This window comes from Trichoplusia ni, chromosome 2 (genome assembly GCF_003590095.1).
Source record: "Trichoplusia ni isolate ovarian cell line Hi5 chromosome 2, tn1, whole genome shotgun sequence".
Lineage (NCBI taxonomy): Eukaryota > Metazoa > Arthropoda > Insecta > Lepidoptera > Noctuidae > Trichoplusia > Trichoplusia ni.
The window spans coordinates 15,994,355-16,244,351 of record NC_039479.1 but is presented as its reverse complement, the minus strand read 5'-3'; the positions used below and the strand labels follow the sequence as shown (position 1 = coordinate 16,244,351).

The window sequence follows — 249,997 nt, the reverse complement described above, 5'->3', positions numbered from 1 at the left end:
AGTAAACGAGAGAAGACGAGGGGAAAAGAATGTAGTCGTAGATATACGATGTTGATTCCGCGGAGCTAGGAGAGCGTAGTGGCGCGGGGGGCGGCGCGGGGCCAAGCGGGCGGGGGTGGGGGGCGCACCTGGCGTCGGGCGCGGGCGGGCGCGCCAGCGCGGCGGCGCGTCCAGGCGCGCGGGGAAGGCGCGTAGTAGGCGGCGCGGTGCGGCAGGCGCTCGCCCGGCGCGCCCACCTCCAGCTCCACGCCCGCCGCCGCCGCGCCCGCGCCCGCCCACACGCTGTAGCCGCGCGTCAGCCCGCCCTCGCCGATGCGCCGCCTGCAACACACTCGCTGCTCAGCCTCACGATCAAGGCCGCCCGCACTTGGCTAGTGGCTGGCGACGACGAATTACGTCGCTTGCACCGAGCCGTAAACCACTATGTACTACTATACACCGAATTACTTCGCTGTATACTCACCGATTCTTCCGCATACTAACATTGAAAAACTGAGGGTAAACTAGAAAACCCGAAATTGTTGTGGTACACATTGTACACAGCATTTACCTATGTAATAAAAACCACGCACACATGGTCTCTCTGTTATTGCTGTTGATATCCGCATCTGCTGGATTGAACTTACTGTTTTTGATTCATATTTTTTTAATTCTACAACTTTCACTCATCGCCATAGATGGCGTGAATTTAATAATAAAACTAATTTAGAGTACAAAAACTGACTATTATTTATATGACTTGATTGTTTGACATTTTGACAACTAGATCTTCTTATTTCTATAGCCATGGTTAGTAACACCCTTGTTAGCTCAGTTACAGATGCATGACGTTAGTATGCGGTGCCAAGTGCCCAGTCGCACCTACATGTCAATGAAAACCAATCTCCACCGATTCTCATGCTAGACTCGATCTGCATGCTTTAAGGCTTATTCAGACAAGACAAAAAATATAGTACATTTTACAATTCATTGCGGAGCTTTGCAGCTTTGGCATCAAAAGTCGTCTATCGCCAGCAATGTATGTAACTTGCACGGTAACCCTCGTCTCATCTAAACAAGCCTTTAATATATTATGTTAGTCTTACCTGACAGCTTTAATTCTGTGTTCGAACACTTGTAAATTGGCATCATATTCACCCCAATTTGCCATTATCTTGTTGTCGATCAGTGTGGCAAACATTGTGTTTCAAGGAAACGCGAGAGGAACTCCCGGTGGCGTTGTGGTTGATCTGATAAGAACGACGATTTATCGAAATTCACCATCGACTCCCGGTTTGATAGCCATGAGTCACGGTCCTAGAAATAAAGAAGTTGACATAACTTTACTAAAAATCTCTTGATTTTTTATTACCCATAGAGTGTGTAAAGCAAGATGGGTGGCAGCTACTTGTAGTGGGAAAAAGTAAAAGTCGAAAATACTGAAAGAAAAATCTGTTCTACACCAATAGCAAGTAACGGAAACTCGCGGATGCCATGGAAGGCCATGTTTATCATTACGAAGCAAGCATATTTTTTTACCTGATCGGGCATGATGACGAAATTCTCATACATAAGGAAGATATGAACAAATCTATTCAGGAACGTTTCTCTGATGGCAGCATTGAACCTCATATCTTCGTTGTATTGATCCTCGTCGTTCAATATTTTCTTTTTCGTTGTTGGCATCACTGTTTCCGCGTCTACATCGTCTATGTTCACACCTGAGTATGTCAAAATAAACAACTATTGTGTTAACTTTTAATAAAGGCAGCGGCTTTGTGGTTGAATGCCATGCAGAGAAGCATGGCAAAAGGTGATAACATCGGCTCACTATACTGTCCGAATTTTTGTGATTGAGTAAGAGAGGCAACTTCGAACTACACATTAAATTGTATAATTCTGTATATTAACTAAAAACAATATAATTTATAAAACAAATACTACTGAACCAAACTTCATGAAGTTTCAATGGAGCAAAATGTTTCATCCTTTTTCGGGTTAAATGAAATCAACAAGCATCTTTTTAAGTCAGTTAAAAAAGTTTTAACGACATGAACACAATATTTACCGCTACGTTTGACGATATCCACAATCCGCTGCAGGGCATCGAGTCGCAGCGGCGCGCGGCGTGTCGGCGAGGCGGGCGGCGACGCGTTCAGCGGCCGGCTCTCCTCCCACTCCAACACGTCATGGAATGAATGCTTCCTTCGGAGGCCACCTGGTTATGATCAATTTATACTTTTAGTCGATTATCGAAGTGTAATATGTGATGTTTAGTTAATTTGGTGTATATTTTGTAACAAGTTGTTTATGATTTCATAATCGTTGATAGTTTATTTTATAATTTGAGTTAAGAATATTAGTGACATGAGTCATTGCACTTAGCATTGTTAATGGTACTAACTTGTTTTTACTTACTTTACCTTTATTTATTTTTTTATAGCTTTCTTTTTATATGACTTCCGCACTCAAGAATTCGTTGAAGGCAAAAATGTACAAAAATTAAAAGTTACATGCACAAAGACTGAACAGGACACAACAAATAGATCACACATATGCTTGTCCTACGCGAGATCGAACCGCGGCAAGTAGCGCAAAGCGGTTTTGCGAGGTGACTACCCGACTATCTATGTAATCTACTTTCATAGATATCGTTTAGTAGATTATTATCTTCTAATATACCGGATGTTTTAACTATCTTTACTTTTGGTACAAAGTATTAGTCGGTAATAATATCTCATGTGTAATTGAATCTTACCTGAAGGTAAAGTACAACTGCTACTCATGCTGTCATTGACATGCTTGTATGATGTACCATTCAAAGGAACTCCGAGTTTGGTGGGCTCTGTTTCAGGTCTTTGTACCTATAAAAAAAAACATGAAAAATGTGATAATCTAAAATCGCAGTATTAAGAAATGTTGACCTTTTTGCTCTAATATAAATAGTCTACACTTTACAATATTTATTAAGTCCAGTATTTGTGTTATCTATAAACATTAATAAGGTTGTGTATACAGAACATTATATTTTAATGTTTACTTTATCTAGTCGTGATAATATTAAATTGGCAGCTGAGGTAGTCTTTGCGATGAATAGTCTACAGCAGTTAAATCGTAAAAAAGAACTTATTTAAAAAGTATGAATAACACTTCCTAGTTCTATGCTAGCTTGCTGTACGGAAATACGTTATTAATATTACCTGATGTTTATCCAATACATGATTCAATTCTTCAATGAATGGTGTCCTATGGGGGAATATCGGTAATTCTTCAGGGAGTTGTATATCTGGTTTGTCAATATCAACTAAACATAAAGCTGCTTCAGAACCAAGTGCGATGCTTCGAGGACCATTTGGTCCCATGTTCATAGCTCCACTGTCCGCATGAAGACCTAACAAAAACATACATTACATAATAAGTCGCTTCCTCTTCCTCTATTAAAAAACGCATTAAAATAAGTTGCGTTTTTTTCCCGATTTATGAGGACAGACGGGAGCGACTTCGTTCTATAATATGTATACCCAACTAATTATGCGTTTAAAATGGAACAAAATGTCCAAAGGCACTTGAAATATTGACAGTTGCATTCCGTAAGTCCACTTTGTCTTAAATGTGGCACCTACAAATATTTGTCTCGTCGCAACTTGCAACTTCTATTATATTTGTATCCGCATAAAAATCATCGATTATTGTGATAAATTCGTGCGGAAGACCCACATTTGCGTATGCGGATATTCGCAACTCACCTGCTATGTATGTATATACATACGATCTCGTTAACAAAAAAATAAAAATAAATTGGTTGCCTTGTCAGGATATACTTTAGTTAATTAACTACAGTAATCAAGCAAAGATAATATTTATCGCGAATTAAGATAGCCAACTAACTATCAAAATTTTAAGTAAATAATTCGTGACGTATGTTTTTTAAGACGGCTGCTATTCATTCATTGAACCAACAGATAGCGCGTTTAGCCGTTTAATTAGACGCAGTCTATTGACCTCAAATGAAGTGTATTGTACTATACCCATGACAAATGGCACTGGCGCGTCGAGGAAGTGGTACAGGGGCGCCGGCAGGATCGGCACGTAGACGTGAGCCCACGTGAATGGGAGCAGCAGAGACACTATGCATTCAGCCACTAGCATCAGTTTGTTGTAATCTGGAATAATAGGGTGATTAGAGTTATGTTTACAAATAATTAACATAATTATTACAGAATATTGGATCAATATGTATATTCATTTTTTTTTGTCTGTGTTACCAATATTATAAACGCGAAAGTTTGTATATATCCATGGATATATAAGGAGGTTTCTTCCTCTTTCACGCTAAATCCACTGAATGGATTTAGACGAAACTTGGTACACAGATAGTTTATATTAACTCATAAGATATTTTTTTCTCTTAAGGTATAATTCGTTTATAAATAGTGTTGGGGTCAGTCTAGCAAGCAATCGTAAGATTACATGCTCACTGATTTTTTACACTTTAAAAATGGTAACAAAACATGATACTAACCACTAGACCTCAGTAAAACTTGGTGTTCCAAGAGAACACATGTAAATAGCTGCACAACACATTCAACCCCGAGGGTTGAAAACATGACCCGGAGTGAATAATCCAAAAGAGGTAACTCATCAGGTAGATTTGGCATTCTTATCACCTAGAAAAAAGATTTATTATTTATTTAAAGATAAACTGTAATAAACACTACTCATTAAGCAACTTCAGCTAAGCTTTAAGTAAGCTTTTGAAATCAAGTCTAAAACTACTTTTATATTTAAATCAACATCTTGTATGTAAAAATGAAGCCATAGATCCACAAGACTCAATAAATCTAGCCACCCACGATTATGAAAGCAGATTAAGAAAAATCAACTTAGTGTATATGGTTAATAAAGGTCAAATCTTTAATGTCAAGCCAATCTATTATAATACTGTGATCGTATAATAAATGGTTTTGGTATGACATGTTCATTTACAATGTGATTTCTTTTTCCTTGGTAGAAACAGACATAGCTAAATGTCTTGACTAGATATAATGGATTGTTTCAACTACTACTAGGGTTTCTGCAATTATCAATCAATGAGAGCTGTAAGTTACATTGCACAGTATAAAAATCTGAACCAGTTCCAAGCACAATATGTAGCTGGTTGTTTTTTGCGCAATTTTATTATCTGTCCTACTTGATAAAGACAAATATATCCCAAAGTATGCTGCAAGCTCTGTCTTAATCTGGTTCCCCACTTAGTGTAATAAAATTAATTTGAATTTATAGAAAATATGAGGGACTGCATGTTGGTTATTAGAACTTACAACAGGTATTGGATCCAAGTGTGGTTCCGAAGGAGGCACATAGAGTCGTAAAGCTTGACCAGGCAGTGGTACAGGGACTTCATACAGTAAATTGTATACATAAGACTCAGGACTTAATCCAGGACCGGGCTGTCTTGGAAGAGATCTGAAATTATTAATCAATTTAATTCTCTAGTCAGATAAGTATGACTGGCATTTTAAGAATACTATTCAAACAGACGTTTATTATTTGTACTGGCACATTTGCATTACTCACCTGAATAAATTTTCTAAAAACAACTGTGCAACTCTCACATATGGATACTGACATATAAGAGCTATACTTTTGGCTACATACAGTTTATCTTTGGCTATATCGTAATATGTCAGTGCAGCACCTGTATGGGGAGTGAGTTTGAATGATCGAGGAAGTGATCTAGAACTTTCTTTCCCTGAGGATTTCCGGTGACCAGGAGGGGTCTGGCCACTAGACAGTTCTGTGATATACATTGCCTGTAAAAGGGAACAAAATAGTTTAGATGAAGAGAAATTGTGAGGTTTGTATCAATTATTATTATTCCAAATTACCTGTAATGTATGCATGGCACTGCAGATATTCCTGTTCCTAACTTCTTCATAAAATATAAGACTGAATCCATAATATCTGGATGCATTTTCTCTTGTCACAACAAAACTATGAAACTTGGGTTCTAATGAATGTTTCTGTGTTCTAAACTGAAGGCCAGCTGGCAGACAAAGCTATAAATAAATATATACTTAGTCAATACACTCATTTTTAGTATATTATAAAAATCATTGAATTTTACATAAAGGATTAAGAAAATAATATTATTTAGGAAAAATATAATTCCACCACCACATAACTATGTAAATATTAAATATTTATAAATCAATGCTTCATATAAACAAAGACAAGACACCACTATTTTTATTAAAACTTACCATACACACTGCATGTTCATCAAATGGGTTGCTTGATATATTGTCGGGGTAATGAGCTAGAATTTTTCCTTTGTAGGCACGGTCCAAAGGAGAAACATGTAAATTGTCACCTAGAAGAAGTCGGATATTATGGACAATGTCTCTTATCGTAAGCTTATTTTTTTTGCAAACGTGACCTAATGCGATTACTTACCGCATAGTCTATCGGGCTCCAATCCAGAGTCAAAGTCGAGGCCACATATAGCAAAGTAATCGGCAAATCGACATCCAACAGATAAATCAGAGACAGACATATTTCTATCGACCCGTTATTTACTATTTGAGACACTTTCTCTTCCAGTCTCTGTGTGTAGGTTTTGCCTTAGCATTGTACACTTGCACTATAGCCCCGTCAGTTTTCAATTTGTATGTTTTATTCACATAATTAACTACCGAGTGTAATTTTTACTGATAATGAAATAAATACAAATTGTAAACGAAAAACTATTCACGCCATCACATCACACAGACAGCTGCCAAAGTATAGTAGTATACACACGACGACCTCCGTCTCCCCCGCCTCTCGCTCCCTTCTCATTCGTGTCCTTTGCATTCTTTTAGTTCACTCATAGATCAAATACTTAGATCAAATATGATAATTTAGCAAGACACACTTGTCTTGTAATATTTCACGAGATCTTGAACAGTGTTTTCAGTTATTCAGTTTCATTAATACTCCCTGTTGTGCAGCTGGTAATTATTTAATTCAGTAATAGCCGTTTATCAAAAATATTACACCATCCACATTTTATGCCTGATTATATTGTAGTTACATGTAAAACTACTTTTACTATTATAAACACGAAGTACTGGTATTAAATTTCATCTCACTTATCCTTAGAAATTCCTAGAAAAATACCACTCTGAAAAAAGTGTAATGACCAGATTTTGACTAAAAAGACTCGCTTCCCAAACACGTCTTAAAAATAGCAATCATCGATTGTCAAAATGTCAAACGAAATAAATACCTAATTAGCGTTTGTCAAAAGCAGTGGTTTATGTTGGGCGTGTGTTTGTAATTTGTAACGATTTGTGTAGATTTTCCGAATATAAAGATTAATTTATTTATTTTTACTTAGTTAGCTAGCTTTCTATTTTTTATTATAGTGGTGTCGTTCATTATATAATTTACAAACCTCAAGGTAAGTATCTTCAATAGTAATTTATTATTTTTTATGTATATAGATATGTTGAAACTATATTGTTTAAATAAAAAAAATGATACAGACCTTGAGATATAACAATGGAGACTATTTCATGTTTCATTTTAGAACTTATTTTTTGTGAAGTGCTTCTTGCACAAAGGACAAAATATATTCACATATATTTATAAGGAAAATCATTTACAATCGCGATATACTTTGTAATGAGTCACGAACTCACATAGTTTTTACTTGCCGCTTATCAATGAAGGTGTACATCAGCTAATAGATAGTTGCAATTTAAATGTTCAAGTACTCTATTAATTGCTTTACCAATCGTGACTTTAATTATTTATTGTGTAAAAAATATGAAGTCTGTGCAGCTTGATTCATTTTTATATTTCCTGAGTATATAAGTGTTATTGTTTTTCATCAAATAAATAGAGCTCCAAATTTTAGCATATTTTAAATAGTTGTATAGAATAAATTTAATTCATGAATTTTAATTTGTTTCAGAATGATAAGGGGAAGAGTGAAACATTTATTACACTGCACCTTTTTCATTTCATTTATATTTTTGTTTCTTGTTTTTGCTGGAGCTATAAATTTAGATGACAAAGAAAAAGAAGAAATTGATCCCTGGGAAAGATATGGAATATATGGTGCATTGATTTTATATGCATTAAGACTTTTTACTCTTCTTACAATTCCTCAAGTCCTATGCAATTTTGCAGGACTAACTTTATTCAATGCATTCCCAGGGAAAGTCAAACTAAAAGGATCTCCACTGTTAGCACCTTTTATATGTATCAGAATAGTAACTAGGGGAGACTTCCCAAAGTTAGTGAGAGACAATGTAACAAGAAATATGAACTTGTGTGTTGATGTTGGGATGGAAAATTTCATGATTGAAGTTGTGACTGATAAAGCAATTAGTTTACCAAAGCACAGACGAGTTAGAGAAGTGGTTGTGCCAGGGGAATATAAGACTAAATCAGGTGCTTTATTTAAATCAAGAGCATTACAATACTGCCTGGAAGATAATGTCAATATACTTGGAGAAAATGATTGGATTGTACACTTAGATGAAGAGACTTTGCTGACTGATAATTGTGTGAGGGGTATTTTAAACTTTGTATTGGATGGCCAACACCAGTTTGGTCAGGGACTGATCACCTATGCTAATGAGCACATTGTGAACTGGCTGACTACCCTTGCTGATAGTTTCCGTGTTGCTGATGATATGGGAAAGCTAAGACTACAATTTTACTTATTCCATAAGCCACTTTTCAGTTGGAAAGGATCTTACGTTGTAACTCAAGTAAGTAAAACAGCTAGTGAAAACATTATTAAGAAAAGTACAAAACATTGATTAAAGCTCTAATTTATTTGTTTATTTTGCAGGTAAGTGCAGAGAAGAAAGTGTCTTTTGACAATGGTCTTGATGGTTCAGTAGCAGAAGATTGTTATTTCGCAATGAAGGCCTATACAGAAGGCTATACTTTCAATTTTGTTGAAGGAGAAATGTGGGAAAAGTCACCTTTTACTTTGTGGGACTTCATGCAACAACGAAAACGATGGATTCAGGGAATTCTCTTAGTTGTACATTCAAAACAGATACCATTAATAAACAAGATCTTTCTAGCAATATCTTGTTACTCTTGGGTTACACTGCCATTTTCAACTAGCAATGTTTTCTTAGCTGCTATTTGTCCAATTCCCTGTCCACATTATTTAGATTTAATATGTGGGTTCATTGGGGCTGTTAACATTTACATGTACATTTTTGGAGTCATCAAATCATTCCCCATCCATAGGTTTGGACCACTAAAATTCTTTTTACTGATTGGTGGTGCCCTAGCTACCATTCCATTCAATATTATTATTGAAAATGTTGCTGTAATTTGGGGAGTATTAGGGAAAAAGCACAAATTTTACATAGTAAACAAGGAAGTTAAGATTCCAGTGACTGTATGATTCCTCATTAGAACATTTCATATCATTTTATAGGGTTTCAATTAAAAATTAAGTGCACAAATACTTAATGAACTAATAAGTCACTAGAAGGTGTGACAATATTCTAGTGAATCTTGAGATGTTATCATAAGATAACCTAGATGTTAACTATTAGTCATTGAGTGTTATTAGGTTTGTTACCAGTTTATCAAAATTACCTATTATTAGGTTTTGTAAAGTGAAAGTTATTGATTTAATATTAAGCACAATATTGATATTTAAATGTAAAGGTAAACAAGCTAGCTTTGCTTTTATATTTACAAATTTTATTTTTCGATATCTTGTTTCATTCTGACCAATTGTAATGTTTTTTTGTGTATTTACTTGTAAATGTCTGCTGTGAAAATTTTAATGACTTTATAATACTTTAGTTCGAGTGCGCCTTTTCCATATTACATTAAATGTCTGTACCTACTTCCTGATCATGAGTTAGTGTTGTTATGGTACTTATTTAAAAATTATTTTGCATTTTGTACAATCATTACACACTAATGATAGATAAGTATAGGTGTATAAAGTATTCAGTAAGTGGCATGTGATTTTCTATCTTAAACATGTGACAGTGATTATATTTGAAAAGGCATTGAATTGATTTTTATGTTAGCTTAAGTACTTATCGAGTATTTATCAAACCTTATTTTAGTAGGAATGATTAAGATACTTATAAAATAATTTTTGATTATTTTTTATTTAAATCAGAAAGATATTATACATATAATGTCTGTTTATTTTTGTTTTCAAAAAAATTTAAAATCTGTAAATGTGGATAATTTAGGTTTGTTTGATATTAAAAACTTATTTGGTTCACTTTTTGTAAAGTTTTCGAACAAAATTTTAAATACATTACGATATGACTCTTTTATATAACAGCAATTACCAAGGAGTACTTAATACAGCATTATCGAAATAGTTAGATATACATTTTTTTTGTAATTTAACAGGTAGATACACCCTGTGTAGGTACAATAGTCTCTAGCATGCGAACAAAAACTTAGTCGTAGGTTATTCAATATTTTGAATTTTAATATTACTGATGGTGTGACGGTTTACTTATTTCTAAGTAAAAATGTACAAAATTCTAAATTTGCAACATGATACAAATTTATAATGTCACAAATGTGTTGGAAATGGTTTCAAATTATTGTGATAAAATTCGATTCGAAATGTATAATTCAAAAATGTTGAGGAGTATTCTGTCAAAAAAAACTTAATGTTCGTTTTTGCCTTTTAGATGTACAATTGTAATAATTAATTGATACATTTAATTTAGTTTAAGACACCACACCTGACTAGTCATGTAAATATCTATGAATATTTAGCTAGTTGTAATGTGTAGTGCTGTAATCAACTGTAGGTGTAATATGTAGTGAACAGTGTTAATTGGGGTCTGTATCTACCTAGTTTCTCGTAGGATAAAGGTCGGGGTTCAACACTGTTTAACCCATTGTGATGATCTAAGTATTCAATTACACAATTATCTCGTTTATTTAATTATCATATTAGTACGACGAAAGACATTAAATATGTGCCTGTTATGGCTCTATGTTGTATGAAGATGTTGTTAATAATTTTAGTCGCTTCTAAAATTGTACATTTATCTACAAATTAGATTGATCTGCATAAGTATGTTATTTTTTAATGTTGAAGCGATACAGTGATGCTATTTATAAATTATACTCACGAGTGATTTACTCATTAGTTTTATAATTTCATATTTTCGTATTATTATATTATTGAAGTTCCTTTTGATATTGTTAATTGGCTGATGAATGTTGCATGTCTACGATACGAATCAAAGTTTGATTACTGGTAGGTTTATCCTACATATTATGTAAATATGAACAGTATCTTTAAAATAAATTTGAGCATCCTGATGTTTTATAATTACTATTTTCTTTCTATATTCCCATTATTTTACGTTAGTGAGCATTTATATTCCAGACAGAAAATGTAATTTTCCTACAAAACTCCATAGCATTCTTATTCTACTTTATATTGTATTTTTTACCTTTTAAAGCTATCTGAAAGTTACCATGAAATGAACATAATCTCTTAAATTGGTTCAAAATGCCATTTATGAGCTTGTTGAGTTGCGTATGGAAGGTCGCGATAAGGACCGATGACTATTCAGTCCTTGAGTAGAGATAACAAATACGGCGTGGGACGGCTCCCAACACGATACCCACAATCCTAACCACTGAGATTGAAACTAATTTGTTTTAAAATGTATGTAGAAATGCTTGTAATAGGTTCTTATTTCCAGAAGTTGAAAGGCAAATTGGAACTTTACATTGATGACTAATTGTTTCTGTCCAGGTGTCGTGTGTCGGACTAGACTATCACCATGTAAACATGATTTTTAATTATTGTAATAGGTATTACTTGTTGCCCCAGGAAACATTGTTTTGCCATACAAATGAGTTCTAGGGGGAAGAAATGGGGATATGAAAAATATATTATGTTTGATTTTCAGACCTAATCAATATGCACACAAAATTACATGAGAATTGTTCGAGCCGTTTCGGACGAGTTCAATTTCGTACATCACGAGAACTTTACATATTACAACAGTCGGGGACAATACGTCGTGTGATGCACGGTAATTCTCAAACTCTTGAGCTAAACTGCTCCGCAGCTTGTTTGTTAGGTACGAGATCGATGACAATTAGGAGCTTTGGCAACTCGACCTCACAGACAGAGTGTTTCAAAGAGCTTAGTGGACACACGGTGTTCTAGCATAGTTTTGTATCAATCTTGACACATAAGATGTATCTACTAAGAAATTCCCGAAGAGCAAAATTTTTGGGTTTGTGACGTCACCTCTTTGGGCTAACTGACTAAGCAGTTAATTATGTATCCTACTACTATTATAAAGGCGAAAGTTTGTAAGTATGGATGTATGGATGTTTGTTACTCTTTCACGTAAAAACTACTGAATGGATTTGAATGAAACTTTTCCACAATATAGCTTATACACCAGAATAACACATAGGCTAAAATTTTTGAGGTTTCTAATGTGAGGTCGTAAAAAAACACATTTTTTGCGCTTACATTGCGAACGCTGACTGAATCCTACAAGATAGATAGAAGGCAGATAGATAGAACTCAGGTATAAATTATAACTTATATCTTCTAACCACGCGGACGAAGTCGCGGGCAACAGTTAGTTAAAAATAAGGAGAAAAATAAGAACTTAAAATGAACATTTTAAGAACATTCCGCCGTTAATTCCATTCCATTCCATTAATACCGCTACGTTAGTGTTGTTAGGCGTTAATCTACAAAATTAAACCGCTAATAAACTTTATCTAAAATTATTTACCGCTTCACGAATTTAAGCTGATTAACTGCGTTTGTATAGTTTAGCTTGTCCAAATGAAACAATCACATTGATGTACCTACATATCTGCCTACCGTACAATTTGACCAGAAACAAAATGTATGCGGTTTTATTAACTAAATATTTATAGACAAACACTTATATATCCAACTTACTTCTACTCGAAAAGCGGAAAAAATAGGTCAGTAGTAGGTATTATTCTTATCTTAAAAAATGTTTCTTTTATGTGTGTTAACACGTGCTAAGCATTCTATTTCTTGACGAAAACTCGATACCGGAAATTCATTATGTTTACACTATCTGTTGCCCGCGACTTCATCCGCGTGGTTAGAAGATATAAGTCAGGAATTTTTGAATGGAATCCCTCGAAGATGAATTATTTGCCCTGTTTTTTTTTTCCACATTTTCCGTTGTATCTTCGCTCCTATTAGTCGCAGCGTGATGGTATATAGCCTAAAACCTTCCTCGATGAATGGTCTATTCAAAACAGAAATTTAATTTGAATTTGAATCATTAGTTTCTGAGATTAGCACGTTCAAACAAACAAACATACTCTTCAGCTTTATATATTGGTATAGATTATAACGCTTAGGTATACCTATGCATAAATTAATACTTATGCATAATAATTACCTACGCAATTGAGGAAATTTATACCTTTGCAGTATTCATATAAGGTACCTAAGTATTATTTTCAGTACACGAAACGATCGAGTGAAACCGACGCGTGTTAACCCGTTCAATAAAATTGATTTATTTACCAACTTACCTCCGTCCATTGTTGTTTGAAGATATTTTTCTTAATACTCAGACAATAAACTGAAAAGAAAATAGGTTTCATGTTCTTTGAAGGATTACGTCGGGACAGATCAAACACGTAAAGGGCTTTGTTATGAACTCTGATCTTATGCGTGGATACCGTTTTTACGGTTTCTTAGCTGACGTGTGCCAACGGGACCCTATTAGATAGGTACTAAGCGCTGTCTGTATCCGTCGCACCCACCTGTCTGACAGTCTGTCTGAAATGTCCAAATATCGCTATTGGTCACTGGAAATATACGTAACTTATTTTGCAAAACAAATTCTTGTTAGTTTGGCATTTGATATTTGTGTGCGCCTCGTTACGACATTGTGTGGAGATGTCCTCTTGGGTCCTAAGTGAATTCGTGTCGTGCAAGTTGCTAGATGCACTGAAAACTTTTATAACGACATGTTACAACAACACATCGTCTACAAATAAACGACCGATAAGGTATTTTACTAGCAGTCAGGTGGTTTACGACTCACATTTTCAGTGTTTTTGGGTATCTGAACATGAATTCGTAGTTCCCGATTCGAATATAGTACATTTATATTCTTTAGTTGTTACTTTCTGTTTATATCTTGTGTGCGACGTTATCCTCGTGGTTATGGAGATAATATATATGGTTAGTATTTTCAAATTTGGTTTTATAGGTTTAGATTGCTCGCATCTTCACCCCGTTTTTTTTATTAGTCGTAGCGTGATGTATAATACATACAGGGTAGCCTGCATTTAACAGGCTTATAACAATGAAAGAATTTTTCAAATCGGAAGCGCAGTTCCCAATATTACCTACCGCGTTCAAACAAACAAACTCTTCAGCTTTATAATATTAGCATAGATTTAGCAAATCTTTGTAGTATGATACAATGTTATTTAATTTCCTGGAACTAAGCTCTACGTCCTCGAACCTCTCGACGTCTAATTTCTCTCTACTTAGAAAAGCATATGCATATTGTAATACCTTCAATAACAATTAATGCTTATTTACCTAAAGGCATGATAATGTAGACATTAATATGGAACCACAAACAGTGCTTACGTATCAGTCGTTGTTAATACTATCAATGCGTAGGTAGGTATATGTATCTTGTAGGTAGGTAATGCAGATTCGTAGAAGAACATAGGTACATTTAATAACATTCAAATTAGCCTTTGTGCTTTCTCGTGTCCATCAATTTTCACACACACACACACACACACACGGCTGTTAACATGCCATGCGCATAATTAATTATTGTCACTGGTTTTTGTTCCAATAAACGATTTTTGATTTGATTTTGATCCTTGAAAGAAGCCATGACAGTTACCTATACAAGCAAAGTAAGTTAAAACGAGTAGATATCGTGAGTACTAAAATAATGATAAGGAATTATCAATTGTTGAAAGAAGTAATGTTACTAGAAGCAAAAAATAGAAGCGACGAATTTAATTTTTTCCGTTATTGCTGGGTCACTAACATCATATATGCCCAGTATCCAAAAGTCAGCTATCGCGTGATCGTAATCCTAATTGAACGGGTGAACACATTAGTGTCAAACGCCTTTTCGTCCTTTCATTTATCCAGGTCTTCCTCAACAGCTTACAACTATTTATTTATATAAACTTATAAGTGGTTCTCAAGATGATCAGTCGCTGTAAGAATTTCGCAGGTGCCAATATCCTTGATACAAAATATTACTTTCGAAGTACATAACAGCAATTTCCCTCGATGCTGTGATGAAAATATAAGAGTTTCGACTGCTTATTATTCTGCGCAAGTTGCCGCAGAATCAACTGGGAGTACCGAGACAAATGAGTTGTTTTGGCGTCGGTAGGCGTTGGATTAACAACCTATCACAACTTGTACAAACAAAAATATTATACACCTAACGATACTTTCAACCTCTATCAAATAACGTGGCTGTTGTGGAAGCTGTTTTATTTTTACTTGAGGGCCAATAGCTACCGCTTTGAGAAATATTTTTAATAAGAAGAGACAACGTTCTGCGTCTTGTAGTATGCTCTCACAGTGTCACCCTTCCAAAATAGTAATAACATTATCTTAAGACGTAATGGGTCCACCATTACGTATGGTACTCTGGTATTATCTCACCAATTTAAGTAGCCTGAAGTATCTTCGGTTGAAGAAATAATTTTGCTAACCTAAATACGATAAATAGTGCCTCCTCATAGGGATTTGAGAAGACATTAGTTTAAAATATTCATGTTCAATAATACTTCTCGAAGATGGCCGATAGTCGAAAGACTAAGAGTGAGGTCGGGATCCTTCCCTAGGGTATTACCTAGTGGAGGGCACTCACACAAAATATAAAGGGTACACTTTTATCTGTAGACGTTTATGTAAGTATTTAGTGGGAGATACCCTTGTAAGTGAACGTAGGTCACATGTTGTCAATGATCAAATGTGAAAAAGGTTATAAGTTGTTTTAAGAATCTTTGGCGTGTATGTTGCTCTACACAGGTTTTTACATATACGCTTAAAAGCTGTTAGTAATACAGTGAAATTAAATTTATTATATGTTCATTCGTTTTAAGTCCTAAATGATGGCTATCGATCCTCATCTCTAAAGGCAGATGTTAAGAGAAGAGCACTTAGCTAAGTTGCGCCACAAAATAGTTTTGGTTGGAATATGTATTTTTGCCCAATAATGTAAGTTAACATTAGGCATCGTTACACCTCATCATAATGAGGTGTAATTTAGGTAAAATTACACCTCATTATGATGAGCTGTAATTAAGGCATAATTCGAAAATCTGTTTGCACCATAAATGTATGTGATCCTGATAAGAAAGGAACAACAGCACTTGAAATTAGGTAATAAACCATGCTATCTAACCGCGCGTCCCTTGAGAAATTAGTGGTAGTTTAGTACCTACGTGTGTATAATATTTCTCCATAGTAATTTTATGATAGAAGTTACCGTGACTTACGCCAATACATACTGTATGCGAGCAAACAATCACAAGGCTATTACGGTAAGTACTAGGACGATCGAAGGCAATCTATTAAAAGTTTATGGACAACCGACCGTTCAGATTGATTGAATGGCTTATTTTATTTGCTTTATGTGTCACAGGCTCTTCAAAAGCTACTGGTTTATGCTCTCCTGCATAATGTGAGGGAATGTTTTATGTGTGATACGCGATCTAAAATACTAAGCAATTTATGAATAATGTACACTATGACGCATAAGGTTGCGATTTTTGTTTTGGGGAAAACAAACCTTTTTTCCAGTCATCGAAAGTCGACAAAAATATTTTAATTGTTATCTATGCTCATTACTAATGGGAACCATATGCCGCAAGATCTTTTTCAGTCTAAATAAAAATCCGGTATACTAACTCTCTTATCCTACTATAACAGTGATCTAATAAACTGTGGAAGGAAGATATATCCTTACACATTTATAAGCTGAGGGAACCTTAATCAATATTGTTACGTTTGATAACATTTCTACAGCTTCAAGCTAAAACCTCTTGACAGAACATTTTCACCCCTAAGGCGTCTTAATGTTTGATTAAATATTAGCAGTACCATCATTAAGACTCGTATTTTCGCGTTATAATTATAACACACCAAATAAACATTAGCGTCTTATACGTAAGCTTTGTGTAAAACTTTGCCCGCGTGAAATTCTACAAGTTTCAGTTATAAACGAGGATGGATGCCTTTAGTCTTATAAGATTCTGTAGGTATCTATTTAAGAGCTAGAACTGTTTAAGGTATGTTTTTCTAGAGTATTTATATCATGTATGAGATGAATTGGAAAGACTGGAATGTATCAATGTAAAAAACTGTAAATTTTTTTTTATCAGTTTTTTGATGAAAAAAAAGAGTTATTTTCGTTTCAAAGTGTATTGTTTCTTGACCAATAGGTTTTATAATAAAAATGAACTTGTATTATTACGTTCATTATGTGTTACTTTACATTGTGATTATTTTTTTTTCTAAATACCACAGGCAAACTACTCTTTAAAGGGATTACGTTAGCTGAAGCCCTAAGCGTGCGTTCGTGACCCGCTTGCTATCCACCGCGCATGCTTATAATGTTATACTACACTTTTTTCCTGGCTCTGCCCATTATTTTAATTTTTGTTTAAGTTTTGTCCAAACAACGTCTTTTGTTAACAATAATACATTTGCAGGCACTATTTCATTTGCTCTGGCATGTCTTACCATTAATAATCGTTTCGTCTCCAATAACGACCAAGCCATGTGTCTTAATGGTTTATACGGGGATGTATCGCTGCAGAGTCACTAGAAACACAAAATTTGCCCGCAGATTGTCAATGGGATCCAAAAATATTAGGCATTAGGCAGGTAGAAATTTAATGAATTGAAGAAGGAAGGACGTATGTCTTCACATGCTATAAAATAAATGTCCAAAAACAACGAGACGTATATATCGATCGATAAATATACTTACACCCATGTTCATAAAATATCCATATTTAAAAATGTGTAATCAATATACAAAATGTCCTCTTTTAAAGATTTTATTAGTGGTATAGATGTTGTCTGTAAGTTACCTGCGCTTAATTTAATAATAGTACTTGTACTAATGGTAATCTTTGACCAAGGGCAAAATGGTAGTCTGCGATATTGGCTCGTCGGGGCTCGGCCGGGTGACTTGCTGCCGGCTGTTGTGTAGTGCACGTTGACATGAGTGAGGTTCCTGAAGTGGTTGTGGAACATTGCAATGGTGTGGACACCGAAGCGGAGGCCACCGAAGAAGCCGACCAGACCAGCCAGGATGGGTACGTACAAAACTCATAGCGGTAGAGTTCAGTTCAGTAAGCTTGGGTACTAAATTGTAACGAACTTTGGCTCGGTTAAACAGCTAAATAGTTTACTCATCTACAGTCAACGTATACCATAACTTCATTCAATGTGAAAGTAAAATTTTGTGTACACAATGGGTATAAAAAGAGACAAGTTCTATGATTAAACTGAAAAGTTACTGATAATTAGAATGAAAAAGAGTGAACAGCAGCAATGAATTGGATGTTTCTATTTTGTAGATTGGCCATTGATCCCAAACTGGGCTGCCGTGTTCATTTTCCGAGTGACGTCATAAGAGAAACGTGAGTTACCTTAGTGGCTGTAGTCACCTAGCTCGGCCGGCGGCGACGCAGCGCCCGTGACGTCATGCCCCGTTCTTGTCCTTACCTTATCACGTCTTGACGTACATCTGCACGCACATCTTAGCTAAACCCATTCATACATTTTTTCATTTACAGTGCACAATAGCATTCTTGCCACTGATGCTTGAAACTTGATACTGTTTAGGGTTTTGCGTAGTTTTATTTAGGCGTTGTAATCACTTTTATGTGTATTTTTTCGCAAGACACAAAATACTGTTTGTTTCTTTTAGCCTGTGTTATCGGAATCTAAGAAAAAGATAATGACGAAACGTTATGTCTGTGAAACGGAAAATAATCACATAAAGTATATAAGCACACGGAATTTACAGCTTCCTTTGTTCTAGAATTTTTAATTGTTTCCACGTTGATTTATCTTATGATGTAAAATATTACCTTCTGCTGTTTTAATTGGAACTTAGTTTTGGATATTGTCACACGCCTTGTACGCCCTCTATATGAACATTAAAAAAAATAACTACGCATAGAAGTGTCATTAAAATCAGAGTACAAAAATAGATTACATACATGTATAATTATAAAACTTTTGACTTGACATAAATACAACATGTTTATTCACGGTTGACGAGCGAGTGCGTAGCTTTAAACAATATCCACATCACGAACACAATACATTGTTGGAGAGCTTACGTCGGGAGCTTAGAAGCTGCTGGGAGCAACGGGCGGGGGGGGGGGGGCGTATCAAATGAACGAGACAAGTAAATACGTCATAGAGAAGTCCTTTAGTCACGACTTGCCGAGTACATTCTAGAATACTTTCTAATAAAGTTAATGTCGTGATATCTAATAGCAACCAAACGCAGCACTGAGATTTGCTGATCGTCATTTCTTCTTCAAGGATAATTCCGTCGCGCACAAAGCGTTGCTTGTTTTGGTACCTGAATAATCTGCCATACATTTAATATTCGTAATATATAGAACGTTCGAGCCTAAAACGCCTAAATATATGAAGAGTTAGCTCCTTGGCGGTGGTCTGTGAGTGTCAACCCTAAAATAGCTAGATAGATACTTGCGTGTGACTCGACAAAGTCTGAATCCCAACTGTTGCCCTATTTTATTGCTACGCTGGCTTTGTACAGTACGGTAATAATAGTAAAGTCGACCAACTTGTTACGCAATTTGGTCGGATTTTAGATCTTTGAATGACTCTTTTGGGCGTGTGTTTTTCCAGGTTGTAGTATTAATTCAGTTTGCTAACCTGTAGATATCTGGCTTGTTAGTTTGCAAGGTAGCTTATTTTGTTAAATATCTTATACATTGTCAAATGATGCATGTTATTCTAACACAATTAATAAATTTTCAATAACCATACCTACTAGTTATTTGATCCTTTACAAATTATAACTTCACTTTGAAGTCATTAATTTTACAAATTAATGAAACAATGATTGTAAAGTTGTCGTTCGTTTTCTTGCAGGTAAGTGTATTGAGAACTTTCTCCGAGTTTACGAACTCTTGTGCAAAACAGATGCGAAGAATTGAAAACGGTAAGCGAGTCGTATATTATGTAGTTTTACTGTATTGACAATATTGAAAAACAATGAAATTAATATAAGCAAGTATATATAAATATTATATGACTCTTGAATAATAATAGCTATTTCAATATCGATGACGAAAGGAGTACATCGTTTCATTAACGGCCTACGGGCTACGACTTCAATTGCAGTCACTGTAGAACTTCGTAGGCTGTAGACCCGTAGACGGTCTACGCTACTACAATGCTCTTTAATATTCGACAGGACTAAAATGAACTAATACCGCACTACTGCATGGAGTTAATTTGTTCGCTACGAACGTGTGTTCCGAACTACGATTTGATTACTTAATTCATTAATGGAAGCTAGGTGTATCGGGCATGTTTTAAATTGCCTTCAAAGATAAATATTAGTTCAAAAATTTGGTATAAAACCTTTTTTGTTATAAGTGAGATAAATATATGTAGATGAAAGTTAGATAGGTATGTCTTTTTGTTATCGAATCCGACTTAGAGGGACTTTATTCCCTCAGTGCTACATTACACGATAACATTTGTTCAAGTATTTCGAATAGATGAGATTGCTAGTTTTTGGATTTTGCCTAAATTATATTTTTGTTCCATTCATTTATTTTTATCCTGTGCATTTGAATATAAATAAGCTTCATTTAGTTTGTAAATACAAAATAAATATAATAAAAGACGTATATTTATATTATTCTTAGAACTAGGTACACTACTCGTACTTCAACATTTATTAAAGTGTACCAAATAAGTTTAAAGTTTAAATAAAGTTTAAATAAAGATAATAATCTGTAGGTATGTTTGTTTATCTTATGCATACCTTACAGAAAACTAGGTTTGTTCTCTCACAGTTCCCGCAAAGATACCGTCACGTGATATTATGCAAGTTCCCTAGTTTTTTTACTGGACATTCAGTCGCAGGCTTTCATTGTAATGTCGTTGACATTCCTGCAGCGCGCACGAATTAATTTGCCACCGCTTTTATTATGAAACCTGCATTATGCAGTTTTACTACCCTTTCAAAAAGGGATAGTACTACATGTTTGTATAGCTCCATCCTTTTCTTTTCGGAGTTTCATTGTTTTGGAGGTTATACGGACTCTGGTTTGAAGATAAGGATTTAGTCTGTGTCTGTGTTTCTAGCCAGACGTTTATAAACCCAATGCCTTCGTAGCGTGGCATGCGAATAAGCGACTTAGCAGGTATGTACGCATACAGATAACCCAGGGAGTCGCACAAGTGCAAAGTTTTCGCTAGTTATTTAATTTTATCGTTAAAATAATATTTCTGAACTAAAAAATAACTTTATAATTATAAATACCACTACATGAACATCGGCGCCCTTATGTAGTCTGCTTATACATATTTATTAACTTAACCAACTGTATTATATAGTATTGTAATACATAATTTATATTTACTATAAAAGTATATATTATATTAAAGTATATAATTTATTTATCAACTGATCGAGAAAGGTTTGTTTTTTAGAAATATGGCCTGTCTCCTCCGATCAATCAAGTGAAGAAAAACTTTAACCTAACTAGTAATAGATATGTATATGTTAGCCTGAAATAAATGCAAGGTAAAAAGCAATAAGACCCAAATTAAAAAGTCAAAGGTTTGCGAGTTACCATTTTTGTTATCTCATCCCGCTCAAACGACTGAGCTTATGTTGTCAAAATCTGGTAGAGAGATAGCTGGCAACCGGGATTAACTTTTAACATATAAGCTGCTACTTGTAGCTATAACTGATACACACGCCGGCGAAACTGCGGACAAAAGGTCATTAAGAAATAGAACGTTGAAAATTAAAATCTAAATATTACATCGAGATGGATTCCATTACAAATAATAATTCCAAAATGTTTTTTTTTTCTTAAGACATTTATTCATGGCCGGGATTATGTTTTAAAAATTATTTATTAGTGAATACATATTAAATTCCACCTAATATGACTATTATGTTGTATACACCATAGTTCATTTTAATGTGACATGTAATCAGTGTAATTTTAGACTCTTATTGTTAAACATTGTTTCGGTATTTGTTCTCACGGTAACTTTACAAGGTAATTAATCGTTGTTGAGGCCCAAAAAAATTCAAACTCATTGTTTAAAATTGAAAGAGTCATTTTGATCTTTTTTTTTTTGTTTTACAAATTTTGTGATTGTAGGAACATTTGGTTGAGTTCTTATGTTTGTTTTACGATTCGGGTGTTATTGTGTTAAGACTATTTTACCAAAATTATGTAATATAGGTTATCTGTTTGCGCTTTGTAGGCTGTATATACAATCTTTAGCTGATTGTTTATACAGTAGCGTAATTATTTGAAGGAAATTATGAACTGAGTAGTATTTCACTAATTAAATAATGTCAATTCCACATTTTATATCGATACTGTATATGACTAAGTTAACTATTTCTTATTGTTAAAATTACGCTATGTACCTATCTACGTTACTATTTTAGACCTAATCGCAGTAAAGCGTAAAAACCTGTAAATTTTCATACACCGTATTTTTTCTTATAAAATGTAAGATAAAACAATGCACAATAAAATCACGCGTCACCATATATGTGGAGAACTTAGATATCACACTGCGATCACGAGCTTCGACAAATACTTAGGTGCGCTTAAAAGAGTGGGACGGTATGTGAGGAATTTAAGGCATTGGGCGCGCGGGGGCGCGGCCGCCCGCCCTGAGTCGAGCCACACCGGGCGACACCGCGCCAGTCGGCTTCGCGGCCTGCGAGCGGTGGCGCGCGATCTCGAGCTCCCACACTTCGCGACACTCCACCGCTCGACTCTTGTAAACACTTCGCGTCGCGTCCGCGATCCTATTCAACCCGAGAACCTACTACGCCAGGCTCCTCTAGACAACTTTAAATTTCTGATTCGAACTTAACATTTAAACAGTGAGTGTGAACAAGTCTTGGTCAGTATTGGAGTGGTGCAGCGCCATGTGTGGTGATCACCATGCGGCCGCCGCTGCCGGCTAACCGCTGGCCTCGCTTCAAACAAACCCCACGTGTTTTGGTAAGATATTTTGTATTATCACATTTAATTATCTCGATTTAATTTTTATTTTCTGCCACTGTGATAAAACTTGTAAACCCCATTTAAAGTCTTTAATTCGTATAATTTACGACACAATATAAGCCTTGTCTTTTATTTACGACTAACTGATTTCATTGTTATTCCGTTTTAAATGAGCTTCACATGATTAAATATTAATTACGATGGTAAGGATGAGAAGTTTCTTATAAGACTTCGGAAGTATTAACATAAAGATTCATTAAACAGCCACCAGCTTGTACGAACACAGGTACCTACAAATTCATTCATGGACTACTAAGACTAGACTTTTACAAGTTCAAACAAAGTTTATAATAATATAAACAGTATCAAACTTTTGGGAGTTGGTAGCAGTGATTTCAGCTGTCAAAAAGATTCCTTCATTTGCTAGGCAGCGCAACATTTTTGGGTGGAAATTTTCATTTCAATAAAAAAAGGATTATTGCGAGACATGAAACGTTGAGAGTAGGTTTAAATTACACAACCGGGTGAGGTATGTGAGTAACCCTCTTGAAGTTACAAAGTTACAATGAGAGTAGGTGTCCGTTGCTCTTAAAAAGGATCGTTTTGCACTTAGCTGTGCTAAGCGCGTGTACTTTCTTGTCCAAAACATTGTCTATAAATTGTGTTTGAATCTTTAGCTTTGTTTATATTTTAATTTTATAAAGCAGCTACGTTTATAAATATAAAATACTTAGATGACTTCAGAGTAATCTAACAACTAGTAGATATTACACACGGTAAAAGGGTGACATTATTACGATACAGGGAAGGTTGTATAATAAGCAGTAATATAATAGTCGGGGTGGTTTTCCCTTAGGGTTAAGCACAGGTATGCCATTGCACAGCCACGGGGCGATATTACATAATCTCTAATATTAATCTGAGCATATTACGTATAAATAATATGATACTTACATACAATTGACGTAGATTAGATACCTACGCACGGAGATCTTATAATACGTAGTACATTGTCTTTATTTACAAGTATCTAAGTATAGAATATTAACAGATATGATCTCTAATCCCTAATAAATCGCTAGCAAATAATACCAATGTAATGAACTAGCAAAACGTATTGTATTTATCGTATTTATAAAATCGGTTATTATTTAAAAAGTACCTTCTTTCAAAAACCTATTTCGTTATTATACGTAAGAACCTACATAAAATAGGTTTATAGGTGATTTCTATTTATATTTCCTTACCTTAATACATTAAGTTCGGTCAAAGAACAATCTGAAAAGCGAAATGTAATTTTATACATCAATTACGCAAATTGGTTACAGTACTTGAGAATATTTTGTAAAAGAGCAAATAATTTAGAATCTTTTAATGAACGACTCTCCATTACCGTCTTAATCTAAGCTTTGAATATAATTATTTTAATGACATCCTGACGATATATAGGTACATCGATGAAGGTTTTTTAATAGTCGATCTGTTTTAATTTTTTTTAATTTAATTAATCATTGAATTTATCTAGAGTTGATTTAAAAAACGAGAATATAATAACAAACTGAAATAAAAATATCTGAAATATTTCAAACTAAAGAAAAACGTTAATGAATTAATTTACGCACCTTCCCGTTTTCCGTGTTCATGCCAATATCATATAATTTACATGTCGTTAAATAAAATAAACAGCGACAAATATACACGAGCATGATTATCGCCGACGTCTGACGATGTAATAAAAATATTTTTCGACCGACTTCTGGTAATAGTATTTCGTAATCCAACGTAATGTAAACCAAACACCAATGTTCCTAAGGGCTGGGTAAAGGTGCGCTCGACGAAATTGGAACAAGCTGATTATAAACGGCCCTTATTCTTTGAACATCTCTTAAAGACGATTGCTCAGGTACTCAAGTACGAGCCCAACACGGATTGACGGCCATAGACGTCTCATTTCAATTCCCGAAAGGCACTCAGTTGATAAATTCTTAGCGTACCGAATAACTGTTCAAATCAAAATAATATCAAATACGCTGCTAACAATAGGCTGGAAATAACCGGAGCTATTCCTGTTTCATATCGCAGATGTAGCTGGAGATACGTTTTATAACTAAGCTATAACTATAAACCTGAATATAACTCACTTTTTCACCGGAAAGAATACGAGCATCGTTTCAACTAAATATTTACCTACGCTCAAAATGTGTTATTATGTATTTAATACGCACGCTTTCAACGCTTTTTATATTTAATGATCTGAAATTATAACAATACGTCGCATAGTTAATGAGGCGCGACCTCCCGTTTCATGAAGTGTGTTTCAAACTCATTTACGCTAAAGATCTATTGCGTGTCGTTATGTGGACTTTAATTTGGAATTATATTATTTATAAAAGTGTTTTTTCGTGTTTATAGCTTTATATACATGGGTCATGTCATGTTTGTGTCATTCTTTGTGATGTATGGTTCATAATACAACAATAACACTACCATAAAAATAGAATTTCATATGAAGTCGTGTGGCTTGAACCAAGGTCCGGCGTGTCTTGGTCGACATAGTTTGCCCACATTATGTCACGCACCATCTTTCTCCGATGAAGTTTTTATCCCAGTAATCCCCTGGACCTCGGAATAGTTCATGTCGTATCTTGTACGGTTGAATATTAGCTGTATATGTCACAAACAATATTGAAGCTAGCAGGAATTACTGATATCCATCTGTAGGCTTATCACCAATATTTAGATAGATTATTAATATAAGTTTGGTAGTAAAATTATAATATAAGTTTCTTAGAAAAATAATTCCAACCGCTAGCTTGTTTTGCTTAAGACTGGAAGTCCAAATACGAAATACTTAACAGCTGCAAATTAGTAAATCTAACGTTAATGATCTGACTGAATTGACCATATGCAACTATCGGTAGTAGTCATTATTATAAGTATATACTCGCCTACCTGCGTTACAAAATAAGGATTGCATTTGAAAAAGTGGCGATCACGTGCAAGTCATTTGAATACAGTGCGTAATAATGTAAAATTTTCAGACAGTTAATTCTCGCAACAGCTAGGTTAAAAGTTATTAATTTTCTGTCCGTTATTTGATATTTGTCTTGTTTGGGCTACTTCGTTATTAATTTTGCAGAAATCTATTGATGTTCCAGCCAAGTTAAACAATAAAGTAATTAAGACGCTATTTTTAACTTAATGACGGCTATAAGAGTCTTATCAAAGGAAAAAGTATTTGCGTATTAGAGGTTGTGTGTAGCTATGTAACCTGCGGTTTTGATCTGATGAATGGATAATTTTCCTTCCTTCATTAGCAGCGGGAGGTGGTTGTGCTAAATGATATCCGTTGAGTTGGTTCGTTAACGCGTTCCAGGCTACATTTTAAACACTTTCAGCAGCACTTGTCAAATAAAACGAGATTTAATTACAGTGATTAACGTGCAAATTTCAAGTGTGAGGCAACAAAATTTAAATGAATGATCTTTCTACAAGTTTATAACTTTATAAATAGAAATGGTACAAAATAATATTTTTAGTGTGCGTAGGTTTTGAACCCGAAGAGATTTTCCTTTTATAACGATTAAGAAACATCGTCTATTTATTTTCCTCGTTTTCAATGTTGTTTTAACGATAGATAGGATCACACAAAACGTTCATGTATGGTTATCGATTAAACCTTCTGACACTAGAATTGAAAGTCACATGTAAGTGGTGCCTATTCGTTGAATAGATCGATACTAATAGCTGGAATCGCGTCTCGATTGTGGTATAAATTAACAATCTACGTAATATTACACTACAAAGTTGAAACATTTTAAATTTTTGCAATTTAGAGTTTTCGGTCTTGATGAGCGCGGTATTCTCGAATACATCTTACGGGAATGTAAATTGATGGTACGGGGACGTCTTGAGGGTATAATTTTAGCTAAATTGGAAATGGGACTCTTAGAAACCTACTCCGTGCTGCATTCGACATTTTACGTGTAGGGAGTCACGTAAACCCATTCCATGCAAGATAAATAAAACGTTTCGAAAGGATCAGGTATTGCTTTCAACTTATTTTCTTTAACTTAAATACAGCATCACGGCGTACGAAAACTGAAAGGTGAAAATGTTTATCCATACTAAATAATTCATGTATTTCGTCGACAGAGCTTAAAAGCCCTAAGATTTTATTGATTTAAGTTTCACTTTATGATATTAACTTACTTATAAGTATGTCATAAACATTCAGTATCTAACTTATATAATAAAACAAGGTGTAGGTTAATGGTTTGCTTCAACGACATCCCATTTTCCGAATGACCTAATTCAAAAACCCACTAACAAACTGACTTAGAAATTGGTGGGTTTAATTTTGTAGGATGTGGGTACGACAATAAAAACTTAAGTTATTAGTAACACAAACTTCTTGGTATATCTCCGTCCACTCAGTGCCATTTGAAGAGTAACCATATTTATATAATACTAGCTGTTGCCCGCGACTTCGTCCGCGTGGTTAGAAGATATAAGTTATGATTTATACCTGCTCTGTTTTTTTCATTCTATCTTCGCGGCTATTAGTCGCAGCGTGATGGTATATAGCCTAAAATCTTCCTCGATGATCCCTATTTTTTCAATTTCAACCAGTAGTTCCTGAGATTAGCGCTTTGAAACCAACAAACAAACCCTTCAGCTTTATAATATACTAGCTGTTGCCCGCGACTTCGTCCCCGTGGGTAGAAGATATAAGTTATGCTTTATACCTGCCCTGTTTTTTTCACATTTTCCATTTTATCTTCGCTCCTATTAGTCGCAGCGTGATGGTTTATAGCCTAAAGCCTTCCTCGATGAATGGTTTATTCAACACAAAAAGAATTTTTCAATTTGGACCAGTAGTTTCTGAGATTAGCGCGTTCAAACAAACAAACAAACAAACTCTTCAGCTTTATGTATTAGTATAGATATAGATATAGATTAGTCCTAGCTGTTGCCCGCGACTTCGGCCGCGTGGTTAGAAGAAATTGCGACTATAACTTGAGATTTAAACTATCCTATCTCTCAAGTTGGATCGAACTGCACATGGTGTGGGAATTTTATTATAATCGGTTAAGTGGTTTAGGAGTCCATTGAGGACAAATATTGTGACACGAGATTTATATATATTCAGATAGATTAGACGTTGGCTTTGGAAAAATGAACCTATATCAATATATAGCAGCGATGATGTTTGGAAATATGTTTGTTTACCATCAATCATGGAGGGACGTGAGTGTAACATGCCACCTCCGTAGGCCGGAGCCACTTCCGTGGCCTACTGGGTCACGCATTAAATATATTGAATTCTTGCTGACCGCAGCTGTTGTTTTCATTTTAGTTTTTATTACAATATAGTGTTCTATCGTTGATAGCTGTTGTAGACGTCGATAATGAAAATTAGTTATTTCAGATGATTGATAAGGCAATCATTCTAAAATATGTATATAAATTTTGTAGCCTGAAAGAAGATGTGATACTTAAGTATTATTGACGTTTATGGAATTATTAAATTAATAATTTATTTTTGCCCGTGCGAGAAAGTATATTGCAATATTCCAAACATTTAGAATACCAGTAAGATATTTTTGCTCAGCTTTTACTGTTTAAATTTTTCATAAGGTTTTTGAAGGCATTCATTTATTAATTTCCTCTCGCTACTTGTGCCTGATGCGACATCTAATTCGATTGGAAATATTTCACGGTTATTAAATTCAATATTACGATTGATGTAACAAAATTGCGATCAATTTAATGTTTTAATAATTTTCGTGGCAATGCCATTTCAATTCCGAGATTCCAGAAATAAACATTGGAAACAAATTTCGTATATTTTTCTATATCTAGATGTTATATTAATTTATGTGTTATTCTTTCACAGACGTCGATGACCGACGTTAATTATCGTAATAAATTTAATTCTTTATCTGGTAAATCTTATCTCTGTTTATGGCTATTTTACGAGATTGAAACTACATATGATAATTTATGGGCGCCTAGTACCTGCTTAGTAGTCAATGGATTTAAAAAGCAAGTATACTTAATAAATATTTGAGTGAGTAGGTAAGTATAAGTGCATGTGGTACAAGATGATTAATTCAATAATAGAGCCTACCTTAGAGATCCCTTAAGGTCAGGTAGCGTTTAATTATTCATCAATATCGGTTGGTCTCAGGGGTCTGTGTGTTAACGGAGCGACTTATGTTACGGGAGCATCGTTCTCATTACTTCAAATAAAACTGCCTAACATAAATAAAGTACCTATTCTAACTTATTAGAAAATTATAGATTTTACCCGAAGATAAAGCTATTACAATGAAAAGTTCATACAAATTCTTTATAGAAATCCGTTAAGCCCTTTCTCCGTAAAACTGTTACAAACATCCATACATCATACATTAGAAGGAAATATATCTATAAAAATAGGAAATGAAGGCGAAATAAAATGTTTTACACTTTTACGTACTCCATCTACAAAAACTAACAAGAAGATCCATTTTTCATGTTCAAACTTCTGCAACTGTACAGTTATCTCAATAAATCTAGATAAAGGCAATACATGAGTAATTGTTCAGCGTGGAAATAGTTTATACTATTAGGCACTCGAAGAAAAACATGGGAATGCTCTTTCGTGTGTCACGTTCTTGAGTTTTAAGTCACATTGATTTGAAATCGGTCTCAACCAACTTTAGTTTCGAACTGTCGACGTGTCAGATAACAAATCACTCTATTATATAAACTGTTTACATGTTTATGCTAGGTTAAATAAACGAGGTTAAATACAACACATTTAGTACCTGTGGGCTGTGAGCTGGTAATATAATTTCCGGTAAGACTGGCAGTCTACCTAAACATAGCTTAGGGAACCGTTGTGTGAGGTAGATAATTCTATAGTTTTTTTTTTTATCTCCTTAAATACCACTCGCCGCAGCAAATAAAGGGTTGGCGATGTCAAATGCCGATTTTTAGAATCTAGGTTTTATAACTATGTTTTCTTTCACCGCTTATCAGTCATATGCGGTACGGCGCCGGTGTTGACATCGAACCTGCACTTCGTGCTTACAAACCTATCAGAAATAATATATTACGTATCAGACTTATACGCAGTTCATATTAGATCACAAGCTTCGTTTAGTAAAAATGTTTAGAGCCCCTAACAAACATTAGAATTTAAAATCATATGACTACAAATAAACTTTCTACTATATATTTGTTCTGAGAGTAAGTACCTATTACATAAACAATAAAAAACAAATGGTATTGTATATGAAAATAACTAATTTCCTTCAGTTGGACCATAAATAAAACATGAAACTGTAAAAAGCTTCACGATCTCTCATGTACGACGGGTTTGAAAACAATTTACAATTTCCGTGAACAAAAGAATAAAAAAACATCTGCTACTTCCGGTACATTTACCAGTCATTTTGACGTATTTTTAACTTGGAATCAAAGCAAAACAGAATCACGTTTACTAAACAGATTTTATACCTCACAATTAACTCAATTGTAATATAACCAGACACCGAATTACAAGAACAAAATTGCTTTTTATTTGAGGTTCTTACATAAACTAAAACCAAAACATTTCACAGCCAATGAATGAGACAAAAAGAACTACGATCGTTAGGAACGGGATGTTAGGAACGAGATTAAAGATTTCTTCGCCGAACAACCTAGCCCCAATAATTAAATTCTGCCGTGCTTTAACAGATTAGCACCGTATTCACTGTAACTAAGTTTTTCAATTTCACTACATAATATCCAGCCTTAATCGATTAGTATTTAGTTATCCTTTTTTGTGTGTATTAATGAAATGCAAACTTACATATGTTGTATTTATTAAACAATACAGGTTAGTTTAGGGTTCATTTTTAGTTACTACTGTGATTTGTAAATATGTGAAAATATTAAAATGGGTTTATCGAAAACATAAATGATGTGGTAACATGTGAGACAGGTCTGATCGTAGAATAAGAATTTGTTGACGTCAGACGAATTTTAGTCCTTTGAAAATCGTTTGATGGTTGCTGGAAAAGTCGAGACAATATTTGTTATTAATGTTGTCGTTCACAGTGTTCTTTCGCAGACCTTGAAACGCCTACTTATCATTTTGCTTTAATTCGAAAATCAGCTTTAGGGTACTTTGTTTGATAACCAATATTAATTTACCAATTAGGTAAAATATTTGTAAACTTCCGAAATTCCTTTCTACCATAATTAAGGAGGTTTGAAAGTTAGCGAGAACAGTAAAATTAATGTTAGCCCTCAAATTTCAACAATGCTTTTGAGGTTTGTGGTGTAATTGCATTATTGAACACTATTTATTATGTTCCGCAGATGACCTATGTTACTCATAAAATGTAATATTTACCTGACCCAGTAAAATGTTAATAACCAAGAGGTACTTTCGCAAGTTTTAATAAGCTGAATGTTTGACTAGGATTCGGGGCAAACTAGTGAAAACAAGCTTGAATTTTATTTTCTCATTCACAATTGGCCGATTAATCAGTATCGAAAATATTTTTTAATTATAAGTTTGTCATACAAGTCACACAATAGCTGAGCTCTAGTCCCGAAAGACTTTTCCTTGTACGAACACTACGAATCTCTTGAAAACTGAAGCCTGGTATCAGAGACTTGCATTACGTCGTATATACGAAGGGTCTTTCAGCAAATGTCGGCGTCAGTACTTTGATTTTCAATAATGGCTCAATATATTCTCCGTTAAAAATAATCAATCATAATATTCTAGGTATCATAAAACGGTAATGATCGTGACGCGCCTGATTTTTATTATGAATGATAAGGCGAGAGTGCCTATACAGTAACAGCTATGCGATGGCGATGTTTGCCGGTTTACGAACTTATTTGTTTGCTTAACTATTTACCAAATTAACTTCTCGTTTGAATGCTTTTGACAAGCTCCAGTGTTGCTCAATTTTAATTAAATCATAGTTATAGAGGCTGCTTTTTGAAAGCGATATTTTTTATGTATGAAAGTTTTATTAGTTTATATCGCTCTGGCTTGTCCATCTCACTACGTGTATTTCGCTTCGTAAGATATTTTTGTATAATATATTCCCTTCGCAAATTCCCAGCGCAAGTTCGTGGGTGTGGTTCGTCTATAAATTTACTTTAATCCATTATTGTAGTACTTATTTGTGTTCGATTCATAGTTGGCTAGCTACGTGTTTATCTTGTGGGCACTTTCGCTAACGTTTTGCCTGAAAGTCGATACAGTGGAGCAACGCGATGACGTCAATGTTGCTTTATGATTCAATCTGCTGTTAACTGAGCTCTCGCCCAGCTGAGTGCAGCCCGCTCTAAATATATCTTAACAATTTTCTTAGTACGTTTTATCTCTAGACGCCCAATTTTACGGTGTTTTTTAGCCCTTTCATGCGTGAAGAAAGTTCAGCGGCCATTGAATGAGCAGATTCATAAAAAAAATCACGTGATTTGGAGTATTAATAATATCTCAATACAGAAAATCATACTCAACCTGAACCGTCCTGCTTAAAAACAGGAAAATCAAAGGGAGTTTCATTAAAGGCAAAGTGGTCATTCAATATCAGGAAATGAAAGTAGTCTTTGAAAATATTTTATTTACGGATTCTTACAGTACGAAAAAAAATATTTATGTATTTACATCGTAAGTATATTTATGGTAATAGCACATACAAAAACTTTCGGACAAAGAGGGCAAAGTGCGATGGCGCATTAATATACATAATGGTACAAAAAATTTGACGGCAAAATATACAAGCGGGAAACACGAAGTTCTATGATGTCTGTTATGTGATAGGCGGTGAGTCTTGCTGCCAAACAGATGCCACCCTACACCATTACATAAAGAACAATGACTTTCATGATCATCATACGTACGTGCAGAGACAGCTTCACTACCTATTGTAAGACGTTATAAGTAGGGTTATCCGATTTATTAATTCCATCCCTCCGATTCCGAGCCTTTTACAAAACGAAATCGATTCTGGAACGCGTTGACAAACGGACGGTTCACATTGTGAGAGGAAAACTGTTACTGAAGCGGCAGTAACACTACTAATGTAATAAAACAATCATGATTCCGACTATGTACCTGTCAATCAACTTCATTCAGGCTCCTGTAACGATCGGATTGGCATGTCATCGACAAGAGCGCAAATAATAAAACAAACCGTCGCAATTTGGCACTTGGTTAGTTGTCACCGCTCATTCTAAATTGGCTTTTGTAACTACTGAATGTTTTGTTTTGTTATAAATACAGGAATGAGTAACGAGTTCATGCGTTCTGTGTCGTGTTGTGGGTACTAGGATAACAAGTTTTTACAGCTATTTTAGAATGTATAGAATGACAGCTTTCCCAATGCTGATCCTCTGAGTAACGAGTGTACACACCTGTCTACGTGTGACGCGACATGTTATTATAAATGTGTATCGTTTGCCCTACTTTGAAAAGTGAAGGTTTTGCGTGGCTACTGAATTATAAATGCTTCGGCTACGCTTACAGCTGTCTTAATCGCACTCATGTCACATGGCTCATGGTCTGTTTAGCTTGGCTTGTTGGCCTTATTTAAAAGCTTTAAAGTTTTCTTTGTATTATTATTTACTTTTAAGCCTGTGTGAGATTGAATGGCTCGGAAAATGCTCAGGCTCATCTTCTAGACTTCTCTAAATTTCGCAATTTGACCATGTGGGCGACGCATATCGACCGTCACACCAAGCCGCGGACGACCTCGACTGCGACTTCCTTCCTCTAGCATCCAGCAGGTGAATATCCTTGCCCATTGGTCAAGCTGCATTCGCGAAACTAGAGTAACCCGCGAACAAAAAAGATTTTTTGTAATTAATTTTATTACTTCCTCCTTTTATCCATTCCAGGTAAAGTCCGGCTACATAGAATTATAAAAAACAATAAGTAGTACATTTCCGTGATAAGTTAAATCAAAATTCTTGGTTTTTATCGTTCACCAAATTGTTCACTCCAGACATTAAAACTAGCTCTCGCTTCGACTTTTCGCTTTGATAAAATGTGATAAGTACGTAAATCCGTGCGGGTTGTTTGCAAAAGACAGCTTCAATGAAAATTTTACTCTTCGCACCGACTTTTCAATATATGAGGCCTTTACGTTTATTACTGACGATTTATGGAGTGAAAATATGAAAGACGACATTTTTGGTAAACAAGCCAAGACACGTTTCCCACAGATTATCAAAAAAAATCCCTTTTTTCTTAAATCAGGCCTTTTCCTGCTAATAAGACACAGAAAATACTTTCCATGACTGTGTTGTATTATTGTTCTACTGCATTTACGTATTGTTAACCCTTCAGCAGCGCACAACAAAAGCCTTTGAAGTAACTCTCTTTTGTTACTAATAATGTGTATTAGTTTGGGATCCGGTAATTTGATGTTAAAGTTAAAGTGATATTGTTATAAAGGGTGATGTTTCGACCGTATAAAAACCTTTTTCGAGGTAACCTCCTGACGTAACATACAATAGAAGTATCTATAAGCTGCTTTAGTGGGTTGCCTCGGCCTAATTCTATATTCGTCCTTAATCAATTATTTAGTCCCACGGCTGTCTTTAACATGTGCCAATTACACAAATTTGAATAATTATTTGTTAATTTAATCCCATCCCACTTATTTATTGTTTTCGTGACTGTTTAATTTATATTAGCTTTTAAAATGGGTTTCATTAAACGTACGCTTTAATAATATTTGTAGTATTTATTTTCTCTTTATTTGGTTTTATGACATTTATCTAGATACTGTTTGAAATATTTGTATTAATGATACAAATTACAATAAAATAACGAAAAACACTCCATAAAAAGGAGTTCAGAGAAAGTTTATTTTGATGTTAATAGGAGTTTTTTTTGAACTTGAGAATCCTCATTTATATTAAATGGGATTCAGGCTTATGTTACTCTGAAGTCGCTTATCACTCAGCAAAGTGCGTGCCAAATAAAGTAATGATAATGATGAATATTTAGCCTACCTCCACCTAACGACACAATAAATTATACACACTTAAATAAAACATCAAAGGTTTTACGAAATCTCGTTACCGAGAAGTGTTTTTAAGCGTAAAATATATTTTTACCTGGCGACCTTATTATCTAGACTGAATAATATCTTATCAAGGGTATTAAGTACTCAGTGCTATGAAATCAAATCCTATTAACGCCTTTCAATTGAATGGATTGAGATCTCATTTCTTTTCCGGATCTTATAACTTTTAATTATTAATTTGTCTAGAACACTATCTTGAACTTTATGGCTCGTTCTTTTTTTCTCACTGTTTGGTACTCATTGCAAAGATAGCCCACTATTATTTGTCAAAAATAAAAATCATAAGTTTTATATAAATAGGTACTGGGTACTTTTAAAATGTTGCATAAAATCATGTCTGCCTGTCACAAAAACATTCGATTCCATTGTGTGTTATTAGGACTGTCAATGTTCAGGCAAGTTCACAATGCTTGGTCCTTTTCCAAGTAGGAAAATACCTCTAGGATAAAAACACCTTACTATTTTTCTGTTAACTAAGCATCACGGACTTCTTATCAGTAATCATTAATAACCTACTAAAAAAAGGTTCAAAAGCTATATAACAACCTGAAACATATACTCAACTATCAATGTAAACATAAAACTAATGTATAGTTAATAAACATGTAATTACGAACGTGAGTAACAACACTAATGCACAACAAAGTAAATTGAGTGTTTACGAGAAAGCGCTTTAATATCTATATAACTATAGATACTATACAAAGCATACACAGTCTTCCAACAAAGCTTAAAAAGATGTTTTATTTTCTGACATTTTAAGTGCCTTACTAGCTTCGTTGCTTTCACTTTGAATGTAGAGAGTGTAATTCTGTTACTAAAATGCATTAAACTTTGTAGATTTTCTTACTATCTGTGTTTTTGTAAATTGCTGAGAAGCTATTATAAATGTTAGGTGAAACATTTTCCTTACTCATAACAATAGCCTAATTCAGTCTTTGTCGAAATCTATACTAATCTATACTTCTATTCTAATATATAAAGCTGAAGAGTTTGTTTGAACGCGCTAATCTCAGGAACTACTTTTCCAAATTGAAAAATCTTTTTGTGTTAATAGACCATTCATCGAGGAAGGATTTAGGCTATAAGCCATCACGCTGCAACTAATAGGAGCGAAGATACAATGGAAAATGTGAAAAACAGGGCAGGTATAAATCGTTACTTAGGTATATCTTCTAACCACGGGGACGAAGTTGCGGGCAACAGCTAGTTAATCTATAAATTGACCTCCGCTAATCTATAAATTGAGCTTTAATATTTGCACAAATAATGATTGATTAACGTGGTAGAGTCTGATGCCCTACCTAACCGCTACCGTATTTGTTACAAGAACAAAGTAATTTGAAATAGATAATACCTACAATATTCTGCGGTAAATGTGTGCGATTTTTGAAATAAGAAATTCTGTGCGACTGCTTTTTAACCTAAGATGCATTGGAAGGGATACGTATGTTAATTCATAGTTTGCGTAAGGTGCTAGTGAAGTTATTCTATTGGTCAATTAAAGCACTTTTCTCGGTTTGTATCCCTGACCACGTTTTAAAGTAATATTAGTAAAGTAAGTCGAGTGGCGTACGCACCGGTTTCAAGGTGTCGCTAGCTCTGAGGTCCCGGGTTCGATCCCCGGTCGAGTCAATGTAAAAATTCATATTTTCTACATTGTCTCGGGTCTGGGTGTTTGTGGTATCTTCGTTGTATCTGAATTCCATAACACAAGTGCTTTAGCAACTTACTTTGGGTTCAGAACAATGTTTGTGATGTTGTCCGCATTTATTTATTTAATTTCATTTATTCAATTAACAAAGACTTATTACATTTTCAATTAAATTAACATAGAACGGTGTCTCTCTTTTTCAAACTGCAATGATTTCAGTTACGATGTCGGTATTAGACTTTTTGGTGCTCACAACCTTAACTTAGGTACTTCTATCTGTCCCTGTCCCTCTTGTGGGTATGTAAGAGGGACATATAATGTGTTCGAATAGTTATTTATAAACTAGTTTGAGTTTGATTAATGTTTATACATTTGTTGATGAAGTCGTATTTACAGTTTAGTTACGTATTATGATTATGATCTGACAGCCAATACATTATTTGATCGATTAAAGTATGGACATAAGAAAACGCTTATGGATAATCTAAGAATTCTTTCTATTTGTAATGGAAATATTGATGGAGTCTACATTTTTTTTTCTGGCACAAGATAATTCACTATTCAGTATTTATATACGTGTCGTTTTATTATTATTTTTATCTCTGCCTATGGGATAAAATTATTATTTATCTACCCTTGAGTTTTTTTCAGCATTTATTTTCCTTTAAGATAACTGAATGTAGGTAGCGTAATAAAACCAAACTACACTTATCACTTTTAGCGTAAGTATTTTTCAAATTAACAACAAATGGTATCAACCCCTAATTACACCTGTAATAAGGCTGCGTTTTTTTAAAAGAGAGAATTCTCACTTCATTACTCACTTTGTTTATTTTAAACGGTTCACATTGAATTATGATTAATTTTATTCACAGCTAAAACAATTGAATCTCTCAGAAAAGTCTCTTTAAAGCCTTCCTTTTTCAAATTACATTCGGTTTACGTGGCAAGTAAGAAAAACAATTGAAAAGAAATAAACTTGATCGTGTATTCAGAAGTATGACTTATATCTGTACACATTAAGTAGGATTCTGTTTGGCAGTCCTATACACGTGTTAAAGTGTTTTATTTTCACTTAACCTTTACCATGTTTTCACTTATCCTTCAGCTTTTCATAATAAGTATAATAGCTACTATGTTTGTTTATATTATATTATTCATTCATGTAATAATGAGATGAACATAGAAATAGAAACCAAAAAATATTATGTATCATCTTAACAAATGAACATATACCATGAAATATTACTTTATTCAAACATTTATATCTGCGCAGTTAATAACAACATCAATAAGTCTATTTACAAATCAATCTAACTATTTCTTAGATCAACGAAACCATTGAACTCCTATAACTTCCAAGCGCTATTAATTTAATAAGTATTAGGTAGCCAAGACCGGGCATTTTCCGCCCTAAGTAAATTAAATTACAGGATATTATCCGCCAATGTCTTAATAAGATTACGAGAAATGTTGTTTGTAATTTCCGGACAAAGGCACCGTAAGCATAGATAATTTCACCTTCATTTATTGTTAAACATCTCGCTGATGTACAAAGCGTACGAACAAAGATATTATTAATAACTTCTAATGGATTCCTAATTACTTCTCATCCGAAATTCCGCTGTTATAGAACCTTTTTGTAATCCACTTCAAACGGTACTCGAGCCGGTAAGAAAGTACGCGTTAGGTAGAAATGTTTGCGGCCATACTTGAGTGATTGCATCCACATCGATTAAGAGTGTTGACTTAAGTCTGTAGGAGTATTGATTCATTCACGTTAAAGTGCCCCGGCTATAGCAAAAATAGAATCAGAGTATCCGCTGAGGGCTTGGAAGTGTCTCGCCGCGAATCGAGAGACAAGACAGGGTATAACGAGCGAGCAAACAGTCGATATAAACGAGTCAAACGACTTGTTTGCTCTCGACACATCGGCCATGCCTGTTTAGCACCGAGCCCTCTGTACGTACAAGCTTTCCCTAACGAGCGAACTTCGCTATATACCGAATTACAAACATCTATAGCACGCATTATTTATTAAGGAATATACGCCGAATTTGTCAGTCACTTGTGTATCTTGTCTACATACGTCGCTCCGATAAAAGCTACATAATATCTCCATTATAGTTACATGCTACAATATAAGTGTTTCCACTAAAAGATTCGGTTATATGTGAAGAAACTGCCATATGTTGTTAGGTATTATTGATGGTGACATGGGTATGATCCCAAACATTAAGGAGGTGGGTATTCATATATCTCTTTTCTTCATAACTGTGCGCACTATGTCTTCTGCTATGTAAGTATGGGTACACATGTAGCTAGTGGGCCCACCCAACTTTTCCTGGGCTTATATTCCGCCCAACATAGTCTCTGTCATTAATTTAGCTTTAACTGCCAGAGCGTCATTGATTCCGTTCCGATTTGGTTCACATAACTCGTGATTGTTCAGTTTCCGAACAATTGTCTTGTTTTATCGCTTTTATTATTCCATTTGGAGATAGCGATAGGGTAATGTAATAATCATCTTAACAATCGATTTCCAAACGGTAATATTTGAATGCGTATTATTAAAAATATGGTCGTAAATAATGGATTAGTTATTCCATTATAAATACAGGCTAAAGTCAGGTAGTACCGATGTCTCTTTTGTTGTATACTTGTCGGCTATATTCAGCGTTGATGTTGACATTAAACAATTATTTACAGCGGGCCTTTTTAGGTTACTCCGTGTTCTATCCAATTACCTTGTTTCGTGTGTCGACCGTGCGTGTTAATGTTCCCACATTACCGTACTTCTATAATATGTATGGAATTTTACGTTTGTGTTGATAACAATTGTCTACAACATGTTCTTGTACTTTTTAAACTTACACTTATCATTTACACTGACTACAATATCATGATATTCCTTGCTAATAATATACGGGTGTTACGATTTAACAACAGTTCGCGTGCGTACAGCAATTCCATCTCAATTACGGAATACGAGTTAACAATTTCATTCAACTTCGGAGTCTGAAAGCCCAATGAAAAGCGCTCGTTAGATTCAAATTGTACCAACTCACTTAGCTTTGTTCGTCACAAATTGATAGCCTTATCATAACAGAGTGGCGTACAATTCTAACTAACACATTAGAATGAATAATAACATCTATAGTATCTATGCGTGAGAAATGACGTCATTCTCGAACTAATCTACAATAGATGTCTCGAAAATTCACGTTTAAACTTCACAGAGTCATATATCTTTTCTTTGTCTGCGTCAGTTAAGAAAGAAGATAGATTGGCGGTCTTATATCCAACGTTTCAAGTTTTTGTTGTTAAATTAGAGCCGTAACGGGATAAAGATATCTTCTCGGACAAATTACGGTACCACGAAGAAACTAAAATTAAGTTGGATTAAATAAAAATACGGTTCATATTTTATATTAGACATAGACTTGTTGTGCTTGTTGTAGTGCCTTTCAATTATAATTAAACGCAACTTTTTGTGTACTAAATGTTAATCGGACTTTATCATTAGCCAGTCAGATACATATTATGAGTAGAGTAGCACACAGGTATTCTAATACCTTGTATCTATTTGAAAGTGGTGCGCAATCAAATAAAGTCATAAAACAAAAACAGCGAAGTAATCGAAGATCTGACCATCACAGACCTGAAAACTCTGAAACACATTCATCATGTCGGTAGCCATTACGACCCTCCTAAAATGTTCCAACCTAAAATAACATCGCTTTATAATATATGAATGCAAATTGTTATTGATACAAAAACCCCTTTCGGGATTAAGTTACAAGTTGCTTTTGTTTACAGTGAAGTTGGTTCCAACATCGTTTGATCCAAAATAAATATTGAGTTTCGTTGCCTGTGGCGCCGTGTATTTGGAACTAAGTACCGATATTGTGTCGTGATATGTGTGTCGATTCTCTATTGTAATGTATAACAATACCTTGCCACGGGATATTTGGATTTTTTGGTTTTAATCGGAAATAAGCAGACTAAAATAATGACAAATGAATTGCTCTTTGATTAATACAAGACTTACTACGGCGAAACAAAAAGGAACGTTATGATTTTTTCCTGTTTGATGGTATGGATCTTCAGTTGTTCCTTCTCATAATTAAGTTTTGCTGTTGCTATAACTACCTAACTGCTTATCAAAAAATAAAGACTACCATTAGAAATATTGGAGAAGGAAGCATTTTTTGTTAAAGCTGCCGGCAATTTCCCTCTTGATAGCAAAAGCCTCAAAGTTTATTTGTAGTTGTTTATTTCACACATTCGTAAAATAGTAACAATGAGTTTAAATGAATGCCGCAATCATTTTAAATGATTAAACTGGTGTAAATGATCGTTTGATTATCTCCGCAACAATTATGAAAACAATGGTTTCAAATGATAACTATGACGATTGTAAATGATGAATAAATATTATATTTAGCCATAATTAAGTTCATGTTATTTAAAACGTAAATCATTTAATCAAATTTCGTTTTGCTTTTATTTCTTCTATTAGGGAGTAAATACTCTTTCAGTATTTAATTTCTATCGCTTTGACGAAAGACTTTTAACCTTTTTAAATATATTGCTTATTGGTTTGCTTGGACAGAGATTAATGCGGTTTTGCGAGTCTGTCGCATTTTTCCATTTGCTTTCGTACTAGTTGTATGTTCAAACTTATTATAATTTATCAAAGTACCACAATTTTAAACACAAGTTTATTTGGCTTCACTGAATTGGTACTACAAAGGCTGTGCAAACTGCGTCTGATTATTCTACTGTAAAACTGTATTTACAATTTCGTAATTACATTAATTGCTTTCTGCTGTTTATGTGGTTAGTTTGATTCGATGAGCGATTGCTCATACAGATAATATTTTATTTAAATCGGATGAATTGTTTGTAAACTTATTACTGTACTGTTCGTGTAATAATTATGCTATAATTATATTTGGATCTCCCGTCTATAGTAGTAGCGTGTTACAAAGAAGAAGTACATATATTGATACTCCATAAAGCTTGCTTTTCAGATTCAACCAATGAAGTGCTCTGGAAATTTGTAGAAAAAGCGAATGTACATAAAAACTACATGCTATATTTTTTTGCTTTCGAAATTCTCTCATATATTTCAGTATTGTGAATTGTTACAAAAATACGTTGAGAGCGGTGATCATGCACGATCGCTTTTCACGTGGTTTTTCACACAACTGACCTAATTGTCGCGAATTGTTTTGAGTGAAGACAAATTGGTGGCTATTTGGTAAATTCTGATACGTCTACATTTAATGGTTGTAATATTCATTGTGGTAAATATAGTGACCAACATGACTCTGGTTGTCAGAGACTTATGTTACGTATAATAGGAGATTTCTTTGTGGCGCTGGGTAGAGCGCACAGCTCGACCCAGTTCAACAATCTTACTTCTTCAATCATCGTTGTAGTGAAGAAATAAGTAATAATGTAACTAAAATGTCGGTATATCCACCTTAATTCCAGCTACTCCCTGCCTAGAGAAAGATTTGATAACTACAAGCCAGCTTACTACGGGTGGGCCACGATTTCAGATTCCAATATTTGTAATCTAGGTTTCATACCGAAGTTCTCCTTCACCGTTTGTCACTGGTGTCTTAAAAGTCATATATATTTTAAAGATTCTGGTACTTTGCTTGTGTTGGAATCGAACCTGTACCTCGTGCATGCAAATCCATTGATACAACCGCAAGGCCATCACGACTAATATCTGCCTTATGGATACAGATTAATAAGATATTTGCTAAGGGGCATCCTACAGGTCAGATTGTCAACCACCCCTTAGTTTAGAACAGCAGTTGTGCAAGGAAGATGCCACTCTACGCCGTTTAGTACACCGTCTCTCTCACAACTAAAGCGACTCAGATGGCGGTATGTCCCCACATTGGCATTAGCTACTTGACCTCTTCCCCTACATAACATGTCAGATCGCTAAGATCTGTCGTTTCGATAGCCTCCTGCCGTTAGTGCTTAGATTAGCTCGATAATAACGTGCATAGTACATCTGCAGTTAATTGAAAACAAGATCCAATTATTATGTCCAATGTAGAGAGTATTAATTGAAACAATTATTAGGCTACAAGTGATTTGATTGGGTTTTAGACCGTTTGACATGTTTATTTAGTGTATTATTAGTTGTGGGATATTTCTCATTACGTTTGTTTGATATGTTAATCTTATTTTCGGAATAGTTTTTCATAATATTATGACTGACAGGCCAATATATCTTCAGATAAACTACAGCTCAATTCCCTAATGAGGGTTTAGGAAACTTGCCTTGGAGATGGAAAGAGGAGAGTTCAGCACAAAAAAAGTTAAACGGCTCATACAATACATTTTTTATTTCTGCAAAAGATTACTGCTATTTTACCAATAAGAGTGATTCTTACTTTTTGTATTATTATGAATGTTTACATAAAGTATTATGAGAATATTAAATGTACAAGAACAAAAGTATCCTTCCTTAAACCCAATAAAATCTATGAAACAACAAAATAGGATTTAATGTAATCCATCGTCGGTCTGCCAATAAATAAAGAAAAACTTCTACCTTCTCAACTCTCGCTATAAAAATCTTGTGAAAATATGTAAATGCGAGTAAATGTGATAGCTTCGAAATTGAACTTCTTTTCACGAAGCTACGAAGATTAAATAAATAGTTTTCAATAAATTGTATCCGTGGTAATGCGATGATACTTTAGTTTTAAACCTCGTTATTTTATATTATAGAGATACGATCGCTGTCTGAGATTTGATGGAATAAATTGTAGGTTCTTACGAGTGATACTCTCTTTAGTGCTTATAATAAATTCGTAAACCTTTTGTGAGTCGTGCGTCGAGGTGCGATTCGCACTGTACACGTATACAGTCAAAGCTATAAATATGTAAACACACCTAATATTTGAAAGCTCGGAGCAAGGAGACTGATAAAATGTACATTTTCTATCAACTACGAATTTATTGACAGGTTCTTTTGTTTTTCTTGAGGTTCTGTAGGCAGTTTAGGTACAAAGTAAACTAAGACCGCCTTTAAACCAACCGTTAGGACAGTCGTTGGTTCTGAGATAGCGTTATGCGTTGGACTGCAGGAATATAATATAACAATAATAAAACTAGTCTGTAGATGTCTTGCTGCTATGTACAGGTCTTCTCAAATATCGAGGCTTAAGCATTGATGTTCACGCTGGGTCACTGCTCAGCAGTGTCCTAGAATAGTTAAGAATGTACATATAACTTGGACAAAGTAACACTGGCTATTTGCCTTTGTTGGGATCGAAACTGCTCCTCGAACATACCAGTTCTTACATAGAACCTCGAGGTCACCCTGAACAAAATGATTGTGGGTATTGCCGTTCAAACATTACTGGTTTTCACGCGTAGGTACGCTGTCAAAAATACGGTATAGTTTAAGTTTAAGCATTATAAACCTTATAAAGCCATTCGAGAAACAGAGCTATTATTAGTACGCAGTTTTCAGACAATTATTTCGCAAAATTGTGGAGTAATTAACTTATAAGTAGAAGCGTAGGTTATAAAGGGTTACACGGTATTTTAACCGAGATAATAACTTACTTTAGTATTACAAGAAAATAGAACAATACGTTACGCTGGGTTTTCTTTGATTCCCCTGAGTAATAAAAGGTCTTAAGGAATGAGAAATTACATACAATCCCTATACGTAATTGTGCGATTTATACTCGAGGTTAAACTAATTTATGTTTTCGTGAATGAGTAAAATAGTCTGTTTTTTTACTCTCTTTCAATAGTAAATCATTTTTATTTTTAATAATGTATAATTTTAGTTCAATGTAGTTTATTTTTTATTATTAGGAATAGTTTTAATGTAAATTATTTTTAAGTTAAAAAATACTTTTTTGCTTTTATCTAAACGATGGAAATCGACAAAGATAAAAATGATGCTCTAATATTTCAGAAAGAGGCTTGTGAATTCTGACATACATACTAATTAAAATGTATACAGAAGTGAAGACACGTCCAATTTTATACCTTAAATTAACTAATTAACATTATGTTGCTATCCCTTTTGCCATTTTTATTAAAGTGTTCTTATAAAATATTTTTTTTGTCCTTTGTCAAAGTTTTCTCAAGAGACCGCTCAGTAAGCTTACGTCAATTTTTCCACGAGATTTTAGTACACTTTATAACGCTTATGTGCTAAAGTAAAGATGTTATGCTGAAACTCAGTACGTTTCTCGTAAACACAGCACTCTGCATAACAATAATTTATCTTTGTTTCCGCGAAACACGTTGCACCCGGTAATACGATTTGTACCGCAAAGTAAAGAAATGAAAAGGTATTTAAAAATGTTTGCGATAGTGCTTACCTTTTTAATTAGGTAAAAACTTAATACTTTTAAGTCGTCTCGAAAAAAATCGTCATTACCCTAGCCTTTTCTTTTTTGGTCGGCTTTCACTCTAACCGGATGCAGGCATGTATCCTATACCTATCTGACCTCCTCAACGCAGTAACCTGGGTACCACGATAGTCCTTCGTAAGGCTGGGTGTCAGCCTTCCTAGCTTCTGATTAAACGTTACGACTGTGAAGATGTATTAATAGCAGCCACAATTTAACGTGCCTTCCTAAACACGGATGGATTCGTTATGACAATGGTGGTCACCCATCCACGGAGCGAAAAATTTCAAGAATAGTACTAACATTATGCTTCACCATCTTTCCTAAAATAATTTTCCAGAAGAATTGATGAAACATAAAATAGGGCACGATATTTTTAATATCGCCTAGACAGCGAATATAGGCAAGTATCGAGAGCCTTCTCAGTCTGCCGGCTGCAATATGAACGTCATAGCTTTTAATAATGAAAAACAGTTTTAATAAACATGCATACATAGGTTCAGGAAAATGGTGGAAGTAATATACTGAGGTGGAGTTGGCGCGCGAGCTTGTAATTACGAATAATATGGTATAGTTGTACTGAGTCATAAGTTACTTTAGCAATATTATGATGTCGATGGAGTCATATCATCAATGAGAATTAGACCGTATTTTTTTTAAACAGAACACGTTGCTAGGTACTTTTTCTATTGTCAGATTTCGAAAATTTCGTATAAGCTTTAACTGGAAAGCAATCATACACATTTCGAGCAGGTATTTAGTGGAACTAACACATTCTGTGTATTATATTTCAAATTAACCTGGTCTGACAGGAAATAATCAATTTTTCAAAAAATAACAATAGTCCGTGGTGTATTTTTCGTTTCAATTTTAAACACAGACATTTATTCATTACAATTGGCTGGTGTTCTTAAAGATTTTTTTGATTTCCACCCCATCGAGGTTCATTTGTTTTTGTTGTCTCGCACTTGACTGGTTTTTAATTCTTTAAAACGCTAATGACTTCAAACCACGTTGAGGGCACTGCTTGGGGAAATGCCGACTAAAAACACCCTGGGCCCCTTCCAATGCCTAAGTCCTACGGTATTACACTGCATAAGGAGCTAAATATATTATTCACTGCTTTGAAACTATGTATATATTTACGTAACTACGTTTCCTTCCTTCTTAAGACTCCCACGTGTTGTTAGCGAACTAGTCTGTTGAAGATACCTCCAGTAAGCTTTACTTTAAGTAAATCTAAAATCATAGTTCAGGTACATAAGAAGTTATGCAAATTTCCACTCTAGTACGTTTACTTTTAAACTTAAATTACTTTAATGAGTTGATCAGCTCTATAATATTGTGTATAATGATTGGATAAGTGAATGAAAACTTGAAAATTATTCATGAAAATTATTCACTTAGGAACTTTGGTGTTTTCTTTATTATTTTATACTTAGCTCTTTAGAATTTCGTCGAAACGAATTTTTTTCTTACAAGAAACGGGAACATGTAGATTAGCGACTAAATCTCTAATCTCTAATCTATAGAAAATATTTTTTCCCATTAGGCAAAGGCCTCACCCAAATCCTTCCGCAATTCCCTGTTCTGGTCCGCATGGAACCAGCCCGCTTAAAAGGTTAAATAGTTTTTTTTTCTCTCAAGTGCATCAATGCTCATTCTTGCACGGTTTAAGACTTTACACTCCAGTGGAATAGTTTCAAGATAGCATTATAAAATATTATTGTGAATGCATTTAAGATCAAAAGGAACGTATCTTCCCGATAACGAAAGATAGAGTAACGTCCTACACGGTCGAGCAAATAAGCGCGCACTTACAAAACTATAAATAAAGCGTTTGTTTTCTATGCGCTAATGTAAACACGTTAAAGTTTCGATGGAATCGCTCGTCTTTTATTTATGAACGATTGTGACAATATTGATTCTGATTTGGTTTTTAATGATCAGCTGTTCAAGTGCGTATTCCGTTAAAAGGCGACAGAAATATCAACTTTCAAAAATACGGTCAACCATCAAATGTATGAGCTACCAAACATTGCTTAACCTTGATGTTTAATTTAATTTTTGTTGTTAGAGAGGCACCAGAAATATCTTCTATGAAAATTTTGACTCTCTAGCTATTTAGTTCATGCTTTATCTAAGCTGTATCTAGCTTAGTGGCCGACGGCCGGACTTGTATTAGGGTTTCGATTTATCGGGTTGAGTACAAAACCCTATAAAACATGAAATAGTCAGTAACCAAATAATAGACTCATAATTGCGCTTGTAGAATAAGTGACAACTGAGTTGATAGACCATTTAAAAGTTTAGGCAGCAATCTCACGAATATTCTATTTATTCAACCCTAAATTGGAATTTCAGTAGTTTTTGAATACCCTTAGCTCTAAGCACTAAATAATTACCCTGAACAGGTACAAATTAGAGCACTGAACGTTGTGGTATTCCTCAATCAAGTTGAAGTGTATAACTAATATGTTTATCGTACATAATGCCGTTGAGAACACCGTTCTAAAGCAAGAAATCGGGACGCTAAAGGAAAGGGGCTCAGCTTTCACTCGCTCGGGTACTAAAAGCAACTTAAATGTATTCTTGATACGCCACGCGAACGACAGTTTAGTAAACCTGAAACTTTAAATCGATGCAATGGAAAACGTATTGAATTTTTAACAAACATTTATCGTACTTTAATCCCTGTTCTATTGATAAATGTATTCTGTAGCGTGAACAAAACATTTTAAAGCTACAGGTAAAAAAACATTAGCGTGTTTAAAATACATCAAAACACCGTTAAGTGGCTCATGTTGAAACTTCTCTGAAAATGTTGAATTTTATGAGGCTTAAAAAGTAGGATGGAGTTACTGAAAGCAACTAGGGGATTGGGAAAATCAATAGCATGCTTATCGGTAACGTATGCAGTCACGTCAAAACGGTGTGCGCACAGGACGACATGGCTCGCAAGCCTGCTTCATTATTTTATTTGAGGGGGATACGTCATGCTCATTTACCCTCGGTCTGTCGGAGCGACGAAGGCAATTAACAATTCAAGCAAGAGACTACATTTAGGTACGACGGACGGGAAAGTGTTCCTACATTCATTAGCAACGGGCAAATGTTGATTTCGAACGTAAAATCCTATTTGGAAGTGGTTATTCTAATAAATGAGGGAACATAAAGGTCAAATCTGGCGGCAATTTGTATAAGATTAAGTGGAGCTCCACCGGGAAGTCAGACAAAGCCGCGTGACTAAAGAGTCTAATTAAAAGTTGCTCCGCGTTCCGCTTGTTCGCTGATCTACCCACATCAACGTATATAGGTACGTGTACTGAACGTAAGACTGTACTGCGCATCTTCTTAGCAAATAACCCATCTTCAGTATGTTTCCTTTTACGATAACACACATAATTACTTCTATTCCCTCGGGATAATAAGATATACTAAGATTATTAATGGTATTCAATTTGAACTTTTGTATATAAATTCCGGGAAGCGATCAAACATTTTGTCAATAAATACATTAGTTCTCCTTCTTCTCGATGTAAATAAAGCTCTCGTTTGTATCATATCATGAACACAATAGGGAACTATTTGTTTATCGATACAATTATATATAAACATGTGGTAACTGAATTGTGTGTAGTTTATTCGACAGATTGGGAATGTTTACTAACAAAAGCGAGTACTTTCATGATGTTGGGTCACGTATCGTTTCCTGCGACGTTGTTTTGATCTAAATTCATCCACTGTCTCTAGAGGAGGTAGGTGTAGTTCATAATTCCAGTGGTTTTATTTGTGTTCATAACACATACAAACTTCAAAGATCGTGTTAGTCTGTAGACTGGCAGAATGGTAGTCATTTTCTTTTTTTAATCAGCTGAAAAATTACAGCAAATTGTAGCTCGCGTGGGAATATAAACAACTGACCTGATTTGCTTTTGAATACATGACTTTATTATGATAGAAAAAACAATTTATGATGACTATACGACGTGATTTCTCTTGTTGCGTAGGTCTAGTAAAATATAGATTTGGTAGGTATTACGATTGACGTGTATAATTTGTGTTGAGAATAAATATCTGTTGCTATAACGATATTTTCTTGTTATCGATGAGGTCATTGTACTGTGGTATTGGAAGCTCTGTGTAGAGTTAGCTGAGTTTTATTTTCCATGTGTTGAGCTTTGGGGTTCCATAAATGTTTGAGCTCTTTGTTGGGGCTTTCATTTTCCATTTCATCAAGTGGCACGCAACCGGCAGCGTGCACGAGACAGGCGATACCCTGCACTGTGCATACGAATCTTTTGACCATTTCATACTACTGACACGATGTCAAATCACGTGAATAATACATGAACATAGTCTTTGAAATTCTCTTTTGTCAAAGCTTTTCGTTTCGTAGTATAATATTTTGTGACTGTGTGATAAAGCCCGAGTTTGTATTTGGAATCTTAATATTTCTCTTTTAAAAGATTTTCTTTTTTTACATTTCATAATTTAAAAAAAAATGTACTTATTTATGAAAATTCAAATTTAGAAAAATAATTCCTCGTAATTGAGAAAAATATTTCTAAAATTCGACGAAATAATTAAGCGTAAGATAATCCGTCGGGCGATAAAATACCTGTTATTTTTATAAGTACACCTTAAACGTTTTACATTTTTAACAAAAATACCCTAAATATTTTTATAAGATTCCTTAAAATATAAAATCTATTTCATCGGTGACTCGTTAGATATAATACATAGTACATACCTACTATCGGTTGCTAAGATTCTATTAGAAATACTGACTCAACAGTTTGTTATATCTCCCAACTTTGGGGGTCAGATGAGGTTAAATCCGAATTGAATGGAAACAATAAATTTCATAGTTTGGCAATCCTAAGACCTATCAAAACAAACTATTGACAGACATCGGCAGTTTGAATGACTCTTACATAAATATTAAGAACATAAATTACGATTGATATTTACAAGTGTCATAATATTATGATATCCGAACTAAGTTTTGGAAGCGAAACTAATACTGCTACCGACATAACGATATCAGAAAATATTTTTGTAAGAACTTAAATTTGTTGACACAGAATCGTATTTTGTAGCTCTTTTTGTTTTTACTCAATATTAATTTATATACGATACATTATGCGTTTGGAATTCAATTCGCTTAATTATGATTTCGGTTTATCATTGACGTGTTTGATAACGCTATAGCAAACAACGTTATTTTATCGAATTTATTTCTTTACAAAAATATATAAAACGAAAACTCATATGCAAGAAACGTAAAACTGAATTAAATTTTATGATATTATTTTATTTGCCCGGTTTTACGAGTTCAGAATTTTGATCAATATTTTCTTGAAAGTAGGTAGGGCAATAACTACTTAAACTAAATAAAAACAAAAATAGTCACATACTCTCAGTAATTTGAAACTTTAACTACGAGTAAATGACACGATTCCCTCGTCTTAACTATTTTATTGGTTTAGGACCGTCTTAGTCATCTAACAGAATACATACGATGCTAGATGTTTTGGTTGAAATAGTTCCGGAGTTGCGCACCGTAGCACTGATTTAGCTAGTAAGAATGCTTTCAATCCCAAGGACATCGATGTCCGAATCATCACACATTACCAAAAAACTGGTCAAGTACCACTTGGATTTACGACACTAAGGGGTTCCGCACAAATAGGCTAGAGAAAATCAATTTGTCAGAATTAAATAGTCACCTATTTAGATTTCACCTTGATTTAGATTTCTTTAACAAGTTATTACAGCGATAACAAAAAAAAAAACAGCCCTAATGCTGGAGACAGTCGGAGGGGCAGACAGCAGAGCTTTATGGGTTCCTTTTTTTCGTAGGGCTACGAAACCTTAGACAGGTTGGACCCTGCGCACAGCATACTTAAGCGACTCCGCTTCCTCAACAATGGCAAAAACCAAGAGCATTGCTAATCCTCAAAGCAGGTCCGCCCGACATACCCCTACGTTATACCGTCACGGGCTATGACGACTCTACAATGCTATGGAATCGAAGAATACCGTAAATATGTCTTAGACTAAACAATTGTTTCATACAAAAAAATATTATTGCATCCAACTTCGTATGAGAAAGCTTTAAAGTTCCAGAAGTACCCCGATCATACTCAGTACAAGTATTAAGCAATAAAGTGTAAATCAATCAAACATTATACAATATTTATCTCCACTATATAGCGGTAATCCTGTCTTCATTATTGTCATTTCGGGTATTATTGTCGCGGAGATATGAAGCGTATCGTTATCTATCCGCTGTTATCAATCGTTATCGTCATAGCCGGCGTGATTGAGACCCGGATTAACTGAAGCATTTCATTGTTGTGCCTGCTACGAATCGATCGTGACTAATAATGATATATAGCTATAGTGGCTAAACTACAACCTGTAGAAGTTGATCAATCGCAGGTTAAGCTAAACTTGATGGGGTCTGTCAGTGGTTGGGTGACCATCTACATATGTCATATCGAGTTCCTTCGTGTTTGTAAATATTATAATAACCTTCGTGAGGTCAATTCATAACTTATTTAATAACCGTTTACTTACACGTTTTTATTGGGTTTGCCTGACTAGTTTCGGACAGAACTAAAGTTCTTAGAAGAGCTGCAGTATGGCGGCGCTGAAATGTAAATAACGAAAAAAAAAATGTTATCTTTAATAAGGGAACAATTCAATTAAATTAACACTTCAACACCTCTATTGTATAAGATGCTTCATTCAAATCACCAATACCATGATGCTTCTATAATATCTGACAAGACCCTAACGTTCCATTCAGCAGTGTACGTACTGCCGTAGAACTTCAACCGTCAATTATTTGTTCTACTAATTGACTAGATACGCTGACGTGCATTTGCATATAGAATTCCGATGAATGCTACGCAAAGGTATTGTTGTTTTGCTTCACTTTGTATAAAAGATTATTCTCATACAAGTTATTGTAAATATTGTTGCCCTGATTTCTTCTGACCAACACAGATAACCTATTGTGTAATTAATTAACGAGAAGTTGAAAAATGTCAGTACTTTTTAAAGTAAATTCTCCAAGTTCAAATAATCCTCTGTGCAAAGCTACCTATGAAAGATAGAGAATATTATAGTGCGACCAAGTTATTAGTGAAATATGTCACTATTTAAAAATGAACTTTGAAACAGAAGAATCGATTTGTCGGCTTATTTTTACATCGAGATTCCTATATCGAGTGTAATTGTTTCTCGATAAGTGACGTGGACGTCCGTATTTAGAGCTTTTCCACTAGAGTGTGAGACCTGTATCTGTATCGGCAGACCAAGACGAAAATACACCGTGTATCGTATCATACATATGTTATGTATCTTCAGTAAGCGGAGGTGAATTGAAACAATATTAATTGTATTTCGTGCCGAAAGATGTGTACTAACCATTGGCGTTACCTTGAGAATAAACGTGTTCAAATTAAAGACGCATTTGTTTTGGACTTGGGATTTTGATCTCTTTTTCCATGAAAATTTAATTGCATTATGACGGTCAACTTTAATTGCATTAACTACTTTTTTTTGATACTTAGTATTATGGATGGTGCGAAAAGTACTTGTAGATATTGAAAGCTATCATATTCTCAAATGAGGAACGTGAAGCATAAAACGAAAATAAATAGTATTTTATTTAATTCTATTTCCTATCATTGATAAAAGTAATCAAAAGCTATGTACGATCTGGCTGTCAATTCTTGCAAATACAAATATCCCGCTAGAGACTTCAATCGGGAGAGATGAATGCAACCTATTTTGACAGACCTTTAAGCTGAATGGAGCCATTTCAAAGTGTCTAAAGTGTCCTAAGTGTCTTGCGATAACCGGAGCACATCGATCATGTCTGAACCTTGTTTGTTTATTTTTTCACCGAGGTACCTAAACTGATGTATGCAATAGACAAAAACTTATGATAGGCAATGTGTTATTGCGATGGTTAAGATTTGCGTTTTCCTATTCTTTTATTGAGTAATTTTTCATATAAAACGAAGAACTTAAATCTTTCATCATCATGTGTTGAGTACGTGGGATCACTTTCTCTCTCTATAGTCGTAGCTGTATAGGTGTTGAATTAAATGCAATAAATACAATGCTGAGTATAGTCGGTTGATTTTGCCGACGACTGGCATGCGGGGCTCGCGCCCGGCTGCCAGACAATGGACGCCTTGATACCGATACAAAGGCATACCACTCGCTTATATGTTTGCTCCACACTATTTGTTCATCTTAAACTATATTAGTGCGCAGTCCACCAGTCGTTTGGTCATTCGAAACGATCTGAAAAATGTGAGGCAACAAAAGAACGGCCACGGATGCGGAATAGGAAAAGTTCACGTTTTATTAAATTCTTTACAACCAATCAAATGTTCTGCAAATAATATTTTCGCGCACATTTCGAGCTTTGACTATTCTGGTGTTTTATTTGATCTGAGTAAATAATTAAAATGGAGCAAGATGAAGAAAATGATGCCATGGGTACCGAAGTTTACGAGGGAGTGAATATAATAATTACCTTTTGGTACATGAACCGTATATGCCATCGTATAATAAAGACACAATAGAAAATTTAATGGGACATTGAATGAGTAAATTTATAGCAGCAGTATGAAACGCGAAAATTGAGTTTGAACTGGGCGATAGGCCAGAGATGATGTAGTCTGGTAAATACCAATTTGTAAATACACACGGAGTACTTAGCTGTGTTTAGAGTCGATATTTCTATTGAATAATCTGACTATGATCAATGATGTTTAGAATTAGTTAGATCGAAACTTGATTACAGAACAAAAGCAAGAAGTGAAGTATAAATGAAGAAAAAAATTTACAGATGACAGCAGTGAACTGTTTTCAAAAGTCAAAAGTAGTAATTCATTTGTTGTAAATGTAATAAACATCTATCACTTCCCTCCACCTATCCATTGACATAAAATAGCAGTACTCCGCACAGCATTTCACTTCGAAATTTGCAAGGCGCTTATCGGAATTGTAGTGCATTCGGCGAACATGTTCAAAAGACTCGACTAACAAAGCACATTAGTGAATGGCGTTGAAACTGTTGAAAGTACAGTTACTTCAACAAAGCCGTTTGCTCGGCTTTCGCTAATGAAATCGATTACAGAACTGTGTTTAGACTCGTTTGGGGTATCGTTAGTAATTAGTGACGCGGCTCAACGTCGGACATAATTCACGAGTCTTAATGAAGTAATTTACAACATAAATGATTGGGTGAATGGAAATTATGAGGAGGTTTAATTAAATTAGCATGGTTGTCTGTTCCCCTACTAAATTATGCATAGGGTTACAACTGAAATAACCCTATTCCTTTCGCCTAAATATAAATAAAGGAATTTGAATACTCGTGGGCACCCTTTATTTAAACACGATAAACTTCCTCTTCAATTCTATTTAAGAACAGCAATTAAAAATTTCGTCAGAGAAACTGCAAGTGCTTTAGAAAGGACAGGTTTCATTTGCAGAAGTTTACAACTCCAAATTACAAATGTAGGTCATCCACCTGGAATTGAACATTCAACGGGGTTGGAATTAAGTTGAACGTTCAGTTGATTTTATAGCTAAACTATAACCGCTGATGAAGCAGAATGCAATCCGTTCCACTTCACCGATTACGAATTTGGTCATTTGAAACTAAAAAGGCTGTGTTGGGTGTTAAGTATATTAACCAATTTGTAGACAATTTCAGTGCTTGAAATTGAACGAGCTGTCTTGTAATACACAAAATGCAAATGCCCGTGGGCTGTGGTTTGAAATAACAACATCCCACGTTACCATGACAATGTTACTGTAGTCTCTGTACAAGTTAGTAACTATTGTTTCAGTACTGTCACAAATCTACGAGGGAAATGGAAAATTCATTCGTTGGGATGATATGACAAAATACTGCTATTGTATTGCTTGCATTTTTAAACCGTTGTCTTTTACTAGGATGTTTTCTTTGTCCTGTGGGCTTATAAATAAATCCTTTCATGCACAAACACCCATGATGCACACTTCCTATCACTGTATTATGATCTTTTTCCGTGTCTCCAACTTTTTTTAACTTCCGACTGTGGATTAAGAGTACGATAAAAATGTAAATGTCTACTTACTGTTTTGACGGCTTTACTTGATAATATTTACGAATTATTTTACGTATATTGCTTTTTTAGACAGTTTTTTATTTATTCAAAACAAGGAGGCCACTATAATTGTTTACGTAATAAAGCTCTTAAATCATTTGTTTTCCATTTAGGTACTTAACACCACTTCACCCAACTCTCAACTCAACCCTTTACAACTGTCAAATAATGCTTTTAATATTAATTCGAATCAACAATTTAGGCTCTAGGCCTTTAGTTCGTAAGTAAATTCGCAATTGCTTTAATCTGTTTATTAGGTATTGTTGTGTGAATGTTCCCGCACTGTCATGACTGGCAGACAACACACGACGTCTGTTTAGGATGGCAAACTTACTTTGATTAGATTGCTATCTAATATTCAGCCAGTGTTTTGTGTTCGCAACCTCAAATACAAGCTGAGCGAGCTCCGCGAACCCGCAAACGGTTATAAAATGGGTTTTGTGATAGATTCGTTTGCTTTTAAAGCTTCGCAATTACGTACCTCGTGGGAATTCTATTGATGCTTTCATAGCTTGGAGAGCGGCTTGTGGCTAAGTGGCTACTCTGTATTCTGCTTCGTCATACCCAAAGGTTAAAGTTCCCTATGAAGAGTAATTAATAGACGCTCGATTATGAAACGTGCAGCTAGTAGGTAACAGCTGTTTATCTGAGTATTAGAATTGAATTACGGTCGTAACACCTGCGAACTAAGTGCCCTTAACGAATGGTCGGAACATTAAAGATACATTTAAAAATAAAATAAATAAATAATGCTTTTCTTGAAAACCTCATTGTAAGTGCGCTCTCTAAATAGCGCATAGCAGTCCGCCTTACAAAAATAAGAATTCCAAACATAAAAATGACGGCTGTCACGAACAGTCGTGCTTGAAAACTTAACGTCTGGCGACTTGGATTAACTTAAAGACTTCAATATCCTTTTGTAATTTGCCAAAAGCTGGCAGAAGTCGATTGCATTTAAATTCGGTTCGAGTTAAATTCTAAAGTCTTTCTAAAGACCCCAACGCAGACAAATTGAATTGATGTTTCCTATATTTATTTGAAGGTAATAGGGTGAGAGTTTGTGTAAACGTGATTGAAAAGACATCGGAACACGCACGCCTGATTCCGAAAGACGTTTCCGTAGTTTCCGTATTCTCGGAACATTTTTGACGCTCACGTACTTACAAAGTGAACCGAGCTTCAAACTTGTTTCGTTCTTTAGCAACCTTTTCTTGTTTTATTTTTGTATCAAACGCTTTTGAATAACGGTTATTATACGAAGTAAAATGTCCGACTACAAAACGGATTTCTTTGACCTCTATGTTAAGCAAGTTTTCCCATTGATTTTTGCCGATTTCGGTCTAAAACTCTTTTATAATATATAGTAAAGTAATAATATATAGTAAAGAGTTTTAGTTGATCCATTTCATACCTTTAGTTCTACATTTATAATACCACTAGCTGTTGCCCGCAACTTCGTCCCCGTGGGTAGAATATATAAGTTATGATTTATACCTGCCCTGTTTTTTTACGCATTTTCCATTGTATCTTCGCTCCTATTAGTCGCAGCGTGATGGTTTATAACCTAAAGCCTTCCTCGATGAATGGTCTATTCAACACAAAAATAATTTTTAAATTTGGACCAGTAGTTCCTGAGATTAGCGCGTACAAACAAACAAACAAACAAAGTCTTCAGCTTTATATATTAGTAATAGATATATTATATAGAATCGTGAAATTGAGCGTCACATTAAAATTAATTAAATACAACTCTAAAACATTTAACTCGCGTGACAAAGATGTATAATTTTCCTTAATTTTACACCAAATGGAATCGAAAGTCAAATCCTTTTACAATCAGGGAACAATGGCACCTATAATAATACGTAGCAGAATCGTTATTTGTAAAGCGACGCGTATGAATTCTAAATGTTCTTATTCAGGGTTTGTTTAATTGATGCACAGTTCAAACGAAATTCGTCATTACAATGGCCCGCCGTACAATACGAACAGCCTGTAACAATTTGGCTTTATGGAAATGTGCCTACGGCTACCTGTGGAAACTGCTATGTATTTTACGTAGCACATTTTTTATTTCCTTTTTCGATATTTTTATTATTTATGATTTGGTTGATAAGAATAGGTACTCTTGAGTTATTCTCTGCACTTAGTCTACTACTAGTCTACGTTATGGATAGATTGTTGCAGTTGTAAATAACTAGTTAAGTACGAGTCGGACTTTCGGTCCTGAGGGATCCATTTAGATGGGCTAAAGGGTCCGGTTGTTGCGGGTCATCTGATGGTAAGCAATCAATGCATCCTATCAAATTGCTGATGCGTTGCTGACCTTAAAGAAAAATTTGCGCTCGCCTCTTGATGGTCCCTTAGCCGTAACCATCTGGGAGTACTTCTTGAGTTAAAAGAGTTAAAAGGGGGTACAAAGTTTTTTCTTTAAATACCGACTCTCGCTTTAAGGAATTTAATCCTTTGTCGCACCCACATTCTCAGACTCAGGCCTAGCATTTGTGGATCACATAAACGCGGGGATTGTGGGGATCGAACTCGAAAACGTCGCGCGGTGGATTTAGTGCGGTAACCACTACTCGGCTATCCGGGCAGCCAAAGTCAAAAGTGGCGAAAGCATCCCACTGTCGTCACCCGCCATTCATCAAAGTAATGACCATGAAATGACGGCCAAATGTCATGTCTACTAGAATGAATAGGACATGTTTGGTAAATAATAAAATAATGTGTTAGTATAGCATGATGAGGTAATCATTACTGTCAGTCATGGTGTCCATAACGCCTCTTAATTAAGGTACGAATATAATATTTATCCGTCGCGCCTTGCGTGTAAGCCTGTCATTGTTGTCTAACGATATGTTTAAATTATACGCTGGCATCATGGAATTCATATAAAGTATGTTTGGTAAAGTATACTTTAGGCTTTTTTTATAATTAAATGATGTTTAAAGCGTGTCAGCAAAGCTGTGTTGCGCGTCATCTCATGATCAAGGTCTCCGGTTGGGTCCGAAACAAGTCGGGCGATCTCGATAAATCCGCATAGTAAACCGTTGCATCATTTAATAATTAATAATTCTCACGAGTACTATAAAAAAAAAATTTGGTACTTTTAGTAAACCAAATAATTAATTTGCGCAATCGACCAGGGGGACGCAGCGTAAAATAATAATAATGCGAGTGTGATAGAGATATGCCGTTTTATGCCGTGTATTACGCTGTCACGTTTCTACAACCACAACAATATTAATTTAAAACGTGCTGGTATACTCTCCGATGCTATGTAAGTAATTTCTTAATGGTAAGAGCCAACTAACGTCCTTTTGCCAACATTCTCTTTAAACATTTTTAAAATATCGTGTACCTACATTTTAAATTAAAATGCTAAAAGAAGCATCTTCCTACAAAGTGCCATAACTCGTTACATAATGCACAAGACACAAAGTAATGCAGCTTTCATGTACCGTTCCTACTAAATCAATTAAACAAAGCAAATTTAAACGCCTTATGACTGAAGCTACTGCAGAAATAACAATTTTAGCAACCGTGAAGCTAATGTAATATTTATTTTCGTACTCCACACTTTACTTTGAAAAATTCGTGCCGGGAATGTGTTATGAGGTGGCTCTGATGGAAAATCTGTAATAAGTTGAACGTAATAAGAATTACTCGCCCATTAAAACTCACTGTATTCATGACGCTCACTTTTCAAAAGGTATTTTGGTTTGATGCTTTCAACATAATTTATTTTGCCATTTCGGTGCTTCTTATAATTCTTTACCTGCGGAATATGGAGCTTGATTTTGCGTAGCTGTTAAGTATACCTATTTTGGATAATGATTACGTGTGTTAAAGATTTTTGTTATTAGTATTTTGAGATATTTTCAGGCTTCACGTTATTATTACGGATTGGAAACCGTATGGCAAAAACGGAACCACATTACTGAGGCATCACTGTCTGCCCGTTTGTTACCGGGCTTTATGAGGCCACCGAAGATGTGTTTCTGTTGTCTTTGTGTTGTCTGGGTCAGGCAATCGAAGAACAAAACTTCTAAAAAAAATTATGTGCGCGCAAAAGCATTTTATGTTAAATCTATACTGTTTCTTAGAATGGCAGTTGCATTGTAATAGACACATAGTTATGGATATGAATTCTTACGGTAGGATTTCACCAAAATTTAGTAAGCCGGGATTCCAACCCTAAATTAGTTTAGGAAACGCTATGCGGAAAAGAATTTATGACTTTAAGACTTCTCTAAGAATGCACAATGAACATTTCTCAAGTGGACTCGGCTAAAGTCCACAATAGAGCCCAAACTGTTACCTACATCTGCGCTATTGTAAAACTTCAGAAGTTATTGAAGAGTTTATACACTATCACGTCGTGGTTGTTATTTATATGCAACTAGCTATTGCCCGCGAAACCGTCCGCGTTTACAGCGGGCGGTGTTTCCCGTTTCCCTCTTTAAAACCAAAATACCCAAAAACCGTTGTGCACACATTTCAATATTTTAAATAAACAAGATTTAAGCTAAATATTAAAGCCGCAGATCATTACACAAAAAAATAATATTTAAAGTTAAACCCACCATTGGCCCTCTTTTTCCTGTTAAAAAGTACCCTATGTCCTTTCTGAGGCTCTTTTATTTTTTTTACAATAAGTTCTGTAGTTATATCGTGAAAGTGAAACAGACAGACAGACAGCAACAACTTTCACATTTATAATCTAATATATAAAATTCCCGTGTCACGATGTTAGTTACCGTACTCCTCCGAAACGGCTCGAGCGATTTTTATGAAATTTTGTATACATATTGGGTAGGTCTGAGAATAAAACAACATCTATTTTTCATACCCCTAAGTGTTAAGGGTTGCTCACACAAAAAAAAAATATTTTATTTTTTTGACGAAATTGTTGGTTTTTATAATGTGGCATTAAAAATACATAAACCTAGAAAAAAAAAATCGGCAAAGCGTTTGCTGGGTCAGCTAGTATTAGTATAAATTTCTCGTAGCTTTGCAATGTCTTTGCCGTGTGCTCTTCAGTTAGAAAATCTTATCTAGAAGGCCACATGTCGACTAAGGAGTCTTTATGCTATGAAATCACCTTGGCCTTTATAAATCTTTATGAACATACAAAACGTCCTTCGACCTTGTGAGACCAACAGTCAAGTGCTAAAATGCTGCTTTTTCATTTTTGTTTAATTAAAGATGCGTTAACTGCCATTAAGTGTCTTACATTTTAGTGTCTACAGAAATTACCGTTTTCCTTTTGATATAGGTTTGGCTATGTAAGTTTAAAATTACTTTCATTTCACAATAAACTGACCATTGTTTTAGAATATCTCGTATTTGATTTTATTCTGTCACGTTTTGAAAGTTTGAGACAACAACTTAATTTCCTTGTATTTGTATTAACGATATATCATTATTAATGGTAATTATAAGTACTTACGATAATATATGACCTGATAAGACGTAGTTACCTGACATAGTTGATGTAGTACATTGTGTAGGGACTTACGGGACTTACCATATTTAATTATAACGTGTCATGCATAAAAAATACGCTTAATGAATCGTATGATAACACGCAAGTATAAACTATAACTACAGTCTACGTAATAGCTGTATTAAAGATGATTATTTTCGTAAAGAAAATATGTTGGAAAAATTGCTTTTGACAAAATTACATCCGCCTCCTCAGTGAAATTCAATAGAAGTTCGGTGACAAGTGATACGACGTATTGCCTGTCGATACAATGTATAAATAGAAAACTAATGGAAAGGCGCTAAATTGCATTCTATAATATAGCGAAATGTTTCGTTGTACGAGCACTTTTTAAAGCTGTAGACTTGTATGTTTCTCCTAACAGTGTAATAATATAATATTGGTAAATAAACTTATTAATAAATAACTCGCCCTTTTGGCTTAAAGTCTAATACAACGAAACAATGGGATTGTAATGCTTACGCGATGGCAAATACAGAATTTATATTATCCTGATGTCATCGCGATATTTTCCTTCATATTTAATGGTGTATGAATAATAGGGGTGCTTTCGTTACATCTTTCGAACAAATAAAGAAATTAGGTGAATTGATGATGAGTATTAAGGACCCCTATTAGATTATTGATATACTCAATATACTCGTATCTACATCGGTGATACTCAACGACCTGAAAGATTATAATACTGATTCCGTCTCTGAAAATATTCTTTATTCATAAAAATCCAGTATATTCTTAAAATTATTTAAGAAATTCATCAGGACTTATCAGTTAATTGCTGTTTTCTATACATATTGTATATCAATTCCTATCTATAGGTACATCATTAAATCTGTAATTGTCAATTGCACGGTCGAAAAATCGCCAATTTTCTCCGTTATTGCTTATTTATGAAATAAGTTGATAGTTCCGCGAAAACTGTGGAAAATGAACGTCGGTGGACTGTGTGCGGGCTGCGATCTGCCTCCCAGTACCTCTTATCTTGCCTTTCATTCCACAAAGCGCTCCGGGCACTCCTGCGGACCGAGCCATGGTAACTGAAATAGTCACTTGCATTAAATATGAAACAGCTAGCTATGAAATATTCTACTGCAGAGGTAGTTAATTATGTATTTTTTATTTAGAGCTGAGTTTTACAGTCTATAAAAAGTGTTTTATTCAGGTTAGTGGTTCTATTTGAAAATGTATTCTGTAGTGTTAATTAAATATTAATATAGTTTAAAGGGAGTCTCTTTTTGAGAAAAAATGTTGCACTTGAACAATAAAAATATGTCTTTTTTTCTTCAAACTTGAAAGTAATATCACTAAAGATAATAAGCCTAATTATTCTGCTATTCAAAATATTTGATGGAGTTCTAGTTACGTGGAGTTATGAAAAATATTTGATGAAACTTTTGAAGTCTGAAAGTCAAACAATGCTACCGAGTTTTAGCTCAAACCTTTATAACTTCTAATTTTAAATAGGTACAAAAAAAAAATGTCTATTGAATTACAGAAAAATGGGATACCTAATTACCTATCTACTTCTATCCGTTAAAGAATACGAAATCTTCATTCCCCTGCCCTTATCCCAATTATTTTATTGAGGGTCGGCGCCACATGTCATCTTCTTCCATACCTTCCTATCGGCCGTCATCTCACAAAAAACTCTTTACAGCCATATCGTCTTTCACACAATCCATCCATCGTTTCTTTGGTCGTCCTCTTCCCCTATATCCGTTAAAGAATACGTAATACGTACGGAAAACTATGTATATAGTACTGCAGTACAACGTCCTGAATTAAACCAAGAAACCATTTATTAGCAGTCAAGAAGGCCATTTACGGAGTCTTAAGTCCAAGGAAGGGGTAGCACACATACCTATACATACATCTATTTAAACACGTGATGTTTCTTTGCGCTTATTCCAACGATAGCATTAGTACGTCACTTGGGATTTGCCCCAACCTTATTAAAGTTATTCTCCACCTCCTTTTATTACTCTCATTATTTACCTACAATGCCACATATGTAAAAAACCACTCACTGACTTACTTTACGTGAGGTGTGCGGATGTAAGATAATCTTGCTCGCTCGGGACGGAAATATTTTTAATAAAACACTTACGCTTTGTTCTGAATGTTGCCGAAAAGCGGTGTGGATTTTGTCTTTTCATTTTTGGATTTTAGCTCGATTTCGGGCTTTGACTGTAGGTACAAATTTATTGCATGCATAAATACATATTTACATTCATGCGTATTTATTATATTCGTAACGGTAACTCTCGCGTATTTATCGGGATCGCCTGACTAGTTTCGTAGTATTAATGTTTAAATAAATAAATATTTCTGTTTCGCTGTCAAATGTTTTATCAGTCCGCAAATATAAGTTAAGTTTCAAAGCTTACGTTGGCTCACTTCGTTACAGCCACGAAATACACTTCTCCATTGCTTAAGTACTTTAATCTATACTTCTATACTAATATATAAACCTGAAGAGTTTGTTTGTTTGTTTGTTTGTTTGTTTGTTTGTTTGAACGCGCTAATCTCAGGAACTACTGGTCCAAATTGAAAAAATCTTTTTGTGTTGAGTAGACAATTAATCGAGGAAGGCTTTAGGGTATAAACCATCACGCTGCGACTAATAGGAGCGAAGATACAATGGAAAATGTGAAAAAAAACAGGACGGGTATAAATCATAACTTACATCTTCTTCTACCCACGGGAACGAAGTCTCGGGCAACAGCTAGTAACTTAATAAGACGTCACATATCTTTTTATGAGACAGCTATTAAAATGCAACTAACCATGAAACTGCAAGACCCGCACCGTATGTTTGGATTTGATGAGCACATCAATTATTATAGAGCTCCATTCTAGTTTCTATATTCGTGACTGAATTATTACCTCATATATGTTATATAATTTAATTACTTTCTGTATCTAGAATGTCGTAGCTTAAGACAATGCCAACTGGATTTAAAGTTCAGTAATATAATATATGTCATGTTTGTGCAATACGCATAGATTTTAGGTCAGTATTATCCAGGAACATTCGAAGAAAACCCTACCAAAGTTTTATCACATTATGTCAAATAATTTAGGAGATTATGGTGGACAAACATTATGCAACAATCAGTTACGTTAAAGATTCAAAGATAATCTTTAAATTGTAAACAGATGTTAAAGGTATCATTTACAATTATCGAAATAAATGATTACCAGATACACACCCACTGCAATAGTTCATATCTGCATCTTAGTTCGCGGCGATAACTATAGACCCTTGAGGCATTAAATTACCAGGCATTGCATTACGTATGCCCGTCTAAACATAATAACACACATAAATAACAGCGCATTATGATTCCTAGGGGGATAAGCAGAGTAACAATTAGTGTGAACGTTGAGGCGGACTCGAAGCATATGGAACATTCGTAAGGTTCCAAGCAGGCGAAATAAATCGCAACACATAATCTTCAAATGCGAGTGTAATTAAATTACCCGGCAAGTTGTTTGTCCGCGATGAACTCTTAAACTACTGAGCCGATTTTAATCAAATTTACACACCGTGTAGAGTGTGCACTTTAATATAATTTAAATGATAAGTTTGCTTATTTTTTTGTGTTTTTGGTTTGTATAGATATTATCGACTGTTAAGTGGCGGAAAGTACATATAGGTTGTTTAGTAACAAAATAGAGTGAGCAACACAAGTAGATAAACAAAATCAGGTTGACGAATACGAGTAGATGTAAGAATTCAGAATTCCAAAAAAAAAATCCAGTGTTAAAGCTGCTCTGCAAGTACTTATATTTTCATCGTAATCACTTGGTACATCTAAGTGTTCATTGATTTTTATTGTTGACTGTACATACCTGTACAATATAGGTAGGTATATATAGTGACTATAGTACAAGTAGGACTAGTTACACATTCTGTTTGACGCTTGCAGTTCACAGCGAATGCACTGAGCTGTGTTGAAAAAAGACATGTTACATTTTTTTCTGGTCTGACCTTTTGGAGGTATGACAATCGGAATAGTCGTGGTTCAGTGAAGTTGGACAAACGTAAAAATATAAGTGCTTTGAAATTCAGGAGACATGGTTAAATCAATGGGTGTCTTTATGCATGTGACTTGGGTTTCTGTGGAATCTCCCGCGCCACAAGGATTCAGTTCCTTAACGAGGGAGTCGTTTTAAAAAATGATATATAAAAATATCACATTTTATTGTATTAAATACCGTATCCAGTATTTCTCTTTTTTTCTTCCTTTTTCTTAGTTTGTCAAAGTACCTAAACAATCCTAAATGTGATGGAAAAGTTTCCTACTAATGCAGTGACTGTTACATCATTTGTGTATTGTATGTGTGAGGGATATTTTGGAACCCGATTAGTTCGGGTGATTGGCTAGCGAGTCCGTCACGCAAAGCTTATTAATCAGCTATAATTAGGCCTAAACTAGTTCGGCACATTCAGGTGAAGTTGGGCCGGAACAAAGGGCTCTATTAGTTACCACCAGTTAGTCTTTTCCATATACATTAAAGTAACTTTTCGTATTTCCGTCAGGTCTTGCCTTTTCAGGATATTATGTGTTTTGCGTGAATGTATTTTTATTGGAAATATAATATTAAACATATCCCACTGATTTATTTACGTAATTACATGGGCCTTCGAAATGGCATTGCCCAAATTTTATTAAATACAAAAGTTTTTGTGGTGCATCTAATCGAACATTTTCCATAGGTCCTATGACTGGCAAACAAAGAACGACTACCGCACTTCATACGTAATTTTTTCTGCAATATCCCTTACATCCACCACAACGAAAAGTTATACCAGATTTTAACTTACTTTTAACCTAGTTCACTATAATCATTTTCTATCTTTCTTAGCCAAGGGTAAAAGATACGAGAACTTCAAAGTACCAGTCTATATAACCCGCTATATATCCTCTACATCTACTTCATCGTCGCTCCAAACTCACAATTTGTCAAGAGGGATTTTCCGATCTAGTTGGGTAGTTGGGCCATCATTCGGTTAAAGCCGGGCTTTATGCAGTAATGGTTTGAATTCAAAAGTGCTTGATTCATGTATTTAGCTTTAAATAGTAGATATCTACACGTTGGACTGGTCTGTTTTGTCGTGCACTATTTTGAGTTCTTTAGTTCTTGTACTTTCAAAAATATAGGGTTGACTGCTTTCGTTCTAGATTGACCTTAATTGTCATGATTGCAAATGATTTAATTGTATTCGAGTATTTTTTTTTTCAAAATGCATTCGTCTTAGCAAAACGAGGAAGTAATGTTCACTTTTCTTAAATACCAATGTAAAGTCTTACGAATAGAACGCACTAAAGCAATGTATTATAATTTTTCCTTTAGTGCGAGACGCCTTTACTTGTCAAACTGTTATAACTTCACGAGTTGTTTCACTGCCACTGAAACATGTGTCGTTAAGATTCTTTGTAACTTGTTGCGCTGTATCTTTTTTGCGCAAACAAGTTACTTCAGGAGTCCGTTTTATGTTATGATCCTGATTTTCCATCAGATAAGTAAGTGTTTGTATTTTTCTTATAACTTTTAGTTAGTCTTATTCGATTTTAATATTGATAATATGGGTTGTTCAGTAAGTGTTAAATGAAATACTAGAGGGGTCCTACCTATTTGGAGTTGTGGAAAGGAGATGAAATGTTTAGTTTACCATGACCTTGACTATTAATTGTACTTATCAATCTAATTTTATCTCAATTAGCAAAGACTGTAAAATCACGAAAATTATGAATCAACTGCCCTTGTTGAAATATCATCCTAAGCAAACATCAATCCATCATGAACATTAAATTATACCAACACCAAATATAAGCCAAATCCAACGTACCTACTTCAGCACCGAGCACCGGTCACGAGTACATGCCCGGCATCTCCAATATTTCACTAGGATTACGATTCCCGACTTTACGATGTTTTGCCGCATCGCAACCGGCGCTATTACCACAAGAAATAAGAACGTAAGCAAGTCATATTTCATCTCGGCACACAACGTTGAAGCGCCTGCTATAAAGACCTTGGCATTATGCACGTCGTACAACATAACGATGTGTGCAGTGCGTGGTAGGCGCTGCCATCAGCACGCTGTTTGTATGGCGATGACGTCACAACTATGGCAAACACTTCAGGGTATGATGCTGAGAAACAGTCTTAGAGTATTATGAAAAATCTACCGTTGCACTAGTTTTGCATTTTCCTCTTTAACAACAAGTTCAAGCGTTTAGTTCACGATACTCTTTTTTAGTTTTTCGTTTCGGCCGTGAACTATTTGCTCATGCCATTCATGTTTAGTAAAAAATAGAGCAGTCAGAAAGTTGAAAGCGTGTCATTGCTTTTTTGGTATTAGGCTGGTATCCGGGAGCTATTTTCGTGTACCCGTCAATAGTTGACTGACTGCGCTGATGTATTACAAATACAAAGTTTGTATTAAATACAATGTACATTTTACTAACAATGTATATACGTGTGTATTATAATTTATAGTGCTTCGTTGCACGTATTACGATTTTCAAGTGTTCAGTATTCGCTAAGTACTGAAGCGATTACTGTATGACTTATGACAGACGGCGTACGTGTGTGATTTGGTTTGTACGCGGCGGTCGGCAACAAGCGGATTTGCGGGTTTTCGTGGCTCGTACGATCGTATCAACGTGCTCTCCGCTCATCAGAACGACTGCAATACAGTTAAGCCTTCCTGCATTTGACGTAATCCCATTGGAAGTCAGTGCCAGTCATTTTGCCAAAGCTCCTAATTTCATAAAGCTCATTTCGATCTCATTATAATTAAAAGATCCTCTATCAGACCTTCATCAAACAATTAACTGGCATTTCCTAATTATGAAAGCATTCGTTTTCATTTGGCTTAAGTTAGCGGAGAATCCTGATTGGACGAGGTCCACGAATTCATTTAGATGTGTTTAATTTAATACGTAGCGGCATTTAATTATTGTAACATGAAGTTAGACGGAAGTGCTCATTTGCGGTTTTATTCATTAGCGTCGGATGTTTAATAAATACACAGTTAATCAATTTATTTAGAGGTTTGGCTTGTTCTGTCATGTCATCATGTTGATGTTAAAATTTCGACTGACATGTACAAATAACTAATTTACTCCTATTGTTTATTCATCATTATTTTATGTAACATTTAAACATTAATATTTCTATAGTCACTGTTTTTTTCCCTTTAACATTGGCTCTCTCGAAACCTTATACGACTTGAGAATCGGAAAACAAAAAAAGAACGTAAGATTATTTCGAGCGTGAGTGATAGGCGTTAGCTACCAATTTCCGTAAGCCGGTAAACTTACTCAATCACCTTCAAACGTTGCAGCTGCCTAATGCCTAAATATATCGAACTCCTTTCCCTTTTCCAGTATAACTTAAAGCTTACGTTAAATGGACAAATACAAGTGTTAAGCCTGTTCTTTTGTTTCGAATAATCGAAATTATAGGAACAAGAGGGCAAGGATAAAATACAATAGCAACAATATACTAGATATAGGTAAAGTTAGCAAGATTTAGGGATAAAGCTTTGTTAATTTTCTTGAAATATTATTGTCCTCATATCTAACATCTAAGATCGGGTTAAAATATTGGTTTCAGTGTGTTGGCTGTAGTATGTTTATAAAGTATGAACAATAATCACAGTTGTTCATTCCACAAAGGATTTCTATCTAGGATCAAACACTATCCTAGCTGAAACTTGAAACCGAAGCAAACTTGTTTTGGATTGGAGAGTACGTTTTGGAAAGCAATACCAGTGAGGCTATTTGGTATGTTTCACCATTATATTCAAATCTCTATTCACTGGATATTTCTAGCGTCGAATTCGAATTGAAAGACGGCGCTCACCATATTGAGAACAATTCCGATTGAGTGCTACGGCAGACACAACTCGACTAGCTCGGAAATCGATCGACTCCAAAAATAAATAGGCGATATCGTTGCTTCAAAGTTTTTAAATAAAACAAAGGCTTAAGTGAACCGCAATTTGACGAAATTTAACCATTCATAAATTCTACAAAACGGTTTACTGAAGCTTTATTTTTGCTTTCGCCAGCAATATTAAATTACCTTGTAATCTGCGCAATTAAATTTATAAAACCTAAATTGTTTTGATGGAGTTACGAAGCATATTTGTTTGCAATACGTGTAATCTTGTACAGGAATCTTATTGTAATACATCTGTTTAAAACCGTCATGGCGCGCACAATGGCTTTAGAATTTCCAGGCAACGTTATCTCATCTCGCACCAGTGGCGTTGATATCCCTGCCCAGCGATGCTGGGTTGGATCGATTCCCATATAAAGATAAAGCAAAGCAATTAACGGCACCGTAATGATCACGAGCTTTTAAACCTTCCTTCGTTGAATGTTTTATTAGTCTAGTCGCAAACATAACTGCTTATCTGAGCTCCGCGATCGAAGGACCGGGATTATATTGGTCCTTTTGGCTTCTGATTGCGTTTTTGTTTGTTGCGCTGAGTTAGGTCAAGGGATGATTAAAGTTTTGATATTGCTTTAGATTCGTGATTTGTTATTAGTGTTTAAATGAGATTTATTGTTTCCGAATGCTAATAAAGCACTCAAATCGGAAGTGATTGTTATTTAAAATGTTTATCGAAACATAGAGTAGATACACGTATCCTATTATTTGAAAACTAGTGATTCCACATGCAAAGCCGCCTCTGCGCCGTACCTCACGACACGTAATCCTACATAAGTCGAAATCCGATTCTTTTGATACTTTATATGGCATCACCTTATCCGCCATATACGCAGTACGTAGCTTAGCAACCTTTTGTTTATTTTAATACACTTTCACGTTTACCTCTACTATCTATTACTTGCAATTAACTGGTGTCTAGTTGTTTTGGAAGTGACAATTTAAGGTTTGCGACAATATCCTTCGGTATATCGATAACTATCTACGTATATCAATATGTTTTTTTTCACGTTAAACATTATCACAGTGGCAGAAATAAATCAAAACTCAAAATTTCTATAAGTTTGTTATAATATTATGATGCTCGTATAGAGGTGGTGATTGCGCATTGCGGCGGGGTGCGAGCGAGGGCGGCGGGGCGGGCCCGCGACATGTGGAGCGCGCGCGCAGCCCGCCCCGGCCGCCATGCAGCGCCTGCGCACCACCTTCAAAAGATCACGAACGCCCACGCCCGCAGACATGAAGACGCAGAGTAGCCTCGAGGTGCCCAAGCAGGTATGCTGTACCTTCAAATATATTAATAAGTTATTGATGTAGAAAACTAAGTGCTGGTCGTCCCCTCTTATATTATATTCATTGCATTTGCGGAAGAGAGGAACCGATTTTCACTCCAAAGTGTGTTCTTATACTTCCACAACTAATACAATGTTTATTTAAGATGGAGTGACAAGCCACCTAATTATATGATTATGTCGCTGTTTAATACTTCTGTGGCCATCATTTGTCAAGATGTTAATAAAAACACTGTAACTAAAAAAAATTTTGAAGTTAGTTGTCGCGCTATAAACTTTTTATGTACTCAAAGCTAGAATTAAAACTTTGTATGCGTATTACGTGATTTCTAATATATAACCGTTTCAGGTCCGGTCGGCGTCTTTCGATGAGATCCAGCTAGAGGCCGTGCGCAGCTCAGGTGCTAGTGTACTACTATCCGTACCGCAGCCCGGAGCGCGCAGCCGGTCCTTCGACTCGGCCGGATCTGACGACTCCGGCACCTATCTTGAGGTAAACCACCAAAACATTATAATTCTTATTTTCAACGCCACAAAATACACATTTCAAACTAACAAAAAATACTCATAAAACATCCAATTTGGTCCTTTGCTTCGGAAAGGACCACGGAATAAGTCTAAGATTAGGTTTGCGTCGTTCGCTAAACAAGACTGAAAATACTTTAATGACTACTTAACTTACATCAAGCAATCTTTTGAGTAAATGGGTATAAACAAGATCCTTTAACATTGTCAGCGGCAAAGGCTAGGTCCTAACTTTGTTTACTGTGCGTTTTCTTGCTACTTTATCTGCCGCAGTTTGTTCAACAGAAGTTACAGCACGGAGTTAAAGGACTTTGTTATGTTTAAATAGGTTTCACAAATAACAACTTTATTTAGCCGTGTACGGGTCCCTGTTTATAGTTGCTTCCCCAGTATTTTAAAAATCCGTTTACCTTTTCATGTTTGGTTTATTTTAACTGTGGCGTTTTCCATCACCACACACACGATTAAATATACATATTTTTAACTGCAACGATTAGTGTTCTTTGGTGTAGTATTGACAGAGCTTACAAATAGTCTTGTTAACAAACATTATGACTTTGTTGAATGATTGTGTAAAACATTAATCATAGATACATTACGCAGAGACATTACATTGAGTTGTATACATTACCGACAAATACGACAGTTTACAAAGCCATTAGTTACATAAATAATGTGAAATTTTAAAAACCCTTTTAAGAACAAACATATTTCATATTGAACGTATTCTTTATTGCTAAAGTGGTTTTTGTTTTCGGTAGGTACCTCGATTATGGTCTCGAAGGCGATCTGGGAAAGGAACTCCGCCACCATGCGTGCACTGTCGCCACATGGAGACGTGGCTGGCGCGGCGCAGCGAGGAGCGCGTCACTCCCGAGCGCGCCATCGCGTCCTCCTCCGCAGAGGACGACGACGAAGAGGACGAGAGCGAATTAGACATCCCGCAGGTGCTGTTGGCCCCGCCCCCTCCGCCACGAACATTCTTACCACCACCGGTGCATTCCCCGCCGCCGACCCCGGGAGCACCATCCTTCGAACTACAACCGCCTGTAGATGAACCTCCCATACTTCCTCAAAGACGCCGTTCCATCTCAAGACAAGAAGCCTTCTTTGTGGAACCCACGGGAAGTTCACTCGAGAACGTTCGAGCGTCGGAAGAGGAAGCGGCGATAGCTGCGAAAGACTCCCTCGTCCATGACATATACTTGGCCGTACCTGAACTAAAACGTGATCGCGCTGCGTCTGTGGATTCGAGTTTCTCTAAAGTATCTGGTGGTAGAGCCGAAGAATTAAACGGCACCGGGAACTCTCTTACTGTTCCTGGATCAGGACTCAGATCGAGATCAGTGGATATAGTGTTACCAACAGCAGAGCAATCAAGATATAAAGCTTTAGCGCTAACATCTGTGCAAGTTACGACGTCTTCAAATCAGCAGAAGCAGGAAGAATCAGTGCCTCAATCAGTCCCGTCTGCAGAATCAAGGTTAGTTAAGATTTTATGAAATGTATTAAAAACTTTATATTTTGATTTTTCTTTTATTTTTATTTCTTTGATAAAAGTTAAACACGTAAATACGTCATATTATGGTTGTGCAGTCATAAAAATATTTGTCTGACCTAATATATTTTGATCAGCATAAAAGTTCCGATAACAATAATGTTTTTATCGGTTTCACGCGCAAGGAACTTAATTAGGCTACAAATTGTTATACTTTATCTCGTAAAAGAGATGTGAAAAGGGTATTGATTAACGCTAGGTTCGAGTATACGCGCACTTTACCGCCGATTTATTGCTTCCTTTACTACAGGATGAAGTTTTCCAGCTGCTTGATTAAGCGCGGTTTTGATTGATTCATTTTGAAGAAATGAACGCTAACACGGAAAATAAATACGGGAAGTATTGGAAATGATAATTATGTTATTATACTTATGTTATGATAAAACACGCCCATCTCGCGAATTTATCCAACCACAAAAATGTCTGAAAACATATTCATAACAAAATCGAAGAAGAGATATCACACAAACAAATCTATCGATAATCTCGGGAACGGCCCGAGCCCCATTTTAATAAAAAGAATAAATAAACATTCTTTTAGTCAGGCGCATTCGGCCGCTCGTTGTACAGATAATCTGGCGGGCGATTTTGTTTATCTGCCGACAAATTGATTATATACGATCCACTGAACCGCTAACTCTAATAAGTTATTTGGGATACTGTTTATAAGTATATCGATACATTTATTCCTGAAGCTCACTTTCTATTTTTATAGTAATCAAAGTAAAACGTTATGTGAGATATGATCCGCCATTGTTATGGTTGTAATATTTGGATAGGCACCCACTCCGATATTACATTTTGGGGTCGAAAAATGTTTCTGCATAAAGTTTGATCCTGACTTATTCCCGTCCATGATATTGTATAAATCAAGTTTTTGAAGTAACCTCTGATACATTGTATGTAAAGAGACGAGAGGTAAAGGTTGTGGGTACGAGTTCGCCACAACCTCGGCGATATTGAAGCCCAAAGGTATTTCCCTTCTTATTGATACCAGTAATTAAAACATGATCAAATTTCGCCCTCTCCTGTCTTTTAATTTAAGGTTTCCTTTACAATTTTGATAACTAGCTTTTGATGAATATTTTATTACACATTGCTGACAAAGTACTGCTATTAAGTAGGTGGATTTTTATGGATTTTAAGGCTCTTTTTTCTGTGGTTTTGTGAATTTCTCTTCCAACTGTACAACAACTAGTCTTTTGTGAAATAGGACATTTTACCTCGTCGGAGTCGACACGTCTAACAAACACGTGTACGTTGAATTCGTCGAAATCAAAATGCGGTGGGGGAAATAAACAAGAGAGGTAGACCAACAATACTTCAGTTGGATGCAAATACCGGATATTGTTACCGAGGATCTGTGCAAGCTGTAGAATAGGTACTGTTTGGTGAAGTAACCAAGACGTGCCTTTTAAAAGTTATGCAGAAATCATGAAAGAATTCGCTTTACATTATGATGATGGATATAAGATAATCTCAGTCTAAACAGTAAACAATCAAATGATAAATATTAGGTTTAGATAAGACATCCTAATTTCGTTGTTTTCTATCTCTGCTTGTAAGATCAGTATTTTGTGATTAATAAGATTTTCTTCTGCGAGGTTTTTGTTATCTAACTTGCAAAGTTATATCTTCTTAAGCGTACTTTTGATAAGACCTAATTAAAAGTCTCCAACCGAGTTTAAACAAGGAATTAATTTAAGAATAATAATGTGCCTCATTCTGTAATTAATGCGGGTACGGGCACAGACAATAAGTACTAAAGGAAGTTACGGTTAGAACATTTACATCATTTCTTATCATTTCATTTTGAATGCAGAATTATTTTTGGTCATTTAATTAAAAGAAGTACTGCATATCTTTTCAAAAATAAACCGTACATGGCCCAAGTTATAAAACCTATAGTAAAATTTAAAATGCAGCGAAAACAGTTGTTTTTTAGATTGATTAGACCATCATATTTTAAATATCGAATATCAAAATAATAATAAAAAATGCGGACAACATCACATACATTGTTCTGAACCCAAAGTAAGTTGCCAAAGCACTTGTGTTATGGAATTCAGATACAACGAAGTTACCAAAAACACCCAGACCCGAGACAATGTTAAAATGTGATTTTTTACATTGACCCGACCGGGGATCGAACCTGGGACCTCAGAGTTAGCGACACCTTGAAACCGGTATGTACGCCACTCGACCACGGAGGTCGTCGAAAATCTTTATTCAATCGACGTGTTCATATTTAGAACGGATAAAAATGGCGTCTCGCAATAAAAAACGTATTTCAATAATACTGTCCGGTTAATTTTAGATACAGATACACATAAATCGAGATATAAATAAACAAATCTATAAAGCTATTATTATTTAGTACTTTAGCAAATTCATTTGTTTGACTGTCAGATTTGATGTAGCGTGAAATCAGTTCGATTAATTATTTATCGATTCGAAATCGAGAATAACAATCGAGTGATCACTATAGAATATTCTGTGCGATTAAGTTCACACCCTTGCCCAAATAGTTCATGACATTCCACAAATTCAATGGTTCAATAATATTCGGGAGTAAACCTCAACTTATGATTATTGTATGCACCGCGCATACCGATTCCGCCACGAGAGGGAGCATTGCGTTAATAATATATCTTCGTATATTCATGAATATTGTAAACCTTTATGAAGTATCAATATGATAATGTTTGGGATGAATACAAAAATAAGCGAAGTTTTTCTTTGTAGTTCCTTCTTTTTTGTGTCTTTTACTGTAATTTCGTTTGGTTTGCTCATAGGACTTGAGAGAGAGGTTAAGATACCATCTCTATCAAGCTTGGTATAATTAAGAACGTATTCTTAAATTACTTCTTTCGCTCAAGAATAAGATGGTTAACACAAAAATTGCTCAATTACTTTACCTTGTAAAGGTGGTAGCTTTACCAAGAGCTTAATAAAGGGAGCCCACTGTTTCACGTTTAAATTTTGGGTCACGAGTAAACATGTCTTCTTTGCATATGAGATTATATTTCCATATTAAATCTCATTACGTTATTCATATACATTTTCAGTTTTGGGGACAAACACCGGGACGCGATTGTAACGTGTACTTTAAAATTAATTCGAGAGTCTACCTATGATAATATTTGCATGGTATTACTTTGTTTTACCTTTTTTAAAAAGGTGGATGAGATTGACACAGACGATTTCAGGTTTTTTTTAATATAATGTACATGGATGATCCATGTACATTATATCACTGCAATATTTGAAGTCTTCTTGTTAGGATGTCTGTACAAAATTTCACTTTACAGTAGAACGCTTTCTTAAAGTTCTCCAGAGCTCAGAGTCTTTAGTTTGTTTGTGAATCTGGCTTCGTACCTGACATATCTGACATTATCATCACTTTCCTTCACCGGGAAAGCCTTCCGCTATTTGTATAATACGACGCCCGAGATGAGGTAATAGTACAAATAACGGTACAATACCACACTAATTATTACATATAGCGAAGTATATAAATCCTCTGACGTCTCGAATCAAGGAAATGTTTGTACTCAGAGTATGAGTCGTGCACCACAATACTAATTTGCCGAACCAAAATCAAATATATAAGCATTTACTCGACAATACTAATCATAGGTATATTAGCCGTAAATATGTACATAGATCTCTCTTATACCGCAATAAGGGACGATATTAGCTAGTATTTACATAAACTCTACGCAGAAGCGGATTCGTAACCGCCGTTGCCATGGCAACCGACTTCCAGAGACTAGCTAATAATTAAGCACTCATCTTCTGTCAATTAAGTATTCTATGCTTTGCATTACGTATAACGATTAAACATAAATGTTCGGTGAGTTTCTGTTGTGAAATCTATCTTGATGTTGTTTTTATTGTTATATATGTTGTTTTATTTGTTCGTGGCTAACAGGTATGGATTCAGCTTAACCTATATTATATCAGCGAACTGTCACACTGCGGTGAGGAAACACTGACGTGTTTGGAAGTTTGGAAGTAAAATATTGTTTGACTATCCAGGAGCCCTTTTCACCATTTTGCTCATATTTTATTACAATATTACTTTATACGAGTTTGATGAAATAAGTCGTGGTTATAAGATTTTGTTTTTGAAAGACATAACATGTAAATGTTATCTTATTAATGTAAAACGTTTAAATGATCCTCAAGCAAACTGTCTCAATATTAATTAATATTAACGTCCGCTCAATGTCGTAATTATAAGACTCTTAAACAAATAAGTAAACGCTTAAAAGGTATGTTAATTTGTTTGAATAATTAGAATTTAATGAAGTTTTATTTTTGGGCTCTTCGTTTAGTAGAACCGAGACAAGTTGTATTATTTATAGCTTTTTAAGAAATCTTCAATTTAAAAAACGAAAGATATGTTTAACGTTTTGCATTTGTGTGACATAAAGTTTTTTAACGATGATCGTTTCATTGAGTTTTAAAGATGGTTGCTAAGTTAAAAAGTAGAAAAAAATGTTCACTGTACAACGAGTATAAAGGGTTTTGTTTTGGACTTGAGGTAGTGTAATATCTGAAAGTTTTCTGATTTCGACATTATTTCGCCATTTTCTAAACTTGTGACCAAGTTTTGTAATGATAATATAATATAATAATAATAATATATCCTGGGACAACTCACACACGGTTATCTGATCCCAAGCTAAGCAGAGCTTGTGATATGGTAACCAGACAACTGATAAACTTACTTATATATTTCTAAATACATACATATTATAGATAAATTACACCCAGACACCAGAAGAAATGATCATGCTCATCACACAACGTTTGTCCTGGGCGGGAATCGAACCCTCGACCTCTGGTACAGCAGTCAGGGTCACTAACCACTAGACCAGCAGGCCCGTCATAATATTGCAGTCACGTCCGATTTTTTTTGTCAAGTCTGTCTCTTTAGTGCATTAAAATCTTAATTTTAAATTATTTCAATTAAAAAACACTAATATTTCTAATATAGAATTATGTCCGGCCTCACGCAATTGTATCATGTATTTGGTATAAACTAAAGTTCCATGAGTCTAATTTTCAACAGAATGAATGAATTAAAATTAGACTAGTTTTCACATAGCACTAGCTTTGTTTACAATACATAGCAAATAACAGAGAGCTACTCGAATGTCTAAATGATCCACATCGAATCAGATTGATCAGTTGATTCCGTCGTACAGGTTCAATAGCTTTGCTCTACAATGCTGTGGGGAATCGACACGAAGCCACCATAAACAGGATGTTTCAGTGAACAGACATTATGAAACTGTTGTGTGATCTCAAATATTACACAATCACGTTTATGGCAGGTCGGCTACGAAAGTTTATGAATACAATCAAATGATGAAGTAGTTGTCGCGCTTAAGCAATAATAATGATATGGTAATAATTGTTACATCCATAAAGGTAACTTGTAGTTAAAATTTTGGTTTAGGTATTCAAATTTTGCACAATTTATTTTGCGGACTATACCTTGAGTAAAATATACAAATTCACAAAACACAATGTTTACGCCGCTAACATGATTTTGGTAAACGAGCCACGTCATACTGCGCCAACAATAAAAAAACGACAATTTCATAAACGTCATTAAAATTATAAAGTCAAATGGATAAATGTGAAATCAAATTACGTTTCATTCTTTTGTGCTTCGCTGAATCGCAAGCAGTTTTCCCGTATTTATTTTAAACTCGGATCTGAATATAAAGGTTCCATGAAAGGAGTTTTACGTCATGGTTGTTTCGCCGGCGGCTATGCCACACTGCTCCCCTTTTTTCGTTAATGGAAAAATAGCCGTTAAAATTGTGATACTTTAAAAGGTAGATGTCGGTCGTCGAAGTTACCGTTATGTTTATTTTACGCTGCCATATTTCGTGTTGAGTGTACTCTCAACATAATTTTATTATATTTTCATGTAGCTGCTTGTATTACCGAATACAGGATAAAAAAGGCAAGGGGTTGAAGGCATGGATGGTTGTTTGTTACTCAATAACATACTGAACAGATTTCAATGAAATATAGTTTACATACTCCGTCTCATTCACGTAGAATATCAATGAAGCTTACTTTGTGTTACTATAAAATCTCGAGAGCGGATATTACGCGGGGTGCTGCTAGTATGTTATGAACACAAGCTTAAAAATATCGACTCACGCAATCATTCCGTATTTCTTCTTTTTAAAGGCAAATACACCAGAAAAGCAAAAAAAAACCTCATTAAGCAGAGCCGAGGGCTCTCAGGTTTTTACAAATGTGGATTTCACTGAAATATCAAAGAGTCTTTGACAAGTATTTTATGAGTGTGGAGTTTACATATGTATGCGTATAATTTACGTGTCACATATCTTTGGAAGATATTGTTGGTCCTCTTACTTATAATTTGCATGTCCCAATTAGAGCTTTACATACTCCTGAAGTAATTCCTTCGTTATGAATAGTACCGGTATATTAATCGAATTTGAATGGACTTGTTATCTATATAAAAACCCTGTAATTAGGACTCTTTGGGTGCGTAATTGAAAGCCTACAATGATCGATTAATAAATATGGACTTTTCTTGACCAGTATAAGGTACTTTATAGATTAACAAATATTTTTCTTAACAATTATTTGACGCACATCCGGCGAATGTGTTTTGTTTTCAAGTTCTGAAAAAACAGCTGATACGACCAACTAAGCTGCTAACATAAACAAATAAAATAAAAAGAGAATAATGCCTTTTTGCTGAACAGTAGGGAATTGAAAGTGTGCCAAAGTGTCCATTATACATAGTTGTCGAAATTGTCACACAACGCTTCATCCCTGTTTACCCCTTTGAGGGTTGTTACCTTAATGATATTCATACATCTAACTTCATAAGGTCTTTATTCAGTACCTGAGTTAGTGAGCGCGCAGATCAATCTAAGTTTGAGCTCTTGTGCGGTTAATTATTTAAATTGTTGTTCCCGATATAGCGTGGTAATTATAAAGCGAATTGGTTAGAATAATGACACTGGAAAAGCTGTTGTTGAAGCATATATTTAGATACTTGTGACGTAAGAAGGCTAATGGTGAAGAAGCCTTTAATTACTTAATAATACCTCAATGACGAACCGAAATTTCAGAACAGTTCAGACAATGTCTTTAAGAAAAAACCCATCATTCATAGGGCTACAAAAAATAAAAGGTAACGTTACTTAACTATACTCGCAAATACAGAATTCTCTTTGAAAGCCACCGTTACAAATTCAGGAGCTGAATTAGGTGTTTGAAATATTAATAAAATACCCGAAAACCGGTTAGAAAATATTTTTGTTTTGTATAAAGAGAATGCTAATGAAAGAGCAATGGTGATCAATAATTCAGCGGCCACTGGCGGCAGTTGATTACCGGTTCCCGGTTTCACTCCCGGCGGGGCCCACCGGCTAATACTATTAACTCGGAAAATCAACGCAAACCTCTATTCAATATTAATTTACAAAAATAGGGAATTAAAATTATATTCCACCTCCTTTCTTTCACGTCATAGCCATTTTATATTTTAAAACAATTTTATAACAAAGTCTTCCATTATATCATCCGCATTTTCTACTTTTTACATGTTATATGCCAGTGTTTTTGTTGTGTTTCTGTTTTCTGAGTTATTGTGTGGTAAAACAACAGCGGAAGTTAGCCGTTACCGCTGCGAGTGAGGTATTGCATATTGCAGAGAAAAGCACCGAGTAATAGCAATGCGAGCTTTCAAGAATAATTTATTATTTCATATCGTGTTGAAAATTAAATTTAGAAGGAATTTATACAGAAATTCCTACTGCTATTGCTGTTATTTTAATTAAATGGGAAACTGACACGTTAGTCTAGTCGTGGCTTGTTCGATACCCAAGGATTATAGCGGAATCATATTACTAAGATACATATAGATACTAAAACAAAGATGACTTTCACGAGTCTTTAAAACTAAGACATACCTACTTACCCAAAACTTGCTTAATTTTAGAATAAGTTGTTGTATTTTTATATTTTTGGCCATTCACATTATCTACGTACGAATGTAAGTGGTATCAGTAACTAACATGTCTTTATCCTTAACCATATTAATGAACCAGATCTCTTCTACATCAACCCAATTTAACAGACACCAGGATGTAAGGATTTCATGCGTTAAATGTCTTTAAATATTTGCATGCGTTAATTACCGTGTAATTAAAACAGAGATTTGAGAGCGTCTCAATCAAATTCATTTACATTGTTAAAGATATAACTTATGTGACAGTAATGTTTGATATGTATGGAAATGCGGGACTCATCCACATTTCGTACTTTACGAGGTAGCAAATATTTGGAAATGGGATAATTATCGCTATGTTGGTAATAAATATTTAGGAGGTAATTAAGATTTATTTGAGATTGTAAAGCAAATAATGTTCTGTGGTGTTTGTGTGTGTGTATCAGTAGTGTTCTATTTTGTATTAGGTAATATCTTAATATGTGCGAGTTGATATTATTGATCATCCATCCGTTGATATTATTGGCCATCAGAACATCACCGAGTTATTTATTTATTTATTGTTCTTACAATATAACAACATGCTCTATGAAAGTCCATTATAAATTACTTAATAACATGTTAACATCAAAGTTATCAATATAAATATACAACGTAGGTTTTACTTATTATTTTTACAATGAGAATACTACGAGCAATATTTAATAAAATATCCCTTTAAAAGTATCATCAATATAGTAAACTTTAAATTACATATATACGAGCACTATCCCTAATATTTTGGCCACCTACTCAATTGCACATATTACACGAACTAAATCTGTTACACGCGCTACTGGTCGCTTTTTGTTATTATTGCACATTCATGGATTTTTCCTATAAAGCTTTAATCTAAGTGCTTTTAATTTATATTAATAAAATTTCTAAATATAAATGTTATGGAATAATTCTAGACTTTTGTTTGGTAATATATTTGTCAATTTTCAAAATGGAATCCGAAAAGAACTTTAATTATTAGCACAATAAAAAAATCATTTTGAAATATTTTTCAAACGTGAATAAAAGTTTTGTGTCCAAATACTTATAGGAGAAAATTTGATTTAGAAAAAAAATAAACTAACACGCGAACTTTTTTACTTAAAAAGCATAGTTGCCAGAATTGGCACTATCAACAACATAACCTAAACAAATAAAAAAAACTCGTGAATCATAATCATAATGAATATTGATAAAGGCCTCTTCAGATGTTTGACGTTCGTCACGAACCTACGTCACGTAAACGTGACAAATAAAACGCATGAAACCCGACGTTAATAAATTATGCGACTTTTGTACGCACTTGTATCGATTGTTTATCTTTATTTAGATATATAATAATTCTGTACGTGTGTGTGTCACTCGAATCCTTCTAAACGGCTGGACCGGTTTAGATGATTTTGCTTGTATGCGTTTGGGTGGCGTCCTAGATGAAAATCATCCCAGTGAAAGAAGTTTACCGCCTTAGTATGTATATTTATGTATATATTTATATATGCGTAAGTTGTATACTGTTATCATGTAAAACTGACTTTAAAACTGATTCCCTTTTGATAATCAGTTGCTACTCGAAGACGTCAAAGAGAGGGGTTTGTTCTGTGTATTCAATTCGTTTAATTCTCAATTGTTGTTTTAGGTCCAATTTATACTTCAGCGCAGTCAAATTACGTTAAAGCGTCAATGAAGAGCTAAAATAACAAATTCGGTCTCCAATTGTATTTTTGTTTAACTCTGAATGCAAAAACAACTTCGAATAAGAAAGGGACGCATATATTTAATAAATGAGTTATATACGTCTTAATGAATTGACGAAAAATGTTATTTACTTATAGATGAAAATAATACATTGTTTGCTGCCCATTAAATCAGCTTGACACGTATTTTCGGAAATTGTTTCCACACGGCTTTCATTAAGCATTCTTTAAAAGCATTAAATATGAAACTCAATTAGTTGATGGAAAACATTGATTTAAGTTTACTGGTGAACTTTTATATACTTTTTAAGTGCAATCATATGATGTAATGCATCTTGTTTTTTGATTAAGCATTTATACTCTATACTAATATATAAAGCTGAAGAGTTTGTTTGTTTGAACGCGCTAATTTCAGAAAATACTGGTCCATATTGAAAAATTATTGTTGTGTTGAATATACCATTCATCGAGGAAGGTTTTAGGCTATAAACCATCACGCTGCGACTAATAGGAGCGAAGATACAATGGAAAATGTGAAAAAAACACTGCAGGTATAAATCATAACTTATATCTCTTATACACGGGGACGAAGTCGCGGGCAACAGCTAGTATTGTTATAAATCCTAATTATTTACTTCATAACTCTTTACTCATGCTTTTTTATCGGGACCACCCGTCAGGTTTGTTTGGTGTGATCGCAAGTCGCCTTGTTACTTAATAATTAAATAAAAGTTATGAAACCGTTTCACGATACTTTTTCATTATTTAATATATCCTAGGAAATGGTGGAAAATTAATATTTTTTATTTTGTTATCAACGATTAGTTAAGGCTTCCTTGCTCATGAAAACTAAATATAAACATATGTAGTTATATACTGTATGTATTATGTTTATGGTTATTTAGGTTGTGTTTAAACCAGTTGAGTTAAGAATAATTTATTTTCTTATCACAGTAGAATTAATTTTATTTAATAACAGCCAGACACGAAACCTTGATTTACAACAAGAGCTTAAATTCTTGCACGAAATTAGGTCTTAGTTTTGCTCAACTGAATATTTTCAGTGAAGAATTTCCGGAACTCCAGAGTGCCTTTTAAGGCAAGACGGAATAAACAAAAGCCTATTGTTATTATAGTTCTGAAGGTAAAATAAAATGCTAAGGTACTCTCCACTAATTTATTACGAAGTGCTTAAATACCAGATTTTATTAATGCTTATATATTTGTGCAAAGGTACTTATGGATACCTATTTGATATTCGCGTTAATTTAAAAGTTTTTTAAACATTGCGATAGTGTTATTGCGGCAAGTATTATTGCGGTAAACTTATCATTGTATAACTTTTTTTTAATCCTTAGTATACAAATACTTAGACTAAAAAAAAGCTGCACTTTCTTAACAAATTTAAAATTTAATTCTTTTATTTACTAAAACTGTCACTTGCACAAAAAAATAGTATTTTGTCAGAATTTATAAGGCAAATTTCTTGAGGCTCCAGTTACGGCGATATTAATTAAAACTTTACTGTTGCTGTTTACAGTAAGACGCCGGACAGCATCTCTGGTTAAATTTATAGCACTCATAAATTAGGTACCTCGTGTGAAACGTGGCATGCTCGCAAGACGCAAACATTCGCCGGATCTTACTTGCCAGTCTATTGTATACAGCCATCGTATAGAAAATTGAAAACAATTTTAGTCCCATTTTTATAAATAGATCGTGTTTTATTTTTATTTGTCGAGGCGGTTACTAAGAGGATAATGTAATCCCGAATGGGGTACATCTACTTTGGTACGAAGATTTTTGCAAACGAACTTTGACACAATTATTTTTGTAAAACATCATTTGCACACTTTTGTTAGCTTGTGTTATTCGTGTTTTATTAAGAACGTAACGTAAACAAAAGTTATTGTGATTTTATATATCTAATGTTATTTTTTTAAAACAGACTTATAAATAGAAGTTTTTAGTATTCAGCGTAAACTAAACAAAAAACATTCATTGTCATTCTAGAAAATTTTAATACCGCGGCAAGTGTAAGTAAAATGTTCAGTAACGCTGTAAATAAGGCTTAGAATATGTAATTATTATCGACTATTTACACGAGGCAAGGTCACAGCGATGTATCATTTTAAGGGAGTATTTAATTTACGTAAACCGTACGTTGAAGTACTTTAACAATACTGAGAAAGGTTTATAAAATGTTTCATTACACATCGGCATGATCAACTGAAGTCATTCCTGTTTTATTTAAAGCAATTTTTCGCGAGATTTTCCCCTTTGAAATATCATGTCTAATTTTCCCCTTATGTCTAGAAGTCCATATTATTATTAAAACAAAAATAACCCTTAAACCTTATCATAAGATACAAATTACGTTAGGAAAGCCGTTGATACTAGATTTTATAACTGAGTGATAAATTACGATCATTCCTTTAATTCCTGTAGTCGTTAACTCGGGTTGTGTATTTCTCAATGCCGATTCCTCTCCTTTCGATGAATGCTTTTTAATAGCAAATGATAAAAAGCTTTATGTCCTTTGAGGCAATAGATTTCTACAGTAGGTTGTCTTCTATAAAGACTTAATTGAAGACGATGTTACATGAAGGAGGGTAAGTCGGATTGATAACATTATATTTCCTACAAGCTATTGCCTGCGACTTCGTCCGCGCGGTTATAAACATGAAAATGACTTTCACGTAAATTAGATCATGGGACACAATTACTGCTACTATTTATCACACCATGATGGTATATAGCCCAATAAATTTTGAAATCGGAACAGTAGTTCCTGAGATTAACGCTTCCAAACTGATATACTTACTCTTGAGATTAATAATATTAGTATACGTTTAGTAAAGATAACGTTTCGTATAAGGCCACACTGAATACTTAAGCTGTTCACCTGTAAAACAACTTAGCAAGGTACTTAGTAGGTGACTGTAGGTTTATTAATGGATTATAATGCACTACCTATAAATTAAACTGAAATAGGTGTATAATGGCAGTACATTTATATATTTATATACGTCCAAAGCATACAATGTCTAAAGAATAAATAATCATATGATTGTATTGATTGTGATCCCGACGACCTAAATCTTGACGTAGTTTCTACACAATTCGAACACAAATACAATCTTGTTTGCTCTTTATTTATAAAGCTTATTTATTTAACGTGTAACTATGTTGGAGTTACATGTAGTACAATGAGTTGGACGTTGACGCGATGACGTCACGCGAGCACGTGGAACCAATATACACAACACTTTATTTTGTACGTACTTAGTTGAGGAGACGGCGCGGATATTTTTACTTGTATTTATAGTTAGTTTTACGATTATTAGCTTAAACATTTTGCTAGATGCAACATGCGAGCTTTACTTTGCAAGATCCTATTAGAAAAGTTTCAGATGGATATTTATTACCTTAACCGTGTGAGCTTTTAAGCTTTATCGGTTTCAATATAGATCGTAACTTAATGATTTAATCGCAGCGTTGGAGCTAGAATAATAGCGTATTAAAATTATATTGGTTTCCCTAGCTGCACTGAACACGAGTTGGGACATCAGGTTCAATGTCAAAATACCGTTTATTCTTCCGTGTTGATATTGCGAAGACTTTTATTGTGGCTGCTCAAAATAGCCGTGTGTCCCGAAGTGGTCAGTCACGCGCATATTTGCGCTCTATATATAGCTCTATCAGTTGGCAAATGTCCTGGCTATCCCCGCGGCCGGCGCCTGCGCACTCCATGCGAAATGTCGCGTGCGCCCGCGCCGCCCGACGGCTGCCCCGTTATTTATTTTTACCCACGGACATAGATTGACGCGTAAATCTAACTGTCATTGATCTGATACTAAATCTGTTAACATAAGCATTCATACATCTGCATAAGTGATATATTATAATAAATATTCAGATCGTTTCTTACGTAGCATTTACGTCATCGCTGCGTCAGTTCGCTTTTCATATAGGGGAGTAGACAGGCGTATGCAATCAGATGGCTTGGCCTCAAGTGGCACTCAGCTTGCTAACCTCATTACGACTGACAAAGGCTTTAGTGTGGCCAAAGTCACAACTTCGCCAAAACTGCAGCATCAACTTTACATGACATTACAATAGCGAATGTTATTTAAATTAGTTCCATTCGTTCTGTGTTTTGTTGAGGAGGTTTATGAACCTACGCGTTTAATGGTTGGCTTTGTAAACGCGTTTGTATTTAAATAGTTGACCTACTTTATGTAAATTTACTATCGTTTTTCTGATAGTAATCTTTACTGTTATTCAATTTTAACATAAAATCACAAAAAATAACTGCTGTAATATCAAAGCGACTATAAATTCTTGTATCACAAGTTTATCTCGACTTGGAACCCGCAATTAGAAGATTCAGTAACATTATTGCCCAAAGCGGTCTCTAACATAATGTAATAAAATAAAATAACTCCAAGTACAGGAGTGCTATTACGTGTTAATGGCGGTCCATCCTATCACGAAAACGACTCTTAAGAAATGGGCTAATAGCTAGTGCAGGAATGTGGTTAGTTTAACGTGGTATTGTTCGGTTTGTCGGAGTCTCTCATTAACCTGCCGCGACCGCCCACCGCCCCATTTAATATTCTCTACAAATTCCTGCGACTCCATCCCTTTACTAAAGCAATTTACATTTTAAAGGCTGTTGATATTCTTTTTACTGTTCATCTGGTGTTTGCCTCGGTATTTCGTTCCGCATAAAAATGCCACAAACAGTAGACTGCAGTTTTAAGTGCTTGCTTTATAATAATAAAACATTAACGTTTAAATTACATTTTCATCATAAAACTGCAAATTGCCGTATTGTTAAGTCATTTTATTACGTAAAAAGCCTTTGTAAGAACGATATTAAGAATGCGACTTCATGCGACACGTTCATACGAAGTGGCGAGAAAATGGTTTAATTAAAGTTCAGTTATGTTTCGTAATCTTCCTAATGTTTTTAATTGGTTAGTATACGGTGAGGACTTTGTGCAATAATAAGGTTTTAGAAGCACCTGACGGTGATAAATACTTGCAATATAGTATTATGGAACTTATAGACTAGTTCGGAAAATTTAATGAAAATTGTTTTTCATTAACCATCAGTTAGTCAAATACTACTTCATTATCGTCATTAAATCAATATTAAACTAGAAAGAGATTTTGTAGTCACTTCGCCCGTCATTAAACATGAAATACCTACATTAAATATTAAAGATTTAATATCAATGGGTATTTATGGGAAGGTGGGGTAAGACGGGGTAGCGAGGTAAGATGGGGACCCTCCAAAAATATATAATACAGTATTAATTGAAAAGTTATTTTGACGCCATCTAGTCGTATTTATCAGTACTTGTTAGAGTCGCAAAAAGTTTGTTCGAAGGAGCGCACGATTCTTCATGGTAAGTACATTTTTAAAATTTGAAGTGGTTTTATCTAATTATTGAAGCATATAAAGTGCATGACTGTTATAATGTATGATAAACATAATGTGTGACATATTTTTTTGTTAATTTGTATTTATTTTACTATTGTAAACTCATTAATTCATGCCGGTTTCTTTTGATTTATAACCTCTAAAAATTCAATACAACTTTTAAGTCCAGTTTGGGAAAGATGGGACACTTATGTGGGGCAAGACGGGGTAGGTACCCGATCTTATCCGCTGAGTTGTTATTCAGTTTGTATTGAGATTGCATTCAACATTAACTATTTTTTTATAGTACAGTTCCAAAAACAGTAATGTTGTCATTTCCTGATGCTTAAATGGCTACACCGCCGTAAATCATTTAGCAAACTCTCCACCTCCACCAACTGCTTCAACCTCATGTCTCAAGCAGGCAACAGTAAATGATTATATAGATAATGATGCATTCCATCTGGTTAGCCCGAAAAAGTTAATGCCTTATTCGCGATTCGCCGAAAAAAGACCAAGACAAGTTCGAAGAAGGGGAAAAGCAGCTATTATTACTGCTTTTCTATATAAAAAAGAATGAGAGGAAAACTAAAATAGGTAGAAACTAAAACCACATGTAACAAACAAAAAGTAAATGACAAAAATAACAATAAAGAGAACTTGAAAAACCGAAAAAGCGAAAAGGCACAGAAGAAGAAGATACAGAATGTCTATACTGTCGCGGCTTGTATTCCGATTATCATACTTGTATCACTTATCGTACTTGAGGCAAGTGAGCGCATTGTGTCTGTGCAGGAGTGGAAGACAGCGATGACGAAGCTGAACATATCTGCCCGGTTTGTGAAGATGACGGCGCTTAAATAGTCTATACCCCATCTTACCCCAGGGGTATACCCCATCTTACCCTATAGGTGGGGTAAGATGGGGTGATTCAGTTATTTTTTAAAAGTTTATATTTTTATGAGAAGAACTTATTTTTTTTTATTTTGACTGATTGTTATTAAAAGAAGAAAGACTGATTATTTAATTAATAAAAGTTCCTACGTTGTGCAATTAAAAAAGATGGGTTTTATTTATGAAATACCTTAAGGTCCCCGTCTTACCCCACCTTCCCCTACTTTTACGTCAAATATTTACGAACTGGTACTTTATGGTTTAATAATTCATAAATAAGTTTGACGAAATGACGCTACTTCTAAAGAAAACCTTTTAAAACCAAATGAAATATTATCACCTTCCGTGGAACCATAAGAATCGATTCTAGTTTATTTGTAACACTACTGTGTGACAAGAAAAACTTTAAAAGTATTCTGCCTTAGTCCAAAATTTAATACCATTGAATAAATCCTCGAGATTTTTATTCAAGCTTATTTGAACATCACATGTGCTACAATCGTAGGGGTCAACGTCGGTCATACGCAGGACGACTTAAGTACTTACTTGGCGGAATTGTGCAGCGGAGTGAACACGTTTCCCGCCAACCTTAATAAGGCTATCTGACTCTACATATGAGTATGTTGAGCCTGTAACCTATTCTCGTAGGTAATCAAAAATGCAGTAATTAAGTTCTAGAGACTGATGAAAAATCTAAAATTAAAATGTGAACAGAAACGTAATTTACCCCAAAGAGGTTACATTCATTTGTTCTTTGAATCTTCTTTGTTGTTAGATAACTACCATCACCATCATTCCATTATCCCATTAAAAAGCTATATTTAATTAAATTTTCACCCAAGAGATAACTGTGGCGAGAATTAACTGCCCAAGTTGAATTCAGAATTTAGGTTGTAAGAGGCTGTAAACTTTTTTAATAATCTAACTTTTCTCGCGTGTTTACGTCGTCAGAGGTCTAGTTGTTGTGGTTATTGTTCTTTTATTATAACAACATAATGTTGTTTTTTGTTACTTCGAACAATAAGCATTCGCTGTCAAGATCCATTATGTTTTGTGAAGTATCGTATAAAGCAGCGCTTGTACTTATAAAGTTATGATATGCAGAGACATGACGTCCCGTATGGGAATGAAAAATATAGCTAGTATTGGCCATCTCACAGTCTGCAGCCTGTTTAAATATTAAAAAGCAAATATCTCTGAGTGCTCTACATTTAAGCGTAAAGAAAAAATGATAATGATGGTTGCGGCGACGCGCATCGGTCAACTTTGTTGAAGGTGACAGACGTTGGCGGGTGCGGGTCTGGTGCAGGCGTGGCTCCGAAAGTATTTCTATTTCGGCGCAAGCGTCGCGATCGTCGCGTCTGACGGCGAGCCCGAGACGCGGCGGCACGCGGCCGGCGGCGCCCGCGCATACGTTCACACACTCCTTAGTTTACGCGTATGTTTCCCGTACGGAACACGCTTAACCTCGTCAAATACGAACGCCGAAATTTCGCCTTCCTGTTGGCCGTGACAATTATTGTGTAGTGATAAATAAAACGAGTAACGTACTAACTTATTGTGTGAATAAGTGATGTGACAAGGACGCGGGGACCGACTGAACAGATTTTTTGTTTTCGAATTCATTCTATAACCTGTTTTATTTTAACTTTGAAGTTAATGCTTCGCTGTCCCTTTTTGTAAAGTAAATCAGAATTTTGTCAAACTCAAAGGCAATTTTACCTATAACCGTTTTAATAATAGAGAGGAGGACCCGGCCATTGTGTTATTATGTCATGATTACTTCTATTAAATATTCCCATTGTGAAGGCCGAAACCCTCGTCACTATATGACTCACAACTGGTGCCTATGTATAGTGTAATTATAATATACCGTCTGTAAAGTGTCGCGTTTTTATTGCTTTAATTGGGGCACATACAGGAAAAAGCTACAAAAAATGTAAATGAAATCCATTAAAGATCGAGTTCGCGTGACTTTATCATTACTCGCATGATAACTATCTCATCCATGGCATGGTGAGGGATTTAGATAATGACTATGAATAAAAGGCATTCCTTGTTTGTTTAGTGACAGACAAAGCAAACTATATCCCCGTACCACAATCGCGTTTGTGTGTGATCGCCGTTAATGTATGCGCTGCAGATACCGGTGTTTGTTTAGTGATAATGATGCCGCGAGGACTCTGCGCGCGCACGCCGCTTACTCTATTCACATTCTTTGCATAATCTGAACCACGTGCTGGCCTCTGCGAGGTAGTGGAGATAGAACTGTGACGTCGCTACCTATAGTGTAGCATGTAGAGTGAAATAGTGAAGTTGATGGTGTACAGTGTTAGCGCTTGGTGTGTGCCACGGAGAGCGTTGGTCTGTCGGTGCGCCGATATGTTGTTGCATGGTAGTGGGGCAGCGAGAGGGGCTGTACAACGGAGACGCTCAGGTCCCTGCGGAGTTCCATGCTGTCCTGGGGCAGGGCCGCGGGCTCCGCAGGCAGCTCGAAGCCCGCGCCGGCGCCCGCGCGGCCGCGACTTTACCAGTGCTCGAGCGGCGAGGAAGCCGGCAGCGACGGCGAAGCTCAAGGCGCGCTGCTCGCGGGCTCCTCCGCCCTGGCTCGAAGACGATACGCCATAAAGTGCAAAAGAAAATCTAAAATTGCCTACAGAGTAATCAGGTGTGTTCATGTCAAAAGATCTAGTGCCTCTAGTATTGCTGTTCGAAGCAGCCTTAAATTTATATGTTACTGATGTTAGCTTGTAAGTTTTTTATGTAATGCAATAGTAGATATACCTGTCGTTACGTTGTATAGACTGAGTGTACGCGTACGGCCCGAGGCCGGCTAGATTGCAACAATACCCGATATAAATTAGTCAGTTTAGAACGTAGCGCTGACCAGAAACTCGTCCCGCTCATACGGTCCTTATTGTTTGAAGATTGAGGTCAATCGATGAATAGCCCACTTAACCCCCAACATCTATTGGGCACCTGAGGAAATTTGAAACTATTCATTCTTGTCATATAAGGATAGAGCATTCGGAAACATGTGGTTGTAACAAATTGAATTTATCTTCTTAAGAGTCGTAATCCGTAAGTTACGTAGGGTAACATAATGCTATTTGGGAGTTTTGCTATCTAGAGGGATTACAATTAATCGCGTTAAGAACTAACAATGCGAGCAAAGAGGGACATCCGGCAAAAAGCCAATTAGCATTCTAAACACGTGTGGTGAGTGGCGGGCGCGTCCCGGCAACAGGTACAAGACGAGAGCGCCCGAGCGCGCGCCGGCCACATACACTTGATAACACTCCGTAATATACATTCAGTCGGTAACAAACTATGCAACGATCTACAAACACTTACAACACAACTAGTCTTTATATCAGGAAGCGTACTTAAGATGAGTGTGTTTGTATTGTTTTGTTTCGAACAAACAATCAATATAAAAGGACTTTTCCTTACCTTTCGAACTTGTAATGCCAATAGCCGAAAACTTTAGTATGTTGAATTATTGAGTACACACAAAATGAGAATGGATTGGTCAATTTACCAAATCAATTAGTTCATTGTCCGCAGGGGATTGGAGTTCAATCTATAAAGCTGCTATTAATTAATTGATTCGATAATGAGGAGTCAAATTCAAAGGTACTTGACAATAATTTAAATTGTTTACAAAGCTATTACGGACGCTAATTGCTGGCTAAGTGGCTGTGTAGTTTGTTGTCATTATCCCTGAGGGCTTTTCGCGTGCATAAGTTACATACTAGTGCGATATAGAAGATTGTATAGTTGGGCCGGTTGGGTGGTGTCATCATATCAAATATTTCATTAGTCGAATGAAAGCAGAGTGAACTTCAATCAAAGTGAATCGCGTCGGCCTGCGGAACGTCCTCTGGCGTGATGGAAAATTAAATTGTACTATCGAGTGCGCTCGTTGTACTCTATAGAGCTGTACGAGCCACTCCAGTGCCGAAATATCAAGTGACTCCCACTCGATGTCGTCTGTGCATAATTATTAATACCTGCCTGCCTCTACACCGCTCTGTACGCCTGTTTTACTTAACTTCAATTAATATTCAGATTTACGCACTTGCGCACCGCTGTCGGTAATGAGTTTAGCAAATACTACCCTTTATTCGCTACCTTATATTTAATATTTATTATCGTAAATTATAATTATTGTAAGGTTCAAATAAATTTTTATGCCTTAACAATATTTTATCGCAGCGGAATCATGAGTCAGGGCTTTAACTAACGCCATGTCCAATTTCAGTTAATTTAGTCGATAATAAGCGAGAAAGAAATTTAATTATTTCCTAACCGTTTTGTATTTCTTAAACCAATTTGTAAGAATCTCTGAGTGTTGCTAGTCCAACTCGTACTTGTCCGGTTTTATTGCTTCATAAGCCAGTTAAGTCCCCCTTGAGCCTACCTAGGCGGTCGTCAACTAGATTTGACAGACTGTGACGTATTTATAGTCTATAAACTTTTATTGCGATCGTAGTTTGGGGCGACAACGTATAAATCTATTTTTGTTATAGACCTACTTTAGTATTTTATTAGTCATTACTGATATTCGTCAGAGGGCGTTGCAAAATTTAAACTTCTGAGGCATTCTGTGAAATTTATCTTGGCTTAGTAAAAATAGTAAATAATTGTGAAATGGGATACTACGAACTTGATCGTTTTATTGACTTGCAAATAAGCAGTTTTTTTTAAAAGCTGATTGTTATTGCCACTTCCTACACATCTGAAAACCATAGACAACCAAGAAAGGTCAAAGGAGAGATCGTGACCGCAAATCACATATAAGCTCCTTACAAATTTCATGAAACAGTCCATATTATTAGAAGTATGAAAAGCTATAGCTATATTAAAATATCACGGTTAGGGATGCAACAGATGGTAGTGCGGTGTGACTGCTTTCAATGCAGCTACCAACCCTTAAACAAGCTGCTGTTGTTGCGAGAGAGAGATGCCGCTCTACATCGTGTAGCGTTGTCACGCTTCCACAGCTACAATGATATTACTTTCGGAGATGGTAATAGTCCCCAGTGCGGGCTGCGGTTTTCAGCGGAGGCAGTGTCGCCCGCGCCGCCGCTAACGACACATTGTGTGAACATTTATAATACACGCCGTAAGCTCGCCGTTTATGGGCAAATGATTTTTCAAATTTAGAATGCATCGGCCATTAAATATATAGGAAACCTGAAGCACAGAAACTTTTTGGAGACTGTTTACTGTCTATAAGGATCAAATCATTATTTAAATTGAGTAGATTAATTAATGTTTGATTAAAAACGACCAGAGTGTACATATTTCTATTTTGTACTTTTTACTTGCTATCTTCTAAAGTTCTAATATATAAAATTCTCGTGTCACGATGTTAGTTACCGTACTCCTCCGAAACGGCGATTTTTTTTACCAAATTTTATATGCGTGTTCAGTAGGTCTGAGAATCGGCTAACATCTATTTTTATTTCCTTAAGTGATAAAGGTTGCTCATATTTATTTATTTATTTTTTTGTTTTTTTATAATGTGTAATTAAAAAATACATACAACTAGAAATAATTTATTACGCAAAACAACGTTTGCTGGGTCTAGCTAGTACAAATATAAGAATAATAGTTGTTTTGATGAAATGACAAGTTTATTAGCTAAAAAGTTATTATAAAGTTGTCCAAGGAGGATATTAACAAAAGCACTAATGCATTTTTAAGACAAACCGGATCGTTGCTCGGAGTATCCATTAGCTTGCAAGCGAAGTTCTTAGTTCAGAAGTAAGAAAGGTAAAACAAAAAGCATTACAAATGGCAGTTTTCGGATCTCATTACACTTGCCTTAACTTAGTCCTCTTAATTAAGATGTTACAGAAACTAAAGTATATTTGTAAGTCGCATTGCCTTAAATTTAATTATATGATAAATTGATTTTTAACTGAGTAACAAATAGCAAAAACTTCCTCTGTTTAAAGTTTACAAAAACAACAATTTGATGCAATCATTTACTGTGAGGCCAGCAAAAACTGACTTCCTGTTCAAAAACTGAATTCGCCAGTCATGGGTGGTCAACAGATTTGTTTATATTTACTGAATAACAAAGCTTAGTATGTTTACAAATACTTATACTTACTCTATATTTTATTTGCAATCCATTATCTATTCGGGAAATCACGGGAAAAGTAGAAGAGACGCGTAAAGCAACATTATTAATTGAATTACGAATTACATTTACAGTTAGTACACAAAAAAAGAATTATCTTAAATTCTTTCCCTTCGTAACTAAAAATCAGAGTAGTAGCACATGTAAAAAATAATTGGTGTTTTCTAACTGAGCGAAGACGAAATACTGGGCTTTTTGCTGGCTACAATTTGTTGAAAAAAAGGAGACTCCAGACTATTTATTTAAAAGTAGTTGACCTAATCTCTACCAAAATTCAGTTAAGTATTAATTGTCCTAAGTCTACAAGTGCGTAACAAATAAGTGTATTAAGAACATAAAATTCGTAACGGAGCAAGTGCCTCAACACAAGGATTATCATCCTTATTGCTTACGAAAATGACAACGTATTTTTAGAAAAGTGATCTCATATTTTAACCAAACCGAAAAGGCCAAGACGTTTTTCGTAGTTTAACAAAATATCCGATATTCTCAATTCGAATACATCTTTTGTGTGAGTTTCCATAAAAATAACTTCATAATCGGATCATAGTTTCCAAAAATATTTAGCTGAACTAATGTTCACGTTCGGACATATGGTTAAAAGCAACTGTAATCCTCTTAACGCACTTTATATACATGTAGACACAGTCGTCCCTTAGTAAGTAGTAAGGGACAAAAACTTTAAGTGCTCACAAATAATCGTAGGGATATAGAAAATTTATTATAGCTCGGGATAGTAACTGATCTAACTTGGATCCCTCGGGACGAACATAATAAAAACTATCCAAAAAGTTTGAATTGAAATTTACTTTTTTTCATATTTAGGAACATTTTTTACACAATCGAGCTTTTAGTAAATGAAATAGTCATGAAGAAAAATATTACGTTATATGTTTTATTAAAAAAAAACATTAATCGACATTCCTTTTGGATCCAAAGATACATTAATAATATTGGGTAGTTAGTACCTAGTTAGTGTTGCGTGACACTTTATGGAACACTATTATTAACGATCATGGTTATCTTAGGATATTATCATTAGGCCCATCTGTCATTATGTCGAATATCTAGACATATTACTGTTCTTTCTTAGAGCGATACTTTAAGGATGCGGCCAAAACGTTTGGTCGTTATTTAATTTAAATGCCAACCTCTATATTTGTGTAGGCTAAGCGCGCATCAATGAGAACTTTTGATGTCCTATCAAAAGTTTTAATAATGTTAATGTTAAATAATAACAATAGTATATAGGACCTACACATTCCATGTTAGAGTTACTAAGCGTTGCGTTATCTAGACACACTTATGTCAATGCCTAAAATACTAATTTATAGTTTACGACAGCACTGAAATAAGAATACTGCTTGTAAATGTGAAAAGTTCGTGTAATTTTCCTAAAGTTTATTCCGAGACACCTCGTTTATGATGCAGCATGAATTTAAAACAACTCACTTTATTAAGAAACATTACTTTTGTTCATTAATCAAAGTAACGAGTGTCTGTCATTTCGACTGTTCTCATCCAGCGAACCATTTGGTCGGACCATCTGCGCCTTGCTCTATAAACACCTCCCGCCCACCTCATAAAATACACTTAAAACGTCTAATTAATCCGACTAAATTAATTAATTGAGACACTGAAGGGTACCTTCTGCGTTTTTTTCCGCAGAAAATTATTTCTCCGTGACCTCAATTTTAATATTTAAGCTTTTCAGTCTCTAAGTGATTATTATCTAAGGAGTGGTTCTGAGTTGTAAACTGATTTCATGAATCATACGGAACTGCATGCATAGTCAATACTATGTAAATAAGGGAAGTCCAATTAGCTATCACAGATCCATAAATAAACATGTGAGGACTGTATTCTCTACTACACTTGTTAGACGAAGACGTTGCGATAGATCAAAAGCGATTTTATTGTTGCTGATTAAGTAAATATTTACTTGTTTGAGAGGCACTTTGAGAAGAATGAGATACTCAATTGATCAATAAACACTGATTAATGGCTTAAGAAGGTGATGATTGCTACAAGCAATAATTGTTTAGATGTTCGTACTCAAAACACGGAACCCTATTACTGAGGCTCTGTTAATGTGCGTCCATCTTTCCCCAGCCTGTATCTCATGAACCGTGATAGCTAGACAGTTCTTCTGCAGATGAGGCAATTCCGTTCCCATGAAAAAAATCAAATATAAACGATAACATATCGAGTTTTTTTTTATTTGATAGGTTAACAGTATTATTAGCAAAAATGCTTTTTTTGCCCTTTTGTATGGAAACACACGAGTCTGATACGCACTTTTCACTATAAGTTTTATTGCTGTATTTCTGCAATAATGAAGCTAGGTTTATCAGTGGCTATTAGGTACTCTGTTTTAGTCTAATAGAAATAATTTGTAAAAACAAAACACGAAGCAGCGAAGCAATCATTTGATCTTCATTTGCGATAACGCTGTCTGCACAAATTATACAAAATTGCGTTTTTTATCCAAATGTTGATTTGTTCGTTTTGTGAACGGAAGCTCTTTTTTATAAATTACGATTATCAGTAAAACAAAAACGGCAATAGATCATAAAACAGATAGCTCGGAAATTTAATGTTTATAGCAATAGCAAACAACAGTTGATATGCTTTAGCAATAAATATTTTATAGCGCAATCTATTCCCTCATAATTTTATAGGTACTAACCTCCATAACACTATATTTTATGGTAGAATCGTTCTTACGAAAATATCTGAGATTTCTTCACTTTCTAAATGGTTAGACCGAGACTAACTCGCCCCAGGTTTGTAATGTAAATGGCTTGGAATTCATCTTCATTTCGTGGCTCCCTAGAACTGCCTTGCCGAATACCTGCGAAACTACAGTCGAGAAACTTTAGATTGGCGCTACCATTTATTTGAAAATGTTATTCTACTTTTCGAAGTAAAGCTGATTTCATTAAATTAAATTACCATAAACGACGAACATCAAGAGTTTGACGTTTAAATAATTTGTAATTTATTCATTTCAATTGATTCACTGAACGCCAGTTAGTTACTTTCATGAACTATCGGACTGCTCATGAACTATTAATGAAGATATTGTGATATAATTCAAACTCTCTGTTTACTCCAGTTTAAAAAAAAAGTCAAGGTAATTAACCATCCCCATTCAATTTACTTGCATCAACAAGAGTCTACTAAAAAGGTGCTTTGGCAAATGTATTGGCCACTAATGTATCAAAAATGGCAACGTATGAATCGGCCGAACATATTTTTAATCATTTTATTGTCTCGAATCACTCTTTCATTGCGACCTACATAAAATCTTTTTTCTTTTTTTTTCTTTTATTTCGTAGCATTATTTTAGAGTGAAAATGGTTTAGCGAAATGAATATTATTATAAGGTCAAGAAAGAATTTCAAAATATTTTTTAAACCCCTGCGACGAGTCTGAAGTTATATTATTTTATTTTTACTTATAATAAATTCTTGTTACAGGTAAGAAAAAGAGTACTACTGAGGCGCGCCTTGTAGGTATGAGTCTTTTGAGATTTACTAGGTTGATACAGACAAACTTAGTGCAAATAAACTTAAAATTGTATTCTACATTTCTTGGTAAAATTATGTAAATTTCATATTTTGTGGAATATATTTTTAAACTGTTAGAACTTGAAATGATATCTTAACAGCCGATATTTTTCCTTTTTACGAAGTTGCCTTGGATTTAATGTTTTAATTTATATTTTTGTAAAAACCACAGTTAAACTAAATATCTTTGAGTTTAAGTTCGTAGTTCTGTATTTACTGTTTTTTTAATACCTCCATAAAAGTTTGTGGGGAGGGAAAATTTCTAGCACAAATATATTATAGTATCGTTCTTTATAAAATCACATAGAGATTGAAAGAATCTTACCCTCGAAAGATTGAACCGAAGCATAGTTTTATAACTTCCAAGTGAAAATTCTGTCACCCGCTAATACTTAAGTGAATCCTGTCACGTGTATAACAAATGACTTCGTAATAAGTCTTGGCAGGTATCAATACTTTCCGTCAGTTTTCTAATATCGCCGATAAAATAAGCCGAGTCACTCTTTATGCTCGCAAAACATTCCAAATATGTCAGAAACGTACCAAAAGCAGGTGTTACAAGGAAAATAACAACGTTAGGAATTTAATAAACGGTGCATCTACGTTACACGTATCCTTCGTGAAACACGGAATAATGTTTTACTGGGAAAAAGTTTGTCAAGATAAATCATATTCGCCAGGGTTTTCCCGTGCTAACTTGAAAGATTACTCATGTGTTACAATGAGTACCTACTTAGTACTTAATACTTACAGTGAGATGCTCCTAGGAAGGCAAGCTTTTTGTATTTAGAAACTCGTTTTGTTTTAAATGTCGTGTGCTTTGTGCGGAAAGCTGACTTCATGTACATCTCGTGTAAGCTTCTTGACATGTGATATGACTAGTAATGTCGTCTTTTCGTTTAAAATTTAGTGAGGTTAGGATTGAAGAAAAATGGTTAGACGTCGAACAGACACTTCATATTTGACGATAGTGAAAAACTGCATGTTCATTTGACTGCTTTTAATTTAAAACTAAAATAAATCGACGCAAATTCGGGCGAATCGATTACTAAGCCCATTCAAAGAGTTGGTTACACAGATATTCATTGTCTTTAGCAAATTCATGAATTCAGTAGGCAAAACGTAACCTTAACCGTAAACCGACGTATCTTAATTGAATGTATGATACTTGGATATCTAAAACTATTCATGTGGTTGATATTAGCTAAATTAAATAAAAATCAAATTGAGTTATTAAACTCTCTTTTCTGTCCTTAATGAATCATTTAATTTATCACGAATCACGCTTTATTAGGTACTTATCTGTCAATATTATTCAATGGTTTCCAATCCATTGTTTGCCTTGCTTATATTGCCTTTTATTTAATCTATGAATGTCTTAGGAAAACGATTGCATCTAGTTGACGGTTTAAGTCAGCAATCGTAATTTTTCAAACTTATTGATTTCTAAAATGATCTTTTACTTAATTTGGTTTGTGGCTCTTTATGTTGCATTGAAGTTAAAGATTTTTTAAATAAACAAACATATTTATCGTTATAGAACTTTCAAGGTCGCCTAGATCCGTACGATGGTTATTACTTAGAACTACATTCCGATCGGTAAAGGCAAACACGATTAATTGGAATTAATAATTATAATTTAATACATATATAATAAATCGAGTAGAGATTTTATATTCTTTTGGATTTGGTATTACGATAAGAAACCTAAAGCCTGATTTCAATTTGTTTTATGGACACCAATAATTTTAAAGAAATATTGGGATGTGAGGTGACATTAGATATACGTACTAAGTTCATTGTTTAATGACCACATAAATTAAATTGTCATTTGTGTAAATTAAAAAAAAATACTTGCCTCCAAAGCCGGTGTATCCTGGTAGAAAGGTCAAGAAATTAAAAGCATTTCTACATATTCGCTTAGTCTCGCGTAATTCCCGCTACGGAGTTAAACCTATAAATAATTTTTCATTATGCTAAGATAAGGTAATGAACAAAACTCTACTTTATTCGACTCTCCAAAGTTTTAGAACTCGTAAACTTTCTGCAGATGATATCTATTCAACGACTAAATCTTGTACTAATCTAAAACTTCCAAAGTTTTATCAATTTAGATTACTCCCACAAATCTTAATATAAGAGAGACAGACTGACATACTTATAAAGTATGAATATAATCCCAGCTTAGGCCGCATAGTCTTAAGTTTTGTACCACATACATTTGAACCACATATAATTTATACAAGTAAAGTTAAATAAAATTTATATGAAAATTCGACACATTTAGGGATTTGAAAATATGAGCAAAATATACATAAATGGCTACCCGACGTTCGGCGCATGAATCGGAAATATATTAAACAAAATATCGAAACAAAATTACATTGTCGGCATGTGTATTTTTAATACAAAACTAATAAAATCTACATTTAGGTCATACGAAACCACTATTGTGTTTAAACATTTACTGTTTTAACTTCAAAATACAACATGAAGGTACCAAACCAAAATAAATACAGACTTCCGAAGCAAATAAATAGCACGTTCCGGTGCAACCGTACCGTACGTTGGATTTTTAGAGGGGTTTAGAATCAAAAGGGTAAGCTTTCAGGTGTGATGAGGCCGGTGTGAATTGGAATTGCAATCTTCAGTCGACATGTCAGCGTATAGACAGATTGTCAAACATATCTGCAAGTCAATACGAGCACTGCATCGATATCGGGCGGGAGTTTTTATAAAAGCTACGAGATTTAAATACTAGTGAATGTGTTCACCTGTCTCTTGAAGTTAGTTACTTTTCTCTGCACTTTGATAAAGCCATTTGGTATGTTAGTTAGGATCCCACGATTAAGAACAGATTTAGTGTGATTGCCATAAATCACGATTTTATTAATAGTTCTGTTACTCTTAGCAAACCGTCTCTTTCTCATCATCGTAGCCTTTTTGTAACTATATTGGGGTCACCTTTCAGTTTAACCGGATGCACCAGTGTATCAAGGTACAAGGAGCGACTGCCTATCTGAAATTGTCAAACCAGTAACCTGAGCAACATGATAAGCATAAGTGAGACTGGTGGTCAGACTTTCTAGCTTCTGACTTGGCGTAACGCCTGCCAAAGATGTGTTGATAACAGCCAGGACTCAAAATTTTACGTGCGTAAAATAATGGTCACCCATCCACAAACGGATCGTATCAAGCGTTGCTTAACCTGTGATCTTTCAACTGGTGCAGTTGCATTATAGCCACGAGCTCCTCAAAACAATCTATTGTATTCTATTTGTTAATGATGCAGGTCAATAACCGATTTATAAGTACTTTAGTTTTCGCAACAATGTTGGTACGCATGTTCATCATGTGGGCGCATTGTTGTCGAAACAGTTCTAGCTTTCTTGCCAAAGTGATGAAACTCATGTGACGAATCTTCGAGACTTTGGCATGACTAATTATTGTTAGTAGCATTTTAAATAGTTGATTAAAAGGGTAAATCGATAGAGAATATAACGTTACATATACGTATAAAGTTTTTTTTTATAAAGGAGGTATGGCTTTTTTAATAAAATATACACGGTGATTTTTTAGTCGTCTTACAAAAGGAGCCCATTTCGTGTATCCGACGTAAAATAACCCTAGGCGTGATTATTATTTTTTTATCATCATTAGTTGATGATAATAAGTACGAAGAAAAATTAAACGAGAGAAATCTGAAAATACTCTTAAAATGATCAAAATGCCGCCGCCCGCGCCCGTCACCATTGTTACAAGGCTCGGACCGCGCTCGCAACAGAGCTGTGTTTCTAAGAAACTACGAATTGCATCATAATATTAAATAAAAATTGCATTTTAAATTTATTCAGATCTCATAAATACCTATTTTTTTTATCATGAACATGTTCTAGTCATCGGGTACACGAACTGGGCTGCTTTTGTAAGACGACTTAAAATCACGGTGTATTACATATTCATCTGAAAATCGAAATCTTATGATGAGTTCAGCTTTCAATTGTTTTTTTTTACTGCAGCAATATACAAAGGACTACATTGTACCTGTACTAGATAACACCAAAAATTAAAAATAACTAAGACAGTAAAATCTTTCACCTTCCATTACTTTTAAATGGCTCAAACAACATTAATATTTATCAAATGTGTCTAATAACTAAATTTAAATCGCTCAATCCGTTCGGGAGCTATGATGGCACAGCTATGCGTCAAACTTGTAACTTTTTCTTCTTAAAAATACTAATTATATCTCTACCAAAGATTTCTGTTCAACTCATTATTAGAACGATTGAGTCTCATTAGCTTTAGTACAAAACCCATACGTCACGCCTGCGTTTACGACCACCTTTTTATAGCCTTGTGATTACGTTGCGGTCTCTAACTGCCGTAATCTCGGAGAGATATTCTCGTCGTCATAACCCTGGCTAACTTGAACCTGAATTATCCGTTTCTGGTTAAAGTTGAACGCTGAAGCGGTAGCTTTAATCATGCTTTATTATTAAAACCTGTTTCAGTTGTTCAGCATTAGTTACTTGTAACCCCAGCGGTGCCCTAAGTCGAAGTTCGACCGCATCATAGAAGAATATTAAAACAAGTTATAAATAGATGTTATTGTTTTACGAGATCTTATAGCATGGAGGTTGTAATACATGTATTCGATATTTTCCCCCGAGGAATATTGTTGTGCGAAGTATTTCGCGAACATGAACAAGACAAATAAGAGCTCAATAAGCAATTGTTTATTATAGAAATTAAAGACGATTCACTTAAGCGTATCTATCATGATCGCTAGGCTAGTTGCGGGAGTTGTTTTTTTTGTCAAGTTATGACCTCCTCTCACAACCTCAGTCGACGCGGATTTGGCGCCGAAACTAGTCGGGCGATAAATACGCAGTAATACGAGTAAACCATTCTTAAAGACTTATGAATCTAGGTCATGTAAGTTATTGTAATAATAGAGCTTATTAAGATTAGAAAATTATGTTATCGGATTTCACCAATCATTTCCTCCTAATTGAAACCGTTTGACATTTGTATATCAAAAGGGTCCGCAAAAATAAGGTCGGAGTCAAGTTATAAAGAGTGATAGGATCTGTTTATGTATTCCACAAAAGCCTAAGCCACTTTACACGTTTTTAAAGAAATAAAGGTTCACAAAAGTCAACAATGGCCGCCTTACAAACTCCGGTGTTCATTCATTCCCTACCGGTTTTATTTCTAAAAGTTACCCCTCAAATTTTGTAAAGACTCATTGGCGTAAAGGACAAAGGTTCTTTTTGACTAACGTTTTATATTCCTTACATTTCATTATATCTTAAAACTGCGGAAGAAATACACTCAATCATTAAATACTTAATACAATGCTTACGTCATGTTTTCCTAGAATTATATGACAGCTGTTTATACTGTCTTGGTCCGTTGATAGGTGATAGGTAAGTTGCACTTATAATGTGTAATTCAAACTAGAGAATAAAATGAAGAACTCAACACTTAAAAAACATTAATTTCATTCTAAAATTTTAATATAGAATCATATTAACTTCCAATAAAACATGTTTTACCACATAACTAAGTTAGAATTTGATAGGAACATATCAATACTGGTTTCTAAAAATGTTTTAAATTAATTATAATAAATCGTTTGGAACCGGTTGTATACATTTCCAGTTTCGATCAAATTATTATATCGATAACGATCGATTTGCTTATGTTATAAACATAACATTTTTATGTACGTGTATATTTACAAAAAAATAGGAAAGTATGGATTTTTTGGCAATAAAAAAAATTACATAATACTCCTGTGTGTCCAAAAAAATATTTGTTAAATTAACTTCAGTTTATTTGTTAAAAGTTTTTCGGTATAAAATTAATGCTACCGTTGTATACTCATACTATATAGTTTAAATGTATTTACTGTGTTAAGTAGGGAATATTACGGAATATCTATAAATAATATTCACGTCGAGCGTAGTGCGTGGGTAACTTAAGTGCAGTGATGACGAATTTATTTGCTAACTAAATTCAATACAATTTCCATAAGTATGGAGTACCTACCTTAAATAAATATGATATTTGTTTTTTCAACTTAACACTTCGCTTATAGTACTGGTCGTGAGTAATTAGTTTGAGTGCACTGAGTTCGGAAGGACAAGCGTTTATACAGACATGTACGTAGCTACATCGCAACGTTGTCAAGTTTAAGCACTATTAAGATATTATCATTCTTGAAATATCTTATCGATGGTTCACTTAACCTTATCTATTACATAAGATCTATATTTACTAGAAAGTACTTAAAACGTTCTAGAGAACTAAATACAAAATTGCGTTAAAGTTGGCTACACAAAATAATAACTGCCTTAACGTCAAAATGGAACGACCGCTTAAAATGGTAAGTGTCGACTGTCGAGTGATGTAGTATTGCGGGGTAGTCGTAGGTGTGCGTGCGCGCAGAGATCACACATGTCTCAGCACAGATCACCGGCGAATAAACACCGCGGTGACTTGAGTATCGGAGTGAGGATCTGCGGGGCCCGCGCTAGTGCAGCGCGCGGGGACGTGCGGAGCCCAGGCCCCAGCCGGCGGCCGGGCCCGCAGTCTCCGTGCTCGCGCTAATCGCTTAGTCACGGCGCATGCCGCCTCACTCGCGCACAACATCTGTGATAAAATCGTACTTTACCTTCATTCTTGTGATAAATATGTGATGTTAAAACAAAACCATGGGTTTCTTGGATGGTGTTTCGTTCTCAGTGTTTAAAAAGTGCCCTAATCTCAAACTGAAAAGGAAGTGCAAAGGAAGGTAAACAGAATTCTGTTACAGCATACAGTGTCATAAGTTTGTGTGCAAAATGAATTTTGTCGGATGTCATGCGCAATTATTTAATTAAGACTACGTACATCTATAAATTACTTTAACAATGTAATTGCACTTCGGATGTACACTACTTTATTTATATACATTTATATAAACATCAACAGTGCGTTACATCATTGCTAAATATTGAGGATTCCAATTCATAGTAGAGGAATTATTCATTTCGAAGAGGGTATTGTTGCATAAAATGAATATACAGGAAAATAGTACAATACTCTCGGTGCAGACATATTTCACGTGCGAGTTTTATTCATGTTAATGAAGCGTAGTGTAGGAACAGCGGGGAGATGAGACCGGCTGTTTGTTATCTACGATAAGGCGCCGTGAGGTAGGTAATCGGGACAGATCGGAACGAACGACGTCACTCACAGCCAGATAACTGTTTTCTGCAAATGTAGTACAATGTCTTCACGATACCTGAATCTGCTATAAAACGTAAATAGCGTTCTTGTTTAGTGTTCATTGTTTCTATGAATGCAGGCGTGTTTTACGTGCGTGTGTAGTACGATCATCTATAATACAAAAACGAAGCGAGTATTGATTCATTTTATTTTGTCTGTAGCGTTATGATCTCAAACATTCACGCCATTAAATATGGATTTTGGTCCTAATGTAATTTTAATGATGTCGCTATCAATTGAGGTGATTTATAAATATTTCTGCTCTATAATTGTGGCGGATATTATTGGAATTGCTAATGTGTGGCAGCAGATTGTCATCGATAGTCAGGTAGCCATTGTTTACACAATGCGATGTAAAAACGTTTGAGGTCACTGCAGCTTTCTGCTTCATTGACCGTGTCACCCTTGAACGACATCTTACTGTGGCTAACTCAGGAGAACTAATTACCACTGCCATGCAATGCTGATGATGAAATATTACTGACAGTTGTAATTGTAAAACGAACAGGTTCTATATTTCTTTGAGTCGTTCTTAGGTACTTTTATTGAGCGATGACACTATTAAAACCATTGGAGATGCCAGAAAAATATTAAAGCATAATTTAAATTTTGTTAAAATTTTAATCAAAACAAACACAGTTTCAAACATAGGTGGACCAGACCTATCAGGCTTAATTTATTTTACCTCGGCGAGAATAAGTTGCCACCGCACATATAAAGTTACATTTTGATCCCCTAGTTATGTTTTATTCAGTTACCTATATAAGTATACCCTATATGGCAGACGATTGTACTGCGGAACCACGGCAGCGTGCCGTGGCGTTGAAACGGATCGGTGACTTTCAAAGCGGGAGTCAAATGTCAACTTTAAACGCGGTAACATAAGGTACATAGTCTTTTAAAAGGTGTTAAAGAATTAAAATGAACACAAAAAAGTTCGTTACAAGGGCTAAGCTAAATTGTTTGCTGAGTGCGGTGTTGGATTGTAACTTTTTTTAAAAATATCTGTAGTAGATGATTTTATGAAATATAGGCAATAATGTTTGATGTGTTTTATTGTAACGTGTTGATTTTACGTAGGAAGTACTACAAATGAAGTATCAGGGTCAATCTTGAATACATTAAATAAATATGATTTGCGCAGCGACTTCATCCAAATAAGGCAAGCACGATATGAGATGTAAACAAAACTATTCGCATTTGCTATTGTCCATTGTTTTTTGTAAATTTCTTCTAACGAGATAATAATAAAATTAGGTTATCAAAATCATAATTAGGTATCTGATATGAAGGTCCCAACACGTTATGCGCTTTTAAATTTTCGTTGATGATTGATGAACGGGCTAAACTATTTGTTATGTTAGAGATTACATTATTTAATATTATAAATACAAACGGATGGAGATTTTATAAAATTAACATAGATAGAACATAAAATGACATGAGCAATATGTCTCAAAGTATTTTTAAACCTGACTAAGATCATAGTTTAAGGTCAACATCTTACGCATATTAAACAAGAATATATTATAAAACTTGTTACAGCAAAATATATTTAAAAGCTTACACTTACACACGGGCAAAACTCTCATTTCACTTGAATTTTCGGTTTTGTAACAAAATTTCATCATAATCGAATATTGTTATTTTTTGTTGCAACTCTGAATTAAAAAAAATGCTTAAGTTGCATTTTTTTGGTTACTCTTTGTGCAGTAATATGTAAAAAATTTGCGCATATAAATCTATCAAACAGTTTTCAAGATTAATCATAACAAACATACAGACACACAGACATCTTAGAATTGATATTTAGCATACAAATTCATCTGTATAATTAACATAATTATATTAATTATAATTCAGACATCAATTAAATTCTTATCACCAATCTGATAAAAAATAAAAGATCATCTATAAATCATAATCTTAACACTTGTCTTTATTACATTTACATTTAAAAGCTCGTTCTAATCCGCTTGCGTCACGGATGACATCAGAATGTAAACCGAGTTTGAAATGGAAATAATCTACGTGATCTCAATCACAAAGCCAGGCACGTAAACGGACAAACGTCATTATAGAAATAACCAAAGAAATTATGAAGCGAATGTTTGACAAGGAGAATAAATAAACAAGAAGTTTCCAATCCAGATCCTTTTGTGATTGGTTGATAATTATGCTTTGCTGTTAGTTAAATGTTTGATAATATATTTTAGTTAAATCTACCGAAAATTCAGGATATAGGTATTGTTTAAGGCCTGTTTATCTATTTGAGTTTCGAATTGAAACACGTTGGATTAAGAATAAATATGTAGTTCTGTTTTTAATAATTTATTGATATTTGTAGAATATTAAAAATAAGAATAGGGGAAGTTCGTTTGTAATGAAAACTGTTAGTTCAAAATATCTATTAGTTCAATTACTATTTATTATTTTTTATTTTTGTGGCAACCGGTATATCTAAGTGTCTAGCTTTCACGGTTCATGAGATAAATGCAGGCGGGTGATAGAAGGACGGAGAGTCAGCAGAGTCTTAGTAATTTTATTTTAACCCTACAATCGCCAAAGGATTGGATAAAGACGTGTATTCGACGATCTTTAATAAATACACAGTCCATTATCCTGCTTTCTCAGAGTCGGTCAAAATAAGATTTAATCGGATCTAGTACGACAAACAATACGATAGTTAATGTAGCTTGAAAGCACTGCGTAGGCTATGTTTTAATGACAAAAACTTTTTATTACCCGTCGTATAAAATGTTTGCTATCTTAATCGTAAACTAGTTACACTATTTTATTACATTTGGTAACAAAAATATTGTAATTGCCATGTGAAGTATCAAGTACGTAACGTTTATGATAGCACTTTACTTGTAACATTGGTTCTAAGTCCCACCAAGAGTCCAAGACATTTTAAAATAATATTTATGTGATTGTGGAAGCGTGACAGTGCTATGCACGGCATAGAGCGGCATCCCTTTTACACCTCCGCAATGATGAATAATATTTGTTAGTATTAGTGGTTTAGGTTTAGTAGTTTAGTAGCTAATGTGGCTATAGCCAATTCACTCATATTTACGCCCGGCGTCATGTGTGGGTAGTCCTTGTAAATACACATTGACGTTGTGTACTAACACTCTTTTCATTTGTGTGGCACTGTCACACAAATTAAAGCTTGCATAATAAACAGTCGCTGTCAATCGCATGCACACATAGCGCCGCGCGCGCAAATGAGTTGAACTATCTATAAGACCCTGTTATCCATGTCGTCCTGGTCAATGCCATCAACTACCATTATGTAAGACCATTTAAGAGGTTTATAATACTTGACTATTAAATCTGACATTTTCGAATGACATCAGGTTCATAAAAGGGCTTTTTATGTATCAGAAAACCATATAGGTGAAGTTATATGAAGGTGGCTGACTCATACAAGAAACTTTTAAAATGCTTGCTCTCTCAAAAATATTTTGCAAATTATAATGCAAGTTAATTTTGATTGTAGATCTAACCGACAGACTATGCCTATGTGATTGTATATGACACTATACAGATTTAAATATGTGCTTTTGTACCAATTATTAAAAAAACAAACACTTAAAATTACGAAAACATAAAATACTGAGTATTGTGTTTACATTAATTGTTTAGACAAGCTGTTACAGAATTTAATTAAATAATCAAGGTAAACAAATCCAAACAAAGATAAATAATTAGAAAAAAACATTATTTATGTATTTTTATGTGATTCTTTGTTTTAACATTCAATTGTTATAAAACTACAAATATGAACTCTTATTTATAAAAACATAATTTTCAAACAAAAAATCTCAAATTGACTCAATATTTAAAATAATTTCATTCAGACAAACAAACTCGTCACCTCGTAGATGGTAGCTCCATTATAAAAGAAAACAATCCGATTGACATTGGATATGACAATGTCAATAAAATTGAGATCGTTAAACAAAGTGAGTGTTGTTCTCGTTTTTATTCGTCCATTGTTTACCAACACACTTGTCGGATATGCAATTATTGTCTTCCGAATTTATGAACAATTGCGCAACAAGTGACAAACTCTGTTCCAATTAGGCTTAACAAGGAATGCGTCTGTTAATAGATTGAACCATGCTAGTTAGATGACATTTTCAAGTTGAACTCAAATACTAAAAGAAATTCGTTATCGGAGAAATATACTATTCAACCACTGTTCATGAGATACAGCCCGGTTACAGACATGATGGACAGAGCATAGGCTTAGCCAAAGGGATAAGCTTTTACCTCAAACGCGCGGAACTCTAGAAACATAATTAAATAAATAAAATATATTTCTTTTTATATGATGGTACGAAACCCTTCGCGAATGAGTACGACTTGCGCTTGCTCTATTTTAAACTACAAACAACTAACAAAGGACACAGTTACCGTAAAATTGGTTACAAAGGACAAATAGACAATAGCTCGATGTTCTGCTATTCACGATCACAATCATGCTTCAAGGTAACGGGCACATACCGGAGCAATTCTCAATGAGCGTAGAGCTAATACAGTGACTTTCTAAATTGACTCACCTCTGATAAACGGTAGAAATTGTCTGAAAGCAATCTTGTTGATTCATACTCTTTTGGAAATGGCCTACCGGGTAAATACTTAGGCAGGTATTAAGCTACAGTTTGTTGTTATAAAAGGAACCTCGTGTCCGCTTTCCGTCCGTTCGTCACCAGGCTGAGAAAGACAGTTGAAATTTGCGAAGATGATGTAGTTTTGCTGCATCTATTACAAAATGTAGGTAAACGACAAACGAAAAAGGCAACGGTTGTTATGATCACGGTTCGAGTTCGGCTCACACTAAAACGGTTTTTCATTTTATGTAAAACTAAAATCAACAACCTATATGAAATGTGTTTATATTTTAACTTCCACTTAATACTGGGTCTTACATCTGAGTGACTTAGTAAAGAAATCGTATCGTCAGTTCATTTAAATCGTGACTTCGAAAACAAGATGCTAGCGTGAATCTTAACGAAAAAACATAGTATCTATTAAATATGCCATTTTATTATGATGCGAGCAAAGCAACTCTGTCAACCGGATACCACATCCTGTTCAAGGAATAAGATGCTAGCAATTTATAAATAGATAGTCGAGTAAGGTTTAATGAAACTAGGAAACGATATTCTAATTGCGTAGACTCTTAACTGAACGGCGTAATACTAGACTCCTGCTTTTGATAAGGACTATTCAGCCCTACTAATATTATAAACGCGAAAATTTGTCTGCATGGATGAATGGATGTTTCTTCCTCTTTTTCGCGAAAAACACAGAACGGATTTCGACGAAACTTGGTACACGGCTAGTTTATAGACAGGTTTAACACATAGGATACATTTTATCACGATTTTATGTTCCCGAGGTATCATTATCGATTTGTTGCGCAAGTGTTTCAACTAATGAAGCTCTCAAATAAAGTAGTAAGAGCACTCTTTGCTCACAATTTGTGAACCAATAAACCTAGCCTAATAAAGCCTAGTTTATTGAAGTGCACCAAGCATTTAAATGTGCATTTAGAATATAAACGCTACAAAAACAAGGCATTTCCAGTTCACGCGATGCATATTTGTCACGACCAAGAAGATCGGTTCAAGACACAAAGTTGTACATATAGGTTGGCTGGTCATTAAAAAATAACGATGTACCTATATAGACTTTATTGGCTCGGAGTCAAACGTTTTACAAGGTAAATAACTCCCATATGTCGTCGTTTGTATAGATGTTATCGTCGTAATCGGCCGATTGCTATCGGATTGCCAAAAGTAACGTCTTAGTTCCGATTTTCATATATTTATTGTGACTTCATGGCACTCTTTACATTTGGATTCATATAGTAAACGGTTTGCCATTTTGATACCGATTTCGTTCAACATTAGTTTGTAATACGTCCCAACATATTGCTCTCAGCTGACTTTTACGCTCGCGTTGTTACTACGACTGGCAGCCGACACGTTTTGTATACTTCTTTTGTTAAAACACCAGTACCCACAACACGACCCAAATTTCATAGCTCCGAAGTATTCACTGAAGAGTCCTGGGCTCCTATTCTGCTATTTAAAATGCCGATGAATTAATGGCGATTGTATTAAACTTGATATTATTCCTTTTTTAGGCAAGACAATAATTGGAAATTCATTGCATTGACCGTGACGGTTCCGCTCCATATTGAAATGCTAAGAATAATACGAATAATTCCAAATTAGTCCAGTTTCCATTCATTCAGCGGCCATTGTAAATAGCAGAATTGGGACCGTGTCTTCAGTTAATACTACCTCTATACAAATGTTCTGAGTGTATGTAAATGGATCTCTGGAATACGTTTTACTGTTTGGAATATCCTATAGCAGTATAGTGGTGATGCAATATCATCCTTGTACACTGACAAGATCTGGCGGGCTCTCTTAGAAAGCGGATGCTGTGTTCTCCGAGGGATAGAAGCCATTGTCAGAGCCGATCCAATTCTGTGAAGCGATTTAATAGGTGCACTGGTGTAGCTTTACTTTGCTTCAATTTACTTTTGGTTGCTTTTATTCAATCATGATAGTACACGTGAAGGTGGAATATTTAGGGACAATATCTAGGCGGAATATTTATTTAAGGACATAAATTCATCAGAAAGCGACAAGTCTAATTTCATTTTGCCAATACTAAAACTGGATGCAATAATCCGGTTCAATCGACCTTTATCTGCCGACAAGAATAAAACAACATTTTGGAGAACCTGATTCTCAGTCTATAGCGGAAACTTGTAGCATGTTAAATCTATAACGAAAATTAATCCAAATCCTATTAATCACCTCTTAAAGTTATATATTGAAGAGAGATAGAGCTCTACGACGTGTATCGTTCTGTCTCTTTTATACACGTACAACAATCTCAGTTTATTCGGTGGTGAAAGTCCTGCTGGTACACTTTAATTAAATGACTGTAGTCTAAGGCCTTGGTGCAGTTCACAAGCCGGTTGCGTCGAGATGCCTTCAGGACCGGTTTCCGAAGTGGTATTAGCACGCAGTGTGCAATGCCATTACCGGACCGACTATTATACAACGCTAATTTGTTACGCTAACGCCACTTGTACGTTGAACTTCAATTTACATGTTATGTTACGTCTGTTTGATAATGTTATTCATAAACTTATACGTGATGAAGGACAATATAGTTTCTGTTAATAATACACGTGTTTTCATGGTGAAAATATGGAGTGGTTTGCTCTTATATCTTTGGTGTTAAAAATGAGATTGATTAATTTATTCAAATTCTTCTACATATCCATTTGACGTTGCTTAATTTTTATTGTGTATTAGTCAGTTGCCGTCAGGATTGCCGTAACTATTGTATTTCGCAGTGATTCATCTTGACGAAATAAAAAGTCGCTTACTTGAGAGTGATTCATGGGTAGATATAAAACATATCTATAAAAATACGCTGATGATGACGTCGTAAACTTACAATAATGATTTTAGAATTCATGAGGGTTGATCTGGGATGATTAAAACGACACGTTACAATGGTTAATCATTTGGAATCGTTTCAACCCCTTAAATAAATGAAATGGACCAAACGTTAAAAATAAATCCAATATTGTTTGATCAGCTAATCTCTAACATAAATATGATGCTTCGCCAATGAAATTTCATAAAGGTGGGTTATCAAAGGGTTAGATTAAAGTATTATTAGTGTGCTATAACAAAAGCCATTGTATCAGGTATTGTTGTCAGCGATCGAGGTCGCAAACAATTGATTGTAGCGTGGACAAATAAATAGCCGTATGGAAATTACCGTAAATAATTAGCCGTTTGCTTCGTGAACACTAATTCCATGTTGCTTAGGCTGCGTTTCTACCAGAGATGTGCGAGGATGCGAAGCGAGAGATGATTTCGTAAAGAACCAATATAATAGCTTCATTTATCTATCCTCGGTCAGCACAGCCCTGTTGGTAACGGCTCAGCAGACATCCTCGCACGACACATTCCCCTCGCTCATCTCTGGTGGCATACCTGGCCATAGAATCATCTTTTATCATAAGACTAGAGAGTCAGACATCGCTCGACGTCTGAAATGTTTGGTCACGCTTCTACAACTGCAAATGTAGTTTTCAGTGTCATTTATGTAAGTGTATTAGTTTGGTTATACTACCACAAGCTTCGAAATTACTAAACCGATTTTGAAGAAAAGTTCATTTTTAGAATTATTGCACCACAATGATCAGATTTTGGTATGAAAAAAAAATGACAATGGTATATTACAAATTTACAACTGCATTATGAAGTTTATTGAACTTATTATGAAGTTTATTATTAATGTTATTTAGAAACAATTTCGCCTAGTTTAGAAGTTAATTTATTTTAAAACACTAGATTACCGGTATTATGATTTGGTGAGGCGGTAGTGAGTGCCGGATGTTATTTACAACAAAACACATAATAGAAGGTCATATCACTACATACGTCAGCGCAGTGATATACTATAATTATTCGCCTGTACCTATGGTCTAACAGGAAATACAATGTACTTATTAAATGGGTTACATTTTAAATAAACTGCTGTAAGTACTGAGTTAGTATGTTGTCCATTTATTTTGTTTGGACTTAAAATTTAAATGATCGGTTCTTTACCCAGAGATTTTGACATTGAATACGAAACTAACCTTGATTATGTGAGTACCTATGGATTAACAGCTTTTACCAAATATAATTATGACCTGTGAACTAGAAGGTTTTTGTCAAAGGTAACTTTCAATGTATTGACGAGACATCAGCGCACATGAGATGTTTTTTGCGTATATGATATTTGCTTAGATATACCGAAAATTATCACCCGGTCAAAATCAAAATCATTTAAGTCTTTAACTTTTATGTTGAATAAAACATACCAGCACTGTATATCAAACTACATTTATTTCCAAATATGTCGAGGTGGGGGTTCACAATCAATTTACCAGTTACGACGTAGAAACATTTTACACACGGACGGCGGTGTCGATCTTGGCTGCTGTCGCGGCCGAGTTGAGGGACTCGCATCGGCAGCACCGCCAGCTGTTCGTGCTCGGCACCAGGTGCTCACTGCTCACACACTCCAGGTGGAACTGGGACGCACACAGGCTGCACTTTATCGACGCGCAGCCCTCCATAGTACGGTTACAGAAAGCACAGTCCATCTTTCCTAATTTAAACTGGAAACAAAAAAAAACAATCAAATGTTACCTCTTAATCCGAAGTTCTCAAAGCCAAATCGTTTGGTCCACTTACAAATTATGCTATAAATTCACTTAATATATTATATATTATGTTTTTTATACGTTGGAAACTGTTTTAAATTTTTTATGCGGTTTTAGGAATGAGTGTATTTGGTGTGACTGACAAAATTCAACTGAAAAAAACGATTAGTGACATCGTTCTTTTCTTTACTTTTATTTTTTCTATTCTTATTTCAAAATGGAATTCAAGAAGTTTTGTTATGAATTAAACTCTTCGGTTTACCTAAACATTAACTATTATTTACCTCGGGGTACCAAGGGGTAGCGCATATATTTTTTCTTTTAAAGTTTTATCTTCTTTTGCGGTTTCGATATTTTATAAGCTATAACATTTATTTTTATAGTCCCGCATTATGGCATTTAATCCTTGTGTCGCGAGGGGTTTTGAAAACATTCAAGGCTCATTCATAAAAGCACAAAAATGCTTGTCCTACGCGGGGATCGAACCCGCTACACGTCCCGCGTTGTGAGTTTAGCGTGGTGACTATAAGCACTCGGCTCTCCATGGTTGATTTTTGGTTTGAACAAGACTTTTCCTCTTCTTACACGATCTCTAATGGTCTATTAAATCTGAGTTCCTACGTAATTGCTTGTGCAACAGCGTTTTGTTGGCCTAGGCTCGCTACACGAGGCCTCATGGTCAATATTCCCGGCCGCGTTCATTTGCTAGATTAATCTTATGAGATGAGGCAATCTCTGTGCACGCTGGAGGAATAACGGCGTTTATTGTGCAAAGATGTATGATTTTGTAACACGTTGGGGCCGTAAATTTATAATTTACCTATCATGTACCAATCATCTTTATATCTAGTTATTCTCTATATGTATAAAATCGTGTTTATTAATGACTTAATCAAGGGTTTGGGGACAGCCTGTAGAGTTCGCCATGAGCTATAGTTAGAGGTCAACCTTAATAAGAATTATTAAAAAAAAACAACAAGAATCAGATAATTATTGCCCCACTGCAAAGGCACACCTTCTCTGTATAAAGAATATATTCAACCTCATTTAATAACCGTCGCTAATGTTTACTTTACCTAGAAACTGATAGGCGAAAAGCTTTCAGGCGGACAGCCAAAATTATTGATTGATATTAATCGCTCATTTGATTACATGCTTATCTGGTCTCGCACCTCCCCTCTATGATTGCGTTTGCCGACTATAGAAATTAAATATTTATCATATCCTGCGGGCCTACCGCCAGCTGTTGAATAGTACTGTGGAAGCAGGATGGACGATGCATGCGGCCCATAGCAGAGCTACAGTAATAAAATAACAGTTCTGCGCTTTTTAAAACGTACCAGACCTCTTCCCATGAATTATTAAGTGAAAGAGCTACAAATAATAATAAGTAATAATATTTTACAACTTTTACACAGCGCCATCTAGACTAAAACTAAGCATTGTATTAACAGTGGTAAAGAACTGATAAACATACTTACATTTCTGAATACATAAAAGTTTGAGAAGCTTTTTTAAAGGCCTCCTGTAGACTTTCATATTATACAATAACAATCCATGGCTTATACTTTTCAAAAATATATCTATTTCAGTAATACTTTGTACAAAACTCTTTTTATGTGGACATTGTATTGCCCTCCTACTCCTGAAGTAACAATTTTCTTTATCAATGACAAAATTGGTTATTGATTTCGGCTAATTTTAGAGAAGGTGGTTTGTTACGTAGCAAGAAGATTGTATTGAAACTTTATGTATATAAATTTATGATCTGTATTGTAAAATTTGACAGTTTAAATTAAATTGTTGTAAATAAAATAACATGTATTGAAAATATGGTTAGAAGATTGTTATTCGATATGCGGGTATAGCATGCACTCTAAACAGGATCGATAGCTTGAAAAAGTATAGAAATACGATTTCTTTTTATTTCTTGTTCAGCATACCTTTGTCCAGAACATAAAAATTAAGAATGCATCGTAATAGAAAATGGAGTCTCGAATCTTGTAAATGAATTCTGAAGACCTTTTGTACGGACTTTCGACTCTCACCAATGCTTGGTATGACAGGTACAATTCAATATCATGTTATAAATAACTTTTCATTAGACTCATTCTTGAGATTCTTTGTTGCCTTAAATTTATTTTCAAAAGGTATTTAGGTAATTTGTTTGTTTCATTTCGAAATAGAATGAGAAACCGTCCTATTTGAGAACAGGAATGCTTTTTATTTCATCAACCTAAAAAACTTGGAATATTCTCCATCATGTAACGTTTATCTACTTGATAGATACTTTACAAGTGTAGGGGTCGGTCGAAGCTACATATTAGTGTTTTCTTTTTTTATTATTTTTTTAACAGACTCCCACACTTAAGACGTTTCATCTACGCGTCGCTAAAGTTGGGGGTTTCACAAACATCATCATCACAAGTCACATGTATAAAGACACCCAGACATAGGATAAGCATTCATGGATATCACAAACACTTGTCCTATGCGGGGAAACAAAACCGCGACACCAGATGCAGAAAACCATTACATCATTTAATAATAAAATTACTTTTACGTGTGATTTTCCAAGTTTTTCTTATCTGTCTTTATTGTACAATTATTCACGTTAGCCCGCTCTCAGGATATTAATGATTTTGCTTTTGGCTAGATAAATAGATAGTATTCATATTTTTCCAATATTTTAGTGGTCTGGTCAACCTGCACACCATAGAATTGCAGCAGTGATTCATAATACAACACTGAATTTCAACCACACATATTTAAACAGGTTAACACAAATTAAACAGCAACAACATTTCAACTGCCTAGCTTTTAAAGAAAACGGTTTTAGTGACAAACGGACTCACAGACAGCGAAGCTTTAGTTATAGCAATAGGGTACCATTTTTAACCTTTTGGTACAAACCCTAAAACAATGTACAGTAGTTTACAGCAGTTGGAAAGTAAGATATAAAAAAAAGACATACCTTTATAAAATGTATGATTGAAGTACGTATAATGACGTAGTTTCCTCATACAAGGGTTAACTCAGATTGTGGTGGAGGTGTAGTATTATGCTGAGTGGACCTCATTGCCGCGTAACTCTGAGAGTACACCTGGCGACACGCTAACAAATGCAACACTAACAATATGCCGCGGAAATTCTTATTTATTAATATACTTTTAAATGGCTGTGAAACAGGTAACTCATATTTACAACACAAAAGGCCCATACAAACATATACCGGTAAAAGTAAAGCCTAGGTTAGAAACCGTATAAAAAGAATAAAAATGGAGAGCAAATAATAATAAACTCATGATATTTTGAATAACACATGACATAATTATTACATTGAATAGTTGAATTATTTACGAAAGAATTAATTATTAAAATAACCCTAATCATGCATGGTTATTTTTGATCACAAGAAACTATTAATAGCAAAGTAATTCAGTTTAGTAGAATTTTACAATCAATTATTTACACCGTGAAAACCTAATGGATTATAAATTATAGCTACCATTTACTTTTGAGCAAACGTGCCGGCTCCCTACGGACAACATTTGACGTAATTAAAATTGTGTTATTTAACAGTGAGGAAGTTAAAATTCCAACATAAATTTAATAATAATATGTTTATTAACTTGTTGCAGACGCAGTGGGGATGGGAGCGGCGGCGGCGCGCGCGTACTCCGCTCGACTCCTGACTGGAGTGACAGCGCTATCAGCGGCGAACATCTCTGGTCTCCAACGTCCGTGTCCGGCGACTGCTGCTATGTCGGTGATGCTGAGTGCCAGGTAAACACACTCTAATATGAAACTATAGAATAAAAAAAAACGGACCAAGAAACGACTCCTGCTCTACGTCATTCAACCCTTGTGTCACGAACACCCAAGCCTCATGAACAAGACACCCAAACTTATAAGATTTTGTACACCCGTCGCAAAGAGGGTTTGTCTTGGTGAATAATACTATAGGTATTAGTTTTGTCGAAACACCTTGTCTCATTATTACTCTTTGTTTATTTTATTTTTATTTTTATTTTTATTTTTGTTGAAGTAAATACAATTTTTGACTCACATTCAAAAATGTTGAGTGATTTAGCTCCGTGAATTGGTTTTCGCATTTATTCGGGGTAGTCAAAAATGACGATACCAGCGAATTCAAATATACAGAAAAGCAAGCAAATATTCACAAACGACAGTATCAATACCATGTTCAATCTGTCTGTTACGAAATAGCTACGAAAACTGTATGTGAAATGAGATGAGAATCTGGAAGCTTTTTAACTCTTGGCATGGCGAGATCTAAAGGCCCTCAGCAAACTGTAGTCATAATTATTTTTTGAAAACGAAAAGGCTCAGTGAGACTCGGATCTTTCGTCAATGAATGAATGTCCGCAGTGAATGAATTTTCATTCAGTTCCATTCATTCATTCTTATTGGCTCCCGGAGCGCCTGCCGAACAAAAGACACAAAAAGCAGCTGCAATTAACAATTATAAAGGTTATGGTACATTATTGTTTAAATAATTTGTTGCAATTTTAATAAGATGTTACCGATCCTGGTTTGACATTTTAAACTATTATATTCACAAATGGTTTTTCACACTTTGGTTTTCAGTTGATCTGGTAATCTTGTATCACTCCAGCGTATAAACGGAGTTATTTTGATGAATACCTGTTACCCTTTGTGGAGCTCATATTTGTTTCGATATTAGTTTGTTCACGAGATTCGGGTGTATACGTGCCCAATGCAAGACAAAATTCCAATATGAATGGTATTTACCTGATCCGGCCTTTAATATTTGCTGTATAATAGGGTTTTGACCGTAATTACGCTATTTTTGTTACATTAGTAAAGGAACCAATCGAAAAAAACAATACTGTGTTTCAGAATCTTGCAAAATTTTACCCTAAACGTTCAATCGACCTAATTAATATGGTATGGTTGGTGTAAAGTTGTTTAAAATAAAATATTCAAGATTTCTATAGACTGTATTCACTGAGAACTCATTATTTCGCTGTTAATCACATCTCGGGGAAGCCCCTTGAGGCTTCGTAATTAGAAAAAAATACTCGTAGCCACCAGAGACGTGCCGCTTAATTATTAATGGTAAAGATTCTTATTTAAGAGAACCTCTATTTTCAGTTAAATTATGATATGTCTAAAAAATGAGAGCAATGCAATTTTCTCAGAATGTGTAAACTATACATTTCACATAAGGTGGTCTGCAGCTTGCAGTACCAAATAATCAAAAGTTCAGATACAAGCTTTTACTGCTTCATACATATTCCTTGTCTAGTAATAATATCCAAACTTAATATGGTCTAATACCGCGAGCACGTAGTACATAAACAAGCTAAGCGAATACGTGTTTAGAGGCTGCCTTGCCCTGCAGTGCGACTGTAATAAGCTGGTAGAAGGATAAGAACATGTTTTCAATAAAATTCCATATTCATTTTTAAACAAAAGAAAATAGCTTATATAGCTATCATAAAAACCGTCTCAAATAAAGATTTCATTTGTTTTTACGCCATCTACGTGACGTACGAGTTAGGGTGATGCCACACGGGCGTTAGCTATGCGTTGCAATTGCGTTACGTTGACTTAGCTCTGTCACTCTACTTATGAATGTACACAATATATTATGAGACACGATGCTCTGAAATGACGGACGGTGACACAATGTAAGAGTATCACACAAGGAAAGTAGGCAGGTGAGGAAAGAAGATACGTTAAAACGACAGAGCACCAACCTAGTGTCAAATAGCGTCAAAGCGGCGCTCTTGCTGCATTGCAATCATAACGTTGCTACAACGCAGCGTAGCCGCAACGATGGTGTGGCATCACTCTTAGTAGGCACTTGGTACTTGTATTTCAGTTGCTATATTGAGCCTGGCCTTTATATAGTGCCAAATTATAGCGCTGAAAATTATATGAATAAATTACCTTGATTGTAAAATGTACGTTTCCTGTTATTTATGATAACATCTACAACACAAATTATACTGTAGAAAATAACACTGCAAATGTAATGAAGGCTTGTGATTTTAAAGTAGAAATTACAAATTGGTTTTCCGGCGGTCTTCCTTATTATAATTGACAAGACATGTTTGTCTCAATTATGCCATGACTCTACTATTTATAAGCACTGTTTAGTGTTACAAATGAGTACAAGTCACACAAATAAAGTTTACCACATACGTGACTCATTAAAACAACCCACGTAACACGCCTAAAAGATTTGAGCACCGCTATTAAGGAAAATCTATGTAAGTAAATAAGAAGCTTAAAAATATAGCCTTAAGAAGCATTACGTCGCAAAATGATGTCACCATTCCCGTAACCTACATGTCTCCAATCTTGTGATCCTCATGGGAACATAAAGTTAATCTAGCGCACGTTGCAAGATTAAAATGGGGACTATCTCACCGCAACTACGGATTAATAGTAGCTCTAATTTTTATCATCTCCCCAGCAAGCCATTATAATTTTATTTCTATAATAAATGTAAAATACCTCTGCTTTATGATACGTATAATTATGTTGTACGAAATTAATACTTATTGTTCTTAAGAGCAACATTTTATAAGATGAAAGCTTCAACAATAGCAGCATTGTATAGAAAAATAAATTTTCTTTAAATGACATTCTTATATTGAATGTCAAAGACACAATGAACCCGTAAATTACCCGACGAGCTCGGTTAAGTAAATTACCTGCTGCTCTAATGAATTTTGACGTGGAAAATAGTACGTCAAGACAGATTTTCATTCTTGTTATATTATCTAGTAAAGAGGTTTATGAATCAGTAAAAAAAATATCTTATACATTCACTCGTCCATTATTTATTTTGTGCGATTCTTTTCAAAGAATTTCTTTGTACCTTCGTGAATAAAATCTATTGAAGCTTACACCATGATACAGACAATCTCGCTTCGCGTCTTGGTTAAACCACTGTGAAAGAAATGTAATTTTCGCAACAACCATTAGCAAGTTTCCGGCCTATTATGTCGCAAGTCGGTTGTAGTCGTACAAGATTAATGATCCAGAGCCTCTATTTGTAGAGGCGATGACCTGTCACTGGGTGCAACAAAAGGGTTTCTCGTGTGCTTCATAAAGGCAATCAATGGCAAATTGTGGGTCTCGACACTTGCCCTGAGACGGGCGGAGTAAATATTTGAGTAGTGGCTGGCAGCGTTTTGTTTCCCAACTTCTTCAAACTTGTAGCAAGTTACTTTTTGTTCTGGCCACCCCGCCCCGTACGTACTTATAGCGCTGTAATCAAAGTTTATTCTTTGTCACCAGCGGTCTGTCTATTTATAAGAACCTCCGTGCTCCGAATTTAGAATATTTAGCCGGGAGTTATTGATTCTATATTTTGGTCTGTTATTGTTGTTGTTATACATAATATAGTTTCATTAGTACTTACTTGATTACCTACTTAATGTTTACATGCGAATATTTCTATTAATATTGAAATTATTAGAACTATACCCACGTGTGTTATGTAACATCATGTTGTGTTTTGTACGCTCGTATAAATGTAATATGTACGTAGTTACTTCACAAAAACGGCATACTGTTACTGGTGACAAACAGAACAATAACTAATGTATATTTTAATTTCCTGAATACAAACTCCCGCACACTGTTCCCAACAATGAAACTAACTTATATTTCAATTTTAATTTGAAAACGCTTGAAACATGAAAGCCAACTAATTAATACGAAGTCTGAAACTGTTATTTCTATAATATCGGTATGTAAATGTAGCTTAATTAACATTAAAGTAAAAAGCCTTGTGTTATTTATCGAAACGAAATAGAACTGGCTGGCTCGACGTGTGAAAACGAATTTATTTTTAAACCTCAATAAAACTGTCAGGATAAAATATGTATTAAATTCGGACTTGTTATTCCCTAGACAGTTCGATGGAGTGTATTTATTATAAGGAATTTAAAAATTCAGCGAGTTTGAGGTCGCCGAGGCGTTTGCTCTGCAGACGTGCCGGGGGTACTAAAGTGTCTAGTAGTAAATTTGCGTGTAGCTTCTGTAACAATGAGATCATTTTTATGCGGCATAAGAACTAAACAGGGTTATGAATATGGAATAGGGCTGTATCTTTAGACTTTATTACTCAATAGTAAAATCCTGTTTACAGCCTTATTGTCTACACAAAAATCAAGAAACACTGACTTACCTACTATACAAGACCGACAGCCGAGAAAAACTCCAATGTTTTAAATGCTAGCATCAGTTACCGCACCTGTTGATACAAAACGTTTACTCAAGTAATAATGAATTCAAAGTCATATTGAAAAAAACTTCGATTGTCACCAAAAAGGATTTAAAGGAAAGAAGTTAAAGCATTTTGGTGTTCCACTTTTCTCGATAGATAAAAGAGTTTTATATTTATAGGTCTAGATCTAAAAACCGATGTTACCACACTTTACGTAGCACGTCTATACGACCTTTTTTTAACATGTAATGTAATATAAGTTAAACTTGTTTAAAAAATATTATTATACACGCCTTCTGCGAACTGAATACATCTCTCTTTTATTTTTGTATACATTTTTACTTAAATAAATAATTTATTTGCACGAGACTGGAATATATTACTTTTGTTATTTTTTTATTAAAATTATTTTTGCAAAGGTCGCTGTTAAGTTAATTGTAGGTTTTACATAATTTTTTTCCAAAAATTTTACTTTTTCAGATAACGTACTTAGTTTGATTGTGAGAGTGTTGCTGTAGTTATATACATACACATTCATTAATACTTAAATGATACATCGGTTTACTAACGAGTTTTTATCGGGATCGCCGATCTAGTATCGGTCCCAACCGAAGTCCTTAATCAATAACGAATACAGTACACTAATCTTCAACCATTTATATAGTTCAGTAAAATATCTATATTCTAGTAGATAGATGTCGCACATTCAACACCAACGTAAGTGAAATTATCTGTAAGTGTTGGCCTTTCTAAGTCGCAACGGCTCTGGGGATTTCGTGGGTTTTAAAGAGCACTTAGACACACTTACACTCGATGGCCAAAATATATGTTCTCTATTAAGTATAGATTAACGATCTCTTATTTAGACTCTCCGTAGTAAATACCAATTTATTTTATTTGTAATGTCGAGACTCAAAAGACTTGTATTTAAATTGTTTCGATAACACTTGATGAATTCTTTTCTAGTAGAATTTATTCGTTTAATTTTATATTGAATTTCAAGCCTCGGCGAAATTGAAACACGCAGTAGCACCTAGTTTGATTTAATCAATTTTTAATGGTGATTACAACAAATTATTTAGGTCACGGAATAACTCATTGAGATTAGTAGATTAATCCTAAAGTATTCAAAGTTGTTAACGATTGTTTTTTTTTTTCAGAAACATGGTTCTCGCATGAAGTGTTCGGCTTGCAAGATCGTCGCGCACCAAGCATGTATAGATATTCTGATGGACCGCGTGCAGTTCACGTGCAAGCCGACGTTCCGGGACGTGGGCGTGCGGCAGTACCGCGAGCAGACCATCACGCACCACCACTGGGTCCACCGCCGCTCAGAGAAGGGCAAGTGCAAGGCCTGCGGTAAGGTGAGGGCCGTTATTTTTATGTCGCTTACGTCACCGGTCAATGTCGTGCTGACAGCTGTCATAGGGAAACGGCTGTTTTGAATAAAGAACGTTTATTTTCGTTTAATTTAAAAGCTTTGCATTTATTTTTAGTTGCGTGTTCTTTTTTTAATTGGAAATCGATTTTACGAATTATTGTCGAAAAATATTTGATATATTTTAACCGTCTGACCGCAATTAGGTATCATTTGACAATGTAACGAATTTATTTAATTAATCTTATTTTGATTGATATGGTACTTAATCAATCAGCCGTTTTCATTATGATAGAGGTGTATGGGTATTCTGTTGTGATCATTAACCTATATGTTTACATAAGTTATGGGTTATAATAATATGGTCAATCATATTGTGATAATTGCCATTACGTTCGATATAGAGATAAAACTTCCATAGCTAACTGCACCAAAATCGGCACAAAATAATTTATAACCGTTTTTAGTTAAATAGCGACGATAAAAAAAAAACGTATTTAATATGAAAAGTAACGTGGACATAAATCGTTACACATCAAACTGAATAAAATTAATTGACGAATAAAATATTGCTCATTCAATCAGATTGCGTTTCGAGTTACCAACGTTGCGTTAATATTGATTTTAATTTATTTTATTGCGGAATGCTTTCACGTACACGTGTACCAATATAAACATCGGAGGATATTTATTGCACAACAGGAGTCATTTAATTAATTACGAACATACATAATAAAATAAAGTACTTGAACTGATTTCAAATAACATAATTGCTACCTGTCAATTTAATAGTTTTAGCAATTTCTTTCTTTAAAAAATACTAATTATTTTAATATCGACATCGTTAGCTCACTGGCAAAATTCTGTAAAAAAAAAATATTTTTCATATTTAAGTATCCTTAGCTCATTACGTAAATTTCGATTCAATTTAAGTGAAAATGGAACAGTAGTTTTAGTCCGAAAATTTCTTTTTGTAATTATTATTCCCACGTTTTTATGCACTCACTTTTCTTGTTTATTTGTTTGTCGTTCCGGTTGAATTTTAAGGCACTTCCCGTTAAGCTAGCAGGCTGAAATTTTCAGGGTAGCTTCAAACCCGATGTGAATGCAATTTACAACTATAAAAACGGCTGAACCGACTTTGATAAAATTTAAATGTAGTTGAAAACGTGTCTTTTTTGATATTTTGTTTAAATTCACCATCACTGTATATACGCCCCTTCGCATATAAGGCAGGTGAAGTCATTACACTGAGACTTTAATCTCAATACTCAATATTTTATTTGCACTCCACAATGTTAACATTTGGTCTTAACAAAATAAACTTAAGAGTAACAATCGTGGACCCTGTCTGGCACGGCAAAGTAGGAGAGAGGAAAATTACATGCTCATGTCCAATCTCCAACGACCGCGACGCACGCTTATGTGAAATTTGCGTTGCCACTTGTACTTTTTTTCTTACCTGTCTTTCAGCTTTTTTTTTGCAAACTTGTTGCTACCCTAGCATGTGCCGTAAAACGAAGTAAATAAAGTTTAAAAGGGTAAATAATAAGAGTTTATTTGTTTAAAAATGGAGAGATGCATTTGTTTACTAATAAAACTAATTTAATACAATAGTTTTCACGTTTGTAAATCTTTATAAAATTACTTTATAAAGCCTCGTAAAACGTACAAATCTTTAGAAAAACTGTGTTTACATCCACCTTGGTTTTTTTTTCTATTCACTCCGTTTACCTAATTGTATTTATTACATTACATTGGCTTAGATTAAGCTTCGTACGTGTACTTGAAGCATTAAAAAGATAATTATGTGTATGCTGATTCAACAGTATCACCATAACACGATACTTAACAATTAAGATAATTGACCATTACAACCATCGACTAGCAGCTGATCATTAGGTACGAAACATTGCAAGCTCATCAAGCATGAAGCTTCGCAGAGTCGTAAATAATAAAATTATAAGACACAAAACATGCAAATGTGTTTAAAAATAATTTTCTAATTTCAGGTAGGTTTGAAAAGTATACATAGAGACGCTCGAAACGTGATTCCAATCCATAGGTCGTACGATATTGTCCCAACATGCTTGTTTAAGTATGATATATCAGATGTGAATTCTTTTAAACAAAAACCAAATTAGTAATTACCTTACGGCCTTTGACCTGCAGCGGGTAATACTCAGCTGAACAAAATAAATAGTTATTACATGTCATTTGGAATTTAATTCATGTAATTTGTGCAAGTATCAAAAGGCGAATAGGAAAATAATAGACTGAATAAAAAGAATACTTGAGTCAGACCGGAATCCTCATTTTAAAGCAAAGTATTGCCTTTATGACAGCTCATGTAGCTGCATGTATATTACCAATAATACAACCTTAAAAAAAATGAAATGTCAAAAATTTCCTTATGTATGTAGATAGGTACTTAGATAACCTCGAAAAGCATTACGTGTGATGAATAATTTAAATTTATTCAGATTTAAACAGATTACACTTCACTGATCCTTAAAAAAAGAAAAAATATATAAAAAATTGGTTACTCGTTCTTACTTTTTAAGTTACAAAACCAGAAACTGCGTTGATACAATTAAGTTAAGGAATAAAATACCAATTGTCAAACAATCGATTTTTTATAATCTCATTTGATCAAATCGACCATCGAAACGTATTCCATCAATTACTGAAACGCATTAGCGTAATAAATTAGATGATTATTTAATTAATGGCACATAGCTACAATTAAATGAGCCGGATCAATCGCCTACACTGGCTGAAGATCATTACTATGTATGAATTTGTGTGTCAGTCAGTTCGAGATATATTCAACTTCTGGAAGACTCAGGTTCTTACTTACAGATGCTTGTCCGGGTTAGTTTAAGCACACCTTAAGGCCCGCATTCGGAAACTGTTTTTGTTGGTCCTGATCTCGCTGAAGCGATGTTTTATTGGCGTAGTGTTAACTGGTTCCGTCCCCCTCTTGCCAAAAACCGAAATAAATCTTTAGTGGCTACTCCGTATTCGGGATCTCACCGTATGCGGTAAAAGGCACTAATAAAAATGAACCTTACCTCAAGAGTGCGACTCCCGTCTTCCCCGACATTATCCAAGTAAGGGTCCCTTTGCACGAACTACTTAATTGAGTCTTCAATTATTTAGGAACCGATCGTGCCTTTAATTCGGACATTCATTTAATGGGGAAAGTTTTTCGATGGACCACGTAGGAGTCTAATTCTAAGACCATTAACGTTCTAATCACACAGTAAAACTTAAGTTAACAAACTGTTGTTGGATGCTTAGAGACGTGACGTATTTTATTTGATTACCTTAGCTGCTGTTTAATGTGTCTCGAGGGAGTTCACGGGTTTCTAACATTCTAGTAAATAGCACAATAATATAGCTTCATTTACGTTCTTCTAAGGATACGTTTGTGATCATGCTTTACCGCAGAATGTTTTTTTTTTTATAAATGAGATAATCTATTTTTAAGGCATTATTTTTCTGCACAGACCGTCATGGGTTTTTCCCGGGCAAACCACGTAGTCTCTTGTAGTTTCAGGGAATCTAATCTGATATTATAATCTTGGCCCAGCTGTTAGTTAATAGTTAGTTAGGACCAGCCCAGTCCCACTTCAAAATACACATTTCCTTCCCACTTGTGGTGGCAGCAAATACCGAGTGCGGTATATTAATGGATGTGTATAATATTTGGTAAACCCATAAATGTGTAATTTAGATTATAGCGTACATTGAGTTAGCCTATCATCAACGTCATTTAAAACTGCGACTATGAGAGAGATTAAAACCTGCGTTTAAAATTGGATGTTTAAACGTTTTAATATCAAACCGCATGGGTTAACTTTGCACTCTATGACGTAGTTTTATGTCACTCGCTAATGCGAATGGGGCTCTTTGTGTGCAAAAATATACCGCAAAATGTAGGTGTGAAGAGAAATGTGCTTTTAAATAATTCGCTTCGGTTTTATTTTAAATACTGTTGAAACCACGAATGAAACTAAATGGATGTTGCGGTTTTTGATGGCTTAGCCTTTTTGTTATCTGCTGATACATTTTAAAGTTTCTTGTGCAGTCCCGTATACATAATAGTGAGAAATATAAAACATGATATACTACGGACCATAAAAACTGACTCCAATTTGCCTCGATTAACAACAATAGTAGATCACTATAAAGAAAATTGTTCCACGGGAAAATACAATCTGGATAAAAACTATGTTATATGTTTATGCAGTTATAAACTATCTGTAAACTACCTGTGTACGAAAATCGCCTAAATCCGTCTTGTGATTTTTGCCTCATAGAGTAACAAACATCCAAAAAATATGAGAACAGAAATAATGAAACTAAACTCTAACTATTTAAATTGAAGTGGATACGAAAACCCGACGTACTATTCTATCTCACCATCATAGCTATTTAGCTTTTTACCAATGTTCCTCTAAGGGAAACAACTATAAGATCTAAAGTCGGATAACAACAGAAACTTGTAACTGATAACTTTACGGCGGGAACCAAAGACAGTAGAATACAATTTGCAGGGAAAGCCACAAAGCAGTGTTTAGTTACGTTATACACGTATTATTATAGTGTAGAGTGTAGATCTTAAACTTTATTGAACTAACTTATAAGTTACGAATGTATGCGGTTGCGCACTTTAATTTATTAAGTAGGTTCTTCATCTCCGTTGCAAAAAAAATATTTCGATTTTAATTTACGAGTTAGTTCGTTTAATATAAAAAACGAAAGAAAAAAACTAGGCGGGTTTATTTTTCACTAAACATCTATGTTTGGATTTTGAAATAAATTATCTGCTAAAAATGAAAAAATAGGGACCTCACCAGCTAGTTTTTACCTCTTATTTTACCATGTAAAAAAACCATTTTGAACATTTTTAAATGTTAATTACTTTTTGCCTTTACCTATTGCTCTTTTAGAAATTTCTAAACATAAATCATCATCTACATTATGAAGCTCTATTCCATGTTGTCTCCAATAATAAATTATCTAACAACAAAAGCGTCTGTCCTCTAATAAACATTTGCGGAACAACAATGTCATTACGTTCGTATCAAGCTCGTCCGCTATTTGCGATCAGTCGAAGTAAATAACCCCATTCACAACAATCATCAAACAATAATGTTAATTAACTCGCTAACACAATTTACAAAACTCAATTGGGTGACTTGGTTAACTAATAATATTTATACTACTCACCCACATAGTTTGTTGACAGTCAATATTTGTTTTAACTACTGTTCGGTAACAAATTCTACGCGTCTTATTTTATTTGTTCGTCATTTGATATTCTCTCTCATAGTGAATGCCGATGGGATATCGCTTACGTCAGATCAATCTGATTGCCCTGTTACGGGCACAATGAACGTCATACGCGCGAGCACTGAAAACCTAATACCAAAATCGATCAACATTATTATTCATTACTTAAGTACTTCCAGAAAAAAAACAGTATTAATAAGTCCGATTAAAGAAGCGACTCTACCGTGACTCTACCTTTTTTAACGACAACCTAGCTACTGGAAGGTAGCTGTTGTTTTAATAGGTGCCTCGTATAAATATTTAATGTAGCGACGTAGTAGCGTGGGGTGTAGAAACCACGTGTTTAATGAAGTACGTGTGACCGCGGTCCTGTAGAGTGTAGCCACGGGGAGCTGGCTCGCGGCGGTGTGGCCAGCCCTTTACACCGCGCGTCAACTCAAATAATTTGCATTTACATATACCTATGCCACGAAGGTAGGTAGGTACCTACATCGCATGCGACACGTCACGACTCGAGCGCCGCTAGCTCAACGCGAAATTAAAACTTCATTTTTAATGACGTGTTACCATATCGCAAGGCTCGCGTAGTACTTATATGGCCGGCGCTGCACGATTCTGAATGAAAAAACTGTTTCCAGATTGTATTTTGTAGTTTTGTTTACATGAACACTATTCTTTAGTTTATACTCTACACGTAATTACGTTTACGTGCTTCATGTGTATTTTGTATGCATAGATTACTAGCGTAAGCTTTTAGTGGCCCTAAATTTATTTTATTGTTTAATATAATCGACCAACTGAACAAATTACTTCATTTAAGTTGCCGTTGATGTTGTATTGATTTTCCCTAGAATATTAATCAATCATTATACCTAAAATAAGCGTTACTTGCCCTAATAAACCTAATAGGTTCTAATGACGCACTGACGTTTTATTCTAATATGTTACAACCGGGCAATTTATAATCAAGAGCATTATAATTTAAGGTTGGGTTCATTAGTGCAAGTATCCCTTAATTCCATAGTAGTATATTATTTATGTGGTAGCGAATATATGTTGCTTATTGTGGCTTATTTTGTGTGTAATCACTTGTTATTCATTTTGCACGTGTGTTGTTGCATGGTTGTTTTGTTGTCAGTCATTCCGGCGCGGCTGCTGTCGGTGGTGCATTACGTCACAGGACACGTTAGACAAGCCTGTAGAAGTAGACAATGGTGAAGTTAATGTGCGTATCTTATGTTTCACGGTGGCTGGCGAAGGCGTTACTACTGTCCCCAATTTAATCAGTCACCTGCATTCCTGTTTGTGACAACCCTAACGTCTTTCCATTGTTTACTAGCTGAAATACAATTACATACCTTTTTTAATGAACGTAAATCAAAATGATTGTTAACCTTCCATCAAATTTGTTCCAAAATGAAACAATTTAATTTAAGAGATATATTTCAGGAATGTTGGTATTATTATTCAACCTGTACATTATGTTGCTTCTATAACATTTAGGAAATGTACTTGCTAACAATGTTTGTTATTAATATTTGTCAGAGACGAAATTAATGTAAGAATTTCTTTTTCAACAGTCGCTGCAGGCTAAATTGTCGTTTAGCTCGAAAGAAATTGTTGCCTTGACATGTTCGTGGTGCAAAGATGCGTACCATAACAAAGAGAGTTGTTTCAATCTTCAACGAATAGGAGAGGAGTGCGCATTAGGTACGATATACTATAAAAATTCAAATATTCACTGCTAACTTCTTCACGTAACTGTGAAGAAGAATTTCTTCATAATCCGCAAGTGCCTGATTCTATTCTATATTGTGCCAATAGGATCGCAGTCCACCATAATAGTACCGCCGTCATGGATCGTCAAATTACCAAGAAGGGGTAGCTTTAAGTCGTCACTAAGAAAATCGCCTAAGAAAAAAAATGCTTCCAAGAAGAAAGGGAAAGACTCGAAGAATGAACAGAAAACATTTGTGATAAAGCCTATTCCTACGGCGAGCGTGAAACCAGTGTTAGTGTTTATAAACCCGAAGAGCGGTGGCAACCAGGGCGCCAAACTGCTGCAGAAGTTCCAGTGGCTCCTCAATCCAAGACAAGTGTTCGATCTCACACAAGGAGGACCTGGACCTGGGTAATGTTATTCTGTACCATTTCAATATACCAAATACAAACATACAAAGTATGAAAGTAGGTAGCGTATTAGCTCAACAACGTGTTACATTGTAGGACCTCGATGCAATTCTAAAACACTACTTATAAGCTACATTGTGCACTCCAGTTTATTGCTCGAACGGGACCTATAAAACAGAACCAATAGTGTCGCCCCCTTTTAATAACAGACAAAGAGCTGTAAGTTTGCAATTTGCCGTGCGGTATAAGGGATAAACTGCCCAACCGCCGCTGCCAACCTGACAAAGCCAATAATCGGTTTGACCCATTAAAATTTCGAGCCCGAACTTCGCTCGCCGTGCCAGTCTTAGCGGGGCGCTCTCGGGATCGTCAGGCTAATGGGAAATGGGGGACCCTCCGCGTCATCACTGTCACTAAAGCTTTTTCTCAAACTTGCGCCCCGTGTGGTGTGGGCAGCCTTGCGATTTTAGCTACGAACAATTTGCATATTACCTATACAATATTCTTCCGTTGTAATTTTACCGACTATTCGGTGAATACATAATAAATTTGGTTGGCACTGTTGTTTACAATATTAATAAGACGCTCATTCTATTATAAGGAGCTTCATAGCTACGATAAAGATGAAGGAGAGAATTTATATTTTATTTATTTACCTTGCTTAGGTGCTCATATCAATCATGAATTATTTTAGCTGTGCAATTTAAAAGACTGAAAGTTTATTCGATTTATTTCTGTATAACAGTTAAGATTGTTATAAAAAAATAACTTATTTTAAGACAAAAAGGTTTCACATACCTAGATCTGTTTTAAAATCAAAACCAAAATTAAAACTTTAATGTTTAAAAACACACGAGGCGACAAAACATATACCTAGTTTTTGTTTTGGCTCAAACTCGTTTGATCACTTTACTCAGCTGGTTTGAGAGTTTTGTCAAATAATCACGTGTTCTAAATTCATCTCATGATCTTTCGTCTTCGTAGTACACTTGTAGACGATTATAAATCTTTAACCGTTTTATCCATTAGCCTATTGTCCAGTAACATCATAGTACCATCATGGCAGGTTGGAGCTGTTCCGCAAGGTGCCAAACCTGCGCGTGTTGGCGTGCGGCGGCGACGGCACCGTGGGCTGGGTGCTCAGCGTGCTCGACCGCATCGGGTCCCGTCCGGCTGTGGGCGTGCTGCCTCTTGGTACCGGCAATGATCTGGCACGAGCGCTGGGCTGGGGTGGCGTAAGTACTTTATAATAGTTTATTATTGAATAATGTCAGCATAAAATATACTATTTAAAGGTTCCATTAAATTCAAGACATTAATAGTTATTCATTAAGAGTTTGCCTACTGGTTTTTTTAAAGCTATTTGTAGTTTTCTTCAAACTGATATAAAACTTGCTTATCTGAGGACAATCTAAGGAATGGTTTAGGCTTATTTAATTTTAACAGTATTCAATGCGTGTACAAAAGTACCATTTATTTGTTATATTTTAGTAAAAATTGTATCCACAACTTTTACAACGACATATAGTCTCAAGGAAGCAAAGCTTGCGATATACTAGACAACTGATAATCTTACTTACATATTTGTAAATACAAGCATATCATATTAAAGTTACAACTAATCAGACACTGATCGTGCTCATCACCAGAACGTTTGTTCTGCGTGGGAATCGAACACTTGACCTCTGACATTGAAGACAACAAGCCAGACAATATTTTTTTTCTATTAGTGAGCATTGAGCACACCTCATTCAGCCGTATAGTATGAACTGTTCACGTTAAAAGGCGGATACCAATTACATACGCCATTATTGAAATCGACTACAAAACTGTGTTTCGACACGCCAACAGATTTTTAATATAAAATATTCATAGACCATTATTGTTCATCGATTAATCAGGCTTTTGTTATACCCTGCCTCCCGTTTTAACCACTCCGGCTATAGGATATTGTTTTACTACAGTATGTTATTAATAAATCTTTCATAAATAATATACCTATACATTTTTGAAAGAAACTGTATTTTCTACCCTATTCAAAAGTGACGCTTCAATTTCACAATAATGCAGTAAAAAGCAAAAACAAACATTACGGGATTTTGGCCCAAAAAAAAATAATTCCTCTTTTCCAATATTCTGATGTTTCAACTCTTGTATCGATTGTAAACAAAGTTTATATCTCACATTGTATATTTAATTTATTTCCAACAAACAAATATCAACTCGCAAAAACAAAACACCATTTTGCTTTACATTTTTTTGTCACACCGTCACAAAAACACTTTTATTTACATTTTTATCAAAAAAAGATTAAAACTGTATAGCCAAGCCTTTGGCGGCTACCGTAGGCTTAAATATTCGGTGTGAAAATAAAACAAAAATCGCGTAATCGTTGTAGAGACATGTCGAACGAGATTATGACGTTAACGTTGCCCAAATGTCCACGCCTCGGGGATAGAAGTGTCGAGACTGGCGCGAAAAATAAATTCGTTCGCACCCCATGGGAACTGTCCAAATGCTTAACTGGGTATGGCGTACGGTATTAAGTAAATAATACAAATTGCCTCACGAAACATACCTTTATTTGTCCGTTAGTTCCACATTTCGTGTTTCGCTATAACCTCCTCCTTGAATAAATGACTGTTTTACATCCGCGACAAATTGTTGCAGCAAATATACATTCAGTAAATGAGGGTTCATTTAGATTATTACCTCAAATTAAGCCTTATTACACTGCTGAAAATTGCAGGTGGATTCCGTAGAAGGTAATAAAAACAAGAGTCGATTTATCTTCACTAATCGTAAGTGCTTCATTACGTTCTTTTATTTTTCTGCGGTTGAAGTAAGGGTGAACCAAGTTGATATTCAGAATTTAATGCTGCCCTACATTTATACACACTTACCGTCATTTATATGAACAGGGAAAAAAGGTGTACCTCTGAATATGCAAATGTTATTATTACTCGTTGTCGCTTGATGTACGACAATATGTTTTAACGAGCCCATAAACAAAGTTTATTACTTTGTTCATGAAAATTTTAGTATTCTCCAAAACGACACTCCGTTCTAGCTCCGGATTTCAGTAATATTCTTTCATTGTTACGATTTCCAAATGTTCCAGCGTTTTCACCCTCGTTGTGCTTATTTGCCGATAGTCAAAGGACCGCATAATTTCCCTTATGACTGCAATTTAAGCTTCGAAAACGTGGCGCTGTACACTGTACGGGATTTTGAAATAAACTTTGTTGTTTCGTAAAGCAGGGATAATTGATCAATAAAATTCTGTATTCAGGAAATGAGAATGAGTTGAAAGCTTCGAACATGTTTCATTAGATGAGTTGTAAAAATAGCCCGGAATGAGCTTAAAAAGGAAGCTAACAGTGGGTATAAAAATAAAAGAAGAGCGCGTCGAGCTTTGACGAGGCGTCAAGTGACACGAACTGCGAGGGAACACGTCCTCCGACTGCTCAATGAACTTGGTCGCGCCAGAGCGACCATAAAAACACAATCTACAATAAACTTAACGCCAGTAAAACTTCACATACTAAAACCAAGGAAATACGACCTACTTAAAATCATATCGTTAAAAGTTTAAAAAGTTATTACGTAATTAGAACTAGGTAATGTGGGTTAAGTCTTGTACTTACCTATCTCTCCGGCTAGAATTGTTTCATGTATTCTACATTTATTCAGCGAATATGGCGCATACATTCCCCGGTAATCCAGCATAGCACAGCAATATGCGCCCGTGTTTATCACAGATATGCCACTAATAATATTCCTGGATTATAATGGAATATCATTACGGGTAATGTTACCTAACAAATGTTTAAACGCCGGGATAAAGTACTAATTTACATAATATTCAGTCATCATTGTTGTTTTGGTACAAGTAAAATTAGGGTCATGATAATGTTTCCAGCTCCGTACTTAGTCATTAGGGAATTAAATGTAATGTTACGGAATAGGGACTTAAACAATTGCACTTATTGTCACGTGTCAAACTGCCCATAGTTCTAAATTGCAGTGAAATCTATTTTGCATAATTGTAGAAAAAATATTTTACCAAAATTATTGAAAACGTTCCTTTTTTTCACTATCTTTCCAGAGAAATATGCAGACGTTTGTAACATACACTATCAAGTTAATCTGTGTTATTAAATAGTTTTGAAATCAAAATCCAATACATATCTTGAGTAATTATCGTCTAATTTCAATATCCTGAATTTTTTGGGTAAATAACACTATTATTTGTGTTGAATAACGCCCATGCAAAAGTTTGCTATATCTTCAAATACATAAAAGAAACATGGATTAATTGAGTTAGTAAAGTCCAACTAAACCAATTCCTTTTACCGATAGTTTAACTCAATTACATGCCACTTAGCACCAATTTGAACTGCACTAGACAAGCGAACGAGCGGTCGCATTGAAACGACCACAGCAGAGTCTAGACTAGCCGCTGAAGCCCAGATACATTTGTATAGTTACTAGCGCTAATACAAAACACTCAAATGTATAAAAATGACATGTGACGTTTCGTTAGACCACGTGACTTTAGTTCTGTCATTTTCATACCTTGGAGCGTTTTCCATCAACGGCAACGGCAGCCAATTCCTTTTCCTTCAATATAAAAAAAAGTAAGCGTTTAGATTTACAATATTTTTTATCGAATAAATTAATAATAATTACAGTAATTATTCGTAATAAAGAATTAGCATTATGGCATGTAAAGAGTCTTTATTGTTGTAATAATGGCGATTTATTACGAAGAAAGAAACATGTGTTTACATGTATACAGTCGTATATAAGGTTATGTACAGTCAACAGCAGAAGTAGATGTCTAAAATCAGACATAAAATGTTAATGAGGAGTTGTTTGCGTAAGAACTGCATGGTATCGAAATTATTCAAAAATATGTGACCAAAGTACCAGTCAGCCCAGTACAACCGAAAAAAGCAGTTCCAACGTGAATTCCGATCAATGATCAAAAACTAACTTATTCAGTATCTACATATCCAGTTAATACACTCACATATCCAAATACAATATAATAATAATACCAACATAAAGGGGTTGGCGATTTCAGATTTCAAATATTTGGAATCAAGGTTTTGTCACGATATTTTCCTTCACCGTTTGTCCTTAGTGTCTTAGGATAATTTATTAAGATAGGTACATAAAACTTTGAAATATTCACATTACTACTTCACCTACGTATGGGTCGAACTTCGTGCATTCAAAATGCATATAAAGGACCGAAATACTACAAACTAAAAACGTTTGTTTTTTTATTAATAAAAAATTAAAGCAGGAATGCGCTGCAAAAATAGAACTTAAAGACTTGTCATAACCTGTTTTCAGTTTATAACAAACTCTTTACAGGTACGCGGTCCGCGATTTCGTTCAACATATTTACGTGAATTTATTTTTCTTTTCCGTAGTTGTACCTTTGTGTAACTAAATAAAATACCGAACACCGGTTGCTCGCGTTCCCGCGCACGTTTTGACAAGCAATAGAGCGAAATAAGTTACCCGGATCGCAACATCGCTCGATCGAAAATTCTGAGAAGAATCATGAACAGCAGGCTGATAAAATTTCCAGCATTGCAATTGCAATGTAATAATTTAAAATAAGATTCAGTATTCTCATTACCCTGCCAATTTTTTAGAGCCTAGATTAGAATTCTGGTGGCTGAGACATGTGAATCAAAATTGAACTGTATTATTGTAGTCAGTACGCCCATTACCTGTCGTCAACAACAAATTTAGATTTCCAATTTTTAGAACTGCAACAATAGTCTGCGTGAATGTTTTTTTTTGCATAAAAACTGACGTAATATATCGAAGTTTTGAAAATCCTAAACCATGCACATACATCACCTTTACGAATAACAATTGCAATTGTTTGACCGTCACCAAACGATGCTTGATAAACGATCGTACTCGGAAATGAAGGGGTGCCGTTGTTTTGAACCTATTGTGGGGTTCATGTAAAGCTGCATGAATGTTCCTGCCATACTCAGGTGGCTTTTCGGCCGTATAGTGACACAATGTTTCTATTATGTTGGAGTATTTCGCAATAACGCGGCATTTACATCCGAACCTGCATAAACAAGGATCTGTTAGGGAACGTGTGTACGTATATCACACACTTGTATTTGTCGTAAATACGTGTGGGCCTAGTTTCTGCAGTGGTGTAACTATTATGTTTTTATTGTAATAGAGTATTTTTTATAGGCCAGGTGCGACTGTTATATTAAAATGAAACACTTAAGTAGCAACAATAAATGAAACAAAATAAAAAGACTTTTATTTGTTGCTTTCGAATATCAAATGTACCTATTCATAATTTTAAATAAGGAAATAAATTCTTTAATATCGCTTGTAGGGCGATGCATAAATGACACTACATTCCAAATACAAAAATAAAACAAAATAGATTTCTTTCTTAGTTTGAGTAACAGATTCATCCTCTTTATGTGTGTTAATTAACCACTATAACAAGACTTTATTACGAGACATACGTACATTTAACACTAACTTTGGCCATTCAGAAATGTAGACAGAACCAACGGAATTCTAATTACTACAATCCTGACGTGCCCGTGTCGCCTCATTCACTCTTATCACATTCTTCACATCCTTGTTCGAGATCGGTTTAAGGTACTGTCGTAACACGGAAGTGTTTTTATTAGCTATAGAATATAATATAAAATATTAAGAAGAGCATGTATCTACCAAAACATTTCTTAAAAATCCAAGAAAAATCTTTAAAATAATTTACAAATTGAATAATTTACTTTCACACAGCCTATATGCCTGTCGATTTTATAATCATTCCATAAATAGTCACCCGCAAGAACACTTAGTCAAAACATTTTCTTAACTTCAAACCTTCAGCGATGAATAGCTTGACTTTTACAAGTATGCGTGTTTGTCAGTTGCCTACTACTCGTAATACCTACAAGCTGTGCCGAATTTGGCACTAGATGGCGTTGTTTGACAGTTCCATTAAATATATTCGTTTTATTTTTACCAGGGTTATGAGGACGAGCCAATATCGAAGATCTTAGCGAACATCGGCGAGAGTGACACAGTGTTACTGGACCGGTGGGAGCTGAGCGTGGAGCCCAACACGGCGGCTGCCGGCGAGGACACCAGCAATGCGAAACCAGAGCTGCCCCTCAACGTAGTCAACAACTACTTCTCGTTTGGTGTCGATGCACACATAGCCTTGGAGTTCCACGAAGCTCGGGGTACGTTAGGATTCGCTTTTAATTTTCAACTGACTGCAATTCAATTCGTCAGTATTTTGTAACCTCAGAACTTTGCACTGGATGAAATTTGACGGGAAATTATCATTGGTTTCATAAAAAAAATAAGTGTGGCTTAGTACTCTTTTAATTGAAATCGGTTGCATTTTTGTTTTGAAAAAAATGTTATAATTTATCTATCAAACCGTATATTGATTCCCAATACGCAGTGAACTTAAAAACCTAGAAAATAACCATCTTTCTTTACTTCCTAAAATAAAAATGACACAATAAGTTATAATAATGATTATAAGTCGAACTGTAGCAACGGTTAATTTGTCGACGAATAGGCCGGTCAGTGGTCACCGGAATGTGGACCTCCACTTTTCGCTTCCTTATGAATTAAAAATTATATTAACGTCCTTATTAATTGTAGACATACGTGCGGAATTATTAGCCTCAGAATGCATAATGTATCTTATCCCAACCTCCCAATTTAGCCAAGAACTAATTAATTAGATGTAATACAGGACAGAATAATAGAGACTAATATAACTTAACTAAGCTCAATAGCTAATGCAATCTCCTTCAATATTAATGTTTAAGGATGTCTCTCAAATGGGTTAATTTAAAGGAATGCAAGTCATTTCTCAAATATTTCTGTTTGACAATATGTACACCTAGTTTACCTTAACCTATTTTGCAAATGATAGGTAAATCTTATTAAATTCATCATTAACAACTTCTTAATACTAAAATCAACCTCTAGTAACCCGTTTTTCTGGAATAGTGTTTTCATTTTAAGCAGAGGCCACAGATATCAGAACAACTAAAGATACTTTTTTTTCTTGTAATGGTCATGCAACTTTGTGTACAACCAAACCATGATACGAGTAGGTATATTTGAACAATCGGTCGGTGTATGAGGGATTGCAACGCATTGCCATACACCGACACAAAAACGCGGATGACGTAGCACGGCGGTTCATGTTTAGTCAGTAAAAGTCTGACACTACCCATTTCCTCCCCTGAGAGAGTGGGTGTCCATGAGGATTCCCCCGCCTTACCAAAAAAAAAAGGGCATATATGAACAATAAGCTTAAGGAATGAATGCATTTCGAATAACTTCTAACATCATTGTTATGCGGTACGAAGCCTCTTTTCCGCTGTAAATATAACTTTTCGAGAACTCATATTGTTCCATTTAAATATTTTCAACGTTTGAAAAGTTATCAGCCGACAACCGCAGATATTCCGGGGCTGTAATACAAGCGAGTAATTGTTGAGAATTTAAATTCTTTCGTTATTGGATTCTTGTTAATACTGACGTATTTTCCATTTAATATAACAATCGAAACGTCATTTGTTTAATTGAAATATTATAATAAATAAATAATTAATTTTAACTTTCCTTCCTTCCTTTCCTTATTATAAGATTATGAGAATTAAAGGCAGTGATTTCTCACGAAGGTGCGCGTTTAATCATGGCCTATAAAAATAGGTTAGTAGCTCGAGACGGGATTTCAAAAATAATTTTACATATTAGAATAACTTGGCAGTAGTTAAATTATGTAATAACAATACAGTCATCAAAATACTAATTTAAAATAATTAATTGTCAACAGAAGCACACCCCGAAAAATTCAACTCCCGAATAAGGAACAAGCTGTTCTACGGAACCGCCGGAGGTAAAGATCTCATGCAGCGCAAGTGGAAGGGCCTGGCGGAGTTCGTGACCATGGAGTGCGACGGCAAGGACCTCACGCCCGTGCTCAGGGAGCACAAAGTACACGCCATCGTCTTCTTAAACATTCCAAGGTATACCACTCTATGTTGAAATGAAAGAATAACTGATGTCTACGCAAATATACAAAATGTATTAAGTAGATGATAACCAAGAAGTGTGTTGAGATGTTTATTTTTCAGATAATCTATTATAGCTATATTATTAAATGTCACATTAATTACTCCAATTACATTGTACCAAAATGATACCCTGAAAGAGAGGAAACGACTAAAATTGAAAAGGACGACAGACTGAATAATTACGTAGTTTTTGCGTCTACTTTTCAAACGTGTCTCGTCTTTAATAAACAAACCCAGCGTCATTTACTAAATGGAAACCCTAAAATCGATAACTCACGAAGTAAATTAAGTGAGCGAGCTATCACCAGACGAACCTATAATCAATAACATTGACAGAAACTTAACAACGTGAACTATTTGCACTACAGAACTAAGATTCGTCGAATATCGAGTGAAGCCAAAATTAGATGTATTTTAGGATATTAACATGTCTATATTGTTTACAGTTACGGGGGTGGGACTCACCCTTGGAACAAGTCAGGGGGCGCCTTTGAGCCGTCCACTGAAGATGGATTAATAGAAGTAGTCGGATTAACCACTTATCAATTGGTAAGTTGGTGGCAGATCGCCGCTGAACACCGCGTAGTGTGTACTCTGTACGTGCTTATGTCGTTGATACCTTTTTCAATAGCATAGTGTGCCCAGCTTATCGGAAATATCCACTTTGCTTCAGTGAACTGCTCCCGTCTCATCCTCTCACTTGAGGATACTGATTTATTGGAAATTTTCCGTCGATAACAATTTAGAGAATTGAAATTTGCTATAAGAGCACAATACATGTATTATTTAGTACAACTTTTTTTGGATTTTTACATATTATGCTTGTTTTGTCGTAGATTGTCTAAAAATTGAGAGTGAGATTGTTTTATTTTTCATTCACTTGCATAGCGAACATGATCCTGCGAATTATGGAGTAAAACGGGAAATATATAAGCAAACTCCGCATACAAAGTGCAAAATTAAATAACCCTCTCCGCAAGTAGGTAGCTTGTAAATTGTTCTTAGAAACGAGTTCAGGGACTACTATGTAATGTAGACGACCTGATTCTCGCTGATAGTGAAACATGCATTTTTCGAGTGGAGGGCAGGAGGTTTGATCAAATTTAAAAGCTAAAATTGTGTTATATGTAGTGACAGTTCTGCTTGTTAAGAAGATAATTGCTATTTCCCTCTCCGATCCAAATAAACACGAAAAAAACATTAAACAAGTATCTAACAATAAAAAACGAAAACGTGTTTTAACATTTATAATATTTTTCATAGCCATTGCTACAAGCGGGCGGGCATGGCACCTGCATAACTCAATGCAAGACTGCCAAAATCGTGACCACGAAGGTGATCCCGATGCAAGTGGACGGCGAGGCGTGCAGGCTCGCACCCTCGGTCATCACGCTCTCTAGACTGAACCAAGCTACTATGCTAGCCAAAAAGAAGCCGGGACGAACAATAGCACCGTAAGTAACACATTACCTGATAGATAATACCTTAGAATGAGGTACAGCTTGATCTATCTACACTTTTCACGAAACGGTCCCCATTAGTCGATCATTTGATAAGTCTCCTATTTTTAGGCTTAGAATTTAGGGCAGTCGGTAACACTTTGCTGATTGGTTAATCATTTTATGACGCTGTAAGCTGATTTTACTGGCTACAGCAATATGAGATAATTTGTATGAAGCTCATGTACAATCCCTATCTCTGGTTGGGAAAACCACAGAACAGATTATTGGCAACGACCGTAAGCTAACTCATTAAGCGATAGAGCCTGCTTTCACATGCCGATAGCAGTGTAATGATTTATGATACCTTTGTTGCAGACAAACAACGTTGGATAAACTAACAATCACTGTGAATCTCATAACGATGGCTGATTACGAAAGGCATCATTACGACAAGGAACTCCTGGCGAAGACAGGTAAGGAATTGATTGTACAGTACCTACGTCAAGTGTTAATTTATTTAATCAGCAGCCGTCTTCAAAGCTTAACAAGGAGCTTTGAAAATTATGTTAATCAATCAGGCGCAACGAAATTAAGGTGCGAGTACCTACATTATGTTGACAGTTTTAGCCTTAGATGTCGACCTTACCAAAAGGGTACGCGGAAATATAAGTATCTACATATACATTAAATCACAGACAGCTTATTGCTGGCTGAACTTCTCGAACAAATTTATAGCAACGAAGAATATATTGAAAAGATTTTACCTCATGCAGCCAAAGCGACGGCTGTTTATTTGTGTGGCATCGATACTTGAAAGAACATCGACATTTTAGCTCCAATAAAATTGTTCAACTTGTTACACGGAGCTTTAACTTAGTTGTTTATTTCTCGGTTAATTTTCGCGAAGTTAAATTCAGTGTCTGTTGTTTTCTCAACCGTCGACGACTGTCGACAACCGATCTCAGCGATAAAATTGAAACACAATATTTCAGTTTGATGTAAGAATTTTCTCGCATTTTTAAAGTTGGTTCGTTCTAGACAGACAAATTCTTTGACATTTTTGACGTGTAGTATAAATCGTATATATTTTGAGAATGTCTATAAAAATAAAACAATCAAGTATTTATCTAAATTGATGTTTCACAACATTTTAACGTTTGCCTTTTCTCACAAAATGTTAAAGAAGAAAATAAACATGACGATCTTAAAATGATGATGATGATGTGAGAATGATGTTTGAAGGACGATGTTATGAATTAGGTACCTATGTAATTGTTGTTCGCAATCCATATCGGAGAAGCGAATTTAATACAGAATCATTTCTTTGTATTTTAAATAGCTGTTAGATTTTTTTATAATAAATTACTTCGATTATAGGAAAGCTGGCTAAAGAATCAGACTATTTATTTACTCTGCATTTTTTTATTTCTAACAACTAAAACCATCAGTTTCAATAATGTGAGACAGATCTCCTGAACTAACGAAACACGGTAAATAATCAAGCTCTTGGCAGCTAATGTACCTACTTTAATAAAGTATCGTCTGATAATAAAAGTTTAAGCGGAATAGTAAGGGCCCCGATGCGGCCTATTTACGAGTTAAGCAAATTTATATATACATTAGTGATTCTTTGTGTCTAGACGAAACCGTTTAGACACCTACGATCCATTCTTGGTAAATTTTTAACGTCCAGTCTACGAAAAAGCGGTCGCAATTACAAGCTTTTGACGTGACGTATTTACCATACGAGTATTAATTAATCAAACAGAATGTAACTTTTAAATGTTTAATATTGGATGATTAAAATTGGTAGTTAAACGTTTTAAACATCCGCCGAAAAATCCGAGGGCCAATCAATTAATTTCCCAGCAACTGATGAATGGGCCTTTCGAAATATGTCGAGATAATTATATTGACATTTATTTTGTGAAATTAAATCCTTGATGTATTAAAGCTCTACTTACTATTACCACAAACAATTTAAATCAATATGAGCCCAATTTAACTTGACTTATCCAATTTGTCTGTTGTTTATTGAGTGGGACTTCACGTTAATTTGAGATTGAGAGGTAATGCATGTTTCAGGAGATGTGTTATTGATGTTGTTTCAGCGGAACGTGTCGGCTCTTTAGACGTGAACCCCGCTGCCGACCTGGAGCAAATGCGCGGCCTCATTCAAGGCGTCATCAAAGAATCTCAAGCCTACTCTAACCTCACCGACTGGTGGTTTGTCGACTGTGAGTTATTCATCCATTCCTGCCTATATTGTACTCTATACTCTGCTTTCTGTGCCCCGACCTGGTGTGGAATAAAGAGTACGTTATTTATGTTTCGTTCTACCTTTGCGCAATAAAACTGGTATACGACGAGGTAATGGGTAACAAACCGAGTGTTTGCATTCTACATCTTCAAACGTCAAAAAGCGAGGAGGAGAAACGAAAGGCAAACATATCCCCCTGTGTCCCCGTTATTCGGAAAGTATGTCAAGTCTGTATCATATGCTTATTTTCTGTAACTCTATTTCTGAAGGCACTGTTCCTATAACAATTCTGTTACATATTTATCATATAAATACCGAATCATCCCTTTTACATGTACGATATGTAAGTTCGATTGAATGAACCGAATTCGGGCTTTACAGCTTTTTGAAATAACTGGAAAAATATATTTGTGGATATAAAACTATTCAGTTCGTCCATTACATTTAGCCATTTTGCGGATTTGTTCACTTTTAGCTTAATGAAAGCTGTGTTATTAAATACAAACAATATGTTCTCCAACTGATATTTCGACTAGCTCACGTTTTAAATGAAAATCTGGGTTAAATCTATTACCTTATTATTCTTAGCGGTGACAGCAGAACGGTTCTTCCGGATCGACAAGGCTCAGGAGAACCTACACTATCCAGCTGATATCGGACACGAGAACATTTACATCCTGGACGCGGCGCCCCACACTCCTGACACGGAGTCCACGGCTCACCCCGACACTACTGCCACCGGCTCTCTGGAGCGCACGGCGGCTTCAGTGTCACTGGACACCACCACTGGACTGTCAGTGTCGCTGGATATCTCGCAGAGTGTCGACACGCCGAGCGCGGCTGTCTCACTCGATGTGCCCGAGTCCCATCCCTGGTAAGTACATGAATTGATTCTGAAATAACTGTAATAAGAGTAAGTTACTGGGTGAAAAGAGGTTACTTCTACGAAATATTATACTCTCTTAGCTATATTTAAAAATGATTCTTCCAAAAAATTTAAGAGTATCTCCGAAATTAAAAATACCGGCCCAAAATTATTGTAATTTATTCCACCATTAAGATTACAACTTTTTTGCATAGAAAATTAGAAAAATCGAAATTCCGTAATAATCTAGTAAGTTGAAAAGTCCCCTTTTACATTTCCTCGTAAAGAACTTGTTTCAACTGAAAACATGATTTGCGATTAAAATGAAGCTTTTAGGTAACAGGACAAAACAGCCTGTCCGACTGACGATGGAAAAATAAAAGTGGCGGCTATAAAATAGCAAGTGTTCGCAAATGTGAATGACTCGGTGGAATGCACCATTTAATCTATGCCCCGGTGTAATAGCAAACTGGACTACGGGAACTCAACCGTTATTGCAAATTAAAACGCCCACTGCGTCAAACTAGAAATTCTAAAACAAAGCTGAAAGTTCGCCTAGTTCAATATTTGCCCAAGTATTTGCAGTTGTGTATTTGTGAACTTTTGAAGTTGAGTTTTAGTTTTCGGGTTTGAGTACCTTTCAAGTGCCTTTCTCTAGATTCTCATTAACAACATGAATTTGGAACGGCGCCCATGAATTGGACGGTTTGCCGAAGCCCGTAATTAGGTGTCGAAACCTCAGCCTAATGACACTGGCTGACAGATTTCTAATGAAGACGTTCCCTTGTAAACTTAAATATCTTCTTTTTATAGAAATAAATTCTGAAATTCAATATGGTTAAAGTAATATTTTTACGATGCTAAATTCAGTTTAGTCGCTGGTTTCGTTTTCAATATGAGTATTTTATTTCTATTAAGTTGCCGCTCCAAGGCATTGAATAGCTTAGTAAGTAGAAGTAGTAAGTGGCCTAGCCACTCAAAACGCCTCTTGAGATTTTGGGCACCCGGCAACGAATCTCGTAGCTACTAACGAAACGATTTCGAAAAGGTAGTTTTGAAATTTAAGGAGTCGACCAAATTTAAGCAAACCCTTAACGAGTATGCGTTTTAATTTCACTAGTTTTGAGACTATTCTCTAAATTCATTGGTGTTCCTATGAATATTTCCAGTCGAGTCTATGAGGAAATGTAGTGATTATTATTCTTGCTATAGTGAATCGGGCCTGGGAAGTCCAGCAAGATCGTCAGAGGAACTGCTCTCACCACAAACGCCACCACCAAGCGCGCCGCCCGTTGCTCCATCAACACCAGTCGCCGTCAGCCCGCCGTCACCACCAGCGCCAGCCCCAGCTCCCGTTATTCCCCCAGCACCACTAAGTCCCGCTCCTGCGCCCCTTGCCCCTATATCACCCCCACTCTGTACCAGTCCACCAGCAAAAGACCATGAACCCACCACCGACTCAATAGCACGGTTTAAAACGTAAGTACGTTGACTATTGTCATCTACAAGGTTGGATGGCCTAAACTTAGACACGATTGATGAAAAAGCATCTGTATTGCCATACGGAATAGGATCAGTAGATGCACTTGAATGGCCTAGTTATACATTGCCATCGACCTTCTTCGGAGCAACTTCTACTTCGAGTACCTAATCTCTTGCAGCACCGTATTAATTACAACTCTTACTAACTCTTGGTAATGTGTGAGGTATTAACATAGAAAAGCACAACTTACCTGATCAGGTCACCTATGTGAGGCTATAGACGTGTGTGACTACTACGCTGTTAGGTAATTGCACAAACGTATAAACATAGAAGCACAACGCACACTTGTTTGGAACTGAAATCTGCACTCTATCTCTTCTCTCTTCTATTGCATGCAGCATTCATGAAAAATTGTTTGGACTTGAGCAAGAAGTGTTTGGCTATAGGTGAGACTTAATATAGATAATAGTATTTAAGTAGCGTAGAACTTGAACACAGACTGCTTTATAATCTTACATATTATTCAGATATGTTTCGTGTTTTATCTTCTTCTTGACTGTTAGGTTCCTTATCATCAAAATATAGTATTGAAAATATGATACTAAGGTTTTTATAAGCAGTCTGTATTTACTCGGTCTTTGAAAATATTTTTGTCTATAAAAATGTAGCATTGCTTTTGGTATTTTTGAAGTAAATGAAATGATGTTATTTTTCATAGACAAGAACATACAACTTAGCAAGACCGAACTCGTTCCCTTAGCAATGAACGAAACATTAAAGTCACTAGGCTAACAAGTCATGTTATTTATCTTGTTAAACTTATTTTGGTTTTGCAACAAAGGACGAAGTAAAAGTTCGACATTGTTTCAGAAATTTATTGGAAAAAACATCTGACGCTCTGCTCAAAGCGGCCAAAGTCGGCGATCTGAGAATGGTAAGAGAAATATTTCACGGAATAATTTCCTTTTTTCGTGTTTTTTTTCCTCCATCGAATACTCGGTTGAGTTTTTAAGATCAGATAAAACCGACCTTTTTAATGCTATTGAAATGGAGCTTTCGACTTTTGCCAGTAAATTTAAAATTGAGATAAAATCAAAACGAATAGGCGACATACAAACACAAATCATTTTGTACTCCACATTTATCTTGAAAGCATTTTCTAAAAATACAATGTACTTAGCTCCATTTTGAGTCCATTTTGCCGTATTGAACGAAGGATAAAATAAATATTAAAACCGCTAACATCAATGTTTAGATGAAAGACTTGCACGCTGCGGGTTACTCCCTACTGTCTATTGACGCGAGTGGGCAGACAGCGCTGCACGTTGCCGCTCGGTATGGGAACAAGGAGATAGTGAAGTACCTGATCGCGTGCGCGCCGACATCGATACTGAACATGCGGGATAACGAGCGCGGTCAGACGGCCTTGCATAAAGCTGCTGCTCATAAGAGACGGGCTATCTGCTGCATGCTGGTGGCGGGCGGGGCCTCCCTCACGCGACACGACCACGCGGGCCTGACGCCGCGACACCTTGCCCTGCGAGCTGAAGACCATGACCTCGCCGCTTATTTAGAAAGTGAGTAGAACACAACCATCTCTAAGATCACATTTTATTTGGTGCTCTTCTTAGCTGTGTACGACCTTCAACTAAATACACAATCGATTTATAAAACATTGATTTTGAAAGTCTCCTGGAACAATCGAATAGGTCAATCGAAAAATATTAGTTAATAGTCAAACAGTGAATTTCATATTTTAAGTTATAAAGCATATTATATATTATTTTGGCTGCGTAATATATGCTCAGTAAGAGAAAAAAATTAATAAAAAAGTACGTGTTTGATACCGAATTCCTTTTCAGGTCAGGAACACTTCCAATTGGTCTCTGAAGATTTAGAAACGGCAGTTTAATAACGACAGATGGGCCATGTTGCACGAGGTATGGGCAGGTTACCAGCTCGCTCGCACTACTGAACTATAGTGATAGTGATAAAGTGACTTTCGAATATTGTTACATTATACACACCGAAGTGATATTCAAGATCTTGTGTAGGATAGTCAACGTTTCACTTTTAAAATAATATTATTGAAAGAGTTTATAATATTAATTAATAATTATATTTTCGTCGAAAATTAATAGAATAATTATTTAATTCAATAAGGCACTGTAAATGTTACAGATAATACAATTTTAGCATACACTACATAATTATATACACTTACAATGATAATATGATAACGCTTTTAAAAATTACTCCATTTTGATAATTCAAATTTTGTCTCCCTTCATTATTTTAACTGTAACATTTATAGTTAGAATAAATTATGAATTTAGAATAAACACTTGTAAGGTGAATCTTTTCGCATTTGTTTTAATTTCTCTCTTTCCTATGATAAGGAGTGAGTGTTTTCATGAACTATGAAATTGCTCTGAAGTAAAGTGTGTGCCTTTCCCGTGTGTTGTATATAAAAGCAGACAATGGAATGTATCCCGCACTCCGATGTGAATACAAAGATGAAAAGTTGAAATGTGAGACGCGCATACAATATGCCAGCTTTCACAAATAATTAATCATGCTCTCCTGGATGCCTGGCTACAGTTCTTAAAGATAACGTCGCTCTCCACCATGTATCTAGCTGTCTCGCTCTTACGAATGTAAGTCATAATTCAAGACATAGTGATAGGCGTTCTATATTCCCTTTTCACATTACTGAAGAATCCCAATCTCCACGCAACATATGTCTGACTCAAATTGGTCGAGGCAATTATAATATATTCATTTCTTAACAATATTATTTGAAAAGGTTAATTCGATACACATGTATGAAGTCTGTTATGATAACTTGTCAGCGTTGTAAGCTCAACATAATAAAATAACACCCAGGGATACATTCGCAGTGTCGACCTTTTGTGTTCTGTCAAAAGAACCTTCCTAAGCACTCGTATATTTTAGAATAAATTTTACATCGCTTTACAGACGATTCGCCTTCCAGATTTCCTTCTAAATTACTTCAATTATGAATCCATGGGACCCTAACTTACTCTAACTCTTACTCTACGGAATGATAAGTCTTGTCTTGTGATAATTAAACTTCCTATGCGATTTATTCATCTTATGAACCTCTGAGGACCTTTAAGAGTACAGTTGTGATAGTACAATGTTCTTATATTGTGTTGTGTTGCCAGTCATTTATTTATTTCACCATTTTACATAATATCGCTTACTTGTTTTGATAAAGCTGTTTACTCCACGATTAGGCCTAAATACTTATAAATATTGTTATGTATTATATTGTTTTTGATGCAATATTTCTCGTATAAGTGTTCTAATATTCTTATATAGTCTTCGGCAATAATAATTTAACGTCTAAGGCAAAATTTTGTATCGCTGAGTTTTACGAGACCGATATGATCGGTTTCGTATTTATTATGATCTCAGTATTTGTATGTCCGTACTACGGTGTAATGTTAATTTCTGTATGTCATAATAATGAGCGCGGTTATCTGTACATTGTAATATAGTTTGACTTGTTTGTTATCTCATAATACGTTAGTGTAAAGTTTAGTGCACGTGGGGCCGCCTGCCAGCCCTGGGCGGCCGCGGCCGGCGGGCCTCGAGTCCAATTGTTATTTATTATATCTCGTGACTATCTCCTGAATGATTTGTGCGTTTGTACGAGTTTGGATCGCTAAGTGTTGTTTATGTCTATTACGCCAATACCTCTACTAGTAGATGTACCTAATAGTTTAGTGTTTATCGAATTTACTCGTACTACTCGCTGACAAGCGAACAATGAAAGACAAAGCTGTGAGAATTTTGGTCGTAATGTAAAAATGTAAGTTCATTTATATCGTAAGTGAAACGATATGCAACATTATACCTAACACTTGTTTGTGAGTTTCTTCATTTGTGATTGTAGATAGACGTTTTTGATATTTAAAGTAACGTAGAGTATTGCCGCGTTTTGTTGAAGAGTCGGGCTCACGTTAGCTTGTACTTGCGTTGCTCACAGAGGCGCCTCTCTTACTTCGACGCTCTTCAACAGCCAATCAATAACGTAATTGATGTAAACATTTGGTAGTTAATATAATAAATTATAACCTACGCGTATAGCGTCCTAACATACATATTTTATATTTAAAAGTGAGCTGTTTAAACTTTAAATCGTTAGTGATACTTTTCCTATGAGATATTATTATACTTAGTCTTGTACATACTGTTATGGAGGCCTTCATTCGAGTAGTGTATCGTGTGACTCTTTACACGGATCGTAGGTATATCTCATGACCAAGTTCTTTCTAAGAAGGGGAAATGAATATCACTAGGTTATACATTAAGCCCCGACTGCGGGCTGCTTTTGGAACGAATATTTACTAGTATTATGGGAACCACTATTATGATAACTATGTGTTGCATATTTTTTCATGAGTACCTTTATATGCCTTCTGTGTGTTGTCATTGTAAAGGATTGTTATCCAACGATATAATTCGTGGTCTGGTTTGTTAGCGTCGATTACTTGTACGTAATATACGTTTTACGTGAGATAGCAAGGTTTAACATGGTTTCAGAGCACTCAAATACCAAGGTACAGACGGCTGGTAAAGTGTAAACATTCAATTATAAAAGGAAGCCTTTCGTAGAGTTTCTTTACAGGTTTTTGAGATTATAGAGATGATGATACATGATTGCCTTGAAATTTGTATTTATTCCACTTATGTAAAATAAGTTGAGAACAGTTTCCCCGTTTCCACAGCATTCCATAAAACACTTATTATGCCTTTATGATGTACATTATTCTTTCTTCAATCGTGATGACACTCAAGTCGTTACTTATAATGCGTAAATTCATAAATAATAAACGATGCCACTATTTCAATAATACATTTTTAGGTATAATATAAAATTTGCACAGATTCATCTAAATATATTTTTAGGTAGGGTTCCGCATATGAAAACACAATTATAATTTCTCTTTTATTTTCTTATCAAATTTTCTTTTTCTTCCATTCTTACTATATGTAAACTACATTCTGTATGGACTGCAAAAAATATTTGCAACGTTCTAATCCAAAAAAACTGTTGTATCATTGTGACATTAACTTTCCTCGTATCCCTACAGTTTAATGTAAGTTAGGATGAAGACTAAACTTACAAGTCAGCTTACCCCTTGTTACCCAAACACTTTCTTACTTACTTTCAAAAACCTGTTTTGTTTTTCAGTAACATGTTGACAAGGAACCCTAAAGTAATCGAACACGCATTTTCTGTCGCTCGTGAAGATACTTCAATAAAAAGTATATGAAGATAGTATTTTGATGTAGTTATAAAACCTTTTTAGACAAACTTCTTCTTTGGGAGTACTTTGTTCGAACACATTCAAACGTCGAATACGCAATCAACATTTCGAATTATCGTGTGACGTTGCTGTTACATTTAGCCCATATTCCTGAGGCCTATCACCTCCCCTTAAAGCATGTATCGTCGTTGTGGAAGAGAGATGCCAACTACACCATGTAGCGCGCCATCCCGCTCCCACAAGTACAACTTTCCTACTTTAAACGGTGGTTATAGACTCTGTACCTAAACAAACATTGAATACCAATCACAACATCGTATCACCGACCGACACACCCTGTGGTCTATATAAATTAACGTTCCTTTATCGTGTGTACTTATTAAGATTAAAATGTATTTTAGTCTAATAAATTTTATTGTATATTATGTAAACACGGCATGTTTATCGACAGCGGCATAATGAGGAAACGTCTATTATGGCACGATGTCTGTTAGGTATGTAGTCACTATGAGGTTAATTAAATGATAAATAGCTAATGTTGTTTGCTTCTAATTTAACTTTGAACTTTCCAAGATTGAGACATTTATATTTCATGCCCAATTATCTTCCTTACTTGTTGTTCAAACATACGAATTTGGTTTCTCTGAAATAAGTGTAATATATGAGGCAGCCAGTATCGGAATCAACTAATAAACATACCTCTTATTAAGAGCATTTATAGAGTCATGCAAAATAAGGTCATCATAACATCCAAACTGCTTTTTTTAAACAAACCATGATAGACTTTATTGATAGTGTCCCTGCTAGAGGCGCCGTATAAACTAGTAACCAACAATGTAGGATTCGAGTTAAAAACACACATCGATTAAAGAATAATCACTTCCGGATCATGAAATGTTAGGAGACGATGTCAAAACACACGCGCACGCGCGATACATGCCGTCTGTAATTTTTCGGTAATCTGATAATCTTGAGAGTGATAAGATAACAATGCCTCTGTGGAGGCGAGACAACGCAATATACGTTCATTATGGTGTCTCGCTTACACAGTTGCAAGTTCTAGAGCTTTTAGAGCATAGTACAGGCACTGTTATAGCATACTTGATTTGTATATTGGGCACGTGGTGCATATATAATGTCCTCTACCCAATATGTAAGTTTCGAGTTCATGAGTTGCATAATATAATAATGATTAACAGCTGAGGTCTGAGGGTAGTATAACGACCTTGTGAACTTATCGTGTGTTGTTTATAATACCTGGACTAAAATATGCAGATTTTACTTTTTATTTAATTATGCGGAAGATTTGGTTGAATATGTTAATTATTTGTATACGATTTCTATATTTTAATCTATCCAAAACATGTTATTTTAATACCTCATAGTTATTACATACACTTTTAAGTGCAATAAATAATAAATTATTAACCCATACTACGTACGTTTTAGCAGTTTTTCAGAATAGTATACCAAGAGAAGTCGTAATTATCTTGTCTATAAGTAGGTAATTTTATGAATTGCGTGCAGCCGCACTATCTAATCAATTACTATGTATGTAGAACAAAACTGGATATTATTATGTAAATTATTGAAAAATTAAATGGTAATAAGTAAAACTAGAGTTTTGAGAGCACTCATTTCAATGTAAGTCATGATACTTATTTTTGCACTCAATAAAGTCACTATTTTAAATAAAATTATTTAAATCAAGTACACTGAAAGAACAATAAATAAAGTACTATCTAATTTGAGTTTTATTTTACCCCATGCCCTGTAAATGTCGAAGGAATGAAGATCAAGAAATGTGAGTGTGTAAAAACTTGGGAAAAAAGGGAACAAGCAGATTATTTTTTAGTAGTCTTACGTCACTATTTGTTTGAAACAAAATAGGAACATTGAAGTTTAAAAAAAAATTGAGCTATAGAGAATATAGCCTATATTTTGATAATAACTATCGTGAGAGTGATTCATTATTAAATGATGTAACGGTTTACTCACGCGTATTTATCGGGGTAGCACGACTAGTTTCGGACCCAACCGGAGTCCTTAATCATGAGCAGACGCGGCGAGATCGCGAGTCGAACTGAAACTGAAACTTGTCGGGCTACCCCGATAAATACGCGTGAGTAAACCGTTACATCATTTAATAATATAGCCTATGTCCAGCAGTGGACAGCTATAGGCTGAGATGATGATGATGATATGGAATAAGGTGGCTGATGACAGTTCACTGACAAGAGCTAAACTCTTTAATAATTTCAATTTCAATAATTACGATGAGTTGATGCCAAGTCATAGTTTTAACAAGATATTGATCTTAAATAGCAAATTAGGACGATAAATTAAAATCAATTAAGTTATTAAGATTGCAGAATCAGAATCAGATATTTATTTGTATAGAATGTATAATATGCAGATATTATCTGTATGTTACAAAATTGTAAAGAGGCTCAATTCTGTACATCGACTGACAGTCAAGATTTAGCTAGAATATACATAATTTAACTTTATCAATCCGTAATAAGTAAAACCAAAAAAATCTAAATAAAATGACTTTTCCATGCGGACGAAGTCGCGGGCATAACTAGTTTTATTAGAAAACATTGTTCAGATATATAATCTTTTCTGTAAAACGGTACATAATTCGTAAGTCTTTAGTAACTCATGGGAATTGCTAACCTCACGATATTATAAAAAAGTTAGTCAAAAAACGGTGGAAAAAAAGCAGTCTAGCTAAAAGAGTTTATGGCAATTTGACGGACAGACAGCGAACTCTTTGAAATAATGTTCTCTTTTTGGGTATGGAACCATAAACGGCTTCCTCCCAACCGAGCAAGAATTGATTCTTTTGCAAGTGAAAAGACAGTTTAGGCCAGTGGGACACTTACAGAATATATTTAATTTATTCCCAATTACCTACCGTAAAACAGTACCTAACTCGTTCTTTATCAAGAGTAACATTTCATGGGAGTGGCAAAGATTTCCCGGTAGGATCTACAAGCATTCAAAAAAGCTTAAGATTTTCTGCTGAAATTCTCAACAATGGTATTTTATGGACACTAAGTGAGGAGCAAAGCCAGTGATATGATCCTAATAACGCACAGACAATGTGGATGATAATAAATATCCTTCGTAACACTCGTTTTTAGGGGCTTTTACGATTTCTGACGCCGCAACACATTGTACTTAAATATGTTAGAACTCTGTGCTATAAACATGGAATACAACGATAGATACGATTGTCCCATACTACTTACGGTGAATAAAATACTTTAAGCTACCCCAGCTTAAAATATACACTTTACGACGAAGTGTTTGAGTATGTAAATGCAGTCAACAACGTAAGGTAATTCGAGACCCTTGGGTGCAAAGCTTAAAGCCTTTTCCTTTCTAATTTACATTTCAGTGACTATTCAGAGATAAGGAAGCTTTTTATAGAACCTTCATGTAGCTGCAGGTTTGCTTATAATTCAAACAAAGAGAAATACTGAGTAACGTTAACAAAACATTGTCCACTAAGCTTTGTTCCCGATTGCAAGATACGCAAAGCTCATTTCACCTTCAAAATAAATTAATTTGTTCCTGACTTAATTGTTCATTAATCCGATTGAGCCATAAATATAATATAACTGAACCGTCGTCGCAATAACCTCATACAATTCTGCTGTTATTACTTCGCTACGTCGCGTCGTTTTTATTTTATTAAGTATATAAAGCGTTTAATTTCGTTTCTAAAAATATCTTTTATTAATTAAAATGAAGAACAAAAGTACCGTATAATCTCAGCACCGCAGAATGAAATAATTTGCTCTTGTTCGAGTTTCTGTTTTTAAAATGTAGAGAAAGGGTGTTGTCTGTCAGTGCGGATTCACTAGAACAGCGATTTTATTGTACATAATTGCTCTTTGTTCTTTGACCTAAAAGGATCAAAAGCAACGGGGAATTATGTACAGTTAGAGTATCCTGCTGAGGCCCAACTGCCGCGCTTTAAAGTAATATTAGGTATATCAGTAGTAAAAGTGTGACCTCGGACTAACTTTGTGGCGTAGAGCGGAGTTGCTCTTCCACAACTGTAATATCACACTAGGACGCCTGGTCGGGACATTCACATACCTGTAAACATAGATCTTTCTATGAAGGACAATCACATTCCTAAAGATAGAAGACGAGAAGGTACATACAAGCTATGTAGAAAAGATAGAATCTATTAAAATCCATCTAGCCCTTCGTGTCTGGAAAGCAAATTTAACAAATCAAAGTCGAGTATTCACTCGAAATCACTTGTCATAGGAATCGAACCAAACGTTTAAGCGAAATTCAATATTACATTCACAATCCACTGGGTATACATAAAATAAAAATATTTTTTATAACCAGCTCCACAGATCTAAGAAAATCCCGAATCTTCCTCAAACAAAGTATTATTTTTTCGCGAGAAAATCTTTTATAGTTTTCTTGAATCCTATTACTCTTTATGTCAACAATATCGCGCACAATATTTCTTTTTATTGCGCTTTTATTTCGCAGGTTAGTGGACCAGTTATAATGTTAAGCTGCAAATGTTTGAAGACCGAATAAACCCAGAATGAAGGTAGTAAGCAGTACTAAGTAGGCAGTATAACAGGAGGTTCACCTTCCACACCGCATACGGCGCTTACCCGACATTTAATCTCTGCCCAACTCGTAAAATAATAGCCTGCTCGTGCAAAAAGTTGTTATTAAAATATATCTTCCCTTCGCCAGGTACGATGGACTTGTATAACTAAGTTTTAACAAAAAGGAGGTATACACTTCTCAAATTGTTCTATATCGGTCCTGAATAAGAAATGATCTATCAAGTTTACGAATATTTTTGGGTATTTTGTTCGACTTTGAGATGTGTTGTCTTTCATATCTGGTGTATAGAAATAAACAGCCAATTTATTTATCATCAATACTTCAATAACACTGTATTGAAAATCTTAGTAAACACTTCGAATGAAATATTAAATGTAACCAACCATATTCTGAAACAAACATCCTCATAAAGACTTAATAACTTAAGTTTATTTACACGATGTTTAAATTGTCTGACATGAATAATTAAGAGCGGTCGGACATTTATTGGAATGTAACCAATTTATCACATGGCTTAGAATTATGATGTGATAAACCTTTACAAATTCAGAGCAATTATTTCGAAAGACCGGGTCAACCTTGGGTTATTTACAGTCCATTGTTGCTATATTATTAATGTATTATCTAAGTCCCTCTGTTTCAAAGCTTAAGTGTAGAAACATATTTTTTTTTATTACTTTCTAAATTTTTCCAAGACATATCTGACAAACGATTTATTAATACATCGTGACGAAACGTGGCTTACAAATATTGGAATCTGAAATCACCAACCAGTGAGGCAACGTGGTGACCAGTGCTCAAAGCATTCCCTTTTCTTTCAAATCCTTGATTCATTTGAGTCCCATCGATTAATCAGTAGTTTCCTGGCGTTATGCTACTTACTTCGTCTATACGTCTTTGAAGGTAATCTTAACAAAGACAACTTACGGGTCACTGAACATTAATCCCTCCCCGTGTTGTGTCTCAACCAGCTTTGAGTAGCCTTCATAAAATCTCCATTATCAAACGTTTATGTAAAATCTTTCTTGTTTTAGACAAGACACAAGCCCGACCTGCGACCTTTATCTTGGCTTTTTGTCCAAGTTCTTTAAAAATGCATGCTATGAACCCTTCACTACTTAAGTCGGAAGATACAGTGTTTAGAAATTGTGACATAAGCTACCTCAAACGGATAAGAATAGACGTTCTTCGAAAACTTTCTTCGACTGATCTGCGCTTAGGTCATTTACTCGAGAAAAATCTATGAATGAATATATTTATATATTTTGGTAATTTGAGAACGTAGAAGCGTGATCAATAAAGCTATCCAAATCGCAACGGTATCGCGTACAGTGATTGATACTAAATATTCAGTGCAGATCACGTCCCATCCGTTTTGCTATCACCGGCTCGGGCCTACAATATTTAACCCTTGTTTAAACATAGAATATTTATATAGTACGCGTATCGAACTACGTGAAAATTATTGTCAAATAGAAGAAAATGTTTAACACAAAGCACTAATAAAAAAAATGTTAGTGAAATTTGAAGGACTTGTGAGTTTTTTCCTAACATGGTCTTATATCTTGTCTACGGACTTTCCTACTATCAGAAGACTATCAGAAGCCGATCAATTAAATATTCATGCGATGTTATTTACGGTCCAAAAAACTAACTGACTTGTCTGTTCCCTTTGTTGTATACAAAGGTGAATTTACAATTTAAATTACATCAACAGAGAAAACAAGAATTTAATTCATTAAATCTTACGATCTTTCATGTCAAGTAGTTGTTAAAATTATCAATGAAATCATATTGTATTATTACGACAGACCAAGCACAAAACATTTTTGTCATCAACTCAAAAAACACAAGTAAAAGATGTAGTTTGATTAGAAACAAATGTATATTTAAAAAGAACACAACTTTTTAAATCTTTAAGTAGATTCTTGACTAGCAAACTGAAACAGACATACAGACACAGAAAAAAATATTTGCAGTAAGTATGACACTCAGTTTAAATTATGTTTTGTCTTAAGAGAGAAGACCGTTGGTCTGGAAGGCGGGTAGGTGAGGAACAGTCCTTCTGAAGTCATCAATTGTGCAGCAGAAACTGTAGCCGATGTCAACGCGGTCAGGTTGCCAGTTAATCCAGTTGAAAGCGCTGTTGTTGCGGCAGCGGTCTGTGCAGAACTGGCGCGCACGAGCCTCGGCCAGAGTGTAGTGAGGGTTGTTGATACTGATGAAAGCAGTACCAATGCGACGAGAAGCATCGTATACCACCTGAGAATAATAAAATATAATTACATTTGAACGGCTGGTAGTTTCAGATTTTGGTTTCTTAGTTTCTACTAGCCTTTCTCTAGTCACTACTAACCTTGTAGAAGTAAAGTGGTACTGGGATCTGGTTACGCTCGCGCACTAAGTAGATATCATGGAAACGGTTGCTGGCGTCACGTAGCTGGGTAACACCAAAGGTACCGGTGTAAACTACGGTTCTGTAGCCAGCAGCACCAATGCGGGCACGGAGATTCTGTAAATACATAATCAAACAATATATTAACCAAATGTATACGTATGCAGAACGATAATAACAGAAATGAAGTAAATTCGTACCTGCTCAAGCCAGTTCCAGTTACCAGCATTGAAGGGCTGCCACTGAGGAGCGACGTTGATGAAGTAGAAACTAGCGCGCTGACCAGTTGCAAATACAAAGTCACTCTTAGCGGCAAGGTGACCACGGGCCAAGAACTGGTGGGAGGTAACGTACTGGTCGGCCAAGGCGTTTCCTACATATTGAGCAATAGTCGCTTTCTGTTGAACTTGGGTGTACATAGTATTGACAGCAACACCAGGGTAGAAGCTTCCAGCTGCAAATGGAAACATTTATTAAGGCTTCGACAAAAACTAAAAAAAATGATTTTCTTGCACTAATATTCTCAAGTATATAGCTTACCTAAGAAACTAGGTCTATCGACACCTGATTGGTGAACTGTGTTTTCAGGAGTCTGATCATACCACACATATAGGACTTCCATGCGGTTTTGGTCGAAGCATGAGAAGTAAAGAGTGTGGAAAACATTGTTGACGATGAAACCCACGCTGAGAACAAACAATGGAACTTAGCGTAATGCTTTGTTATCTTATCGATATAATTTATATTGATTAATGATTCAATTTTAATCACAAACGCAATCAAAAAATATTTTTTTTAAATAGCACGATTTGCTTTGTTCTTAAATTAAAAAAAAATACTAACCGGATGACAAGGTTGTTACCATAGCAACGGGAGGAGGTACCCTGAGCCTCGTGGAAAGAGTGAGAAGAGCATGTCAGTTGGCCGAAGTTTCCATTTCCATTCAACCAGCCGGCACCGCTAATTACAGCATTGTTCACACATCTCGCGGTCTATAGGCAAAAAGAAATGCTTTATGAATGAAACTTGGTCACGACAATACGTATACTAAAATCAACCTAAAATAATTGTTAAACTTACCGCAGTATGGACATTGGAGGCGATGTTGGGGTGGCGGATAGTGCGACCGGAGCCAGTGCAAGAAATAACAACTTGTTCGTTGGCGTTAAGTCTGATCTGACCACTGTTACCGCTGGCTTCTAGGTACCGGTTGTTCCGGATGTATACAGGCTGCGGCTGCCCAAGATCACCGTTCACTCTGATGGTGCACCCTAAAAACAAGAGGAAGTAGAATTAATCTTTAAAAGAAGTTATGAATTTTGCAGCATGTTAGGTATCCCTCAAGATTCCGATTTTGGGAAAAAAGGAATTCAGGGATCAAATTCGTAACGTATACGCTATTATACAATTGATAGCCCAGAATCAAACGCACTTTCCCTCAAAATAGGTTCATCTGCTGAATTTGTTGAAAAGCGAAATAAGTGGCAAAATGTAGGTATTTACCACTTCGGGCGTTTACACCAGCAGCTGATGAGTTCGCATTATTCTTGTATTCGTGCTCCAGGTAGGCGTCAAGGTAGTCCTCGAACTCTTCTTCTCCGAGAATCAGAGCCAGCTGGCCCGGCTCCGGGAGTTCTGTCGGCAGCGCCGCCGCAGCAGCCACCAGAGCTACAAGCACTAACAATGACTGCATCGTTGTCGATGACACACTACATTTTTTAATTTACTCATTTCATTTTATAGGCAGGCGATTTCACTGATTAACTCTTAATCAAAATTAGTCAAAATATAATTTATCATTTAAAAAAAGTTCCGCAGGTTTTCCTTTAAGTGTGTCACCATGTTTTACATGCAGTAGTTTTATAATATTGGGTTTTTCTGCACACATATACCATCTTTACCGCTGGATTTACAACTAATTCATTTGCTGATAATTGGTGGATGGTGAAAATGGATTCGTAACGAGGCACGAGTTTAAAAAGAACCAATACAATAATTTAATTTGCCTCGTCTAGCTCATCACACCTCGCATCATACCTGGTGAAAAAGGCTGAGCAGAGCTAGATTTTAGCTCATACAAAACATGGAAGGGATTGGGCGAGAACTATTTTTGCAAAGGATGTATATTGAAAAAGATGTTTTGCGAGATTTTTGACATATGTTCTAATCAGTCCAAAGCTTCTCAGCCTCGCACCGCTCATTAAAACACATTTTCACAGCATAACTAGACATCCTCCTTGATCACATCTTTGATAGAACTCCTAATTTCTCCTAAGCTTAATCTTTTTTATTAACAACCGGCAGTTTATGCGATCTTAACCCCTAACTAAAAATACAAATGATTTCAATGAATGGACAACGGATTATGGAACTCTAAAATCTTTGAACACTTATAGATTTTTAATTACTTTAAGTATTGTTGATTTAGATAAGATAATGATATTTTGCGGAGTATAATGTACGTATCAATAACGTACGTCACAGATACACCTACAAGATTATTCTATTCATAAAGGCACGTAAGCTAGGTGTGTGCACCTAGGCCTCACAGAACACGTCATAATGGTCTATTACAACTGCTAGTAGACAAAATACGTATGATTGAACCATGGTCATCTATTTGATACTTCAAGAAGATAGCTGTGTTTAGATCATAGTGATCTATTACAGTGTACTTTTTCGAAGTCTACTACTAGTCTAGACGACTATGATTGAACCACAGCTATCTTCTTGAAGGATTAAAAAAATATGACCATGGTTTAATAGTACTTATAAATGCACAATGCACATAAGTATTTTATTGCATTAAAACAAACGAGTTTTCTTTAAGCAATCAGAGAGAATACTTAAGGAAATCAATCTCTCGTTGTCGTCATCTAATTTGTTCACTTCGAATATGTGTCCCGCGATGGCAAAATCGGTATAGCACCACTTTTAATTCCAGTGGATGCCTCCTGTGTAACGTGCCTATCGTGACGGTGTGGATAATGGGGGAGTATTTTAAAGACTGCAGGTTATCACCTATCAATCTAATTTAATTTCCATAGATTTTCATTGAGTTTCATAGTTTATGACGGATATGGGTTGTGGTGGCATTGTTTACATTATAGTATCAACTCCAAAAATTACAGTTGTTTAGTAGTTGCCTTGAGCCTGCAAGTTTGACCCGTCTCCGTACACGTCTTTAAAAAGGACTGGGACTTTTCCCGTTACTGAAGAGTTACAAATGTTAACAATAAAAAATCTTTATTTTCATACCATAGATAGTGTTCCATAACCAAGACATGACTCAATGCTTAAATTATACCTTTACTAATGTCTCCTAATTAGCATTTTTAAAGAGAAAACAAAATCTTAATACTTTTAACTGTATGACTCAGTTACGCTCTCTCTCTTACAATCTAAACTAAAACGCCGGATGCGTCAGCCGTGTTTTGATGTGGAAACGCATAGCATTGTGTCGCATGCCGATCGTGGGGATCCGCTGGCCGTTGAGTAGGGCGATTCTTTTACGGCTTCGATACTGACAGCCGACGTGTAAGGAGCGTCGGTCTTCTCGCCTAACACTAGGGTCGCATCCGACACAACCTCGATGCAACCCGCCATCTTGGTTTTATTGAGCAGACGCACATCGTCCGCTCAACAGAACTACTTGGCCATCTCTATCGAACAGTCCCTGGCTATGGTGGCAAGTCGCGCTCAGGCGCGGCTCTTCGCTGCCCCACCTGATGTCACACATCGCAGCAGTCGTTCAAATTATAATTTAAGTCATATTGTTATTCCGCCGCAGATAATCTTTTTTGTCCAACATAAAATGTTTTTAGGATTAAGATGAAAATAGAACAAATAATAAAGTTCGGTTGAAAAGAAAAAGTCATTTTTAATAATAAAAACATCTCTAAACTTCTTCTAGTAGAATTTTGACTAGCAAACTGTGAAACAAACATTCTTACACTGAATGAAAATCATGATTCCATTTTGTTTTAATTTTTTTGGAATTTGTATAAAATTTTGATATTTCTTGGATCTAAGAAAGAAGACCGTTGGTCTGGAAGGAAGGTAGGTGAGGAACCGTCCTTCTAAAGTCGTCGATTGTGCAGCAGAAACTGTAGCCGATGTCAATACGGTCAGGTTGCCATCTGATCCAGTTGAAGGCGCTGTTGTTGCGGCAGCGGTCTGTGCAGAACTGGCGCGCTCGAGCCTCGGCCAGAGTGTAGTGAGGGTTGTTGATACTGATGAAAGCTGTACCGATGCGACGAGAGGAGTCGTATACCACCTAAAAAAAAAGACATATTTATTCCAAAGAAAGAATTTTGATAGATTTCGGTTATCACTAGTTTGAACTATCGTTAATTTTAGATTCATTCCCTGCAGTGGCTTTTCTTATGTACTAACCTTGTAGTAGTAGAGTGGTACTGGGATCTGGTTTCGATCACGGACCAAGTAGATGTCGTGGAAACGGTTGCTAGCGTCACGTAGCTGAGTAACACCAAATGTTCCCGTATAGATGACGGTTCTGTAGCCAGCGGCACCAATGCGGGCACGAAGGTTCTGTAATGTAACAATCAATTAACCGAATGCTTATTTAAAAGGAATGAGAGCAAAACTAACAGAAATCGTACCTGTTCAAGGGAGTTCCAGTTACCAGCGTTGAAGGGTTGCCACTGAGGAGCAGCGTTAATGAAGTAGAAAGTAGCGCGCTGTCCAGTTGCGAATACATAGTCACTCTTAGCGGCAAGGTGGCCGCGAGCTAAGAACTGGTGGTTGGTGACGTACTGGTTGGCCAAGTTGTTTCCAACATATTGAGCTATGGTAGTTTTCTGATGAGCTTGAGTGTACATATTGTTGACGGCAACACCAGGGAAGAAGCTTCCAGCTGCAACCGCAAACATTCAATAAGACCTTGATCAAAGCCAAATGCTCGTGAAATATTCTTTTAAAACAAAAACCTACTACCGATTTCAAATTAAAAATACAGAGGCAAACCTGATGAAAAAAATATGAATTAGCCAAATAACAGCTATTTTAATTTAAATGAAATACGAATCAACAAAATCAGTTTATCCAAAACGAAGTTCAGAGATTCTCCTAGAGTCTGAAGTCGGACCTGTTAAGAAGAGATTGCTATTTTCTGATAGCTGGCATCGTAATTATGGGAGTTTTCTTCCAGCCTTTTTTTTCAGGCAGATAACAATAATATCCCTCTTTCTGATGAACATCAATGTTAGTAAATTAAATTTTACTGCAGGTTACACGTTTCACTATAGATCTACGTGTGGTGGCCCAGTAAACTACTACCACTAGCATAATCAGCATAGTATTTTACTTGATTGTAATAACCGCCAAAACTGAACATATTGTACAATTGGGGCAGTTTTGTTAAGCTTTTAACTTACCTAACCAACTGGGCCTATCAACACCAGTTTGGTGTACTGCGTTTTCAGGAGTCTGGTCATACCACACATATAGGACTTCCATGCGGTTTTGGTTGAAGCATGAGAAGTACAGAGTGTGGAAAACATTGTTGACGATAAAACCCACGCTGAAAACAACAAACAATAGGATTTAAGTGATACTTTGTATTTTGATAAGGTATAAGGTTTCGTAGCAGTCGACGTAAGTATTTTCAACATATCAACGATGGCAACGGTCGACTCAACTGGTAAACCCACTGACTGTTTCGATTGATTTAGACTGATTCAATTCTAATAGAAATCGATATAATGTAAATGGCTATATCAACCACAGGTGAAGTGATATAATTGATATCGACTTGTGATTTAATTTTAATCAAAAACATTATCTCAAGTTAATTCCACAACTAATCTGTTTCAAATTTAATTTATAATTGTTGAAATTGAATGTTATATTACTAACCGAATGACGAGATTGTTACCGAAGCAACGGGTGCTGGTACCCTGAGCCTCGTGAAATGGGTGAGCAGAGCATGTCAGCTGGCGGAAGTTTCCATTTCCATTCAACCAGCCAGCACCATTAATTACAGCATTGTTTACACATCGAGCAGTCTACACCAAAAAGAAACAACTCTTAAGTTTTACAAAACCTCATACATACACAAACTAGATGGGTCGGATTTCTTTTTCTCTATAGACCAATAGGCCCAAAATTTTGGGGGTGACAAAAGTTTAAGGTGCAAAGATCGAAAGGGGCTGCAATCGTTCTTAGGCTTAGTATAAAAGCCTATCTTCATCGATCTATATTGTTTTCTCACTTACAGCAGTGTGAACATTGGAAGCGATGTTTGGGTGGCGGATAGTGCGACCGGAGCCAGGGCAAGAAATAACAACTTGTTCGTTGGAGTTGAGTCTGATCTGACCACTGTTGCCGTTGGCTGCTAGGTACCGGTTGTTACGGATGTATACGGGCTGCGGCTGGCCGAGGTCACCGTTCACTCTAATGGTGCACCCTAAAAACATGTTAAAAAGAAATACATTGTTTCTAACTTAAAATACCTGATTATGGATTTCTTATCTGGTTTGTGTTGGAAATTTAGTGGTACCATCATTACTTCCATAAAAAAAACCCCTGAATCAGTTGCGCTTTCCTTTCAAACTTTTATTATTTTGTTTTCCGCTATGTTATATTTGAGACAAAAATATTTACCACTTCGGGCGTCTACACCAGCATCGGATGAGTTTGCATTGTTGTTGTATTCGTATTCGAGGTAAGCGTCAAGGTAGTCCTCGAACTCTTCTTCTCCGAGAATCAGAGCCAGCTGGCCCGGCTCCGGGAGTTCTGTCGGCAGCGCCGCCGCTGCAGCCACCAGAGCTACAAGCACTAACAATGACTGCATCGTTGTCGATGATACACCCTACACTGTTATTGTTAAAATTACTCACTTTTTTTATAGGTAGGGGATTTGACTGATAAACAACTTATTATCTATTTTGCAAAAATAAAATTAATCATTTCTTATAAGTTCCGCAGGTTTTTCTTTAAACGTGTCATCACAATTTCACAGTCATTTGTATCGCAAAACTCTCTTGAAATCAGGCAGCTTATTACTTGTTCTCCTTAACGAATTGCAATACTCTAACTAAGTTTCAATAGAATGATATTTGCAGCTGTTCTCATGTAGCATTTTAGCATTACCAAGCACACATTTTACATCTCTAATATACAAGGATAAATTCGTTCAAAAACATTTCGAACATTTTCATTTTATATTTAAATCTAACTCTAACTTCTGTTATATAGTAACACGTTTGAAGGATCATCGCATTATCACTGTTATCCCCGGAAATGTTTTGTGGATGATAACGATTATATGAATATGTAGAGAGTGTTATACTTACCAACATTAAGTAACTTTGCCCACAAACGTTTCATATCTCTTGTTCAAATTGCGAGCTTTAAACACCTGGCTTTCCATTTATTCCAATTAATCTTTCATCAGCATACGGAATTCTAAATTCTGTGAACAATTTTTGTTTTTAATTATATTCATATTTTTTAATTAGATAAGATAATATTAAAGTGCGGGGTGCAATGTGCGCTCACAGACAACCTATAAGTTAAGTCTATTCTTCAAGGTGTGTATGCTATGTGCGTGTTCTCAGTCCATCATTACACTTCATAACGAGTTTGAACATCAACAAATACTTGTCTTGAGTCTGGGTGTCTTTGTGCAAGTGACTTGAATGATTGTGGAACCCCCGCGACAGAAGGATTAAATCTCTAATGTGGGAGTCGTCTTAAAAATTTAAAATACAAAGTATTTTACGCCCCACAGTCCTTTTTTAAAACTACTTTTTTGAATATGCTACCAAATGATTTAAATTGTATTGTCAAATTAAGGAAAAATTTTAAAATACTTTAAAGAGCAATGTATGCCTGGATTATTTTATTAATTGATAAATATAATCAGGACCGAATTAAAACGATTTCGCAAGAAACAACACTTATTCAAAATATAGACAATAAAATGCCAGTCACTGTTTTTTATCAGGGTTAGGCAATTTATTTTATATCCATCGTCTTGTACAATCTATGAAATTTCACCGCAAAGAAAAAACACTATATTAGACAAAGACATACTTTGATAAAAGACGGTGTAAAAATACTAGAAGAAGAGAGTATTAAATAAGAAGAATAATAAAATATAGATGAGAAATACATTTGGTATTCCACAGGGAAGTATTTGAGGGTCATTACACTTTTTAGGGTTTATTTCTTACCCTTTGAGTATGAAAGATGCCCGTTCCTATATACAATATAGTATATATTATTTTACTAACTTACAGCAGTGTAAATGTTGATAGACGGATTTTCTCTATTCATTGATGCGCTTTCAGTTCAGGCGTTATACAAAAAATATTTGTCACGTCATCTCTTCTGGCCAATGCATCTTCGTGATTATGAAGTTGCGTCATAACCGATAGGGTTACTTAAGTGATTAAAAATACTTAATACTACACATCTGGAATCCTTGCAATCAATCAAGTCAAACTATCGCGGTCCACTTCAATAAACAGCGACAGAACGCCGGCAGTGATGTGCTTGCAAAAGCAAATAAAATTAAGAGTGCGATCCGCGCGACTTGTGTGATTATCTTAAACACTTCGGCTGTCGATCAATCAAATATCCATGTTATCATCTCATGAATAATTAAACAAACAGCTTAAAAAATATCTGGCTTGTTCAGAAATATGATCAAATCTAGTATGAACATAAAAATAATTAAAACAATATGCTTAACTTACAGTATTGTTCTGGGATCAGAGTACTTTTCAAGACAAAGCAAACGAAGCCAAACTCAATGGGGTTTTGTTGTTTTATCATAGGAAACCTTCCATCTCCAGCTCTTGACTTATCATAATTATCACGCAATATAACTACGTATGCAAAATTAAGAACCGGAATAACCACTTAAAATAATTAAATGAAAATCGAAAATCTTGTTACAAACAGATATTTTGTATTAACAAAACATTAAGAATGAAGTTGATACTTAAGTTTTATAAAATAAAATAAAAAACAAAATGTCAAAAAATTGATACTGGTAGGGAATAATAAATAATTAGCGATTAGGTACTATGGCAATCAGTCAAAATACACGTATTTTATCTTAAGAAAGAAGACCGTTGGTCTGGAAGGAAGGTAGGTGAGGAACAGTCCTTCTGAAGTCGTCGATTGTGCAGCAGAAACTGTAGCCGATGTCGACACGGTCAGGTTGCCATCTGATCCAGTTGAAGGCGCTGTTGTTTCGGCAACGGTCTGTGCAGAACTGGCGTGCGCGAGCCTCGGCCAGAGTGTAGTGAGGGTTGTTGATACTGATGAAAGCTGTACCGATGCGACGAGAAGAGTCGTACACCACCTGAGAACAACAAAGTAACATTTATTTCACGTGAATAATTGTAGCACTTCATTGAGTACTTCATGAGTTTAATTTCCTATTTTCTACTAATCTTTCTCTAGCTACTACTCACCTTGTAGAAGTACATTGGTACTGGGATCTGGTTACGGTTACGGACGAGGTAGATGTCGTGGAAACGGTTGCTGGCGTCACGTAGCTGGGTTACACCGAAGGTACCGCTGTAGATGACAGTCCTGTAGCCAGCGGCACCAATGCGAGCGCGAAGATTCTACAATAACACCATAAATGAATGAAAAGTTTTCATGAACAGAATCATTATATGAAAAAAAAACTAAATTAAAGTCGTACCTGTTCAAGAGAGTTCCAGTTACCAGCGTTGAAGGGTTGCCACTGAGGAGCAGCGTTGATGAAGTAGAAAGTAGCGCGCTGACCAGTTGCGAATACATAGTCACTCTTAGCGGCAAGGTGACCGCGAGCCAAGAACTGGTGGTTGGTGACGTACTGGTTGGCCAAGTTGTTTCCAACATATTGAGCTATGGTAGTTTTCTGATGTGCTTGAGTGTACATATTGTTGACGGCAACACCAGGGAAGAAGCTTCCAGCTGCAAGAAAAACTCAATAAGACTACAATCAAAACCAAATGCTCGTGTAATATTACTCTAAGAACAAAAGCGAACAAATGACAGTTAAATGAAATAAAAACCAACAAAATCCTTCCATTCTGTGCGAAATTCTAAAGGCTTCCTTTTTTTTGAAGTCGCGTAGTCGGTTAAAAAGAGAATGGTATTCTCATGTAAAACCGAAATACTCTTTAGCCCCTGCACGCCCTTCATATTATAATAGCTTACCTAACCAACTGGGCCTGTCAACACCAGTTTGGTGTACTGCGTTTTCAGGAGTCTGGTCATACCACACATATAGGACTTCCATGCGGTTTTGGTTGAAGCATGAGAAGTACAGAGTGTGGAAAACATTGTTGACGATGAAACCCACTCTAAAAAATAAACAAGGATTTATAAAAATGCTGACATATATTGTCATTCGAAGTTATTTATTTTTAAAACTAAAACTAACCGGATGACTAGGTTGTTACCGAAGCAACGGGAATTGGTACCCTGAGCTTCGTGGAATGGGTGAGCAGAGCATGTCAGTTGGCGGAAGTTTCCATTTCCATTCAACCAGCCGGCACCATTAATTACAGCATTGTTTACACATCGGGCAGTCTATAGGAAAAAAATATAAATCAATATATTACTTTCTACTTATAAGAGACACACAAAATACCCAGACTATGGAAATGTTAAACTTACAGCAGTGTGAACATTGGAAGCGATGTTTGGGTGGCGGATAGTGCGACCGGAGCCAGGGCAAGAAATAACAACTTGTTCGTTGGAGTTGAGTCTGATCTGACCACTGTTGCCGTTGGCTGCTAGGTACCGGTTGTTACGGATGTATACAGGCTGCGGCTGGCCGAGGTCACCGTTCACTCTAATGGTGCACCCTAATAAAAGATAAGAATTTTATTTTGAATCTTTTTCTGCGATTCGTACGTGAAATTTTTATGAATTGATGAAAACCATGTTTTTTTTAAAGAAATCCTATTATATTATGATGATCCTAAATGAATCTCACTACTTCTTTTAACAGTTAATCTCCCACATTTTCACACCTCCATTAACACATTTAAATTTTTTAAACTGAAAATACTATTTACCACTTCGGGCGTCTACACCAGCATCGGATGAGTTTGCATTGTTGTTGTATTCGTATTCGAGGTAAGCGTCAAGGTAGTCCTCGAACTCCTCTTCTCCGAGAATCAGAGCCAGCTGGCCCGGCTCCGGGAGTTCTGTCGGCAGCGCCGCCGCAGCAGCCACCAGAGCTATAAGCACTAACAATGACTGCATCGTTGTCGATGACACACCCTACACTGCTATCATTTATTTTACTCACATTATTTATAGGTAGGTGATTTGGCTGATACTCATATTATCTATATTTGCAAAAATGTAATCAATCAGTTAATGTAAGTTCCGCAGGTTTGTCTACAAGGGTGACATCATGTTTCCACAGTTGAAGTTTACTTTAAAACTGTGGAACTCTGATCGGGAATTAGAATCTAGTAGCAGATATGTGTTACTGTTTATGTACTGCGCATACACATCTACGATTATTCATGGATACATTAATTCGAAATCAATTGTAATATTTTGGTTGGGCAATTTGACTTTTATTTTTATTTCAGTATCCACCATATTTAAACGTACTTTATAATTGATCGCCTAAAGATTATTTTCGTTTCGTTTTGCTGTGTCAGCTTAGACTCTCAGTTTCTAACATACATATATACTAACTGAACCTACTAACTTTCCAGATCTCGTTTCTAATGGTAATCTGTGAACATTTGACCTAAAATTTATTACAATTAATGTTTCACCTCATTATGGAACTCTAAAATCTTTGAATACTTGTGTTTTTAATTTCATTAAGTATTTTTGAAAGAGATAAGATAACAATGATGGACAATGTTCGTCATACAATTTTTTTATGAATGACATATGTATGCTAGGTGCATGCACTCTGTCCATCACTATTCACGTCGTAATGGACGCACATGTTGCCGGTTGCCAGCTAACCTTATAAACAGACCAGGGTACTTGCAATAACACTTCTCAGTATAAAATTAATGAAACAACCGTTTATGAAGATGTATCATGACCTACCACTTAAACCCTAACACTCCGTGATCTAGGAAATCAGTATAACAATCAATCAAATCAAGCCATTGCAGTCCACTGCTACAAGTGCTCACTCTCCATCCCGGCTACCGCAAAGCCTGGTGTTTCATGGTTTCTTCCTAAAACAGAATAAGAAAGAAGCATTACTACTACTACTTCTTCAGTGTGCAGTTCCTCATTTTATTTGCAAAAATATAAATGTAAGTATAGTCATAGATGGCACGATCTGATCGTATGTATGAGCTGATAATTTTATCCAAATATTCATCACAGGATCATAGGACACATCACACCATCAGAGAACATATGCATTCGCACAATTCAGTTTAATACTTATTAGAATAAATAAGATGCCTTATAGAACACTGTTTCGCTCACAGAGCTGAATTTAAAATAGTTGAATTTCGTATTTTTACTTTAAAATGGTACCTCGCCTCGTTACCAGATCAATTTATGATTTCAACAAGATTAAGAGTATTTACTACTGGTTTACTTTTTTCAATCAATTGAAAAACAATTGGCTGGCAATTATCTGGCAATAACTGAATGTTTGTTTTGTTTTGTTTATTTCAATTAATATTTGGGTATTTTTCGTTTGCAAGCGTTTAGCAAGACCATTCCCGACAAAAGAGCCACAAAGATTTGAACCAGGACCCTAGTCATGTTTTATATCTAGAAAATTCTAATTACCGCGTCACAACAATTTTCAAATCATTAGTTTAGGATAAAGTAAAAGAATCCTTATCCATTTTTTTTCATTTATCTATCGGATGGATTAAAAAACCGTTAATACGTTACCGTGCAAAAGATATTGATAATCCATCAAAATTGTTGACAGCATGTAAATCCCTGATAGTAACTCCTCATATATATACAATCGTCTGTTCTAATCCAATCTTTTCTCTTTCCATAACTTCCTTGATTACCTCTATTCTTCCTTTGCCTAGAACGGGAAATGTAGACTTACCTACAGTTTTAAATAGATTCACCTTTATTGAAAGCTTGTTGCATCAATTAATTTTTCGCGCTCAAAACCGCCCGCACGCCAACCCTTCATTATAAGCAGGCAGGGAACCATTACAACTTTAGAGGCGTAGCTAAGTATATCAAAATTAATTAAAAACGTATCGATGGAAACTATAATTATTTGCTTAGAATCTGGGCAACTAAATATTAATTTACTGTCTACTTTAAAGCCTTATATTCTAAAGCTCTTTGAATAAACAAGTATACTTTTATGATTATTATTAGGTAGGTATCGCTTGCTGTCATAAAACTATATTAAAATGTTTGGTGAAGTTAGGCCTTAAAGTAAACCTAAATGTTACGTCTTTTGGTGAAAACATTTTGTAGGCGTGATTTATTACTTGCTTACTAATTAAAAGATTTACCACCTTTTAATGTAGGTACAGTAACAAAAAAACAAAGGTCAGTGGAGGCTCACATTCAAATATTAAGATCTATATACTTACTATATAAAGCTGAAGAGTTTGTTTGTTTGAACGCAGTAATCTCAGAAACTACTGGTTCAAATTGAAAAACGGGCAACAGCTAGTTCAAGATACATCGATGAACTCACTGCTGTCTGCTGAAAAACAATTTCAATTTTCGGTCATTTTTTTAAATACCGCCATGCTACAAATTTAAACTGATATCACGAGAACATAAAATCCTATGTGTTAATTGCATGAAAGAGGAAAAAAGAAACCATACATAGAAACTTTTTTCAGTATAATATTAGTAGTAAGTACATTTTAATTGATATAGTAATAATACCTAAATTAATCTTGCATCGAGCAGTATAAAATGTGATCTTCTAAACCCGGTCTTGTCAACACAAATTATTGTTTTCATCAAATACCACAAAATAAAGCAAAAATGATCAATGTTCGAACAATAGACAACAAATAGTGCAACTAACTGTCTGTAAGATATATCTCTAAAGAAAACAATTTCCTAAATGTTGTTTCGACACGCTACCGGTACCGAGAGACCACTAGCATCGGATATAGTACCAATATTTTTATTAAAGTGCCAAGAGTAGGTAATGTACTGTCGAACGAGTTTCTTCCCTCTTCTTCTAAGATACGGAAGGCATTTTCTGACTGATATATTAATATGAGCTTCTATTAAATACTTTTGTCAGTTGTAGTTGTAGAACGTTACATTATGAGTTGTAATTTAATTTCTGGTCTTTAACGACATGTCCACAAGAGTAGTTTAATAAATGCCCATAATAATAACACCAGTTTAGATAAGTCTCATTATTTTGAACCTACTCCAGCTTACAGCGGTTTGTCAATTTCAGAATCCAAAATTTTTAATCCAGGTACCCTTACGATGTTCTGCTCCACAGTTTGTCAGTGGTATCTATTAGAATATTAAGTAAGTACTCTGAAAAGGACATATAAGTACCGACTTGTAAATTAAGGCAATTGAAACGCAACGCCTACTTATTTATCAGGAAATCAAACCAAATAGTTATTTTATCGTATCTATTTCGGTTGTAATAATAATCATAGGTAATAAATCTCGCTGAAAAGGGATTATCAAATCTGTGGTATCGAGTACAATAAAGTTCTATTACACTAATAATCGTAAACATGAGATTTTCGATTTTGATTACCAATGGTGTGATTGCACGTCTCAATAGAACTTAAGCAAAAGGCAACAACCAATACTTGACAACATTTAAACATTTCTGAACTATCATGACAATCATACAATATGTCGAACCGAATGAATTCCATTATAAAATAATGTTAGTTTCATATCAATACGATAATAAAGATTAAGGCAGGGCGCTAAATTAAGATAGTTTTGTATTCTGTGCCAGATACATACTACATGCTCTACATACTAAAAAATCGGTATGAAACCATCTACCCATTGCGCGTACGAAAACTGTGTCCGCTACTTGACACAGCAACAACGATTCACTGGTGTGATAAGAGGGCAACAAAAAATATCAACGTTTGTGCAACGACTAAGGCTTATAAGTAACATTATTATCCAAAATAAATTAACATCATGATTCAAATCTCCTTTATTTTCATACAGATAAAGATCAACAAACAAAATTGGACATTATTAACTAGTGCATGATACACACGTGAAAACAAAACACGGAATTATCATTGAACGCTGCATTAATGATAAATATACTAAGGATTATAATATAATAACATAATTAATTACGAGATATGCATCTGTCAGTGCTAAAGACCTTTTCAGCATGTAAGTCTTAGTTTAGTTTGTAACAACTATTGATAACACCGTCGTAAAGTACACCACCTGTGGAATTTTAATAATGCCTGAAATATTATGCGTCCGTGGTGAATAATGTAATTAAACGTGATCGGTGCGAGCTTGACGCAATTAACGCGACATTAAAGCTCCCACAAATAATCGAGATGAAGAATGAAAGGTGTGTGAATTACCTCTTTGTAATGGCAATGAGTTTATGAGTATAAGTGTATTTCAAATTTGAACCGAGTTTAGAAGGAGGAGGTGTTCAATTGGTCTGGATTTTGGTTTTAATGTTTGGTTCCTCAGAATTGAGTTCGGATTTTGTTGATTAATTTTTCATTGAATGTGAAGTAGCTCTACATCATTTGGTCCGATATTTATCGTATTAGTAATATTTAAGTTGAAGTAGGCTGTCGGTTTTTGTTATAAAAACAATATTATACAACTATTACTTATGTACATAAAAGGTAAGGTTTAACCTTATGATTTTACCATACTTGCAGTAAATCATCCATCCATCCATTTGAGTTACCAAACTGTTTTTAGTTTCTCACTCAATTCACCTGATTTTACCAAACCACTGGTTTTTCCACTTTAAATCGACGAATTTTTAATTATCTGTAAATATGTTACCTTTTATCTATAACTAGATATGTTGCGTACATTTCCTCATAGATAAATACTCTTTGGTAAATCGCTGTCACCCAACTTGTAAGCTATCCAGAACGATCAGTTTCAATACTGCTCACAAAGGGGCTTGTACGTACAAAGCACGTTAATCCCAATTGGTAAAATTTATCAGTTACGTGCTACTGTAGCTGTAGGCTTCTAAAATAGAGGCTCTACCATCACGTATAGTATTATGGTTATTACTTGTGTAGACCGGTCCCTCGCGTTAAGAAGTGGCGTTAGGCCCTTGTGCTAGCATGATTAATTGACTAGAGTTTAAAAGTGGTAGTGACCCTTGAGTTTCATTTCATACATTTTTCATTTTTTCTCAGATTATGGAACGTCGACTTCAGATAACTCTTAAAAATATTTTTTACAGTGATGATATATTTAGTTGCAAAATAATAAAATAATTTCGATGTATTGACCTCAAAGAAAAACGTGTTCCTGGTTTTGTAACAAAATGAGAAAAAAAGTCAGATCTGTTGTTCTCTTTCCGACGTCACTAGTGTTTTGTATTTGTACACAGAGCATTACGTGGCTGTGTAATGTCGTAACCGCTATACTAACGATATCAGAAACACGCCCACGAACCGTGCCGCTTAATTCGAATGTCGCGCATTTCAGGATAATCTAGCGCTTTACCTTCGCACGTGGTGACTAATCGAAATCGATCGATATCGATACTGCGCCCAACTGATTACATCATTTTCTCTCGTGCCTCAATAACAAGGTATGATATTCAACTTTTGGATATCCATTGAATTTCATTTTTTAAATTTTGATATCATTTGAGACGCTGAAATAAAAAATGTAATTTACTTTTTCATATTTCTTTTTGAAATAAATAGTGAGTGACTCTCGTAAATATTCTGTAACTGGCATACTGAACTAATCTTACAACTTTAAATCAAACAGTTCAAATAATTAAATCCAAATACACGACTCTAATGTAACTTGAAAATGTTCATCTAATATTCCACCGTAGATACACATAGTTATAAATTTCAAATTTATCGTCATGTCAGAGTAGCGAACATGCGGTACGCTTAGCGGTTTCATTACGCTGAAATCGGTATAACAATTGGCCCGACTTTATTTTACAACCAAATTGAATAGAGGGCACGTCAAACCAGTTTCATTTCAGAAATCAATTAATCTTTCAATAGTACGCTTTGTAGTTTATTAGTTTGCATTTGGGGAATGGGGAGTTGAAAGTACAGAACACAATGTTAACAGTTATATTGCGTGTGATAGAGTTGCGAAGTGTAACAATGATTTCATCAGTCGCTGAAGTGGGGGTGTGAACGTGCGCGGAGAGCAAAGTACAAAGAGGAGGTAATTCCTTCCCCTAAACTTTATATGACGCAATTGTGAGCTCGACTTTTTATCGCAAAGAAATTGTTGCGCTCTTCATTCAGAGATCGTGTGTGTAAACAATGTGGCTTAAACTTAATACATTTTTTTTGTGTGTTTTAAGCTGAAGCGTAGTTTATTCATGATTCGAACGATGATTTATTTTTATGTTTGATTAAGCATATTTTACGAAGAAATGATTACCTGCGATATTATAGAAGTGCTAGTTTAGTCATATTCGAGACTTGTGAACCCATGTCATATTATTATATTCTTAAGATTTATTTTGTTGTAAATAGGTAATAGGTGGTGGTGTAGGTGGAGACCCTTTCAACGATTTACTGTCGATGCAATCCGTCTCTGGAAATTTTACTTTATTTGCGAAACTAAAACATTTAACATCACAAAAACCAATCCAATTTTCATGTTGAATTTCAATAAGTTGTCCTACCGTAAAAACTGATTCCCGCAGTGTTAAAAGTTGAGCGAAACTTTTGCTGATAACAGTTCCACCAAATCTATTAATGAATATTCAATCGAGGTAAGTCATGATTTAAATTATATTTTGAAAGTTATTTCTTGTGAGTAAGGAATTTTTTGTTTATAAACGAAATAGCAATTACACTTTCACCTAGATCAAAAAGAGTGCAAAATTGTTTACGTTATTTATTTAGATACCATACAAAGGAAATAAAAAGCCATAATTCGCTTTGGACAAACGAGATGGCTTTTCTATCTGTGCCTACCAATTCGCTAATCGGATCGTTTCCGGTCAGTGCATGTAGCTCCCTCACTCCGCCAGTGGGACCCACTGGGACCCACCGCCTGGCCCCACAGACCCCACACCACTTCTGCATAGCTGCAATACTTTGTCATTAAATACGCTGGTATATTCTTTTTAAAAAACAATTTCCAGCTTTTGGCAGTTTGCGAGTAACAAAGCGCCAAAGGAGAACTTTTGCTTTTTAAATTCTAATTTATTAATGTACAGTCACATAAATTAAATTAAAACTATGGCTGTTTTATCGTTTTTCTCTCTTTTATTATTTGAGTTAATGTGCTCACATTTATTTTACTTAAAAATTCGTCTTCAACGGCCTTTACACTAAGCAAATCCAGAAAAAAAAATCAGGTAATAAACTCGTACATCGTAGTCGGTAACTAGATAAGTAAAGTTTTATTCTTCTTGTTTCTTTACGGCCTTTCCTTTGTAAACAAATATTGCAATAATTTAACAATTCACTGGATTAACGACGCTGTAACAAATCTATAATGGCAAAAGTTTGTTTGTTTGCCCCGAGACACTTATATCCCAAGTTGGTGACTTCATTTAAAAGTTCCACCAACATTAATTTGACGTTCAAACAAAATTTTGATGTGAGCGGTGTGTACATAATACGAAAAGGGCACGAAACAAATGAACAATGACTTCGCCTAACAAAGAATACCAAAGAGGTCGTAAAAGTCGAGCATTTTATAAATTGAGTCGATCTATAACTCTACAAGTACCGTTGGATTGTACAAAATTGACTGAACGTGCATTCAGATAAATTGAACACAGATGGAATAAGGAGATATAAGCTCGGAGCGAAGACTGCGCACACAATGCCCTAGTACAATGCCTGCTGCTTAAGCTATTTCACTTAAAATATCAGGCAACTAAGTTAAATTGAAATACTGATAATATTACTACTCATAATGACTTGATAAAAAATGAAAATAATGGCTTAGCTGGATAAATAGTTGCTGCTATTAGCGATCAATCTGTTGTCAAAACAAAGTTGTTTAAAATAAAATCTAGCCCCGTCATCACTGTCAGTTTCGTGGAAAAGCTTGGACTTTAGAATCGAATCATTAAACTTATGGCAGCGGCTTGTTCCAAACTATAAATGGATAAAATTATGCCCACGATAAGCTTAATTGGCGACCCGACGTAATTCAACTATAGATTAGGCGATTTATTATTAAAACGAGGAATGCCTGTCGCAAACTTTGCACCGTTTAGGACCACAGCAACCTATTTATCAAAGACTAACTGAAAATGGTCGAGGGCCTGAAGGTAGAAGATCGAACACATTAGTTAATTTGTACGTGCAATGAAAAGTAAAACAAAAAGGTCCGTCTTTTTTCGAGGGTGCGAGTTATGGCGGCAAAAATATGTAAAAACTTGCAAACATTTACATATATGGATATGGCGAAGTCTTTTGAGAAAAGGTCATTGAATTAGTTATATTTCAGGGCAAGGGTCGAGCTCCGGGACCAACTCTATTATCCAGGACCATACACCGTTCTAACTTACCTTGGAAAACGAGAAAATTAGCTCGTTTTGCTCACCTTTACTGGGCCTATTCGGGATGGACCGTTACACTTACTTTCAGCCTAATGGGACGTGAAATGGCTTTCGAAGTACCTCCTTATCACTATGTAGAGGTGAGGCACTAATAAATACTTCCACTTAATAAGGCTAATGAGCGTTACAGCAATGAACACACATAAAATTAAACTGTGATGGTTGTACACACGGATAACTGACGTAGGTACTTAAGTTTCTTGTTTTGATTTTCAGTCTTTGTAAATTCTGTTTTCTATAATTGGCAACTGTTAACTGTGCACGTCGACGACAGAAGCTATGAGGAATAAAAAATGCCTCATAATAATGAACAGCAATAAGCTGAAATCGTCCTATTTTTGTGTGTTCAATGAATATTGTTCAAAACTTATAAAACTTTTATTTATCGACAAAACTTCGTTACAAGAAGTTTTCTAAATACCAACGTCAATGATTTATTTATTTCCAGACCGCAACATGTCATGACTTGCCATTATTAACTTGAGACAGTAGAAGAAACGGGGAAAGATTACTTATTTTATTAGATTATTTTGCCCTAGGAAGTAAGCTTCCATACGTAGCAAAAGTATATTAATCTTTTAAAATATATATTATTTTATTACTAATTACTTACGATACGTAACTAGCTAAGGCAAAATCATCTGTAGAGTTGGTGGCTGGTTCTGTTTTTGGATATACAGATCAATATAAAATAGTAAGTAAAAAAATCATGGTGAGCATTGTTATATAGTAAAACAGTAACTACAAATATTGAAAAGCATAAAATAAAACTTTATTCAGGTAGAAACAGATTAAGGAAAACACAAGCTATTTAAAAAAACAACTACAAAGTCAGCAAGTTTCCATTAGCTCTAAGCAATAAATATGTGTTGGCTAACAATACTTTAGAGGAGGGCTTGCGAGAACAAGCGTTTAGTTACATCCTTTTAGCAGCGTCTAACCGTAAAACGAACGTTTCTTTGTTTCTTAGAAATAAAATGCTACATAGATACCCATTTTAGCATTAAAAGTCTTTAGTAAAGGAACAGGGTCGGATCTAGGGGCCCAGGGGCCCCGAGGCCTCGAGGCAACAAAGGAGTGGGGGCCGCCTTGGTTCAAGTTATTTTCATTCAGTGAAAAAATGATCGAGCTTTTTTTAGATGCATAGTGTCAATAATGTGGGCTTCTGCCGTGGTTTCATAATTTATTTTTATTTCATCGGGAGTGCTGGGCCCTAGTCATAGTGGTGGGCCCCTGGTCATAGTGGGCCTCTAGGCACTGGCCTAAAGTGCCTTATGGATAATACGGCACTGTAAAGGAATAGGTTCGAGTAGTGACCAGTGCAGGATTCTTAAAAAAGGTACGAAACAGTCTTGATGTTTATTTTTATTCAAAAACTCAGTTAAAAAGAAAACGCTTTAAAAAACAAACAGCCAGTTAACCGGTACACGCTTAAGAACTTAGTATAAATAATATTATTTCAGGGTGAATTTCAACAGGTCCAATAAAATCTTCATATCCGTGGATTTTTTATCCTTCAACTTTAGAACAATAAAAAATAGTGTTTACTCAAGTTTTTGATCAGATATGTAGTTTTGTTTAATATCTAGCAGATAGCTTAAAAAACTAACGAGATATACAAGATTGAAAATTCCGTGCCACGGCGATGAAACATGCATGCACGACAATGAAACATGCGTCCATGGCAATGAAATGTTACTATAGTGTAAGAATATTTAAATGATAAAGTTAATAATTGAAACAAAAATAAATACTATTAATTTATACGCAGTAATAATAGAATATAATATGTAAAAATCAAGTAACACATGAATTTATTTTTATAATATAACTATAAATAAATACATCCCTGTGGCGATGAAAACATAAGTCACGGAAATGAAACACGTGGCCACGGCAATGAAAGGAAACTGTTTTACAAGGCACGGCGATGAGGTTTTTTTCATTCCCGTGTATTGTTTTTAATTACCATAGCAAATTTTGTCCACAGAAACCACGGCAATGAGAGCACGGCGATGGAAATCAAGGGATATAATTCAATTTACTAAAAAAACTGGTAATAATTCACAGTAGTGAACACTTTACAAATAAACTAAATATAAATGGCAGTGTATTGAATGCTCAATCGAGATTAAAAACTTATTGAAATAGGAGTTAGACCTATCCACGGCGATGAAAGAAAAAATGTCCAGTACCAAAAAAATCGAATACTTTTAATTATAGCTCGAAAACGCAGGCACGTACACACATCGTTCCTTGTCGAGCCTTTCGACGTTACTTATATGCAACTTTTAACGCACAACGGGAGCGACGCAAAACGTTAGAATACGCAATATTCTCAAATATGTTTAGGACATGGCGATGAAAGGTAGTTCTGGGACAAACGGTTTTTTATTAACCATACGTTGTATTGTTTAAATATTTGAATAAATGTATTCCGAGACAATACTTTAACTATTCACGAATCAAATAAAACTAAGTTTTAATATAAATAACGATACATTTTTGATCAATGATGAATTTAATACATCAAGGTGACGTGTGGACAAACACGGCGATGAAAGATTATGTGGTTTAACTTTTTTTTTTTGAAAACCTATTAATTCTATTAATAAAATATTTAGTGCTACAGATAGATTTTTATGTCATCTACCTAAAAAAAAATGTTAGAACATTATAACAATGCTTTTTAGTACCGATTTCATCGATGCCACGCAATTTTTGGGTCCGGGAAATTCACCCTTCAAAGAGAATACACCTACCCTATGCTATTAGATTTTAACAAAGTGATCGCATTCGTAGTTCATCATAAAAAAATCTCTTGTCAAATTGTTAGATACAATTTCGTAGTTTGCTTTACACATAAACTCGTCTGAACTAATTAAATATACTATTGATTAAAATAGTCAGATACTCTCTTGATGGTAATTAAACAAACTTTGACGCCATTATCTTCATATGGGTACACGGGGAAACTTCATTGATTGCACCATTTGCTAAGACGGAGGGTCTCATTAAAGTTAGGTAATTATTTATCTTCAAAACTCTGTAGCGTCGAAACTTCCAGAAGATCAATTTCGTACGGAAACGTGAGAGGCACCTGAATCGAGTGCCAACGACAGCCATCGAGCAAAGTGGAGAAATTTACTTGTAGACAGATACAAGACTGCGAGTACTTAGCAAGCGTACTTGTAAGCGTCCTTAAAATAATTTATCATTTTGCAATCGGAAAAAGAATTAACCTTTTTTTTGGCAATAGAATAATCATTTCAGAACTTCTTAATTATACTTTTCAGGATAATTTAGCATAATGTTTCATATCTTTGAAGCTACCCTTTATATCACAGAGACCGACCGACACGTCTTAGGGCTGATTTTTCAATCATCAGTTAACTTCTATCTGAGGAATAATCTGTCAAAACGTCAAACATTCGTCAGATTAAATTTATCTGGCCATTGAAAAATCGGCCCTTAAAATAATATTATTGCGGGTGTCGAGATGCCGCTCTACGCCATGTATTGCGCTGTCACAGTTCTACAACAATAATTGTATTACTCTCTTATGTCTGCCTATTTACGAAGTGACGAACATGCTTCTTGAAAAACCACTCTTTAAACACCTTTAAAAATAACATCTTCCTTAACTTATCTCGACAGCTCATGAAAAAAATTTTTTTTCATGTTAACATATCCAAACCTAGATTGACAGAAAAACGGGCAAGTGCGAGTGCGATTCCTTTGCGACTGTCTCAAAATTTGCGACATAATAATATAGGTTTTTATTTTGAATGCGTGAGCTTGGTGGAGCGAGAGTTAGGTGTTTAATTTATATTTAGCTTCATGCCTCCTGAGGTTCCTGAGTTACTCGGTTCCAGGGTTCCTAAGAAAATAAGGCCTTGACAGAAAGACGGACCGAAGGATAAAAAAATGATTCTTCAAGTCAAGGTTCCGTTTCCCGTGTCAACTCCGAACAATCGAACTTTAAAAACGTTAATACACCTCAACTTAAAAGGATATCGATATTGATTTTAAAGTTTCTATAAGATACTATCTACAAACCACGACATCCTTAATCGACTCTGCCATTAAGTAGCCAAGCATGGTCTAAACACTTTTGCAAATGAAACAGAAAATGATAATATCAGAGAACTCTTTATAAATCCGCGTAATGAACCATAGGTAATAAACAAAATAAATGATCCCGTATACTTTGTCTTAAATTACCGTAAAGTAATGATCAGCTAATCATGGTTTCGCTGACAGAATGAATTTATCTTGTTTAATGAACCAATCTACGAAAGGTAATTCTAACCCTTTTTTACACAGTTTGAGTCTAATTATGGAATTTTGCGTAAATAAAGTATTAATTGGGTAACCGATATAACAACAGTTTTGCTTATTACACATTTAAATGTAATCTAACAAATATTGGAAAAAAATACATACTTAATGACTAAAGTTTGTACATTGTAATTCGTTACTTTTTCAAATTATTAAAATGATAATCGGCGATATTATGTGCTTGCTACGCTTATTTATACAAATAGGTCAGCTATTCTACCGAGTGAGAAGGCGCGACGCGAAATCGCATATAGATGTGCTCTTTTGGTATCTACTCTCTTGTGAACTTCGATAATGAAAAAGACGTACTGTAGACGATTTTCAGTGGAGAGATCAAGTTTAAGTCAAGTCCACAACCAACATATATTATGAGTATTTTTATATTAAATGTTTACATTACTTACTCTGTGGCTAGTATTGACATCTATAATGAAAACCAGTCAATGACATTATCAGTCTCCCCGCACTCCACACCCCTTGTATCACGTTGGTTTGACAACTACGTGATTGTTAAAAGCGTTCCATTTGAGAAATCGACGTTGTTGCTCACTAAGTAAATTCTGTCTCTTTTGCACCTATAACTTTATTGATAGAAATATCGTGACGCTGATTCAAGTCATGCTGAAAATCTTGAATAAAAGCATAATTTTCTACGTTTGATACGTGTAAAAATTCATTGAACTGAAAGTAATGCTTTTCGTTCTAAAATACCTAGATATAATTGAAGTACTAGAGATAAGGCGGTTGGCAGCTTCATAATAAATAAAGTAAGTGTCAATAGAGTATTAATTGCCAGCAAAAGAGACAAAAGTACGATGGCTGAAGAACTCAAACCAGTTAATGAAGATGACTTAAAATTGTTGAAAGAAAGAATGAATTTAATCGTTAGTGCGGATCCAGCACAATACCACAATGAATATTCACTGCGTCGATACTTAAGAGCGTTCAAAACAGTGGACAGCGCATTTCAGGTAAATACCAATTTCATCTACTTTTATACAACATAGCTATGACTGAATACCTACTTTTTGAATTCATAATAGTCCTTAAAAAACAGATACAGCTAGTACCTAAGTGCTTGATTTCTAATGTATAAGAAATAACTAACATTTGTTTGCACCAGCAGAATATGAAGTAATGCAGAAAAACTACAATATCTCTTAGAACTAAGCAATCAGAACTATGATCTACTCTGTTTATTTCAGGCCATAATAAAAACAAACAAATGGCGGGTGGAGTATGGTGTTGCTGAGTTGAGTGAGAATAAAGAGCTTATAGCAAAGTACTCTGATAAGGCAAGGGTGCTGAGACACAGGGATATTACTGGCCGGCCGATAATATACATTCCAGCTAAAAACCACAGTTCCAGTGACAGAAACATTGATGATTTGACTAAATTCATAGTCTATTGCTTGGTAAGTTTGGAGTAAATTTTTCTAGTTTCCTATCCCAATATTGTGTGCAAAAAGTTTCAGAAAGGTGCACTCATATCTATATAATTATTGACTTCATATAGCATTGTTGGCCAATCTTTTTAGTGTTATAATTAGGTAAATAAAATAAAATATTTTCAAAACAAATTTGCAGGAGGATGCCAGTAAAAAATGTTTCGAAGAGGTTGTAGATAATCTATGCATTGTTTTTGATCTAAATGGTTTCACATTATCATGCATGGATTACCAAGTCCTAAAGAACTTAATCTGGTTACTGAGTCGACACTACCCTGAGAGGCTGGGTGTGTGTCTGGTCACCAATGCACCAGCCTTCTTCTCTGGATGTTGGACTGTTATAAAAGGATGGTATGATATGTTTTATCTATACATATATTATCTCTGATCTGTCTATTTTGTTTATCTAACCATCTATCCACTTGTGTTTGATAGATTAATATATTTAGATATGTAACTTACATGTTATCAATATATAAATCACTAAAAATTTGTATTGAAATTCTGTGAATGGAACCTAAAAAAACCTGCATAAAAACTTTACGGTAAATCTACATAAATAAGGAATGATTTTTTTTTAAAACAAAGTAATAAATAATGTTGTTTTAATAGTATAATACATCTAAATATACACTCTGATATCTAATTTTATTTACAGGCTTGATGAAAACACATCAAGGAAGGTGGTATTCATGCATTCAGAAATGGATTTATGTCAGTACCTGATACCAGATATTCTACCCGACGACATGTAAAGCTACAAACGGAAAAACGATAAACAAATGATAAAGAAATATGGATGTTGTGTTTAGATTAAGGTATATTATACTTATGTATATATTTATAAAAATCATGTATTACTTTGAGTACCACCAACTATAGTGAATGTCTATTATTTACTTACTAAGAAACTAGTAAGCTATTGTTATATGTATAGATAACTTGTTTTCTGCATGTCAGTGAAATTAATAATGAAGAAATCTAAGACCAATATTATTTCTGTGTCTAAAACTCATTTTTTTACAGAAATCCTTGAAATTTTAATCTTGTTCTAATTGCATAATATTACATTATTTTCTTTAATGTAAGTTGTAATTTTTGGTGTTTAATTTTTATTTAATCAGTCATTTGAAAATAAAATAATGATTTCTTAAAATTGTCACAAATAAAAATGAACCAATTTTGTCTACTCTTATAATATAACGTAATTGAGCCGATTCATATTATTTTGAGATTGAGGTAAGTAAATGTTAATAAAAATATTTTTTTCAACAAGAATTTTAACAAGAACTAGTCTACTAATTTACTTTATTATAGTTTATGCCGTTACTTGTCATTTTTACGCTTACTTTATTGACATAATGTAGTTAATAAAATCATAACGCCAAAAAGTCAATTAATTAATGAAAATGAGATTTTTTTGTTAATTTCCCAAGTTTTTTATTGTTATACTATAGGTTTAATTAACTCTTATGTTGTTTATTTTTTTGTTATTTGTTCAATAAAGTGTTATAAACATTACATTCCTAATCATACGAACCACCGTCGACTATTGCACCTGTTCAAATGCAATTCTAGAAATTCTAAGCAAAATATATAATGATAAAGAAATTAGATATTTTGACATTATTATTATTATAATTTACATGTAACATTCCAAAATAATTTAATTGTAAACAAAGCTTAAAATTCTGTTAACCTGCTTACTGGTCACATCTGCGCCAATTATGGTAATATTGTAGTAATTTATGAAATGAGGACGTATTATCATTGGTACCTAACAGATGATATAAGATAAGCATTACAACCAGATTCTAATTTTAATTCATTTGTGGTAATTAAACTAAGTACCTGCTGAAATGCCATCTTAATATATTCGAATTTAGCGAAGTATTTTCGTTACTATGTACTTATTGATTAAGTTATATATTTAAATGTATGCTATTATAATAAAAATAACGATCATATATATGTATCGATTTTTATTTTTTGAAACTTGAACATTTGTTCACAAACAGACAAAAAAAGACTTTCCTATGTGGAAATAAATACGTGGTCTTTGTTCAATAGAGCATAAGCAAAAGTATTTGCAGTATCAGTATGACCGAAAACTGTGTACACTTGTTTGAAAATCTTAAGACTGACTAATTAAACATTTTAATTGCGCGCTATTGAACACATACCATACATTTTTAGCGCTGCAAGGGAATTCAGATGAAATAAAACAACATATTTTAATAATTATTTTACTTGACTTAATAGTTTTACAAAACAGTTATACAAACACTCGCTGTACAAATGTGTAGAGTTTATTTGAATGCAGCATTTTATGTATCGAGCGACAATACGAGCAGTACTACGGGCCGACAACTTTCTCAGGAAAACGATCTAGGTGGGTGATATACAAGTAAAATATAGAAAACGACATTGATTAAGTCCCTTCATTATTTTGCTGTGTATCACCTAAATATTTTTCCCATTCGCCAGTAAAATCGGATAGCATACTGTATTTCAAATTCCAGAATTCATTGGTTACAGATTGTTGTAAAATTTAAAACTACAGGTAGTCTTTTGTCTTCATAAATCCTATTATAGAAAATACATACTAAAAATTAAGATTTATCACAAAAAATACATTTACTTAAAACTTAATGGAATTAAAATACCATTTTGTAAAAATGTTTCATAAATACTGGTACTTAAATTTCACGCACATCTTAATTGAATTATCAACCAGAAAAAGAACCTAAAATTATTTATTGAGAATTTTTATTCAGTCATAAATGCCTAAAATTAATAAGGGTGTATACATAATTGGCACATTTTCTTAGTGTCACCACTGTTTAGTTTATTCAGTATTAAGTGAAATGTAACACGACAAGCTGAGGACTCAGATATTATTAGGATTATAACATATTATTACATATCTACAGATCATTATTTGACTAATCACTGCTTCTTCGTGGTTACATTTACTCAAAACCGTTATAGCCATTTAAAATTTTGATAAATTTATCTATTTAAGATGTTTAGACGGTTGTTATAATTCACTTAATGACTAGTACTTTTTTAAAAGGAATGTACAAAAAATATATTCAATCAATAATTGGAATGATTTTGTGACGATTACGATGTTAAACAAGTAAGCTAATCAGTGATAGTATTTTGAAATAAGGTTACACCGTGTATTGAAAACGCGCCGAGTGTAGGAACATACGAGGAAATTATATTCACATAAATAATGTGATGTGCGAACTGAATGTCGACGGCATGTACAAAGTATAACGCCGCTGTATGTACCGACTAGTATATTATATAGCTACAGTAATATATTTACAATAAAAACTACAGTGGATAATGATATGAGGATGTAAAATGAGTTATCTAATCGTAGCCGAAATTATAGCGCTAAGGTACACATAAACGGCTTTAAGGTAACAGAATAAACTGCATTAATGATTGAACTTGTCTTTCTTGCATGTAAGTTAATTGCTTTATTATTCGCTATGTTGTCTACGTATAAAAAACTGATATTTTACACGTTAAGGAGTCTTTATAGTTACTTTCTACCTGTTCTCTCCCATCTAATTATACCATTTACTATTTCTTTTAAGAATGCTGAGATACTACTAAAAATACTTTTTAGTGGAACGTTTGAGTGGCAGTGGACGGCACCTACGATTACTCGCGCGGTTTACGGTAAAAATATGTCAATTCCTTTTCTATAGTGAGATCAATTTATTTTTAAGATCTGCTTTATTGTCGGAATTCGATGTCCGCTTAGTTCGTCCTCACTTCGATGGCAGATCTATTTTGCCAATTTTATTATAAAAATCTATCAGATCTACTGTTATTATTGTAGTCACTTCTATTCATTTACTTAGCCATACCTGTCAATTAACACTATGGAGATTTCTGAATGTGCGAGTAACGCGGCTGAGGTCACAAACTAAACACCGAATAAGTTAAAATCTTTATATCAATTGTAGTAGGTAGTTGTAAAAGAGCGCTCGATTTTATATCTGTGCGGTATAAGTTCTGTTCAGTCTCATATTGGTCCGACAGCTATTGTTAGGTCGAGGTCGGTAGCGATGAGCGACCGGCAGAAGGCGAGACATTTTGAACCAAATCGAGCCAGTTTCGCGAAATCAATCGCTAAATGGGAGACGTCAAGGTGCGTTTAAACGTCACGTATTCTTACCAGATGATATATTATGATTGTCTGCACAATAATATTGAAAATATGTTTTTTTCGATAATATAGTGCAGACTTGCAAACGGCGAGTCGATACCGTTTACTCCGATTCCTAGTTTACGCAGACAGTATATAGTGAATGTATCTCGCGGCGTTCGAACGCACCGTGAAGCATCGCTGCAGTGGGGGCGAGGCGTGAGACAGCGGCTAGTGCGTGTCGGGCGGACACTGCGCGGCGGGCGCGGGGCGCAGCAGCGTGAGCAGGCGGCGCAGTCAGTCGGCCAGCACGCTGTGCGCGATGGCGCCGAGCTCCTCCTTGAGCACGCGGAACGACGGCCGCTCCTCCGGCCCGCGCCGCCAGCACGCGCGCATCACCTGCGGACATGCACGCGCTCAGCAAGCGATACCACACGGACAGAAACGGTCAGGGACCGTTTGATGGGATTATTGACACTGACCAACACAAAATCGTCATAAATTTAAATATGTATGTATATTTGTTCAAACTTAATTAAGTGGAACTTTTTGACAGTCAAATAGACCACCATCTATTGCCCAACCTTGGTAAGTGTTCTAGCTGTGAAGAACAATCGGCATAACAACTCCAAACTATAACTCACTGTCTGCACAGTGTCGATACTGTAGCCGCTCCACAACAAGATATAATAATTCATATACTATTTTACTTTTTCAGAAATTACAATATACTCACATTGTACATTTCGTTGGGACAACCTTTGGGTTTCTCGAGTACCTGCCCACGCTGAACCATATCCGCGACCTCAGAATTTTTCATTCGACCATACGGCACTTTTCCACAGGTGAATACTTCCCACATTAAAACACCTACAAATAAAGGGTACACATCGTTAATCAAAATTCAGTATTCAGTCAATTTCGCAGGCTTGTACACGAGCTTCTTGCTAATGGGAACTATGCTTATACAATATTTTGATGTATTTAATTTTAGACAAGCATGCAATATAGGGGTGCAGTAGTAATTATAATGTGACTAACCAAATGCCCAAACATCAGATTTGGATGAGAAACGCGTGTAGTTGAGGACCTCTGGAGGCGCCCATTTGATAGGAAATTTAGTGCCGCCAGAACTGGTGTACTGATCGTCCAAAACATATCGCGCCAAGCCGAAATCTGCTACCTGTAACGCAGTAACACAGTCATTTACGTATTATTTAAAAAAATCTGTTCTTAGAACCCAATAAATCATGACTTGTCTTGATTAACATACCTTTACAACATTTTCGTCTCCCACTAAACAATTTCTTGCGGCTAAATCCCGGTGAATATAGTTATGTCGTTCTAAATATGCCATCCCTTTGCATACCTGAAATAGGGAAGACTTGCGTTAAGAGTCAATGGTGGAGAAAAAACTTAGCCAGTTTCTGAACTGAATATACATGGGATTAGACTGAAAATCCAGGCTATACTAGACGCTAGAATTTAATGGGTAACCATTTTTATTTGCTTGCTCTAATATTTTATGCTATTTGTACGAACTCGCAGAGTCGCGAGCCCGACACGCACATGTCTGATTTTCTTTGCCTACCCTGTCTAAAAACTTGGCAAGCCACTGGTTATGATGTTCGCCGTCTATAGTTTCACCGATTTGGCTGTTTCTGGTGTTAAAACATTCATAGGAGTTTCGGGGCAAGCTCCACGTGGCTAGTAAGCAGCGACCTGTATGCACATGTCGAGCAGCACGGCGGGCCCCAGCTGGTCGGGCGCGGTGCGGCGCAGGTAGTTGAACAGCGAGCCGTGCCGCATGTACTCCGTCACGATGTAGATGGGCCGGTGCTTCGAGCACACGCCGTACAGCTGCACCAGGTTCGTATGCTGCAGCTTCCTGCCGGAGTACCACATTACATTATTATTTGTAATGTGATGTAATAAATTGTATTGTATCTATTTGTGTTCACAAGACGCTACGAGCATCAGGAGCCACGTGATGATTGTCGACCACCTTAGGCGTGGGCCTGCTGTCAGTGATTGATTGGGTAACTCACCACCCCGCCTGGAATGGCCCGTGCCCGATGGCGCGATCGTGTTCAACGCGCGCCTCAAAGTAATGTCGGCAAGCCCATTAGGGTTGATGCATGCCGGGGCAGCGGCACTTTCCGAAAGGGTTACCGTAGCCCTGGTACACGAAGGGCAAACACTTCCCTCCGCTCAAGCCAAAGCTGGAGGTGATATTTGATCATTGTCCAGCCGAAAATAAAATGTGCTTTATTGTTGCGATGCGATTAAGAATGGGGGTATTAAAAAAAATGTTCTCGATTCTTTGTGATCTATTTTTCGTCATCACGGAAACTAGAACGTAAAAGTCACCAAAACAAAAATATCAAAGGATCAAAATTTAACGAACAAAAAAGATTTTTTTTTTAATGATATTTCAAAAATCTCCAGACTTTCTTGTATCACATTGTATAAATATAATGTCGCAGTACTCACGTCATAACCTTCGCCTCGTCGATGAAGTCGTCCTCGGACATGGTCCCCTCCTTCATCATCTTGACGGCGGTGTCGATCCTGCCGCGCCAGCGCCCGCGCCGCACCACGCCGAACTGTCCCGCGCCCAGCTCCTCCAGCAGGACCAGCTCCACCGGGTCGATCTCCCATTTGTCTGTAATTAATTGTTTGCTTACTATCTGCTTCGATAGCTTCGATTTGGACGGATGACTTTTGGTAAGACGTATAATAAAACGGGATCAACGCCTAAACGGGAAATTGTTCGGCTTGTATAAGCAATTGAAACACTATTGTATAAGTACAAAGATATGAAAAAATAAAATTGAAAGCTGTACGACTATTCTCCAATGGATGGAGTTTCTTGTCGGTTCTTCTCCATAAGAATGACACTTTGGAACCGTGCAACTAGAGTCACCACTGTAACGTTTTAAAAGTGCCTGGAAAACGGCCTATTTTAAATAAAACTTTTGATTTTTTTCAAATGAACATTTCTACATGGATATATTTCACATATTTAACATGAATATTAATATACAGCAATGATACAAGCATAATAAACGAAAAAGTACACAACTTATCACCAGCCACAATAATGTCTTCCGTTGTATAAACTAGGAAATAAGGAAAATTGCTCATCATAAAGGGATAAACACATTTACGTAGGCAAATTAACTAAGATGACTTCAGTTTAGTTGTACACCCACTTCCATTTACGTCAAGAGCGTCGGAGTAAGTACTGGCTCTCGTCATATTTACAATAGCACTGTAATTTGTAATTAGTCCTGAGTGACGTTAAACGTAGAAGCCTATTGTTGCAAGGTTGTTTACTGTTTTGATCGAAGAGTTAGGTGCCTGTTTGTGACACTTGTGGTTTTAACGTACCCAAAATACGTTTTTATGATTAGATAAGGAGAGAAAATATTTGTGTATTGTTTTTGTTATTTACGAGCGTAGAACATAAACGTTATAAATTTAATTTGTTAATGATTTAATAAGCCACCATTAGTAACCTGAAAGCCATAAACTATTTTTGAATTAGCATATCCTTTTTAACTTCGCAAATAATATTATTTGTTCGTGCTCCTATTACTTCGACCACGGGTTAGCTTAACAAATTGCTTAAATAAAACGTTTGGCGATCATTTTCAAAACTATTTGGTTATAAATGAAAAAAAACACAAAACAAATTTTTGACTGTTGTTTCCTGTGTCTAAATTGGTACCCATCGTCCTCTGTCTACAACTTACCATGTGACAGTCCAGCGGTGGGCGGTGCGGGTCGATCGCAGGGCGTCGTCTTTAGCCGGGAGCAGAGGCCGCCGCTATTATGCTTGTGGTAGTTGATGAGCTCCGGTATGCTCGCGCAGCAGTGCTTGTCCGACAGGTAGAACTCGCCGCGACTATTCTGCTTTATGTGGTAATGCTTGGTCTGAGGATGGTAACTGAAATGATACACAAATAAGGTGTATTGCAATTATGAAATGCAAGAAATCGTCATTTACTTTTGAGTATACTTATTACTTGTGAGTATAACTAATATACATATTAGACCAAGCCTATAACACAAAAGTATGTTCGTATTAGTTTTGTGGTCACAAAGAGCTATTTGTATAATACAATAATCAAATAGGTTTAGCTATTGCTTTTATTGAGATGTAGAAGTACACACATATCCATTGTAAACATTCATAAATTTTGTTGATCGTGTTTTAGTATGCAGCTATTTTCCAAAATAACAGACGATCAAAACTTTTCTGTGATCATGTGTATAGCAACTAAAACTTAGATTATACGAATGAAGCAACTCGCCAAATTAACTGTAACGGCTGAATATCGTATAACGGATTGTTTAGAAAATAAATACTATTCTACATGTAATACTTAACCAAACTGATACTGAAGAGGTTTTACTCATAACTATAAAATATTTGTAAATAAAATACTTGTCACAAACCGGTGATTCCATAATGATGTAATTTTGACTGTTTTAAAAACAAATTAAATCTGTTTTATACGCTTGCCTAGTGGTGGTATGTTTTTATAATAAATACTTACACTTTGGTAAATAACGAGAGTGTGTACATGCCCTTGGTGGAAGAGTTGCGGACGACGAAACAGCCCTCCTTATCTTCCTGCTTGAGTAGCGACTCGGCGCGCTGTCTAGACATCTCTCCTACGTACCACCTGAATTGTAATAGAAGAAATAATGTTAGAGTAGTCATTAGTCAAGGATCCAGGACTATCGATTAGTAGGTCTTGACACAGCTGCTGGTATGTTCTACAACAATGTACCAATAACCCTAGTATGTACGACACTCAATATTCAATAATTTATTGCGTTCCATAGTGTACATGAAGGTCTTAAAATATAATAATACAGAGTACCTTGTCGGGCACAGCAATATCTTAGGAGAGGATGTTTTGTTCTAAACACGGTCAGAGTCACAGAGGTATTAGGGCTTAGCTATTTTCAACCGACTTTTTTATATTTGTTACCTCAGAATTTTGGAGGAGCTCGTGGCTAAGCTATAACCGCTAAAGTGATTCGATCACAGGTTAAGCTATGCTTGACGCGGTTGGTCCGTAGATGGGTGACTATCTTTGTCATAGCGAGTTCCTCCGTGTTTCGGAAGGCACGTTAAATTGTGGGTCCCGGCTGTTATTCCTACATCTTTGACAGTCGTTACAGTTAGTCAGAAGCTTGAAAAAGTCTGACAGCCAGTCTAACCAAGGGGTATCGTGTTGCCCAGGTAACTGGGTTAAGGAGGTCAGATAGGCAGTCGCTCCTTGTAAAACACTGGTACTTAGCTGAAACCGGCGGGACTGGTAGCCGACCCCAACATAGTTGGGAAAAGGCTAGGCCAATGATGAATGACCTCAGAATTTTGGACTGAACTGAGTAATAGCTGTCATTTGGTCTCATAAAAAAACGACCCGATTATGAGATTCTGTAATAAATATTAGTAAAACACACTAGTGTTAAACGTTCCGCATTTTGGTTAATTTTAATGATGAATGAGTTAATAACATTACAATTATTTTTTAAACAAAGAAGTAAACACACATTATGAAGAAGATCCAAGAATATAGAAATTTCAAAGCATGAAATAAGCAGTTAAGACAGTAGCATGCAATAGTATAACAGCAACGAAAATATAGCACGTGATTTACAATAAATTATTTTGCCTTTGAATGACGCAATTACATAATTGTTGACAAGTATGTGAATGATGCTGTGCCTAATGTAGTATACAATGGTTTCCTCATTCTGTTTACATAAATCGGGGCATTATTTATTACGCGGTCTTTGCGTGAAAGAGGTGTGCCTTATAGCCTATTTTTGTTAAAACGAGCGTCATACAAGAAAAAAAATATATAATTTTAAAATGCTTCAAATTTTTACTATAGCCAAGTTCAAAAATCTTTGTTAAATACATACACAACATGATTTGAACATTGATAAAAATAATATCATGAATCATAAATGTACAGTTTTTTGTTAAAGAATGCGTTAACTTAGAACCGACAGCTGTGCAAGATTAATAAATTGTAATTTATTTGCATGCTATTCCGTTTACATGTAAATAAATCATTTATTTTATATCAAATATACTTACTCATATTTCTGCAGTCCTATCGTTTCTTTTTCTTTGACATAATTACTGGGAATGTATCCAACGGCCCTGTAAACAATATTTTGTATATTAATAATTAATATCCCATAAATTTAATTAACAGAATGAGGACTCTTAATGTTTTATTTACTGGTCTCTAAAACAATAAGTAACAATCATGGATCCATGGACAATCGACTAAAGGAAATGAATATACTAATTAGTTGATATAACATAACATAGTAAAGCTTACCCATTTTCATCTTTGACTTTCCACCAATGATCTTGTGAATCGTCAATGACTTCATACTCGGCGCCCTAGAACATGATAATATGAAAATAAAATGTGGTGCGGTAATTATATACTTAAATTTTTATTTGACGAGACTGTAAGGAAGGATTTACAATAGAAACAAATTGTAATAAAACTGACTGAAGACTGACTTTAATATCCAAAAATATTTTTTTTTTTAAATTGGTTGTCAATAAGTGCCCCTTTTATTTCCTAAATGATTGTACCAACTTATTTTTGGAAGTAACACCTACAGGTACAAGTTAATGTACTTGTCTCTTGATTGATAACGACCATTATCTACCAGTGTTAAAAATGTAATAGACAGGTTAAAATATACTTTGAACTTGTCACTTAATAACCTCCCACGAGACTTAGTAGTTAAGTAATGATGATTCGACAATGCTTTTACAATGGGACATTCAAGAAGTCATTTTACCTTAAAAGTTATAAATCTAATAAATTATGATTAAGGACGGCAAAATAGTACAGATGTGACGTTTAGAATTCTCGAGTCAGTTTCCGCGTCTGTATATTTTTTCCGCTTACACCTCCAAAACTACTAAGCAGATTCTGTTATGATTTTCAGAGACAGAAAAGATCATGAATGAGAGTTTTATGTCAAATTGACGATTTTCTAATGACGAGTGAAAGCGAAATCGTTACTTATATTTAAAAATAATGTTTATCAGAGTAAAGTATATTAAGATATAAATTGGGCAATACGTTCAGATAAATACTAATATAATACAATAGTAACTCACCTTTTCCAATGATAGATCTCCACTTTCAATTGCTTTAAATGGGTATAATGCTACCACTACTTTGGTCCTTTGTTTCTCCTGAAAATAATCATGGTATAAATGACTATTTTAATGATTTATTAAATTTCGGTTCACTGCCATGTGTAAAAAATACTATAAGGAAGTTAATACAAGTCAAATTTATACAACTTTAATGGAAAAACTGTGATATAATTTTAAATGAATCTTATTATAATCTTTGTGACATCTTATATTTTTTTACCTTTGGTTTGGCAGACGGTGTGCCTGGAGGAGCGCCACCTCCCCCGGGCATCGTGACGGCCGCCGTGACGGCTAAACAAACAAAACAATATTTTTAAGTCAACATAATATATTATTATTGTTGATGTTAAAGTAGAACTCTTTATATTAACAGTGCTCATGTAAAAATATAATTGGTACCTAGGATAAGGCTTGTAAGGATAGTTGCATATTTTAGATGTAAAAAATTGAATTATTCTCAATCCATTTGTCTAATAACCAATTAGTTTACTTGTAAAGAAAATATAAGGCTTATAACTAATACATTAAAGGATAAATCCTTTAGATCGTTTTCAATTGAATTAAAATAAATGAATAAATTAAGTGTGACCCCGAAAATTTATAAATGATACTAGAGTTAAGTGATTTGAGAATTTAAATAAGTTTTATCAAGTAATGAAGGCTTTCGTGATTAATATCTTATTACACACGACATTCCCTTCTTAGCTTAACGCTTAATAAATACAGCGTGTCGCTACTCGTATGAAGTTCAGTATCCTTGAAATAATTCGAGAACAAGTTAATAACAAGACAAAGTTGTATGTTCAGTCATTAGCAACTGAGTTTTTGACTTATAGATAACTTACACAATCCAAAGAATAAAAATAGTTGATATTTGAGAACTCTTGAAACAACAAAAAGTTAATGTATTAATATATGGCATTGCCATTTAGATCATTTGTGTCAAATACTTATATTCTCTAAATATCTCATTTGTTAAGCGATAGGCTAATTAGGCAATGTCTACAGATTTTTGGCAGAAATTATCATAATAATGTTAGCACTAACATGACGTAAAGCGTAGTTAAAGAAAACTTTAACAAATATTAACAGTAACTTTTGTTTTGACAGTTGGTCAAGTGTGACAGCCATATATGAGATTAATCTTCTTCGTACATTCATGTACAGCTGAACAAAAGTACGCATGATACCAGGAAACGCTTTTAAGATAATCATTCATGCATAAATTCGCTGTTTAAAGACACGATAACCTTACAAAAGGATGAGTTGAATTCATAAATAACATTAACCAAATTTACAGTTCATCGAACACAATAACAAACCAAGGTTTACAACCAATCTTATTGTAAAGGCACTTAAAAATGTTGACCTATTTCCATGACACTGGATAAGCTATCCCAATACACTCAGAGGTAATAAAATCACTGCACAGTATCACTTTGCGAACATTACACAAACGCATTACATTACACCTGACCAAGACAAGAAAGTGAGTGCAACAAGACTGGTGAACGCAACTGTTGGCGACGAGGCCGAATAAAATAGAGGTCAGACGAAATGTACCGTACCCTCTAGAGCCGGGAGGAACGCTGATAACGATAGACATGGTATTTTAGACTTCTTCTTAGTCACCACTGGTTCGTCTTCGGGTTTATTCGGCAACATGGGAACGGGACTTTGTGACCGGACGTCCGCGCGCGACACCTCGCTCCGACTGCCTACAACTACAAACGTGTCCAAGTACCGCGGTGCCGAGGCGAAGGTAAAGCGCAAGACATAATAACACACGATACGGCACGTAAAACGTGATTAAGACAACTTTTTTATGATTTATTTTGTGTATACGGACGTAATAGTAATTGCTGTTTTGGATGTTAAATAAAAATAACCGTGTTACAAACATACAATTATATTGTACCAGGGATATTACTTTTTGTATACCTACAAAGTATGTTAGAAGGAAAACATGGTTGAAGTTCTTTTTTTATTCTTATCCATGATTTAAAATTAAAATCCAACTAAAATCCATTAATATATTATCGACCTCTTACTATCAATACATCTTTTCTATCCAGGAGCAGGAAGTCTTATTCGCAGGTTATTAAACATAGTACCCAAATATGTCAAACGGTAATGTTAAAAAGGCAACATAGGAGTTCAATACCTCAAATGAATATTTACGATAGACCATGGCGAACAAGGCCTTATAGTTGTCGAGACGAGGAGCGAGGGCTTCAAAGATGGTCGCGCTCGGCCTACATTCACCATTCGATGCGCGCGCGCAGGCGGTGCGCGCGCTCCCTTTCACTCACTGACCTCTTAAAATGTGAAAACGAGACAGCGAATGTGTACGTACGTCATCAGCGTCAATTGACTCGCTTAGAGATTATACCATCTTCCAACAGAAGCCTTGCGGTTGCATGTGTTTGTGTATGAATACAATCTTTTTTTGGAAGTTTAATTATGTACCGTTCTATGTGCGGAATAAACAAACCCTGTTCTAAGTATAAAGTTAATAGCGGTATTTAAATGTTTTTATACATATACCAAAACATTTTCCCTATTAATTACACGTTGATGGACCTTTAGAAAAAAAAACCTAAAGATCTAAGAATTGAATAGGTAAATTTTAGACTCAAGTCTGTGAACGCGACCTGGTCGAAAACAAAAGGTTCTGAGGTTTTATAAACATAACGAACGTACAGAGAATAACTTAAAATACGTACGAGCAACGTCGTTAGACAGTCGATTATCCTGTTGCGGGGCGAGCAGCTCGATGGTGGGCTCGATGAGGGTCCAGAGGTCGGCGGGGGCACAGCCGGGCGCGGAGCGGCGCTCAGCGTCGCAGCACACCCAGCGCCGCGCCGTCCACGAGCCGCGGTGGTAGCGGCTGCGGCGAGCGGTACCTGCGCACACTGCAACACGCATCTAGCTACATTATACACCGCAAATACTTCCAGATTTCAGGCTTCTGAATTTATTCTAATGTTGTAGAATAGTTTTGTGTATTGAAAAACAGTAAATACCAGAATTCTATGCAATTTTCAGAACACCAGTATAATTGGAGTTTTTGAAAACTGATGTTTCTAATGAAGAACTGATCTTAAGCCTTATAAATTTGGCATAACAATAATGTCAGTGCAGAAGCTATCATTTGAATATCATCAATAATGTGATTTCATGACGATTTGATAAATCCAAGCATAAATGCGAAAGTAAAACATTGAATGAAATGTAAGACAAAAAGGGCCTAATACTTCCATAAATGGGCTTTTAACATGTTATGTAAATATAAAATTCAAAATACCAATGTAGGCAAACATTAAAATCTGGATAGCACACGTCCATAAAAAGGTATACGTGCCTTAGTTATGAATCACCGTTCAGATAATAGAGAAGGGTCATTAAAATTATTTTTGTGTCGTGGTTTTTGTTTGGTTATTAATTTCCTCATCCAAACCTCAAACTACAAAAAATAAATAGTATTTAAAGTATTTGAAAACTCTGAGAATATAACGTAAACAACAATGGAGTTTACCCACGTCAAACGTGATATACGTCATTGTATAAAAGTATTTTGTTCGACTGTACATACCCGATCTGATTCCGTGGATCCACTGCAGTCGCTCCTTATGGTCACCGGCGACGAGGTACAATGTGTAGTCTGTGTTTTGTTCTGAATAGCCCACCTGATCATATACACGTATGTTAAATATCTCTTTAATTTTCCTATTGATAAAGGTTGGGGGTCGATGAACTTTATTACATTAGAGTGGCAGTTATTTTGGGGATCTCATCAATTATGATTCCAATTTTACCCAAGGGGAAACACCCTGGAGATTTTTGCCAATTACTGTGCAAAAAGGATTATTTTTAGAGTAAAATATTGATTATGAAATCCGTGAAAATTGGCTAAAGATATTTATGTTATTATACTTATTTGTATCAAATGATTACCTGAAAAGGATATCTATAAACTGGGCTCTTCTCACCGTCACCCTCAGGTATGTGTTTGCTCAACTCTCCAAGTTGTGCCTCCTCCACAGTATGGATCGCACCCGTATCAATGCGACCGCGTTCCTTTCGTTTCTATCACACAAAAATATTTCATTATCAACGAGAAAATGTATGAAACTACTGAGCTGTGCTTTCATTTGAAGTTTAACCGGGTCGTTTGTCGTTGTGTAATCGAGATACAACTATACGTAGCCTAAGCGCCGACCGGCGTCCATAATGAAAACAGTCCTGTTTCGTGGTAATTGTTAAAAGTCATGTTTTGCAAAAATGTTAAAGAAATGCCAATATAGAAAGTTGTAGTACAAATGAGTAATTTAACCTTGCAGGACATGCCAAAGATTCAGCACATAGGTTTAAAGGCGAAAATAAGAAGTAATTCAATGACGTCCAAAATAAAACAAAGTGAAGAAAATATAAAGAGGTAATCCGAGTAGTATCAATATACATAATAAGTTCTGTTCTCACCTTATTACATCTACTTACTTAAGTAAAGTAATTTGCTACCTATTCCGAAAACAAGTTTCAAAGTTGATATCGGCTTATGGTAAAAACTTTCGCGTAATGAAAGCTGGAAACTCAGGGAATATAGTCGTAACACATTAGTGTGCCGGGTCGCCAACTATGATAAGAGCAATGACTGGGCTGGCGAGCTGGCTCCGTGCCAACCGGCTAGCGAGCAGGCCTCTCTAAGTAACACACTACACCAATTACCGACATCGCAACCTGTGCTGTAATACTTACTTCACTTTATTTCACATCAAACTAGAAGTTTTAAAATATCTATAAAGGTTGCATGTTATACAGAACATTGATTTGAGGCATTGGATTGTATTCAAAGGGATGAATCATAAGAAAAGAATCGGAAAGCAAAAGAACCAAGCTAATTTCATTAAAATTGTAGGGAATACAGTCTCAAATTCACAATTTAAGATATTTCGTACATATCGGTCCTGTGTCTGAGTTAATTTATATCAAAAAATTCGATACACTACCGTTCGCGAGTTTAAATTAAATTTTAACAACACACTGTCCCGAACCGGTTTCCTTGAGCTGAATAATATGACTTTCAGCTTTCTCTGAACCTTTGTTACATATTTTATTTACTTTGACGGTTCTACAGATTACCTAAATAAAGAACGGATAAGACACAGACAGGATTTTGCTGTTCCACTAACAATATTAAACAATTGCTTAACTTCTTTATTATTTTGAGCTACAACCAGTTTGAACCAACATTACAGCTTAACAAGTTTTACAGTATCTATCTATCTAGGTAAACGTGGAAATTATCTAATAGCGATCTGAAAGCGCACAGCGGAGCACTCGATTGCATAATGAATCAAATCATCAAGTTGATTTCCTACGCCGGGATATACAGCCACGCTTACAGCAATTCCCGATAAACCAATCTCCGCTACTGTTCAACGATCTCAATGGTCCCCAGTGTTCCGTGTACTTACTTGTTCTATCAAACCACTGCCAATCAATTCAGATGAATTAATATTTGATTAGGCAGTTTAATGTAAACCCAGTCAAACTAGTTTAACACATAACCACATGAATGATTTAATTGCATTCAATAATTAAGTACGGTATCAGAATGAACTTTGTATAATTGGAATTATTAGGATAGTAGATACTCCTCTTCCAGTGGAATTATTGAATACTTGTACGGGTTGCTCAAACAGCACTCAATAAAATTTTGCATTTGTGCACTGTTAAGTATATTAAGTTGTAGCGTCCATTTCGAGGGTGTAAGCACAAACATTTTGAAATAAAAGTAAGAGTCCCGGTAGAGTGAATGTACTCAACAATTAACGGGCGTCGCAAGGGGTTCTCTATGAAATTGCTCACATAACGAGGGACAACACGGGGCATGACTGTACATACATTACTCTGAGGGGTTGACGCTGTGGGGAGTGATTGCTAGTCTGTTTAAGCAAGAGGGCCGACTTCACACTACATTCTAGCTGCACTTTTAAAACTTTTTTCGATATCTGTAGTATTAAATGTGATGATATAAGTGTTTTAATTTATGCCAGATATGCTTGAAATATCCAAGAATGCTGTTTTGTCTCTCTGTTTAACATAATATTAAAATTATATTATTAAAGCTAATTTTTTTTCTGTTAAAAAACTTTAAAGAGATCAAGTAAAATAATAACACCTTTTCTATTTTCTAGAGTTTTTAAAGTATTCTTTAGCCAAGATTTTGGAATTTCATTTGACGTTTAAGAATCTAAAATTCTGCAGTTAAATAAGCCGTCGTTGTAAAGCGTATCCGTAGTATAAGCGGTTTAGCTTATATGATTAAAGGAAAGTATTTAAAAGGTAGAGGGAAGACATGTGGAAAAAGATGCAGCAGAGCATTAAAACTTTTAGCGAGATAAACATTTCATGTAAATATACAGGTTCAAAAGTCCGATCAATACTCTGGATATGGGCTTGAAAACAGAAATAAGAGACAACTTACAGTCCAGAAAATGGCTGGAGAAACTGACCACAGCTAGTAATCGTCCGCATCGGACATCACAGTATGCACACGAGAGCTTAATACATATATTGACAACAAAATTAATAATCTCGGTTATTCAAATACCACGCAGTAATTAAACAGAAAAATAAATTCCGTATTTGAAGCAGTAAAAAAGCAGTTTTAGCGTAGGTGGAAACTGAAAAAGGAATGCGCACGAATTTGGTCACCACCGGTTAGATGTCTCAATAACACCAAAAAGAAAGGTATTAGAAATATTAGAAATATCACACTATGAGGTTAGAATCGTGTAGTTGAACGTTATCTCTGTGTTATTCAAGCCAAGACTATGTATGATTAAGATGTAAGTGATTGGTATTTTACCAGCGTTCGAGCGGATGCGGTGCGGGCCGGCGACGGGCGGTGTTGCGGAACTGCCGCTGCCGCCGCCGGGTGTCGCGCCGGACGGCAGACACACCCAGCTCGCGCATGCGCTCCCACCCCACATATTACCCCTATGTGCTCCAGCTTTCATTTAAAACTTCCAACAAGTCTAACATCACCTGCACATTCTAGAACCCAGTCCTTAAGTAGATACTAACAGTGGATGGATCTTCTAGCGACATATTCATAAGGTTTTATTACTAATCTGATTGATTAGAAACGGACTAAATCAATCGGGTTGTAAATGTCAGCTTCAATATATTATAACGCCATCATATAGTAACGCCCTGTTATTCTTTATTACACTATCAATTACACTATCAATTTATTGTTTTCTGCGTCATGGTAAACCATTATAAAAATAAAACTTATTGGCAAAATTGATGTCGACGGGAAAATCAGTAATAAAAATATTACAAAAGAAATAATTATGGTGCTTATTTCAGGTCCGGAAAACTATAAGGATGACTGATTGCGTACCATGAGTTGATCATAAACTAGTGAATCAAAATAAAAGGTGCGATTTTTATAATTCCAGCGGAAATAAGACGTGACTTATGTGCACGAGTTAGTCGCCCGTGTAGAATCGCAAGTGGGAAACCAACCAGCCACAGTAATTGTGATGACCACTGCATTTAACGTAGTCGCCTACACATAATAATACAACTTATCTCCGCATAGAGACATGGGTGTATTATTTGTATAAATTAAATGCTAGATGTTTATAATTTTTCAACCGAAGCCTAAGAATATTACAAATTGTCAAGCGAATATAAGTCGTTTATGTCATAGCGACTAGCTTCTTGTCTTAAAAATCAATTCATATCCAGATCAGAACCGACACAAAACAGAGGTACTTAGTTATTAAAAACGAATAAAGGTCAGCTTCTAGTTCTTGAAAAGTACTGAGTGATAGATGGGCCCCCTAAACGATAATTACTTAATTATGCTCAGCGAGCGCACCCCAGGCTGAGCAGTGCACGTTGCCCTTCTAGTCGACTGGCCAATCTCTAAACCATGCCTGAGCAAGCACGAGCACCCATGTATAAACAGCTCACACGAAAAGAAGAATTGGAAAATGATAGCACTACAACTACTTAATTGGGTTTGGACTGACCACGTTCGCCGTATGTCTGATGAACCGTAGGCCAAATTTAGTACGCAGTGGCCCCCTGATACAGCGACGCAACGCCGCAGCAGACCAGGACGGAAATGGTGGGACGAGCTAGGCAAAACGAAATTAAATTATTTAAATTAATTCAAAATTTTACTCCGAGTTCAAGGCGAATTGTCATAGGGCAAAAAGATTATCTTTGTAGTGATCGCAAGCATCATCGCAGGCGTCGTTAAGCTAGATAGAAGTTCTATTTGATACCAGAAATACAATATTTCCCTCTATTACTTATCCCAATTCTTTCTGGTATCTTTACAAACGATTAGATCGATTGAGAAAAGGTCAGCCATTTTGGTCCGTGAAGTTCAATGGACTGTCGCAGTCGTTACCCACATGCTGCATCCTTACTGACGTATTATGTAAGTTTTTCTCGTTTTGTGGTACCACACACGCATCTAAATAAACCACGGAGCGACCGTGAACCGTACCTAAACCTTTTTCTATATCAGAAAACGTGCGATGGCATCTCTCAAATAGCCTGGTTGTTCATTTTCTAAAGTAGAGTTTCAGTGAGGTTTCCTATTTTAGAAAATGAATAACCACGAGCGTTTTTACTCTCATTTTCTGATCCGCATGATGGCTGCTCTCAGTACGAAGTACAGCGAATATTAGTCATACCTGGGTCAAACTCGTTTAGTCAACTTGTGTCTCGTGTTAGGAATTAAATTCACTCGCTATTCTTAGGTACGAAGATAATTTGCAATAGGATGTGTTAAAGACTAAAGACTTAGGGATTTTATGGTCTTTTTTATTTTCTACTGATATAGAGACTTTTGTTGCGATATGCATTAACTTTTTTAATTACGAGTAAGTATTATATCCCAATGGCGTCCTGGATATAACTTTAATGGCTTTGAAACAGGTTGATACAACTATCATCTGATTTACCACTGATGTAATATGTAATGGTTATCTTTTAAATATATTCTTGTAGCAATAGTTGTAAAAACGACTGCACATTTTATTTGTTAAAATCAGAAAAACAAGATTGTTTGTAACTATGCCTTATTTAATAATAAGATACTACTGTTTTCCTTTAAATTTTGAAAACTACCACATTTTCTTGAAATTTAGTGCATTAATAATGATCGCAAGTTTCCTTAATCATACGAATAGTAAATGATCGTACAAACGTTATTAATGAGTATTTCAATGGGATGGAAGTACGTCGATACGTTGTTGTTTTTTTGCTATTTTAACAAAAACTTGTATTACTAAGAACCATGTTAATAATACAGTCGCATTCATTTTTTTCTGTTAATGTAATTTAAAATGTTTCTGTGATAGAGATTTTTTAATATAAACAATGCATATGTTCATTTGTTATAGTAGATTTCTCTCCCCTCTTTCTTTTATTTCTGACATTTTATGCAAATCATGATATACCACCCTCCTGTATTTATGCACCTTCTACTTGTTATCTCTGGATCACCCTATGGTTGACTAGTAGAGAATATAGTATTTAATTAGATAAATTACTTCTTCATTTTAAATTCTAGCACAACTTGGTAATTTAGATACATGGCTATCCATTAATCACATAATATTTCTATTACCTAAACATGTTCTCTTTTTAATCCGATAGAACACTTGTTTAAGCATCATCTAATTAGATAATACAAAAGGCAAATACCACAACAATATTAGATAGAAAGGCTGCGGGTTGTTTTTGACTTAAATAAAAATTATGTATGAAGTAATGTACAGTACCCACAGACTATGTCATATGGGTTTGACAAGTACAAACCCCCAATTAAAGCACCCCTCCCCAATTGATATTTTCGATTTTTAAGGACTACCCCTATTTTCAAGCCTCATAAGATTAATGGACAGCCACATTAGCCCTTATAGTATTTTAGTAGTATGCTGGACTAAAATAAATGCTGTTTTAAGTCCTACTATATGAATCATCATTCTCTGTTGAGCTAGAAGGGTGATCATAAAACAATAAAAGTTAAAAACATGAATTAAACACACACAACATTGTTAGCAATACATTTTCCTGTACTTATTTATTGATAAAGAAAGCAGATTCATATTTTGTTTGTCTATTCAAGTAATAATTCAACAAGATTGTATGTGTTAGAGACAATTCAGTATTGTGGTTGTATCTAAAATCTATTGCTCAAATCAAACTGTTAATAATTCCTGTTTTTTTTTTAACAAAATGGGGGATAGTTTAACAATAAGAAGGGCATTTGAATACCTTTGTAGTAATTTGATGAATATCCAATTACTTATAAAGTTACATCACTAAGTATATACTTAAATAGTAACATCACTATCAGTACAAGAATATCATACCTCAGTGAAACAGTTTGTAATTCTAGTTGTGTTATGATCTCTATACTATTTTTTTAACAAATGAAATTATTGAAGTTGCTGAAAATATTAGGACAAAGATATTAAATGAAAAGTTTTCATATTATATTTTTCTATATCAGAATTTAAATTACTAGTATAAACAAACTCTTCAAAGAAAAACATTTAATGGCTTCAATAGTTTACGCAGATTGGAAAAACACTGGTGATAATAATAAGTTAATAATGTTTATTTGTCGCAATCAAAGAACTTAACAATTGTAAATATACGAATTATATTAATAAGTAAAATACTTACATGGTTTTGTTTTAAGACACTATGTCCTTGGCAGCACAAAATAAAAAAACATTTTAATTCAGGATTAGAAACAACAATAGTTACTAGACTATAGACAGGCAACCTATCATGTTTATTAATATTACAAATGTAGTATGAAGGTACCTACATGTAATTTAAATATCTATAAATAAATTATTGAATGGTTAGAGGCAATTAAATTATATGACACAAGTTATTATTAAATCATATAGGTATATAATGTATATATATTATTAACCATAAGTAGAAATTACATATTTAATTGGACAAAATCAATTTCTGTTGTGGCTTCAATAATGGATAAAATTATGCTAATGTTAGTAAAAAAAAGGAATTTACCTCGCCATCAGTGTCATAATAAATAAGCGCTCGACGAGTCAGAACTAGCCAGCGTTCCTTGTAGTTAACCGGTGTGAACAACTTTTTATTTTGGGACCTCTTGATCATAAAAGTTTCGAGTATCACTTCATCATCGTCCTTTCTAGCCATTATAAGGCTAAAACATGTCAAACACTTTTCTCAAGCAAAAAATGATTATTATTGTCTCAAAACACCGGTGAAACAATATAAAATTGTATGAACAGGTACTTTTAAACATTAAAATCCGTCACAAACAAATTATCCCGAAATCGCAGCGTTACTTATGCCACTAGTAAATTGTTGATAAACCTTAGTCCATTAACTGATTAGTCATCAATACACAACACAGTCAAGTCAAACGAATACATTCCTTTGCATTTCACAGTACGATAGATATTCACTGAAATCCGGCCAAAAATAATGTCTATTCCGAAGTTCCGATGGGAACCATAAAGCACTTGTGTTTTTTTGTCTATACTTTTTTACTAAGCTAGGTACATTACAGTTTCAGCTGATAACAACTAAAATTACTAATTAAAACAATAACATTAACGAAATGATTATTGTTCTTTTAAGGCTTCGTCTGTAAGTACTCCTATTGTAAATACCTTTTAGTCGATACTGTTAGTTGTATTCTAAAAGCGCAGTTATTTAACGAAAATTCAATTTCCAAATTATTAACCTTGGCAACAATGGCAGCATGAAAATGACAATTTCTTGACTTATTGTCAAATTTCCATATATTTTGTTGTTCTATCATCCTGCCCTTAATAATTCACACAAAACAGGAACAAGTGTTCAACTGATTCCAACTTTTACCGATTAGTATGTAGTGTACTGTTTTGCTACTTACAAATAATTAGATGCTTACTAGTGAGTTCTTGGTACACGGATTTGAGTTGTTTTACTCGAAGCCAACGAGAACCAAAACGTCAAGCATATAAATATAATATAAGAATCCTTTTATCCCTTATTTGCTTGATCAGGTAGATTCACTAAAGTAACCATGTCTTCCGAGACAGCTCAAGTTAGTTCGTTACCATTGCCTCCCATGCAGTATATAAATTTTTACACTGATGAAAATGTTCGAAGAAATAGAGCACCATTACCACCGCGACCAATCCATGACTCCTATTCAATGTTTGGGCACACATTTAATGCAGACGATACAATTATACGCTCACTGGAGAGTCAGGTTTGTACATAAATCTTAATATGTTGCTATAAAGCTATAATTTTTTCCATAACATAACTGTATTTCGTCATATTCTAGGGTTTTCGAAGACTATACCCGATGCACTTTGAGAGACGGCGAGAATTGAAGAAACTTAATCACTCCTTACTAGTAAATTTCCTAGATTTATTAGATCTACTGGTCCACTGTCCTGATTCTCCTAAAAGAGCAGAAAAAGTTGAAGATCTCAGTTTATTGTTCATTCATATTCATCATTTACTGAATGAATTCAGACCTCACCAAGCCAGAGAAACATTAAGAGTAATGATGGAATTGCAAAAACGTCAACGTGTTGAAACTGCCACAAGGTATACAAATGCTTCTTTTAACTATAATATTCTTTTGAGTACCTACTGAGTTTTAAAATATAATTTTATACTCATTTCAGAATTAGGTTTGATTATGAATGATTACTATTAAAACATTGTATTTTCAGATTTAAAAAACACTTGGATAAAGTTCAGGATATATTGCAAAGTGCTCTTCAAAGCTTACCAGATCAGAATGAAATGGAGTCCAACTTCAAAGTGCCTGTGGAAATACTAGATCACATGGATTGCAGTTCCAATGATATCTCAAACCAAGACCCTTGTTATGAACTGGACCGCATCATGTGTAATGTTGTTGATAATATGAGATGAAGATAATGTAATAGTTTTGCTAGATATAAGATTAAATTACATTCATTTTTACTTCCAATTCAATTTATTTTTAGTTGAAAATTCATGTTGAACTATATACTACTATTAAAAATTGTTGGTTCCCAAGCAGTGGTCAGTGCAAAAAGTTAAGTAAATATGGTCTGTGAATTATAGTTGTGAGGTCAATACCAGGTGCAGTGCTAGGCATGCCACTACCTGGCCATGGACCTCTACTAGACTGTGCATAGATATAAATATACCCAACATACTGTATGCACTGGCACGAACATTATGCAAGTACCCAGATCCTTCCCACCCTTTTAATTGGCAAGACAAAGCTGAGCATTTGCCACACCTACTGTTGCTTTACTTTCGACTTTTATTTTGTTTAAAAATTTATTGTTATATTTGATTAAACCTTTTTCATGTCTAAAAAAATATCAATTGTTGCAAGTCAATGCTTCTTACACAGCTCTTCAGCTGGCAATGTTAAGACACATGACAAAAAAAAAACTTAAAACAGTATCTCTTTCGATTTTCGTGACCTCTCATCTCGCCTCCATCATTCACACCTGTACAACGGACTTGACCGAATCATGCGAGATAAAGCTTGTATCCGTGAACGAAAACCTGCCTCAACACACTAGACACTTATCCAAACCAGTCTTAATAAAGCAACAACCTTTGTAGGATATAATTATTGTTACAGGTAAATTGGTTAGGCAAATGGGGTCAAAATAATACAAAAACCTTTTAATAAACTCTTTATTCCTGCAGTGGAATTCCAAAAGTATTCATTCTGTAATTAAAAAAACAGTGTATATGTCTTCTTTGCCATCTATAAGTTTAATGAAAATCTGAAAGAAAGTCCAGTACATCCTTCCTGAAAACTGACTGCCTCTGTAACTCATGGATAGCTAAAAACAAAAGTATCTTAAATACTTTGTAATATACTTACGCTGCAAGTTGCAACCAGCCGCAGACCAAGCTTAAGATGAGAGACCTGCTAAATAAATGTCCATACACTATAACTATGTATTTGAAATACTTACCTAAAATGTCAAAATGCTAAACCAGTCCATCATGACTGCTAACTTAAATTGTAATTTGAAACCACGTTACTTACCATGCTTATGTACTACTGGAACTTTATATAAAGGGATCTACTAGAAAAGAATCTGCCCTCTGCTGTGATGTCTTCTATGCGAATAAATACAGCTGACCGATTAGTCGAATTATATCAAGAAATCACCTACAACACAACTAAACTACTATACTGCCAAAATAATTGTCTCAAATATCTGTAATTATAAAAATTGCTTCAAACTCTGTGGATGTTGACGGCAACCTAAACAACAATAAATAACCGTTGGAAACGATCAAGAACACCTCTAGCTGCAAGAAATCTCGAGACGTTTTATATAAAATAGTTGATGTTTTGTGTCATTGTTGCCCCCTGAGCTAGAGAAAATATATCTTACTATGATTATTTCATAGTAAAATGTTTGTCATATGGAAAGTTTCTTCTAATTGAACGAGTTCTAATAGTTATTGCGCCTTCTGAATGGCGCCCCATTGTTTCTGAAGTCCCTTCTACCATAACCCCCTCGTCCGCCCCTCCCCCCAGTATTATTCCCAGAGAACCTTCCATTGTTATTTAATCTTGAGCTGTATTTGCCAGATGGTGGGGTGTACATTTTTAAATTCCTGTCGCCACTTCGTGAGCGCTTTTCAGGAGATTCCTTTTCATTTTCATTGTCAAATGTTATTGGGCGATGTCTTTTTTGTGCTGGTGGTGATTGTTTTGTTTCATCAGAATTGGGTGTTAGTTTTTCCTAAAATAAAATAAAATAAAAAGTATAAATACTTGAACAATAGGTACACAAGCAGTTACAAAAATCAGTGATATTCTGAATAACAGTATATTTAAAGTAAATTACCTCTTTTTCAGTTTTCTTAGACTGGAATGATAGTTGAACTTTACTCTTGAAACTTGGTGGAGTCCGGAACAAGTCTCTGATCAGAGTGTTGATGTTAGAAGTTGTTTTCAAAGCTGCTATTTTCAACTTGTTTTCTTCTGAATTAGCATCTTCACCTTTTTGGCTCTATAAATTACAAAATATGGGTTATAACAGTGAAGATAAAAGAATTTAACATTGCTACCATTAACAATTTTGTTATTATTTACATACCTGTGTCACTTCCTTAAGCTTTTTAATGTAACCCTGCGTGAGTCTTGCGGTATACTGAAGGCGCAAGCGTAAAGCCTTAAGTTTTGTGGCATCTGCTCCCAAGGCGTCGGGCGCTTTGCGGCACAATGAGTGTAAACCAAATAGTGCACACTCAACATGGGAAAATTGAAGAGATGGCGTCGTCTTAGATTCTTCAGGCTTTTCTTCTGTCTTTTCACCTGCATTTTCCTCACTCTCAAGTGGTGCTTCTGGTAAGTATTTCTGTGAAATAATTTAAAAAATAAAATCTCAGTCTTGAATCAATGTACCTCTAAAAGTACTTACAATAAGCTAGTAATAGTTGACAAATAAACTCCAAACAAAATAATTAAAATTTAAAGTAAGAAACATCATCTTCTAGATACTGTATGAAAGGTTTAAAGTAACATAAATGTTACTTGTGTTGCACTCACCATTAACAGTTGGTAGACTGAATCAATTTTTTGCTGAGCATTTTCAAGTTCTCCACAATGTTCTGTAAGCTCAGCAAATAACTTCAGCAGTTCAAGCTTTGAATCTGTTCCCTCTGTAGTAGTCACACTGTCCCATCCATTGAGCACATGATCACAGAAGAAGTTAACAAACTGAGTTGAGTCCACTTGAGCCTGTCAAGGTAAAAAAATATGTTTATACAGTTGCTGTTTTATATTCACTAGATTTTACTCGAAAATAATTTGGAATGCTACAAATTAGCTTTGAATAGTTGTTTTAAATTAGAATATTTGTTGTGTTACAGAAGCAAGTACAAATACATTTTTTTTTTCATTAAAATGACAATTATATCATGACTTATGACAAGTTGTAAAAGATCACTTACAGAAAACAGTGGCAATGCATGCTGAGAACACTGAACAACACGGTCCACATACTCAGGATCCTCTGGGTGCCAGTCATCTGGAGTGAAAGCTAATGCAGCTAATATCTGAACAAGTTCCTTCTTTCCTGCTGGAGTCTTCCCTAACTTAGACCATGTCAACAAATCCATTATGTGCTCCAATTCCTCTGCCACAACATCTTGGATCTGAGTAATAAAGGAAAATAATTATTGTAAAGAAGGAAAAGCTTCCAATCTATATTTGCTTTACATTATTGAGGTTTGAAATTAGTTTAAGCTTAATTTTAATTGAGGATGGAAAGATATAATAAGAGAGATTATTTTTTTCATATTTTTGAGTTTTATATGTTCCAATATAAAATTTCATTAATTGATTATGTAAATAATACACAAAAATCATGACACATTGATTATTTGAGTAATACTATCCTATATACTTCCCACACCCAGACCATTTATCATAGAGTAAGAATTTGAACAGTGATCACAATTTAATAGATTGATTATTTTATCACACCTCCAAAAGCTTTTTGCATTCAGCTATAATCAATTCTTCAGCTTCTTTGTTGATGACTTCTCTGCCTAGTTGCTTTACTTTAGTAGCTATAAACTTAATGCATCTCTCCCGTACAATCTCATTAGTAACTTCACTGTCTGTGTTTTGATGTATTTGTGAAAACATGCCAGTCAGTGCACCTTTGGGGTCAATCTTTAGGATAGCCAGTAATGAGTTTGAAACCACATTGATTTCAGTAGTGTCCTCTGATTGCAATAGTTGGGCGAGAATGTCAGCAATCCGTTGAGTGTGCTCCTTGTGATCTTTGCAAAGAGTTGGTAAATCTTTGATAGCTTGTTTGCGGATCTAAAAAAAATATACAGAATATGTTAAAATTGGTAAAAATCATGGTTTATTTCTTATTAAACAATGTAAATTTTATACTTGTTGATTCTGGTAATATAAGACAGTGATGCTAATGCAATCAAAGTCACAGTCATCTCTATAATATTGATTGAAAGATTTTAAGAATTTGTGTTGATTGATAATATTAGTAGTCATGCAAGAAAACACGACTGCATGACCTCATCATTGCGAGTCGAAAGCAAACTGATAGATAAATCAACAAAAAAAGAGATGCAGGAAGGAACCTGTGTTTCTATTTATTAAGACTGAGGATATGTACTTACGGCAACATCATCATCCTCGCACAAATCGAACTGGGCTTCAATGGCTTGATCTGCCAACGTTGGAAAACTGTTGAAAAATTTCGCAATAAACTGTGACGCCAGGCGCTTTTCTTTGTCAGATCCTTTCACAGCGGCTAATATTTCTAGGTATTCCTTTTCATGCTGAAAATAAAATAACACGTGGGTGGAATTAAGAATATAAGTTAAGTAATGGATTAATATTGTAAAAATAAAGCTTAAAAAATAGGTTACCTTAGATATGTCATCTTTGGCGTCGGCTAAAATACCATAATTTTGGTACAATTTTTCAATGTTATCTGCAGACATCCTGTATTCTTATTAAACCAGGCTTGATTATTAAAACAATAACTGTACGCAATAAATATTTCACTCAATTAAATTACAAATGACTCGAGAATCGAAGACTTATACACCACAACCGCACAATTACCACACCATTAGAAAAATTGGCATTTAATGACCATAAACAATATCATAGAAGCGCCGTTTGCTGGTTGCCAGTTACAATTCTGAGTTGCCCGTAAAATAAGAAAATATAAAAATTGTCTTTGGCTTGGAGAACACTCCATGAACTAAGCCATGAACATGAGTTTATTATCTGTCTGCCTTTAGTTGACAGGTTGTCAAACTTGACGAAAGTGCGCCGCTGATTCAAGGAAATAATATATGAATTTTAATTTTGCTCTGAAACATTTTGCCTTTGATTCAAAATAAAATATTTCAAAACATTTTTGACAAGAACCTAATTTTAAGTTATGACGACGCTATAATATTGTCGTTTGTTTTTGGTTCACTTGTCTTACGACATAGTCCTTGTTTTTCGTTCGCCTGGTGTTCTATATATATTATTTAACTATATATATATAATATATTATTTGAGTTGGAACGTAATTTTAATATTTTATTGAAAAAGTTGGCAATAAAAAAGTACAACATCACTATGGCTTTTCATCAAACAGTTCCCCTAATATACCTACCTGTTTTGCTTGTAATTCTGTCAAATTGTATTAATATATTTCGACCATTATCATTTTCATACATTATTCCTGTTTTAAACTCGATAATATATCATACAACGGCAAAAAAAAATCTTCTTCAAATATCACGCATTATAAAGTATAATTTACATTTGAAATTTGTGACCTATTAAAATTGTTATTATTGGTTGGTCGTTTTATTGATCCGCTACTTAAGTGAGAAAACTGTGTACATCTTTAAAAATAAACATTGAGGAATTTTAACATTGCGTCGCGGTCTTCACACAAATGCTTATCTAACGCCGGGATCGACGCCAGCCGCGTTGCTGGCTTTGCATCAGTGGACTTTGCGTAGTAACCCCAATCACTTGCCTATAATTATGTGCAGTCTAATTATAATTATGTTTCTCGTTTTCTACCGTCAAAAATTTTGAAAGTTTTCTACAGACAAATGTTAGTAACAGCCACAGTATAGCTTGCAGTTTAACGATTGCAGTCTAAGTAGCTAAAAAACAGTCTGAATAAGTGGTAACAACGACTTGGAAATACGCTCGACCGACAACTGACGACTAAGATAAAATCGGATCATAGTTTTCTTTCCAGAACCGTTTCAGAGCCTAATAAAAAACAGAACCAGACTAGTAGGTATCTGTTTTTTTTAAGCTTTCTGGACTTCACAGAAACTATCAATGTTTATTTACATAGTCACGCACCTCTTTACATCTTTACCTGTATACCTTGCCATGTATGAATGCGAGCCGATTTCGAACTTTAATCCTTACAATTCAGCCATAAAAAATGCAATTTCTTGTTTCGTCGGCGCTTTTGTTCTTTGAAGTTAAAGGATTTTCCGAATATCAAAAACAATATACTTATCTAAGAAATAAATAACGCGTAGGTACCTAATTTAGTACATAAAAGCAACAAGCCTTTTATGTACGTAGGTAAGCTTAACTAGTAGGTATGTTGAATAGATATATTTTCTAAGAATTTCTACTTTTTATTAGGGTAGGTTACCCTAGCACCTGAATACTATGGATGGAAAAGAAATTAATTAACAATAGACCATGACATGTTTTTGTTGATTAACTAACTATACAAACAGCAGATTAGTATTAAGAGAGTAAGTAATAGTAAGAAAGTTAATCTATATCTATACTAATATATAAAGCTGAAGAGTTTGTTTGTTGGTTTGTTTGAACGCGCTAATCTCAGGAATTACTGGTTCAAATTAAAAAAATATTTTTGTGTTCAATAGATCATTCATCGAGGAAGGTTTTAGGCTATAAACCATCACGCTGCGGCTAATAGGAGCGAAGGTACAACGGAAAATGTGGAAAAAACAGGGCAGGTATAAATCATAACTTATATCTTCTAACCACGTGGACGAAGTCGCGGGCAACAGCTAGTCTGCTATAAAATATGAACAAAAATATCATAAGGCTGAGTTACACATGTAAGTTGATGTAAGTATCTTGTTAAGGAAGTATGTTTTTAAGTCCCGACAGTCTTGCTCGCAGTTTAAATTCAGACATTATACATCAATTATACATAGGTAACAAGAAGAACTAAAGAGGCTTTATGTTTTGTATTGATAGCTTGCGTAGGTACGGTCTAAGAGGACCTTAATGGTAAACCAGGTTCGATTCCCTAATTATCCAAACATTATGTGTGCTCATCAAATATTTAGTCTCTCTCAGCGTAGCGTAAATACGAAGTTCGAAGTTTTACTACACCTACCGTGGTACTTATTATCTAAGTAGGTACTATTTAACTATTCATAATGCCATAATTATAGAGGTGTACACATGCGCCGCGATACCATGACGGGGAAAACAGGGATAGATAGCTTCAGTCTGGCAAGAGATCAAGAAATAATGGGAGAGATTAGATACCTAGGTACTATTCGTAGTATTTGATTTTTTTATAGTAGATATACAAACAAAAACTACCATTATACATATGAGTATAATTATTTCATTTATTGTAGCTACAGATTAAACTAGGTAGGTACCATCTACCCTTTGACTTTTGAACAATCAACAAAATTAAACCATGACTCACTTTGACGATACTTTTTTAAACTCCCTCACAGTGCTTGTCGCATTTTGAAATTAGGAAGTAACAGCAATGAAGTAAGCTTAAACTTTGCTAATACTGAAGTATAATTGTGTTTGTAATAAAAGAGCAATAATACCCACCAATATTTTTGAATATATTTTTTTCCATTAATCTTTTTAACAAATGTACCTAACTTATCTATTTTATAGATTATAATATGTCTAAGAGGCAAAAAGTTAAAGCAGTGATATTTGCTAAGATATTCCCTGAAAATATAATAAGTCTACTTTGTTTAATATTAATTCTAAACGCTTTTGTTTGAACAATAAGGATTAAAGCAACAACCTAGTTTATTAAAAAAAACCCTTTGGAGCATAAGTGTTGTTTTACAACAACAAAACATTCCCGTCCAATAAAATCGTGATAGTGGGTAAAATATTGACATAATGCCATAGCGGACTTTATAATATTTTCATGTAAGTGGAACAATTCTGTAAGCAGCGCACACAGTAAAGTGATTCTCCCCGTTTTTGTAACATTTCTCATTGCCACTCGGCTTCTATTGATCATCTACTCCTGATATCCTGCAGCTTTCCTCAATAAAAGGACCATCTAACACTGAAATAATTTATCAAATCCTGCCAGCTGTTCCTGAGATTAGCGCGTTCAAACAAACAAACTCATCACCTTTATACTTACATTTAGTATCTAATAGGTTTCTAAAGCGCTTAACACGAATAAAAAAGATTTTTACGAGACTAAAGTAGGAAACTGCTTATAAACGATAAAATCAAATAAACATGAAGGTTATAAAATTATTTAAATAAACGTAAGTAGGTATTTAAAAGTAGGTACCTAAATGTTTTTCAATAAAAAAAAAACAGAATAATGCCAATGACGAAAACTAAATAATTGTGTAAGGAGTAGGAGTGACGAAATATGTTTGCTGTCAAGAACACTCTGACCTACGATATTAGGTAGCTTTTGCAATATTGAAAAAAGCTCTTGTGATTCTTTTTCCTTTTTCCCCTATAATGAGAATTAATTCAAGTCTGTTTCTTGTTTAACAGTTTTCTTCGAACAAATTATGATAAGTGCGTGGATTCCTACATCCAAATTAATATGTATAGCTATGATCCAAACATAAGTTTAAGGTTTTCAATGAAAGTAATGAGTTAGACTTTTTAGCAACACCAAAATAAGTAAATAGGACGGCATTAGACGATCCACAAGCGTCTTAAAATATCCCTCATAAGGGAAAAGTAGATATATACTTACTGATAAAATCATTATTTGTTGCAATAGATAGTGAAGTATTTACAGTAACGAATATAATAGCTACGATATTGCACCTACCTCTGCCTTGGAAGTCATTTTAATTAGGCAAAGTAATTTAATGCAAATGCACGAACAGACGATAACGCGGCGGCGCGGGCGGCGGCTGACCGACGCACGGCCGAAGTGCGGAGGACGCGGGTGGCGGGCGGAGGGCGGCGGTATCGGCGAGGGCCGCGCCGCCCGCTCTCATAGGACGAGCCGAGCTCCGCCCACCAGCGCCGACATCGTCCCTCCCGTTTTGTACTCCGCCGCGCTCGTTTACCGCACTAGTTCCGCTCAGTCGCGTCCGCTACGCCGCGTGTGGTGTATCTCGTCTCGTGTCACCTGTAAACAGAGCGGTGGTGTTGTGACAGCGAGTGTATGTGCGATGCTCGGACGGTGATCGAAGCATGGTGAATTACGTTAATCCGCTCGCCATGTACCAAGGCAAGGGCGGGCAATACGGCAGCGGCTGGTATGGCTGGCAGCACCAAAACTTTGAGGAACAGCAGTGGTGTGCGTGGAACGGTGCGCCGGCGGGTGGCGAGTGGGCACCGGAGGCTCACCACTTCCCTAAGCGGGAGCCGGGCGAGCGGGAGATAGCGGACATGCCGTCGCCAGCGCGCGGGGACCTGGCCAGCCCCAGCGAGGGTTCGCCGGGCTCGCGGCCCGCGCAGCCGCCGGCCCCGCCGCGCTCCCCTTACGAGTGGATGAAGAAACCTAACTACCAGACACAGCCCAATCCAGGTTTTTATCTTTTTTGAATATCTAATCATATAAATGCTACAGAGGAGAAAGTCCTAGTCTTTATTGACACAATTGTTTTGGCATCTACCGGCTTATTATGAAAACTACAAACATTTGTGTTGAAATACCCACTATAAAACTATATTCCTCTGACGCCAATGTGAGCGATGAATGACTTTTTATTGCTTTGTATCCAAAACGCAGAGGGGTCGTCCCGTGACCTATTCGTCTTACAAAACCCATCTTGGAGTCTATTTTGAAGTCAATTTTTTTCATTCTCGGAATGATGCTTGTTTACCGTCATCACTCACAACTTGTTTTAAGTTTTAATTCAGATTAGGATACGTACTTATTGATTTAGATTCAACCATAGGTACTGACCTAACCTAGATATATTCCAAGTTGCATACAGGTCCGTAGTTTTATTAGGGATAGATTACAATATAACATGAAACAACATAATATGCAGATGAAGTAATGTAACAATCATAAATGTATCAAGTAATACTTTATTTACACATTGTAAAACTGATTATAAATTATGCAGATTATAAATTGAGGCATATTATTGATATTGTTCTAATACCAGTTACTCATAATCGCGGTAATCCGAGTCATATTAATCATATAAAGAACGGAATTAAATACTTATTCCAGCTAAAGAAGGTTGATGTCCTAGAAACCTTGGTCAATCAAAATCATTTTCAACAACATGCAGTTGAAGAGAATTTTATAGATCGATAAAATTTAATGCATGAACTTACATAGGTACCAAGTACCTAGGTACTTACTACGTTAAGTTACAAAGTACTGCTTAGGTTACCAAGAGCCGAGTCACATACAAATAGAAGAACAATATTGTTGATCAACCTAATGCGTTAGCATTTAAAAACAAGTTAAAAAAAGCTTGGAAATTAATAAAGATCTCTTCTTTTTTTTAAAGCGGTATTTTTGTTTACCAATATTTGTTAACAATTAGGTAAATAACTAATACAATTTGTTTTTGTTGTACTTGTTCAGTATAACTAACGTGTTACATCAATAACAAAACCCGTCGGATAAAATTGAATAGCAGTTTATACTTAAAAATGTTCAAAGTCGTCTACCTACATATGTTGATTACCTACCTAGCATTTATTAATTTAAAACCTTTTTATCAACAAACAAAAACAATAAACAGAAAGTCATTTTTTACTTCAGTAGGTAACTATAAACTTTTTACATTTACCTACCTAATTAAAAACAGGAATATTCATATCAAACTAGGCAATTAACTACCTAGGCAGACGTATTTACAAAAATGATAGTCCTGTTTATAAGGAGCCCGTTTCATTGTTTTGTAATGACTGTAATCCACTTAGGTACAATAATTGAGATTTAACCGTCACTGTCCATCTTGCCGCGTATTTGCCGGCATTTCTTTCATCATGGCTAAACGACCAATAACCATAAAAAGTTTACCATTTAAATGGCCGACAGAGATGTAAATTACATTGTTTGTTGACGGTACTATTAGGTAGATAATGTGGGCTAACTCTATTCTAAATGTTTAGTTTTAGACCACCTGAATATATTTAAAGGTTTTTCTTGGAATTTCGAGCAACTTTATGGGTAAACAATTGAACTAAAAGTGTTAATGTTCTTTGTCTTTTACAATATTTGTGTGTGTGGGAATTTCTGGCGTAGAATCTACTAGATCTTCTTCTATAGAAACAAACCTAGATATAACCTGTAAGAATTAGGAACATAGGATTCTAGATAATATACTTTTTCTTTAAATCAGAAAGTGTTACATTTCTGCACATCATATAAAGTTATATCTTACTGTATTACTTAAGTACTTCCTATTTTCCTTGGTACCTACCCCTAATTCGACACGGCTCGGTTACATTTCCTTTATGGACTGAAACTTATTTTAGAAGTAGATACTAGATTGATAAATAATTATTAATTATGCTAGTAACACAATATATTAATAATCTGGGGATTGAAATCGGTACATAGGTATTCACTTATATTGGAATTTAAGTAGGTAGTAACCTCCGGAAAAGGAATGTTGTCGAAAATCTTAAATTTTCACTGATATTAACCATTTTCATTTTGGGGTTGCAGTGACACACGCCACTAAATTTACCGTCTTCATCTTGTTTTTAATTTTCTATTTATTTAACAATATTTTGATACGGTACGTTATAAAATTAGATCAAGGAATAACGACAAATTTACTTGTTTAAGTTGCTCATAAAATAATAAAGTCGTAAAATAGCGTCTTAATACTATACACATTAATAACTCTTCATTTTATTCAGTCAAGACCAAAAAAAAAAACATTAATTGAATGTGTTGAAGACCAGGATTTTTCAATAAATTATTAAATCTTCCTACTTCCGAAGTTCAAATCATGGATAGAGCCATTGAAGAACTTTCAATAAACAAGCCTTGGAAATGCAATTTGCATTGTCACTAATAACACAAAATACATAATTAATCATATATCGGATTATGGAAAACGATCAAGTGTTTTGAAATACAAACTGTTAAATGAACCAGTCATCTGAATGACAAAATAAGATGCGGTCATTGAAACAGTAAATGTCAAACGTACCAAATAAAAACATGTTGACGGGTAATAATCATAAAACACTTTTAATATAATAAAGGATTTTTATATTTTAAAAGATAAAGTGCAAATTCTGAAGAAAAACTTGTTTCGTTGAACATACCTAATCAATTATCAAGGAAAGTCACAACGGTCGAAGGATCACTGAGTGATACCATACCATAAGACGTCTCACGACGCAATTAATGACGTCCAGTTGCAACTTAACTGGGCCCCAATTCTGTTTTTTACAATGGCCGATGAACGAATGAAAATTGGCTCAAAACGTCACTTTTAATCATTTTTCTACACAATAATTGATATGGGACGGCACACTCAAGGTCAATACAATGAATTTTCAATTATTGTGTTAGCATAATGCTGAAGAATAGGAATAATTTTAAATTGAATCCAATTGTCATTCATTCATCGGCCATTGTAAAAAAGCAGTATCGGCCCTGATTAACACCTATAATTGTTATTCGTTGTAAGTATAAGGAAGTAGAATCATGGTCAGTAGATTTGAGATCAAAAAGTGTTTGTCCCATAAAGTCCCATTGTTTATTATTTAAATGTCATGTCTTGATAAATTTTACCGTCATCATAGTAGTCGTAGGTAGACAGATAGGCATTTTTAATTCTTCTGGCTATTTCTATAAAACAAAAATCAATTGTAGAAGGTACACTGCAATTTAAATGCCTTGAAAGTTCCGCGGAATTACAGTTTAATTTTAAAACAATTCGGTCATGATGTCTGAAAGAGTACAGCCCAGAGCCCCGATTCTGCTATTTGATGCTAAAAAATGCTCAAAATAATTCGAATAGTGCGAATTTAATCCAATTGCCAGTCATTTCTCGGCCATTGTAAATAGCAGAATTGGGGCCCTGTCGGTATTGAAATGGTCTTTATGCATATATATTAGCTCAGTAAATTTGTTTTTTTATTTTGCTATTGGAAGTTATTAAATTAAATCTAATAACTTAAAGATTTAATTTATAAAGAAAAAAACTCGCATCCGTGACGTAAGTAGCATATGCATAATTTTAATATCTGAGATATTTACCATAAGTTTTAAAAAATGGCGAATATGAACTCTACACGAAGGAAAGTGTGTTAAAACCCTAAGGTGGTTTCGGTCTATACTACTCGGAGACTAAACGAAAATAAACATCATAACGTAATGTAATAATTGTTACATCAGTGTGGGTTGGCATTGTTGGCAAGTAGGCGGAGATGAATGCCTCAACATGACATAACACAATAATATTTCAACATATTAGAACACTCCATAAAAATTAATAAGTTTTAATTATAATTAGATAAGAATACTGTTGATTTTAGGCGTGTTCTGTTAAAAACAAAACGAAGTTCCTACGTGACTTAACTTCAGTCTTACCATTATCTATTGTAGATAATATGAAACAATGTTTGTTTTTTTAAATAGTGAATGATTAGATTCTTAAATGGGTCAATCTTGAATGAAAGCAATAAGCATTAGTAATTTGGCTTTAAATTCAAGTACCCTATCCCTATAAAAATACCACTTCGCGCTATGGACCTTTTATTCCGTACCGTCTCTTTTTTAAATGAAGCCCGTAGGCCCAAATTTATAATCGTATTAGGTTAGGTTTCCCATTCTATAAAAATCAAGAGCTATATTAATTTTTACTGCGCTGTAACAATGGCAAACAACAAAAATGTTTAGTCCACGTCGCCCTACCCAGCCGAGTAATTTTGTCAAGTCGTCGCAATTATCACTGAGCATAAAATTAGATGTGTTATTTTGCGTTTAATGAAATGGGTGTGTGTTAACGCGTGTCCTGGGAGCGGGTGCACGGAGCAAGCAATTAATCCGGGCCGCAGCGGCGCGGGCTGCCCGCTCCCGGCGACAATCACCGCCAACGGCGCCCCCGGGACCCAACTGAACAAGTTAAATCTTTGCCAACTTGCTCCTCGCGACCGCTCTACCGCAATTTGATATTGTATCCCTATTGCCAACCCACTGCAGAAACCCACTGACGTTCTGTTCGAATTTTAAATATTCAAACATCTAGCAAAACGTCTCAATTACTCACGCATTGACATACTAAGCAAAAAGAAAGTGAAGGCGGCCATACTCATGCCAGACACAACAGACTTTATTGCGGAAATAAAGAATTTCACTCAATTGCTGAGCAAGAGCAAGTGTTACTTAAAAGCGTTGTAAACAATTAATAGTTCGGTAATGGTTGTACATACTGTTACGTTACATCAATACAATGTCAAGTTTACACATGTAATACATGTGTGTATTGTGGTTGTGTCCACAGTCCCGACCGGCTTTCTGTGTACAAAACCGTCTGACTCTATTTATTTTCCAGTCGTGTTTGCACAAACTTGGGGACATTCGTCGAAATAAATCTCTATTTGTCTACATTCACCAATCCCAACTCTCGGCGGGAGATTACTGTCGACATTTCACGCTCGCTGAGATAAATATATCGGGACTGACAAATGGCTGTCGGGGTACAAAACATGAATGGATTTTGAAATGATTTGATGCGGTGTTGAAGGCTCTCTCTTGTTTATGTGGTGTTCGCGCATCAGGGAGCTTGCAAAAAAACTGGGAGCTGACAGTAGGCGTACACGATTGTTATCGTTGGCGTTTAGTTTAGAGTGAAATTATTGATGCCTTTCTTTTTTGTCATGTTACCATGGGCGGTCCCGCAGATGTCAACTGGATAATCAATTAGTTCAAGAGTCTTTTTTTGTTTCTGCAATCATGTTTTGAATACAACTCCTTATTGCATTCAGTACGCCATTGAAGTCTTAAAATCTACTGAATGTAAGTAAAATAAAAAAAAATACCGTTCAAGACTATTGGGAGCTCTGGTAGTTACTAGTTGCTGTGCGGATATAGAAGCATAGTGAGTAATAAGCGGTCTACCTAATCTATTTATAAATGTCTGTTTAAGTACGCTAAATAGGTGAAAAGTAATTTGGATCTAAATAATAAAGAGAGCCTGGAAGAAATTAAGATTCTTCGTTAATTATTATGAAAGTGATGTCGTTAATACAAATATACTTATTTAAGTTATAGTAAGTGAGTAAGTAGGTAGTTTAAGACGTGAAAACATGCATTTCATGCGTATTATTTTCAAGGCAGATTTTTTCTTTATGCTTATTTCCTCCTGATTCTTAATTTATTTAGGTATAGTGACTTGGCAAATTATTCGATTTAGGCCTCCAAAATAAAACATTATGAACTAATTTCGATATTAAAATAGTCGTTTACACTTGCAAATAAGAGAGAAAAGACAAGCTACAGATAATTTGCTTTCGCCGCCGTCGGCCGCAGGAGCGGGCCCTAAGTGGAAGTAAAACAGGATATAAAGTTAGTTTCAGCCACTTTATGGCCCGCCCTCCCCGACCCTGCCTGAAAAACACCAGCTCCTCCCTCGGGACGACAACCGTACGAAGGGACGGTTCTAATTCACCCTCGCTTTATATACTCCAGTTAAAACGCCGATATTGATAACATAATACGTGAGTACATTCGAAAATCAACACAAATCTTGGAAATCAGATCTGAGAGCCATAAGCCGCGTCAGAAGCACATCGTCAGAAACGTCAAAATATTTCATTTCGCAGTATTTATCGGCGTGATAGACGATAGTGGCCGCGCCCTCGTCCATCAAAAACGCATTACAGGCGCTTACAAGAAGGTAACCGCGATATGACAAGCGATTGAGTCAACATGTTCAAAGACACCGCTATCGGTCCGAGTCGCGATAATCGCGCGTTAACTGAAAGCGGGATTTCGGCAGGCCGACAAAGCCGTTCGACGCTGATAACTCCCGATTAATCGTTTTCCTTTCACAATTAACCGTAGTACATGTTCGACAAGCAATCCGCGGTCGGCGATAATTTATACACGTGTAATCTTTTATTTATCAATAATCGTATCTACATATTATAATTTTGAGATAGATAATAAAGGTTTTCATTGTAGTTTAAAATTTGATGAATATTTTACCTGTAGATATAATCATATTTGTTGTCTTTTTCTGGTATAATCTACTTATTTATATTGGTTGAAGTTAATGAAAACTGTTTTCATTTATTAAAAAAAAAACAGAGAGAATCAATAGAGGGCATGTGAAATCTAAGCGTCTTATCTATTTTGAGTATGTAACAAAAGAGGAAAAATCTACGCAACACAATTATTTTCGCATTAGGTGCTCCACAACATTTTGGTTGCGCGATACAAGTTTATCTTCACGTAAATCATCGTCGCGTTGTTATCATAATACCTATATTGTAAATGCTACAATTGCTGCGTGTACTATAATTTAAAACAATCTCAAATAGTGATTAATGTATAGTAATTGTTATGTGAAGTGATTTACTGTGGGAAAAACGAATGTAAATAACTAAAGAATGCGTTGTAAAAACGTCTATAGATAAGGTTCAACTGTTTTGCTATTGAAATGGACAGTCTTGAGTGAAGGCGGTTGTATGTAACCTTTTTGGAGGGCTGAAGCTTGCGCAGGCGCGGTACAACCCTTGTCTATGGTCCCCGGCTCTATGGTTATCTGTCAGTTGGACTATCAGCGCCTATGCACCTATTTGTCCATGATAACCGCTGACTAAACAGTTTTCGCCGCCGCCCTCCGGCGCGCCCGCCCGCATTGTTTGCCTCTAGCAAACAACTAAGTATTTTTTTGGATAATTCTTACCATGATAATACAGCTATTTATTTTATTAGTTGCATCATAAATTTTGTAATTGTGGTGTAGGTAATCTATCTTTCATAATAATGTGAAACAATTTAGTTATGTATTCTTAAGATACTCGCTTACAACGAGGATTGGTATTTGATTCTTAATCAAATACACCTTTTAAGAAGTAAAACATAACGAAAATGAAACCGTTTACCTTCCAACACTTATAACCAATTTAAAAAAAAACAATCGAAAATGAATGTTTTTTCTTCGTCTGATAAAAGCAATATATGTATCTCTTGAACGTTTATATTCTCTTAGCTGCGCGGATGCCACTAACGTAAAAACGATTAAAAAAAAAAAAGCCAATCATTTCACAAGAATAGTGTCATAAGATTTACTTACCACCTTAATCAATCGTTTTGTCTCTACCGTTAGTGCCTGCTATTATAATCTTATAATATTGTAATGTCGTTAAAAAATAAACTAACTTCGAATTTATTTGAGGTCGCAAGTTTGCTGGTTCAGTTAGCGTCTCGTATCAGACGCAGCATCGGCTGTCTCGATAGAACACATCTCTGTTTGCCTTACTGGTTATCTGCCATCCCTTTTGTTTGCACCTCTAACAGGAAATTTATTTAAGTAATAATTTCTGTCATTCAAGGAAAGAGTTATCTTTAACATTTTTTGTAGGGATACACGTTTCTTTGTACCTTTGACCCCATATAAGGACTACTCACACTTATTCAGTTCAATGATTCGATCAATTGTATGGCGACGAATGCGTAAGCGTCTCCATTGGAAAAATCATTAGATCCTAATCGTAGGACTTAGTGTTGCTTCCAAAGTGTTTTAAAAAACATGCTGTTATTTGTTGATTTAGGTTTTCATGAAACGGTGATGACACATAAACTCGTCGACAAAATTATAGCAACGTATAACGATAGGACATTTTAATGTTATGTAGAATATCTAACTCCACTGATTCTGTAGCGAGTGACAAACGTAATTTATGAAGTTCTTAATACCAAGATAAGGAATATTTACACACTTCGAGTTGATACACAAGCAGACACCTCACCTCTGTCTTAGTGTTATGTACATAGATATACGTATCTCGGTAATTTTACTCGTTGAGAAATCTACAGTGCAGATAAAAATTGTAAACAAAATTTACATTTTCGACATTAAGAACGAAAATGTCAGTGAATTCCCCATTACAGACAGATTTAACGACTAATCTGTGTGTCTACATAAGTGCTGTAAAATTAAAAGGCAAATATCACGAAAATCCTCTACGATAGTGGGTTTTTAAGATCTGTAAACTGCTTATTCACGTTCACGATATATACTTACATATGGTTCGCCTGTCCTCGCGCTTAAAATCAAACTAACTCATTTTTATTTCGTAAAATCTTGTCTTAATGTATCTTTAATGTAAGAAAAAGTGTGTCTGTATGTCCTCCAAGTAACAGTCACGACTTCATTGACACCAAACGCACAAATAGGTAATGTTCTGTGAATTTCACTTGTAAATTATCTTTCGTAGCTAGTATTTGCATTGTTAAACAAATATGCATTAAATCCTACACCTAACAAGACTGATTACCATTCCTTAGTGCCATTTATCATCACTGAGACAATAATGTTTCAATATTGTTATCGTATGCGTAAACAATTTGAAAGAATATAAATATTCTGGAACAACTAAAAGAACTACACATGCAGCAGTAAAAAGATGCTGTAATAAATTATTATTACTATAATTCTTCAGAACTTACCAAATTACCTTTGCAAATATTAAACCTTTTTGAAGAAAATCCGACTTCCTTCCATAAGACATTTATCATTTTTTTCATTTAAAAACTTTAGACAACACCATTTTATAAATTACATAGAACTTAAGGCTACAACAAATTAAAATTGAAAAAAGAGAAACAAAGCAAATAGAGACTTACAATTTCTTATTCAAGAAATCCTTTTTTGCCGTGTTTACTATTAAAATACTATCCAAAGATATCAAACACCGTGGAGCCACCTATATTTATATAAATATTCGTATAAACGAATACAAAGCACATGTATAGATAGGTGTCGGTAACTCGGTTCGTGTATACCTCAGAGCGGTCACAAGGTGTGGTCCTGTGGATCCGAGTTAAGCCGTGAGCTCTGCGCGTCCCTTGATCCCGCCGCCTGGATTTACCTTATCGAACCCTAGGGATTACTCCCCCTCCCCTCGCAGGTTTCGGGCCTCGTAACGAGAATATAAAGGACTTTTCATGAAGTAAATCGACAAATCATGTTGTACTAAACTTAATGTTTTGTTTTATTGTTGGAAAGCTTTTGTAATGTGTGAAGAGCATTATTAAGTATTTTATATAAATTTATGTCAGTTTTATGATTAAGTATTCAAGTTAAGTACAGCAAATACTGGGAGAGAAGAAAATTGTAAATGAAACATGACAAAATTAATAGTAAATAGTTTTAGCTCAATAATTAATCCCTCTCCCTTTTGCCTCCGTTTAGGTACATAATTCTACATTATTACATTTACTATTACATTATCTAACAAAATGAAATTATTGAGAATATTTAGAATATAATAAGCGTGGTGCTATTCTTACTTCAGGTTGTCATTTGCACTGCGTTAGCCATATGATATCAGAACAACTTGACAACTTAAAAAAAATCTTAAACAACGATCAGAATCGGAGGTAAGAACTATACAATATTGAATAGAAGATGACATTGTTGCAGGTAAAACGCGTACGAAGGACAAGTACCGTGTTGTGTACAGTGATCACCAGCGGCTGGAGTTGGAGAAGGAGTTCCACTACAGCCGGTATATCACCATCAGACGCAAGGCAGAGCTTGCTGTCAGCCTCGGGCTATCTGAGCGACAGGTAAATATATCCATTTTCAGTACATTGTAAAATTATTTTGACTTTAAAATGAGTTAAGACTAGAACTTATTACTCATCTGAATTAATGAGACTAATGTCTATTATAAACGCATAATTCACGAAAGTAAACACGAAGCCTAAAATAAGAGGTATATTGGCTTGCCTGAAATAATTTCCTTAAAACAATTCTTGATTGTCTGACGATCAAGAATTGTTTTATTTATGTATAAGATACTTATGGGCAGCAATATAATTCCTAGGAATGTGTTATGATGGAAAACGGCTAAATCATTTATGGCTATTACCTACTGGCTTTGTTTCATAGTAAGCTGTGTTTTAACACTTTGTGTAAGCGTAAATAGGTCTGTGGGTCAACCGATAGGATTACATCAAAATAGTTATAGTTAGTATAAGAAAATCCATTTGGATAGACGATAGTTTCACGCGATGTACAAATTTAAGTCTAACTTTACTTTTTCATTGGCTCAGGTAAAAATATGGTTTCAAAACCGACGCGCAAAGGAGCGTAAACAGGTCAAAAAACGCGAAGAAGTTGTAATGAAGGAGAAGGGAGATCACGCGTCGCTCCAGCACGCGCAGCTGCACCACGCTACGATGCTGCATCACCAGCAGATGATGAACGGCATGATGCACCATCACCACTACCACCAGGGCGTGCTGCAGGGCGTGCCCGAGCCGCTGGTGCCCGGCGTGCCGCCCGTGCCGCTGCTGTGACCTCACCACCAGCACTACTGTGGCCACAGTGACAACTTCGCGTAGTGACTCTAAGGTGTTCCGCAACACCCTCGCCCCTCGCACTCAGGACGAGAGCCCCGACCGGGCGCAGTGCATTCACAGTATACTACGAAAAATGTGTGATAAATTCAGTGCAATCTTGTGGGAATATTGCTAATGCGTGTCGAATTTTGACATCATTGTAAAAACTATAAAATACTCCAAGGTACTACATGGTTAGTTACCTAACGGCTGTAAGCAGAGGCACTTATCAACTTTCTGGTGTTAAGGCTCTTTCTCTAGTGAGATTCTCAGCAATAAAACCACCTATTTTACGAACGTAATGTCGTTCATTAGTGAAACAGTCTTGCCTCCAGGAACGTCCACTTACATTATGTTTTAGTGCTAATTCTAGATAACTAAGTGTTCACGCCTTATAGCTATTTTAGTAGCTTTCCTTTAAATGGTACGGTTTAATGTAATGTATTGAATTTTGTCACTTGACTGTAAATATAGACGTAACTATATTTTTATATTATTATTATTACGATTTAGTATTATTACATTGATTATTTTTAATGGTTTATTTCTCAATGCTACAAGTGCCTTCCCAGTGAGTTAAGGAGTAGCTTGTGTATCTTGCAAGATTTAATGTTAATTCAAAAAGACTTAAATTTATTTAAATTAGAATGTTTCGGTTCTTTGTTAGTGCTCTTGTTTACGGCGCAAATTGTTTTAATATGAATTTTATTATAATTTCATTGCGAATCTCATAATAATATGTAAGTACTTTACGTACGGCAATGAAATTTGCTATTTATGGCATGATAAAATCGCATTTGTGGCCTTGAGAAGTAGGTGCAAATGATAGTTTTTACGTTGAATGAGATTATTCCTAGTTATAATTGTTCTGTAAATAATAGCTTAATTTAGAATAATTTATTCTTATGCCAATTTCTATAGCATTACACGATAAAGAATTATCACTCAATTCACAAACGGCATCGCGTTGAGGTTTCATATTGTATGGTGTTAAATCATGGATAGGGCTTTTTTATAATAATTTTGACATGAAGTAACATAGATAGAGTTGATTTGTTAGATGATGAGTAACGGTATATTATTTATTGATTGTGTAATGAGGTCGTTTATCGTTTTGTTTTGTGGTACAGTTGTATTGTGGTGCTAAACCTTTGTCTAATAATTATGTTATGTTAAAAACCAGTGAAAACATAGTACCTAAAAGTAACATTGTGCTTGTAAATTGCGTTGACATTTGAATTGTTTGTGAACACATGATTTGTTAGAATTACACAGCACCATCACGAAACACATTTGATAAACTAAATAAATTCATGTTAATCTATTCTGTTGTATTTTTTTTAAACCTTTTTCATTAACATTAGGGTTTCGTACACAAGGGGAAACGGAACCCTGTTACTGAGGCCCTGCTGTATGACCATCAGTAAGTCCGTCCGGCACTCTGCTATACCACACGAACCGTGGTAGCTTGACGGTTGCAATTCTCACAGGTGATGTATTGCTAACATGTTACTAGAACAGCAAATAGGAAGAGAGATCGAGGAGGTTCGTACAATCATACTTTTGTTGAGTGAAAAGAAATAAAATTGAGGGACAAATTGATTTGTCGCAAAATCAATTTGTTATTCTTGAGCCAAATTGTACTGAGCCCTCAGTGTCGCCAGACCAACTCGCACTTAACCGGTTTTATTCATTACAAAGATGTGTGAAGTGAGTATTGTTTAAATAATTACGATTCGACACGCAATTTATTGCGCAGATTCAAAACATAGGTCGCTTTGTTTTTAGAACGAGTTTTAAGTAATCACAGACGTAAGTTGCCGACGGGTTTTTTGTTTACACCTAATTAGAATTTTTCTGCGGCATTCCTTCGTTAATTTAATTAAAAGGTTATATTAATTTATTTGATGTGGTCGTTTAATATATCCATTTATTTCATAGATACAGTTTTATAAGTTGTTGCTCTTGCCCAGGTAACTGGATTGAGGACGTCAGATAGGTTGTCGCTTCTTATGAAACACTGGTACTTGGCTGCATCAGGGTAGTCTGGAAGCCGACATATTTAGGAAAAGGTGGACTGATAAAGTAGGCTCCATATACTTTTACATAGGTGCATGAAAATGTCAGCATTATAAGAAAAATAGGCACCAGAAATATAAAACACGTAAAGTCTTGTCTAAATTCATAGATTTGTCAAAAAGCCTCTAATTTAAACTGAATGCTTTTTTTTTTCATAAACTATATGAGTAAATAGGCCAATACACCAATTGATCATTCGGTCCTATCAGACATTAATCATAAATGTTTAAGTAATTAGTTAGACGTAAAAAAATACCCACTAATTACATAGTCAAGACATTTAATTGAACAATTATTGTAAACTGAACAGTGTAGTATTTTTGTAGCACAGAGCTAGAGATTTCCTAAAATAATTTTATTTATCATCTGCTGCCAACTTTTTACCTATCATAAGAACGCTCTCCACGTTTCGCCATGATTTTCCCTCAACCTTCAATCGTTAAAGTAATTTACGCGGTACGTGTTACGCATTATATTATACCTGTTAAATCTGTGTCCAAGCGGAAACAGAGCATGTTTTTACTAAAACGCCGTTTTTCTTCTTTATGAACAACGGGAGACTTTCTAATCATTTTCTATAGAAAGAAAAGCGTATGACGCATTAAGTTAAGATCCTAAAAAAATTACAAAAAGTCCAGATAAAGAATTATAGGCATTTGTTTCTAAATGCTAAATAAATTATCTGAAAAAGAAATTATCAGGCACACAAGGGCTTTATGTAGCGAACATGTATGGATAGGTAACTGGCACTTTACATCCCCATATGTATAATGTAGAGTCTTTATATTTATTCATACCTTATCCAAATATTTACACTGTCACCATAAATAATCTTGAAAATAGAAGACTGCTAACATGTCACTAGGTATATTTCAAAGTCTTCTACAGTTCCTTTACTTACCAACGTCGGTAGAGCGGCGTTCGCATGCGCGGAGAAATAAGAATGCGCTAAATGTTGAGTAAACGGACGCTTATTGAGGGCATTTTGAGGGCAGCTTCAAAGACGCCGATGCCTTGTATCTCGCCGCCCACCGACAGCCGACATAGCGCCCCACACTTCCTACTGAGGAAATAGCTGGCATTCCTGTGATATTAAACCTATTAAGTATTTGAGAGTTTGTTTTAAACCGAGCTCAGTTCAATCCATGTAGATTTTACGAGTAGATCTCCCTCTAAAGACATTTAGACTGAAATTGCCTTTTGCACTTGGTTGCGATTGATTATGATTTATGCTATGACTGTAAAGTTCAGTACATTTATGGGAAGGTGGGGTAAGACGGGGTAGCGAGGTAAGATGGGGACCCTCCAAAAATATATAATACAGTATTAATTGAAAAGTTATTTTGACGCCATCTAGTCGTATTTATCAGTACTTGTTAGAGTCGCAAAAAGTTTGTTCGAAGGAGCGCACGATTCTTCATGGTAAGTACATTTTTAAAATTTGAAGTGGTTTTATCTAATTATTGAAGCATATAAAGTGCATGACTGTTATAATGTATGATAAACATAATGTGTGACATATTTTTTTTGTTAATTTGTATTTATTTTACTATTGTAAACTCATTAATTCATGCCGGTTTCTTTTGATTTATAACCTCTAAAAATTCAATACAACTTTTAAGTCCAGTTTGGGAAAGATGGGACACTTATGTGGGGCAAGACGGGGTAGGTACCCGATCTTATCCGCTGAGTTGTTATTCAGTTTGTATTGAGATTGCATTCAACATTAACTATTTTTTTATAGTACAGTTCCAAAAACAGTAATGTTGTCATTTCCTGATGCTTAAATGGCTACACCGCCGTAAATCATTTAGCAAACTCTCCACCTCCACCAACTGCTTCAACCTCATGTCTCAAGCAGGCAACAGTAAATGATTATATAGATAATGATGCATTCCATCTGGTTAGCCCGAAAAAGTTAATGCCTTATTCGCGATTCGCCGAAAAAAGACCAAGACAAGTTCGAAGAAGGGGAAAAGCAGCTATTATTACTGCTTTTCTATATAAGAAAGAATGAGAGGAAAACTAAAATAGGTAGAAACTAAAACCACATGTAACAAACAAAAAGTAAATGACAAAAATAACAATAAAGAGAACTTGAAAAACCGAAAAAGCGAAAAGGCACAGAAGAAGAAGATACAGAATGTCTATACTGTCGCGGCTTGTATTCCGATTATCATACTTGTATCACTTATCGTACTTGAGGCAAGTGAGCGCATTGTGTCTGTGCAGGAGTGGAAGACAGCGATGACGAAGCTGAACATATCTGCCCGGTTTGTGAAGATGACGGCGCTTAAATAGTCTATACCCCATCTTACCCCAGGGGTATACCCCATCTTACCCTATAGGTGGGGTAAGATGGGGTGATTCAGTTATTTTTTAAAAGTTTATATTTTTATGAGAAGAACTTATTTTTTTTTGTTTTGACTGATTGTTATTAAAAGAAGAAAGACTGATTATTTAATTAATAAAAGTTCCTACGTTGTGCAATTAAAAAAGATGGATTTTATTTATGAAATACCTTAAGGTCCCCGTCTTACCCCACCTTCCCCTACCTAAATATTTAGTTTTTTGTGACTATAGTACGCTTGAATACTTGCTCTTTTGTCTTATTACAAGGATAATAATGGCTTTATTAGCTGATGATTAGTGGCTGTTTTAGGGTTTTATAGAATAAATATATTGAGATGTGTGCTCGTATAGAATGAGTTTAGAATGTAGGTATAAACGACAATCTCGATGACAGCATCATACGAAAAAAACATGGCGGCTTGTACGCTGCCTACGACAGACTGCCGCCATTATGAGGTATTTCGATTCAATCAACGTCATCTATTTTGACTTGGGTTGTATTATTTAAATCAGTTATGTGTAGTAGACGTGCTCACATTGAATCAGTTCGTATTAAGCTAAGAACTCTTAACACTGTGGAATTTATTGTTGGTATCTACGCGCTAATGTAGTGGTAATTTACTTGTGAGGCTATAAATATGTATCGGTGTTTGAAAGTATACTTCTTTGTATCGCCTTCCATTTTTGAAATGGAAAAGCCTGTGATAGAATCACCAAAAAGGTTTTGTTACTTTGTCTTTTAGACATTAAACTCTTTTTTTCCAAAGCCAAAAAGAAAATTTATATAAGGTGGTGAAAATAGCTGCATGAACTGGTCTGTGTTTATAAGGTTTCTTCCTGAATTGCCGGCTCTCAATGTAGTATAAGCATTGGCCTAAGCATGCTTTTTTTCATTGAACGTTAACAGCGAAACTCTGGTATGGCTTGAAATGAAAGAGTGAAACTTCGTCAGGCGTGTCTGACTATTCTTTTGTGACGGCTACATATAATAAGAGTTAGAACTCTATTACGGCGTAGCAGCTTGAAAATTTTCATTACTCTGTGATAAAAATTGAAGTTAACGCAATCGTTTTAGTGCATGTCTAGCGCATTGCTAGTTAAATAATATTTTTTTTCGAGTTCCATTGTAAATATAAAATGAAAATTGATTGATCTTGCTTATTTGTTCTCTCCCTTAACGTAATTGTGCAAACGTTGACTTATCATTATTTATAGCCATTTATTTCACATCACCTTAAGAAACCCTTTTTTCATTACAGACTATCTCTCTTAAACAAACTTAGTTAAGATAATAGAAACTGCGCAAGTGGTAAGGAGGTGTTTATTCATATTTTTCATCAACCACAACCATGGTATGAACGATTTATTTTCCGGGTTCACTATATCATCATTATGTTCTTAACAATGCGTTCATTATTATTTGCAGCGACACGGGTCGATTACTTTCGTGTCTAACACCATTATAAGCCTGTGAAAGGTAATGATATGCTTCAAGCCTCGCTAGCCGACACTATTGTAAACCAACACAATAAAAAAAAAAACACCTATCCGTAACCAAGTTCTATACGTATAGAATCATTGATTATTTTACATAATCTAATAATGAAGGACCTAAAACGACTTATAAATTCTTTCAGTCAACCTATCACGGCCCACAGTTGGACATAGGCCAATCCAAGTTGCGCCACAACCCCCGGTCCCCATTCTATCCTACGGTCAAGGAACTGTACATGTAAAGTAAAGTACCATTAAAAGTTTCAATGTACCATCAGAAAGAGCAAACATTTAAATGAGATATTTTAAACGCGTAGAGTAAGACTTTGCAGTCTCTTCATTTCAACTCCAAACCATACTTTGATTTTTAAGTCACGTATCTAACCATGAGCAAACTTCCTTAAACTCTGATTCACTATTAGTTTTAATATTAAGCGATGACTATTATCGTGCATATAAGTCATCAGCTAGTTGTTTGTTGGATGCGAGCTACGCAATGTAATTTCCTGACGCCATGCAAAGGTGCACTCATTCACCTGCTTAAGGCTGTGAAAGGGTGGGTCACTTGGTAGGCTGGTGTCACTGGCGTCTGTGAAGCTGTTTATGTTCTACGGTACTAATTTGTTAATTTGACAAGTATATTATTTTAGAATCAACGAATCTAGCTCTCGTAATGAATACAGGGAGAAAGAGATATGTATACAAACATAGAACTTACTGCTGCATCACTTTGAACTAATTTTGAAATTGGGTCTCCAGTGCATAAACTTGGCATAGTTTTATTTTTATGTTATCTATTCAGTTAGCACAGGGTTTGAATGTTTGTCGAACTATGTCTACGTCGATTTCGTTTTAACGAAATTGTCTTTGCAGCTAAAGCACTTTAGAATGCAGCATTAGCAAAAATCAAAAAGAGACTGAAACTCAAGGAGTGTAAAGACTCATTGTAGGAACTAGTCAAGGCATCCATATTACACACATATTGACTAGGTGTATTACTACAGGCAAGTAGCGACAAAAATATATTCATAAAAAACTATTTCTTTTTTTGAAAGCTATATTGCTGACACAAAAGTTATGCGACTTTCTTGACAACTCTGAGATTTTCCATTTATCTAACTACACAGGTAGCCGAGTGGGAAAGGCTACCAAGCTAAACTGCGCAGGGCCAACATTTTTGTGTTATTTGTTAATTTCGTTCTTGTTCGGAGTCTGGGCATGTTTGTGTGGTCCCGCTTCACCAGGAGTGAAGTAATTAATGCCTTTTTTTTAAGAATCATGTGGCATTTAGTTTATATACAATTTTGATGAAGGTAGAGGAGACGCAAATATCATCGACGACAATTATTTGATGAATAAACTGGGCCCTTCTTCCAGCGCCGCAGCCAAATGAAAACGGTGAAATGTTGCTTTTGTCTGCAAAGCAAGTTCAGCAACAATACCATTAATTTGAAGCATAAAAAAATAGAAAAAATATTCACTAGGTAACTTCTTCATTCATAGACTATTTGGATGATAAATAAAATCAGCAGCATTCAATAATATTAATAGTGTATTATTGCTAATAACTATATCATATGTGTTCCAGAAGCTAACAATATGGCGATAATGATTATTAGGTATAGGTATGAATTAGAGTGACATAACATGCAATAAATAAGCAATATTTTTGGTGTAAATCATAATAAAAATAGTATTTCATAATGTCTTTTTCACAGTTTTTTTTTCAGAACCATACTAAGAAACACATAACTAAGTGATGATTTAAGATTACTTCAATCAATAAATAGCAATCAATAAGTAATTATCGACGTCCACGGCTGGACATAGGCCTCAACCAAGTTGCGCAACAACACCGATGAATAAATGACAATTGGATTAAATTTGCCACTATTCGTAGAGTCCTAAGCATTTTTGTAAACACAATAATTGGAAATTCAGTGCATTGACCGTGAGCGTTCCGCCCCATACTGAATTTGGGCACCGGTGTGTTAATATCATGACATCTATCATCATAATTGTTGTTGATATCTATCACACAAATAAACGCTGCTATACGAAACTAAAAATATGCATCAATATTCTCTACTACTAGTGTCTATGATAAATTGATCCACGTACCTATAAGAAAAAATGTGCAACGAATTTATGTCTCTAATTTGATCAACGTTTTGGCAATTGAAATAGTAAATCGTTTAGACATGGCCAATTCCTATCGTTTAAAGAAGGTCTACTACTATTTAATGCGATACATTATACCTAAGTAATCGAGTAATTAATCAAGGAATAGTTTTGTGTATTTTAATGAAGGCAATTTTTTGCTTAGGGGATAACATTAGATAAATTAAGTGAATGGAAACAAACAAGTTTAGGGACTTTGATTTATTCGGAGTTAGTCATTCTTTATTTATGGTCGTCGGTGTATTTCTTTTCCGTTAAGTCCTATATAAAATAGACATTACAGCTATAAATAACGATGTGTACAGTTCTCCGACCACCGCCGCGTACCCACAATGTACCACAGAGGCCGTTCTTCAAACAAGGCTTCATGTGTTTGCCTTCACCCTGCGTTGTTTGCCCTTTGACAGCAGTCTCACAGGTCGTTAACACATCACGTCTAACTGCATGCAGGCGAACGTGAAACAGTAATCATTCTATTAAATCATCACACACGTCATAATAATATACAAACAGAATATCTTATACCGGAAATAGTACGAGGAACTTAAAGCGTGTCACATTCAACAGAATGTAGACTCGTAAATTAGTAACAACCTTGGACCAAAACTACGAGTTTAGTCGATTCGTTCCAATCGTTACGGCATTACAATCTAACACGATTTCCTATTTATTTGATAAATACAACATAAAAATATGAATAACACGTAAGTAGATAAATAATCAGTTGTTATCGTGTGCATTACATTTAACTAGGTGGGTTTAATCCTCTTGATTTGATATCTTGATAAAGTCTGGATTATCGGCGAACATGAAAGCGCCTAAATTAATTTTTAATCCAGCTTTCCCTCCGTAACTTGGGCATATCTTGTCGACGTAGGCACACAAGTCGTTGATACGAGGTTCACGATATCAAGCGTACCGCCGCGGCCCGCGCACGCAGCACCTACATACATCATAAACTATGTTCAAGACATGTTCATTAATTAAAACGCTAACATAACGACAGGTAGATACCTCCAGTTTATTATTAATCTTCCGAAGGCACGCTTATCATTAAGTAGACGCGAGGAAATTTTGCTCAATTTGATCAACCACTATTTTTTATGCTTTGGTTATAAATTTCACAAATATTTCAGTTTCGCCGAAGGGTAGATGAAGAACACTGAAAGATATGATACAAGACAAAAGCAAAGAATATACCTATGCATTAAGCTCTGATACGTTACATCACTGTTTCCTGTGCGATATGATAAACGATACATATACATAGGTAAAAAGTAATATGATATCAATTGATGACAAACCTTTAATTGACTATTCCATTTATACTGAATACACCTTGTGAAACAAATTTGCTAAATATTAATTAATTAGGTACTTGTTAAATAATTTATAAGTTCCTACATGTTTCTTGAATGCATTACAATATTTGTTTTTTTTTTTATAAATTCCCCTGAAATGAATGAAAATTCTTTTTAGGTAATAAGCATTGGTAATAAGAGACACCCTTGACCTTTGGACGTTTTACGTGATAAGCGTTAAGGTGATAATTTTCTATGTTTTCACCATTTAAAATTGTTGTTTTCTTAAGGGCTAGGCTAAGGCTAGGCTTCCCGGCACTCCTCCGAATTTAAAAAGACATAAGTAACTACTTATCTCTTTTTCTTCACGTTCTGGTATTTGAACTTACCGCTTTGACTTAGCAAATCAACAGCCAACAAAAAATGCCTGGCTGTTGTTGGCTGGCTAACACGGCTACATATGAATAAATCGGTTTTGTTGGATTACAGATGTCCAGTAGGTCTGTTTATTGGATCCATAGTAGACGAAGGACGTAGAGTCCTATATATATTTACCATAATGGAGATATCCAAATTCTTAAATGTTCGGTCTTTTTTCAATAAATGCTACATTTCTTCTGATCCTAGCCTATCAGTGAGCAATCTATACTTAATATATAAAGCTGAAGAGTTTGTTTGTTTGAACGCGCTAATCTCAGGAACTACTGGTTCAAATTGAAAAATTCTTTTTGTATTGAATAGACCATTCATCGAGGAATGTTTTAATCTATAAACCATCACGCTGAGACTAATAGGAGATACACTAATAGAAGATATAATGGAAAATGTGGACAAGAATAAATCATAACTTATATCTTCTAACCAGGCGGACGAAGTTGCGGGAAACAGCTAGTAGATGTATACATCGGTTATTGTATTGTAATTTGTTTAAGAGTTATTGTATTGTTATTAAACAAGAAAAAAAGGTTTTTTTTTATAAAACTTGTCAATCTAAAGTTACAGGACATGAAAATAAGTTTAAACTAATAGTAGATTTAATGGCGTTTATCTCTCTACCTTGTATACAGTACCGTGACAAACAATATAAATAAGTCGGTTTTTCTCAAACAGAATAAATTAAAATCCGTCAAATTTGCCGCTTTCACCCAACAAGTTTCCTTGAGAAGTTGAGACATCTGTAATTCACACTGAATTCGTAATAAGGTTGTCTTTAGGTAGCTTTGAATTGTAAAATGTGTTGTTTATCAGAAATCTTGTTCATTTTTAATAAAATATAAAGTAAGAGATCATTGTACAAAATTTTCTGCTAGTAAATAGGTTTTGGAAGTTTCAGTACCGCAGTTTGAATTTTTGTAATTATTTGGTAGGTACTAGCTTTAGCGATATCGGTACAGGTGCCGAAAATGGAGGTATGGTCTTTTCTGAAATACTTATTTAACCTTCAAATGTGTGTTAAAGTTTATTTTTTTCATTGCAAGCACACATTTGAAGTTGAAAACTGTTTGTGTAGAGTTTTGACAAAATGCGGTGTTACTGAAACTGTTCCCTTATTGTTATTGCGTAACAAATCAAAATCGATCATGTCTTTTGAATAAAAATACAAATTCTGAATACGTAGATATATTTCTACATCTAATTAAATTACAAACTTGACCATTGACCGTTTGATTATAGAAGAGAAAAAAGACACACGAATGGATTAAAAACTTAACTTTGTATCAAGAATAAATTTAATTCAACTCTCAAAAAACGGGTCACATCGTAGTGGCACCGCTTATTTAGGTTTTTAATAACACGAAGCATGAATATGTGATGCGATTTGACGCGGCCCGAGATTTATATTTATAGCACTTTTAATTTACGATACGTTGTAAAATACGTCGAAACTCCGACGAAATGCCGTCGATCGATCGGTTTGGTGTCTACCTGACGATGGCGGCGGTATACATAGCATGTAGATATAAATGGAGGATATCATATAATACATACCAACACCTGTTGTGCAAGTACAAGATTCTGACATATCGGATAAATAAATCGGCTATGATATTTGGAATTTAATAAAATGTGTGATTGAGGGATGTCGATGGAATAGGGAAAGATTAACTCATTATTAACATTTTTGAAATTAAGAACACAACGTAATTCTATTCGATAATAAAATGGCGTGAGTAGTTGCACAAAATATAAGATTAATTCTGATGGATAAAACTGAAATTTTTTCTTTGCTAAAAAAATCTAACGTGAATAAGAAGTAGCTTGCGTTACAGGCTTTATTGAACTTTAGGCTTAGTAACGTTTTCGAACAAACTATATCTATATCAAGGTGAAGGCAACATCCTAGGTAGATATACAATATCCAAGTCTATACATAGATACAGTATCCAATTCTATATCTTGTGAAAAGTAATGTCTGAATTCAATTATTACTTGTTAATAAAAAATATTTCGTGCCTGAATAATGTAGGTAGTAGAAGCTTAATAGTATAATTATTTAATTACCATACTTTAGCATATTATTATTAAACAAGGAACAAAATTAAGGCGGAAATAAAACCTAGTTTTCGAGGACAATTTAGGAGCTTGTTTTATTCTGGTATAACTTACATCCTAGCGTGTTGACAGAATTTGGTAGACTTTGTACCAGCTTAAGCCCTAGTTCAGACTTGCGGGAACCGCGCGTTTATGAATCGCGCTGTTTGAAACCGCATAATTGTGATGCTATTCAGACACCTTCGGTTATTATTCAATTTTGTGCGAGGATAATGTCAGTTTGAAAATGGCGGTAGACTCAATAGTAATAGAAACGCGCGGAAGCAGCGCGATTCTATTTTCTGGCGGTTGGATTGCGGTAACCGCGCGGCTTGTTTAACCGCGCGGTTATGTCTGAATAATAACTTAATAACTTTCAAATAAGACCCACGCGATTTCCATGCGATTCTAAAATCGCGCGGTTCCCGCCGTGTCTGAACTAGCCCTAATTACCCTTTAGTATAAGTCGAAGAGGGAGGGTTAGATGACTGTAGGTATATAATAACTAATAAAAGTATTTTTATGTTTGTAAGAAACCTGCGACTCCTATCTGCAACCACTTGTGCCTTTACTACCTAATCTATTAAAGCTCTACATTATTTCTCGAACTTCTCTCTAATATTAAAGTAGGCTTTAACTTTTGTATTTTTTTCGGTTTAGGTAAGGTAGTTTCAGTCTTAGCATAAGTTTCGGGGTAAAGGAACAAAGAGAACTAATGAAGGGTCGTAGACTGCTAGTTATAATGATCTTACTAAATAAAAACCAACTTTAAACATAAAGCTTTTTAATATTTTATCGGTGAATGTAAAAAAATCCACGAGTGTAGATCCAATATTAACAAAAACACTTCAGTATGAAGCTGTTAAAGCTTACTTTAGTACTTAGTGGGTTGTTGTCGAAATTTAGACGGACGAAACGCAGCCGTTTTTCCGTCGTCGAAAACGGTTGCAAGAAACGGTTGTCGTTGCAACTGGTTAAGAGTCGAGACGAAATGACGACGGGACGAAACTTGTCAATATGTTACGGTTTCAGTTTCTTGCTATTGTTGATATATTTTGATCACTGTTTTGTGAACGAATGAATTCGGCATTACGGAGGACGTCGTCGTGAGTAAGACTAGTTTCGTTTACTTATTCAAAACAAAGACATACAATTAATATCAATAAAAAAATCGCCAAACTGTGAGATAGTTGAATTATTGCAGTCCGACATTCACGACTGCATTTTGTTGGCCGCAACGAACAACGAATGAGACGATGATGACGCGGCGAGTGCGCCGTCGACTGGACAACGAGACCTGTCTGTGCAACGAAAACTGTTTAGCTTAAGTCGAGAAAACGGTTTCATCGTTGTAGATGATAAAACGGTTTTATAAAACGGTTGCTCGTCGCGACGCCCACCGCTAGTTTACTTTGAAAATACTTATTCAGACGAATATGTGTTCGTAGGTACTAAGAATAAGAATCATTTATTTGCTATAAACATGTGTATACATGCATACACACGCAGGTGCATAGGATGACATTACATTCGGTATGTGCTTAGAAACATGTTTGCCACTTTCCATGGCATGCAAATATTTGTATAGATATAAAAAAAAAAAAATATATAATAATTATGAATCTACAAAATTGAAAGTTATATAAACATAAAAAGAAAAATTTAACATTTACTTATAATCAAATATTTTTTCATCCAGAAACTCTTTTACATTATAGTATGCTCTCTGTACTAAAAACAATTTGAGCCGACGTTTTAGAGCTTCGGTATTGAGTTCTCTCCAGATCTTAGGTAATTTATTATATACAATGGGTGCCATACAAAATATACTTCTGCGCATAAGTGCAGTTTTACATGGATGGAGACAGAGTTTACTATTATCACGCCTATTTCGAGGTATTACATCCTCGAGACGCGGAAATAAAAGAGGATAAATAAGAGGATAAATAATAAAAGTACTTGAAAAATGTGGTCGTTTTGGTCTTGCTGTTCTATGCATGGATGCCAAGTGCCAGTGTGACATATTCAAACTTATATGCACATTCTTAGTTACACCAAGACACTAAGTCACTGCAAAAGGTGAAGGAAAGCCTCGCAAGGAACCTTCATTCCGAATGTTCGGATCAGGAATCGCCAACTCGCAGTGATCTAGCGTGGTGATCACATTCTCAAACCTTCAATGTTTGGAGAGGCTAGTGCCAGGAGTTTGACTCATTTTGAAATTCCCTATGTTTTGGCTGCTACGTGACATGGGATTGACGTTACACATCTACGTAAAACTGGAAAATTATATTAGCTAGATAAAAATTATATTGCCTCAATAATTTTAACGTAAAGACAGAGTTAGTCACGTAATTTTCCCAAATGGAAAATCCGTTTTTTTTTGTGAATATCGTAATTCTTCCTTGAATATCGAAGTTTGCCATTTCTATAGATTTTTTGTACTACTTTTGAGGTAATATTATTTTTTGATTTATGCTTAACCTTCGTTTCCGGGTGAGAAAACATGAAATGACCGCTTTGGGTTGAGCGGAAGGGAGTATCAGTCTTATGCTGACGAAAACACACCCATGTTTCTTTGATTTGCCCTTATGTACCGGGGCCTCGGCATCCCTTTCGGCAATCCACCTGGCAAGGCGTTAATACTTGCCCTTAGTTTTAAGCTGTGCAATTTAAAATTTAAGCGGCACTTATAGATGTAACCGTTTCCATGTTCTCCTATCAAAAGCAATAAATGCAAGCAATAAAAAAATCATATTCATGTCCAAGTTACCTTTTCATTATTTATTAGTAAATGGAAACCTTTTTAAAACGCTAACATGCTTGCCTATGCTTAGCTGATAGTTAAAATGGAACTTAGATTAAAATTGTGTAAATTTGAAATTCTCGAAAACGTCTGACATGAGAGATTCACGGTAGTTCCGTAAATGTCTGTAAACGGATTCTTTATTTCAGTTCCGCTTTTGCTTTCAAGGAGTGTGAATCTATATTCTATACTAATATATAAAGCTGTAGAGTTTGTTTGTTTGTTTGTTTGAACGTGCTAATCTCAAGAACTACTGGTCCAAATTGAAAAATTCTTTTTGTGTTAAATAGACCATTAATCGAGGAAGGCTTTAGGCTATAAACCATCATGCTGCGACTAAAAGGAGCGAAGATACAATGGAAAATGTGAAAAAAATAGGGCGGGTATAAATCATAACTTATATCTACCCACGGGGACGAAGTCGCGGTCAACAGCTAGTCTTAAATAATAATATGTCCTTATTGAATATACAAATTAATTAAGGAAGTCACGTCTGCCTTTATTCATTCCTTTTACTTAAGGAGCTGAAGACACAATAAAGAAGAAACGTTCGTAGAAAATGAGTATTATTAGGTAATTGTACTTTTATCATTCCACAACATATCGTTAACCGACGTAGTACGTAGGTACACATATAAATACTCCTCTAATCCAGTTAATAAATATTTTTATTAATTTATTATGTTTGACTTAATTCAAAGTGCCATTCAATTAAAAATAAACTTGTCACTGGATTTCATAAAACAATGAATTTGATTAAATAATAATGAAGTGTGTGACGCGTTATTTCTATCATTACATTAGCGTATATCTATTAAGTTTGGTATTCAATGAAGATCATATAAAACAATGTAATTTATTAAAAAAAAGTGAAATAAATTCAACGATAATTTTACGCAATTAATGTGATAGATAATTGAGGTGTCTCGAACTAAAAAAAACATGCAAAAGATATAAGTGATACAGCATGGACATTATGAAAATAATATATTTTGACAGCAGCCTCAAAAAATAACTTGGCAGCCATAGTCGCGTACATATAATAATATGGATAATCTAAGAACGTTAGATCATACATAGAATTACATCAGATTTGACAACCTTTAACACTGCATGGTGTCCATTTTTTTTTAAATTGTTTTCTTACATGCCAAGATCTACGAAGGTAATTATTCGCATTTGAGAAACTGCTGATAAGGCTAGGTAAAATAGTACCGAACGTTTAACGGTTCGTTTCGAACAATTGTTCTAAGCTTAAAAGTAAAATGCCGACATCAAAACAATGTATGCAAAAAAATCTCAAATAGGCGTAACAGTTTAGCACGTGATCTTTCGCAAAAACTTGGGGGCGGCAGCGGCGACTCAAAAGAGTACCGACGTTAAAGGGCTCCCAAGTCAAAATATGTACAAACCTGACCGTAATGGCCTAAACAATAAAAAATGGATATCTTATTTAAGTATTAACAATAAGCGGGCCCGAGTTGCTCTTAACAATAGTGGGTTTTACGAGGTCGTAAAGCCAGCGTCTTTGTCCACGATTCGGTCAATAAACGTAGCGAGCGGAGCCGGGTGCGCGCCTATAGCAACATAATTGTTCAGTTGAATTTGAGATTGATCTCACGAAATATGTTAAATACGTCAGTCAGGCTTTACCCGACATTTATGCATATGCTTTGGTCTATTTCCTTTTTTTATGGCCCTATATAAAACATAACTCGCTTTTATAGTGACCAGGTAAAATATGACTTTTAGGTTTCGATGAATAATTTTGTTTACTGTAACTTAATCAATTGTGGACTGGATTGAACATATATATACTATACATATTTCATAGATACCTGACTATAAGAAATTGAAATCGACAAAAAATAAAAATAAAATAGGTATACAACTTTTTTTGGCAGCTGTAAGAATTTAAGGGAGGAGCTTCAGTGGCAAGCGATTTGCGACTTGACTGGAAGTCTGGAAGAAGACTGGACAAGAAAAGTAAACCATGTCGAATATGATATAGCGAAATTTTAAGCAAAAATCCGGCGGAATCATTTGGCAAAATTTCGCATATAAACAGAATCAAAAACATCATAAGCGGAATGGAGACACAGATACAAAATGTATGAACTTAACGTGTAAGTGAGAAATTTTCAAACAATTTCGCGTATATTTTATGCTTTTAAGTTTTACACTTCTAATGTAATGTATAAATGATGATGTGATAACACTACTACTGTTCTTTAGCTTAAAAAATCAAATATCGTGTAGCCATAGCTCTAATGTAGCTTCAGCCTGAGATTGTACTAAAGTTGCCAAATAAGTTTAGAAGAATATTATTATTTTTATACTCAAAAGTATTTCTTGAGACTTGGGTATGTGGAATCTCTTCTTGTATAATTTTGTAATAGTCAACACAGCTTTGCGCGGTTTTCTACTATAAAGATAAGTAAGCTCTAACAAGATTTCATAATGGATTTCAAGATTATGTAAATTATTTCATAACGGACAATACTATTGTGAAATTTTTCTATAATATAAAAGTTGGTACTGTGTATAAAAGAGTTCTGCGTTTGTTGCAATAGTTACGAAAAGCAAAACTATAATTTATTCATCCGACCAATCGATAAATTTACTATTACCAGCGTATGGCCAATAATATAGGAATTATTTCGTGATTTCTGCTTTTTTAAATGTCCATGGAGTCAGAACTACTAATTTGATATTACGACGGTTAGCGCTGCCGATGCTGGATCAACGTGATTAAAAGCTCCAGTTGGGTTGGAAACTAGTCGGGCGATTCCGATAAATAAGCGTAAATCCAACTCACGGAAGATTAGTATAAAATACTTTTTTATTATTCTAAATTCTAGTTTCTAGAACTTCTAGAAACTTCTTACCACTTAAAATCTTGGTTCTAGATGCAGATGAATCCCGTCGTCTCAAACAAAGGTTTGTGAAGACTACCTGGCTGTCGACTGCGCCACAGTTACCGTATTATGTCCGCACCAGTTGTGAAGTCAGAGTTACTTCTATTGTCTAAAAGGCGAGGTCTGCGAACTACGGGAATTTCCTCCAAACGTAAATACCCATTGTATTATTTGTTTAAAGAAAGCCGACACAATAAACGTGCGGACGAGTCGGCGTTATCGACACTGCTACAGATAATTAAATTATTTGTTGTGTACATTCAAGTGAAATAATCTTTTTAGTGGGCATTCAAAGAAGGCGGAATTCGGGGTTACAGTTGTTTGTGTGTAAGCTTAATTGTTCGTAAACAAATGCTTTGGAGATTAGCTGGGAAGAGTTGAGCAACTGTCAATGGGTGGTTCTTGTTATTTTTTAAAGTTTTAAGAACATTTATTGTTGCTAAATACTGGTTGCTAAGCATTAGTGTTTTGTTTCACTATTTTAATAATTCTTTAAGCTTATTTAAGGCACATGTAGAATACAGCACAGCAAGAAGAGTCAAATAGGTAGGTCCGAACCAATGAGTTTTCTTGAGCTCTACGCTATATAGAGGCGTTATTTAACTTCAGAATTTTGCCTGATTTAAGTATAATAAAAAAAACTTGATCTGGTTTTGGTTGCAATAACTGTAGTACATTGCGACGACAACTGGTTATTAAGCCATCAAGCATCATTCAAGGGAAGTATCAGTAACTTTCGAATATCAGAACAGTTTGGCGAACCCAATTTACCGTAGCCGGGTACTTTACAATCGAACGTACAGATTCGTTTACAAGTACATAGTTACGTCAGGAAAGGAAACCACTTAAATTTTAATAAGAGCAACGATTATGCGCCATAAAATGCTGTAAATATGTAGTTAGCTGGGTTCCCTGACTGAGGGCAATTTGCGGTGCTCCGCCCAGCGCGTGTGAGCCGACTGCCACTATCAATGACTGTAATTGCAAATCAAGCCCTTACTAAGCAGGTTGAGAAGGACTTAAGCGACTGTAGTTTTGCTACGCTTTATAATTTTGAATACTAACATGTCTATCTCTTGATAGCTCCTTGAATACGTTAAACCTTATATTCTATGTTATTCATATACCCGTGGCTCGTATACAATCAATCCCACCAAAATGTTGGTGCTCTTCTATGGTAAGCATAAAAGCAGAATCGAAACCTTCAATGTTTACCATTCGTTAAGTCTTTTTTGTGTAATGAAAGTAGAGTCTACTGCCATCTGCCGACTAAATTAACTAATTAGCCAAACAAGTCCTGAGAAGTAAGAAAATCTAAAAGAGTACATTAAGTTAATTTGCATTTATAATATTTTTGGTCTAGGATAGACGAAGATAATGGAAAGCCAGAAAATAACATAGTCAAGTATTAGAAAGGCTAGAAGACCAAAGCAAAAGAATCGTTTTTTTTTTGCTTGCCGCATTAAACCGGTATTTATAATGATCAGGCCATACAGATATTGCGATTGTTCCTGATAACAGAAGTATAAGCTGTATATTTTTCCAATCAATTTGATAACGATTTTAGTAATTGATTATTTATTTTTAGGTACGGTGGACCGTGCATAGTAACACCAAATATTAAAACTCAAAATTTACCGCTAAGGATTTTTAATTCTAGAATCTTATATAAATAATAGGATCAGCCTAGACACAACTCTAGCATTTTATATAAATTATAAAACCAGCCTAGATACATTCCATAAAGGAAAGATTTGAGCATTGAACGCCACGCTAGCTCACTGCGGATTGGTTATTTCAGATTCCAATGTTTTTAATCCAGGCTTCCTCAAGGTGATACAAAAAATTAAAAATGTAGCATTTGGTTCTAAGAATGCATATATACCTACATAGGACCGCACTTGTGTATTTTAACTATTTACTAAAGCTCACCCCTACTCCTGTGTCTTTAAGTAATTCACTTGATATTTGCTTCGTCCGTGTTTTACAGAATGTATTTAAATACCTTATTAAGTTTACTCTGTTGGCTGTGGCAAGCAGAGCTAACACCTCTCCAGACATATTAATTAAAATCACGCATCATCTCGTTGCCTTGTATTTTGCTTTTATACTTTATCATTACTAACTTCAGTATCACTATTCACTAAGGTCTGGTGGAAAAGAGTGAACTATTCAAATGTTATCCGTTTTTCTCTGGGGTTCTGACTTCGCAAGGAAATAAGGGAAACCTTTACGGTCACTTTGTATCCGTCCGTCCGTCTTACCGTCTATCAATTCCTTTTTAAAGAACAAATTAATTCCCTTTTACAAATTAATAAAACGCATAAACTTAAAAATGTTGCCCTGCGCCGGGGCGCATCATATTAAATCGAGGCTTTGATCAAACAGATAAAGAAGCGTCGTAAGTTTCAAATAAATAAATAATAAATTCATCTTAGGCTTTGGTTTGTTTCTATGCAGTGTATAATTATATAATTTTGTCGTATACCCGATAAATAGTATATAATAAATGTAATTGTTGCTGTGCTGATTCTAATTGTGGTCTCCATAATATTTACAGACAAGAGCAAGGGTCAGAAGAAAATTACCCAGTAAATTGGTAGTTGTAGCAAGACAAGATGTTGCTTCATGTTTAATTAATAAATTGCCCGAGACTGAAGGATAACCCTCACATTTATTTCAAATAGGCAAGGCAGATTAAGTTGCTATAATAAAAAAACAGCAGAAAATAAGTACACA

The 249,997-nt window shown here is 35.1% G+C and overlaps 8 protein-coding genes, 2 long non-coding RNA genes and 1 pseudogene across 19 annotated transcripts; 5 read left to right on the top strand and 6 right to left on the bottom strand.

Annotated features, from left to right (window-relative positions):
• LOC113501755 overlaps positions 1-6,934 on the bottom strand; it is an 8,658-nt pseudogene extending 1,724 nt beyond the window's left edge.
• LOC113508421 (beta-1,4-mannosyltransferase egh-like) lies at positions 5,748-9,684 on the top strand. 2 transcript variants are annotated; one of them, XM_026891462.1, is made up of 3 exons: positions 5,748-5,836; positions 7,940-8,744; positions 8,828-9,684. In XM_026891462.1, exons 2-3 carry the CDS (start codon positions 7,941-7,943, stop codon positions 9,398-9,400), a joined length of 1,377 nt encoding a protein of 458 aa, XP_026747263.1. In that variant the 5' UTR covers positions 5,748-5,836; position 7,940; the 3' UTR covers positions 9,401-9,684. The 2 variants fall into 2 exon arrangements, with proteins under 2 accessions (XP_026747263.1, XP_026747262.1); XM_026891461.1 differs by lacking the exon at positions 5,748-5,836 and adding an exon at positions 7,224-7,423.
• A 13,197-nt stretch (positions 9,685-22,881) lies between these two features.
• LOC113508418 (eye-specific diacylglycerol kinase) lies at positions 22,882-154,110 on the top strand. 5 transcript variants are annotated; one of them, XM_026891455.1, is made up of 21 exons: positions 22,882-23,289; positions 70,221-70,403; positions 70,770-70,913; positions 71,707-72,428; positions 118,492-118,636; positions 124,244-124,447; positions 130,901-130,987; positions 131,343-131,472; positions 131,587-131,893; positions 132,959-133,127; positions 138,935-139,151; positions 140,774-140,966; positions 141,461-141,563; positions 142,278-142,468; positions 142,832-142,929; positions 144,568-144,693; positions 145,305-145,590; positions 146,794-147,060; positions 147,935-147,998; positions 148,320-148,641; positions 148,927-154,110. In XM_026891455.1, exons 2-21 carry the CDS (start codon positions 70,314-70,316, stop codon positions 148,974-148,976), a joined length of 3,915 nt encoding a protein of 1,304 aa, XP_026747256.1. In that variant the 5' UTR covers positions 22,882-23,289; positions 70,221-70,313; the 3' UTR covers positions 148,977-154,110. The 5 variants fall into 5 exon arrangements, with proteins under 5 accessions (XP_026747256.1, XP_026747257.1, XP_026747258.1 ...); XM_026891456.1 differs by lacking the exon at positions 130,901-130,987; XM_026891457.1 differs by lacking the exons at positions 22,882-23,289; positions 70,221-70,403; positions 70,770-70,913; positions 71,707-72,428 and adding an exon at positions 89,850-91,246.
• On the bottom strand, positions 61,834-64,135 carry LOC113508420. Its single transcript, XR_003402020.1, has 3 exons — positions 63,941-64,135; positions 63,262-63,341; positions 61,834-62,191 (listed from the first exon to the last, which is right to left on the bottom strand). It is a non-coding gene; the product is annotated as an uncharacterized LOC113508420 (long non-coding RNA).
• On the bottom strand, positions 114,509-115,014 carry LOC113508419. The gene is made up of 2 exons (XR_003402019.1): positions 114,882-115,014; positions 114,509-114,805 (listed from the first exon to the last, which is right to left on the bottom strand). It is a non-coding gene; the product is annotated as an uncharacterized LOC113508419 (long non-coding RNA).
• A 4,730-nt stretch (positions 154,111-158,840) lies between the features above and the next one.
• Positions 158,841-170,643, bottom strand: LOC113501746. Its single transcript, XM_026882972.1, has 21 exons — positions 170,428-170,643; positions 170,024-170,214; positions 169,788-169,936; positions 169,562-169,707; positions 169,062-169,315; positions 168,826-168,981; positions 168,468-168,713; positions 166,001-166,208; positions 165,613-165,803; positions 165,254-165,402; positions 164,773-164,918; positions 163,999-164,252; positions 163,772-163,927; positions 163,405-163,652; positions 160,880-161,085; positions 160,457-160,647; positions 160,220-160,368; positions 159,917-160,062; positions 159,577-159,830; positions 159,338-159,493; positions 158,841-159,243 (listed from the first exon to the last, which is right to left on the bottom strand). Exons 1-21 carry the CDS (start codon positions 170,615-170,617, stop codon positions 158,995-158,997), a joined length of 4,035 nt encoding a protein of 1,344 aa, XP_026738773.1. The 5' UTR covers positions 170,618-170,643; the 3' UTR covers positions 158,841-158,994.
• A 13,258-nt stretch (positions 170,644-183,901) lies between these two features.
• Positions 183,902-186,832, top strand: LOC113508416 (CRAL-TRIO domain-containing protein C3H8.02). The gene is made up of 4 exons (XM_026891453.1): positions 183,902-184,384; positions 184,619-184,828; positions 185,001-185,212; positions 185,520-186,832. Exons 1-4 carry the CDS (start codon positions 184,229-184,231, stop codon positions 185,614-185,616), a joined length of 675 nt encoding a protein of 224 aa, XP_026747254.1. The 5' UTR covers positions 183,902-184,228; the 3' UTR covers positions 185,617-186,832.
• A 261-nt stretch (positions 186,833-187,093) lies between these two features.
• On the bottom strand, positions 187,094-207,816 carry LOC113508413 (tyrosine-protein kinase Btk29A). 3 transcript variants are annotated; one of them, XM_026891445.1, is made up of 17 exons: positions 207,343-207,816; positions 204,306-204,413; positions 200,212-200,343; positions 199,850-199,943; positions 198,981-199,169; positions 196,475-196,545; positions 196,213-196,290; positions 195,410-195,474; positions 195,160-195,225; positions 193,598-193,726; positions 192,791-192,984; positions 191,526-191,697; positions 190,755-190,920; positions 190,306-190,401; positions 190,074-190,215; positions 189,769-189,902; positions 187,094-189,431 (listed from the first exon to the last, which is right to left on the bottom strand). In XM_026891445.1, exons 1-17 carry the CDS (start codon positions 207,490-207,492, stop codon positions 189,330-189,332), a joined length of 2,088 nt encoding a protein of 695 aa, XP_026747246.1. In that variant the 5' UTR covers positions 207,493-207,816; the 3' UTR covers positions 187,094-189,329. The 3 variants fall into 3 exon arrangements, with proteins under 3 accessions (XP_026747246.1, XP_026747247.1, XP_026747248.1); XM_026891446.1 differs by lacking the exon at positions 204,306-204,413 and having other exon boundaries at positions 207,343-207,815; XM_026891447.1 differs by lacking the exons at positions 198,981-199,169; positions 199,850-199,943; positions 200,212-200,343; positions 204,306-204,413; positions 207,343-207,816 and adding an exon at positions 197,823-198,249.
• Positions 207,817-208,096: 280 nt separating this feature from the next.
• Positions 208,097-209,296, top strand: LOC113508417 (mediator of RNA polymerase II transcription subunit 7). The gene is made up of 3 exons (XM_026891454.1): positions 208,097-208,558; positions 208,637-208,905; positions 209,034-209,296. The coding sequence occupies exons 1-3, from the start codon at positions 208,370-208,372 to the stop codon at positions 209,236-209,238; spliced, it is 663 nt and encodes a 220-aa protein (XP_026747255.1). The 5' UTR covers positions 208,097-208,369; the 3' UTR covers positions 209,239-209,296.
• Positions 209,297-209,989: 693 nt separating this feature from the next.
• On the bottom strand, positions 209,990-213,972 carry LOC113508414 (apoptosis inhibitor 5). The gene is made up of 8 exons (XM_026891448.1): positions 213,742-213,972; positions 213,490-213,651; positions 212,822-213,166; positions 212,287-212,490; positions 211,883-212,074; positions 211,431-211,691; positions 211,179-211,343; positions 209,990-211,073 (listed from the first exon to the last, which is right to left on the bottom strand). Exons 1-8 carry the CDS (start codon positions 213,814-213,816, stop codon positions 210,780-210,782), a joined length of 1,698 nt encoding a protein of 565 aa, XP_026747249.1. The 5' UTR covers positions 213,817-213,972; the 3' UTR covers positions 209,990-210,779.
• A 4,167-nt stretch (positions 213,973-218,139) lies between these two features.
• On the top strand, positions 218,140-229,763 carry LOC113508415 (homeobox protein CDX-2). 3 transcript variants are annotated; one of them, XM_026891449.1, is made up of 3 exons: positions 218,140-218,612; positions 228,655-228,818; positions 229,308-229,763. In XM_026891449.1, the coding sequence occupies exons 1-3, from the start codon at positions 218,276-218,278 to the stop codon at positions 229,551-229,553; spliced, it is 747 nt and encodes a 248-aa protein (XP_026747250.1). In that variant the 5' UTR covers positions 218,140-218,275; the 3' UTR covers positions 229,554-229,763. The 3 variants fall into 3 exon arrangements, with proteins under 3 accessions (XP_026747250.1, XP_026747251.1, XP_026747252.1); XM_026891450.1 differs by having other exon boundaries at positions 218,141-218,612; positions 228,658-228,818; XM_026891451.1 differs by having other exon boundaries at positions 218,142-218,612; positions 228,673-228,818.
• Positions 229,764-249,997: the final 20,234 nt, after the last annotated feature.

Excerpts from the sequence above, each read along its gene's own strand:
- LOC113508421 (XM_026891462.1), top strand. The coding sequence starts at position 7,941 with ATGATAAGGGGAAGAGTGAAACATTTATTACACTGCACCTTTTTCATT. Across the intron at positions 8,745-8,827 it reads GATCTTACGTTGTAACTCAA|GTAAGTGCAGAGAAGAAAGT; the intron begins GTAAGTAAAACA and ends TTTATTTTGCAG.
- LOC113508418 (XM_026891455.1), top strand. The coding sequence starts at position 70,314 with ATGCAGCGCCTGCGCACCACCTTCAAAAGATCACGAACGCCCACGCCC. Across the intron at positions 124,448-130,900 it reads AGTGCAAGGCCTGCGGTAAG|TCATTCCGGCGCGGCTGCTG; the intron begins GTGAGGGCCGTT and ends TTTTGTTGTCAG. Across the intron at positions 141,564-142,277 it reads GATTAACCACTTATCAATTG|CCATTGCTACAAGCGGGCGG; the intron begins GTAAGTTGGTGG and ends TATTTTTCATAG.
- LOC113501746 (XM_026882972.1), bottom strand. The coding sequence starts at position 170,617 with ATGCAGTCATTGTTAGTGCTTATAGCTCTGGTGGCTGCTGCGGCGGCG. Across the intron at positions 159,831-159,916 it reads CGATAGACCTAGTTTCTTAG|CTGGAAGCTTCTACCCTGGT; the intron begins GTAAGCTATATA and ends TTCCATTTGCAG. Across the intron at positions 159,244-159,337 it reads TACCACTTTACTTCTACAAG|GTGGTATACGATGCTTCTCG; the intron begins GTTAGTAGTGAC and ends TATTATTCTCAG.
- LOC113508416 (XM_026891453.1), top strand. The coding sequence starts at position 184,229 with ATGGCTGAAGAACTCAAACCAGTTAATGAAGATGACTTAAAATTGTTG. Across the intron at positions 184,385-184,618 it reads CAGTGGACAGCGCATTTCAG|GCCATAATAAAAACAAACAA; the intron begins GTAAATACCAAT and ends TGTTTATTTCAG. Across the intron at positions 185,213-185,519 it reads TGGACTGTTATAAAAGGATG|GCTTGATGAAAACACATCAA; the intron begins GTATGATATGTT and ends TTTTATTTACAG.
- LOC113508413 (XM_026891445.1), bottom strand. The coding sequence starts at position 207,492 with ATGGCTAGAAAGGACGATGATGAAGTGATACTCGAAACTTTTATGATC. Across the intron at positions 204,414-207,342 it reads ATTATGACACTGATGGCGAG|CTCGTCCCACCATTTCCGTC; the intron begins GTAAATTCCTTT and ends CGTTTTGCCTAG. Across the intron at positions 200,344-204,305 it reads TCAGACATACGGCGAACGTG|AAACGAAAGGAACGCGGTCG; the intron begins GTCAGTCCAAAC and ends TTTGTGTGATAG.
- LOC113508417 (XM_026891454.1), top strand. The coding sequence starts at position 208,370 with ATGTCTTCCGAGACAGCTCAAGTTAGTTCGTTACCATTGCCTCCCATG. Across the intron at positions 208,559-208,636 it reads TACGCTCACTGGAGAGTCAG|GGTTTTCGAAGACTATACCC; the intron begins GTTTGTACATAA and ends GTCATATTCTAG. Across the intron at positions 208,906-209,033 it reads CGTGTTGAAACTGCCACAAG|ATTTAAAAAACACTTGGATA; the intron begins GTATACAAATGC and ends TTGTATTTTCAG.
- LOC113508414 (XM_026891448.1), bottom strand. The coding sequence starts at position 213,816 with ATGTCTGCAGATAACATTGAAAAATTGTACCAAAATTATGGTATTTTA. Across the intron at positions 213,167-213,489 it reads GCGAGGATGATGATGTTGCC|ATCCGCAAACAAGCTATCAA; the intron begins GTAAGTACATAT and ends TATTTTTTTTAG. Across the intron at positions 211,344-211,430 it reads AGCTTAAGGAAGTGACACAG|AGCCAAAAAGGTGAAGATGC; the intron begins GTATGTAAATAA and ends TGTAATTTATAG.
- LOC113508415 (XM_026891449.1), top strand. The coding sequence starts at position 218,276 with ATGGTGAATTACGTTAATCCGCTCGCCATGTACCAAGGCAAGGGCGGG. Across the intron at positions 218,613-228,654 it reads CCAGACACAGCCCAATCCAG|AAGATGACATTGTTGCAGGT; the intron begins GTTTTTATCTTT and ends AATATTGAATAG. Across the intron at positions 228,819-229,307 it reads TCGGGCTATCTGAGCGACAG|GTAAAAATATGGTTTCAAAA; the intron begins GTAAATATATCC and ends TCATTGGCTCAG.